We start from the raw sequence: 288,358 nt of genomic DNA, 5'->3' as shown, positions 1-288,358 counted from the left end.
AGAATCTGCTATTAACCACATTTTGAGAGATGGTTATTGTAAATCACAACAGGCTCAATCTGCCTGTGGCCATTTTAATTGTTATTAAACTAGACCTAGCTGCCGTAGGGTTGATCAGGGCAAGTTGGAAGATTTGCAGCTTTTTAACAATAGGGGTGTTCATTCCATGTAGGGGCCACTAAAGTTTATAGCGGTTGAATTAGCGTAATTCTACTTGAGACAGCATTCTGGGGGGTTTTATGGAGGCTTTGGGATCAAATATAATGACTCTGTCCATTTATATAGATTCCTTTAACCTCGTGTTTACTTTTTATTCCAATTACATTTTATTTTTTTGAGTGTTTTTATTGGGTTTTCACAATTTGTATTTCACAATTTATATGTCACACTTTGCATAATCACGTCGAAAAGAGGAAAAAAACAGGAAGAAATAAACGGAGATAAAAGAAGAGGCAGAAGTCAGTAGAGATATTTACATACAATTGCTTTCCCTCCTGCTGTGGCCGGGATCCACTCTTTGGTCGGCGTATCTTTGTGGCAATTCCTAGTTTGACCCAGGTGTGTATTTACAGATTTCGATCTACAGTTTGGGTTCCTTGTACCTCTTGTTTTCCTTGCGTGACCTCGTCCCCACAACCACCCTCCATTCCCCCCTTCCCCTTCTTCCCTCCCTCCCTGTTTCCATTTCATCTTTATCACTTGTGTCTCCCCCCTCCCCCCCCTTTGCTCTGTTGGTTGCTGACTACGAACAGATCTTGGAACAAGTTGGTGAATGGCTTCCACGTCCTGTGGAAGCTGTCTTCCGCCCCTCGGATGGCAAAGGTTATTTTCTCTCGTTTAAGAAACTCCGCCAGGTTGGACAGCCAGTCTGCAGCCTTGAGTGATGCTGCCGATCGCCAGCTGAGCAGGATTCTCTGGCGGGCGATCAGGAGGCAAAGGCTAGGGTTTTGGTTCCCCCCTCCCCATGAAGAGATTGGGCTGGTCTGAGACCCCGAAGACAGCCACTTGTGTGCATGACTCCACTCTCACCCTCACAATCCTGGACATGGCCTCAAAAAAGGTTGTCCAGTACTCGACAAGTCTGGGGCAGGCCCAGAACATGTGGGTGTGGTTGGCCGCGCATACCTGGCACTGTTCACATTTATCCTTCACCTCTGAAGCAAACCTACTCATCTGTGCTCTGGTTAAGCACGCTCTGTGCACCACCTTTAGCTGCGTTAGGCTAAGCCCTGTGCATGTGGAGGTGAGATTTGCCCTGTTCAGTGCTTCGATCCAGAGATCCCCACCATTTCTATGCCTAGTTCCTCCACCCATTTTTCCTCTGTCTCGTCCAGTGGGGAGCGTACCTCCTCCAAAGTCTCCCGCACAGGTCCCCACAGTTTCCCTTCCCTAGGTCATCCGCTTCCAGCAGTTCTTCGACTAAAGAATGTCCTGGTATATGAGGGCACGCGTTGTTTCCTTATAGAGGACGTTTTTGATCTGCATGTGTTTTAGCTCATTTCCTTTTGCTCTGCACCCAGGTCAGGGTTTTTATACTGAGTGGTTCCCCCTTGTTTAGGAAAAAACCCGCCCCCAATTACCGGGGGAGTTCATACTCAGCTGCGTAAGGGGGAAATTGTATAGAGCACAATCCTTGGCCCCAAAGAGGTCATAACACCTCCCCCGCCTCCCCAACAAGTCCAGTGAAATCTCCATATCTTCAGGCCGAGGCTCTCTTGTTTGTTAGGGGAGCGGACAATGGTCCGGCATCGACAGACGGGCCTGTGAGTCACTTAATGCACCGGTGACTGATGTTTTCGGGCAGAGTGTCGAGACGGGAGTGGTGCAGCTGGCAACAGTGCCAGCATTGAGGGCGGCTGACGACTCAAGCAGGAGAACTGTGTCCATGTCTGAATCGGTGTCAGAGTCTTCTGATGGGGCATCTGGCATCTCAGCTTCTTGGGTTTCAATGGGCAGAGGGGAGGGTGATCAGCATGGCAACTTAGGTGGCGATGGGTGGATCTGGACTGGCGCATCCTGAGCTTGTTCTGGAGGCTCCTGTGTGCGGTGGCGGATGTGGTCCAGATGGCAGCTGGCTTCAAGTCCCTGTGTCTGGATTGAATAGGACACCTGACTAATTGCCTGGAGAACCACGCCCAGGACCCATGTGGCATTGGTGTTAAAATTGAGCACGTATTCAGTGTCCCCTGGCTTGAAAAGGTGTGAAGTCTTACAACACCAGGTTAAAGTCCAACAGGTTTGTTTCGATGTCACTAGCTTTCAGAGCGCTGCTCCTTCCTCAGGTGAATGAAGAGGTATGTTCCAGAAACACATATATAGACAAATTCAAAGATGCCAAACAATGCTAGGAATGCGACCATTAGCAGGTGATTAAATCTTTACAGATCCAGAGATGGGGTAACCCCAGGTTAAAGAGGTGTGAATTGTATCAAGCCAGGACAGTTGGTAGGATTTCGCAGGCCAGATGGTGGGGGATGAATGTAATACGACATGAATCCCAGGTCCCGGTTGAGGCCGCACTCATGTGTGCGGAACTTGGCTATAGGTTTCTGCTCGGCGATTCTGCGTTGTCGCGCGTCCTGAAGGCCGCCTTGGAGAACGCTTACCCGGAGATCAGAGGCTGAATGCCCTTGACTGCTGAAGTGTTCCCCGACTGGAAGGGAACATTCCTGCCTGGTGATTGTTGCACGATGGCCGTTCATTCGTTGTCGCAGCGTCTGCATGGTCTCGCCAATGTACCACGCTTCGGGACATCCTTTCCTGCAGCGTATGAGGTAGACAACATTGGCCGAGTCGCACGAGTATGTACCGCGTACCTGGTGGGTGGTGTTCTCACGTGTAATAGTGGTATCCATGTCGATGATCTGGCACGTCTTGCAGAGATTGCCATGGCAGGGTTGTGTGGTGTCGTGGTCACTGTTCTGAAGACTGGGTAGTTTTCTGCAAACAATGGTTCATTTGAGGTTGCGCGGTTGTTTGAAGGCAAGTAGTGGGGGTATGGGGATGACCTTGGCAAGATGTTCATCGTCATCAATGACGTGTTGAAGGCTGTGAAGAAGATGACGTAGTTTCTCCGCTCCGGGGAAGTACTGGACGACGAAGGGTATTCTGTCGGTTGTGTCCCATGTTTGTCTTCTGAGGAGGTCGGTGCGGTTTTTCGCTGTGGCGCGTTGGAACTGTCGCTCGATGAGTTGAGTGCCATATCCCGTTCATACGAGGGCATCTTTCAACGTCTGTAGATGTCTGTTACGCTCCTCCTCGTCTGAGCAGATCCTGTGTATACGGAGTGCTTGTCCATAGGGGATGGCTTCTTTAATGTGTTTAGGGTGGAAGCTGGAGAAGTGGAGCATCATGAAGTTATCCGTGGGTTTGCGGTAAAGCGAAGTGCTGAGGTGACCGCCCTTGATGGAGACGAGTGTGTCCAAGAATGCAACTGATTTTGGAGAGTAGTCCATAGTGAGTCTGATGGTTGGATGGAACTTATTAATGTCATCGTGTAGTCGTTTCAGTGATTCTGCGCCGTGGGTCCAAGGGAAAAAAATGTCATCCATGTATCTGGTGTATAACATCGGTTGAAGGTCCTGTGCGGTGAGTAGGTCCTGTTCAAACTTGTGCATGAAGATGTTGGCGTATTGGGGTGCGAATTTGGTCCCCATGGCTGTTCCGTGCGTCTGGATGAAGAACTTGTTGTCGAAGGTGAAGATGTTGTGATCCAGAATGAAGCGGATGAGTTGCAGAGTTGTTTGGCATCTTTGAATTTGTCTATATATGTGTTTCTGGAACATACCTCTTCATTCACCTGAGGAAGGAGCAGCGCTCTGAAAGCTAGTGACATCGAAACAAACCTGTTGGACTTTAACTTGGTGTTGTAAGACTTCGTACTGTGCTCACCCCAGTCCAACGCCGGCATCTCCACATCTTGAAAAGGTGTGGCTGTGAGCATCGCAGAGTGCCCATCTTGGAGCGATCCTGTCGCTGGCAGATCCAAGCACCTATGTCTGAAAGGATGAGGCTGAGGCAGATCCTGAGCTGACGTCCCATCAGCAACTCTGTTGGTGCCACACCCGTGGTAGCATGAGTGGTCGTCTGGCAACTGAAGAGAAAACGGGCCAGTCAGGTCTCCCAATACCCCATGGTCAGTTTCTTCATTGCCCTACTGATGGTTTGGAATCCCCACTCAGCCAAACCGTTCATGTCTGGGGGACAGGTGGCGGTCCATACACGCCAAATTCTGTTTGAGACCACTATCTCGATATCCAGGTCTATCCCATGTCTCCAAACAAAGCTGCGGGCAAGCATCTTCATCATGGATACCCGTAGTTGTTTATGAGTCCTAAAAAGGAGTGGAGTTCAGCCGGACCTTGAGGGATGGGAGCCTGACGGATGCCCGCACTTCCACCGGGTGAAGCCCGCTCTTGACTAGCCGGTACATTAAATAGGTGACTTTGGGGGCTTCTCCCTGAAAAATGCACATCTCCCTGCGGAGTTAGAAGCCGGCCTAGTCAAAATGTCGGAGAACTTCGGGCAGGTTCTCCATATGTTCTTTGTCCGAAGCCCAGGTGATGAGTACGTCATCTAGGTACATGGCCATCCTGGGTAAGCCCCGCAGGATGTTTTCCATCACGCATCGGAAAATCGCACAGGACAATGAAACCCCGAAAGGAAATCAGGTGTATTTGTACAGCCTTCTGTGGGTGTCAGGATCCTGGACCAGCTGTAGGTATGCATGGCTCATGTCGAGCTTCGTGAATGTTGTTTCCCCACTGAGGTCCTTAATGCGTGGGACTGGGTAATGGTCAAGGCGAGAAACCCGGTTCACTGTCAGCTTGTAGTCCCCCCACAACTGTATGGATCCGTCGGGTTTTAGCACCAGGACCACCGGCACAACCCAATTGGCGAAGTGGATAGGGCCGATGTTGTCCAAGGGTTCCAAACAATCCAGCTCTGCATCGACCTTAGGCTTCAGCACATATGGCACTGGGCGGGCACGAGCGGGGTTGTGCATTTTCGTCCACACTGCGTCTTTTATCATCCCGAGGCCTTCGGCGAAAACTCATGGAAATTTCGACAGAATTCATTCCGGGCCATCAGGGTACTTGAGGCAGACACGTTGCCAGTCCAACTTTAAATAGCTCAGCCAATCGCGGCCCAGTAAACTGGTCCTTCCTCCACAGACTACAACATTCTGATTGATCTCCGTATGCCACGGTCACGTGGGTGGTGCCTTCAATGGCCAAAGGCTCTCCAGTGGATGTAGCCAAGTGGCATCCGTCTCCCAAAGGTCCAAGGTCTGGGGACCTGACTTGATCATGGCGAATGCCCGGCGGCTGATCTTCAAGACTCAGGTATCGAGCTGCATTTCAATGGGGTGTCCATTCAACTTTAATGCAATCTGGATAGATGCGACCCTGGGGGCCGTAACATAGTGCAACTGCTGGTACTCTTCCTCTTGGTCTTCAACATAGTTTGCTTGGCCTCTAGGAGGGCAGTAACGGCTGGGAATTCGGCAGGGAACAACAGTGCCTTCACGGGCTTGTCTGGCGCCCCAGCCCAATTCACAGCATCCAGCCTGTGGCCGCTATCTTACCGTTCGGGTACAGGGGAATCATTGCGGTTGCACCTGGGCATGCCATAGCGATGTCCTTGGTTCCCACACCCGGTTCCGCTTCACGGAAACTCGCGCCTTTCAGGCCTGGGAGCGGTCAGTTGGTGGTCACTTCGGCGACTGAGGTTCAGGACTGCCCAGCCCTGCAACACTTCGACCCTATGTTCCACCCTCTCCCAGGAAATGGGAATGTCCACCGCCCGGTGGAGGGTTAAGTGGGTCTCTGTTAGCAGTGTCCTTTGGGTAACGGTGTCTCAGAACACACAGATGAAACGGTCCCGTAAGGATTCGGACAGTATGACTCACATGAGGCGTCGAGCGTTTTTAAGCGCGCCAGTAATTCGCTATTTGATTCTCCTTGGACCTGCGAGGCCATGTGAAAACGGAACGTGTGGACCATTAACAGGGACTGCGGGTTAAGATGTGCCTCGACAAGGGCCATCAATGTGGCAAAAGTCTGACCTGTGTGGGTGTGTGACCTATTGATGAGCGCATAGGCGGGTCCCCTGACTGCAATTAACAGGTTGATGGTCTGACGTTCATCCCCAAGGATTGCATTAGACCAAAATAAATTGCACCCGTTCTACATACTGGGCACAGTCATCGGTACCAGCATCAAACTGTTCACGTTTCCCGATATGCGGCATCTCACCGTTTGGAGTGGAGGCCTCTGTGGGCCTGGGAGAATTGGGTTGACGGTATAACGCATGGAGGCTGCGGTAGCTCTACTTCACCCTAGTCACCTGTGTAGAATCCAACGAGAGAGATAACAGGAATGCATGGTAGGATGGGAATGAACAAAAGGGGCTGGATTCTCCGCAGCCCTGCCCCGGAATCACGGCAGGCACCGGGGCAGAGAATCCAGTTACACACCGTAATCGGGCCCGGCGCCCATTTATTTGTGAAAGGTCCCCTGTATCTGGCGGAGCTGCTGCACTGCTCTTCCAGTGGATAGCAGGTCAAAGTCCATTTGTAGCTTCTTCCTCTCCACCAGTAGCTCTACAGTCAAGGCCGAGGAGTACTGCCGATCTATTCCAGTATGGAGTCGACCAGCTCTTGCCTCGCCACCTTTTCCCTCCTATCTTTGCGTGTCTTGCATGCAGTAATTTTTCCCCTTATCACTGCCTTCAGAGCCTCCCAGAATGGGGAGGGGTAGACCTCCCCATTCTGGTTGTTGATGAATTCCATGGTCCCATTTGGGAGAATACACGTTTACAAGGACCATTGGTGCCCTTTCGAGGACACCACTAGCCATGACATACCATCCCCCTTGGTCCTTAACCGTCCTCGTCGCTGTAAATGTTGCCCTCTAATTGAGTAGAATGGCCACCTCCCTAGCCCTCATCACATAGCATAAATGGTACATCTCCCATCCAGCTCTTTCTTACCCATAGTCGGTCCTTCTCCCTCAGGTGGGTCTCCTGGAGGATGACTATGTCGGCTTTCAAATTTTTCAGGTGGGTGAAGACTCTGGATCTTTTCATTGGGTTGTTGAGTCATCTGGCATTCCAGGAGACTATTCTGATGGGAGGGGGTTTCAAAGTTGGGATTCCAACTTTAAAACGGGAACAATCGCAACGGCATATCCCTCCAGCTTAAAGGCCATTTTGGGTCTCCCGCGCAATTGTCTGCTCCCCCCCCCACTCGCCATTCCGGCTCCCTATAACAGGAGTGGAAAATCCCCCCATCCCCATCCCCGATAGGTAGGTATCCAGGTTCTAAAGTTTAATGAGGTTTCGACCAAACAGCTGCCATCACTCCATTTATAGCATTGTCCTCTAGGAGGCTCCGACTGGTTTCCTATTCCACACCGAGCATGCACATTTCTGAAAAGGGCCCTAAAACAGGCTTTGGATTCCTCATAAACATATACAAGGACACAACATTTGTTCTGGTGGTCGCAGAGAGATCAGAAAAATTGCCTGAACTAATATGTGCTCGGAAATCTTTATCAGCCATCCTTGGTGCATGGGAAATAGCTGCAGAAAATTTGTCCTTTACCCTTATCTAGTGCTTGGAGATTGGGTGCAACAAAATCCAATTTCTCCTTTTTAAATTTCTGAAGAAAGAAAAGATTGATGAAAAATGTTTTCCATTGCTGACTCTACTACATCTGAACCTGGAGCTGCCGAACAGGGTAATTAGGGTGCTGCCAATGGTGGTGAAGATCACTGTGGCCCTCAATTTCCAAGCCTCAGGATCCTCCCAGGAGATAGCGGACGTCACCGTCAGTATTTCAGAGTTTATCATGGATTTCTACATCAGCGACTTGGCAGTGACCCTGTAAACAAGGGGCAGGGGATTCATTGTCTTCTTTCTGACCAGAGACAAACAGGAGGAATGAGCATTGCCGGAATAGTGGGATTCTCAATTGTATATATGCGATTAGCTGCATGAATGTGGCTTTGCCGGCCCAACACATTAATGGGGAAACGTACCATAAAGGCCATCACTCCTAGAACATGCAATCCCATTCCCTGTCACCGTTGCACTGCCATTCACTAGCTTTCTCTCCCGCTGCCATTAACTATCGTGGGGTTTTCATCACCTTATTCCTGAAATAAAAGCCACCAACAACAAAAAATGCCATAGCAGATTTCCCCAACACCGTTTCCAATGATAGCGACAAAACTGAAATATTCACCCAGGTGTTTTCACTTACTGCCTCTCCTGCAGTTTCCTTTGCCTGGTCTAGTGCTCTGTAATATTCTGAACGGGACCGACGAGGTGGAATGCTTATCTTCTCCGTGCTTCTTGCAGAGTACGAGCTCGGGGATGGGGTATTACAATTACCTACAGTATATAAGGTTGGCCAGTAAGGCACCGACCAAAGATGTACCCGATAGAGGAGGTAAATATACTGTTAGAAATAAAACATTTTTCTTATTTTTACTTGGTTTGGACTCCCACCTCCTTATTAAACTGGTGACAAGGAGTAAATTGGTTTGCTGTCGACACTGTGACCTACTCTGTGGAGCCACCTCCCCGATTTTCTGGACGCAGGTTTGGATTTCTTTGATTTGTCATGCCTCTGTCTGGGCGGTTGGATGCATTTGATGCCAGTGTTGAAGACTGGAACCAATACGTTGCACAAATGTGCTATTTCTTCTGGGCCAACAATATCATGGAGAACGAGCACCAGACGATCATACTGGTGACGCTTGGAGTGACCTGGAGTCTCACATACCCAGCAACGTCGGATACGCAACCATTCAATCAGCTTGTGCAACTTGCGGTGCTAACATTTAACATAACCCCATTGATAATCATTCAAAGAGATCGTTTTACTACGGTGGAGAGGCCGTCCGGTGAGTCTGTCACTGAGTTTGTGTCTTGGCTACGAAGATAGCGAGTATAGAACTGTTTTGTCCGATATGCTCCGCAACCGCTTAGTTTGTGGTTTCAACAATATGGAAATCTGGAAACAGCTTTGGGTGAAATTGCAGATCTATCCCAAGGAAATGTGGAATGCGGCATCGAAGAGATACAAGAGATGGAATTTTAACATTTTGGGGTGTCACCCCTCACATGGTACCCCCGTGGCCCAGGATGAACGCTGCTGAAATCTGGCTTCTGGGCGAAGAGCTGGCTGCTGAGACGTGGAACATCACTGGACTCAGATGAACGCAATTCCGGCCCAAGGGCTCCGTGTCTACCCAACCCTCCCCCCTCAACAGGAAGGACAGCGTTCCAAGTGCCCTGATGAAGTAGGTGTCAGCCCCAGGACTGGGCCTTGCATTTGGATGACCCAGAAGAGGCTGAGGATGATGCTGAGATGCAGCTGAACTGTTTGGCAGTGTCCCATGTGGCCCCAATTTGCATTCCAATACAACTTAATGGTCGTATGCTCCAGATGAAGTTGGATATGGGAGCAACCGTTTCTGTAGTGGCACAGAGCACCTTTGATCTTATCCAGCATGGAGTGCGTACTTTGTCTCTGACCGGCATGATGGCTTGTTTAGCCACTTATACAGGGGAATGGTTGAATATTGTGGGGTCCACTCTCACTCTGGTGAGCCAGTCGGTGTGCCTGCGTCTCATTGTTGTGCAAGGCAGAAAATCCGCGCCCTCCCCATGTCTCTCATATGCCAACAACAAGCAAAACAGGCCAAATTTTATTGAGTTAAGCATGGCTAACATGAATGGCAGTCATGTTTTTGAAGCTACTTTGACAAACTTTGCAGCAAGTGCCAAATGGTGACAATTTTTATTTTTGTTCATCCCAAATTCCAGTTTTCTGAGACAGAATGAGTTAAAATAGGATGCTGAATAATGAAGCATGATTCCAACACAATGAGGAGGTAGGAGAACAAGTGGGTAGGATGTCAAGTTTGGAATATAGAAGAAGCAAGAGAGCACAGTTCAGGAAGCTATGTTCATTGTGTTGACATAATAGTGACATGTTGTAGGCTAAAAATGACGTGCGGCATCAGCAATCTGATAAGCCTTTTCTTGCTTTTTATTTTGTATTCCAGTCTTGGACAAACTTGAAGAAGCAGCCAGACCAGGTTATTGATGGATGAGCAGGGCCTAAAGGTGAAGCCATCAAAGCAAATAGGTCGTATCTGTCAGCTAGTTTTGTGAGGGACATAGATAAACTGTATCTTTGAAGAATTCAATGAAAAAGCACAAGGAATCCAGATACAAGAGCTTAACCTATTTGGAGGGAATGAGACAAGTTTGAGTATGAAATCAATAGAGCAGAAAACCATGCAGTGTCCAAAATGAGCAACCAACCTGTGTTTCCCTGTTGCCACTGAGCAGGTTAGCCTAAGGTTAACCACCAAACAGTTCATTAGTTGTACTATTTCTTCTGAAGGTACACAATCAGAGAAAAGCTGATGAGTCTAGAGTGGAAACAGAAACAAGGGAAAAAGATGAAAGGGGAAGCATTAACCTGAAGAAGAAACAAAGTGGCAGAAAAGGTACAGTCTTGGAAAACCCTTGAGTTAGTGGGACATGTGTCAATGCATGAGCCTTCAACCCAGATGTTCTTCCGAACAATCTGAAGTGTGGGTGGTTTCAATTATAGATAAATCTGACATTCTGACGTTTGTATCTTAAAACATGGCATGGCAACTCGAGATGTCTTCTCAGTCATGTCTCTGAAAATGTGATTTATAGAATAAGTTAATCTATGCAAAGAAACACAGGGAATAAGCAAAGAACCCATCTGTGGAGTTAGTAGATGCTAACTGTACAATTATTATAATTTTATTGGATGGTTGTTTCAACTTTAAGAAGAAGAAACCAACTATGGTAGAAAGGATACTGGTCCAGATTTTGCTTTCGGCAGCAAGGTATTGTTTTTTGACAGTCACCTCGTTAATTTGGTGCCTGTTTCAGCACAATGCCCTTTACAGAGATTCTGTGCCATCTATGGGCAAGGAATACCAATCAGATTGAAGAATCCTCACTGAGACAAGTAGGCCAGCGCACTACACCCTTGGGGGGCGTTGAGCCAGGTACACACCCTTGTTTCAATTGGGTTGCAGATTAATCTCCACTTAAGAGCCTCCTCTCACTAGCACTGGTATTTCACCAGTGGCGGGGTTGCCCGCACTACATGGCAAGGCTAGAAAGTGAACCCTGGCGGCTTTGTTGACCACTGAGGGGTATCTCCCCTGTTCAGTACACATTACATCACGGCTTTCCACACTCACCCCGCCCGCCCACCCTTCCAATAGCAGCCCCTATTCCCTCAACAGAGTCTTCCTGATTGGCCCCAGCAAAGCCGTCTCCCTCACTGACCTTGTTACCCAGTGATTTAAAAAAATAATAAACTTAGAGTACCCAATTCATTTTTCCAATTAAGGAGCAATTTAGCGTGGCCAATCCACCTAGCCTGCACATTTTTGGGTTGTGGGGCTAAACCCACGCAAACACGGGGAGAATGTGCAAACTCCACATGGACAGTGATCCAGAGCTGGGATTGAACCAGGGACCTCGGTGCCATGAGGCAGCAGGGCTAACCCTCTGCGCCACCGTGCTGCCCTTTGTTACCCAGTGATGAATGTCTTTGCAGACTGGTTACAGTCCCAAAAGTGACCACCACACATGGTGGTGCTGCTGGAAGTGGAGAACTGCAATCCATCAGATCAATGAAATGAAAATTGTTTATTGTCACAAGTAGGCTTCAAATGAAGTTACTGTGAAAAGCCCCTAGTCGCCACATTCCAGCACCTGTTCAGGGAGGCTGCTATGGGAATTGAACCATGCTGCTGGCCTGCCTTAGTCTGCTTTCAAAGCCAGCAATTTAGCCCTGTGCTAATCCAGAGACAGGATTGCCTCCCAGTTGAGGACAGAAGTCTCATCCTGAGCCAATAAAGGCTCGGCAGCCTTAAAATCGGGTCGGGGGTTTCTCGACCAGGTTTGGCTCCGAATTCTCAGGCAAGGGGTGGGGGCCACCACCTCAGTGTAAATTCCTGGTTGCAAAATCTAAATCAGAAAGTATAAACCAGGAAATATAAATTTGATTTCAATATTGTACAGAAAGCAAATAAAGATTGTGAAATACGAATGCCATTAAGGGAGGGAGAGAGAAAAGAGACAGACAGAAAATCTAATTACAAATCTTAATATATCCAAAATTAATTATCTTCTGAGGAAATGATTTGCTACACTTGTAACATTGGTTTTTTTCCCCGGGACAAATTCGTTATTCATCAGTAATTATCATTTCTAATAAAGTGTGAGGTGATTCACTTTGGAAGGAATAACAGGAATGCGGAATATTTGGCTAATGGTAAAGTTCTTGAAAGTGTGGATGAGCAGAGGGATCTAGGTGTCCATGTACATAGATCCCTGAAAGTTGCCACCCAGGTTGATAGGGTTGTGAAGAAGGCCTATGGAGTGTTGGCCTTTATTGGTAGAGGGATTGAGTTCCGGAGTCGGGAGGTCATGTTGCAGCTGTACAGAACTCTGGTACGGCCGCATTTGGAGTATTGCGTACAGTTCTGGTCACCGCATTATAGGAAGGACGTGGAGGCTTTGGAGCGGGTGCAGAGGAGATTTACCAGGATGTTGCCTGGTATGGAGGGAAAATCTTATGAGGAAAGGCTGACGGACTTGAGGTTGTTTTCGTTGGAGAGAAGAAGGTTAAGAGGAGACTTAATAGAGGCATACAAAATGATCAGGGGGTTGGATAGGGTGGACAGTGAGAGCCTTCTCCCTCGGATGGATATGGCTGGCACGAGGGGACATAACTTTAAACTGAGGGGTAATAGATATAGGACAGAGGTCAGAGGTAGGTTCTTTACGCAAAGAGTAGTGAGGCCGTGGAATGCCCTACCTGCTACAGTAGTGAACTCGCCAACATTGAGGGCATTTAAAAGTTTATTGGATAAACATATGGATGATAATGGCATAGTGTAGGTTAGATGGCTTTTGTTTCGGTGCAACATCGTGGGCCGAAGGGCCTGTACTGCGCTGTATTGTTCTATGTTCTATGTTCTATGTTCTATGAACCGGTCCTACCTATTTTCACCATTTTCAATGTGGAGCTAATGGGCAGATATCCCATGTTCACAGTACTGCAATCATTTTAGTACCTGGTCTATTGGTGAGATCTGTCACAGCTCACCTATAAAGGAGCAGAATATTCCTGAAAGCAACTTCAAGATGTTGTGTTTTACTGAGAACACCAGAAGCTGCTATCAGATTTATCCTGTAATAATTGAAGGATGAAGCCTTGTTATTATGATTATCGCAATACCTGGGCCAACATTGTGCCAGCTCACTTGCATCTCACCTTACTGCCCGTCAGACATTTATTCTAGTTTTAAGCAATTTGCGCAAGACCTACACTCGAGGTGTCGCCTCAGCCAAGTTGTATTCGAGTTGAGACCTTGAACGGAGAGTGCTGTACATAAACAACCTTTCCCATTTATAATACCACTGGAGCGCGAGCATAAACATGAAATTACAGAGGATCATAGAATCCCTAAAGTGCAGAAGGAGGCCATTTGGCCCATCGAGTCGACACGACCCTTTGAAAGAACACCCTACCTAGGCCCAATCCTCCGCCCTATCCCTGTAACCCCATAACCCCACCTAACCTTTTGGACACTGAGGGGCAATTTAGAATTGCCAATTCACCAAACCTGCAAACCTTTGGACTGCGGGATGAAACCGGAGCACCCAGAGGAAACCCACACAGACACAGAGTGAATGTACAAACTCCACACAGACAGTTACCCAAGGCCAGAACTGAACCCTGTCACTGGCACCGTTGGGCATCAGTACTAACCACTGTGTCACAATTTAGTGAAGTTTACTTTCCGCAAAAAAAAATTGAAAAGCTCTTCAGTCAATTAATTTAGCTCTTGGGAGCGAGTGCTATGTAAAGACAACAACTCACCTCGACTCTGTCAGTTAGTTTTTAATGACTATTTTCAGTGACCCTAAAAAAAGAAATAATTCGTTAAACAACATCTAAATGGGATAATATCATGACATTACACATAACAATGGTGTTTTTAAAATAAATTTAGAGTACCCAATTCTTTTTTTTCCAATTAAGGAACAATTTAACGTGGCCAATTCACCTACCCTGTATATCTTTGGGTTGTGGGGGTGAGGTCCATGCAAACACAAGGAGAATGTGCAAACTCCACATGGACAGTAACCCAGGGGCCGGGATCGTACCTGGGACCTCGGTGCCGTGAGGCAGCAGTGTTAACCACTGTGTAACTGTGCCGCCCTTACACAAAACAATTGTATCTGAAAAACAGATCTGAATTCCATGGAGGCCTTGAACCCGACAATAATATTTTACTAGAACTGTAGAGTGCTTTGCTAAGATTAGAATTGATATTAATACCAGCAGTTAAAGCTGCACACTAGCCCTTCCTAGGGTCAACGCAGCAAGTGCACATTGGTATCACCATCGCAATGTGTTCAGATCTAATTTTCCTTGTGATCACATTTGGAAGTTGTTACCAATGAAAAATCATCAACTCAAATGAACTAAAGTTAGAATGAATGATTTGTAGATGTTGATCTGAGTACAGTAATAAAGTTTACCTTGAGGGAGTCAGGACCTCAACCCAATGTTTTAACACCAATTAATACCAAACCGTGCACATTTTGCAGTGCATGAGCTCAGGCAGACTCAGTTAATAACAATTAAATCTTAACTTTAGTCATGAGTAGGGATTGCAGGATTAATCGCAAAGAAAAAAAGTGTGTATTTTTGTTTCCATTTCACACTTTTCTAATCATTGAAATGACAGCAGATACTATACCAGATTCAAATAATGGTTAGAAATCATTGCTTTATTCTTGATATTCAGTTACTCACACTTCACATGCATCAGATCATAACATCAGATAATTTACTGACAAATCTATACTCGACTGAATAGCTAATAAATGCAAAAGAGTTAGTTTAAGACAGGGTCCTACTTTTGTGTACTAGATCACTTTAGTTAACACATTAAATCCAATATTTCAAGTCCTTAGTCTGTCTTACCTGGCTTTTCCCAGGTACAAGTGTCAGGAAAAAGAGTGGGAACCTGGATTTCCTTTAACTATGCCCATTTTCCTTGGAAGGTGGGGTCTGTTATCTTCTGGTGTTTGGCCGGTCAGAATAATGCACAGTAGAACGTCTAGTTCTAGACTAGTTAAAATATTTCATTATAAAATAAATGCATGGTAAAGATAAATATGAGAAATATATTGCAAACTACTAATATTGCTAAATTATGTTGACCTTCACAGTGAGAGGGTTTGAGAACAGGAGCAAAGATGTCTTGCTGCAATGACCCTGGACCTTGGTGAGGCCACACATGGAATACTGTGTGTAGTTTTGGTTCCGTTAGCTGAGGAAGGATGTTATTGCTATGGAGGGAAAGCAGCGAAGGTTTACCAGATGATTCCTCGGTTGACGGGACTGACATATGAGGAAAGATTGAGTTGGTGAGGATTATATTCACTGGAGTTTAGAAGAATGACGGGGGATCTTATAGAACCCTATAAATCTCTAATAAGACATGATGTAGATGTAGGAAGCATGTTCCTGATGGTGGGGGAGTCCAGAACCAGGGGTCACCATCTAAAGATATGGGGTAAACCATTTAGGACTGAGATGAGGAGAAATTTCTTCACCAGAGAGTGGTGAATCTGTGGAATTCTCTACGACAGAAAGAGTTGAGGCAAAAACATTGTGGGCATGACTTTACTGCCACGCTGCACCTGCAAAGCAGCTCGCCGTGCTGCAGCGTGGCCGATAGAAGACGGGAGACCCCACTCTCGGGGTCTACAGAGCTCGCAACGCCTTGCAAGATCTGACGCAATCTCGTGAGACGGTGCAATGTAAATACTGCACTTTGTGGGTGGGATCACTTTTTAGCAAATCTGCATATAACGCGCCTCAGCTAGTCTCACTTTAATGTGCAGACTCTCAAGGTACCCGAGGCGTTGGGATCTATCCTCTTTGGTCTTTGGAGACCCTGAGTGAGCGCTGTTCAGTGTTGGTCTCCACAAACAGGGACCAGATGGAATGGCACCTGTGAGGATCTCTCTGGGGATTGGAGGCCCCCAGATGCATGCCCTTTGGGCAGGGTGGTACCCTGGCACTGTGGGTGCCACCTGGGTACCCTGGCCACTTCCACCCTGGCACTGCCAGCCTAGTGCCCTGGCAGTGCCACCTAGTTCCAAGGTTGGCACTGCTCAGGTGCCAAGCTGGCTTTTTTGCACAGTGGCGATCCAGCCGGGAGTGCCCTGCGCGGGTGTTAGGTGGGTTGTGGGGGGTCGGGGACTCTCCCATAGTGTGCTGGAGAGAGTCTGGGGTCGCTTCAGGGGCTCCAGAGATTGGGACGCCATTCAAAAATGCCGTCACTACACTGAGGAGTTCCAGCGAGTGGAGCCCCTCAATGCACAAAAGGGGGCCATTCCGCACTAAGGCCCGATATCTAACATGAATGCCGTTTTATCGCATTGTGTTTCTCGCCGCTACGGACGCCAGGAAGCATGCAGCTAAACGCGCTCACTATGGGACTTTGTTCCCATTTAAATAAATCCCGCCCCCTGTATGTTTTCAAGAGGGAGTTAAACATAGTACTTGGGAGTAAAGGGATCAAAGGATATGGGGGGGAAATGGGAACAAGTTACTGAGTTGGATGATCAGCCATGATCATAATCAGGTTCGAAGGGCTGAATGGCCTCCTCCTGCTTCTATTTGAAATGAAATGAAAATCGCTTATTGTCACAAGTAGGCTTCAAATGAAGTTATTGTGAAAAGCCCCTAGTCGCCACATTCCAGCACCTGTTTGGGGAGGCTGGTACGGGAATCGAACCGTGCTGCTGGCCTGCCTTGGTCTGCTTTCAAAGCCAGCGATTTAGCCCTGTGCTATGTTTTCTATGTTTCCACACCAACTTTGGTCCTTCAGTATTTTCATACTTTGGTGTAGAGGTAGAGAGATGATCGGCCATGATCTGTTTGAATGGTGGAGGAGACATGATGGGCTGAATAGCCCTCTCCTACTGCCATGTTCCTCAGCAATACAGGAAGCGCCATACTCTGTACGAGACAGTTTTTGATCACTTTATACTTTTCAATGCAAACGTTTTCTTCTGGACTGGACAGGTTTATTCTCTTTGCTCTCAGAGTCAAACTCATTTTATTGACAGCCCATCCAGCTGTTTCAGTTTTTCAGATAATTTCTGAAAAATTAATTAAAGAGTAAGGAAACTGTACAAACTAATATTAATGACCCATGACTCAGAAAGTTATGAGTTCAAACCCTGCTCCTCGGCATTTAATCTAAAGCAGCATTTCAGTGCATTACCAAGAGAATGTGGAGGATATTTTGGATAAGAAATTAGAGCAGGGTTTATCCTATCTGTTCAGCGGACATGTAAGATTCTCTGACACTATTCACACAGCAATTCACCTGATGTTTTGGTCAACACCACTCTTCTCGATAACACTATAAACAAGACGATTATCTAGTTATTCATGTTTTCAAAATAGTTTTCATTCACCTTGAACTTAGATTTCATGTTTCCCACTCTTTTGCATTACCTGAAATCTATCCTCCAAGACAACAAATTTTCTGTTCTGTTTAATTTAACCAGATCAGTCTGAATACTGTCCATCTCCCTTGGATTTACCACTTTCTTACATAGTTTGGTGTCATTGCAAAGAATATTCTTCACATCATAAGCACGCTGGTGGCAAAGCAGGGACACGGGGCGGGATTCACTGACCCCCCGCCGGATCGGAGAATCGCCGGGGGCTGGAGTGAAACCCGCCCCCGCCGGTTGCCAAATTCTCCGGCACCGGATATTCGGTGGGGGTGGGAATCGTGCCGCGCTGGTTGGCGGGCCCCCCCCGGCGATTCTCCGGCCTGCGATGGGCCGAAGTCCCGCTGCTGGAATGCCTGTCTCGCCGGAGAGAATCAAACCACCTCTCTTACCGGCGGGCCAAGGCGGCGCGGGAGGGCTCCGGGGTCCTGGGGGGGGCGCGGGGCGATCTGGCCCCGGGGGGTGCCCACACGATGGCCTGGCCCGCGATCAGGGCCCACCGATCCGCAGGCGGGCCTGTGCCGTGGGGGCACTCTTTTCCTTCCGCCTTCGCCATGATCTCCACTATGGCGGAGGCGGAAGAGACCCCCTCCACTGCGCATGCGCGGCGATGCCGTGAGCGGCCGCTGACGCTCCCGCGCATGCGCCGCACGGCAAAGTCATTTACGCGCCAGCTGGCAAGGCACCAAAGGCCTTTCCCGCCAGCTGGCGGGGCAGAAATCAGTCCGGCGCGGGCCTAGCCCCTCAAGGTGAGGGCTCGGCCCCTCAAGATGCAGAGAATTCCGCACCTTTGGGGTGGCGCGATGCCAGACTGATTCGCGCCGTTTTTGACGCCAGTCGGCGGACATCGCGCCGATTGCGGAGAATCCCGCCCCTGGAGTCGAATACTCTTGGAGTAGCTTCTCAAGGAACTCCCCAGAATTCCCCCTAACCCCACCATTTATCATCACCCCGCTCTTTCAATTGCAGTAATAATTGCAAATCCAGACGTGCAATTGTCATGGACTTTAATTTCTTCCAAAGCTTCATGTGAAACTTTGTCTCTGATTTGGGACTTGAAAACCACAATAATCCGATTCAGTGGCACAAATGCCACAATCAATAACCAAGTCAATCATAGGAGAACTGGACAGCGTTGATGATGACAAGAGAATTACAACTATTGCCTTTAAATTCTTTAGGTATGGTCAATAGAAAACGGAGCACCTGGAAGGCTCAGATTCAATCAATTTTGCTCTAGTTTGTAGGCCATTTTAACTGGGTGAAGAAAAAGAGATATAAATGTATTTTGCTTCACAAATCTAATAAAGGGCTAGGTACTGAAAAGTAATTATGGTTTGTAATTAATCACTTGAATCTGTTACTGAGGCACTAACACACGTTAGAAACGACTTCATCATAGAGACAGATGAGAGCACGAGATTGCCCTTAACAATTATTGATACTGAATATATTTGAAGCTTTGTGCCAACTAGGAGCTGAATGGAAATCATTTATCCTGTGATTAAGAGCACACACAGATACAATTTATTGTTGTTTCTGGTCTGCAGAGATATGCTGGGCATGCATGTGTGACTGAGGGAAGATATCATTTGCTGCCATCGTTCTTCTTCAGCAATGCTGATTTTTTTTTTGTGTGAGCATTTTTATGCATCACAGCGAATGATGACAACACCACAAAAGGGATTAATTACGAAAAGGTGGTGTTGAAAGAAAAGCAAAACGTTGCAGCGTTCTTTGGATAGAGAACAACTTCAGCATCAACAGACGTGTTTACTTGCTCATCTAAGTCAAACCAAAAGACATTTAAAAACAAATCGACCTTGTACAGCTCTTAAGGATATAGTAGTGTAGTTGTTATATTTCTAGACAAGAAATTCAGATGACTCAACTAAGGATCCAGAATAATATGAGTTCAAGCCTCACCATGTAAGTTTGAGAGGATAAATTCAGTTATAAAAAGCTGGTGTCAATAAAAGTGTTTGAAGCATCATTATTATACTTGTCATATCAAACCTGCTCACGGAAACCAATTAGGGAAAGGAACCTGCCTGGTCTGGCTAATTAAGACTGCAGACCTTCCCTAACATGGTTGAATCTTCATTGCTGTCTGAAATGGTAATGCCATCATCTAGACAACATGGGCGAAAAAATAAATGCCAGTTTTGAGTGATGCCCACTTCCCAGAAATGAAGTTCAAAAAATGCTATGTCTCTTCCCCCACCCCATCTTTCCTTACTCATGTGCAATGAATATCATCAGCACTCATCCAAGTGGGAATCGTGCACCTCCATAGTGAACATTGGCACCTTATTCAGTCATGAGTAGCACAAGTCATTTAACAAGGTACAAAAATGTTGTCACAAATCCCACGGATTCCTGCACCGCCCCACATTTCAAGTGATTTGCTTCCCTAATATCGTAATTCCACATAAAATATGGTGGAGGTCTACGAGAGGTGTTCGGTGGAATGCTCCATTCCAGAAACTAAGCGTTGAAAGCAAAATTGCCGCTGTTCGCAGACCAATCCACCAACCGTTAAGGGGCTAGCACCGACACCACATGGAACAAGACTGATTCCAATTAAAATGGTGTCTGATTCACCAGTCAGGATTGACACTCGAGAGGCTGACAAGGTGCAGCTGCATATAAGCATTCCACCCCCCACACACACCATCCCAGCCACCAAGATGGCAGCAAGGAGAGTGGCAGCCCATTCCACGAACGCTGAGCTGGAGACCCTACTTGGCATAGTGGAGGAGAGGAGGTCCACCCTGTCACCCCAGCTGGGAAGGAGGTTGCCACCCGCCGCCATGCACTGGGCCTGGGTGCAGGTGGGAGAGGCCGTGAGTGCCGCGAGCAACACCGGCAGGACTGGCCAGCAGTACCGTAAAAAAGTGCACAACTTCCTCAGCGTGGCCAGGGTGAGCCCCTGGCACGTCCCCCGACCCACACAGCCGTAAAATCCCCCTCTTCCCTCTCGGGGGGTGGGGGGCGACCAAAGTTCCACCTTGCACCACGGCACAGCACCATGGCCGGCTGCCCTGGCCACGAAGGCGACCCCACCCACTGTGCTGCTTGTGACTGACTGTCTAACATTATGTGTTTTCTGTCTCCCGTCATCCCCCACCCCTTCCCCCCCGCCCAGAGGAAGTCAGCGCACAACCACCATGAGAGGAAGAAAATGAGAGGGGGACCGCCGGACAGTGGCCCTTCACCACAGATGAACAGCGGGCACTGGACCTAATCGGTGGGCCCGGGGAGAGGGAGGTCACCAAAGCAGAGGTTGGCATCAGGCGAGCATGTGAGATCCGCTGAGCTGCAGTTCCCTATGGCACTTATGTCACCACCCCCACCCCCACCCCCACACCCCCTCCCACACTGCCCCCTCCACCACCACCCCCCACACTGCTCCCTCCATCACAACCCCCACCACCCCCACACACCCCATCCACCACCACCTGCCACCCCAACCCACAGTCCAATCATGCATCTTGTCTTGTATCTTGCAGGATCACCTGGTGATGAGGCGGGCCCTCCTGGTGTCCCTAACCCCAACTACAGCCCCAACCCCAGGAGGAGAGCAGCGAGGAGGATGAGGAGGACACTGACAAGGACACGGATGGGAACCCTTGACCCATAGCTCTTGACACTCCGGGGCACCAGTCCGGGGATGACACTGATGTCCCGTCACTGATGTCCCGTCACTGATGTCTCCCACACCCTCCACCATCTCAGAGGTGCTCACTCAGTTGGGGCACTATCTGGTGCGCACCACATACTGAGGTAGGAACCCCGAGCGGGCGGATGGTCGGAGATCGGCTCAACCCCAGGGACCAGCTGCCGTCTGGACGGGTTTTGGACTTCTGGAAAGGGCTGCCAGATCGATAGTGGAGATGCAGTCGCAGAGCCAGGGACTGCATGAGGGGGTATCAGCAACCATCCAGTGCCTACAGGTGCATAGGAGGAGTTGAATGGCCTTCAGGACAGGAGGTGGTGCCAAATATGCGTGCCACCCAGGCCAACACCGCATGGCTGGCGTTTGCGGTGGAGGCCTTGGAGGAAAGGGTTTCATCCATGGGTCAGGATGTCTAAGGCCTGGGGCACATTGTGCGGGTGGTGGCTGAGGCCCAGGACAGGACTGCTATCTCACAGGCAGCCATGTAGCAGAGCGAACTGGACATTGCAGCTGCGGTCCTGAGCGTGGCCCAGTTACAGCGGGTCATGGCTGAGGGCGTCAGCGGCATTGTTCGAGCGCTGGCTGACGTGGCACAGACCCAAAAGGTGGTGGCACAGTTGCAGTGTGATGTGTTGCAGTCCCAGAGAGAAGTGGGCGGCACAGTAGCATCGTGGTTAGCACTGTTGCTTCACAGCTCCATGGTCCCGGATTCGATTCCCGACTTGGGTCACTGTCTGTGGGGAATTTGTACGTTCTCCCCGTGTCTGCGTGGGTTTCCTCCGGGTGCTCCGGTTTCCTCCCTTAGTCCAAAGATTCCCAGGTTAGGTGGATTGGCCATGATAAATTGCCGTTAGTCTAGAAAGGTTACGTGGGGTGACTGGGTTATGGGTATAGGGTGGAGGTTTGGCCTTAAGTAGGGTGCTCTTTCCAAGGGCTTGTGCAGACTAGATGGGCTGAATAGCCTCCTTCTGCACTGTAAATTCTATGAAATTTATAAAGTGGCCCACTCCCTGTGCTCCATGGCCACAAGCATCGAGACCTTGGTCAAGGTGGCCTTGGGCCTCCAGGATTGGCAGCGCCAGGTGGTGGGGGAACCTCAGGGGATAGCTTTTCTCACACCCCCATCCCATGGTGTAGCCCAGGGGTCTTTGGGCACCCTGAGGGAGGAGGAGGTTATGGGGCCCATACCGGTGACTCCCCTAGGTGAGGTGCCTGAATAGCACGTCGCCTCGGAGTCTCCCCCTCCTGTCCCTGGCACATCCGATGGGCAGTGGGCAGAACAGGGTGGCACCACGCCACCTGGGACACCCGAGCAGCAGTGGGGCCCAACCAGGCCTAGTTGCCACAGAAGATGGCCCACCAAAGGCGACCAGGTCACAGGGCGGGAATCGCAGCAAGCCACCTCCAGTCCTGATGTACCTCCTCGAGATCCACCTAGGCCTAGCATTAGGGCCTGCAAGGCCAGAAGGATAGACACCAGTTAGGTTGGCATGGATTCAATGTACAGTACAGCGATAGGGGCTAGCGTACAAAGCAGTATATATTTGTTCACATTAAACACCTGTGCACAATGGTACAAGGATGTGAGGGATGGGATGGGCTGGTCTGGGCTGGCCGCAGAGGAGACGCAGAGGCTGGGGGGGTTGGGCAGATGTAAGGGGTGGGCTTTGCCCAGGGACCCCAGTTCAGCCAATGCTCACTGCCCCAGTGTCTCAACCCCATCAATCTCCCCCGACCCCCTCTCCACCATCCCCACCTCTGCCACCCAAGGATTCAACTGGACCGTATGATCGAATGGGCAGCTCGCATGCAAGGATTACCCAGGTGGACAGTGGAAAGTGCTACTGTTGGCAGGAGTCAGGCATTGTCGAATGATGAGGAGCATCAGAGCTCATCCCAGAGCATGTTGTTATCATCCTCCATCCCATGGGACGGACCCACTGTTACTGCCAAACCAGGGCCTGTTGTGAGGCAGGTAGGCATCGTGGGGGAGGATTGCAGGTATGGGGGGGGGGGGGAGTTGTGCAGGGAGGGTGTCCATGGGAAAGGTTGGCTCACGAGGAGACGTGGATGCGGTTTCGGGGTGGGTTGGGAAGTTTTTGCTTCTGGCTAAAGCACCCTAGGCGGTGAACCTGGAGGTGTTTGGACCATCCCGTTCCCGGGCCCCATGTACTACCCATCCCTGCCCTCCCCCGCATCCCCCTCGGCGAATGAAGCCTGGCTTTCCTCCCTCTCTTCCAGTACCTCTGTTGTTGTAGAGGACGCAGCAGGCTACCGCGATGTGGGAGACACTCCTAGCATGATACTGCAGGGCCTCTCCAGAGCGGTCCAGGCACCTGAACCACATCTTCATGATGCCAAAGCACTGCTCAATCACGCCCCTGGTTGCTGCATGCCGTTGTTGTATCGGGTCTCCGTGTCAGTCTGTGGCCTCCAGATGGGCGTCATCAGCCACGGCTGCAGCGGATAACCCTGTCGCCCAATAGGCAACCCTCAGCTGGGGGTGCACCTCAAAGAGGCCAGGAACCTTTGAGTGTGCCAGGATGAAGGCATCATGCATACTGCCCTGGTATTGGGCGCAGACGTACATGATGCACAGGTCATGGTCACACATCAGCTGCACGTTCATCGAGAGGAACCCCGTTTGATTTGTGACGATTGGGCTGTCATGGGCCGGTGCATGCATCCTGTCAATTACCCCTCTGGACCTGGGGCACATCGGCGATGATGTCGAACCCCGCTGTCCAGGCATCCTGGTGGGCTCGGTCCACATTGAATTTGATATATTGTGGCGACCGGGCATATTGGACCTCCACGACGGCGCGGATGCACCTGTGCACCGAGGTCTGTGAGATTCCGGACCGGTCCCACTCGGTGCCTGGAAGGACCCCGTGGGGTAATAGTTCAAACCGACCATTACCTTGACAGCCACCGGGTGAGGCTGTCCTCCCCAATTCCCCCACGGCGGCAGGTGAGCCATGATCTGGCAATTATGTCGCACTGTCCCCCTGTTCAGCCAGAGTCTTTGTCGGCATGCCCGGTCCGGCAGGTCCTCAAATGATAGACGCCAATTCCCCCTTGCAGCGCCTCCCTTGCACGTCCTCCGCGATCTGTTGGGCGACTGGCTCTCCATCCTCACCGGCTGGCTCCTGTTCCTCTGGGGCAGGCTCCACTGTTGCAGGATCCTTCTCGATCCGCTCCAGGTTGAAAGTCAGATATGTCAGCCTGGTGCATACCCCTGTGCCCAACCAGGTCCACTGGGCTACATGGTAGCTCCGGTCAGCACTGCAGCCCCTACCCCCGCATTTCCCTCCCCTCCTCCCCCATCCCCACACCCACCCCCATCCTTTCCCCTGGCACCCTGCCCACCGCACTCCTGTCTCCGTTGGTGCCCGGCACCATGGTTGTCTCTGGCCCTGGCGCCCATCCCTGCTGCCAGGTGTACCTGTAGCTGGCACTACGCATGCCAGTAGTATGCTCTACAGTCCCCGTCCGGTGCCCTCCTGCAGGGGCTACTGTGGCCGCTGACCTTGGGTGGGTCTTATGCTGCCCAGCCAGCAAGTGGTGGCCATTTGGGAGGGGAGCCGGGAGGCTGGTGTGCTCCACGACAAATGACTTACTCATCAGCCAGAGCAGCACAGCCGACCCCGGTTCTTTTAAAAGTGAATCGCTTGTGATCAAGAATTTCTTCCTCTTGTACGCTGATCTTTCAAACGACTTGAGGCGGTCTGATTAAACTGGCTATGATCAGCATGTACCGGTGATTGAATCTGGGATTCTCCTAATTCGTCATTCTTCTTCATCCTGGATTCAATTTAGCAGGCACTAGAGCCACGGAAAATCAGTACGACCTGATTTTGTAGAATGGTGCAGCATTGATTTCTGCTATGTTCTTGAAGGGGAGTGGAACTAATTGAATAGCTTTTTCAAAGAGGAGACCTGATGGACTGAATGACATCCTTCTACATAACGGTATGCACAGGAGAGAGACAGGAAAAACTGCACTGATTACCTCTCACCATCTATTCGTAAGCAGAAGGTGTTTGAATTATTGTTAAAATATGCGGTGGCGTGTTTTCTCAAACCCTGGTTTGTGGGATCAAATTTACTAATAACGCACAACAAATCCGTGCCATGATTAACTCAGAAAGTTAGTTGATTTCACATTGAAAACCCAGGGGAGGAGTGTTTGCAACTTCCCACTCCGGTACACACACATACATGCACACCTATGCACACACACACATAGACACACAGTAAAGCGGGGGTTGGGGGTGGGGGGGGGGGGGGGGGGGAGATAAAAAGAGGTTTACAACTATGGATAGTAATAGTACAAGAACCAGAGAAATCAATATTAGTTCATGTGATTTCCAGAGCAGAGTCCAGCGAGGAATTCCTTCACATAGGAGGTTGAATTTAGCGGGTTGAAGACAAAAGTTTAGAGTTCACTTTGCAGTTTGTGCTGATACTGGAAGTAAAGTGGGGGATTTTCTGCTCCCGTTTTCAGGGGTGCGAACAGCAGCAGGGTGGAGAACCCAGCTGGAGACCGAAAATGGATTTTAGGTTGGCGGCAATTCCCCAGTCAATTGTCCCCGCCACAATGACACACGGGAATCCCAACTTTTGGATCCTCATGTGCTCTCAGGCCTATATGCCTGAGACTCTCCACCTCCACCCTCACCCCCACCATTCCGCCCCTCCCCCCTCCAACCTGCCAATTAGATTTCCCTCATGCTAACATGAATCATGACAGATCCCGCACAACGTGCACCTGGTGAGCAGAGCCTGCTGGAGGTGCACAAATAGGTACATCGCCCAGGGGGGCGAGGGTCACGCCATCAATATTACTGAAGACTTGTGCTCCAGAACCAGTCACACCCCTAGTCACCTAGGCAAGCAGTTCCAGTATAGTCACAGCACTGGCATCTCCACTGCAACGTGGGCTATGGCACAGGTATGACCGGTCCACAAAAAGCAGGACAAATCCAACCCAGCCAATTACCACCCATCAGTCTACTCTGAATCACCAGCAAAGTGATGGAAGATGTCATCAACAGTGCTATCGAGCAGCACTTACTCAGCAATAACCTTCTCTTTTTGGTTCCGCCAGAGCCATTCAGCTCTTGACCTCATCACAGCCTTGGTCCAAACATGAGCAAAAGAGCTGAACTCAAGAGGTGAGGTTAGAATTATTGCTCTTGACATCAAGACATACTTTCAAAGAGCCCTAACAAATCAGGGGGAGGCACTGCTGCCTCATGGCACCGAGGACCCGGGTTCGATCCTGGCCCCGGGTCACTGTCTGTGTGGCGTTTGCACATGGAAGTTCACTGATGATTGCACAATGTTTAACACCATTCACTGCTCCTCAGATGCTGGTAGTACCAGTACCCCTACACAACAAGACCTGGATAATATTAAGTTTGATGAGCAGCAAGTTACACAAATGCCATGAGAAAATCCAACAAACGCCCTTTCACATGCAATGGCATTAGCATTGCTGACTCATCCACTGTCAAGATCCTGGGGGTTAACATTGACCAGAAACTGAACTGGGCAAGCAATATATATATATTGTGCATAAAGACCAGGGGTGAGATTCTCCGACCCCCCGCCGGGTCGGAGAATCGCCGAGGGCTGGCGTGAATCCCGCCTCCGTCGGTTGCCGAAGTCTCCGGCACTGGAGATTCGGCGGGGGCGGGAATCGCGCCGCGCCGGTTGGCGGGCCCCCCTGCGCGATTCTCCGGCCCGGATGGGCCGAAGTCCCGCCGCTAAAATGCCTGTCCCGCTGGCGTAGATTAAACCACCTACCTTACCGGCGGGACAAGGTGGCGCGGGCGAGCTCCGGGGTCCGGGGCAATCTGGCCCCGGGGGGTGCCCCCACGGTGGCCTGGCCCGCGATCGGGGCCCACCGATCCGCGGGCAGGCCTGTGCCGTGGGGGCACTCTTTCCCTTCCCCCTCCGCCACGGTCTCCACCATGGCGGAGGCAGAAGAGACTCCCTCCACTGCGCATGCGCGGGAATGCTGTCAGCGGCCGCTGACGGTCCCGCGCATGCGCCGCCTGGAGATGTCATTTCCGCGCCAGCTGGCGGGGCACCAAAGGCCTTTTCTGCCAGCTGGCGGGGCGGAAATTCATCTGGCGCCGACCTAGCCCCTTAAGGTTGGGGCTTGGCCCCCAAAGATGCGGAGCATTCCGCACCTTTGGGGCGGCGCGATGCCCGACTGATTTGCACCGTTTTGGGCGCCAGGCGGACATCGCGCCGATACCGGAGAATTTCGCCCCAGGTCAGAAGCTGAGTATTCTGCGGTGAGCAACTCAACCCCCGACTCCCCAAAACCTGTATAGCATCTACAATGCGCAAGTCAGAAGTGTGATAGAACATGTTAGGCGTACAGCTCCAATAACACTCAAAAATCTCAACACCACCAGGCAAAGCAGTCTGCCAGATTGACCCCCATCCACCACCAACACACTGTCATGATATTCAAACACACATCACAACACACACATCATGATAGACAGACCGACAGACCAATTAGCACACATAACACGACAGCCACATGCAGACAAGAGCAGACACAGTATAAGACAAGAAACACGACACCTGCTGGGCAGTCCATCTGGAGACAGGACAAGGCCAGGACCTCATTAACAAGACACTCACACAGTCACCACGTGCTGAGTACCAAGTCAGATGTGTAAATAACTAGTTGGAATAAAACTGTGTTGTACCAATTGCAACCGTGTTGGTTCGTCTATACCTCAGAGCACCCAACACCACACACACAATGGCAGCAGGTGAGATACAAGACACACACTGCAGCAACTCACCAAGGCTCCTTTGACAGCACTTTCAAAACCCATAACCTCCACCACCTAGAGGGACAAGGGTAGCAGATGGAAGGGAACTCACCACTTGCAAATTCCCCTCCAAGTCACACACCATTTGACTTTGAGCAATGGCCCCTAACCTCCTCAGAATAGCAATCTCCGGTGGATTGCTACTCTTGACGGACTTACCCATGTTGCAAGTCCAAAGTCACCGACTTGCCCGACCTTCCTCACTCAGGCTGGGTGAAGCTAGGCTGCATAGGTATGGGGTAACTGGGATGCAGAGAGGTAAGAAATGCCCCCTTTTTTACGGTTCTAATAATTGGGGTCGAGTCTGACCAGGGATTTTGGGTTGGCAGGGTGTTGGGTCGAGTGGGAAAAGGTGCAGTCCGGTCAGACTTGAGTGGGGGATGGTTTGGTCAAAATGGGTCTGACTGGTGGGGAGGGGGGTGGCCAGAGTGTATCAGACCGGAGAGAAGGAGGGGTGGGGGCGCATCAGATTGGAGCTGGGGAGGTTATAGTTTGGACCCGGGGTGGGGGGGGGGGGGGGGGGGGGGGGGATGGGCCTTGCGTCGGACCAGAGAGGTGGAATCAGGCCAAGGGGAGGGGAATGGGACAGTAGTCTTGGAGAGGGGGAAGGGTCAGACTGGAGGGAGATGGTCAGCCCAGAAGGGAGCATGTTAGTCGAGGAGAGAGGGGTGTCAGTCCAGGAGAGGACAGGGATGTCTGGGAAAGCAGCGGATGGAGGAGTGGTGTGTGTGGGGGTTGGGGGGGTGGGGGGAGCAGTGGTCGGATGGGGTGGGTCAGTTTGGGATGGGGGGTATCTGTCCTGGAGGGGGTAGCAATTAGACTGGGTTGCACCGAGAGGGCAGGTCGGACCAGCAAAAGGCTCGGGTTGGGCCATGGGGGAGCCCCTCCCCCCGTGGGGGGAGAGGTGGGGCGGATTGGGTTAGGGTGGCGGGGTCAGACCAGGGAGGGTGTGTGCGCGTGGCAGGGTGGGGGTACTGTAGTGGATCCCCTGGAGGGTGCAGTCGTATGTGTGGGACGTGACCTGTGCAAGGCTGGGTGTACGTTTTCAATATAATTACTCTGGAATTAGAAGTGATTTTTTTTCCCCTCTGACTCTTTCAGTATCACTATCAGGGTAAAACTTGCCGTGGATCACTGTTCATTCACAGTCGCTGGGTCAAAATCCTGGATTCTGAACAGCATTGTGGATGCACCTACACCACATGAACTGCAGCGGTTCAAGAAGGAAGCTCATCACCACCTTCTTCAAGGATTAGTGATGGGCAATAAATGCTGGTCTACCCAGCAATGCCCACATCCATGAACAAATAAAAAACATTGTAATGCATTAAAGACTGTCTTTACCCAGTTAAATTTATAAGATATTACGAAATCTTGCATCTGTGTGTACATCCTGTCAACTTTTTACATTATAAATTCTCATAACCACATGTGGAACTTTGATTAATTGGAGAGATGAGAAAAACTGGTCTTGCTCTTCTCAGGCCAGAGAAAATTAATTGTGGATTTAATAGAAGTGTTCAAAATCATGAAGAATATTGATTAAGTAAATAAGGAGAAACTGTTTCTAGCAGTAAAGGTAATGTCAAAAGAACCAGATAGCAGATTCGTTGACCCAGCTAAAAGGTTGACCTAGACTTCTGGTAGTGAACAGGGGATTGAAAGATTGAGGTTTCCATGCTGCTACCTGCAGCGAGTCCTGGAATACGGATACCCGAAGGTCTCCACAAGCAATCTCAGTTAAACATTCTGAGATGGGCATCATAGAGGTTACTTATTTATGCACTTCTGAAAATCAGAGTTGAGAAAGTATCTTGTGTTTTTGCCAGACTGCGGCTAAATTTGAGATATTTAGAAGAAGGGCGATGAATGTAATAGAAAGTGGAGAGTGTCCGGTTTTAAGTTAGGCTTTCGTGTTTTGAGCAAATTGAAAAATTAGCAACACATTCCCTAACATGAGTAGAACACAGTACGAAGTCTTACAACGCCAGGTTAAAGTCCAACAGGTTTGTTTCGATGTCACTAGCTTTCGGAGCGCTGCTCCTTCCTCAGGTGAATCTGAGGAAGGAGCAGCGCTCCGAAAGCTAGTGACATCGAAACAAACCTGTTGGACTTTAACCTGGTGTTGTAAGACTTCGTACTGTGCTCACCCCAGTCCAACGCCGGCATCTCCACATCATGAGTAGAACAGACTGCAGATGGATTTGGAAGTATCTATTTCCAAATGTGCCATGAGGTTATTAAATCGGAATGAGAGCTTGACAAACGATACAGGTCACCGTACTGCCCTCACGGTGTAGCGACTGCCTCAGGGGTACATTCTGGTCCCTCCAGTCTTTTGCTTTTCTTTATTTTTTTTTTCCCTTGGTGGTTCTTGCAATGCTACATTGTAAATCATAGTAAAGCAGCAGTTATATTGGCTGGGGAAAGGCAGAATGCTTCGGTACTGGAAATCTGAAATAAAGCAGGAAATGCTGTGTAGCACCGTCAATATGACGCGAGGCAGGTTGAGGTAATGTCAATTGAAGGCTTTATTAAGCAGAACTTTATCCCCAGCAGCGTGGTTACAGAATGCAGCTGCTGAGGGAAATGGAGGGAAAAACTAGGTTCTTATACCGGCATTTCTGGGTGGAGTCCAGTAGGTGGCAGATCCTATCAGGACCTGGCATCCCTCCACCAATAGCCTGTCGACACGTGGTGTACCATATTACCCCTAATACATACCACCAAATTCACCCCTTGTTGAAAAAGAACCCGGCGGGATGGTGGTTCGCATGGTGGTAGGGGTTTACAGAGTCGGTACTGTGCCGTAACTTTGAACAAAACACAAAATTATCGCTTCAACTGGGCCAACGGGCCAAACAGGGTCGGCATGATGCCATAACTATAACAAGACACAATAACTGAAAACGTTGAGAGTTAAAGTGATTCGATGAGCCGGATGGGCGCCCTGGTCGTCCTTTCCGATCGTCTCGGGCGTGGTGGTGATGGCGCAGGCTCGAGTCCCGTCGACTCTGGGAGTGTAGCGCTGTCCCCTGTGTCCTTACTCCTGGACGGGTCTGGGAGGAGAACCGAATCCCCCGGGAAGTGGGTGGCTGCGGGATGAACCGGCGGGAGTGAGGTGGTGGTGATTGGCGTTGGGGGGGTGTGGGTAACTCCGGCGGGCGCCCAGATCTCGCAGGGAGACCGTGTCCTGTCGGCCATCGGGGTACTCCACATAGGCGTATTGCGGGTTGGCGTGAAGGAGATGCACCAGTTCCACCAACGGATCTGACTTGTGCGCCCGCACATGTTTCCGGAGCAGAATGGGTCCCGGAGCTGCTAGCCAGGTCGGAAGTGGCGTTCCAGAGGAGGACTTCCTAGGAAAGAGGAGGAGCCGCTCGTGAGGCATTTGATTCGTGGTGGTGCACAGCAGGGACCGGATAGAGCGAAGGGCATCCGGGAGGACTTCCTGCCAGCGGGAAATTGGGAGGCTCCTAGACCGGAGGGCCAGCAGGACGGCCTTCCAGACCGTTCCATTCTCCCTTTCTACCTGCCCGTTCCCCCGGGGGTTGTAACTGGTCGTCCTGCTCGAGGCTATGCCCCTGCTGAGCAGGAATTGACGCAGTTCGTCACTCATAAAGGAGGACACACTGTCGCTATGGATATAGTCGGGGAAACTGAACAGTGTAAAAATGGTACGGAGGGCTTTAATGACCGTGGACGCTGCCATGTGGGGGCAGGGGATGGCGAAAGGGAAACGGGAGTATTCGTCAACGACATTCAGGAAGTACGCGTTGCGATCGGTGGAGGGGAGGGGGCTTTTGAAATCCAAACTGAGGCGTTCAAAGAGAGAGGCCTTAACCAGGTGCGCTCTATCTGGCCTGAAAAAGTGCGGTTTGCACTCAGCGCAGATCTGGCAGTTTCTGGTGACTGTTCGGACGTCCTCGACGGAGTAAGGGAGGTTGCGGGCCTTAAGGAAGTGGTAGAAACGAGTGACCCCCGGGTGGCAGAGGTCCTCGTGGAGGACTTGTAGACGGTCCACTTGTACATTGGCACATGTGCCGCGAGATAGGGCATCGGATGGCTCGTTCAGCTTTCCGGGACGAAACACGATCTCATAATTGAAGGTGGAGAGTTCGATCCTCCACCGCAAGATCTTGTCGTTCTTGATCTTGCGCCGCTGTGCATTATCGAACATGAAGGCAACCGACCGTTGGTCAGTGAGGAGAGTGAATCTCCTACCGGCCAGGTAATGCCTCCAGTGTCGCACAGCTTCCACTATTGCTTCTGCCTCCTTTTCCACTGAGGAGTGGCGGATTTCTGAAGCGTTGTGGGTTCGGGAGAAGAAGGCCACGGGTCTGCCTGCTTGGTTGAGGGTGGCCGCCAGAGCTACATCCGATGCGTCGCTCTCGACCTGGAAGGGGAGGGACTCGTCGATGGCGCGCATCGTGGCCTTTGCGATATCCGCTTTGATGCGGCTAAAGGCCTGGCATGCCTCTGTCGTCAGGGGAAAAGTAGTGGACTGGATTAGTGCACGGGCCTTGTCTGTGTACTGGGGGACCCACTGGGCGTAATAAGAAAAGAAGCCCAGGCAACATTTCAGGGCTTTGGCACAGTGGGGGAGAGGGAGCTCCATGAGGGGGCGCATGCGTTCAGGGTCGGGGCCTATCACTCCATTACGCACTACGTAGCCCAGGATGGCTAGACGATCAGTGCGGAACACGCATTTTTCTTTGTTGTAAGTGAGGTTCAGGGCGTGAGCGGTCTGGAGGAATTTTTGGAGATTGGCGTCGTGGTTCTGCTGGTCGTGGCCGCAGATGGTGACGTTGTCGAGATACGGGAACGTGGCCCGTAAACCATGCTGGTCAACCATTCGGTCCATCTCTCGTTGGAAGCCCGAGACTCCGTTCGTGACGCCGAATGGAACCCTTAAAATGTGGTATAACCGCCCGTCTGCTTCGAAGGCAGTATAGTTGCGGTCACCGGGACGGATGGGGAGCTGGTGGTAGGCGGACCTGAGGTCCACGGTGGAAAAGACCTTGTACTATGCAATCCGATTGACCATGTCGGATATGCGGGGGAGAGGGTACGCATCTAGCTGAGTGTACCTGTTGATGGCCTGACTATAGTCGATGAGCATCCTCTGTTTCTCCCCGGTCTTAACAACTACCACCTGGGCTCTCCATGGTCTGTTGCTAGCCTGGATGATGCCTTCCTTCAGCAGCCTCTGGACTTCGGACCGGATAAATGCTCGGTCCTGGGCGCTGTACTGTCTGCTCCTTGTGGCGACGGGTTTGCAATCCGGGGTGAGGTTCGCAAACAAGGAAGGCGGTTCAACCTTGAGGGTCGCGAGGCCGCAGACAGTCAGTGGGGGTATAGCGCCGCCAAATTTAAATGTTAAACTCTGGAGGTTGCATTGGAAGTCCAACCCTAGGATTGTGGGCGCACAGAGATGGGGGAGGACATACAGCCGGTAATTTCGGAACTCCCTCCCCTGCACCGTTAGGTTAGCGATGCAGAACCCCGTGATCTGAACGGAGTGGGATCCCGCCGCCAGCAAAATTTTCTGGGTGCTTGGCCGAATTACGAGGGAACAGTGCCTTACCGTGTCCGGATGAATGAAGCTCTCCGTGCTCCCAGAGTCGATAAGACACGGCGTCTCGTAGCCATTCACTCGGACTGTAGTGGTTGCAGTCTGGAGCATCCGGGGTCGCGACTGGTCGAGGGTCGTCGAAGCCAGACGTGGTGTCCGGGGTCCAAAATGGCGGCGTCCGTTGGTCACACGTGGATCGCTGGGGGGATGGGTCTGTGGTTCCGTTTCTTCCACGGAGATAGCGGCGACCCCGCGGGACTTGCACACCGTCACGTAGTGGCCCTTCTTCCCGCAGCTTTTGCAGGTAGCCGCGCAGGCTGCCGAGGGTGTTTCGGCTGGCCGCAAAAATAGCAGCGGGGCCCCCCCGGTTGGTCTGGTATTTTGGCCGCGCAGGTTTGCGGGGGTGGGGGGGGTGTCGGAGAGTCGACCGCAGCGGGGGCCCACGGAGCCCAAGGGGCTGTAATGCGGTCGGGGGTGTAGGCGCGGGCGTTACGCGAGGCCACATCGAGGGATGCCGCCAGGGCCCGAGCTTCTGTAAGTCCCAGAGATTCTTTCTCCAGAAGCCTCTGGCGGATCTGGGAAGAGGGGCCAAACCTGCCACATACGCATCGCGGACCAGGAGCTCTGTGTGTTCACTCGCTGTTACCGCCGGGCAGTTGCAGTTTCGACCCAGGATCTGCAGGGCGTTATAAAACTCATCCAGCGATTCCCCCGGGAAATTGCCGTCGTGTGGTGAGCTGGTAGCGAGCAAAAACCTGATTGGCGGGCCGGATGTAGATATCCTTCAGCGCGGCGATGGCATCGGTGAAACCGTCCTCGCCCTCGATAAGGGAGTAGACGTCAGGACTCACCCTGGAGTAGAGGACCTGCATCTTTTGTTAGTCTGTCGGTGTGCCGGGGGCCATTCGGAGGTAGCCCTCAAAGCATGCCATCCAGTGCTTGAAGATAGAGGCCGAGTTAGCTGCTTGGGGTGCGATGCACAGGCACTCCGGGGTGATTCGGAGCTCCATGTTCCCACGTCGTTTTCTGCTTAATAAATTGTAGCACCTTCAATATGACGCGAGGCAGGTTGAGGTAATGTCAATTGAAGGCTTTATTAAGCAGAACTTTATCCCCAGCAGTGTGGTTACAGAATGCAGCTGCTGAGGGAAATGGAGGGAAAAACTAGGTTCTTATACCGGCATTTCTGGGTGGAGTCCAGTAGGTGGCAGATCCTATCAGGACCTGGCATCTCTTCACCAATAGCCTGTCGACACGTGGTGTACCGTATTACCCCTAATACACACCACCACATGCTGGAAGAGCTCAGCAGGTCAGGCAATGATTATGGAGAGAGTAAATGAGTGACAATGGACATTGATACAATTGTACAAATGTGAAGAGGGGTGACCAAATGCATTGTTGAAATTAAGCCACGAGGATATGAAAAAGTGAAGACTGGTTTCCTTTTGTATGTAAACTAAGTTGGCAGGGGGGTGGCAATCAGGGCAGCACGGTAGCATTGTGGATAGCACAATTGCTTCACAGCTCCAGGGTCCCAGGTTCGATTCCCCGCTGGGTCACTGTCTGGGCGGAGTCTGCACATCCTCCCCGTGTGTGCGTGGGTTTCCTCCGGGTGCTCCGGTTTCCTCCCACAGTCCAAAGATGTGCAGGTTAGGTGGATTGGACATGATAAATTGCCCTTAGTGTCCAAAATTGCCCTTAGTGTTGGGTGGGGTTACTGGGGTATGGGGATAGGGTGGAGGTGTAGACCTTGGGTAGGGTGCTCTTTCCAAGAGCCGGTGCAAACTCGATGGGCCGAATGGCCTCCTTCTGCACTGTAAATTCTATGATGAATCAGAACAGTAAGCCAGCAAGTGTAGAGACTGGAGATGAACATGGTACCAGGGCCACGCTGGCTAAGAGGAAGGGCAAGCTGGGGGAGGTCGAACTCAGTGGGCCTGGATGTCTGGACTGTATCTGCTTCAATGCACAGAGTATAACAGGTAAGACAGATGAACTTAAAGCCTTGATTCATGCGCGGAACTTGCATGTGGTTGCTGTAACGGAGACTTGGTTAAAAAAGGGACAGGACTGGTAGCTAAATATTCCACTATATTGGTGCTTTAGGCGCAACAGGGAGGAAGGTAAAAGAGGTGGGGGAGTTCTGTTGCTCGTTGCTGTTGTTTCTTAATTTGGCTCTGTTTAATTACGTTTGCTCAAGAGTCGCCAGGTATCTTTCGACAGCGCCACAAGGCTCAAAACCGAATACTGTTCAAAGACTCGATACACCAGTTAGCAAGTTCAAAATCAATGCTCATTTATTTACACACAGTCAAATATACTCATGCACAAACCTCTACAACCTAAACTATTACTGCTACTAAAAGCCTATACTTAGCTTCGGGTGCTCACTCAGTCAGAGGAACAATGGCGGTTTCTCGGTTCTGAGGCTGCTGGGTTGAGCTGTTTACAGGATAGCAAGTAGGAGCGTCTATCTCGTAGCGTGCGTTGACTTGGAACTTACTTGGTCTGCAGCAGCTTTGGCAGGTCTTTCATCGCTGAGAGCCAAGGCCAAGAGAGAGATCCTCTCTTGGGGAATCCTTTTTATACCCCAAAAGGGCTTTGCGTGCTTTTGGGCGGGCCTTGAACTTGGCCCCAATTAATTGGGCCGTTTCCCAATTGTCCTTATCGATTTTCCTCCAATAGAGGGGTGGATTTCCTGGTTGCTGGGCGTGTCCTAGGTGGCCGTTGATTTGCTTTGTTTTAGTCTCCTCTGGCGCCGGGATGTCTGGCTTAGCATTGTTTACCTAAATGTTGCCTTTTGTTCCCAGGGATGGCTCATTAGTATGTAGATGGCTTAGCAGTACCGGTCCTGTCTGAGAGCTAAGGCTCTAATCAACAGACAGACCTTGCACCTGCTTGCTTTTTCGGTATTGTCCAATTTTCCCTGCATTCTTTGCAAGTGTCCATTTTGAAATCGGGACGTGGCATTCCCAGATGGCTACACACCCTCCTTGTGATCCTCAATGCGAAGCGTGAAGGATCAAATTATTGTGTCGTCTTCATCCTCTGACCAATCGGGGCACCCATAATCAGGCTCTACTCTGCCCTATCCTATGAAACACAATTTTACCGAAATCATTTTAAATAAATACATTATTATAAAACTCTACGGGGCGCTATGACATTAATGCATGCATTACAGAAAAATAAAAAAACTGGAACCTCTAACTATTCTCAATAAACTATCCTCATTCAAACAATCCAAAAATCTACAACATCTTAAACTGTACAAAATAGCAGCACACAAATTTCTCTGGTCTGGCAGTCAGACACAGAGGTTTACATCTCTTTATTCCATAGAATACATTAAACAAAATGGATGCACTTTAATCCGTCCCAATGGGTTCGGGGGTCTGGTGAAATCCGAAAATGGGGGACCTAAACCTGTATACCAGGGTGCAAGAGCGGTAGGCTCTTTTTTGCCATTTCCTGACTCTAAGTGTCTGCACGACACTGCAAAGTATCGCAAGTAGTAAGAGGGCTATTACTACATATGATAGTGAGTATCAGGTGACAAATGTATCACACCAGGTCGGGGTATTGTTAGCTGTTGCGGGGCTAGCTATCTCGGGGTTCTGTGTATTGCAGGGGTGGGAATCATTCATGGCTTGTGTGGTAGGGGTCAGGGGGGTAGCGTCCGCGCGCAACTGAAGGGATCCCGCTAAGATCCATGTGAACACGAAGGCTGTCTTCATCTTTGTCGGTCTTCTTCTTTGTCTTCCTCAGGGGTTTCTGAGGCTCCGGAGTTCTGTGAACACAAGCATAATATCTGTTATTATCTTGCTTAAGATCTCGTATGCCTGCCTGTCTGTCCTTTGTTGCCAATTTCCCTTTGTAATTGGTCACCATCTATGACTCCCACATTTTTTTTTACATCAAATATTTGGGACAAGACCTCCGAGAGAAATAGTGCGAGCTCTCTCGCAGCCTGTGCGATCAACCATCCCAGTGTTTTAGGATGCAAATAGCATACGGAAGCAACCTAAGGGTTGCCAAAACCAAACAAAAGCATTTTGAACTGGAAGTGCCAAAATGGCGTGCGTATGGGCCGCGGCGGGTAAGAAATGGGTGGAATCCCCAGGTAGGACGTTGATCAATGCCGTTTGTGCTCGACCCGAGCGTAGCTGACCAGAGGGGGGTCTTCAGGCAGGGCGGGGACCAGTGCCATTTTTCAAATGCCTGAGCAACCGGCAAGAACAGGTAATGTGGTTGTCGTGGGGGTTGCCTTGTTGTCTGCTGACAAACTTGTCCCGTTGAACGGGTGTCTGTCGACAAACTTGAACCTCTAAACTTTTTTTGGTTGACAAACTAGTTCCTCTGAACCGTTGTCTGTGGACAAACTTGTTCCATTAACTGCCAGGGGGCGTTAAAGGAGTGGTGACGTGGGGCCGTGAAAAACTTTCAAGCTTCCAACAACACTTAACATTAACACTAACGAACAAACATACAACAAACATGGTGCAGGTTCCATCAGAAAGGACACTGTATCTCTCCATCGGTTCTCTTTTTCCATCATCTGGACACCTCATTGCTCAATAGCAAACAGGGTCGCAAAGGGATTTGTTTGGTGGGAGTCAGACTCTATGTCATCATCTTCTCCCAGCTGCCAAACGCTTGCCTGTAGTAATCGTACTAAAGCTGCTTGGGGCGAATTGGGGTCCATCTCATCATTCCGGATGAGCCTGAATGAATTGTCTCGGTGCCAGAATCGTGTGTCGAGGTTGGAGCTACTATGCGTCAATCCGTAATCGTCGGGCGGTGGGTCTGGGTCAGGGGCTTTGCTATGTGTAATCTCGAAGGGGTCAGTGGAATCATGCTCGGATTCACTGGGAGTGGGGCCTGGTAAAGGGGTATAATCGTAACGCGGTGTGCTGTGGCTGTTGTCATCGTGATCGCTATCACTGTCGCTGTTGCTGCTGGTTGAAGGAAGGGAGAGACGGAGTCGTGCCTCTGGGGGTGGAGTTGAAGTCGTGTCTGAGGGCGGGCTGGACTGGTTGGGGGTGGGGAGGAAAATGTCATCTGTGGGCGGGGCATGCTCGTCTGCTGCGGCGAGCAGGATGTGGTGTGTGTGGTTATTCTGCGAGCCACAAGCCTTGAGCTGGTTTATGTGAAACCACGCAGGCTTACCATTGGGATATGTAATCTTGTATACCGAGGGGCTGACTTTGTCCAAAATGGAGTACGGTCCGGAAAATTTAGGGGAAAGGAATGAACTGGGGTTGTATAGGGAAAGCATGACTTGCTGCCCTACTGAAAACTCAGTGGTGTGTACTGTTTTGTCGAAACAAGCCTTGCTCTGTTTCTTCCTGGCTCCAGGTCTCACAGCTGCTGCGAGTTGGGCCGCCTTTGTGTTCTGTATCAATTGTTGTACAGCATTTTCATGCATGAGGGCTGTGACTGCGGGGCTGGCCAAATCCAGTCCTAATAGATACTCAGTGCCTTTCATGGGGCATCCGGTCATGAGGGTGTGGTGGGTGTGTCCTGTGGCCGCGGTTACCGTGTTCCTTCTAAACATTAAAGCAAATGGGAGAACTGAATCCCAGGTGCTGTTATTCTGCTGAACCATTTTCCTGAGGGTGGCTTTTAATGTCCTGTTCATCCTCTCTACAATACCACTTGACTCGGAGTGGTATGCAATATGAAACTTTTGTCGAATACCGAAAATCGTGAGGACGTTTTTCATTACACGTCCTGTGAGATGGGAGCCTTGATCGGATTCTATACTGCGGGGGAGTCCCCATCTTGTAAAGATGTGGTGTGTTAATATTTTTGCCGTTGTCTTGGCCATATTAGTTCTTGATGGAAATGCTTCCACCCATTTTGTGAAGGTGTCTATGACCACCAACACATATTTATAACCATTTCTGCAAGGGGGTAGGGGTCCTATATAATCTATCTGGAGATTTGTCCAGGGTGATTAACGGGGCAGGTATGACTAAGCTGAGCCTTTTTTGCATATCTGTCCGGATTGTTCTGGACACAGATCAAGCAATTCTCTATGTAGTGGGTTACATCGATTTTTAAATCAGGCCACCAACAGAGTGGTCTGAGGTGGGCTAGGGTGGGTTCAATACCTTGGTATCCATAATTGTTATGTCAGACAAATGATCTGGTTCCTGTCCTGGCTGGGAACTATATAAATGCCATCCTTTAAAATCACACCGTCATGTGTAGTTATTGCATTCTTGTATTTATTGTACGGGGCTGGGAATGTACCCTTTAAAACTTCCCTGAGTTTCTTGTCCTCTTTCTGTGCCTTCGCTAGATCCTGTATATTGGTCTGTGAGACCTGAACTGCGTGTACTGGGGTGCTTTCGGGGATGTTCCAAAAATAACCATGCCTGGAGCCTGCCTTCGCTAGGGTGTCTGCTTTAACATTACCAGAGGGGGAAGAACGGTGATGACTGCGAACCTTAATTATTCCATATTTTCTATCATTCGCTGTCTCTAAGATGTGGCGGAGTAATGGGGCTGAGGGTAGAGGTTAACCGTCCGCAGAAACAAATCCTCTCGTTTCCCACAGGGGTAGGAATTCTGTCAAACTATTACATACATACAAGCTGTCCGAATAGATGTCTGCTGGGGTCAGGAACGAATCGGGGTGGTCTACAATATAAGCGATTGCTGCCAACTCTGCTGCCTGCGAGCCTTAGTGTCCTGGCAACTTGAGTGAAATCTCATCTAGGGCGCATCCCTGCACGTCCTCTACGTAAATACCGCAACTGGTAATTCTCTTTCCATTTAGCACTGTGGAGGAGCCATCCACATAAATCTTCAGTGGTGCGCACGTGTCTGTGGGCTGCGGTCTCTGGGGTGTACAAACTGTTTTCCTGGGAGGTGTTTTGGGAATTAATGGGCCTGTGCTCTGTTTTGTGGTGATGATCTCACACTCATGAGGGGTGCCTGCATACTGCAAATTCTCGGCAAGGAAGGTGTGGGTCTTGGTTCTTTTTACTGTAATGTCCCGTCCCTGTAAAAGTGGGGTCCAACGGGCTGCGCAGATTTGGCTGACTGTGCCATCCTTAAGTCGGCCGTCCAACAATAGTTGTGTCGGGGTGTGAGGATGATGATGGGGTTGAGTCCTGTAATGTAGGCGAAGTATTGTCCTGCCCAGAAAACTGCGAGCAGGTGCCTTTCACAGGCAGAAAATCCTTGCTCTACCTGGTCTAACGCGCATGAGGCGTATGCTACGGGGCGTAATTGGTCATGGCGTTCCAGGAGGAGTACGGCCGAAAGGGTCCGGTCGGTGCTTGCAACTTCAATTGCGTACGGGGAAAGTGGATCTGGGACCTGTAGTGCGGGGGCTGAGCTGAGTGCTCTTTTTAAAGCATCCACGGCATCCGTATGCTGTGGAAGCCATTCCCAAGGTGCCTGCTTCTTGAGAACTTCGGAAAGGGGCGCTGCTTTAGTGGCGAAACTGTCAATATAGTTTCGGCAGTAGCCAACCAGTCCTAAAAATGACTGGAGGGCTGAGACATTGTGGGGAAGGGGCAATTTGACGATCGAGTCAATTCTCTTTTACTCAATTTCGCGTTTACCATGAGTGATCACTGTTCCCAAGTAAATCCCTTTCTCTTTCAAAATCTGGGCCTTCTTGGGGTTGACTTTACAACCAATTTCTTTTAGGAGTGAGAAGAGTTCGGCGAGAAGCGAAATGTACTCTCCCTTTGTGTCTGTCTGTAGTAACAAGTCATCTACATACTGGACCAGACAATCGGGGCGGGAACATTTTGCTAATCCATTTGCCAGCTGTCGGTGGAAAATGGAGGGGGAGTCGTGGAAGCCTTGTTGAAGGCACATCCACATGTACTGTTGCCCTTGGAATGTAAAGACGAATTTGTACTGGCACGCTTTAGCCAATGGAATGGACCAAAAGCCGTTACTAATGTCCAAAACCGAAAAAATGTTTGACTGGAGTCCTTGTTTGAGCATGGTCTTGGGACTCCTGGCTACGGTGGGGGCTGCTGCTGGGGTTACTTTGTTCAGTTCCCGGTAATCAATGGTCAGTCACCATGATCCATCCAGTTTCCTGACGAGCCAAATTGGTACGTTGTTTGTGGAAGCTACTGATCTGAGTACGCCTTGATCCAACAAACTCTCTATTACTTTGGAGATTTCTCCCTCTGCTTCCTGGGGAAATCCGTACTGCTTCTGGGGTTTAGGGTCGGGACCTGTAATGTTCACAAAGCCAGCCATTTTGCCACAGTCGTGCTTGTGCTGTGCAAATGCTGCTTTATGTTCCTGCAGGACTGCCCTAACCTGTTTGTCTGCACTAATGGCTCGAGGGTCGAACCAGAAGTCTCCTACTGAGCTAATCCTGTTTACATACTCTCCTACTGTGAGCATGGCGGGGACTCGTGCTGCCTTTGCCATTTTCCAAACACACTTGTTAACTGGGTCAAAAGAAAGGTTATGGGAGCTCATGAAATTGATCCCAAGGCTATGTTCTGCTGTCTGGGGCAGATCAACTAAAACTATGGGGTGCTTAGTTGTGATGTTCCCTATTTGTATTGCTACAGGGGCTGTGATGTGTCCCTGTTGTAAATGGCCTGTAAAACCTCTGAGTGTGATGGTGTTTGTTGTGGGCGACGTGTCTCGCTGAAACATTGTGGTGGAATTGAGTGTGGTGCGGGACCCTCCTGTGTCCCAAAGAAATTCTACGGGGTGTCCCCGAACTTTGCCTACTACCGGTCTACCGGACTTGTCCCAAAGGGTGTCGCAGACCCAAGTTGGGGAGCCCGAACATTGCCAGTCGGTGCTGTTCATGTCTGTATTCTCTGAACGGGCGCTAACGCTATGGATCGGCTTTGCACTATTCCTGTTTAGGGTGCCTGTCTGTTGGCATCTCTGCTGCTTCAGGGGCACGTTGCACTCTTGTGCAAAGCATCCCTACTGTCCACAATTGAAACATTCTTGAGCTTTGGGCTGGGGTGGGCTGTTCCTGCCCTCATTTACCCATGCTGAGTTCTGGTGCGCTTTAACTGGATTCACGTCTGCCTGCTCTTCCTCGGGTTTTATAAATGCGGTTTTGCTTTGGACTGATTGCTCCCAAGAGCGGGACAATCTTTTCAAAACCCATTTTTCATTGTGGGCCTCGTCTGAGCGGGTCATAATTTGCGCAATCTTTCTGTCCTGCGTCTGTCGTGTGAGAGAAGAGTATTCAAGTCCATTTGGTCATATTATCTGGGGACAAATGGGTGCGGGCTAACTCTCTGAAAACTGCTATGAATTGTATCCACAAGCGTCCAGCAAACGTTGTGGGGTGCTCTGTTTTCTTTTGCCTACACTTATTTAGGCCTTCTACGGGGTCTCCTCTGTTATAGCCGATCACATCAAGGATCGCTGTGTGCATCTCTTGGAGTGTGCCTCCTCCTACATTCTGTGGATAAGGAAGGGCTGCCACGACTGAAGGGTCGGGGCTTAAAACTGTGAGCTTCACTTGCTCCTTCTCGTCCAGGCCGTACATGGTTGCCTGCTGTTTGACTTTCGCGAAACATTGGCGGGGGTCTGATGTGGGAAGGAACGGTGTAATTTTTCCACACGCAACCCGTAATTGGGTCACGGTTAACGGGGTTGTATAAAGGAAATCTGGTTCTCCTTCTGCTGTGGCCCTGCTGTGTGTGGTTACAGGGTTCATGGGGGTGTGTTCTGCCTGTTTGGTTGGGGGTTGGGGCGCTCTCCTTTTCTGGGGTTGTTCCTGCGTACATGTCCCATGTACGTATCTATGGGCAGTCCTGTTTAATTCCTGCCAGTTGGGGCTGTTTTCCTGATCTAATTGTGGTCCAAGTGTGCTTTGAAACCCATTCTGAACGGAAAGCAGAGATTGCAATTCTGCAGTTTGCTTCCGGCACTTTGCGTAGTCTACGGAGCTCTGCCTTTGTTTCGTTGTGGAAGTATGGAGTGCTCATAGGGCTGCTTTCAAATCATTGCACTGTTTCTGCAATTTCTCAACTTGTTGCTCGGTCTCTTGTCTTACCAAGACCGCACGTTGCGTGTCCTGGTAGGCCTTATCGTATTGTGTTTGGAAACTACTCAAATGCGCGAGACAAGACTGGTGTGCCCTCTTGACATCTTCCACCTCTCTGTCCCTTACTGCTAACTGCTCTTTTAAATCTCTATCCTCCTTCTCTACTTCGCTCACATCTACCTCACTACTTCTGTCTCTCTCCTCTATCTCTCTACGAAGCATCCTAACGACCTCCTCGGTGCCTCACAATTGTGCCAAACAGGACCTGATTGCCATCGGTTTGCAAGCTTTCCCTAAGCTCTTCTTGTGGATCTCTGACAGGTTCTCCCACCAAGTATGTCCTCTACTCCCGGGACCTGTTTCATCATTAGCGCAGAATTCACTCCAAAGGGGCCATCCTTTCCCTTTGAGATATTTCCTGATCTCATCTTCCGAAACGGGACACTGTCCTACTCTACTGGTCGCTGCGACCTCGAATTCCTGGGGGTTCATAAGGTGTTTCATTGCCTTCATTCCCATTTTCTCTCTCTAGGTTCTCTACTGAATTTGGAACAGTGGGTGATAAAGTGGTGATGTAAACACGGGTACGGTTTATGATAATTTCCGGCCTACAAAACTCCCGACAGTTTTATGCAACAAAATCTCCCAGGATTACCTTCTATTCCTGTTAGTACGCATGCATTAACACACTTCCGAATCTCGGCGGTTTGATCAGTATTGTTCTTACACTTGTGCTTTTTCGGATTCTAATTGGATTCTCAATTAAAATTTGAGTTCTCTCGGAGTGGTTAGGCCACTTCTAAGTCGAGTCCCACCAGAGTCGGCAGTAAATGTTGCTCCTTGCTGTTGTTTCTTAATTTGGCTCTGTTTAATTACGTTTGCTCAAGAGTCCCCAGGTATCCTTCGACACCGCCACAAGGTTCAAAACCGAATACTGATCAAAGGCTCGATACACCGGTTAGTAAGTTCAAAATCAATGCTCATTCATTTACACACAGTCAAATATACTCATGCATAAACCTCTACAACCTAAACTATTATTACTACTAAAAGCCTATACTTAGCTTCGGATGCCCACTCAGTCAGAGGAACAATGGTCTTTGCTTGGTTCTGAGGCTGCTGGGTTGAGCTGTTTACAGGATAGCAACTAGGAGCATCTATCTCGTAGAGGACGTTGACTTGGAACTTACTTTGTCTGGAGCAGCTTTGGCAGGACTTTCCTCGCTGAGAGCCAAGGCCAAGAGAGAGATCATCTCTTGGGGAATCCTTTTTATACCCCAAAAGGGCTTCACGCGCTTTTGGGCGGGCCTTGAACTTGGCCCCAATTAATTGGGCCATTTCCCAATTGTCCTTATCGATTTTCCTCCAATTGAGGGGTGAATTCCCTGGTTGCTGGGCGTGTCCTAAGTGGCCGTTGGTTTGCTTTGTTTTAGTCTCCTCTGGCGCCGGGATGTTTGACTTAGCATTGTTTACCTAAATGTTGCCGTTTGTTCCTGGGGATGGCTCATTAGTATGTAGATGGCTTAGCAGTACTGGTCCTGTCTGAGAGCTAAGGCTCTAATCAACAGAGAGACCTTGCACCTGCTTGCTTTTTCGGTATTGTCCAATTTTCCCTGCATTCTTTGCAAGTGTCCATTTTGTAATCGGGACGTGGCCATCCCAGACGGCTACACAGCCTCCTTGTGATCCTCAACGCGAAGCGTGAAGGATCACAATACTGCGTCGTCTTCATCCTCTGACCAATCGGGGCACCCATAATCAGGCTCTATTCTGCCTTATCCTATGAAACACAATTTTACCGAAATCATTTTAAATACATACATTATTATAAAACTCTACGGGGCACTATGACATTAATGCATGCATTACAGAAAAATTAAAAAACTGGAACCTCTAACTATTCTCAATAAACTATGCTCATTCCGAAAATGGGGGACCTAAAGCTGTATACCGGGGTGCGAGAGCGGTAGGCTCTTTTTCGCCATTTCCTGACACTGCAAAGTATCACCAGTACTAAGAGGGCATTTACTACATATGATAGTGAGTATCTGGTGGTAAACGGTCACACCAGGTCGGGGTATTGTTAGCTGTCGCGGGGCTAGCTATCTCGGGGTTCTGTGTATTGCAGTGGTGGGAATCATTCACGGCTTGTGTGGTAGGGGTCAGGGGGTAGCGTCCGCGCGCAACTGAAGGGATCCCGTTACGATCCATGTGAACACGAAGGCTGTCTTCATCTTTGTCGGTCTTCTTCTTTTTATTCCTCTGGGGTTCCTGAGGTTCCGGAGTTCTGTGAACACAAGCATAATATCTGTTATTATCTTGCTTAAGATCTCGTATGCCTGTCTGTCTGTCCTTTGTTGCCAATTTCTCTTTATAATTGGTAACCATCTGTGACTCTCTCATTTAAAAAAAAAACATATGGGACAAGACATCCGAGTGAAATACTGACATAGTGCGAGCTGTCTCGCAGCCTGTGCGATCAACCATCCTAGTGTTTTAGGATGTAAATAGCATACGGAAGCAACCTAAAACCAAAACCAAACAAAATAATTTTGAACTGAAAGTGCCAAAATGGGGTGCGTATGGGCCGTGGCGGGTAATAAATGGGTGGAATCCTCGGGTAGGACGGTGATCAATGCCGTTTGTGCTCTACCCGAGCGTAGCTGACCAGAGGGGGGTCTTCAGGCAGGGCAGGGACCAGTGCCGTTTTTCAACTGCCTGAGCAACCGGCAAGAACAGGTAATGTGGTTGTCGTGGGGGTTGCCTTGTTGTCTGCTGACAAACTTGTCCCGTTGAACGGGTGACTGTCGACAAACGTGTTTCATTAACTGCCAGTGGGCGTTAAAGGAGTGGTGACGTGTGGACGTGAAAAACGTTCAAGTTTACAAACAACACTTAACATTAACACTAACGAACAAACATACAACAAACATGGTGCAGGTTCCATCAGAAAGGACACCGTATCTCTCCATCGGTTCCTTTTTTCCATCATCTCAATAGCAAACAGGGTCGCAAATGGATTTGTTTGGTGGGAGTCAGACTCTATGTCATCATCTTCTCCCGGCTGCCAAACTCTTGCCTGTAGTAATCGTACCAAAGCTGCTTGGGGCAAATTGGGGTCCATCTCATAATTCCGGATGAGCCTGAACGAATTGTCTTGGTGCCAGAATCGTGTGTCGAGGTTGGAGCTACTAGGTTTCAATCTGTAATCGTCGGGCGCTGGGTCTGGGTCAGGGGCTTTGATATATGTAATCTCGAAGGGGTCAGTGGAATCATGTTCGGATTTGCTGAGAGTGGGGCCTGGTACAGGGAGATAATCGTAATGTGGTGTGCTGTGGCTATTGTCATCGTGATCGCTATCACTGTCGCTGTCGTTGCTGGTTGAAGGATGGGAGAGACGGAGTCGTGCCTCTGGGGGTGGAGTTGAAGTCGTGTCTGAGGGCGGGCTGGACTGGTTGGGGGTGGGGAGGAAAATGTCATCTGTGGGCGGGGCGTGCCCATCTGCTGCGGCGAGCAGGATGTGGTGTGTGCGGTTATTCTGCGAGCCATAAGCCTTGTGCTGGTTTCTGTGAAACCACGCAGATTTACCATTGGGATATGTAATTTTGTATACCAAGGGGCTGACTTTGTCCGAAATGGAGTACGGTCCGGAAAATGTAGGGGAAAGGAATGAACTGGGGTTGTATAGGGAAAGCATGACTTGCTGCCCTACTGAAAACTCAGTGGCGTGTACTGTTTTGTCGAACCAAGCCTTGCTCTGTCTCTTCCTGGCTCCATGTCTCACAGCTGCTGCGAGTTGGGCCACCTTTATGTTCTGCATCAATTGTTGTACAGCATTTTCATGCATGAGGGCTGTGACTGCGGGGCTGGCCAAATCCAGTCCTAATAGATACTCAGTGCCTTTCATGCGGCACCCGGTCATGAGGGTGTGGAGGGTGTGTCCTGTGGATGCGGATACCGTGTTCCTTATAAACATTAAAGCAAATGGGAGAACTGAATCCCAGGTGCTGTTATTCTGCTGAACCATTTTCCTGAGGGTGGCTTTTAATGTCCTATTCATCCTCTCTACAATACCACTTGACTGGGGGTGGTATGAGATGTGAAACTTTTGTCGAATGCCGAAAATTGTGAGGACGTTTTTCATTACACGTCCTGTGAGATGGGAGCCTTGGTCGGATTCTATACTGCGGGGGAGTCCCCATCTTGTAAAGATGTGGTGTGTTCATATTTTTGCCGTTGTCTTGGCTGTATTAGTTCTTGATGGAAATGCTTCCACCCATTTTGTGAAGGTGTCTATGACCACCAACACATATATTTATAACCATTTCTGCAAAGGGGTAGAGGTCCTATATAATCTATCTGGAGATTTGTCCAGGGTCCATTAACGGGGCGGGTATGACTAAGTTGAGCCTTTTTCGCATATCTGTCCGGATTGTTCTGGACACAGATCAAGCAATTCTCTATGTAGTGGGTTACATCGACTTTTAAATCAGGCCACCAGCAGGGCGGTCTGAGGTGGGCTAGGGTGGGTTCAATCCCTTGGTGTCAATGATTGTCATGGAACTGACAAATTATCTGGTTCCTGTCCTGGCTGGGAACTATATAAATGCCATCCTTTAAAATCACACCGTCATGTGTGGTTATTGCATTCTTGTATTTATCGTACAGGGCGGGGAAGGTACCCTTTAAAACTTCCCTGAGTTTCTTGTCCTCTTTCTGTGCCTTCGCTAGATCCTGAATATTGGTCTGTGAGACCTGAACTGCGTGTACTGGGGTGCTTTCAGGGGTGTTCCAAAAATAACCATGCCTTCGCTTGGGTGTCTGCTTTAACGTTACCACGGGGGGAAGAACGGTGATGACTGCGAACCTTAATTATTCCATATTTTCTATCATTCGCTGTCTCTAAGATGTGGCGGAGTAATGGGGCTGAGGGTAGGGGTTTACCGTCCGCAGAAACAAATCCTCTCGTTTCCCACAGGGGTAGGAATTCTGTCAAACTATTACATACATACAAGCTGTCCAAATAGATGTCTGCTGGGGTTGGGAACGAGTCGGGGTGGTCGACAATATAAGCGATTGCCGCCAGCTCTGCTGCCTGCGAGCCTCAGTGTCCTGGCAACTTGAGTGAAATCTCATCTGGGGCGCGTCGCTGCACGTCCTCTACGTAAATACCGCAACCGATAATTCTCTTTCCATTTAGCACTGTGGAGGAGCCATCCACATAAATCTTCAGGGGTGCGCACGTGTCTGTGGGCTGCGGTCTCTGGGGTGTACAACCTGTTTTCCTGGGAGGTGTTTTGGGAATTAATGGGCCTATGTGTTGTTTTGTGGTGATGATCTCACACTCATGAGGGGTGCCTGCATACTGCAAATTCTCGGCAAGGAAGGTGTGGGTCTTGGTTCTTTTTACTGTAATGACCCGTCCCTGTAAAAGAAGGGTCCAAAGGGCTGCGCAGATCTGGCTGACTGTGCCATCCTTAAATCGGCCGTCCAACAATAGCTGTGTCGGGGTGTGTTCTGTGAGGATGATGATGGGGTTGAGTCCTGTAATGTAGGCGAAGTATTGTACTGCCCAAAAAACTGCGAGCAGGTGCCTTTCACAGGCAGAAAATTCTTGCTCTACGGGGTCTAACACGTATGAGGCGTATGCGACAGGGTGTAATTGGTCATGGCGTTCCTGGAGGAGTACGGCCGAAAGGGTTCGGTCGGTGCTTGCAACTTCGATTGCGTATGGGGAAAGTGGATCTGGGACCTGTAGTGTGGGGGCTGAGCTGAGTGCTCTTTTTAAAGCATCCACAGCATCGGTATGCTGTGGAAGCCATTCCCAAGGTGCCTGCTTCTTGAGAACTTCGGAAAGGGGCGCTGCTTTTGTGGCGAAACCGTCAATATGGTTTCGGCAGTAGCCAACCAGTCCTAAAAATGACTGGAGGGCTGAGACATTGTGGGGAAGAGGCAATTTGATGATCGAGTCAATTCTTTTTTGCTCGATCTCGCGTTTACCATGAGTGATCACTGTTCCCAAGTAAATCCCTTTCTCTTTCAAAATCTGGGCCTTCTTGGGGTTGACTTTACAACCAACTTCTTTTAGGAGTGCTCGGAGTTCGGCGAGAAGCGAACTGTGCTCTCCCTTTGTGTCTGTCTGTAGTAACAAGTCGTCTACGTACTGGACCAGACTATCGGGGCGGGAACATTTTGCTAATCCATTTGCCAGCTGTCGGTGGAAAATGGAGGGGGAGTCGTGGAAGCCTTGTGGAAGGCACGTCCACGGGTACTGTTGCCCTTGGAATGTAAAGGCGAATTTGTACTGGCATGCTTTAGCCAATGGAATGGACCAAAAGCCGTTACTAATGTCCAAAACCGAAACATTTTTTGACTGGAGTCCCTGTTTGAGATTGGTCTTGGGACTCCTGGCTACGGTGGGGGCTGCTGCTGGGGTTACTTTGTTCAGTTCCCGGTAATCAATGGTCAGTCGCCATGATCCATCCGGTTTCCTGACGAGCCAAATTGGTGCGTTGTTTGTGGAGGCTACTGATCTGAGTACGCCTTGATCCAACAAACTCTCTATTACTTTGGAGATTTCTCCCTCTGCTTCCTGGGGAAATCCGTACTACCTCTGGGGTTTAGGGTCGGGACCTGTAATGTTCACAAAGCCAGCCATTTTACCACAGTCGTGCTTGTGCTGTGCAAATGCTGCTTTATGTTCCTGCAGGACTGCCCTAACCTGTTTGTCTGCACTAATGGCTCGAGGGTCGAACCAGAAGTCTCCTACTGAGCTAATCCTGTTTACATATTCTCCTACTGTGACCGTGGCGGGGACTCGTGCTGCCTTTGCCATTTTCCAAACACACTTGTTTGTTTTTTTTCTTTTTCTTTTTTTTTTTTTTTTTTTTTTTCTTTTTTTTTTTTTTGGATTTCGGCGGCAGCGGTGCGCAGGGGCCTTCTGGGAGGTGAGTAGTGAGTTTAAAAGCTCTTACCTTTACAGGAGCAGCCCTTTGGATTTCGGCGGCAGCGGTGCGCAGGGGCCTTCTGGGAGGTGAGTAGTGAGTTTAAAACCACTTACCTTTACAGGAGCAGCCCTTTGGATTTCGGCGGCAGCGGTGCGCAGGGGCCTTCTGGGAAGTGAGTAGTGTGTTTAAAAACCACTTACCTTTACAGGAGCAGCCCTTTGGATTTCGGCGGCAGCGGTGCGCAGGGGCCTTCTGGGAGGTGAGTAGTGAGTTTAAAAGCTCTTACCTTTACAGGAGCAGCCCTTTGGATTTTGGCGGCAGCGGTGCGCAGGGGCCTTCTGGGAGGTGAGTAGTGAGTTTAAAAACCTTACCTTTACAGGAGCAGCCCTTTGGATTTCGGCGGCAGCGGTGCGCAGGGGCCTTCTGGGAGGTGAGTAGTGAGTTTAAAACCACTTACCTTTACAGGAGCAGCCCTTTGGATTTCGGCGGCAGCGGTGCGCAGGGGCCTTCTGGGAGGTGAGTAGTTAGTTTAAAAACCTTACCTTTACAGGAGCAGCCCTTTGGATTTCGGCGGCAGCGGTGCGCAGGGGCCTTCTTGGAGGTGAGTAGTGAGTTTAAAACCACTTACCTTTACAGGAGCAGCCCTTTGGATTTCGGCGGCAGCGGTGCGCAGGGGCCTTCTTGGAGGTGAGTAGTGAGTTTAAAACCACTTACCTTTACAGGAGCAGCCCTTTGGATTTCGGCGGCAGCGGTGCGCAGGGGCCTTCTGGGAGGTGAGTAGTTAGTTTAAAAGCTCTTACCTTTACAGGAGCAGCCCTTTGGATTTCGGCGGCAGCGGTGCGCAGGGGCCTTCTGGGAGGTGAGTAGTGTGTTTAAAACCACTTACCTTTACAGGAGCAGCCCTTTGGATTTCGGCGGCAGCGGTGCGCAGGGGCCTTCTGGGAGGTGAGTAGCGTATTTAAAACCACTTACCTTTACAGGAGCAGCCCTTTGGATTTCGGCGGCAGCGGTGCGCAGGGGCCTTCTGGGAGGTGAGTAGTGAGTTTAAAAGCTCTTACCTTTACAGGAGCAGCCCTTTGGATTTCGGCGGCAGCGGTGCGCAGGGGCCTTCTTGGAGGTGAGTAGTGAGTTTAAAAACCACTTACCTTTACAGGAGCAGCCCTTTGGATTTCGGCGGCAGCGGTGCGCAGGGGCCTTCTTGGAGGTGAGTAGCGTATTTAAAACCACTTACCTTTACAGGAGCAGCCCTTTGGATTTCGGCGGCAGCGGTGCGCAGGGGCCTTCTGGGAGGTGAGTAGCGAATTTAAAACCACTTACCTTTACAGGAGCAGCCCTTTGGATTTCGGCGGCAGCGGTGCGCAGGGGCCTTCTGGGAGGTGAGTAGTTAGTTTAAAAACCACTTACCTTTACAGGAGCAGCCCTTTGGATTTCGGCGGCAGCGGTGCGCAGGGGCCTTCTTGGAGGTGAGTAGTGAGTTTAAAACCACTTACCTTTACAGGAGCAGCCCTTTGGATTTCGGCGGCAGCGGTGCGCAGGGGCCTTCTGGGAGGTGAGTAGCTAGTTTAAAAACCACTTACCTTTACAGGAGCAGCCCTTTGGATTTCGGCGGCAGCGGTGCGCAGGGGCCTTCTTGGAGGTGAGTAGTGAGTTTAAAACCACTTACCTTTACAGGAGCAGCCCTTTGGATTTCGGCGGCAGCGGTGCGCAGGGGCCTTCTGGGAGGTGAGTAGCTAGTTTAAAAGCTCTTACCTTTACAGGAGCAGCCCTTTGGATTTCGGCGGCAGCGGTGCGCAGGGGCCTTCTTTGAGGTGAGTAGTGAGTTTAAAACCACTTACCTTTACAGGAGCAGCCCTTTGGATTTCGGCGGGAACCGGAAGTTCGACCTCTGGCAAGTTCCCCCCCCCACCAATAAATTCTGGTGGAGAGGAAACCCGAGACACTACACGTGTAGTGTCTCCCACCCACCCTCCTCCTCTAACCTAATAATAAGACCCATTGGTGTAAGGTAAGTGCCATATTATATTATTATATTATTAGCATTGTGCAGGTCAAGGATTGGAGGTGGAGGAGCAGTCTCTGTCAGCGAGAGAACCTGAGAACATCTCAGAAGGTAAGCAAGTGATTTTTACTTTTATACCTTTTTTTCAAATTGTGTGTGTCGGGGGGAAACTGAAGTGACATCACAGAAAAGCTGTGACCTGAGTGGCTGGTTGGGATTCTAACCTAAATTTTTTTGAGTATTTGGGAACTAATTAAACATATAATAACTTAATTATAATTTAGAGGATATCTAAGCCAGAGATCGGAGAATATTATAGTTAGCTATCGCATTTCTATTAGAAATCTAGTGCTAGGAAACAGATAGTTGACAGTAACTTTGTAATTTAAAAAAAAGTATTTTAAAAAAAAAAAAGACAAATTTTAATTTCAATTAATTGACGCAATGTCAGTTAGAAGGGTGCTGTGCTCTGACTGTGAGATGTGGCAGGTCCGGGAGGCTTCCAGCGTCCCGGATGGCTTCATCTGCAGAAAGTGCACCCAACTGCAGCTCCTCACAGACCGCATGGTTCGGTTGGAGCAGCAATTGGATGCACTTAGGAGCATGCAGGTGGCGGAAAGCGTCATAGATCGCAGTTATGTAAGTGTGGTCACACCCAAGGTGCAGGCAGAGAAATGGGTGACCACCAGAAAGGGCAGGCAGTCAGTGCAGGAATCCCCTGTGGTTGTCCCCCTCTCGAACAGATATACCCCTTTGGATACTGTCGGGGGGGATAGCCTATCAGGGGAAAACAGCAGCAGCCAGAGCAGTGGCACCACGGCTGGCTCTGATGTTCAGAAGGGAGGGTCAAAGCGCAGAAGAGTAATAGTTATAGGGGACTCTATAGTCAGGGGCACAGATAGGCGCTTCTGTGGACGTGAAAGAGACTCCAGGATGGTATGTTGCCTCCCTGGTGCCAGGGTCCAGGATGTCTCCGAACGGGTAGAGGGAATCCTGAAGGGGGAGGGCAAACAGGCAGAGGTCGTTGTACATATTGGTACTAACGACATAGGCAGGAAGGGGCATGAGGTCCTGCAGCAGGAGTTCAGGGAGCTAGGCAGAAAGTTAAAAGACAGGACCTCGAGGGTTGTAATCTCGGGATTACTCCCTGTGCCACGTGCCAGTGAGGCTAGAAATAGGAAGATAGAGCAGACAAACACGTGGCTAAACAGCTGGTGTAGGAGGGAGGGTTTCTGTTATCTGGACCACTGGGAGCTCTTCCGGGGCAGGTGTGACCTGTATAAGATGGACGGGGTGCATCTAAACCGGAGAGGCATAAATATCCTGGCCGCGAGATTTGCTAGTGTCACACGGGAGGGTTTAAACTAGTATGGCAGGGGGGTGGGCACGGGAGCAATAGGACAGAAGGTGAGAGCATTGAGGGAGAACTAGGGAATAGGGACAGTGTGGCTCTGAGGCAGAGCAGACGGGGAGAAGTTGCTGAACACAGCGGGTCTGGTGGCCTGAAGTGCATATGTTTTAATGCAAGGAGCATTACGGGTAAGGCAGATGAACTTAGAGCTTGGATTACTACTTGGAACTATGATGTTGTTGCCATTACAGAGACCTGGTTGAGGGAAGGGCAGGATTGGCAGCTAAACGTTCCAGGATTTAGATGTTTCAGGAGGGATAGAGGGGGATGTAAAAGGGGAGGCGGAGTTGCGCTACTTGTTCAGGAGAGTATCACAGCTATACAGCGAGAGGACACCTCAGAGGGCAGTGAGGCTATATGGGTAGAGATCAGGAATAAGAAGGGTGCAGTCACAATGTTGGGGGTATACTACAGGCCTCCCAACAGCCAGCGGGAGATAGAGGAGCAGATAGGTAGACAGATTTTGGAAAAGAGTAAAAACAACAGGGTTGTGGTGATGGGAGACTTCAACTTCCCCAATATTGACTGGGACTCACTTAGTGCCAGGGGCTTAGACGGGGCAGAGTTTGTAAGGAGCATCCAGGAGGGCTTCTTAAAACAATATGTAAACAGTCCAACTAGGGAAGGGGCGGTACTGGACCTGGTATTGGGGAATGAGCCCGGCCAGGTGGTAGATGTTTCAGTAGGGGAGCATTTCGGTAACAGTGACCACAATTCAGTAAGTTTTAAAGTACTGGTGGACAAGGATAAGAGTGGTCCGAGGATGAATGTGCTAAATTGGGGGAAGGCTAATTATAACAATATTAGGCGGGAACTGAAGAACATAGATTGGGGGCGGATGTTTGAGGGCAAATCAACATCTGACATGTGGGAGGCTTTCAAGTGTCAGGTGAAAGGAATACAGGACAGGCATGTTCCTGTGAGGAAGAAAGATAAATACGGCAATTTTCGGGAACCTTGGATGACGAGTGATATTGTAGGCCTCGTCAAAAAGAAAAAGGAGGCATTTGTCAGGGCTAAAAGGCTGGGAACAGACGAAGCCTGTGTGGCATATAAAGAAAGTAGGAAGGAACTTAAGCAAGGAGTCAGGAGGGCTAGAAGGGGTCATGAAAAGTCATTGGCAAATAGGGTTAAGGAAAATCCCAAGGCTTTTACACTTACATAAAAAGCAAGAGGGTAGCCAGGGAAAGGGTTGGCCCACTGAAGGATAGGCAAGGGAATCTATGTGTGGAGCCAGAGGAAATGGGCGAGGTACTAAATGAATACTTTGCATCAGTATTCACCAAAGAGAAGGAATTGGTAGATGTTGAGTCTGGAGATGGGGGTGTAGATAGCCTGGGTCACATTGTGATCCAAAAAGACGAGGTGTTGGGTGTCTTAAAAAATATTAAGGTAGATAAGTCCCCAGGGCCGGATGGGATCTACCCCAGAATACTGAAGGAGGCTGGAGAGGAAATTGCTGAGGCCTTGACAGAAATCTTTGGATCCTTGCTGTCTTCAGGGGATGTCCCGGAGGACTGGAGAATAGCCAATGTTGTTCCTCTGTTTAAGAAGGGTGGCAGGGATAATCCCGGGAACTACAGGCCGGTGAGCCTTACTTCAGTGGTAGGGAAATTACTGGAGAGAATTCTTAGAGACAGGATCTACTCCCATTTGGAAGCAAATGGACGTATTAGTGAGAGGCAGCACGGTTTTGTGAAGGGGAGGTCGTGTCTCACTAACTTGATAGAGTTTTTCGAGGAGGTCACTAAGATGATTGATGCAGGTAGGGCAGTAGATGTTGTCTATATGGACTTCAGTAAGGCCTTTGACAAGGTCCCTCATGGTAGACTAGTACAAAAGGTGAAGTCACACGGGATCAGGGGTGAACTGGCAAGGTGGATACAGAACTGGCTAGGCCATAGAAGGCAGAGGGTAGCAATGGAGGGATGCTTTTCTAATTGGAGGGTTGTGACCAGTGGTGTTCCACAGGGATCAGTGCTGGGACCTTTGCTCTTTGTAGTATACATAAATGATTTGGAGGAAAATGTAACTGGTCTGATTAGTAAGTTTGCAGACGACACAAAGGTTGGTGGAATTGCGGATAGCGATGAGGACTGTCTGAGGATACAGCAGGATTTAGATTGTCTGGAGACTTGGGCGGAGAGATGGCAGATGGAGTTTAACCTGGACAAATGTGAGGTAATGCATTTTGGAAGGGCTAATGCAGGTAGGGAATATACAGTGAATGGTAGAACCCTCAAGAGTATTGAAAGTCAAAGAGATCTAGGAGTACAGGTCCACAGGTCATTGAAAGGGGCAACACAGGTGGAGAAGGTAGTCAAGAAGGCATACAGCATGCTTGCCTTCATTGGCCGGGGCATTGAGTATAAGAATTGGCAAGTCATGTTGCAGCTGTATAGAACGTTAGTTAGGCCACACTTGGAGTATAGTGTTCAATTCTGGTCGCCACACTACCAGAAGGATGTGGAGGCTTTAGAGAGGGTGCAGAAGAGATTTACCAGAATGTTGCCTGGTATGGAGGGCATAAGCTATGAGGAGCGATTGAATAAACTCGGTTTGTTCTCACTGGAACGAAGGAGGTTGAGGGGCGACCTGATAGAGGTATACAAAATTATGAGGGGCATAGACAGAGTGGATAGTCAGAGGCTTTTCCCCAGGGTAGAGGGGTCAATTACTAGGGGGCATAGGTTTAAGGTGAGAGGGGCAAAGTTTAGAGTAGATGTACGAGGCAAGTTTTTTACGCAGAGGGTAGTGGGTGCCTGGAACTCACTACCGGAGGAGGTAGTGGAGGCAGGGACGATAGGGACATTTAAGGGGCATCTTGACAAATATATGAATAGGATGGGAATAGAAGGATACGGACCCAGGAAGTGTAGAAGATTGTAGTTTAGTCGGGCAGTATGGTCGGCACGGGCTTGGAGGGCCGAAGGGCCTGTTCCTGTGCTGTACATTTCTTTGTTCTTTGTTCTTTGTTGTTAACTGGGTCAAAAGAAAGGTTATGGGAGCTCATGAAATTGATCCCAAGGATATGTTCTGCTGTCTGGGGCAGATCAACTAAAACTATGGGGTGCTTAGTTGTGATGTTCCCTATTTGTATTGCTACAGGGGCTGTGATGTGTCCCTGTTGTAAATGGCCTGTAAAACCTCTGAGTGTGATGGTGTCTGTTGTGGGCTACGTGTCTCGCTGAAACATCGTGGTGGAATTGCGTGTGGTGCGGGACCCTCCTGGGTCCCAAAGGAATTCTACGGGGTGTCCCCGAACATTGCCTGCTACTACCGGTCTACCAGACTTGTCCCAAAGGGTGTCGCAGACCCAAGTTGGGGAGCCCGAATACCGTCAGTCGGTGCCGTTCATGTCTGCATTCTCTGAACGGGCGCTAACGCTATGGATCGGCTTTGCCCTATTCCTGTTAAGGGTGCCTGCCTGTTGGCTTCTCTGCTGCTTCTGGGGCACGTTACACTCTCGTGCAAAGTGTCCCTACTGTCCACAATTGAAACATTCTTGAGCTTTGGGCTGGGGTGGGCTGTTCCTGCCCTCATTTACCCATGCGGGGTTCTGGTGCACTTTAACTGGATTCACGTCTGCCTGCTCTTCATCGGGTTTTATAAATGCGGTTTTGCTTTGGACTGATTGCTCCCAAGAGCGGGACAATCTTTTCAAAACCCATTTTTCATTGTGGGCCTCGTCTGAGGGGTCATAATTTGCGCAATCTTTCTATCCTGCATCTGTCATGTGAGAGACTAGGATTCAAGTCCATTTGGCCATATTATCTGGGGACAAATGGGCGTGGGCTAACTCTCCAAAAACTGCTGTGAAGTGTATCCACAAGCGTCCAGCAAACGCTGTGGAGTGCTCGGTTTTCTTTTGCCTACACTTATTTAGGCCTTTTACGGGGTCTCCTCTGTTATAGCCGATCACATCAAGGATCGCTGTGTGCATCTCTTGGAGTATGCCTCCTCTTACATTCTGTGGGTCAGGAAGGGCTGCCACGACTGAAGGGTCGAGGCTTAAAACTGTGAGCTTCAATTGCTCCTTCTCGTCCAGGCCGTACATGGTTGCCTGCTGTTTGACTTTCACGATAAATTGGTGGGGGTCTGATGTGGGAAGGAACGGTGTAATTTTTCCACACGCATCCCGTAATTGAGTCACGGTTAACGGGGTTGTATAAAGGAAATCTGCTTCTCCTTCTGCTGTGGGCCTGCTGTGTGTGGTTACAGGGTTCATGGGGGTGTGTTCTGCCTGTTTGGTTGGGGGTTGGGGCGCTCTCCTTTTCTGGGGTTTTTCCTGCGTACATGTCCCATGTACGTATCTATGGGCAGTCCTGTTTAATTCCTGCCAGTTGGGGCTGTTTTCCTGATCTAATTGTGGTCCAAGTGTGCTTTGAAACCCATTCTGAACGGAAAGCAGAGATTGCAATTCTGCAGTTTGCTTCTGGCACTTTGCGTAGTCTACGGAGCTCTGCCTTTGTTTCGTTGTGGAAGTATGGAGTGCTCATAGGGCTGCTTTCAAATCATTGCACTGTTTCTGCAATTTCTCAACTTGTTGCTCGGTCTCTTGTCTTACCAAGACCGCACGTTGCGTGTCCTGGTAGGCCTTATCGTATTGTGTTTGGAAACTACTCAAATGCGCGAGACAAGACTGGTGTGCCCTCTTGACATCATCCACCTCTCTGTCCCTTGCTGCTAACTGCTCTTTTAAATCTCTATCCGCCTTCTCTACTTCGCTCACGTCTACCTCACTACTTCTGTCTCTCTCCTCTATCTCGCTAAGGAGCGTCCTAACGACTTCCTCTGTGCCTCACAACTGTGCGAAACAGGACACGATTGCCATCGACTTGCAAGCTTTCCCTAAGCTCTTCTTGTGGAACTCTGACAGGTTCTCCCACCAAGTATGTCCTATACTCTCGGGACCTGTTTCCTCATTAGCGCAGAATTCACTCCAAAGGGGCCATCCTTTCCCTTTGAGATATTTTCTGATCACATCTTCCGAAACGGGACACTGCCCTGCTCTACTGGTCGCTGCGACCTCGAATTCCTGGGGGTTCATAAGGTGTTCCATTGCCTTCATTGCCATTTTCTCTCCCTAGGTTCTCTACTGAATTTGGAACAGGGGGTGATAAAGCGCTGATGTAAACACGGGTACGGTTTACGCTAATTTCCGGCCTACAAAACTCCCGACAGTTTTACGCAACAAAATCTCCCAGGTTTACCTTCTATTCCTGTTAGTACGCATGCATTAACACACTTCCGAATCTCGGCGGTTTGATCAGTATTGTTCTTACACTTGTGGTTTTTCTGTTTCTATTTGGATTCTCAATTCAAATTTGGGTTCGCTCGGAGTGGTTTGGCCACTTCTAAGTCGAGACCCACCAGAATCGCCAGTAAATGTTGCTCGTTGCTGTTGTTTCTTAATTTGGCTCTGTTTAATTACGTTTGCTCAAGAGTCGCTAGTATCTTTCAATACTGCCACAAGGTTCAAAACCGAATACTGATCAAAGACTCGATACACCAGTTAGTAAGTTCAAAATCAATGCTCATTCATTTACACACAATCTAATATACTCATGCATAAACCTCTACAACCTAAACTATTACTGCTACTAAAAGCCTATACTCAGCTTCGGGTGCCCACTCAGTCAGTGGAACAATGGCCGTAGCTCGGTTCTGAGGCTGCTGGGTTGAGCTGTTTACAGGATAGCAACTAGGAGCGTCTATCTCGTAGCATGCGTTGACTTGGAACTTACTTTGTCTGGAGCAGCTTTGGCAGATCTCTCCTCACTGAGAGCCAAGGCCAAGAGAGAGATCCTCTCTTGGGGAATCCTTTTTATACCCCAAAAGGGCTTCATGCGCTTTTGGGCGGGCCTTGAACTTGGCCCCAATTAATTGGGCCGTTTCCCAATTGTCCTTATCGATTTTCCTCCAATAGAGAGGTGGGTTCCCTGGTTGCTGGGCGTGTCCTAGGTGGCCGTTGGTTTGCTTTGTTTTAGTCTCCTCTGGCGCCGGTATGTCTGGCTTAGCATGTTTACCTAAATGTTGCCTTTTGTTCCCGGGGATGGCTCATTAGTATGTAGATGGCTTAGCAGTACCGGTCCTGTCTGAGAGCTAAGGCTTTAATCAACAGACAGACCTTGCACCTGCTTGCTTTTTCGGTATTGTCCAATTTTCCCTGCATTCTTTGCAAGTGTCCATTTTGTAATCGGGACGTGGCCATCCCAGATGGCTGCAGTTGCAATACTGGTTAGAGAACATATTACAGCTGTACAGAGGGAGCACACCTTGGAAGAATCAAGTAACGAGGCACTGTGGGTAGAACTCAGAAACAGGAAGGGGGCAGTCACTATGATGGGAGTGTACTACAGGCCTCCCAACAACCCACGGGAAGTTGAAGAACAGATATGTAAGCAGATTCCGAATAGATGTAGAAATAATAGGGTTGTTGCAGTGGGAGACTTCAATTTTCCTCATATTGACTGGAACTCCCTTAGGGCTAGGGGTCTGGATGGTGAGGAATTTGTGAAGTGCGTCCAAATACGCGGATAGTCCGACAAGAGAGGAGGCTACATTGGACCTATTACTAGGGAACAAGCCTTGCCAGATCATTAACGTTGCAGTGAGAGAACATGTGGCGAACAGTGACCACAATTCCGTAAGCTTTTGGATACTGATGGAAAAGGATGAGTGTTGTCCTAGGCGTAAGGTGCTGAATTGGGGGAAAGCTAACTACAACCAGATTAGGCAGGATTTGGAGACTGTTGTTTGGGAGAGGCTGTTTGAGGGTAAATCCACATTTGGCATGTGGGGGTCTTTTAAGGTTCAGTTGATGGGAGTGCAGGACAGGCATGTGCCGGTAAAAAGGAAGGACAGGAAAGGCAGGATTCAGGGACCATGGTTGACCATGGAAATTTTGAATCTTGTCAAAAGAAAAAAAGATGCATACGTGAGGTACAGGCGACTAAAAATAGCTGAAGCACTTGAGTAATACAAAGAAAGTAGAAAAGAGCGCAAACAGGGTGTTAGGAGGCTATAAAGGGGTCTCGAAATGACCTTGGCAGACAGGATTAAGGAGAATCCCAAGGCATTTTATACGTACATTAGGCACAAGAGGGTAGCTAGAGAAAGAGTTGGTCCACTCAAGGACAAAGGAGGGAAATTATGTGCAGAACCAATGGAAGTAATTGAGATCCTCAATGAATATTTTGCATCAGTATTCACAAAGGAGAGAGACACGTTGATCGGTGGTGCCTCAGAGGGCTGTGTAAACACGTTAGAACAGGTTGTTATTACGAGGAAGGAAGTGTTAGGTGTGTTAAAAAGCATTAAGGTAGACAAATTCCCAGGGCCAGATGGCATCTATCCCAGATTACTGAGGGAGACAAGAGATGAAATCGCTGGGCGTCTAACAGAAATCTTTGTGTCCTCGTTGGCCACAGGTGAGATCCCATAGGATTTGAGGATAGTCAATGTTGTACCGCTATTTAAGAAAGATTGCAATGATAACCTGGGTAATTATTGGCCAGTGAGCTTGACATCAATGCTAGTGAAATTGTTGGAAAGGATTCTCAGAGATGGGATCTATGCACATTTGGAAGTGAATGGTCTTACTGGTGACAGCCAGCATGGTTTTGTATGAGGAAGTTCATGTCTCATTAATTTAATTGAGTTTGTTGTGGAGGTGACAAAAATGATTGATGAGGAAAGAACTGTGGATGTTGTCTGCATGGGCTTTAGTAAAGCATTTGATAAGGTCCCTCATGGCAGGCTGGCGCAAAACATTAAATTACATGGGGTCGGGGTGAACTAGCTGGATGGATTCAGAACTGGCTTGCCATACAAGACAGAGGGTAGCAGGGGAGAGGTGTTTTTCCTGAATGGAGTTCTGTAACTAATGGGGCGGGATTCTCCAACCCCCCCCGCTGGGCCGGAGAATCACTGGGGGGCGGCGCGAACCCCGCCCCGCCATCCTGCGCCGGCTGCCGAATGCTCCGCTGCCAGTTTTTTGGCGGGGGCGGGGATCGCAACGCGCCGATCGGGGGCCGCTAGCAGCGGCTCCCCCCCCGGCCATTCTCCGCTCCGCGATGGGCCCTGCGGCCGCCCGTTTTCGCCCAGTCCCGCTGGCGTAAATTCCACAAGGTTCTCACTGGCAGGACCTGGCTCTGCAGGCGGCCTACGGACTCCTCGGGGGGGAGGGGGGGGGTGCGCGGGGGGACCCGGCCCGGGGGGGGGGCCCACGGTGGCTTGGCACGCGATCGGGGCCCACCGATCAGCGGGAGGGCCTATGCCGCGGGGGCACTCTTTCCCTCAGCGCCGGCCGCTGTAAAGCTCCGCCATGGCCAGCGCTGAGAAGGAACCCCCTGCGCATGTGCAGGAATCACGGCAGCGGTTCTGGGAACATGCTGGTGATCCTGCGCATGCGCCAACTCATGCCAGCCGGCGGAGGCCCTTCGGCGCCAGTTGGTGCGCGCCAACCATTCCAACGCTGGCCTAGCCCCCGAAGTTGAGGAGGATTCCGCACCGTCCGGGCGGCCCGACGCCAGAGTGGTTCACGCTACTCTATGGCCCGCCTGCCGGATACCGGAGAATCCCGGCCATGATGTTCCGCAGGAATCAGCATTGGGACCTCTGCTCTTTGTAATATATATAAATGACTTGGAAGAAAACGTAGCGGGTCTGATTACCAAGTTTGTGGATGATACTAAGATCGCAGGAGTTGCGGATTGTGATGAAGATTGTCAGAGAATACAACAGGATATAGATAGGTTGCAAAATTGGACAGAGAAATGGCAGATGGAAGTTAACCCGGACAAATGCAAGGTGGTGCATTTTAATAGATCCAATTCAGGTGGAGATATAAAATAAATGGCAGAACCATCAGGAGCAGAGAGACACAGACAGATCTGGCCGTGCAGGTCCACAGATCCTTAAAAGTGGCAACACAGGTGGAAATGGTGGGAAAGAAAGCATATGGCATGCTTGCCTTCATAGGATTGGGTATCGAGTATAAAAGCTCAAAAATTGTGTTCCAATTATATAGAACGTTGGTTAGGCCACATTTGGAATGCTGTGTCCAATTCTGGTCCCCAACTACCAGAAGAATGTGGAAGCTTTGGAGAGAGTGCAGAAAAGGTTTGCCAGGATGTTGCCTGATATGGAGGGTATTAGCTATGAGGAGAGATTAATAAACTGGGATTGTTGTCCCGAGAGAGACGGAGGCTAAGGGGCGACTTGATAAAAGTTTATAAAATTATGAGGGGTATAGATAGGGTGAACAGTTGGAGGCTTTTCCCAGGGCGGAATTGAAAATTACAAGGGGGCACAAGTTCAAGGTGAGGGGGGATAGGTTCAGTGGAGATGTGCGGGGGAAGTTTTTTTACACAGAGGGTGGTGGTGGCCTGGAATGCACTGTCAAGTGAGGTGGTTGAGGCAGATACGTTAGCGACCTTTAAGTCTTATCTGGAGAGGCACATGAACAGACGGGGTATAGAAGGATACAGACGGCTGGTCTAGATCGGACACGTGATTGGCGCAGGGTCGTAGGGCCGAAGGGCCTGTTCCTGTGCTGTATTGTTTTTTGTTCTTCATAATGCATCACTATATTTTATTACTATCATAATAAAGAAGGTTTTATGCTTAATTGTACCTATTATCTCCAGTATAATTGTTTCTTGAGATTTTCTGGCCGACACCCTGTACAACTTCAATACCCCTAATTGACCCTGCAGCTGAAAGTTGTACCCAGCCCTGTGTCACTAATCTACCCGGAGACAGCAGTAGACAATACTCTATTGGTATGCGTGTCTCCCAGTAACAAGTTTAGAATGGCAGTTTACATAATAATCAAGTGTGAATAGTTTATGGAGGAGAAACAGATTATAGTTAATTTGGAAGGTCCCTGAGATATACATATGTTAATGTACAGTCAAGGATGTTGATGGGGCAGCAAACTGAATATACAGAAGGCATAATCAAAGTGCAACTAAGTATAATTGTCCTGACCCTGAAAAGCCAGGAGTGACAGTTACCATAGCAGTCTGAGAAAGCGGATAGACCAGTTTCCAAAGAACAAGCCTGATGGCCAAGTTTACAGCAGACAAGCTTTTAAGTCTCAGAGCAAAGGCAGTGCAGAACACCTGCGTAATAGGAATTTTAAAATATCTTTGCTGGACCAGGAAAAAGATCGTTCCCAGGTTTGAGTATCATCCCTGCATTGTGGGGTAACTATAACTGGTTATTCAATTTGGATGTTGCCAAGTTACTTCATTTACCTATATCCATTTACAGACTCTATGGCCGGGATTCTCCAACCCGGCGCTGGATCGGAGAATCCCAGGGGGGGGCGTGAGAATCGCGCCCCTCCGCCCCGACGCCGGCCTCCCTATTCTCCGGCGCCGTTTTCGGCGGCCGGTCAGGGGCCGTCGCTAGCGGCCCTCCCGGCGATTCTCCGGGCCCCGATGGGTTGAGTGGGCAACGTGTTTGGCCCTGTCCCGCCGGCGTGGATTACTCACCTCACACACGGCGGGACCTGGAAGGTAAGTGTGCGGGGGCCGTCCTGGGGGTTGTGCAGGGGGATCCAACCCCAGGGAGCCCCCCACGGTGGCCTGGCCCGTGATCGGGGCCTACCAATCGGCGGGCTGGTTCTGTGGGTGCCTACTTTACTCCGCGTCTGGCCCCTGTAGGGCTCCACCATTTTGCCCGGGGGCCGACGCGGAGAAGGGAACCCCCGCGCATGCACGGAATACGCCGACCGTTCCGCGCATGCGCGAGATCACGCTGGCCAGTCCACGCATGCGTGGACTCGGCGGGCCGTTCTCTGCCTGCTGGAGCTACGGGGATGACTCTGGCGGCAACCTAGCCCCCTAGACAGGTGAGAATTCCTCACTTTCGGGGGCCGTTGACGCCGAGCACCGGTTTTCCTGCCGGCGTGGGGACATAGCCCATTTTTAGAGAATCTTGCCCCGGGTCTGCCTCACAATTGGCTTTTCTCCCTATTTTTGAATCATTAGCAAATTTAGTGACAATGCACTCCCTTTATCCAATTAATTAATGTAAATTGTAAATAGTTGATACACCAGCACGGATCCCTGTGATACCCCACTTGTTACAGTTTGCCAACATGAAAATGATCCATTTTTCCCAACTCTCTGTTTCCTGTTCGTTAGCTAATTCTCTATCCATGCTAATTTAGTACCATCCTCCGAGCCCCCCAATGTGGTCATCACATCTTTCCAGATAATTCAACAGTGGCTACGAGATGGTCCTCTTGAGAAGCCTTGCACTTCAATGTGTGAGTGGTACCAGCTGATTCTATGATGGAAAAATACCTCCAGTGCAGGAATGCTGTTCAGGCATCAGAGGTTGCAAAATATCCAGTCTATAAAAAAGCTCTGAGACTCCACGCCTGCACTTTCCAGGAAGCACTTCAGAGTAGAAAAAAATGGCTTTGGAAAAAAGAGCACTCAGCTTGCACACCTGGGTCGGAAATCTCCAGCTGTTATGATTCTCAGCTTCCGTCAGCAGTGCATCCCCTGGCAACATGGGGTGGCTTCAATGGCCAAATCCTATTGACATATGCAGGAGTAGAAAATCTCGCCGCCAGCGAATAGTATGCCACCGGGAAACACGCACTTGGGGGAGTGGAGGATCCAGCCGCTGCTCATATTAGGAAACACTTCAGAGTAGAAGAAAACCCACTGTGATAAAAAAAGAAGCAGTCAGGCAGAGTACCTGCTCTATCTAGGAAGGATTTCAGGACAGAGGAAAGCCCAGCAGAAAGAAAACTGCACTTGCTCAGAAGAGGAAGTAGTTCAGAGTTAATGGACCCTGAAGAGCTATAAAAACAAATAAAGCTTCTTTTGAAATAGCCTGGGTCTGTCAATCAATATGCCAGTAAAATTGACTATAGGCAATGCAGTTCAAAGCTTTTAGGCTTCTCAACAAGCTCAAAGGCTTGGAAACATTGAAGGGAAATTAAATTGAATGTGAAAAATGAACTTAAAAGGTTTACAACACATCAGAGTGAAGCCTTTTACCTTCATCTGACAGATCTTTGATATCGATATGCTGAAAGAGAGTTTAAAGATTTTTAAAGCTACAGAGGGAAGACTTGCCAAATCACTCCCATCCCAGGAAAGTCCCCTGACCTGACCCCTCCAGCCTAGCCTGAGCCCCTCCCCCCAACCCTCATCTACCAAGAAGGACCCCCCTTGGCACCCTGGAGGTGAGTGTTGAGAGAGTACTCACCCCTTTGCTCTCCCTCAGAGTCCATGTCCCCTGGCACCTGCTATTAGGGACCAATAGTGATTCACGCCTGGGTTACCTCCTGCTGGGTGGGGGGGGGGGGGGGGGCGCGGTGAATACCGGGTGGCTGCTGCATTCAACTTTAATGTCACTAATGAGATTAAAATGAATGCAAATGAGTTGTGATCAGGTTCTCGCCACTTTTGGGTGAGATCCTGATCACGCCAGCTGGGTCGGGTCAGCAGAATGAGAAACTGATTTGCGCCTGGCTCAAATCCCGTTTCGGGGCTCTTCAACAATTCTCCCAACATAGCAGAGATTGGGCCTGGCGCAGCATTGCTGGAGAATCGCTCCTGATATTTCTTGCTAATTCACACTCATGTTCCAATTGATCTCCCGTTATTATTTTTAATCATCCCTTGTGGGATTTCTAAAATTTTCACAATTTGCTGATCTACCACAAACCTTTGTAGCATTGGATGTCTTTTATATCAACTTGGTACCATCCTTAACTTACTTAGTTAGCCACAGATAATGTGCACTTCTCATTGAGGCTTTCTTTCTCAATGGAATGCATCCTTGTTGGCAGTTTTGAAATATTTCCCAAAATGTCTGCCACTATTTAGCTACAGTCTTACCTTTTAATCTATTTTAATTTCCACCTCTTCCTTCCTTTATAATTCAATTGATTTAAGTTGAAGACATCAGGTTCAGACCCAAGTTCTATCATGGTATGATCAATCTAACCTTTACTCAGAGGTCATGAATTAATCCTGTCTCATTACACATTACCAGATATAAAATAGCCTATTTCCTGGTTGGTTCTGGAATGTATAAATCTATGAAACTTCATCAATACAGTTCATGTGTATTGAATTCATCCTCAAAGCTACCTTTGCCAACTTGATTCATCCGATCTATATGAAAATTTAAATTGTCCATGATAATTGCATATCTTTCTTACAAACCCCCATTATTTATTGATTCCTATTTGGACCCTCTCATACTTTAATTTCTCCCTCTTTATATTTTTCGGTCAACCTTTGCTGGTTGACAAAATGTTCCCAAGCCTCCGGCCAATTGCTAGTCTTCAAAGCATCATGCACCTTTTCTATGAATTTGATACCATTTTTAACTATCTTAATTAGCCACAGATGATATGCCTTTCTCGTAGAAACTTTCTTTCTCAATCGAATGCGTCTTCGTTGAAAGTTGTTAAATATTCCCTATATGTCTGCCACTGCTTATCCACAATTTTACCTTTTAATCTAACGTAGCTGACTTCGACTGTCAGTTGTCAATTTCGCCCATTCCCCCTTGTGGACCACTCTCTGCTTTGGAAAAGATCAGACAGCACCTCTTCCCTCACTCACTGTATCCCCAAGTTCAGCACTTTGTCAAAGCTGTACCACGTCAAGCTGACCTCTGTGCTCCTTATATTCTGTATTAGATGGAATTCCAAAATCTTGAATCAGGTCCTGCTGGCTCGAAAACCCATTCTAACTCGCCACTTACTTAATTAATAGTGCTGCTGCCACTAGCAGGAAGCTTGTTGACTAAGACAAGTTCATGCTAAAATCACTGTGCTGTATGATGCCAGAAATCAGGTGGGCGTCCCCTCCCTCATATCTGTAAAGTAAGAGCGAGGACATCACTATGACATCATCATGCTAGTCTCCAATATTACGGAAAGTGGGCAGGTGCGGAAATCTGCACCACTCTGCCTACCATTTAGAAATAACCAATTAACAAGCTCTTGAGCTTGTGTGCAATTTTCCAATTGGCCACTCCATTTTTCTGGTGTCGGGAGGGAAAATATTCGGGGGTGTTTTACAGCAGGTGTGAGAATGGAAGAAAAGGCCTTCCAATGATAAAATGGCTGAATTTGGCAGCATAATCTGCTTGTGAAGGTGACTAATAGCCTGCACTGGGTGTACGGAATAGGAATGATTATCTTCCCCAAGATCCTTGTGGAGTACGAGCTCCCCCTCGAGGGGTTGGTGGGTGTGGAGAAAGGGGGAACTCTATTAATCTCTGGATAAAATGTCACCCAGTCAGGCACCAACCAGAACAGGTACCCAATAGGGATCTACCAGGCAGTGAAATATTGTGTATAAATAAAACTACGTTTCTTTGTTTTACTTGGTGTGGACTCCCCTCGTCCTTCTTAAAGTGACAGCTTCTGTATGTTTTTTTAAACTCCACTTTATCACTATTTGGAGCATACCATAAACTGAGATTGAGCAGGGAGTGGGCCCTTAAATTGGTAGGTGTCAATGATTTCCTGTTCAGGCAAAGCCATTCAATTTAAAAATAAATACATTTAGAGTACCCAATTCATTTTTTTTCCAATTAAGGGGCAATTTAGCGTGGCCAATCCACCTACCCTGCCCATCTTTGGGCTGTGGGGGTGAAACCCATGCAAATACAGGGAGAATGTGCAAACTCCACACGGACAGTGACCCAGAGTCGGGATCGAACCTGGGACCTCAGTGCCGTGAGGCAATAATGCGAACCACTGCGCCACCGTGCTGCCCTAAAGCCATCCAATACTTGATTGACTGTGCTGAGAAGGCAGGGGAGCGGCCCATTCACTTTGCATGTGAAACAGTAAAATCCAGCCTTGTGATTCTTCTGTCAAAGTCTTTGCTGCTGAGATCTTGTGTCGAGCTGGAAGGTCAATCCAAGATTTCTTTTCACCCAATGAAACGTTCTGTAATTGCCCAACCTGGCTTCTACACCCACTCAGAAATGTGCGTGAGTAGCCTGCAAAGAGGGCTTTGATCATTCTGTCCCTCTCCCTGCAAAGTACCGAGCGTCTGCTAGACAATCTCCCACAGTTAGAATTGTACTGGCATTAACCATCATAAGCCTGGTCTGTTGAAAATTCTACTGCTGTCCCAAACCAATATGAGCAAATAATATTTTTTTGGCTGAGCATGTTTCTTTTGGTAACTTTGAAAAACATGTCTCTGTTTAAACTTTAAATGATGATGACCTTGTCAGGTTACTTCAATGGCTGAGCTACCAAAACAGTTTAAGGCAGTTGAATGGACAAGCATGAAAAAATTACAATTTCATTTAAGTACTTTGGTTAATGATTCTGATTCTGATTAATTTGTCCCCTTATATTGTCTCGTTCAATAACTTCTCCATGTCAAATCCCAGAAAATGCATCACTTTTTTCAATTCTCTCCTTTATCTGTACTTTGATAAAGGCAGAAGTGTGATTCCACTTCAACATTTTGCCTAAGTAGCCAGCTATCTTTGTGTCAAAGTCTGGCCAGTGTTAAGTTTACTGTGGGATGAGAAGCATTATGGTTGTTTCTTCATTGGAGCTCAAACGATCCAGTAGAAATTTGGAAGGTGATTTTGAGCCTACAGGCGCGATTTACCGGCCACATCCCGCCGGAATCTGGACGGGACGTGACTGGCGGACCCTGCCAGAGGCATCTTTCGGGATGCCCGACAGTCCTCGCGCCTTGAAAGATCTAACGTGATCTCACAGGACGTCTCAATCTGGATCCTGTAGTGATATTCAGATATCAATATACGTGATCAATGTATGTAAATGTAGTACAGTTATTTCAACACTAGATGGATCACAGTCAGATACTATAAGAACTGGTTTCCTGCTTTTTCTCAGTCAGATGACATGAAGAAGTGATTCGGAACAGTGAACAAGCAAGACATAGAACAGCTAGAGTGAGAGAAGTTAGAACTAGTTTGTTATAATAGTGTATAGTTATATAGTTATCTGTATTGTACTTTAATTCTTTATTGTTAGTTTAGTATTGAGTAAAAGGACTCACAGTTTATTATTTATAAAATAGTTCATCTTTCAACAAGAAGACTATTGGTCATTTTATCACCCTGGGGGATTCAAGAGTAATATATATATTTTAGATAAGTCATTATTTAAAATATAACAGATCCCACCCATGCTTTTCATCAGATCTACCGGCCTCACCGAGGAGAACCCTCGGTCACACTAATGCCACTGTGTGCGGCTTTGGTGGGGCGCACCCCGCTAAGGCCCAAAAAGAAAATGGAGTGCCGTTAGATAGAGGGGTCCCACCCACAGCTGACTCAGATCACGGCCCATGTTAGCCATCACCATAAACGCTGGTGAGATCTTGTTTCCTGATATTCCACGTTCTCACCCGTGACAGAATGAAGGGCGGGAACCTCATTTCAATAAATTTTAACAGATTTAAATATAAATCCAGGGCTTCCTTGAAACATGTTCCCCGTACCCCCTATCCCCCACTGAATATTCATACCTTGTCGACGTATACAACAGGTTTTAATATTTGAAGCAGACAAGGGGGATCTGCCGGCGGCACAAAGATAAGTATAGCCCTGCAGGGGGCGAGTGGCATGCACAGCCAGTGCCCTGGCACTGTTGCTGCTCTGTTTCTCTGGTTCTAAATATGGCGGTCAATATGGTTTCCTTCCTGAATCCTAATTATGTTTGCTTTAGAGTCACCAGGTATCTTTCGATACCACCACAAGGTTCAAACACGAATACTGATCAAAGAGCCGATACACCAGTTAGTTAGTTCAAAGTCAATACTATTTATTTACACCCACAGTAAGATCTACTCAAGCACAAAGTACGACAAACTAAACTATCTCTAACGCTAACGCCTATACTTAGTTTCGGGTGCCCACTCAGTCAGAGAATCAATGGCCATTGTTCGGATCTGAGGTTGCTGGGTTCGAAGTGGTACAGGAGAACAGCTAAGGCCGTCCATCTGGTAGCGAGCATTGACCTTGGACTTACTTGCTTCTGGTGCAGCTGGTGGACGGGTCTCTCCGCTTTGAGAGCCGAGCCCAAGAGAGCGATTCTCTCTCTCTACCCTGAGGGGCTTCGTATCTTGATCACTGGTATTGATCTTGACCAATAAAGGGGTGGGTGCCCTGATGGATGGGCGTGATCTAGGTGGCCATTGGCCTGGCTTTGTTTACGCTTTCAGTTTGGGGAACTGGCACCGGGGTGTCTGGAACTAGATCGGTTGCTTGAGTGTCTTTCCTGTCATGATATTCAGATAAACATCATGGTGCAAACACACATATACATTGATGGACAGATCAATGGACCAATCAACACACACGCAACATCACAGCCAATCACAAGCAAGAGCACGCGCATTATAAAACGGGGAACACCACAGTTCCCGCTCATTCCAGCAGGAGACAGCTCAGGGCACAGAGCTGACAGCGTGCCACTCAGACATACACCATGTGCTGAGTGCCTCTCTAAGATAGTGTTAGGGCTGGGTCCACAAGTTAAAGGGTAAAGAACGAACCACAGCCATATGTTTACAAATGTTGTTATTGATAGTAGTAAAACAGAGTTGTACCATCTGCAACCGTGTTGGTTCGTCTGTACAGCAGAACACCCAACACGACATAGTACCAGGATTGGAACCCAGCAACTGTGAGACTTACCTATACATCTTCAGGAATCCGCCATCCTGCGCCATGGACACCATCAGCCCACCGCAGCCGCTCCAAATCGCTGGAAACCTCGGCGTCAACTGGAAGCTGTTTAAACAGCGCTTCCATTTCTTCCTAGAAGCCACAGACAGGGAGAATGCTTCGGACACCAGAAAAATCGCCCTCCTCCTCTCCACGGCAGGGCAACACGCCATCCACATCTACAACTCCCTGGTGTTCGCGGACGGTGAGGACAAGATGAAGTACAAGACGGTCCTTCTTTAACTGGAGCAGCACTTCAGCGTCGAGGTGAACGAGAGCTTCGAGAGGTACCTCTTCCAGTAGCACCTGCAGGGTAAGGTTGACCCTTTTCAATCTTTCCTGACACACATCCGTATCCTCGCGCAGTCCTGCGGTTATGAGGCCACCTCCGATTCCATGATTGGGGACCTTTTGGGGTCACTTCGGGCACCCTAAGCCAGCAGCTCCTCAAGATTAAGAGCCTCACCTTAGCCACCGCCATCGAAGCCTGCGTCCCCCATGAAAACGCGACCAGCCGGTACTCCCAATGCCAGGCGGCCGAATCGGCACGGCAGGGGTCCTACGAGGCCGAGCGGGTCCAGTCGATTGAGTTCCTCCCGGCCCACGGCCCGGACGAGGGCGAGCATTTTGCGTGCTTTCCACGGCCTCCCGCGCTTGTACGCGCCAAAAGAGACGTCGACACAGAGGGACGCGACGCGCAGGCGTGCTCTGTGCAGGACCGAACTGTGCGTGCGCGATGGCGCAACGAACGCCATGATGTCACGACGTGCGGCAACTGCGGATCCACACATTTAAAGTGGCAATGTCCAGCAAAGAATCGACAATGCCTCCGCTGTGGCAAGATGGGCCACTATGCTGCCTGCTGTCAAGCAGCTCAGCCTCCCAACGCTCCCCAATTCCGCCAGCCTCGCAGGGACGTGCGGGCCATGCAGCCTCCATACACCGAGTCATACCCTGACGATGTACAGACCGGTGATACTGACAACCAGGAAGCTTTCCGCGTCGTGGTCATTGACAGGAACCGGTCGTCCCCAAGCAGGACACACCAGCCGATGCCAGTGAACAGCGTTAATCCGGGTGATGAATGGTGTGCCACCCTAACGGTCAACCGATCACCAATCACATTCCGTTTAGACACTGGTGCCTCCGCCAACCTCCTGTCACACGGGAGGGTTTAAACTAGTATGGCAGGGGGGTGGGCACGGGAGCAATAGGTCAGAAGGTGAGAGCATTGAGGGAGAACTAGGGAATAGGGACAGTGGGGCTCTGAGGCAGAGCAGACAGGGAGAAGTTGCTGAACACAGCGGGTCTGGTGGCCTGAAGTGCATATGTTTTAATGCAAGAAGTATTACGGGTAAGGCAGATTAACTTAGAGCTTGGATTAGTACTTGGAACTATGATGTTGTTGCCATTACAGAGACCTGGTTGATGGAAGGGCAGGATTGGCAGCTAAACGTTCCAGGATTTAGATGTTTCAGGCAGGATAGAGGGGGATGTAAAAGGGGTGGCGGAGTTGCGCTACTGGTTAGGGAGAATATCACAGCTGTACTGCGGGAGGACACCTCAGAGGACAGTGAGGCTATATGGGTAGAGATCAGGAATAAGAAGGGTGCAGTCACAATGTTGGGGGTTTACTACAGGCCTCCCAACAGCCAGCGGGAGATAGAGGAGCAGATAGGTAGACAGATTTTGGAAAGAGTAAAAACAACAGGGTTGTGGTGATGGGAGACTTCAACTTCCCCAATATTGACTGGGACTCACTTAGTGCCAGGGGCTTAGACGGGGCGGAGTCTGTAAGGAGCATCCAGGAGGGCTTCTTAAAACAATATGTAGACAGTCCAACTAGGGAAGGGGCAGTACTGGACCTGGTATTGGGGAATGAGCCCAGCCAGGTGGTAGATGTTTCAGTAGGGGAGCATTTCAGTAACAGTGACCACAATTCAGTAAGTTTTAAAGTGCTGGTGGACAAGGATAAGAGTGGTCCTAGGATGAATGTGCTAAATTGGGGGAAGGCTAATTATAACAATATTAGGCGGGAACTGAAGAACATAGATTGGGGGCGGATGTTTGAGCGCAAATCAACATCTGACATGTGGGAGGCTTTCAAGTGTCAGTTGAAAGGAATTCAGGACCGGCATGTTCCCGTGAGGAAGAAGGATAAATACGGCAATTTTCGGGAACCTTGGATAACGAGAGATATTGTAGGCCTCATCAAAAAGAAAAAGGGGGCATTTGTCAGGGCTAAAATGCTGGGAATAGACGAAGCCTGTGTGGAATATAAGGAAAGTAGAAAGGAACTTAAGCAAGGAGTCAGGAGGGCTAGAAGGGGTCACGAAAAGTCATTGGCAAATAGGGTTAAGGAAAATCCCAAGGCTTTTTACACGTACATAAAAAGCAAGAGGGTAGCCAGGGAAAGGGTTGGCCCACTGAAGGATAGGCAAGGGAATCTATGTGTGGAGCCAGAGGAAATGGGCAAGGTACTAAATGAATACTTTGCATCAGTATTCACCAAAGAGAAGAAATTGGTAGATGTTGAGTCTGGAGAAGGGTGTGTAGATAGCCTGGGTCACATTGAGATCCAAAAAGACGAGGTGTTGGGTGTCTTAAAAAATATTAAGGTAGATAAGTCCCATGGGCCTGATGGGATCTACCCCAGAATACTGAAGGAGGCTGGAGAGGAAATTGCTGAGGCCTTGACAGAAATCTTTGGATCCTCACTGTCTTCAGGTGATGTCCCGGAGGACTGGAGAATAGCCAATGTTGTTCCTCTGTTTAAGAAGGGTAGCAAGGATAATCCAAGGAACTAGAGGCCGGTGAGCCTTACTTCAGTGGTAGGGAAATTACTGGAGAGAATTCTTCGAGACAGGATCTACTCCCATTTGGAAGCAAATGGACGTATTAGTGAGAGGCAGCATGGTTTTGTGAAGGGGAGGTCGTGTCTCACTAACTTGATAGAGTTTTTCGAGGATGTCACTAAGATGATTGATGCAGGTAGGGCAGTGGATGTTGTCTATATGGACTTGAGTAAGGCCTTTGACAAGGTCCCTCATGGTACACTAGCGCAAAAGGTGAAGTCACGCGGGATCAGGGGTGAGCTGGCAAGGTGGATACAGAACTGGCTAGGTCATAGAAGGCAGACAGTAGCAATGGAAGGATGCTTTTCTAATTGGAGGGCTGTGACCAGTGGTGTTCCACAGGGATCAGTGCTGGGACCTTTGCTGTTTGTAGTACATAAAAATGATTTGGAGGAAAATGTAACTGGTCTGATTAGGAAGTTTGCAGACGACACAAAGGTTGGTGGAGTTGTGGATAGCGATGAGGACTGTCAGAGGATACAGCAGGATTTAGAATGTTTGGAGACTTTGGCGGAGAGATGGCAGATGGAGTTTAATCCGGACAAATGTGAGGTAATGCATTTTGGAAGGTCTAATGCAGGTAGGGAATATACAGTGAATGGTAGAACCCTTAAGAGGATTGAAAGTCAAAGAGATCTAGGAGTACAGGTCCACAGGTCACTGAAAGGGGCAACACAGGTGGAGAAGGTAGTCAAGAAGGCATACGGCATGCTTGCTTTCATTGGCCGGGGCATTGAGTATAAGAATTGGCAAGTCGTGTTGCAGCTGTATAGAACCTTAGTTAGTCCACACTTGGAGTATAGTGTTCAATTCTGGTCGCCACACTACCAGAAGGATGTGGAGGCTTTAGAGAGGGTGCAGAAGAGATTTACCAGAATGTTGCCTGGTATGGAGGGCATTAGCTATGAGGAGCGATTGAATAAACTCGGTTTGTTCTCACTGGAACGAAGGAGGTTGAGGGGCGACCTGATAGAGGTCTACAAAATTATATGGGGCATAGACAGAGTGGATAGTCAGAGGCTTTTCCCCGGGGTAGAGGGGTCAATTACTAGGGGGCATAGGTTTAAGGTGAGAGGGGCAAGGTTTAGAGTAGGTGTACGAGGCAAGTTTTTTACGCAGAGGGTAGTGGGTGCCTAGAACTCGCTACCGGAGGAGGTGGTGGAAGCAGGGACGATAGTGACATTTAAGGGGCACCTTGACAAATACATGAATAGGATGGGAATAGAGGGATACGGACCCAGGAAGTGTAGAAGATTGTAGTTTAGTCGGGCAGCATGGTCGGCACGAGCTTGGAAGGCCGAAGGGCCTGTTCCTGTGCTGTACATTTCTTTGTTCTTTGTTCTATAGCATGGTCAGCCTTCTACGCCTTGAAGGTCAGACCACCGATTCGGCCATCCCGCTGTCAGATGGTCGATTACAGCGGAAATGTTATCCCGGCCATGGGATCCTGCCAGCTCGAGGTCACACACAATGCATACACAACCACACTGTCCTTTGAGATAGTTGGATCATCGAAGGACTCCCTGCTAGGCGCACAGGTGTGCATGGTTCTCCACCTCGTTCAGCGGGTACACACTCTGTTTCCAGAAGGCACATCCAACTTCCCGGATGCAGAATTTAGGGCACAGCTCCACTCGTTCCTCGCCACAACCAGGAGGCATTCGAGGGCATGGGCACACTGCCCTACACCTACAGAATACGGCTCAAACCGGACGCCACCCCGGTCATTCACGCACCGCGTAGAGTCCCAGCACCACTCAAAGACCGCCTCAAGCAGCAGCTGCAGGATCTCCAGGACCAAGGAGTGCTTTCCCGGGTCACGGAGCCCACGCCATGGGTCAGCTCCATGGTGTGTGTTAAAAAGCCCTCTGGCAAACTCCGGATCTGCATCGACCCGAAAGACCTGAATAACAACATCATGAGGGAACACTACCCCATACCCAAACGGGAAGAAATCTCAAGCGAAATGGCCCGGGCTAAAATTTTTACAAAGCTTGATGCCTCAAAGGGGTTTTGGCAGATTCAACTGGATCAGTCCAGCAGGAAGCTGTGCGCCTTCAACACTCCCTTTGGCAGGTACTGCTACAACAGCATGCCGTTTGGCAACATCTCGGCATCCGAGGTATTTCACAGAATCATGGAACAGATGATGGAGGGCATCGAAGGGGTGCGCGTCTATGTTCATGACGTCATCATCTGGTCCATCACACCACAGGAGCACATCAGTCGTCTCCAGCGTGTCTTTTCTCGGATACGAGACCACGGCCTGCGCCTCAACCGAGCAAAGTGTTCTTTTGGCCAAACTGAGCTAAAGTTTCTGGGGGATCACATATCCCGGTCAGGAGTGCATCCGGATGCAGACAAAGTGACAGCTATTACAGCCATGCCGCAGCCGGCAGACAAGAAGGCAGTGCTACGCTTTCTCGGGATGGTCAACTTCCTGGGGAAGTTCATTCCCAACCTTGCCTCCCACACAACGGCTCTTCGCCACCTAGTGAAGAAGACCACGGAGTTCCAGTGGCTGCCCGCACACCAGAAGGAATGGGAGGAGCTCAAGATTAAGCTCACCACAACCCCGGTATTGGTGTTCTTCGACACCTCTCGAGATACAAAGATCTCGACTGATGCCAGCCAGTCCGGCATTGGGGCGGTACTCCTGCAATGGGACGACACTGCACCATGGGCCCCGGTCGCCTATGCCTCGCGGTCCATGACCTCCACAGAACAGCACTATGCACAGATCGAGAAGGAGTGCCTGGGTTTGTTCACCGGCCTAGATAAGTTCCACGACTACATGTATGGTCTCCCTCAGTTCACCGTGGAAACCGACCATCGCCCCCTGGTCAGCATCATACAAAAGGACCTGAATGAGATGACCTCTCGCCTCCAGCACATTCTGCTCAAGCTCCGGAGGTACGACTTCCAACTGGTCTACACCCCGGGAAAGGACCTCATATCATCGCGGATGCCCTGTCCAGAGCAGTGAGCACACCGCCCGATTCGGAGGGGTTCATATGTCAGGTCGAAGCGCATGTGGCCTTCACATCGGCCAATCTGCCAGCTAATGATTCAAGTCTGGCCCGTATTCGCCGGGAGACTGCGGCTGACCCCCTTCTACAACGTGTGATGCGCCACATGACGGGAGGGTGGCTCAAAGGACAGTGCCCACAATTCTACAATGTCCAGGACGACTTGGCCGTCATTGACGGTGGCCTCCTAAAGTTGGACCGGATTGTGATTCCACACAGCATGCACAGGCTGGTCTTCGAACAATTACACGAAGGCCATCTCGGGGTTGGAAAGTGCAGGCGGAGGGCCCGAGAAGCTGTGTACTGGCTGGGCATCAGCGACGAAATCGCCAACATGGTGGTCAACTGCCCCACCTGCCAAAGATTTCAGCCGGCGCAACCCCCTGAGACGCTTCAGCCCCATGAGGTGGTAATGTCCCCCTGGGCGAAGGTGGGTGTGGACCTTTTTCATGCGCTTGGCAGGGACTACGTCATTATTATAGATTACTTTTCGAATTATCCAGAGGTCATAAGCCTGCACGATTTGACATCGTCCACTGTCATCAGGGCATGCAAGGAAACCTTCGCTCGCCATGGCATTCCGCTTACTGTCATGTCGGACAATGGGCCCTCTTTTGCAAGCCAAGAATGGTCTTCTTTTGCTGCTTCGTATGGCTTCACACACGTGACATCCAGCCTTCTGCATCCCCAGTCAAATGGCAAGGCGGAAAAGGGCGTCCATCTCGTCAAGCGGCTCCTCTGCAAGGCTGCTGATGCTGGATCGGATTTCTGCTTAGCCCTGCTGGCCTATCGCTCGGCCCCACTATCCACTGGCCTCTCACCAGCCCAGCTGTTGATGGGTCATGCCCTCAGGACCACTGTGCCGTCCATTCTTGTTCCTACACCCGACCATGCTCCAGTGCTGCAAAGGATGCGACAGCAGCGTGCTCAGCAGAAGGTGGCACATGACACTCGGGCAACTGATCTTCCTGCCTCGGTGCCTGGAGACAACGTCCGTATCCACCTACCAGAGGGTGGCTGGTCGGCAACTGCCAAAGTTCTCCGACGCGTGGCTCCCCGCTCGTTCCTGGTTCGCATGCCTGATGGCTCCGTTCGCCGGTGTAATCGCCGGGCTCTTCGCCTGCTTCCGCGCTCGCTACGTGATTGTACACTGGTGCCACGCCCTCCTGTTGTTCCTGATGTCGACTTCGTGGAGCTTCCTGCCACCATGCCCATTCCTCTGTCGCATGTGGCCAGGCCCATTCCTCAGCCGGTGGATCCTAACCCACCCTTGAGGCGGTCAACCCGAATTCATCGCCCACCTACTAGGCTGGACTTATGAGCCAGTTTGAACATTGGACTCACTAAAGTGTTATGCCACAATGTTAATATGTTTCTCTTTTTGTCGTTACAGGAGTTTGTTTTTGATGTTTGATGATGACACTTGTTTTGTTTATGGTATAACCTCGTTGCTATGTTGCACCTGACACCTTCCTATGTATATAGTTTAGCCTCATGTACATGTTGTAGATGTTGCACACACACATTCAGCTTCACTCAGTACACATCTATATTTATTACCACGTAGGCACATATTCTTGTAAAAAAGGAGGGATGTCATGATATTCAGATAAACATCATGGTGCAAACACACATATACACTGATGGACTGATCAATGGACCAATCAACACACACGCAACATCACAGCCAATCACAAGCAAGAGCACATGCACTATAAAACGGGGACACCACAGTTCCCGCTCATTCCAGCAGGAGACAGCTCAGGGCACTGAGCTGACAGCAAGCCACTCAGACATACACCATGTGCTGAGTGCCTCTCTAAGATAGTGTTAGGGCTGGGTCCACAAGTTAAAGGGTAAAGAACGAACCACAGTCATAGGTTTACAGATGTTATCGACAGTAAAATAACAGAGTGGTACCATCTGCAACCGTGTTGGTTCGTCTGTATAGCAGAACACCCAACACGACATTTCCTTTCTTCCTGGAGATGGGCCATCAATATGTTAATTGACCTACAGTTTCAGTCTCGTCTGGGAGCTGCCTTCTCAATACACATACAGGTTCTGTGCCTGCTTGCTTTCTTAACATTGTCCATAGCTCCCTACATTCTTGTGAGCATCCATTTTGTATTCTGGAAGAGGCCATCCCAGATGGCTGCACTGTGTCTTAAACGGCCCCCTGCGGACCATCATTGGGGGTTCCCATTATGTGCGTGGGTGGGGGCTTTGTTCCGATGCCTCTGTAGTGGGGGTGGGCACTCCAATGCTTGTTGTGGACAGTGGGGTCGCCCCGATGCTTGTGGCAATGGCGGGGTGGGAAGTGGGGGTTGGGGGTGGGGGGTTCCCCTCTCTGTCTGGGGCTTGCAGGGAGTTTATTTCAAATGCAAATCAAGCATCCTTAAAATATAACGGCGTGAGCTCTGTGAGATGTCGCCCCACCCCGTCAGAGTGATAGTGCAAATCACACCCTAGATTATCTGTGCACAGAATGCCAGAGAATCTGGAGAGAAATCTCCACTGTGCAGATGGAAACTACATGTCGGTTTTCTTGCTGAAACCAGAAGACACCATGCTTGGACTTGCTGCTATATGTACCTCAACATCACATCAAGACTACTAAAGGCAAAGGCTGACAGGCACATCCAGTTACCAGTCCCAGAGGACAGCAATTGAAGGCATACACATCGTCTGACTCTAGATCAAATCCATCCCTGCATTGCAACAACAACTCTGCTCTGAAAGTAGTTAGTTGGTTTACTTGGTTTACTCCCTACATTTTGAAAAATAAAAAATTAATGTAGGTCTTTCTTTCTTTTCCTTTTATAGGACAGGGATTGGGGGCATATTCGCCATTCTGATGAAAATCACTCCTGCGCTTTAGTAGAATGTAAGGGTCTCAATGGCCCAGTGAAAAGATCCAGAGTCCTCACCCACCTAAGGAATATGAAAGCCGACATAGTCTTCCTCCAAGAGACACACCTGAGAGAACAGGACCGACTACGGGTAAGTAAGGGCTGGGTGGGACAGACCTACCATTCCTGCTACGGGACGAGAGGCGGGGGTGACAATACTGATCAGCAAGAGGACGATGTTTAGGGCGACAAAAGCGGTTAGGGACCCAGGGCGTCGGTACGTCATGGTCAGTGGGGCCCTGGGCAAGGCACCGGTAGTACTAGTTAATGTGTATGTGCCCAACTGGGACGACACAAACTTCATCAAAAAGACAATGGAAGAAATCCCCGACAGCGACGCACTGACTAATCATGGGGAGTGGGGAGGACTTCAACTGTGCACAGGACCCAATAACTGACAGATCAAACCCCAAAACATGGCAGAAGAACCCGGTCGTTTTATGGAACAGATGGGAACGGTGGACCCCCAGAGGTTCACCCACTCAGGGGAGAAAGAGTTCTCCTTCTTCTCCCCAGTACACAATGTATACACCAGAATTGACCTCTTTGTGATGGGGGAAACGGTGCTTCCAGGGCTGGTCAATACTCCGCAATTGTGATATCCGACCATGCTCCACATTACATGGACGTGAGGTTAGAGACGGGCAAGGCCGAACGCCCCACATCGAGGTTGGACGTTGCCCTACTAGCAGACAAGGCCTTCAACAAAAAGATATCGCAGGCCATAGCAGAATATGCAGAGAACAAACAAAACGGGGAGGTCTCACCGTCCACGTTCTGGGAAGCGCTAAAGGCCGTAATAAGAGTGGAAATTATTGCCTTCAAAGCGCAAAGAGATAGAAAGGAAAGGGCGGCTAGGCAGCAGCTGGTCGACACCATACTGGAGGTAGATCGTAAACACTCCGAGGACCCGACCGTAGAGCTCCTGGCGGAGAGGAAAGAGCTACAAAGGAACTTCAATCTGCTCTCCACTAGGAAAGCAGTGCATCAACCCCACCAGGCACGGGGGACCCTATACGAACACGGAGACAAAGCCAGCTGCCTGTTGGCACATCAGCTGAGAAAGCAGGCAGCCACCAGAGAAATTGCACAAATCAGGGATACCAGAGGCACATTAGAACGAGAAAAGGTCAACAAAACCTTCGAGGCCTTCTACCAAGGGCTGTACACCTTAGATCCCCCAACAGGGGAATCCGGGATGAAACGGTTGCTTGATGGACTGGACATGCCAGTTGTGGGGGAGGGCAGAAAACGGGGCCTGGAAGCACCACTAGCACTGGGAGAGATCATGGACAGCATTAGCTCCATGCAGGCGGGGAAGGCGCCGGGACTGGACGGGTTCCCGGCAGACATCTACAAAAAAGTAGCAATAGCAATGGTCCCGCACCTGCGGGAGCTGTTCACAGACTCGCTGGCCAGAGGCACACTGTCATCTACACTAGCACAGGCCTCAGTCTCGCTGATACCTACGAAAGATAAAGACCCAACGGAATGTGGGTCATACAGACCCATCTCACTGCTAAATGCAGATGCCAAAATACTAGCCAAAAGGCTAGAAGACTGCATACCAGAGGTGGTCGCAGAGGACCAGATGGGCTTTGTCAAAGGTGGACAGCTAACCTCGAACATCAGGCGCCTGCTGAATGTGATAATGACTCCATCCAGGTAGAGAACACCTGAACACAGAAAAGGCATTCGACAGGGTCAAATGGAAGTACCTCATAAAGGTACTGGAGCGGTTCGGGCTTGGAACAGGGTTCACCTCCTGGGTAAAGCTCCGATACAACGCTCCCATGACGTGCATACGGACAAACAACACCAACTCCCGATACTTCCAGCTGCACAGGGGCACCAGACAAGGATGCCCACTGTCCCAGTTGCCGTTCGCTCTAGCGATCGAACCATTAGCAATCGCTCTCAGAGCAGGAAAAAGCTGGAGGGGGATCCAAAGGGATTCTACCACTGGGCGGCAACAGCAGAGCGAATAAGGGGATGGATCAAGTAGCCAGAAGCCGAGTGGGTGCACGCGGAAGAGGCCTCCTGCACGGGGACCTCCCTCCGGGCCCTCACCATGGCGACACTCCCATCCCCACCCAAAAAACACTCCAGTAGCCCGGTGTTGATAGCCACCCTCCAGCCTGGAACCAACTACGGCAGCAATTTGGCCTGATAAAAATGTCGGACAAAGCTCCCATCTGCAACAACCATAGGCTCACACCAGCGCTGACTGACGCCACCTTTAAAAGGTGGGGACAGGACGGAAGGACACTGACAGTCAGGGATCTATATACGGATGGCAGGATCGCAACATTGGACGAACTGACGGAGAAATTCCAGCTAGCTAGGGGTACCGAGCTAAGGTACCTGCAACTCAAAAACTTCCTCTGAAAGGAGACAAGGACTTACCCACAACCGCCACGGCAGACACTACTGGAAGAGTTACTGGACACAAACATCCGAGATAAAGGTAACTGTAGTGACATGTATGACCGACTGGTAGAAAGGGCCGACACTGTACTGGATGCCACAAGAAAGAAATAGGCGGAAAACCTGGGGATTGAAATAGGGTGGGGACTCTGGAGCAAAGAACTGCATTGGGTCAACGCCACCTCCACGTACGCAAGGCTCAGCCTGACGCAACTAAAAGTGGTACATAGAGGCCACTTAACAAGAATTCGAATGAGTAGGTTCTTCCGGAGGTGAAGGGCAGATGTGAGCGGTGCCAAGGAGGCCCAGCCAACCATGCCCACATGTTCTGGTCATGCCGTAGACTTGATGGGCACTGACAGTCTTCTTTGAGGCAATGTCCCAAATGATGGGGATGAGGGTGGAGCCATGCCCGAAAGTGGCGGTCTTCGCGGTATCAGACCAGCCAGGTCTATTTAGGGGGAGGAGGGCGGGCGCCCTTGCCTTTGCCTCCCTGATCGCCCGCTGTAGAATCTTGTTCGGCTGGCGTTCAGCAGCACCACCAAAAGTTGCAGCCTGGCTGTCGAACTCTCAGAATCTCATCAAATGGAGAAAATGAAATTCGCCATCTGACGATCGGACGACAGCTTCCACAGAATGTGGGAGCCATTCATCCAACTGTTCCTGGACCTGTTTGTGGCCAACGAACAAGCAGAAGACTAGCCAGGTATCCAAGATTCAGGGGAAAGTAGCCAAGGCGTGAGATGGAGAGAAAGCCCCGGGGGGCGGGGGGGCTTGGGGGGGGCGGGGGGGAGAACAGCTAAACCTAAGAGAAAAGAAAGGTGAACCACAAGAGAAGGGGGAGAGGGGAGAGGGGGGCAGAGGGGGGGGGGGGGAGAGAGGGAAGAAGAAGGAGACAGGGAACAATAGAGGAGAGGGGAGGGAGGGGGAGGCAAGGGACTGAAAACTAGAAGGAGAGCACGGGAAACGACAACAAACTCGGCAAATACAGAAACAAAGAGCAAGAAAAGATGGGAGAAAGACGGGACGAATGGCCGAAGCGGAGGTGAACACACAACAACGGCAGCGAAAACCGTCCGGGAGATGCAAGTAACAACACCGACACCAGATCAATTCTCGTATTGCCCTCTCTGTATTCGACATAACTACTGTAATTGTTTCTCCGGCACCCAAATGTGTCTATACCTCCCCAGTTCCCCCCACCCCCACAAACATGTGTCTATTTATTTGTTAAACGGAATATTGCTTACTGTACAGAGTTGCTGTTTTTGAGCTGGTGTACAATATCCTACCAGTTTTTAAAAATATATTTCATTCTGTGTACATAACTGTAAATATACTATGTTCAAAAACCCAATAAAATACATTTGAAAAAAATAACTCTGTTTCTCTCCACAGGTGCTGCCATACCTTTTTTCTTTATTCCTAACACTGCTGGGGATGGACTGCTACAAAGTGCAAACCAAAATCTAACAGACAAGCAAAGACAACAGATAGCAGAAATTCATATTGTACTTTATGAAACCCGAATCAATGTTAAGATGAACAATATGTATTTAATACTAGAGTTCAGAGTGAAAATGATACAATCGAACAGTAAATCATGGCAGTAATGCAGCGAGCAGAATCATGTGAGTTTCAACAGCTAAAAGATAATCTGATTAAAGGTAGATTTATTCTTGGCATCAGAGACTCCATGGTGAGAACAGGTTGACGGAAAGTTGAGAAACTGATGCTATAGAAAGCAATAAATGTGTGTTGAGCTGCGGAAGTTGTGAAACAACAGCTGCAGCATATGTATGGCAGAGCAGACCACGAGACACATTATGCTGGGAGACAGTCCAGGCCAAAAGCGCTGAGCAAATACTGAGGAGGACATCATGCACAAGAAGGAATGCTCAGCATGGGGAAAGCAGTGTTTTAACTGCAGGAAGTAAAATCATTTTGCGCACAATTGTTGACCAGAAAAAAGCAAAACAAGCGACTAACAGATGGCCACAGGAGCGATTCCAGCAGACGGGTCTGATGAAGAACTATACGCGATACAACAGGTTGTTTCAGTCAAGTCCGTAGGCGATATAGGTTTGTGACTGTTAAAATGATGAACACGGAGAGAGAGTATCAAGTGAACAAGAAGTGTCAAATAGTCAGATAGGCATCATGCAACATAATGACCTTCACAGATCTATGTGAAATGGCTCAACATGATGATCTAAAAATGAAGCCCTCTAAACTAATATTGAGACTATATGTTGGAACAAGATACATTGGCCTGAAGGAAGGAAGATTCATAGAATTTACAGTGCAGAAGGAGGCCATTCAGCCCATCGAGTCTGCACCGGCTCTTGGAAAGAGCACCCTACCCAAGCCCACACCTCCACCCTATTCCCATAACCCAGTAACCCAACCCAATGCTAAGGGCAATTTTGGACACTAAGGGCAATTTAGCATGGCCAATCCACCTAACCTGCACACCTTTGGACTGTGGGAGGAAACCAGAGCACCCGGAGGAAACCCATGCACACACGGGGAGGATGTGCACACTCCGCACAGACAGTGACCCAAGCCAGAATCGAACCTGGGACCCTGGAGCTGTGAAGCAATTGTGCTAACCACTATGCTACCATGCTGCGTCATCTGGAATTCCAAATCATAGCTGGGACACAACAGCCATTAATCTCAGCTGAAACCAGTCTAAAGTTTGGGCTGATAACTCTGAATGTGCCAACTGGAGGGAAGGACAATTTGATGGACCATTTATAGGTCCATCAATCTCTGGCAGGAATATCCAGTTTCTGGGTGGGCGCGGCAGAAGATCCCATCCAATATTCAAGTGAACCACAAGATTTGTATCAACCAGGTCAGTGCTATAACATGCATAAGCTGAAGGTAAATATTCAACAAGAACAGTCCCAACCTACTCACCTCTCCTCATAAGAAATTCCCTCCGTACCCAGAATCAACCTAGTACACCTTCTCAGGACTGCCTCCAATGCCAATATATCTTTCCTCAATTAAGGGGACCACAATTTTTCACAGTATTCCAGTTGTGATTTAACTAGTGCCTTGCATAGTTTTACAAAGACCTCCCTATTTTTATACTCCATTCCCTTTGGAATAAAGACCAACATTCCACTTACTTTCCCTATTACCTGCTGAACTTGCATGCTAGCTTATTTGATTTATGCATGAGGACCCATAAATCCCTCTGTGCTTCAGCCTTCAGCAGTCTTTCTCCATTTAAATGATATTCAGCTCCTTTGTTCTCACTATTAAAGTGCATAACTCCACATTTTCCTACATCATATTCCATTGTGAAGTTTTCGACCACTCACTTAATTGATCTATATCTCTCAGTAGGCACATTGCGTCATCCTCACCACTTGCCTTCCCTATTTTTGTGTCATCTGCAAAATTGGCAATAGTACATTCATTTCCTTCATCCAAGTCATTACTATATATTGTAAATAATTGTGGCCACAGCACGGATGCTTGTGGCACTCCACTAGTTATGCCCTTTTATCCCAACTCTCTGTCTTCTATTAGTTAGCAAATCCATGCTAATATACTACCCCCAACACCACGGGCTCTTATCTTACCTGGTAGCCTTTTGTGCAGTCCCTTATTGATTGCATTTTGGAAATCCAAGTATATTACATCTACTGGTTCCCCTTTATCTATCTAGTCTGCTCATTACCACCTCAAAGAATTGTATTTTTTCATACATTTATAGTACCCAATTTCTTTTATTTCCAATTAAGGGGCAATGTACCATGGCAAATCTACCTACCCTGCGCATCTTTGGGTTGTAGGGGTGAGATCCATGCAGACACGGGGTAATGTGCAAACTTCACACGGACAGTGACCCAGGGCTGCGATCAAACCCGGTCCTCAGTGCAGCGAGGCAGCAGTGCTAACCACTGCATCACCATGCTGCCCCACCTCAAAGAATTCTACTAAATCTTTCAGGAATGATTTCCCCTTCATAAAGCCAATCTGACTACGTTTGATTATATTATGTATTTCTAAATACTCTGCTTTACATTGGACTCTAACATTCTGTTTGATTTGGCCTGTAATTTCTAAGGTTATTGAAATGATTTAGTGCTCAATTTTATAACATGTTCAACAGAAATGAAGAAGATTCATATTGTCTCAGTGGATCAATGTAGTGTTCGTGTGTTGCGCAGGAGGTTCTCTTATTCATACAGGATGAACTGGTTTTAGAGCAGGCGATAGTCGGGGCACAGCATTTGCAACCTGTGCCCATGGGCTGCAGAGTGCAGAAAAATCTAAATTCCATATCTGCCAATCACTATTCAATAACTCCTGCTGAAAGGGGCAGCCCCATAGATGTTAGCCACAGATGATATTACTTGAAAGTTTCTTAAAAACTACATGTCAAACCTTCCAAATCACCCCAAGGATTTACCTTCCTGTTTGTCTACTCTATCTTAGTGTTGTACATTATATAAAAAATCAAGCAGACTTTTATACTCCCATTGGCACTTAGAAGAACAAACTGCTGATCAAAATCAGTTATATAACAAGACCATCAAGTGGTAACAACCACTAACTGAGAGAAAACTGAAGAACAGATGTGCAGAACATTGTAAAAATCAACCATGTGACAATTGGAATTGGATTATTAATTTTTCAGTTAATATTGTGCACACGTACATGAAAGTAATTCATTTTGTGTGCTCCCTTCAAGGACAGAATAAAATATCTTCAGACTCAGTGAACTTGATTTTAACAACAAAATGTCTGCATTATTTTGATGGTGATGATGTTTGCTGAACATATTGAATTTGCTACGCAGGATTAAACATCCTAGTAATGGGTTATCATAGTTCTTGACCATTACCCTAATAGTTTCACACAAATATGTCTGTTTCATTTATCTGATAAGATTGTTCTCGGGGCCTTAAAAAGTATAGAAAATCATTCGGCTTCACAGCGATATCATCTCGTTGTTTCTTTCTCCTTGCAGTAAACGTGTGACAATTAACAACCATGATGACATTATCTGATAATGTGAGCTGAAAGAACATCACACAAAGTGTCTCAAGAGCATCTTACAATAGAAAGAATGCAATTTTCAAAAATATGCCGATATTTTGCACCACTGGAAAAAGGAACTTTGGGAGGTGCAATCACTCATCCCACAGGATCAACTTCAGGTGGAACAGTTAAAGAAACAACTTCTGCCCTCAACAGCTTCCAATGAGGCAATCCTGTCACCTTGGTCGGTAGCCGTCTTCTCAAGCTAATGCACCGTCGCCTCTTGCACCCCCAGTCACCACTCCGTCTTCTCCATCAGCTCCTTGAAGGGGGCCAAGGTATCTGCGACTGCCGACTTAATCGTCGTCATAATCTCCATCTTTATAGCATCTCGATGTTTAAGAAGATCCTGTGTTAGGAGTTCCATCCATTGGTCTATTGGCAGATAGGCCGATGTCAGTGTTGATGATCTGGCTCGCTCCGCCATGTCCTGTTCCACCTCACTCCACATGTCCGCCGCCTCGACCTTTCTCTCCTGGCTCCTACTGATCTTTGTGGACTTGTGGGCATATCTCCGTGTCTGTGATGGTTTTGGGGAAAGGTGGGAGAGGGGGGTATTTGGTTGGCTTAACGGCCAATTTTGGGCTAAAAGTGCCTAATCGTCCGAGTTTCCAAGAGGAGAGCCATCTTTCCTGTGACTGCCCAGCACATCCCCACTACAGGAAGTCCTCCTGCCCTCAGCAGCTAATGGATGTCTTCACACTTTACAAGTGGTGGGCAGGTGACCTTTGTCCTTCCCAGAAATAATAGTAAGGGAACAACATGTACATTGAAGTAAGGTTTTCCGGCTGCTCTGTGTTTCTTTTGCCCTTGCACAGTGCATGTCTGGAGCCTCTGGTATGGCTTCCCATATCTTTTTCCATTTCTTAAAATGTAAGGAGAAGCACTCACAGTGAGATGCAAAAAACACAATCCATCAAGATCTAAAATACTGAAGTTGGGTTCTGCATTTTTGAGGCAGGTTTTGTAAAACCAAGACTGTGGCATAAAATATTAAAAAGTACCTTCTGGGATACAGGTCAACGTGGCGAATTAATGTTACTTTATATTGTTTGGTGCCAGGTAACAATGAGTTATTGTCACAGGTACATGTGGCAGGACAGCTGGTTCATGATGCAAAGTGAGGCCAACAGCATGAGTTCAATTACCGTACTGGCTAAGGTTATTCATGATAGTGTTTTCAGGATCCTTAAGGGGGAGGGGGAGCAGCCCCAAGTCGTGGTCCACATAGGTACCAATGACATAGGTAGGAAAAGGGATAGGGATATAAGGCAGGAATTCAGGAAGCTAGGGTGGAAACCTAGATCTAGGACAAACAGTTATTATCTCTGGGTTGTTACCCGTGCCACGTTCTAGCGAGACGAGGAATAGGGAGAGAGAGGAATTGAACACGTGGCTACAGGGATGGTGCAGGAGGGAGGGTTTCAGATTTCTGGATAACTGGGGCTCAGTCTGGGGTCGGTGGGACCTCTACAAACGGGATGGTCTACACCTGGACCAGAGGGGTACCAATATCCTGGGGGAGAAATTTGCTAATGCTCTTCGGGAGGGTTTAAACTAGTTCAGCAGGGGCTTGGGAACCTGAATTGTAGCTCCAGTATACAGGAGGTTGAGAGTAGTGAGGTCATGAGTAAGGTTTCAAAGTTGCAGGAGTGTACCGGCAGGCAGGAAGGTAGTTTAAAATGTGTCTTCTTCAATGCCAGGAGCATCTGGAATAAGGTGGGTGAACTTGCAGCATGGGTTGGTACCTGGGACTTCAATGTTGTGGCCATTTCAGAGATATGGATAGAGCAGGGACAGGAATGGTTGTTGTAGGTGCCGGGGTTTAGATATTTCAGTATGCTCAGGGAAGGTGGTAAAAGAGGGGGAGGGAGGCATTGTTAATCAAGGACAGTATTACGGTGGCAGAAAGGACGTTTGATGGGGACTCGTCTACTGAGGTAGTATGGGCTGAGGTTAGAAACAGGAAAGGAGAGGTCACCCTGTTAGGGGTTTTCTATAGGCCTCCGAAAAGTTCCAGAGATGTAGAGGAAAGGATTGCAAAGATGATTCTGGATAGGAGCGAAAGCAACAGGGTAGTTGTTATGGGGGAGTTTAACTTTCCAAATATTGACTGGAAAAGCTATAGTTTGAGTAATTTAGATGGGTCCGTTTTTGTCCAATGTGGGCAGGAGGGTTTCCTGACACAGTATGTAGATAGGCCAATGAGAAGCAAGGCCATATTGGATTTGGTACTGGGTAATGAACCAGGACAGGTGTTAGATTTGGAGGTAGGTGAGCACTTTGGTGATAGTGACCACAATTCGATTACGTTTACTTTAGTGATGGAAAGGGATAGGTATATACCGCAGGGCAAGAGTTATATCTGGGGGAAAGGCAATTCTGATGCGATGAGGCAAGACTTAGGATGCATCGGATGGAGAGAAAAACTGCAGGGGATGGGCACAATGGAAATGTGTAGCTTGTTCAAGGAACAGCTACTGCGTGTCCTTGATAAGTATGTACCTGTCAGGCAGGGAGGAAGTGGTCGAGTGAGGGAACCGTGGTTTACTAAAGCAGTCGAAACACTTGTCAAGAGGAAGAAGGAGGCTTTTGTAAAGATGAGACCTGAAGGTTCAGTTCGGGCACTCGAGTGTTACAAGTTAGCTAGGAAGGACCTAAAGAGAGAGCTAAGAAGAGCCAGGAGGGGACATGAGAAGTCTTTGGCAGGTAGTATCAAGGATAACGCTAAAGCTTTCTATGGATATGTCAGGAATAAAAGAATGACTAGGGTAAGAGTAGCGCCAGTCAAGGACAGTGGTGGGAAGTTGTGCGTGGAGTCCGAGCAGATAGGAGAGGTGCTAAATGGATATCTTTTGTCAGTATTCACACAGGAAAAAGACAATGTTGTTGAGGAGAATATTGAGATTCAGGCTACTAGACTAGAAGGGCTTGAGGTTCATAAGGAGGAGGTGTTAGCAATTCTGGAGAGTGTGAAAATAGATAAGTCCCCTGGGCCGGATGGGATTCATCCTAGGATTCTCTGGGAAGCTAGGGAGGAGATTGCTGAGCCTTTGGCTTTGATCTTCAAGTCATCTTTGTCTACAGGAATAGTGCCAGAAGACTGGAGGATAGCAAATGTTGTCCCCTTGTTCAAGAAGGGGAGTAGAGACAACCCCGGTAACTATAGACCAGTGAGCCTTACTTCTGTTGTGGGCAAAATCTTGGAAAGGTTTATAAGAGATAGGATGTATAAACATCTGGAAAGGAATAATTTGATTAGAGATAGTCAACATGGTTTTCTGAAGGGTAGGTCGTGCCTCACAAACCTTATTGAGTTCTTTGAGAAGGTGACCAAGCAGGTGGATGAGGGTAATGTGGTGTGTATGGATTTCAGTAAAGCGCTTGATAAGGTTCCCCACGGTAGGCTACTGCAGAAAATACGGAGGCATGGGATTCAGGGTGATTTAGCAGTTTGGATCAGAAATTGGCTAGCTGGAAGAAGATAAAGGGTGGTGGTTGATGGGAAATGTTCAGACTGGAGTCCAGTTACTAGTGGTGTACCATAAGGATCTGTTTTGGAGCCACTGCTGTTTGTCATTTTTATAAATGACCTGGAGGTGGGCGTAGAAGAATGGATGAGTAAATTTGCAGATGACACTAAAGTCGGTGGAGTTGTGGACAGTGCAGAAGCATGTTACAAGTTACAGAGGGACATAGATAAGCTGCAGCGCTGGGCTGAGAGGTGGCAAATGGAGTTTAATGCAGAAAAGTGTGAGGTGATTCATTTTGGAAGGAATAACAGGAAGACAGAGTACTGGGCTTCTGGTGAGATTCTTGGCAGCATGGATGAGCAGAGAGATCTCGGTGTCCATGTACATAGATCCCTGAAAGTTGCCACCCAGGTTGAGAGGGTTGTTAAGAAGGCGTACAGTGTGTTAGCTTTTATTGGTAGAGGGATTGAGTTTCGGAGCCATGAGGTCACGTTGCAGCTGTACAAAACACTGGTGCGGCCGCATTTGGAGTATTGCGTGCAATTCTGGTTCCACATTATAGGAAGGATGTGGAAGCATTGGAAAGAGTGCAGAGGAGATTTACCAGAATGTTGCCTGGTATGGAGGGAAGATCTTATGAGGAAAGGCTGAGGGACTTGAGGCTGTTTTCGTCAGAGAGAAGAAGGTTAAGAGGTGACTTAATTGAGGCATACAAGATGATCAGAGGATTGGATAGGGTGGACAGTGAGAGCCTTTTTCCTCGGATGGTGATGTCTAGCACGAGGGGACATAGCTTTAAATTGAGGGGAGATAGATATAGGACAGATGTCAGAGGTAGGTTCTTTACTCAGAGAGTAGTAAGGGCGTGGAATGCCCTGCCTGCAACAGTAGTGGACTCGCCAACTCTAAGGGCATTCAAATGTTCATTGGATAGACATATGGACGATAAGGGAATAGTGTAGATGGGCTTTAGAGTGGTTTCACAGGTCGGCGCAACATCGAGGGCCGAAGGGCCTGGACTGCGCTGTAATGTTCTATGTTCTATGAATTCCCCACCTTCGCAACCTTCCCCCTTGCCTGAGGTGCGCTGATCCTCAGGTTAAATCACCACCAGTCAGCTCTCACCCTCAAAGGGGAATGAAATCTATGGTCATCTGGGACTATGGTGACTTTACCATTTTTTATGTCTCAGTGACAAAATGCATAATATGCAGTTGCAAAATGCCACTGTGCCATTCAATTAGATTATAGCTGCTCTCCACCTCAAGTATGTTCCATATTCCTTGATGAATTTACCAAATTGTTCGGATCCCGGTCAAGATTCCAACATTTGTCAGGATACCGGACAACAATCCCAAATATTAATCTGCAATGATGTGAGGAAAGGATTCTCCACCCCAGGAGTGGTGACTCTGATCAATCGGTATCTTTTATGTTAAAACAAACGTTAATTTAAACACAGAATTTACCGCATTAACATCAAAGAAAATAGCGTTAGAATGATCAGTTAAACAGTTCTTAAACACAAGGAAAAACTCAAACCTACTTTGCATACCTGCTACTAACTCCAATTAAGCAACCAATACAATTCAAATGCCACTTATGAATAAAGTGAACAAAAGATTATGGGTGGGATTCTCCGACCCCGGGCCGGGTCGGAGAATCGGTGGGGGGGGGGGGGGCGCGATTCACGCGACGCAGTTCCGGCGCCGGTTCACCGATTCTCCGGTCACTGGAAAATCGTTGCCATTGGTGCCGGCGCGGTGCCGGTCTGGGGCCGCTCTACACGCCCACCCCGGCGATTCTCCGCGTGCAATGTACCGAGTGGCCGCCGAGTCTCGTCGGCGCCGTTCACGTGTGGTCCTACCCGGTGGGACATCAGCCTTCATCCTGTGGGGGTCAGCCTGGTGGGGGGAGGGGGGATCCAACCCCAGGGGGGCCTCCATTGTGGCCTGGTCTGTGATCGGGCTTACCGATTGTTGGGCAGACTTATCCTGGTGGGGGTCTATGTTCCTCTGCGCCGGGCCCCTGTAGCTCTCCGCCATGTTGCGTTGGGGCTGGTGTGGAGAAGGCAACCTATGCACATGCACAATTTCGCGCCAGCTATAGCGTGCATGCGCAGATCCGCGACACCCGTTCTGACGCTGGTCTCGGCAGCTGGAGCTTCGTGAGTCGCTCCAGTGCTGTGCTGACCCCCTGTGCAGCACTGGATTGCTGCTCCTAGGGGCCTGTTGACACCATCATAAAACATGACACCGTTTATGACGGTGTCAACACTTAGCCTCAGGATCAGAGAATCCTGCCCGACATGCTGATAAAAGAAAAATTACGATGGATGTTAGAATCTGAAACGTAAACAGAAAATACTGGACAATCGCAGCAGGTCTGACAACATCTGTGCAGAGACAAGGGAACTAATGTTTAGAGTCTGTATGACTCTTTGTCACCTTTGCCAAAGAGTCATCAAGACTCAAAATGTTAGCTCCCTTCTGTCTCCACAGGTGCTGTCAGATTAGTTGCTTAGTTGTGTAGAGACATTAGGAGAGAGAGAGAGACCCTTGCAGAAGCAGACCAGAACACTTATGCTCTACCTAGCAGCATTTGCCAAAGCTTCTGTTCCCCTTAAACTCCTTCTGTCTTATCAGACTCAATCCTATGGAAATCTGCAAAACTAGACAGACCTGGCTCATCTCATTCATTATATCATCTGTATCCCACTTAGATGTCACATTACCTGCTTAACTAGGACTAAATGCAACCCCTCATGAATTTTCTACCCTTCTGGGAATCTTTAGCAATCATAATAATATCCCATTAGCACTTTATCTGTAACCAAATAAGCAATCAATCATGACCTCACCTTTTACGACCTCTTAATTATGGCTTTAGTAGACACATAGGGCGGGATTCACCCAACGGGAGTCTAAGTGCAGACGCTGGAGTAAAAACCGGAGTGTTTTACTCCGGCGTCGGCGCCCGTTCCCAGACCCCTATTCTTCCCCCTACATGGGACTAGCAGGGGCGTCGCGCGATCTACAGGGGGGGGACCTCGGCACAGAATCAGAGACCCGGTGCCTTGGGTCGCGCGCATGTGCAGTTGTGCCGGCGCCAACTAGTGCATGCGTGGTGGCCGTCCTCACCCAGGCCGCCCCGCACAAACATGGCGGATGGATCCAGGCTCGCCGGCGGAGGAAAGGAGGCCCGCCAACAGAGAGGTCGGCCCGCCGATCGTTTGGTCCCGATCACGTACCAGGCCACGCCGGAGGCCCCCCCGGGAACGTAGCCCCCCTCCGCCCCCACAGGCCGCCCCACAAGGCTTTGTGACGAGTACCCGCTGGCAGCGACCAGGTGTGGATGGCGCCGGGGGGACTAGGCCGTTTACGGGCGGCCGCTCGGCCCATCCGGGCCGGAGAATCGCCGCTCACTGTTTGTGGCGATTCTCCGAGCGGCCCGGCCCGATTCGCGCGGCGCTGGTTTCGGGGGGGGTGGGTGGGTGTCGCCTGCGGGAGTCGGGGCGGCGTGGCGCGATTTGCGCGGCGCCCCAGCGATTTTCCCACCCGGTGGGGGTTGGGGGGAAGAATACCGCCCATAGTCTGGATACCATAACTCAGGTTTTTTAAAATAATATTACTGCAACAAATATGTACCTTACCCCAGGCTTTTAATAACATTATGCCACAAATATAAAATACAATATACAAAAATTTTGATATTCATCAGAAAATGGAACCTCACCTGTCCCAATACCTTCTTCTTTGCCTCAGTGTCAATGCTTTGTTTGATTATACTCTTGTGGAATGCCGTGAGATAGTCTTTTACACTAAAGATGCCACATCAATGTAAGTTATTGTTATGTTCTCGGTTAACGATTACTATGCCATTCACCACTGATTAATCATTTTGAATATGATTCAAGCTGGAGTCCAAAATTGGAGTTTAGCAATGGTCCAAAAGCAAAATCATTTTAAAATATAAGGAAAGAAAAAGGAAAGCAATATCTCAAGCAGTTACCTTAGAACAGTTGGACATGCCGGGTAAATTCTTTGACTTATACCTTATTAGTTTGTCCAGACCATATACAATACTCCTGATAAGGAGGCTGAGCTGCAGAAATGGGTTACAATGTTATATGTCTCTGATCCAGCATTTCTTTCAAGTGTCACTCCCTGTTGGGAGTTTGGGAGCAGTAAATGTATTCAAAACCTTTATTAACAAGTCACCAGTCATTAGGAGTCAGAACCTGTGCTGATTCTTTCCTTCTTGCCACAAGGAACAGAGAGAAATTGAAGCTCCCCTATCAGTGCACAGCCTGAGAACAGGTAAATAAAATAATTCTGATGGATGCTGTGTACGTTCGAAGAAGCACGGAGTCAAACCAAAGCACCGTCTAACAAAAATAACAACTGCTTTTTTATCAAAGGAATATTTTTGTGTTCATATTTTGAAGATTTAATTGACAGTAGTTCTGCATTTGTCCATAAACTCGAGAAGGGATCTAGGGGTAGCATTGTCTCCTCATTTCCATAGAATGGTACAGGTTACATCCATTATTTCTCCACTCAGTAATGCCTGTTTTAGGAATAACAGCATCTGAACAGAGTTGAATTAAATTGCTGTTACAAGCTTTAAAAAAAACACTTTTATTTTTAAATAAAGCTAATTTAAATGACAAATATGTCGGAACAGCAACAATGTCATCATGTGTGCATCAACTTGCCAAACTGAACTGGATTTGGAAGATTGATAATTATAACCTTTGATATCAGCCTTGCACTAATTTGTCCCAACCGTACAGAATGTGCTGCTGGTTTCTTAGCTCATTCAGCTTTACTGAAACAAACTGTTTCCCCATTAACCAACAGTTTATTTTTTAAGCATGTGCAGTAATCACCAAGCTCAGAATTGGCTTCCACAGTGACTAAATGGATCTCTCTGAGACCTCCACTGAATTTTGTCAGGGGCAGTGTTTAATGATGTGAGTAATTGATTGGGGTGCACCACAGCTGCAGTTCCTGCAAGGCCCCACTTGGTGACAATTTGCTGCACAAGGGCCTTGGCCAGTACGGAAACGGTTGAGGAGACCTTGGGTCACCATAATGTTGGACGGCACGGTGGCACAGTGGTTAACACTGCTGCCTCACAGCGGCAGGGACCCACGTTCAATTCCGGCCTCGGGTGACTGTGTGGAGTTTGCACATACTCCCCATGTCTGCGTAGGTTTCTTCCTGGTGCTCCAGTTTCCTCCCACAGTCGAAAGATGTGCAAGTTAGGTAGATTGGTCATGCTAAATTGGCCCTCAATGTCCAAAACGTTAGTTGGAGTTACAGGGATAGGGTGGGGAATTGGGCCTTCTTTATAGGGTGCTCTTTCAGAGGGTCAGTGCAGACTCGATGCAGACTCAACTGAATGGCATCCTTCTGCATTGTAGGGATTCTATGGATTCCATAAATCAGCTTTCACATCGCGCCATCCGTCAGTATCTGATAAAACCTGAAGAAACCAATGATCCTGTAAGCAAACTGAATTCAGCAAGCTCAGGCTCTCCAAATTGCCGGTCTAACCACATCTAAAACTACCAGCAATATAAATTCCAGTACAACCCTCACCATCAGACCTGTACTCAACTTCCCCTCAACTTCCCCTATCCAGTAGCCTGCATTCATTCAGTGAACATCATCGTCGTCAGTGGAGAATTTTCCCCCCATATTTCTTTAACGCAGCAATGCATCAGCCATCAATTAAATGAGCGCAGTTAAAGAAAGATAAAAATGTGTGTTAGTAGTTCTTTTATCAGCAGAAATAAATATTTTACTGCAGGCCGCAATAGTGACTATTTCCCTGTTCCACGTTACATATCCATCAATGTTTACCTTGATAGTCCAGGGACCAAAGCAGATAGCAACAACTAGAGTATGGTAAAAGACTACATTGCCTAGAGGTCTGGAAGGAAATACTGTAGATAGTAAACTAAAGCAGAGAGAGGCCGTTGGCATTGTTTGAACATTTTGTGCCCAGCATGAGTCACTGCCTTGAGGAGAGGAGGTTGGAAGAAAGGACATCTGCATGCTATTTGGCTTTGATTCAGAAACAGAAAATGCTGCTTGTTTATAGTGGTAAATGGATATTCAGTATTGACACAAATTCAGCCTCCCTTCAGCAAAATGAAGAGTCATCTTTATGGCAATTGCTTTTCGTTTGAAATGGCAGCACTATGTTTTTCAATTGCAGATGGCTCCGGGTTGCCTAAAAAGATTAGAGAATGGACAGTTGGATTGATGGATACTGAACAATGGGGCCTTAAACTGCAGCATGGTGATGAACATTTGCCAAAATGAGAGTGAGGTAATCAACCTTTCACTTAAATATTAATTACTGGTGGTAAAATCTCATAAGACTTTGGTTTGCGCCAGGCTGGTCAACTGTGTATGAAGCATCTTTGCTGTGGCTCAGAAGCCCCACACTGGCATGGCAGTCTCTGCCAAATTTTCTACAGAGGAAGACAGTGGGCTGAAAAAATGTACAATTCACTGGCTTCTTTTTCCTCAGGCGCTCTTCTCAGCCAGCTGAACTTTTTGTTTCTGTTTGCCTCTTATAATGCCCTTCCAAACAAACCAGCTTCCAGAGATCATGTCGGCAGTGACTGTCTCCAAATTGTCAGTGTCAAGTTCACCATCTTCGACTTGGAGATGTACTTGTAGTGGAGATATGGGTGCCCAGGAGGTCATGACCCAATGGCCAATTCACTGCACAGAAGGCCTTGAGTACGACGCTGTCATTCATCTGGTGAATGTGGATAGAATCAGTGCAGACATAGTTCGCTTATCACCGAGTTGGTGATTTTGTCCTGCCAAGAGATGCCGAGGATATATCTGAGACAGTGAAGGGGGACACTTTTCACCCTTTTCTCCTGCCTATCATAGGTTGCCCTGGTCTCTCCACTATAAAGGGCACAGACTCACAGTTTGGTGTTCTCAGTCAGGTTGGGGTTGTTCGACACTCTAATTCAGCTTGGACAGACCATCTTTTGTGATGCGTGTGTTGATTTCAGCATCAAGTGACAGATTGCTGGTGACTATGAAGCCTGTATATGTGAAGCTATCAACAACCTCCAGTATTACATTGTCAATGCTAATCGCTGGCAGTATGGAAAAACCCTGGCCAGTGACATTTGTCTTCCTGATGCTCTTGATCAGACCAAACTCTTTTACAAGTTGAGAGAGTCTGTCCATTTGCCGCTATAAGTGTTCCTCAGCATGGGCTTTTAATGCAGATCATCAGAGTAGAGTAACTCCTTGATGAGGACTGGGTATACATTTCTATTGGATCTCATGTAAGCAAGGCTGAACAGTTTTCAATCAAAACACGCCTCTGCTTGACCCCACTGCGGATCTAAAAGGATTCTGATATTAACACATCATAGCAGTGTAAGGATCCTTCCTATTTATTCCCCCTTTCTTTTATTTTGCTGTTATTATTTTTTAATCCATGGATGATTAATGGACATGTACCTATAGGTCAAGGAGCAGAATTCAGAAGTTACCCGAGATAAGTTCCTGTTGGTATGAACAGAAGGTTTCAGATTTTTCAGCACCAGAGAAGGGTTGGCTGGGACTCGATTTGATTGATTGGGTGGGGGACAATAAATTGGCTCAAAAGGCTGTACTCTGCCCAGTAACAGGTGGTGATTAGATCCTATCCCAGTGGAATGCTTTTCAGAGTCCCAAGGAGTTCCAGTTTGAACCTGGAAGCACAGAGACCAGGCCCTGCTATTCTCTCTCCTCAATGTCCATCTGCAGAAAGCTTGTGAGCTCTGTATTTCTAAACATGTAGATGACTTGAATTAATCTATCTTCAGGAAAACCATTACAGGCTACAAACAAACACCAGAACCTGCTACATATCTCCAGGAAAACTGTGAGTGCTGATTTCTCAAAACTGCAGAGAACCTGAATGAATGAATCTACAGAGAAGACCAGTACAAGCTGCAGGCAGGTTGAACTTGCAAGCTTGCTGTGAAGAAAAGTGTGCCAAAACCATCATCTGAAACAAAGACTCATTTTCTTTTTGATTATTATTGTTTATACCCCTTTCCCGCCCCCCCCCCCCCTGTGTTTTCTGTCTTGTGTGTGTGAGTGTGTGTAGAGGGTGGGAGGAAAATTAAAGTGGGAAATTAGAGAATCGTTAATCAGTTGTATTTGCTGCATATTTCATTGTAGTTCTTGTTATAAATAAACAGTAATTGTGTTTACGTTTACAAATCTGGTGACTGTGATTAGTGGGCACACAAGGTCCAAAGACTTTGGGTATTATTCTGAGAATTATTGGTTAATTCACTTGTGTTGTGACTCCAGGACAAGTGCGGTCGGAACTGACCGTGCCCAGAGTGTTAAAACAGCGTATCTGACAGCACAGTCATGGAAAGAGGAGACCAAACTAAGTAGTTTGGCTGGCTTGCCAATTATCTACAGCAGCTAAAATAGACCACCTCTGTTCACATGGTCAAATGCTTTGGTAAGGTTAATGAAGGCAATTTTTTATGCAGCTGAGAAACTCATATCAATTGTAGATCTTCCAGTTCTGAAACCACAACTGGGATCCGGGATAGATGCGTTCAGCCAAGATCAGGGGCGAAATTCTCCGTTATCGACGCTAATTCCGCCGATCGGCGCAAAAAACGGTGCAAATCCGACCTGCATCACGCCGCCAAAAACGTTGCGAAGTCTCCGGCCCGGAATGGGCTAGCAGCGACGGGACCCGCGCTTGCTCACGTGGTTCACGCCGTGCAGCGTCATACACGGCGCACGGCGTGACGGCTCATATGGACGCGCTGCTCCCCCCCCACCCGACCAGAACACCCGACCGCAACACCCGACTGGATGGCCGGCCGCCGCTCAGCCCCGAGGTTCCAGTCACGGGATGTGGAGGCGCTCCTGGGCGCAGTGGAGCAGAGGAGGGAGGCCCTGTATCCCGGGAACGGCCGCAGAGTTGCCCCACGCCACAGCCGGCGTCTGCGGAGGGAGGTGGCAGAGGCCGTCACCGCTGTGGCCCTGACACCACGGACAGGCACCGAGTGCCACAAGAAGGTGAACGACCTCGTCAGAGCAGCCAGGGTGAGCCTCCCCCCCTGCCCGATATCCATATCCCCCATATCCCCCTCCCCATATCCCCCCTCCCACATGTCCCCCCTCTCCCATATCTCCCCCTCCCCCATATCCCCCTCCCCCATATCCCCCTCCCCATATCCCCCCTCCCCATATCCCCCCTCCACCATATCTCCCCCTCCCCATATCCCCCCTCCCCATATCCCCCCTCCCCCATATCCCCCCTCCCCCATATCTCCCCCTCCCCATATCCCCCTCCCCATATGCCCCCTCCCCCATATCCCCCCTCCCCCATATCCCCCATACCCCCAAATCCCCCATACCCCCAAATCCCCCCTCCCCCATATCCCCCATATCCCCCTCCCCCATATCCCCCATACCCCCATATCCCCCCTCCCCCATATCCCCAAGTGAATCCAGCCCTAACCTTAACCTCTGCAATACACGTGCAACCGATGGCGTGCATTCATATACCTGTATAACACTGTTGCCTTTTACCCCTGCCACCACCCCCCACAGGCGAAGCGCGCACACAACAATAGGGAGCATGTGAGGACTGGAGGAGGCCCCGCTGATGAGAGGCCACTGACCGAACACGAGGAAAGGGCCCTGGAACTGGCTGGCGGACCTGGCGACCGGGAGGTCGCTGATGCAGAGGTGGGGGGCGTACTAGCAAGTGAGCCACTGACAGCCTGTCCCCATATCTCCCCTCCCCTATATCCCCCTCCCCCATATCACCTGATCACTGCCTGCGTGTCTAACCATGCATGCTTTATTGTGTATCGCTGGAGCAAACGTCGAGACACCCATCCCCGCAGATGCAGACCGCCCGCAGGATGCCCCTCGCACACCACAGGAGACGGAGAGACCCGGACCCTCCGGCATGCGACGCCCGCAGGATGCCCCTCGCACACCACTGGAGACGGAGAGACCCGGACCCTCCGGCATGCGACGCCCGCAGGATGCCCCTCGCACACCACTGGAGACGAAGAGACCTGGACCCTCCGGCATGCGACGCCCGCAGGATGTCCCTTGGAGACCACTGGAGACGGAGAGACCTGGAACAACAGGGAGACGATGCCCCCGTCTCGTTCGGGTGCAACGACGCAGGCGTGTGCCACCCAGCGACGAGAGAGGCAGCCACAGGCCCCCGTCACAGCCGAGCCAGGACACCACTACCCAGGACACCACTACCCAGGACACCACTACCCAGGACATCACTACCCAGGACACCCCTACCCGGGACAGCACTACCCAGGAAAACAAAATACCGGACAGTGACACAGATTGGATGGGCGGAGACGAACTGCCACCCCAAAGTGCCATGGACTCAGAGTGGGACGAAGAGCACGACACAACGCCACTACTGTCACCAACACCCTCCACCATCGCAGAAACACTCACCTCGGTTGGGCACTTCAGTGATGAGGCGTCTGGTACACTCACTGGTGCGCACAACACAGCCGTCCCGGTACAGCAGGCGGAGGTAGGAGCAGCAGAGGGGCCGGGCGGCCGGAGGGCAGCCCAGCCCAAGCGAACATCTGCCGCCCAGATGGATCCCGGGTTCCTGGAGTTACCACACCCACCCATAGATCCGATGCAACCACCGAACCGGAGACGAGCGAAGAGGGTGACGGCCGGCTTGCGGCGGCTGCAGTCGCAGGTGGAGGAGTCCACCCGCGTCCAGGAGCTGGGAGTGGTGCCGGTCAGACGTGCCACCCACTCCGACACCGCACGGGTGGCGTCCGCGGTGGAGGCAATGGGTGCGACGGTGTCAGACATGGGGAACGGTTTGCGAGGCCTGGGGCCTTCCGTGCAGGCGGCATCTGTGGCCCAGGACATGGCTGCCCTCTCACAGGAGGCCATGAGCCAGCGCCAGCGGCAGATGGCAGAGGCGCTCAACGCCATAGCCCAGTCTCTGCAGGCCATGGCCCAGTCTCAGCAGGCCATAGCCCAGTCTCAGCAGGCCATAGCCCAGTCTCAGCAGGCCATGGCCCAGTCTCTGCAGGCCATCGCTGAGGGCATCGGCGCCATTGGCCATGTGCGAGCTGGTGTCGCACAGTCACAGACAGGGTTTGCCAATCCCCTGAGCTCCATGGCTGCAAACCTGCAGACCCCTGTCGATACCAGCACGGGCCTCCAGGACTGGCAGCGCCAGATGGCATGGGTCGGATGGCCAGTCCGTTCGCATCCCCCACCCATGTAGAGACCTGGGGGCCATCAGGCACCCCGAGGGAGGAGGAGGTGCTGTGGTCCGTCCCGGGTCCCCCTGTAGGGGAGGTCCCGGAACACCGCGACACCTCGGACTCCCCCCCCTTCCATCCCAGGTGCAACGGGTGGGCAACGGGCAGGACAGGCTGGCAGCTCGCCATCCCAGTCGCCCGGGCCGCAGCCTGGCCCATCTAGGCCAGGACGCCCCAGGAAACGGCCGCCAAAGGGATCCCGTGTCAGAGGGCAGGAATCACAGGAGTCCACCTCCAGTTCTGCTGTACCATCTGGGGAACCACCTAGGCATAGTCAAAGGGCCCGTAAGGCCAAACAATTAGACACTGAGTAAGTTGGCACGGGTGCAGGGCACAGATGAGTTTTAGGGGCTAGGGCACGTGCATGAACTCCGTTCGTTATTAAAGTCAATGTTTCACCTACAGAAGCTGCCTTTGTGCTCTGTCCAAAACGTGCGGGAGTGTCATGTACGTTGAGTGCAAGTATGTGTGTGAGGGGTGGTCTTACCTCAGCCCCAGGTGAGTCTGCCCCCTTCCCCCTGGGCCGCCATCAACATCCCCCTGGGCAGAGGACGGGACCGTGCGCTGTAGTGTCACAGCCGCATGCAGGGATGGTCCGGGTGGATGGTGGTACTGTGGCCATGGGTCAGACATAGTCCAACGATGTGGAGCCAGGAGCTCATCGCAGGGTGGGTTGTCATCATCCTCCATGGCCTGCAATAGACACGGGTCCACCAGCAACTGTGTGAGCCCGGCCGTTGTGCTGCAGGTGGATCGGCAATGGGGGGGTGGTGTGCATGCGGGTGGGGTGGGTAGGGTTGGGGAGGGGGGTGAGGGTGCTGGGTGGGTGGATGGGTGGGGGGTGTGGGTGGTCGGCTGTTGTCATGGTGTGCGGTCTGTGGCCATACTACCTGATTCCCATCTAGTCAGTGAAGCGGGCGGCTATCAGCCTGTTCCGTGCCCACTGGCCCAGCAGGTAACGGTGGACAGCCACCCACCTGTGTCTAGCCCATCTGCCCTGACCATTGTCCCCATCCCCCTCATCTGGGGAGGACTGCGCCTCTTCCTGCTGCTCCTCCACTCCGCCCTCCTCTGCCTGTGGCACATCGCCCCTCTGCTGGGCTATATTGTGCAGGACGCAGCACACCGCAATGATGCGGCCGACCCTATCTGACCGATACTGGAGGGCGCCCCCAGAGAGGTCCAGGCACCTGAAACGCATCTTCAGCACGCCAAAGCACCTCTCGATCACTCCCCTTGTCGCTACATGGGCATCATTGTAGCGGTTCTCCGCCTCATTGCGTGGCCTCCGTACAGGCGTCATCAGCCACGATCGCAATGGGTAACCCCTGTCGCCCAGCAACCAGCCCCTCAGCCGGGGATGGCGTCCCTCGTACATGCCGGGGATGGATGACCGTGACAACACGTATGAGTCGTGTACAGATGTGCAGGATCATCATGCGGTGGTCGCAGACCACCTGTATGTTCATCGAATAGGTCCCCTTCCTATTGGTGAACACGGCCCTGTTATCTGCAGGTGGCCGCATGGCGACGTGCATCCCATCGATCGCACCCTGGACCATGGGGAACCCGGCCACGGCCGAGAAGCCCACGACCCGGGCATCTTGGCTGGCCCGGTCCACAGGGAAGCGGATGTAGCGGTGCGCCATGGCATATAGGACGTCTGTCACTGCCCGGATGCACCGGTGCACCGATGTCTGCGATATGCCGGACAGGTCCCCACTCGGTGCCTGGAATGACCCCGTTGGATAAACGTTCAGGGCCACCGTAACCTTGACGGACACGGGGAGAGGGTGTCCCCCGCCAGTGCCACGCGGTGACAGGTGTGCCAGCAGGTGGCAGATGTGTGCCACGGTTTCCCGCATCATCCGGAGTCTCCTCCTGCATTTCCGGTCCGTGAGGTCCTGGTATGACTGCCGGGGCCGGTACACACGGGGCGCCCTCGGGTGCCTCCGTTGCCGTGGGGCCGCGACGTCCTCCTCCCCCTCCTTGTCCTGTCGGTCAGGTGTCCCTCCAGCCTGGGCGGCTGCCGCCTGCCCCTCTGCGGCAGACTGCGCCGCCTCTCTGGCACGCTCTTCCTCCTCCTCCTCATCCAGGGCAACATAGACATTAGCGGCTGCCGCCACGGCGGCCAACATCGCTGGATGGTCGGAAAACATGACGGCCTGGTTGGGGGGGGAGGAACAATGACATGTCATCATTGCCCATACCCCCCCCCCCCCCCCCCAGCCAGGTGGCATGAACCGCATGGGTCCAACTGTTGGAGGCTGGCACCTGGCCAGGTGGACCAACTCACTTGCCCTCGCACCCCCCCTCCCCGGCACAGACCCCCCATCCCCCTCCCCGGCACGGACCCCCATCCCCCTCCCCGGCCCTCCCCGGCACAGACCCCCCCATCCTCCTCCCTGGCACGGACCCCCCATCCTCCTCCCCGGCACGGACCCCCCATCCCCCTCCCCGGCATGGACCCCCATCCTCCTCCCCGGCCCTCCCCGGCACGGACCCCCCCATCCCCCTCCCCGGCACGGACCCCCCATCCCCCTCCCCGGCACGGACCCCCCATCCCCCTCCCCGGCACGGACCCCCCATCCCCCTCCCCGGCATGGACCCCCCATCCTCCTCCCCGGCACGGACCCCCCATCCTCCTCCCTGGCCCGGACCCCCCCACCCCCGTCCCCTGCACGGACCCCACATCCTCCTCCCCGGCACGGACCCCCCATCCCCCTCCCCGGCACGGACCCCCCATCCTCCTCCCCGGCACTGACCCCCCCTCCCGGCACTCCCCCGGAGCCCAGCCCACTCTAACCAGCCCCCCCGCCGCACACACACACACACAACCCTACACACACCTCTCCCCACACATTCAGACTGCGGCCACGCCATCGCCTGCCCAGCAGCCAACCCCCCAGGCCGTCACCCACCTCCACGCTGGTCGGCGTGAACCTGGAGCACAGGTTGACGCCGATTAAAAGGAGGTTTGGTTTACGTCGACGTGACCCGTCATCACGTCGACGGGACTTCGGCCCATCCGGACGGGAGAATATCGTCAGGCCCAAAATCGGCTGCCTTGCGCCCACCCGTGCCATTCTCCGACGTCTGCGGCGCCATTAACGCCCCGCTGACTTTTCTCCCTTCGGAGACTTCGGCGGGCGGCGGGGACGGAATTCACGGCGGCCAACGGCCATTCTCCGACCCGCTGGGGGGTCGGAGAATGACGCTCCTGCAGTCTGACAAGGGCAACATGGATAAATAGATTTCCCATCATGTTTCGTAGGAAGATGCCTTGATAGTTGTGGCACCACTGCGGTCATCCTTGTTCTTGTACAGGATCGCCTCTTTACATCACACATATCCTGCATCACACATATTTGTGCAGATGCAATGGGAGTGCCAATTTCCCACAGTTGATGAGTTCAGGTGGTATGGAATCAGTATCTGGAGCTTAGCCCTTAGCAAGCAAATCAATAGCTTTGCTAAGCCCACCCACAATGGGTTCAATATCCAGCTCTGCCATATCAGGCAGGCTTTCTATGGTGCCTAGAACTTCCTTGGTGATAGCGTTCTCCTTAGACTGCAACTCAAAGAAGTGTTCCACCCCTCTCTCCAAATGCTTTTGAAGTAGCTGATTACCTTCTCTGCCTTTGATTTTAATGAAGCCCTTTTATTTGCTGATTGACCTGCTGCCTTTTTGATCTCTGACATTGCCTGCGTCAAAGGACATCTGGATATTCTGGCAGACTTGCAACCGGAGGTCATTGGTGCTGCGCCCAGCAGTTTGGCAATTGGCCATTGTGGCTGAGTGGTCTGAGGCTAAGGACTGGTGTTTCTGGACTTAAGAATGCTTGAACAATAAATTTTAATAATGCACATGAAACTGAAAACTGCACACTTAAATAAGCATCATCCTTATTGGTACACAATTAAGAGAATTATGTCCCATAGAAAGAGATGAAGGAGGAGCTTTGGCTTTTATCAACAAGTCATTTGAATGAGGCATGTTAACATCAGGAAAGATCCAGAGCAAAGGTGATGTGCTTCCCCTGCATAAATATATCTCTGAGCATCTGGTTTCATACTGTCAGGTCAGCTGTCTAATCCAGGCAACCTGCCCACGTGTGCTACAGGGAGTAGCTAAATCCAGAGTGATATACAATCGAGCAGGGGGAGAAATAATTTGTGTTAATTTCTTGGAGGGAACTGCTTCACAGCACAGCCAACTGAAAAACCGCCTTGTTTAATTTTCTTCTTTGCAACCATTTATTCAGCAACAGCTCCTGACCTTTGGATATTGTTTCTCTTTGTCCATCAACACCTACTAGAGAGCACATTGGCTTTGTAAGTAAATGTCTGCAGTATTTTTTTAAATCTTAGCTGCCTTCAAACAGGACAACTGTATTTTTTAAAATTCCTGTGCAGAGAAGGCAATTATTTCAGGTAAACATTAACACATACACACACAAATACCGATCATAAAGTGTGGAAGGATAGGTTGGCAAATTAGAGCCCATAAAATGTAAAAGGGTATATGCGGTGAATTGGATGTGAGTCCTTCCCAGTCCCCTGAAGTCATTGTTTCTGATGAGTTTTGCAGAGAGATTAACTCCACATCAATTAATTGCAAATGGAATGTTGACTGTAATGCAGAGTTAGGCATGTCTTACAATTTTCATGGATTCAGGTCAGGTTTTTAAAGGGCTGGGTTCCTAGGACTTCAGAGGTGACATGAACCATAGTCTGGATGAGGTAACCTTTTGAAAAGTAAGTTCAAAATAGCCCCCTCATGTCTTGGATGCCAAGGTATACTCCACCCTCCAACCCCTATGACCCTATGCCTAAAAAAACAATCTATGGCTCCTCATGCCTCTTATGCCAAGCTATGCCCCTCCACCCACCCTCATGGCCCCTCATGCCCTCTATGCCAGGTGTGGCACTTCCATGCCCATTGACTTACTATACACTGTGTAGAACTAATGAATCCTACAGTGACTAAAAACTTAAGAAACAGTCATTCATTGCTAGCTTTTTACTATGTTAAAAAAGTAATTTTACTCGAGGGCCATAGAAGTGTCAATCACCCAGAACATTTAAAGTATCAATAGCAGAAACTGCAAGCACTTGGAACCTCCTAACCTTGCGTAAATTAAAACATTGACAGAAGAGTTCAGAGAGCCAGAGTCAATCAATGTTTTTCCTTGGCTCAAGTATTTCAACAGACTAATGGATATCTGGAATCTCACCCAAGAATATATAATAATGTTTGACTGAGAAAATGACATTGAGGTGGATGATCAGCCATGATGTAATTGAATGGTGGATTAAGGTCGAGGGGCTGAATGGCCTATTCCTGCTCCTATGTTCCTAGGAAATCTGAAACTGAAATTTCAGGTGTATGGTAAAACTGAAACTGGTTAAAACCAGATAAAAGACAGTGAGTCATCTGAGCTCAGATCACCCAGCAGACCGACTGAAGAAAATAAAGTCTGCATTGAAGAAATGGCAATAGGTGAATACATGGCTGCAGCTACTTCTGTTATATAAAGTAAATGATTGAGCTGCATAGCCAATCTATAAGATCTATCTTTGTTGCCTCTCCCATTTAATGTATAATCAATAGTTTATTTGACAGCGACTTGCCTGTTAATTACTGTTCATTTTATGTTGATATTGGTTTGATTGTTAAACTAAAGGTTATAAAAATTTAAATCTTGTCCATTGGTTTTATGGTTGGAGTTGTCCGATAAAATTGGTTCTTTGGTTTATTGATCATAACAAAATATAACGGCTAACATTTCATTAGTCTTTTTGATTCTTTTGTACCTGAATAAAGAGCTATTAACTTGAAAATACAATTGCCAATTACTAGTGCCATTACAGCATCTAAAATGAAAGTGGCACTGTGCCCCAGGCTCCAAAACCACGTAGAGAAAACCATGAAGACATTATAACTATAAGAGCATTTTAAATTCTAACACTTCTACAACTTCTATTGGATTGCATTTATGATAACTTCTATTCAATGAATCATGTATCATTGCATACCCATGCCAAAGACCACCCAATAAGTCCACACGCTGAGTCTATCAAGAATGTTGCACTGGTTCTTTCAATTTGACTTTGCTTGCTCTTTGTAGTACAACTTTAACAACTCAGCCAGTTAAGAAACAATCTTTAATGTAAACTTGAAACCTACTGGTGGTAATACTTATCCTCAGTCCTCACTGCGCTTGACATGTTGCAATTAGTAGTGTTTCTACACTATTCTCTGACCAAGCATTTTTTAATGCACCAATTTTCTCTCCTGAAGACTTTGAAGGTGGCTGACAGTTAATTATTGTTGGTGTCAGCAATCTTCATTGAAGTTGCAAGTCATACCAAAGAAAGTCATTATGAAGAGTTCCATTGATAGCGTATGAGGGCATATGAAGCTCAAGGAAAGAAGCCTTACTGTAATTGTATAGAGCCTCTATGAGACTGCACCTGGAGTGTGACATCTACTTTGTCTCTTTACGAAGGGAGGATTGCATTTGCATAGAGACAGTGCAACAAAGGGTTACCAGGTTGATACATTGGATGGTGGAATTGTCCTATGCCGAGAGATTGAGAAGATGGTGTTGAGTGCTAGGTAATAAGATAAGGCAGAGTTAAATCACAACTGTGATTTATTGACAAAAGGAATAACTTTGGGCTGGCTTCTCCGTTGGCGGGATCCTCCTTTTGCCAGCAGAGCATTCCTGCCCGCGGATTTCCCGATGGCGTGGGGGTGCCATCATTGGGAAACACCATTGGCCATCTGGTGGGATAGAGAATCCTGCTGCTGGCAGGGATGTGCCACACCAGAAAATGGGTGCGGCGGGACAGAGAATCCCGCCCTTTATATTTACAGATCAACACAACTCCAACACAGGAATAGTTCCCACGACTCCCGTACTTACTCTGCAGATCACCCACCACCTGGGTCCATGTCCTGGCACTTGATAGGTACAGGTACGCATACTCCATCCCCATAGATTCCAGGCAGGCCACATGGCCTGAAAATGATCGCCCCTTAAAGGGGTCACACTACCACATTCCTCCCCCCACTACTCTTATATACAGCTATATACAGTTAAACAGTATTTTCAGTAAGGGAGCCAATGGACAATGTTCATAAGGTCAGTCTATCAGGGGAATTTCGGACTCTTGTGGAGAACCGCAAATCGAGAACATATTCCTCCAGACTTGAGGCATCATAACCCACATCAGAGGCAGGCAAACCGACAGATTGTGAAGATGAGCCAGTACTGACACCTTGTTCAGCTACTTCTACTGACATACAGGATTTCCCTTGGAAAGACCTTGGTTCTACCACCACCGACTCTTTGGCTAGTACACTGATAACTACCATTGATCCAGGTGCAGCACATGTGATCACTTGTATTCCTTTTCAGGCTCCTTTTCCGGGCTTCCTCTTGCCGCCTGGTGTCCTCAAAGAATTGTGACTTTTCAATCAGGAAGTTCCTCCAAGTAGGTCTCTTCTGAGCAAGGGTCTCCTAGGCAGACATCTATGTTGCATTTCTTGAGGTAGGCCTTCAGGGTGTCTTTGAAGTGATTAATTTGTCCTCCTCTTGCCCAGAAGCCTTCTTTGAGTTGTGTCAAGAAGATGTACTTTGGCAGTCGGGACTCTGACACATTGCTGGCCCAGCGGAGTTTGTTTCGGGTGATCATAGCCTTGATGCTAGTGCTCCTGGCTCCTTCAAGGATGCTTATGTTAGTACACCTGGCTTCCCAGCTCAAGCAAAGAATCAATCTCAGACAGTGTTAATGGTACCTCTCCGGGGCCTTGAGGTGGCGTCTGTGGGTCGTCCAAGTTTCTGAGCTAAACAGAAGAGTTTTGAGGCTGACTGGATTGTACACGAGGATTGTGGTGTCAACATGATTGTTGCGGTTGTCAAAGACTCTTGTCCTAAGGCGTCTGAAGGAGCTGCTCACATATTGGATACGATGTTGGATCTCTGCATCAATGTCAACCTTGGATGAGAGGTGGCTCCCAGGTAGGGGAAATGTTCCACATTTGGTCAGGTTTTTGAGCTTTGACAAAGGGTCATCGGGACTCTAAACGTTAGCTCTTTTCTCTCCCTACAGGTGCTGCCAGACCTGCTGAGAATTTCCAGCATTTTCTTTTTGGTTTCAGATTCCAGCATCCGCAGTAATTTGCTTTTATTGGTCGGGTTTCTCCTTTGATTCTGATGGAGGGAGAGACGGTATCTTGCCAGGAAGGTAACGGTGTTGATTAGCTGTGGGTGTAAGGCCTTGCTGCATCTGGCAATACTCACATTGGCTGACTATGCTTTCTATTTCTTCGTCCATCCCTGACCACCAAATGTAGCTCCTAGCCAACATCTTCTTCTTGGTTTGGCCAGGGTGCATGCTGTGCAACCCCTGGAGAAGTGGTTGTTGCCCCAGGGGTTGCACTATCACGCTGCATCCCGACAAAAGCACCCTTCTTCACAGCTAATGTTATCCCTGCGCTGCAGTAGGGCCTGACTTGTCAAAATACCAGCCAGTTATAACCATTCTTTTTACCTTTGAAGAAACCAGGCCCCTGTCAGTCCACATCTTGATATGGGCCAACGACATGTGCAGAGTGTCCAGGAAATCCAGATCCAGGATGATCTCCTGTGGAATGGGAGGCACAGAGATGGTCTATGGAACTGGAAGCCAGCTTAAAGCGTTGGCATTTGAGATCTGTGTCCCTGGTCTGTGTTGAAATGCATAACAATACGCAGCCAACAGTAATGTCCATCTTTGCCCATCGGTGGAACTGGTTTATCCTCGCAGAAAAGGCCAAGTAACAGCTTATGGTCCGAGACAATGGAGAAGTGATGGCCATAAACATATTGCTGGAATTTCACGACGGCACAAATGACTGTCAAACTCTCTTTATCTATCTGTGAATACTTCCTTGCAGCATCTGGCAAGGTTCTGGAAGCAAAGACGACGGGCTGCTTCATGTCATCTTCCATCTTATAGGAAATAACCGCTCCTATGCCATAAGGTGATGCATCGCTCATCACTATTATGGGTTTGTCTGGTTAAAGTTGACAAATAAGGTTGATGATTGTAGGACTTGTTTCACTCAGTCAAAAGGTTTTATCTGGGAATCTTCCCACTTCCATAGTTGATGCTTCTTCAACAGTTGGTGCAGGGGCTCCAAAGTTGTAGACAAGCTGGGTAAAGAACGACAAGAGTAGTTGACCATCCCTAAAAAGGACTTGAATTCAGTCACATTCCTGAGTGCGGGCATCCCTTTTATCGCTTTTACCTTGTCCTCGAGTGAATAAAGCCTTTTGCATCAACTTTGAAACCTAAATATGTGACCTCATCAGCCTGAAACGTGCACTTTCCGCGTTTCAGGCATATACCAGCTCCTTTGAATCACCTGAGGACTTCCTCCAAATTGGCGCAATGTTCTTTGGGTGATGCCCCATTACTAAGACATCATCCAAATGCTTGCCAGCTTTTGTGATCCCTGTAAAAGTCTTTCCGTCATGCGCTGAAAGATAGTGCAGGCCGAAGGGCAACCTTGTATATTGGCATAAACCTTTGTGTGTGTTTATGGTGACTAATTTCTTTGATTCTTCCTTCAACTGAAACTACTGGTATGCATGACTTAGATCTAATTTAGTGTACTCGGGACCCTCTGTCAATTTTGTGTAGAGATCCTCTATCCTCGGAATAGGACATCTATCTACTTTAGTAGTTCTGTTCACTGTCGTCTTGCAATTGCTGCAAATCCTTACTACGCGGTTCAGCTTTAACACTGGGAATATTAGTGGTGCCCACTCCGAAAACTGTACCGACATAATTACCCCCCAGGTCTCCCAGACGTTTCAGCTCCACTTCAACTTTTTGGTACAGAGCATAGGGCACTGGCTGGGTTCGATGACATTTTGCTGTTGCATTAGTCTCTATCTAGATCTTGGCCTTCATTCCTTTTGTGTACCCCACCTATCTCTGAAAAACCTCTTGGCACTTATATAGAAGTTCCTGGAAAACCTCATCTGTAATGCTGAATACCTCCAGCCAATTTATCCTGATTTTCTTCAGCCTATTTCACCCCATGAGGCTTTGTCTTTGTCCTTTTACTACAATTAAGGGCAGACGGGCCGACTGTTGGTATGATAATGAAAGTCACGTTGTATCCATTATCTTCAGCGCCTCCCCAGTACTTACCACTTAGTAGCATCGATCCTGGGTCCCGCATTGCTAAGTAAGTAAAGTAGACTTTGGAATAACCACTATTTCAGGTTAAATTAAGTTATTTTATTATTATGTTTTTTCTTTTAAAAGCTGCAATTACTGTCTTTACAGAAAGGTAAAAGATCTTGCTTCTGGATCCTTCTGGTTGGTTGAAGGGACCTTCCGGCCCAACTTGACAATCAATCTTCTTTAAAGTCTGGTTTTCTTTAGATGTATTCACTGGTTAGCTCGGTTGCTGTGTCCTATCTTTCCCATGTACAGAGCTGTGAGAGCTGGTTCTGCTGGCTATCTCTGAGCTGACTCTGAGCTGAATTTGCCTACTCTTTAAATTCTAGTCTTCCTTAGATGTATTAGCTATTTTAGCTTGGCTGCTCTGCCCTGTCCATTTCCCATGGCCGAGCTGACTGTAATCTGACTCTGAGCTGCTTCTCCGCCTCTCTCTGAGTTCTGGTTCTGGTTCTGGTTCCTGCTCTGGTCTCTAGGTTTATATATTTTTCTAACAGTTATCTAGTTTTTATGACTTTATTGTAAAGTAACATTTTTCACTTTGATTGTAAAAAGTATCTTTGATCTAAACATTCTAATCCAACTAAGTACTCATTTTGACTTGACTTCACCTCATAGATCAGATTACATTGTGTCCTTTGTGATATTCAAAGGTGCTTTGACTTCAATAGAGGTGTGAATTTTGTGGTTTGATTCCTGTCATTTCTATTGTTTTATTTTCCAATTGTGTCCTCAGCTCATAATTTTGACTTTGATTTTGGCTTTGAATTATGTTTCTCGTAGACTGATAGTCTCCAGTTTTCTTTAATTTACCTGGTATTAGCAAATTTTCACACCTAGAATTCTCACCAAATTCAACTGAACCTCATCCATGCTTTTCCAGCTGCTCACTAAGATAGTTACTTTCAATGAAGGTGTGAGCCATTGTTTTTGGCTTCATTCAAAATCCTGTTTGTCTTGTTTGCTAAGCCTGCTTGACCAAGGCTATCTGCATTTTACAATCCTTCCCTGGCAGCTGCTGTTAACCCCTTGTGGGATCTTTCCCTGTATCCTCTCATGTTTCTCTCAGACCAGATATTGCCAGACTTCCATGTTTCAAATGACACATCTTTCCATATTTTCAATAACAGTGCAGAAGAAGACCATTCAGTCCATCAAGTCACGCTGACCCTCTGAAAGAGCACCCTACCTCTGCCCATGCCACCGCCCTATCGCTGTAACACCACCTAACCTTTTGGTCACTAAGGGCAATTTATCTTGGCCAGTCCACCTAACCTGCGCTGTGGAAGGAACCCACGCAGACACAGGGAGAACATGCAGACATTGACCCAGCAGGGAATCGCACCTGGGACCCTGGCGCTGTGCTATCCACTTGTGCTACCATGCTGCCCAAATCTTGAATTGTTCAAAATTGTTACAGGGTGCGACAGGGTGGCTACAGGAAGGATAAAAACATTCAGATGAACAAGGGGCAAGTGTAGGCCATTCAGCCACTCGAGCCTGCTCTGCCATGGCTGATCTGATAGTAACCTCAAATCCTGTCATCCCTCAATAAACCTTTCACGCTTTTGCATACCAAGAATTTATCCACCTCTGCCTTAAAAATATTTTATGACTATGTTTCCACCATCTTTTCAGGAAGAGAATTTCAAACTCTCACGACCTCCTGCGAGAAAAAAACTTTGCCTCATCTCCATTTTAAATGGGTGACCCCTTATCATTCCCCTGGTGGGAAGGCCTTGAACCAGGAGACCCAGTTTCAGAATAAGAGATAGGCCATTTTGGACTGAGGTGAAGAAGAATTTCTTCACTCAGAGAATGGTGAATCTTTGAAATTCTCTAACCTAAAGAGCTCAATCAATGAGTACATTCAAGTCAGAGATGGGTAGATTTATAGATATTAAAGATATCAAGGATAAGGGGATAGTACGGGAAAATGGCGTTGAAGTAGGTACAGTTGAATGGCGGGCAGCCACAAGGGGCTGAATGGCCTACTTCTACTCCTGTTTTCTATGCCCAAAAAGAAGATTCTACAGACCACCAGTGATCTCAGAACTGCTACTCTCTGCTTCAGTTCGACATTGAATCACAGAAGAAGTACTTTTTGTCAAAAGTAAAAATTGGAGTGTCTGCAAAATTAAGAATGCTCCAGAATTCCCACATTAAACGTGGCATCAGCATATTCCCAGAAGCTAGACAGGTATTGAGGAGGGAGAGTAGAATGAGAAACAGGCACCTCTTGGTGGAGGGGATTAGTACTGAAACAATGAACCAGAATCCGATTAGAATAACCAGATATCAAAAACTGTCAGAAATATAAAATCAGCCAGCCTATTTATGATACACATGCACTGACACTTGACTGCAGTTTTATAGGTTAGGTATAATACAATGAATCATCACCAGAGACACTTGAAACCACCACTTTCCTTCAAAAGAATTAATCTGAGCATTGTATGCAGGGATAATGCTTCAATGTGTTTGCTGAAGATTGCAAGGGCCTACTGGCCATTTCATAGTACGGATCATGAAATATTAGATGGAAGAACATGGAGATTAGTTGAAACGCTCTGTTCATTTGGCTATTAGTATTAGTGAATCTTTGAGTGGATTTTTGATACTTTCTATCATAAAAACAAAAATCTAAGCAAAGGCTTCGAGGGCTCAGTTATTTGCCTGATGCTCACCTGGCTGCCCTCAGCCAACACCTCTTTATATCCCACTTAACACTGTCATTGATACAACAAATGCCTGACTTTCCTGTAACTCTGGGCACCTTTTAATGCCAGTCTTTGCCTGTGCTGCTGTGTCATCCATGTAACTAGATCCTGCATGGAGGAGCAATGGCCTGGAATTGGTGAAACTGGTCAGCCTGGATGAGCATGAGATTCAACCATCAAGCCCCTGTCCCTCCCCTCAAAGTGAGTTGATAGCAAGGGGAAGCTGCTCGCCCACGTATTGAAGCTGCCCTGCAAGTGTATAGTTCCCTGTCCCCATATCGGAGGTTCCCAACTTCAGATGTGGGAAGTTTGTGGCCTGATGGAGCTGGTCGCCTGTCTGCTCTGCCAATCAGAGAACGCCCTGTCTGTGATCCATTTGCTGAACTGCAACTTTTCCATGAACAGGTAACTGACAAAAATATTTTGAAACCTGCAATATTCCTGTATCTCTCCTTGAGAGAAGAAAAACCAACTCTTTTACTCCAGATACCCTGCGCTGATGTTTTGTAATCATCCATCTGAGATTTCAATCACAGGACTTCAAATTCTGGGAAGTGGTAATGGAAAGATTGGGAAATGTAACTTTGGGTACAAAATCATCTTTCACCAGATCCCATTTCCAGAAAGAAGCTTGAAATTCAAATCAAATTCCGAGTTTGGTAACCTTCAACTTAAAAAAAAGCTGCATTGCAAAATAACATTCATGTTATACAGATGCCATTTTGAATGATTGACCCCAGATGTTGATGAATCAGTCTCACAGTCCATTTGCTCAGAAACTCTTGTCTCTTGCTCTCGCTAAAACAATGATAACACATGACAAGCAGGTCACTAACTTTTCAGTTCCTGCAGACTCCTAATCTGTGTCTCGAGATTGTGACTTAACCATCAGCAGCAAGGTCGGCGTTGAGATCTGAATTGATGGTTGTTAACACTCTTGTCAGGCACTGCCTCCAGTGTCAGACTAACTGCACCTGTCGTTCAACACAACCCCAAGTGGGAGATTAACAATTAGGTTCATCAGTCTTCCTCTTCAGTGACTTATCAGTGTGAGGCAAGGCCCCTGCTATTAAAGGAGTCATTTATTTTCTATCCACTTGGAAATGCTCTTGTCCCGCTGCCATCCGCAGCATGCAGAAGGACGATGTATTTTTCCATAAAACATTGCTGAATAGAGAATGTCTCACTATGACAGTGAATTACGGCAAGCCATTCATGGATGTAACACAGCCATAACTCGTCAGTGCTGTAAACCATGTAAATTATGGCCGTCTTTCAGACAAAATGAAAGAACACCTGGTACCCATTATTAGGAAGATGTGCTTTTTTTATTGTAATTGTTCTCAGGTCTGATAAAATCATAAGCCAACGTAAGCAGTCCAGTCAAGGCCTCAATAAATCATCACATCACTTCAGAGCAATTGAAAATAGAGTTTAGCTCTGTGAATAAACCTCAGCCTGTCAAACTGCCTCGAAGACTGCAGACTCAAAAAGTTATTTTGAAAGGATTCAGGAGACTTAACTGGAAACTGTGGATCAATAAGTTTAACGTCATTTGCAGGTGACATGCTTGAGATTATTCTCAGGGATACTTAGAAAAGAACAAACACATTTTTTAAAAAAGTCTTTCATGGAATGTGGGTGTCACTGGCCTGTTGCCCATTTTAATCAGAGGCTGTTTAGCACAGGGCTAAATCGCTGGCTTTGAAAGCAGACCAAGGCAGGCCAGCAGCACGGTTCAATTCCCGTAACAGCCTCCCCGAACAGGCGCCGGAATGTGGCGACTAGGGACTTTTCACAGTAACTTCATTGAAGCGTACTTGTGACAATAAGTGATTTTCATTTCATTTCATTACCCTTGAGAAGGTTGCCCATGAAATGGAGATGGGGGAAATGGAACATTTGGAAAGCTTCAATACATGGTGCAGAACTTTCCCCTCACATTCATCCTTACTTCTTAGTGGATAACCAGCATGAATTTAGGGAAGGAGGGTCTTGGCTGTGATATTACAGACAGGGTGGAAAGGGGAAATACAGCTGTTATTATATACTGTGAATTTTAGAAATGTTTTGACATGGTGCCAGTACCACTTAATGGCGACGGTCACAGAACAATGACAGAGTGTAGAAAATTGACTTAAAGACAAGAAACAGTGGCCACTAATATTGACTTCTCGCACTGGAACTAAATCACCAATTGGTTAGCTCAAATGGTAAGCTTGGGATTTGTGCTACATTTTGTATGGAGGTAATGCCACCAAACTAATAATCCAGAGGCCCAGGCTGGGAACATGGGTTTGAATCCGATCACAGCAGCTGGTGCAATTTAAATTTTGTTCATAAAACTGGAATTAAAAAGCTAGTCTTCGTAATAATGATACAAAACTATTGTTGATTGTCATAAAAACACATCTGATTCACTAATGCCCTCAAAGAAGGAAATTTGTCTGCCCCTGATCTGGTCTACATGTGACTCCAGACCCAGAGCATCATGGTTGACTCTAAACCACCTCCTGAGATGGCCTAGCAAGCCACTACGAAGTCTACAAAAAGGAATGAAACCGGACGGATCATCCTGCATCGACCGAGGCACCAGAAACAATAAAGACAAATCAAGCTCTGTTGACCCTGCAAAGTTTAACTAATCTCTGGGGGTTTGTGTGAAAATTGAGAGAACAGTCCCACAGACTAATCATGCAACAATCTGACATGGTCACACATCACAGATAATATTGCCTGACATTATCATACCATGCAGACACCAACACCATCATTGGGTATGTCCTGCCCTAGAGGTGGTGGCGCAGTTGGAAAAACGTGGGAGGGAGTTGTCCTGGGAGCCCTCAATAGCGACTTTGGACCCCATGAAGTCTGATGACATCCGATCAAAAATGGGCAAGGAAACCTCCTGCTGGTTACCTTCTACTGCAAACCTTTTTTTCTTGTGATCTACCTTTTGCCAACTGGCTGACCTTCGGGACCCACACTGGCCAACCTTTGGGACCCCGTGATGGTCGCTTACCTTTAATGCGACAGGCGAGCCTGCTTGATCCTCATGACCTCACTCCATGAGCTTTGTGTCCTCCCTCAGGCTGGGTGAGACAGGAGGAAGGAAGTGCGCCCCTGGCTGCATCGTGCAGAGTAACTGGAGCACATAGAAGAAAGACACACCCCTTAATCTCTCCCTCTGTCTCTCTTACTAAACCTGTCGTGTTATTCACCCTGGGGTAACACGGACTGCAACTGGATGAAGTTGTACTTGAAAGTAGACACCAAACTTTGATATAAGTTCAATACGCTTTATTTAACTTGTTAAGCAGTGCACACAGTTCGCTGTGGGTTTGACACTCTACTAATCTAAGCGTGATAACTAGAACTAACTAGACCAGACTAGCTCTGAGCCATGTGTAGAAGGTACTAACTGATATATACACCCTGACTGTCACTACAGTTGTCACCAGTGGAAAGAGGCAGAGTGTTGATGCCTCGTGTGTTTTATAGTGCGAGACCACCCTCTAGTGTTCTGCCTGGTGATTGGTTGTGTTCTGTCTTGTGTGTTGATTGGCTGTACTGGGTGTCTGTCACTGCCTGTCTGTATCTCATTATGTGCATGAGTGCATATCATGACAAAACCAATACTCCCCCACCACCACCACCACGTCTGGGTTATCCATAATCATTTCAGTTGCATCCTCTCGCTCTCACTGCTCATCTCTTTACATGGTGCTCTGCATCTCCCATTGTGTTTAATTGTCCTTATCTCCATTCCAATGCCATTATTTTCCATTTTCAATGTCTCTTATATGCATTGCAAGTCTCTTTTCTCCTTGGTTTCTCCGAATGTATGACTCTTTCTCCCGTTTTTTCCATTATCGCCAAGAATTTATTTGTTTTCCTTGTTCCTCTTTCTGTTCCTATCTGACCCAGTCACTCCCCCTCTCCTCGTTCACCTCTCTCTTTTTTTCTGTTCCCAAATAACTCTTTCAATTTTCTCTGTGTCTCTGTCCGCCAACTTTGTTTTTCCTCCCTCATCATCATGTCTGTCTCAATTACTTCAATGCTCTCGTATATCAAAGTAGAATTAGAGTTACAAAGTTACAAAGAGAGATTGTTGCAGAGATATTGCGAAGTCGTGATATAGAAACAGAGAGACAGATGTTAAAAACTCAACCATGGAATGCTTCAAAATCTGCCTGCCCCATTTTAATTATCTGTCACTCTACCACTCGCCTGATGATGTTCAGCATTGGACCGATTCACAATAGTTAATGGTAAGGCTTCAGATTTCAAATTAATATATTTTTTGTCTGGTAGCACCAGAAGTGCCCTTCAGTGTAGTAGAAGGAAAATGAACCCATTGCCTCCAAGTGTCTAGTCATACATCTATATCAAGAAAATAATCTTATTCCTATGCTTCGAAAACCAAAGGGACTGCAGCATTGCTCGGTGATGTGAGTGGAAACAACCCGAATTAATACAAATCACAGACCTTTGTAACAAGGCTCCACAGGTCATTCTTGCCACTCGCAAAAAGGGGTTACTTTCTTTCTGGTATGTGGGCATTGCTGTTCACAGTTCCACAGTTATCAGTGTTGCAGGTGTTTTAGAACAGCTCGACTAGGTGTGCTGCGGATTGTAGAGCTATATTCAGCAACATTGGCGGGATCGTTCGGGAACACTGCCGCGACCTTCAGCTCCATGACCCTTCTGACACCTGCCCATGACCCACCCGTGGGTCATGACCCGCACTTTGAAAAGCCCTGTCCTCGCACAATCTCACAACATTTGATCAAATCAAAGCCCCGCAGTCCTGTCAGATCCAGTCATGATGGTGGTGGACAGTTAAACAACTAACTGGTGGAGGAGGCTCCACAATTATCTCCATCTTCAATGATGGAGGAGCCCAGAACATCAGTGCAAAAGCTTTGGTTGAAGCATTTGCTGCAATTTTGAGCCAGAAGTGCTGAGTGGATGATCCATCTTGGCTTCTTCCTGAGGCTTCCAGCATCATAGATGCCACACTTCAGCCAATACTATTCACTCCACATGATACCAAGAAATGGCTGAAGGCACTGAATAATGTCAAGGCACTGGGTCCTGGGAACATTGCAGCACTAGTACTGAAGACTTGTGCGCCAGAACTAGCTGAAGCCACAGCCAAGCTGTTCAAGTACAGCTACAACACTGGCATCTATCCAGCAATGTGAAAAACTGCCCAGGTATGCCCCGTCCACAAAAAACAGGACAAACCCAACCCAACCAACTACCGCCCTATCAGCCAACTTTCAATTATCAGCAAAGTGTTGGAAGCTGTTGTCAACAGTGCTATCAAACGGCACTTACTCAGCAATAACCTGCTCACTGACTCTCAGTTTGGGTTCCGCCAGTTCCTGACCACATTACAGCATTAATCCAAACATTGACAAAAGAGCTGAACTCGAGGTGGGGCGAGAGTGACTGCCCTTGACATCAAGGAGCCTAAGCAATACTGGAGACAATGAGAATCAGGAGGGAAGCTCTTCACTGGTTGCAATTATACGTAGTACAGAGGAGGATTGTTGTGATTGTTGGAGGTTAATCATCTCAGTCCCAGAACATCGCTGCAGGAATTCCGCATGGTTGTGCCTTCAGCCGAACCATCTTCAACTGCTGATTAATGACCTTCAGCACAGGGCTAAATAACTGGCTTTTAAAGCAAACCAAGGCAGGCCAGCAGCACGGTTCAATTCCCGTACCAGCCTCCCCGAACAGGCGCTGGAATGTGGTGACTAGGGGTTTTTCACAGTAACTTCATTTGAAGCCTACTTGTGACAATAAGCGATTTTCATTTCATTTCATTTCATTTCATCATTGAAGGAATGGCAACAAGTTCTATATCAGGCTGGTGTATGACTTGGAGGAGGATTTTTGCAGGTGATGTGCCACTGGGTCCTTATCCTTTTGGGTGACAGAGGTTGTCTGTCCATCATGTTCGCTGATGATTGTACAATATTCAGCTCTATTCATGACTCCCCAGATAATAAGGCAGCCCATGTATATATGCAGTCAGATCTGGCCGATATCTTGGCTGACAAAGTGGCAAGTAACATTCACACACACAAGTGCAAGGCAATAACCATCTCCAACAAGGCAGCATCCATATTATCAGTCTAGTCTTGATCATCAGCAGAGTAACTGAAGGTGTCATCGGCAGTGCTATGAAGCAGCACTTATTCAGCAATGGCCTGCTTACTGACGCTCAGTTTGGATTCCACCAGATTCTCTGCTCCTGATCTCATTACAGCCTCGGTCCAAACCTGTATATAAGAGCTAAACTCAAGAACGAGTTGAGAGTGACTGCCTTTGACATCAAGGCTCCATTTGGCCAGGTGTGGCATCAAGGAATCCTAACAAAACTGAAGTAACTAGGAATCGGGATAACCTCTCCACTAGTTGGAATCATACCTAGTACAAAGGAAGATGGTTGTGGATGTTGGAGATCAATCATCTCAGTCCCAGGACATTTGTATTTGCATTTGTTTTATTATCACATGCACCGAGGTACAGGGAAACGTACTGTTCTGCGTACAGTCCAGACAGATCATTCCATACATTAACAAAACATAGGGCATGCATAATACACAATGTAAATACATTGACACAGGCATCGAGTGAAGCATACAGGAGTGCAGTACTGCTCAGTAGAGAAGATATGTGAAGAGATCAGTTCAGTCTATAAGAGGGTCATTCAGGAATCTGGTGACAGCGGGGAAGAAGCGGTTTTTGAATCTGTTAGTGCGTATTCTCAAACGTTTGTATCTCCTGCCCGATGGACGAAGTTGGAAGAGAGAATAACCCGGGTGGGAGGAGTCTTTGATTATGTTGCCCGCTTTCCCAAGGCAGCGGGAGGTGTAGACAGAGTCAATGGATGGTGATGTGTTGGGTGTTCTGGATCACAAACAGGTCACCAACACTGGAAGTGGTGCAACTCTATTTAATTTAATGTTAACTATAGTAACATACTTGAACTGTGGGTAAATGCAATACCAGCTTTAACTGTTGACCCTTGCCTAGTCCTAACCAGGTGATGCACTCAGCACATGGTGAATGTCTGTGTTGCAGGCTGTGAGCTCTGTGCTCCGAGCTGGCTGCTACTAGAATGAGCGGGAACACTCCTGTCCCCTGTCTTTATAATGCGTGTGCTCTCACTGGTGATTGGCTGCGGTGTTGTGTATGCTGATTGGTCCCACTGCATGTCCATCAGTGTGTGTGTGTGTGTGTCTGTACCATGATATACTGGTGTGTATTATGACATCCCCCCTTTTCTATAAAAAATATGTACCTGCGTGACAATAAATATTGTGTAGTGAATGTACCTGATTATGTGTGTGCGTGTTATTTACATGACTATGTACATGAGGCTAATCTATTTACATGGGAAGGTGCCTGGTGCAGAGAAATAGGGTGTCACACCAACAACGAAATGAACATTATATACAAACGACTGGAACGATGAAACAGGATAACAGAACAGATCAAAGAGTCCAACATCGTAAAACTCATAAGTCAACTCTCTGAGGTGGGCGACGAATTCTGGTTGACCGCCTCAAGGGTGGGTCAGGAGCCACCGGCTGAGGAACGGGCTGGGCCACGGCAGAGTGAGGAGGATGCAGAGTATTCGGAATCTCCACATAGTCCAGGTTGGGGACAACAGGAGGGCGTTGCACCGGTGGAGGATCACGTAGCGAGCGTGGAACGGGCCGAAGGGCATGCCGATTGCGGCGGCGAATGGAACCATTTGGCAGGTGAACCAGGAACGAGCGGGGAGACACCTGCCGAAGAACCACAGCAGTTGCAGACCAGCCACCCTCCGGAAGATGGATGCGGACGTTGTCACCCGGAGCCAGAGCAGGGAGATCAGTCGCCCGAGCGTCATGCGCCGCCTTGTGTTGTGCACGAGACTGTTGCATCTGCTGAAGGACCGGAACGTGGTCGAGGTCTGGGACGTGAATGGACGGCACCATGGTCCTGAGGGTGAGACCCATGAGCAGCTGGGCTGGTGACAGGCCCGTGGAGAGTGGGGCTGAACGATAAGCCAGCAAGGCGTGGTAGAAGTCGGATCCTGCATCGGCAGCCTTGCAGAGGAGCCGTTTGACGATGTGGACGCCCTTTCCCGCTTTGCCATTGGATTGGGGGTGCAGGGGACTGGATGTCGCATGCACAAAGCTGTAGCTGCTGGCAAAGTTGGACCATTCCTGGTTCGCGAAGCAGGGGCCATTGTCCGACATCACAGTGAGTGGGATGCCGTGACGAGCAAAGGTCTTCTTGCAGGCACGGATGACCGCCGATGATGTGATGTCGTGCAGGCGTACGACCTCCGGGTAGTTCGAAAAATAGTCTACAATCAGAACATAGTCCCTGCCGAGCGATTGGAACAGGTCAACGCCTACCTTAGACCAAGGGGATGTGACCAACTCATGGGGCTGTAGGGTCTCACGTGTTTGGGCCAGCTGGATCGACTGACAGGTGGGGCAGTTGAGCACTGTGTTGGCGATGTCCTCATTGATGCCAGGTAAATACACAGCCTCTCGGGCCCTCCGTCGGCACTTCTCCACGCCAAGATGGCCCTCGTGTAGCTGTTCCAAAACGAGCTGGCGCATGCTGTTCAGGATTACGATGCGGTCCAGCTTCAGGATGACACCATCGACTACTGCCAGATCGTCTCTGATATTGTAGAACAGCGGGCATTGGCCCTTGAGCCACCCGTCCGTCATATGGCGCATGACACGCTGTAGTAGGGGGTCAGCCGCAGTCTCTCGGCAAATGTGAATAAGGCGTTCATCCGTGGCCGGCAGATTGGATGTCGTGAAGGCCACATGGGCGTCAACCTGGCAGACGAACCCCTCTGGGTCACATGGGGTGTTGACTGCCCTGGACAGAGCTTCGGCTATGATCAGGTCCTTGCCCGGGGTGTATCGGAGCTAGAAATTGTACCGCCAGAGTTTAAGCAGAATGCGCTGGAGGCGAGGGGTCATATCATTCAGGTCTTTTTGTATAATGTTGACCAGCGGGCGATGGTCGGTCTCAACAGTGAATTGGGGGAGGCCGTACACGTAATAATAAAATTTGTCGACCACAGTCAACAGGCCCAGGCACTCCTTTTTGATCTGCGCATAGCGTTGTTCCGTGGGGGTCATGGCACGTGACGCATATACAACGGGGGCCCATGATGAGGCCTCATCGCATTGCAGGAGCACCGCCCCAATGCCGGATTGGCTGGCATCCGTTGAAATTTTTGTTTCCTTCGTGGGATCAAAAAATGCCAATACCGGGGCCGTGGTAAGCTTGGTCTTAAGCTCTTCCCATTCGCGCTCGTGGGCGGGAAGCTATTGGAAGTCTGTCGTCTTCCTGACCAGGTTCTGAAGAGCTGTGGTATGGGAGGCGAGGTTGGGGATGAACTTCCCCAGGAAGTTGACCATGCCCAAAAATCGGAGGACTGCCTTCTTATCCGCTGGCTTCTGCATGGCCGTGATGGCTGCCACCTTGTCCGCATCCGGCCGCACACCCAACCGGGAGATGTGGTCCCCTAGGAACATGAGTTCCGTCTGGCCGAAGGAACATTTGGCTCTGTTGAGGCGAAGGCCTTGGTCCCGTATTCGTTTGAAAACACGCTGGAGGCGACTGATATGCTCCTGCGGGGTGGTGGACCAAATGATGATGTCGTCAACATAGACGCGCACACCCTCAATGCCCTCCATCATTTGCTCCATGATCCGATGGAATACCTCTGATGCCGATATAATCCCAAATGGCATCCTGTTGTAGCAGTATCTGCCAAACGGGGTATTAAAGGTACACAGCTTTCTGCTGGACCTGTCTAGTTGAATTTGTCAGAATCTTTTTGAGGCGTCAAGTTTGGTGAAGATGTTGGCCCGAGCCATCTCGCACGTGATCTCCTCGCGCTTGGGAATAGGGTAATGCTCCCTCATTATGTTGCGATTCAAATCCTTTGGGTCATTGCAGATCCAGAGCTCGCCGGAGGGTTTCTTTACGCACACCATGGAACTGACCCAGCCGGTTGATTCCGTCACTCTGGAGAGCACTCCTTGGTCCTGGAGGTCCTGCAGCTGCTGCTTGAGGCGGTCCTTGAGGGGTGCTGGGACTCTGCGAGGTGCATGAACCACAGGCGTGGCGTCTTGTTTGAGCAGCACTTTGTAAGTGTATGGAAGCGTGCCCATGCCTTCGAAAACGTTGCAGTGCTGGTCAATGATGGCATTGAGTTGCGCCCTGAAGTCCGCATCCTGGAAGGCAGACGTGTCCTCTGGAGAGAGAGAGTGTACTCGTTGAACGAGGTTTAGGAGTTGCACGCCTGTGCACCTGGCACAGAGTCCTTCTAGGAGCCCACGATCTTGAAGGGAATGATGGCTTTTCGCGAGTTGTGCGTCACTTCGAGTTGGCATGAACCGGTAGCAGGAATGACGTTGCCATTGTAGTCCACTAGTTGGCAGGTCGATGAAAGAATGGTTGGTTTAACCCCAAGGGTCTGAAAGGGTGACCACGCTAGGAGATTAGCGGAAGCACCAGTGTCCAGGCGGAGTCGTATCTGGGATCAGTTGACCGTCAGGATGGCACACCACCCGTCGTCTGGATCAGTGCTGTGCACCAACAGTGGCTGGTGGTTTTGATTCGGGGACAGCCTGTTCTTTGTTGTAACAGCGACTGGAAAAGGCTCACTCGGGTCCTCGGTGTCGCTGGTCTGCGGGAAGTCGGAATCGGACTCGGTTTGGGAGTAGGTAACTGCTTGTTGCAGGGTTCTTCTGAGGTTTATTTCATTTCCTGGTTCAATTTGAGGCATTGTGCTGTCATTCCAGGTGAAGGAAGGTTGTTTTACAGCGTTAAAAGATGTTTTCTTTGATTTGGGACGTTTCCCCTTTAAATGGGCATGGTTGGGGGCCTCTGACGTCATGACACGCGTGACGTAGCACGTAGGAGGCGTTTCCACATGCGCAGATCGCGGTTCCTTTACTGATGGCCGTTTTCGTGATCGCGCATGCGCGGCGTCGCGCAACTGCGCAAGTGCAGTCGCTTTAGAAAGATGGCCACCAACCAAAATAGTTCTCTGCTCCGTGATTTCGGCCTCGTGGTGAGTTCTGGCACTTCTCTTACCTTTCCTTGCTGGTTGGAGTGTGTTTTCCTCACAGTATTTGCCGAGGACTGCCTGGAAGTCGCTCCTGTTTTGCTCCTTGGAGAACTTGAATTTTTAAAAGATTTCTTCTGCTCTGGCACCGGCGATGGTGAGGAGAAACTCTGTTTTTTCAGGATTGGCCAGGTCTTCTAGTTCGGCTGCCAGCAGGAAGATTTCAAACTTTTGCCGGAATGCCCGCCAGTTTTCGCGGAGATCGCCGTGGCACTGGAGCTGCTGCGGAACCCGGATCTTGAACATCTTGCCTGGGTATCGTTGCTGGTTGTCACTGTACGCTGAGGTGCCGGTGATGCGGAGCGACGGGTTGATGTTCTCCATACTTCGGGATGCCGGAATGCTGATTAGTTGCAGGTGGGTCTCAGAAGTGCTTGTATGCAACCACTCCTTGGTACCATGATGTGTTGGGTGTTCTGGATCACAAACAGGTCACCAACACTGGAAGTGGTGCAACTCTATTTTATTATAAGGTTAACTATATTAACATACTTGAACTGTGGGTAAATGCAATACCAGCTTTAACTGTTGACCCTTGCCTAGTCCTAACCAGGTGATGCACTCAGCACATGGTGAATGTCTGTGTTGCAGGCTGTGAGCTCTGTGCTCTGAGCTGGCTGCTACTAGAATGAGCGGGAACTCTCCCATCCCCTGTCTTTATAGTGTGTGTGATCTCACTGGTGATTGGCTGTGGTGTTGTGACTGCTGATTGGTCCCACTGCATGTCCATCAGTGTGTGTGTGTGTGTGTCTGCACCATGATATACTGGTGTATATTATGACAGATGGGAGGTGGATTTGCGTGATGGGCTGGGCTATGTTCATGACTCTGTAGTTTCTTACAGTCTTTGGCCGAGCAGTTGCCATACCAGGTTGTGATGCAGTCAGATAGAATCGCTGCATGAGTTCTTTAGTATAGTTTAGGAGGCCCAACCATCTTCAGTTGCTTCATCAATGACCTTCCTTCCATCATAAGATCAGATGCAGGGGCGGTCGCTGATGATTGCACAATGTTCATCAGCTTTCACAATTCATCAGATACTGAAGCAGGTAGTTTAGTGGATATTGGTAAGTCAGTGCTGATAAGAGAAAGAGATCTTGGAACTATAATGGATACAGCTTTGAAGCCATTAGCAAATTTTACCTTTGGAGAATAAGGCACTGTTTCTTATCAACAGCTAACAGCTAAAACGCCAACATATTGCTGCTGTGGTAATCAGACAGACACCGTCTGGATTATCATGTGCAGTTTCAGTCACTTAACCTGAGGACGGATAATGTGATGAACAATATTTTTTGCTGCTTATATTCAATTTTTATTTTGATTCTTCAACGCTAGAATCAGCATTCAAGAGTGAAAACAAATCAGTCAGAAGTAAGATCAGTCAAGATTATCTACGTTCTGCAAGGTGGGGGCAACTTGTATGGCATACAAAACGGGTCACCTCGGTACATTTGTTCTCAGAAGCATCTACGAGGCACCCAGCTATTGCTCTATTCAAATCACTCACAAAAAAACATCAGGGTATGGAAAGTCTTCATAACAAGTTGTGAGTAGAAGTTAATAATCGAGAGGTTGCCCCAAAATAAAGGAAGATGTCGACTCGCACGTTCAGTGGGTGGATAAAATGGCAGACAAAATTCAATACATCAAAGTATTAGGTGGTTCATTTCAGTGGGGGAAATAAGAAAAATTGCTTATTCCTTGCAAGGTAAGAAACTAAATGAGATCTGGAAACACAGATACGTAGATCATTAAACCTATCAACGCAGGTTAATAAAGCTATAAACAACGTAAAGAATTGTGGATTTTACATTAATACAAAACATACGCAGGGATCTAATAATACTTTTATACAAAACTTTGATTCAACCACTTTTGGTGTATTGTGTCCAGCTCCGGTCTCCATTTTACAGAAAGGATATTGAAGAGTTGGAAAAAATGCAAAACTGAGAGGTTGCAACATTCGGAGGGGGGGGGCGGGGAGCAACCTGTGTGGTTCTTTTTTCAAAGGTAAGAATTCAGGCCCATGCACTTAATTATTCCAGGTTGCATTGTTAAACTTTGAATGACATTATATTGACTGGCTTGCGAACCTTCATTATGTATTTATTTTCTCCTGATTCTGCTTTATGTATTTTTTAAGATATTCCATTTGTGCTCAATCATTTATTAAAAACAATTCTCCGCTGGGTACAATTCACTTTTCACGCTGGGTACAATTCACTTTTTGATGGTCGTAACTTTATCCTTCACGGGGCTTAGGCCTTTTTTTATCAACTTGGCGCCCTGGGTAAATCACTTTGCGTGCCTGGAACATACATGTTTCTCGTTTGAGACAGCCACCTGCATCAGTGAATCATCTCAAAATCTCCTCCAGGTGCTCTTTTTCCGTGGCTCCTGTGATTAGTATATAGTCCAAGTATACTGTCACCTGAGGTAGCCCTGATGCAGAATGTTCTCCATCATGCGTTGAAAAATGGCATATGCCAACAAGACATATGAAAGGGCAACCGTGTACATCCGCATGAACCCTTATTGGTGTTAATCGTCGTGTACATCCTGGATGACTCGTCCCATTCTAACTGGAGGTAGGCATGGCTCATATCTAGTTTGGTGAAGATTTGACGCCTCCAGTTTTGTATACAGATCGTCTATGCATGGCATGGGGTACTTAGCTGAATATGCGGCTTTATTAACTGTCATTTAGTAGTCCCCGAAAAAGCAGACCGACTTGTTGGGCTTGAGGACGGGGACTACTGTGCAGCCCACTCTGCAATCTGAAATGGCTGTATTAACCTGAGGCTCTCTAACTGCTTGGGTTTGGTCTCTACTTTGATCAGTAAAGTGTATGGGACTGGCCGTGCCCTGAAATATTTGGGTAGGGCGGTGTGTTCCACATAAATCTTGCACTTGCTCTGCTTATTCTACCAAGGCCTTCTTGGAATACCTTGGGGTACTTACCAATAACCTTGTACAGTCCACTGGTTCCTAGTTTAAAAATTTGTAGCCATCCACACAGATCTACTGGAGCCAATCTCTGCTCAAGAGGCTGGGTCAGGGTCCTCATACAACAATGAGCGGTAGTCAGGCTGTCTGTGTCCATGGGTAACTGGGGTCATAATGGTCACCCGAATCTTCAAAGGTTCCCCTGTATATGAGGCCAACCTGGCCCTAGTGTCTTTCAGGCCTAGGGGTAAGGTGAAGGATTGTACCCCGACAATAGAGATGGCAGTTCCCGTATCAACCTTCATTTCTAGGGAATGGCCATTGACCAAGAGTGCTATCTTTATCGGGGTAACCTTAGGCATGATGATGCAGTTTTGTTTCATTGTTTCATCCTTTACGGGCTGAGGTTTGCAAGGCCCAGATCTGAGGTGGCTTTGGCTTCCGGCCTGGGCAGCACGTGTATTGCTGATTCTGGCAGCCTTGCCTGGGTTGTATCCTTTGGCCACTTACAGCAGCCTTGCGGCTTACACTTGTACTCTTTCAGGGAGGCGTTCCTGGTATTTCTACGGTGTTCTAGTCACCTTTTGAGATGCCATAATGTCCCAACGGAATGTTAAATTGGTGTTAGGTGAGGCACAAGGGTACTTTCACTGGGAATGCTGATTTTTCATATGGGGATCCTCCCATCCAAGCATGAAAACGCTACTGTCCATCATCTCTTAGAGTTCTTGGGCTCCTTTCTCAGTGTTCTCCAAGGATAGTATTAATTCCACAGCCCTTTTGAGGTCTAGGGTGGTATTTTGAGATTATTGATCCCATACATGAGCCAATCATGTAGCATCTCAGTCAAGGATGGGCCAAACTCGCCGTATTTAGCTAGCTTCCTTAATCTAGCCATTCATTCTCTTACTGGTTACCCAGGGGTCCTCGCAGGCATGCTGGAGGATTCTGGATGGTTTTGAGTCGTAATGGTTCTTTGCTAGATCTACAGGCTCATTGAACCTTTTTTGTGTCAGGGGATGCAGGAGAATTTGATCTCTTAATAAAGCTGAAAGTTGAGGCCCCGCATGCTGTCAAAAAGATTGTTTTACGTCTGTAATTCCCTTCTATCCCTTTGGTCTGGAAGAAGTAGTGCATGCGTCCAGAGTACTGGGGCCAGTCCTCCCCGACCGTTTCAGAAGTTTTCCAAACAACGGCATTTCCGGGTTTTCCTTTTACTTTGTTTCTTACTGGAGTTTTCATCGGGGAGTTTCAAATGGTTGCTCAGAATCTTGTGCTTGATCCTCGTCGCCTATGTAATAAATCCAGGAGGCACGGAGTGAAAGGCAAAACTGGTTTATTTTAAACTAAAAGTAAATTCAGAACAGCCGGTCAGGACTGGGAGCTACATTCAAAGGCACCGCTAATGAGCCCCAGCTGAGTGGGTCTCCACCCACTCGCCATGGGAACTCGTATTCTACGAAGTCCCCAGAGAGATCAATCAGTGATCCCCTGTGATCCTCTCGAGGTTATCTCAATCTACTATATCAACTCCACTTTCCTGTGCTATCCCCATATCCCTTTGTTTCTTAAGCGGCCAAATATATGTCAAACTCAACCTTGCAAATACTCAGCTAAGCACCCAAAACCCATTGAGGTAGAGAATTCTAAAGGTTCAAAGCCCACTTGGTGAAGATGTTTCTTCCCACCTCAGTCCAAAATAACAGACCACTTATCCTGAGACTATGGGCTCCTGGGCATGTTTTTGGTGAGGGGGCACGTAAAATATGTTGGGTGTCTAACACACCTCCTTTCCAGTCCAAAGGTGTGCAGGTTAGGTGGATTGGCCATGATAAATTGCCCTTAGTGTCCAAAATTGGCCTTAGTGTTGGGTGGGGTTACTGGGTTATGGGGATAGGGTGGAGGTGTTGACCTTGGGGAGGGTGCTCTTGGGGAGGGATGCTGGTGCAGACTCGATGGGCCGAATGGCCTCCTTCTGCACTGTAAATTTTATTTCTGCCCCACCCTGCCCTGTTCCCCACGATACAGGGGATAGGTACGTCACCCATCTGGTTGCCCACCCTGTAGCCTATCGAGGTCCTTAACTACCCAATTGATTGGCAATTAAGGGGCTCAATCCAACTCCACTGCCATAAAATGTTGGGCAGTGGCAGGTGCGCCAGAGTGCAAAGACTGTTTTTCCAATGACTTCTTTGAAACGATGAGAAGGAAGGGGGCTCACCAATCAGGGAATAGCCTGAATGCATTGAGGACTACCCCCTCAAGATGTAACCTCCTTTTTATCCTTGTCACCTTAATCCACAAAACCTGGTTCCCCACACACCTCTCCCCCTCAATCAGCTCTCCGGTCCCTCCCCATCCTAAAAGCCCTGGGCCCATCTGCTGCCCCATGATCATCTTCCTGCAGTCCCAGAACAGCCGACTACTACTGATAATGCTGTGACAACTAGAGCTGCCACTCCAGGGGATTAACCAGTAGCTCTCGGTTGTGGGACTTCCTGTCCAGTAGTACTCCAACCCTGTTTAGCCTCAAGCTCCTTGTGTATTATTGCAGCAGGGCAGGCTTAAACAGACTGACTTTTCTTCCAAGGAGGGTGAGCACTCTCCTACCCCACTCCATCTCCCCTGTAAAATTCAGCCTTAAATCCCTTGGTTGTAGACCCTCCAGCCAGGGTAAACAATGGCCTAGAGTTTTGTGGTGTTGTGGAGACTCTGCACCTTATCCAGAATTGTGCTTTGAAGCGATTATGGAAGCCTTTTAACAAGCCCAGCTTGCCACTTGTGAGTCTACAGCCTCTGCGTCCACCTCCAAACTCCTTCTGGATGTGATGGGCTCAACTCCAGCTTATACCGGTGCACCCCACCGCACGGAACAAAGATCCAGAAATTCAAGGCAATTTTTCCCAAGGCTGGTGCAGAGAACCAGAAAATTTCCCAACTCCGTGCACCCCCCTTGGGAGTGAAATTCTGGGCTAATGTCTCAACATCTCTACCCTGCCAAACCCTCGAAGAATTTTACATGTTTCACTGATTTCGCCTCTCATCCTTCCAAGCTCCAGAAAATATAATCCCGTTCAACACATTCTAGGACAGCCATCTCATTCCAGAAATCACTCTAATAAACATTTTTGGAACCCCAGTAAGGCAAGTATAAACCTGGTTAGGTTATGAAACCAAAGCTGTACACTCGCCTACAAGCCCCTAAATAATCTCAGCAAGACTTCCTTACTCTTATACTCCAAGAAAAAAAACTTTAAAAAAATATTCTGCTTTTCTATTCTTTTCAAAGTTGAAAGACTTCACACTTCCTTACATTATACTCCAGCTGAAACCTACTTGTCCAATCATTTAACTGATCGATATTCCTTTGCAGCCCTCTGGTATATCTACAGTTTGGTTGTTATTTCTTCGCAGGTGCCTCTTGATCTCATTGGGATCTTAACTTGTCCCACGCTATTAAGCTGTGTTCTTTGCGTATGCCACCAGGGCACCTATTCCACACTTTTACTGATCTACAACTTCATGCCGTCCTCAGTCAACCAACAGCTGTCGTGGACATGCATAAAAACTCGTGCAGAGAACGTTAATTCCTGTGTGGTTTTATGTTTGAAAATTACCATAGGCCTTAATTCTGTTCCGTCAGTCACGCAGGCCTCATACTGCTGTGAATGTTGTCTTCTCATGTTTTTCTTTGCAAACCTTCTCACTCCACAGTTTGGCTGCTGGGCACATCGATATTCATCTATGTTGCTGCAGTAATGGGTACTCGTGGTTTTGCTGCTGTCTGATGATGAACTGTTGGAAACTGGCATCGGTACTCTCTGAGCAATCTTTGTCTACTAGATATCTTCATTGCGTAAAGCAGCTACATCTACAAGCTGTTGCTCTGAAATCTTTGCTGGACTCAGGGTTTGGTTTGTTCCACTTATACATGATTTATGTACGTATTGCATCCCTGGTGATGAAGTAACCATTTTTGACAATTTTTGAAGATTAATTCAGATACATTCTTCTCATGATCAGGCCACTAGCTGGCCCCTGCTCTCACGGTGCATTTAGGCTTGACATCCTGTTCGGGGCTGATTATTTTTTCTTCCATTCATTTTCTTCACATCAGTTTTTCACTGATCCTGAATTCCCTCACTGCACGTCTTATATGCCAGGTCAACCTACTTGCCATGTTCTACAGTAAATGGCCTGATTTAAAATAGCACTGCCATAGAACATAGAATGGTGAGGTGAACAGTGCTCATTATTAGAGTGTAAATTGGACAGCAACAACTGGATGCACAGATAAATATGTCAATCAAGAAGTTGCTGTCTGTGAAACTCTGATCCTCCAGAAGCTGCTCCAAACTGGTGTCCCACTAATAGATTTGGCACGGAATATTGTAAACCTGCTGCGCTTCTGGTAATTGGCCTTTAATGCACATCTCAAATTGCTCTTGAGATCACCACCTTTTTAAAACCTGCCCTCTGTGAGGTGGATGTACCAAGTGCTGTGAGGTAAAGCGTTCCAGCATTTTGATCTAGCAACAATGAAGGAGCGGTGACAAAGGTCCATGACTCGCAGGTAGCGGTGTTCCCATGCGTCTGCCGCCCCTTATTCTTCTAGGTGGTAGAAGCAGCAGTTTGGAAGGTTTTGTTGAAGGAGCCTTGGAGAGTTGCTGCCATGCATCTTGCAGATGGTGCACACTGCTGTCACTGTGAGCAACCACAGATTCTGACTAGCTGACGACTTCAGGATTTCACCCATGCAATTACCCACCCCCACTTGGAAGTTATCTGCAGATTAATATAGGTGTCAGTCATTCTGCTTGCAATGCACAATGTACTTTGGAAAATATTATTTTAGAGTGGAAAAATATTATTTTAGAATTGCAGCAATGGGAGAGTTTTACATCTGTTTATAATGTTCAAAGTAGATGTTCATCTCTGAGAGCTGAATGAATAGTTTGTGAAGTTTTGTGCTCATCAGTGTAAGAGATTTTAGAGATAGAGGATAGAATATTCTTTTGATTATTGGCAACCAGAACCAGTATGAAGAATTTCTGTGTCAGTTATAGTACAGTTAAAATATAAAGCAAAAATTAAATTGTTTGCAAATGAATTTATAGAGACCATTCAATTGAATGCATTCCTTGTAATGAGAATAAACTACACACCATTTGGTTTAAAAAAATAACCTTTTCATTCGCTGAAGTCTGCTGATGGAGGAGGCAGGAGGCATGACCAAGAACTCAATTCATAGAATCATAGAATTCCTACAGTGGAGAAGGAGGCCATCCAGCCCATAGAGTCTGCACTGACCCTGCAAATAAGCACTCTGCCCATTTAAGAGTGTCCACCCCGGCCTATCCCCTCAATCCCACAGTCTAACCTGCACATCCCTGGACACTAAGGGGCAATTTTAGCATGGCCAATCCACCTGACCTGCACATCTTTGGACTGTGGGAGGAAACTGGAGCATCCGGAGGGAACCCACGCAGACATGGGGAGAACGTAAAAACTCCACACAGTCACCTGAGGTCGGAATTGAACCCGGGTCCCTGGAGCTGTGAGGCAGCTGTGCTAACCACTGTGTCACCGTGCTGCCCCAAAAGTTCTCTCAAACTGCTTCTAAAAGCAGTCACTGGATTTCTTGATCATTAAAAATTAATCACATTAAACAATGACTTTGTAGTGATATTCAGAAAGCTGATCATTATATTTTTAAAAAACTATCACAGGCTTCATTACTGTTTATCCTGAATCTTGCGGGGTCTGGCCACTGAAGCTGGGAACGTTTCTCTAAGTGCATTCCTCTGCATGGATCTTTTGTAGTACTTGCTCATGTTATTTTAATAATCAGACATTAGTGAAGCAATTTGGTTTCAAATGATGTGTGTATAATTTCACAGGAAGAGCATTAGGGGCACTACACAGCATATTCACTTTAATTCAACCCATATGGATTTTCTTTCAATTGAGGATCAATTTTAACATTGCCAATCCACCGACACTGCATATCTTTGGGTTGTGGGGGTGAGACCCACACAGACAATGTGCAAACTCCACACGGACAGTGACCCAGGATCGATCCCGCGTCCTCGGTGCCGTGTGGCTGCAGTGCGAACCACTGCACCACCGTGCCGCAACCATATGGATTTTAAACTTGAGGTCTCTACTTGTATCTTATTATGAATGCCTGCCAAACTTTTTACAAAACTAAACAGGGGGGGTGGGGCATCTGGGTGGTGCCCCTACTGCTATTTCCATTTTGGGTAGCTTTTTATTACTATTCAGTTGCATAAAGTTCGGACATGGATCATTCCCTCCTCCAGCTCTTTCTTTCTCTTTTTGCGTTGCTGTGTTTGTTGTGGCCATTGTTCTCCCCTGTGCTCCCCCCCACCCCATTTGTGTTCTCTTCTCTTTTCTCCCTTCTGGTTTCCCTCTATTGTTTCCCCCCTCCCACACTTCCGCCATCCCCTCCCTCCCCCCTCCCCTCCTTCCCTGCTACCTTCTTTTGCTCTCGCTGGGTTTGGCCACCCCGTCTTGATCCCCCCAGGTCTTCCCTCACTCCTCTCTCTTCTATCATGTCTTGGATACTTCTTCCTGGCTCCTGGCTACTCAGATGTTGGCCACAAACAGACCTCGGAACTGCCTGGCTGCCATGTTTTGAGGAAGCCATCTTCCAACCCATGGATGGTGTATTTGATTTTCTCCATTCGGAGAAATTCCGATAGGTCAGACAGCCAGTCTGCAGCTAGAGGTGGTGCTGCTGACCGCCAGCCGGGCAGGATTTTACAGTGGGCGATCATGGAGGCAAAGGCAAGGGCGCGACCTCCTCCCCATGAAGAAATTTGGCTGATAGCCCGAATGCCGCCACTTTCGGGCATGGCTCCACCCTCATCCCCACCACTTTGGAATTGCCTCGAAGAAGACTGTTATTGAAAATATGGAAAGATGTGTCATTTGAAACATGGAAGTCTGGCAATGTTGGTCTGAGAGAAACATGAGAGGATACAGGGAAAGATCCCACAAAGGGTTAACTGCAGCTGCCAGGGAAGGATTGTAAAATGCAGATATCCTTGGTCAAGCAGGCTTAGCAAACAAGACAAACAGGATTTTGAATGAAGCCAAAAACAATGGCTCACACCTTCATTGAAAGTAACTATCTTAGTGAGCAGCTGGAAAAGAATGGATGAGGTTCAGTTGAATTTGGTGAGAATGCTAGGTGTGAAAATTTGCTAATACCAGGTAAATTAAAGAAAACTGGAGACTATCAGTCTACGAGAAACATAATTTAAAGCCAAAATCAAAGTCAAAATTATGAGCTGAGGACACAATTGGAAAATAAAACGATGGAAATGACAGGAATTAAAAGTAACACCTCTTGAAGTCAAAGCATTTTGAACTTCACAAAGGACACAATGTAATCAGATCTATGAGATGAGGTTATGTCAAAATGAATGTTTAGATCAAAGATACTTTTTACAATCAAAGAGAATCAAGAGTTACTTTACAATAAAGTCATAAAAACTAGCTAACTGTTAGAAATATATAAAAACCCGAAGAAAGGAGAGAGCCAGCAGAGCCAGCTCTCATAGCTCGGTACATGGGAAAGATAGGACACAGCAACTGAGCTCATCAGCGAAAACATCTAAAGAAGACCAGACTTTAAAAAGAAGATTGATTGTCAAGTTGGGCCTGAAGGTCCCTTCAACCAATCAGAAGGATCCAGAAGCAAGATCGTTTTACTTTTCTGTAAAGACAAGGATTGCATCTTTTAAAAAGAAAAAAAATATATAATAATAAAATAACTTAAACGTTTTAACCTGAAACAGTGGTTATTAGCCTACTTTACTTACTTAGCAACGCAGGACCCAGGATATCAATGCTACTGAGGGGTAAGTAGGTAAAATTCTTTGGTGAAGGTATGGGTTATATCGGGGGATAACTTGAAAATATAGTTTGGCCTGAATAGCACCAACTGAAGCCTGTATCGGAGTCGGGGAGTGAGAATTCCTGTTCACCATTTAGAATATCGACCCTTTTTTTGGTGTAGGGGGAATTCTAAGAATAGTGGTGAGTTTTTAACTTCATGGCGCCCAGCGTGGAGGCCGAGAATATTAGAAGTTTCGAGGTAAAGCGAGGCTAGAATATTAGAAGTTTCTAGTTAAGCAAAGTGGGGGCTGGAATATTAGAAGTTTCTAGTTCCCAAACAACGGTTAGAATATTAGAAGTTTCTAACTGGCACAAAGGCTAGAATATTAGAAGTTTCTAGTCTATGTGTGAGTCAAACTTTACCTGCCGAGTTTAGTTTGGAAAGTCATGTGTGATTGACTTTTGTAAGGATATTCTGTGGATCGAGGGGACATAAAACTCAGGTTGGGTGTAAAAATCAGTAGACTAGAAGATACTGACCCTGAGAAAAAGTCTGCAAGACATCTTGGTGACAGCACTAAAAATCTTGCATCCATTACTGGTAAAAGGAGGCCAAAAAATAAATCATCCTTCGAGTGAGGCAGATTGTGAGGAATCCTAGAGAAATAGGGCACGCCTAGAAACCTTTAGAGACCAATAACCAATTGACCCTTAACTAAAACAGGAAGATAGTGCCTTAGTGCCTTGGATAGGGCCCAGAAAGGGTAATTATCCTTAATTTCAGAGTGCACCTGAAAGGGACAACCAGGAACAGAACTTAGAATTCCGAAAAATGGCAATTAGGGTAATTCTCTTGCCCTGGAATACAGTCAAGCGAGATGAAGCAATGAAACAAGAATGGAAGAAATTAAAAGAGTTTTTAAAATTCTGGAAGAAAGAGACGTATCAAGACGGAGACATCTCCTTCTTTGTTAGAGTGCCTAAAGACCTGCAATATAGAGATCCAGTCGGGATTCTTAAAGCACTTTGTAAATTTGCATTTGAAAAGCAAGCTGAATCACTAATTTTGTTCGGACACAGACAGAAGCATGCAGCTGCTCAAGTGGGCAAAGAGTGCTCTAAACTGGTTAAAATCATTGACGAAGAAAACATGAAAGAAATAATACAGGCCCCTAGTGAACACAAAAGTAAGTCTGAAGTGGCAAACGAATATAGTAAACAGCTGCAGAAAAATGAAGCTTTAGAAATGGAAAATGACGAGGAATCAGTCCTAGGATCAGATAGCACAGTGAAAACAGTAGGGTTTGAAACAAATGCGGCAGGTAAAATCGAAGATGAATGGGAGCAAATGAGACTTATTAAAAAATTGTACGTAGGAGGAAAGCAGATCCACTTAGTGGAAGGAGACTTTACAAATGCCCAAAAGGACGTACAAGTTAATCCTTCCAATAGAAAGGGGAAATTAGGGGTAGGAATTTCAGGGGTATTGGCTCATAGATACAATTTGGAGTTACAGCTAAAAATGGATGAAGAGATAGTTCTAAGAGGTGAATTTAAAGAAGGGATAGCTAGAGCCACAACTCTGAGCCATGGGACAAAGATTATACATGTGGCATCACTAAACAATTCCAGACAGCAGTATAGTATGATGGATGAGACAGAAGTAAATCAAGCAAACATGGAAGGAATCCTGAGACATAGTGTAGGGAGAGATGTTGATATGACATTATTAGGAGACGGAATATTCAAAAATAACTCAAGGGAATCTCTGAGAGCGATAATAAAGACATGTGCATTAACCCCTCCGGCTAGGGCAGGTCAGATAATAAGGATTTGGCGAGAGCAATGGCCACAATTCCTTTTAGACACAACAGGAACAAGACAGCAATCTGAATTTCAATTCAACCAAGTGTCAGCACCCCTGTCAGAGACAGAAAAAACACGTCCCAGAGCCCCAGATAACCAAGGGAATTCGGAGCCCTTTGTAAATTTCCCAAAGCGATACCATTCTCAATACCCAGATTTAAGTCCATTTCGGGAAGAAAATTGGCCTAGGCAATCTGCTACACATAAAGAAGGAGCATTTATAGATTATATTTTTGAAACACAAGAAAGTGAAGAGGAACAAAGCCTAGTTGGGATTATTGCGCCTCCTGCGCTGCGACAGGAAGAATCTTCATCCTCATCAGAGAATGAGGAAATATTAAAACCAAGGAGAAGAAAAGGGAATAGAAAAAAATCTAAACCATTAGAAATAGGGGATTATAGCGATTACTGGAAACAACAACAACCTTCCACTTATCGACCAATAAATAAGGATTTACCATATTATATGTATAATCCAAAGGCAAAAATGGTACACCACAGAGATCAGGAAGGATGGGAAAGAGAGGTTATATCGAGGGGACTTAAAATAGGAGAAATATTAGGAGGAAGTCAACAAATTGATTCTGCAAAATTACTGGGATTACAAGTTACCCCCAAAGCTAAAATTTGGCAAATGAGCAAAGGGTATGATAGTTTCGGAAGAGCCATGAGTAGAGTAAGGAACAGCACAGAAACATAAGGCCAGATAATAGCAGCATTAAGACCACAAGAAAGGATACAGAATCTCCCAAGACCCCGAATAACTGCACCTACTCCCATAGATAGGGCAAATTTTGCTCCACGGGATAGCCAAGTACCAATTGCAATGTTCGATGAATATATAGAACCGGTGGAAGATTTTGTACAACAGGGTACCCCTATCTTGAAGAAGAACCGGTACAACGACAAATACATTTCTCAGAATATAGGGAACCAGATAGAAGTGCCCCTTTAAGAACGCCGTGCCCCACAAGTGATAAAGTAGTTCGGTCATTTACACCAGGTCCAGAGGAAGGACAGGGAGGTATGGTACCGTATAAAATAGTAGCAGCAGTAATGAAGACAGCAGGCCCAAAGAAAGATGGGGAGAGTAGAATTGAGTATTCACAGAGGGTAAAACAGCAAAGAAAATGGGGGCATCAGGAGAATCCAACAAATTGATTGATTTACATACAGTGGGAGAAATAGTTACAGGCGAAGTCTCAGATTTAATAAATGAGTTAGATTTGGGAAATGAGAGAGTGAAATTAATGAAAGAAATGACAGAGGCAGCATATGCAGGGGAACACTTCACAACATATGTCGACCGAATATATGAGGTTAATAAGGAAGAGGGGGCCGATGTAGTCAGATTCCTGAGTGAGTTAGGACCCAAGATTCCAGGAAGGAATAGCTTCTCAACAATACTGCTAACAACCCCCAGAAAAGAAATAGGAAGAGAAATGGTCAAATTTGATTTGGCAGGCAAAGCAATTAAGGATAAACAAACAAAAGGGGAACAAAGAAGAGCAGCAGCTGCCCAAAATAATGTTTCATCACAAAATGCTCAGACCAGACCACCAAATCGACAGATACCCGACAAAACGGGACAAAATCTAGTCCAATCAGCAATGCCACAACACGGGTCTAATCTGCGGTCACAAGGACCACTCCCACCACAAAATCTAAATTACTTACCAAGGGAACAATTCCTAGCCCTCAGTCGGGAGGAAAGAGACAGATTCATTGAGGATAGGGGAAGAAGAGCAGCTGGTCAACGGAGGATTGAACAAGGTAGGTATCAACCACCAGAGTGGTACTCGGGACCCTCGCGAGGGGGATTCCGAGGAAGAGGCAGAGAAGGCCCCGATATAAATTGAACAGATTCGGCTTCTCCCCTTAAGCAGGCTATCCAAAATCAAACAATAGAAACAGAAAAAGGGGAAATAGTAGTAGAATACAAGGGAAAGAGATTTATTGTGGACACCGGGGCTGAGGTATCAATGATAAGGGAAGAAGCTGGAAATCTTACAGGAAAAGAATACATAGAAGGAGCATTGGGGAATAAGGATATTAGACCAGAAATTAGATTAGGAGAATTATTTGCAATATCAGGAAATGAGAATCTGATGGCAGGAAAAGATTTAATAAAAATAGATACAGGAAAATTAAGGACATTAAAACCAATTGATAGTATGGAGGAAATAAGGACACAGAAAGAAAAAAGTATTTTAAATGACGATGCTTGGAAGAAGATGGAAGAAGTATTAGTGGGAGCAAACCTAGCGATAGGAAAGAATGACACAGGTTTAATTAGCAAGAGGTTCCAACACACAATACACGGAGGACAGCACAGATCACAAAAACAGTATCCTTTGACCCGAGGAGCTAAGAGCGAACTGGAGATAACAATCAAGGAATTAGAGCAGCAGGGGATTATTCAAGAGGTCACATATGCCTCGACAAATAGTCCAATTCAAGTAGTAAGTCAACCAGATGGTACATTTAGGATGGTAACAAACTACAAAGCTCTAAATAAAGTCACAAAAAAGGATAAGAGATATTTGATAAATCCACAAACTACCTTAGAGCAAGTCGCAGGAAAAACTTACTTAACTAGTATAGATCTGGTGAATGGATTCTGGAGTGTTCCATTAGACCCAGACAGCAGGGAGAAAACAGCATTCACCTTCGGCACTAAGCATTACGTATATTGTAGACTGCCACAGGGTTATGGTAATTCTCCAAATCATTTTCATGCAATAGTCAGGGAACTGATTAAAGACGATTTGGCTTTAGTATATATCGATGGTGTATTAATTGGAGATGACGATCAGGACAAACATGTGGAAAGAGTGGCCAGGATTATTAAGCCACTTAGTGAAGCAGGCTTTAAAATAGACTAAAGAAATGTCAAATTGGGAGAAGCGAAGTCAACTATTTAGGTTATTCAGTATCAAAGGAAGGTAGGGAGGCCAGTATTGAAATGAGGAAGAAGGTAGCTGAAATTACTGCGCCCGTCTTGAGAAAAGGGGTTCAGAAAATAACGGGAATATTGGGATATTTAAGGCCAGTAGTGAAGGACTTCAGTCTTTATGCTAAACCTATTTATGAAACATTGAAAGGGGATTTGATTTGGACCAGCGAGGCCCAGAGGGGGTTAGATCAGTTAAAGACAGCAGTTGCAATATCGGGACCATTAGTTGGGAGGCAAGAAGAGGATGATTTAAGCATTAAATTAGACATATATAAAAATGGATATGGTATGGTGCTCGCTAATCATAGCAATCAGACACCTTTCAAACATCTGACAGGTAACTGGTCGAGAGCTGAACAAACATTTTCAGACATCGAGAAATGTCTGGCAGCTATAACAAAAAGAATAGCAGAGATAGAAAACTTGTCGGTTGGTAAGAAAATTTATGTCACAACTGAGTTTTTGGAATTAAAAGAGCTAACTAAGAGACAGATTTGCCAGCAAGGTGCAAATACAGCTCGATGGGAAAGATGGGAAACCATTCTTCTAAACCCTGACTTAATGTTTATTCATAACATTAAAAAGGGACAGAAACTTGATGAACCAGTTAGTAAAATGGAGTTGGTGAATGCTTGGGTATTATATACTGATGGTAGTAAAGTCAAGGAGGACGAAGAACAAGCCAGATGGGCATTCATTTAAAAAAATTCAGAAAAGAAAGTAGTGGAGGAACTGGGAATAATCATTGGGTCAGCTCAGACAGCCGAGGTAGAGGGAGTTTTGCAAGGGTTAAAGGAGTGTCAGCAGAGAAAGCTGCAGGAAGTAACCGTTGTCACCGATAGCTTTTTTGTGCAGCAAGGATTGGAGAAAGAATTGAAGTTTTGGAAACTAAACGATTGGACGAACGGTAGAAATAAACTACTGGAACAGAAAGAACAGTGGGAAGAGATAGATACAATTTTAGCAGATATGGAAATCCAGACAATTCATCAAAAAGCACACACAAAAGGAACTGGGGAGCTGTGTAAGGGGAATCAGGAAGTGGATGAATTAGCCAGACTTAGAACGATAATCTTGTGGACTCTTGGAAACACAGCGGCCGACCTTCAAATGGTAATTAAGCAAATACATGAAGCCACAGGGCATGGAGGTCATGTTGTAGTCGCATGGGAGCTGAAAAAGTTAGGATTTAAAATAGCCTATTGGAGACAACACTTAACGGCAGTCAGGAGAAAATGTGAAAGATGTATGGCCTGTGGAGGACAGAGAGGGAATAAAACATGTGAGAGCATAAAAACTGAAAAACCAATGCAAGAATGGTCATTAGGTTATGCAGGACCGCTTTTTCCTAGAAGCAGCAAAGGTAATTTATACTTTTTAGTCAAAACTGATAGCTGCACGGGAGAAATTGACCTCAGAGCAACCAGCAAAGCAAATGGAGCCACTACCAAAAAGGTATTGGCAGAAATGATGACCTCAAGCCAGAATCGATCTGGATGGACAATGCGTCGCACTTTAGAAATAATACACTTATTAACTTTTGTGCTGACAGTGGAATAGCAATCAATTGGGTCGTGAAATATGCACCGGAGAGTAATGGAATGGCTGAGAGGTCTGTAAGAAAAGTAAAGGATTGGATAATAAAGAATCAGAATGATAAAGGCTGGGATAAAGACATTGAGAGAATAGTATTTGATCGTAATAGTAATCTTGGAACCTCTGTCTCCCTGGGACAAGGGGACCCAAGTGAATCTGGAAATTATCAAGTAGGAGAGGAAGTGTGGGTGAAGCTACCAACTAAGACTGCAGGGAAAATAATCAGTGAAGCTGTGAAATGGAAAGACAAGATTGTTCAGAATCTGGGTAAACATACAGTTGAATTAGAGAAGCATGGTGTCTGGAGCAAAATAAATTGTATCACAATTAAAACACATGACCCAATTGGTGGGAAGACAGTGAATTAAAACCCGTGAGTAGCATTGATTGGACAGATGATAAAGTTAAAATGTCATGTTTGGAACTTACCTTCATAAAAATCCGGTCGTAATCAAAATAAGGTAATTAAAGTAAATGCAGTAGCAATATCAGGAATGTATCAGGGTAGGGTTTCAATGATTGGATCACTGAGTGTGCAAAAGGGAAGGAATTTGAGATTCTTTGAATCTCATTCAGGGGTGCAATGACAGAAGGAGGAGGCTTAACAGGCTTTAATTGTATGATGTATATCAAGGATAAGGAAAATAAACCAGTTCAAAAAGAAAAAAGAAAGAAATGGTAGCAAAAGAAATCCGGAAGTCCTGGAGAGGGCACTTCTGGAGTGTTCAAACAAAGATAGAAAGTACAAATTAAAGAATAGGGCCCTCTCCACCCTTGACCTGTTCATTTGATTTTTCAGATGGAAAAAGTAAATAACAGACAAGCCAGTTCACAAGAAGGAAGAGAACTACACGACAGAAAATAATGTTTTAGACAGGATTGGGGGGGAAACTAATGATACAATTGGCTACATATTTGAGGGAATTAATTGACAGAGTCCGGAGGAAATCTTTACGGGTTAGAAACAAATCAAAATGTCAAATTATTACTGAGCAATGAAACCTCCGGTCAGACGTCTCTAATTGGACATCAGCTGATGGATGATCTGCGGTCTCCACGGGATATGTACTACGTGGTGGAGTGATTAAGGATCTCGGCAGATAGCAGCGACTGACGAGAAACCCCAATATGATAAATGATAAAAGTTTAAGAATTTATGTAACTTGATGCCATGGTGGGAAAATTGTTACCAATGCAGCAAACAATATTGCATTGATGAGCTGTAAACATTATTAAGGAAGAAATGTCATGTAAATTGGTAGGTACTGTTATGTATGTATGATAATGGGGGTACGTGTGCCGTTCAGGACCTTGATCAGCATTTCTAAGATGTGTGAATGTTTTAATAGAGGGGGAATAGTGGTAGTTTGGTGTGTTTTCTTGATTTAACTACATAGAACATCACAAATAATATTGTTGTTGTTTACACGCCATATTTAGTATATAGTGACTATTGGTCCCCAAACCACGAAGGGATGTGTCGATATTGTACTTTATTTTTAGTATTGGAATTGTGATAACAGTTGCAAATATGTAAAGATGTAACACACGGTCTATTTGTGTGGTTAGGTGATGAGATAAGGTATTAAGATAATACTTTTTTTTTTACTGTGTGTTTAACAATAGGGAGAATTTATTTGGAAAAAGAAAAGTGACAGTTCGATGTGGTTTTGCGAATACTGTGGGCATATTATATTGCAAATGTTGTAATGGAAAAAATACACTTTCATGTTGTAAGGGAAATGATAACAGAGGAAAAGAATTTGAAGGAAGTTTGTCCGAAAGATATTCTCTCATGTACACCAGGGGCTGGCAGACATACATGGTTCAGGACAATGTTATACATTAATGTGGAGAAGTCAAGGATAGAAGCAGGTTCAATTGAACCTTTTAAATTAATGAAGTGAGGGAATCAGTGGGTGGTACATGATATCGTAATTTACCATTCCGATGAGAAACGGTAAGCAACTTGGATGACAGAAAAATGGACACTTAACAGCCAGTGATGAACAAAATACCTTTTTGGTTACTGATGGACTGAGTTGTGTGCTGTTTCTAAGGGACATGAGGAAGCTCCTACGGTACTGCTACCCCAAGGAAGTAAAATGCTTTGGAGGTAGTGGAACACACGGATATAGCTATTGTGTTACCTTCCTGAGCGGCTGCGGCTATGGTTCATGGTAATTGGACTTGAGGAAAGAATGAAAAAAGACACTGGTCTGTGATATGGATACATTTACGAATTGATTTTGGTGCACAAGTTAAAATGACAAAACATGTACATACAAATGAGAAAGGTCGGGGATAAATGTTAGTCAGTACAATTAGATGGGGGGGGGGGATAATTGACGAAATGATATAGTTATGTTTCAAATGTCAAGACGGGGTGTTATTGAAAATATGGAAAGATGTGCTTTTTGAAACATGGAAGTCTGGCAATATCTGGTCTGAGAGAATACAGGGCAAGATCCCACAAAGGGTTAACTGCAGCTGCCAGGGAAGGATTGTAAAATGCAGATATCTTTGGTCAAGCAGGCTTAGCAAACAAGACAAACAGGATTTTGAATGAAGCCAAAAACAATGGCTCACACCTTCATTGAAAGTAACTATCTTAGTTAGCAGCTGGAAAAGAATGGATGAGGTTCAGTTGAATTTAGTGAGAATGCTAGGTATGAAAATTTGCTAATACCAGGTAATTTAAAGAAAACTGGAGACTATCAGTCAATGAGGAATATAATTCAAAGCCAAAATCAAAGTCACAATTATGAGCTGAGGACACAATTGGAAAATAAAACTATAGAAATTACATGAATTAAAAGTAACACCTCTTGAAGTCAAAGCATTTTGAACATCACAAAGGACACAATGTAAACAGAGCTATGTGATGAGGTTACGTCAAAATGAATTTTTAGATTAAAGATACTTTTTACAATCAAAGAGAATCAAGAGTTACTTTACAATAAAGTCATAAAAACTAGATAACTGTTAGAAATATATAAAAACCCGATGAAAGGAGAGAGCCAGCAGAGCCAGCTCTCATAGCTCGGTACATGGGAAAGATAGGACACAGCAACTGAGCTCATCAGCGAAAACATCTAAAGAAGACCAGACTTTAAAAAGAAGATTGATTGTCAAGTTGGGCCTGAAGGTCCCTTCAACCAACCAGAAGGATCCAGAAGCAAGATCTTTTTAATTTTCTGTAAAGACAATGATTGCATCTTTTAAAAAGAAAATAAATAAATATAATAATAAGATAACTTAAAAGTTTTAACCTGAAACAGTGGTTATAAGCCTACTTTACTTACTTAGCAACACAGGACCCAGGATGTCAATGCTACTGAGGGGTAAGTAGGTAAAATTCTTCGGTGAAGGTATGGGTTATACCGGGAGATAACTTGAAAATATAGTTTGACCTGACTAGCACCCACTGAAGCCTGTATTGGAGTCGGGGAGTGAGAATTCCTGTTCACCATTTAGAATATTGACCCTTTTTTTGGTATAGGGGGAATTCTAAGAATAGTGGTGAGTTTTTAACTTCACTGTCCAGTACCCGGCAAGTCTGGGCAAGACCAGAACATGTGGGCATGATTGGCTGGGCCTCCTTGGCACCATTAACATCTGTCCTCCACCTCCGGGAAGAAAGTACTCAATCGGGTTCTGGTCAAGTGGGCTCTATGTACTACTTTTAGTTGCGTTAGGTTGAATATTGCGTTGGTGGTGGTGGTGTTCACCCTATGTAATGCTTCGCTACAGAGTCCCCACCCTATTTCAAACCCCAGGTCTTCCTCCCATTTCCTCCTCGTCGCATCCAGTTCGGTGTCGGCCCTCTCTATCAACCGTTCTTACATGTCACCATAGTTCCCACTGCCAGTCTGCGTCCAGTAATTGTTCGAATAGCGTCTGTCGCAGTGGTTACGGGTATGTCCTCGTCTCCTTTCGTAGGAAGTTTTTAAGCTGCAGGTACCTGAGTTTATTGCCCCCTGCTAGCTGAAATCTCTCCATCAGTACATCCAGTGCTGTGACCCTACCATCAGTGTATAGGTCTCTAACTGTCAATATCCCCTGATGCTCGATCAATTACTCCAGAAGTGAGATTGGATGACAATTGAAGGCTTTATTGGACTAGATTTTCCCCCCAGCAGCGCAGGTACAGAATGCAGCTGCTAGGGAGACACAGACTCTTATACTCCGCCTTACTGGGCGGAACCAGCAGGCAGGCTTCACCAATGATCTTCCTGTCTCAGGTACCTCCCACACCAATGATCTTACAGCCTCAACCTAGGTACCGTGATACTCCTAATACCGACAACCACATTCACCCCCTGTTAAAAAAAAGAGTCCGGCGGGGCTGGTGGTCTCGCATCATACAGGGGTAGAGGTTATGGTGGTACCCGTCGGTGGTACAGTGTTTTGCCTTATTACATGTCACAACTATTTACAGTATTCATTTTAGATGTACATATCAGAATGAAGCAACTAGTCGATTGGGGGCCCTGGTCGTCCTCTGTGATCATCGCAGTTTCGGCGGTGATGCAGGCGCCGGCTCGGGCACCTGTGACTCCGGGAGCATGACTTTGGCTTCTTCGGTAGCTTCATCACGCCTGGGTGGGACCAGTGGAAGAACCGATCCACCTGGGAAGGGGGCAGCAGTGGGGTGCGCCGGTGGGAGGGAGGGTGGGGATGGTGGGGAGGGGTATGAGTGGGGCTCCAGTGGGAGCCAGGTCCCGTAGGAAGACCTTATCCTGCCGGCCATCGGGGTACGCCACGTAGGCATAATGAGGGTTAGCGTGAAGGAGGTGGACCCTCTCTACTAATGGGTCCGACTTGTGCGCCCGCACGTGTTTGCGGAGCAGAATGGGTCCGGAGGAGGACTTCCTAGGGAAGACAAGGAGGCGTTCATGAGGTGTTTCGTTTGTCGTGGTACACAGCAGTGATCGGATGGAGTGGAGTGCATCGGGAAGGACCTCCTGCCAGCGGGAGACTGGGTCCAGTAGAATGGTTCTGTTCTCCCTCTTTACCTGTCCGTTTCCCCGGGGGTTATAACTGGTCGTCCTGCTCGAGGCAATGCCCTTGCTGAGCAGGAATTGACGCAGTTCGTCGCTCATGAAGGAGGACCCCCTATCGCTGTGTATGTAGGTGGGGAAGCCGAACAGAGTAAAGATACTGTGGAGGGCTTTTATGATGGTGGCTGCGGTCATGTCGGGGCAGGGGATGGCGAATGGGAACGGGCAGTACTCGTCAATCACATTCAGGAAGTACGTGTTGCGGTCGGTGGAGGGGAGGGGCCCTTTGAAGTCCATACTGAGGCGTTCAAAGGGATGGGAAGCCTTTATTAGGTGCGCTTTCTCTGGCCTGTAGAAAGTGCAGCTTGCACTCCGCTCAGATTTGGCAGTTCCTGGTAGCGGTCCTGACCTCCTCGAGGGAGTAGGGCAGGTTGCGGGTCTTAATAAAATGGAAGAATTGAGTGACCCCCAGCTGGCAGAGGTCCTCATGGAGGGCCCGGAGTCGGTCCACTTGTGCGTTGGCACATGTGCCGTGGGATAGGGCATCAGGATGCTCGTTTAGCTTCCCGAGACGATACAAGATCTCATAGTTGTAGGTGGAGAGCTCGATCCTCCATCGTAAGATCTTATCGTTCTGTATCTTGCCCCGCTGTGCATTATCGTACATGAAAGCTACCGACCATTGGTCAGTGAGGAGCGTGAATCTCCTGCCGGCCAGGTAATGCCTCCAGTGCCGCACAGCTTCTACTATGGCCTGGGCCTCCTTTTCAACGGAGGAATGACGGATTTCTGAAGCATGGAGGGTGCGTGAGAAGAAGGCCATGGGCCTGCCCGCTTTGTTGAGGGTAGCCGCCAGAGCTACGTCGGACACGTCGCTCTCGACTTGGAAGGGAAGAGATTCATCGATGGCGTGCATTGTGGCCTTTGCGATGACCACCTTTATGCGGCTGAAGGCCTGGCGGGCCTCTGCCGACAGGGGGAAAACGGAGGATTGGATTAGTGGGCAGGCCTTATCCGCATAATTGGGGACCCACTGGGCGTAATATGAAAAAAAATCCCAGGCAGCGTTTCAGGGCCTTGGAGCAATGGGGGAGGGTAAACCCCATGAGGGGACGCATGCATTTGGGATCTGGGTCTATGACTCCATCATGCTCTACATAGGCGAGAATGGCAAGATTGTCGGTGCTGAACACGCATTTGTCCTTGTTGTAGATTAAGTTAAGGGTTTTTGCGGTATGGAGGAATTTGCGGAGGTTGGTGTCGTGGTCCTGCTGGTCGTGGCCGCAGGTGGTGACGTTGTCGAGGTACGGGAACGTGGCCCGCAAACCGTACCGGTCAACCATTCAGTCCATCTCCCGTTGGAAGACCGAGACTCCATTTGTGACACCGAAGGGAAGCCTTCGGAAGTGGTAGAGCCGCCCGTCTGCTTCGACTGCAGTGTACTTGCGGTCGCCTGGAAAAGACCTTGTATTGTGCAATGTGCTTGACCAAATCAGATATGTAGGGGAGAGGGTACGCGTCGAGTTGCGTATACCTGTTGATAGTCTGACTATAATCGATGACCATCCTGTGCTTCTCTCCGGTCTTTACAACCATTACTTGAGCTCTCCAGGGGCTGTTGCTAGCCTCGATAATACCTTCCTTCAGTAGCCGCTGGACTTCCGACCTAATGAAGGTCTGGTCCTGGGCACTGTACCGTCTGCTCCTGGTGGCGATGGGTTTGCAATCTGGGGTGAGGTTCGCTAAAAGGGAAGGCGGGTCGACCTTGAGGGTCTCAAGGCTGCAGACAGTGAGAGGGGATATAGGGCCGCCAAATTTAATGGTTAAGCTCTGGAGGTTGCAATGGAAGTCCAATCCCAGGAGCGTGGCAGTGCAGAGGTGAGGGAGGACGTAGAGTCGGAAATTTTTTATTCCCTTTCCTGGACCGTGAAGTTCGCTACGCAGAACCCCTTGATCACTACAGAGTGAGACTCGGAGGCCAGGGAGATTCTTTGGTTAACTGGGTGTATAGGAAGAGAATAGCGCCTTACCGTGTTGGGGTGTATGAAGCTTTCTGTGCTCCCAGAGTTGATCAGGCAGGATGTTTTGCGCCCATTGACGAGCACGATCGTCATCGCGGTCGAGAGCGTTCGGGGCCGAGATTGGTCCAGGGTCACCGAGGCGAGTCGTGGTAAAAGTTGAAGATTTTCCTTGGGCGGTGTGTGGTCATCCGAATCTGGGTCCTGAGACTCCAGCCAAGATGGCGGCGCCCACGGGTCGTACATGGCTGGGGGTGGGCAAGATGGCGGTGCCCACGCATCACATGTGGTCCCTGGGGAACAAGATGACGACGCCCGTGGCCCGCACGTGGCCCGTGGAGAGAGTTGTGGTGGCGGCCCCGGCTCGCCCCCGGAGACAGCGGCGACCGCCCGGGACTGCATACTGCCACGAAAGGAGCGAGCCAGCCAGCGCTGCCGGGGGTGCTTGGCTTGCCCACAAAAATAACAACGGGGCCCCCGGGGTTGCCTGGTAGCCGCGCGGCACAAGCTTGTGGGGGGATGGGGAATGCATCGGGGTCGGCCGCGGGTGGGTTCCACGCTGCCCAAGGGGCTGCCACGCGATCGGGGACGTACACGCGGGTGTTTCGGGAGGCCACATCCAGGGAGCTAGCAAGGGCCCATGCCTCCTTGAGGCCTAGTGTCTCTTTCTCCAGCAGCCGCTGACGGATTTGGGAGGACAGCATACTTGCAACAAATGCGTCCCGGATTAAAAGTTCTGTGTGGTCGATGGCTGAAACTTGCGGGCAGTCACAGTTCTACCTAGTACCAAGAGCGCGCGGTAGACTTCATCCAGTGATTTCCCTGAGATTTGTCGCCTTGTCGCTAGCAGATGTCGGGCATAAACCTGGTTTACTGGGCGAATGTAGTGTCCTTTCAACAGGGCCATCGCAGCCTCGAAATTGTCCGCATCCTCGATGAGGGTGGAGATCTCTGGGCTCACCCTCGAGTGGAGAACTTGCAGTTTCTGGTCCTCCGTGGGTGCAGTGGTGGCCATCTGGAGGTACCCTTTGAAGCACGCCAGCCAGTGTTTGAAGGTTGCTGCTGAGTTTGCCACGTGGGGACTGAGTTGCAGACACTCCAGCTTGATTCGGAGCTCCATTCTTTAAACTCTAGTCCAATAAATTGATGCTCGATCAATGACTCCAGAAGCGAGATTGGATGACAATTGAAGGCTTTATTGGACTAGATGTTTCCCCAGCAGTGCAGGTACAGAATGCGGCTGCTAGGGAGACACAGACTCTTATACTCCGCCTTACTGGGAGGAACCAGCAGGCAGGCTTCACCAATGATCTTCCTGTCTCAGGTACCTCCCACACCAATGATCTTACAGCCTCAACCTAGGTACCATAATACCCCTAATACCTAATACCGACTACCACATCCCCCCCGTCCTGTCTCCATCTTTTAAAGGTGGCGTTAGTGAGTGCCGGCGTGAGCCTGTGGCTATTGCAGATGGGGGCCTTATCGGACATTTTGGTTTTTGTCCCACCGCTCCTGTGGGATTAACAATACTTACATGGTGGATGCGCCCCTGCACTCCGGAGGTTTCCCTTTGTTAGGGGGTGGCCAAGATTGCCGCAGACACTGTTCTCCCCACGCGGCCGGGTGCCTGCCCCCCGGGGTTTCCCTTTGTCCGGGAGGCACCCAACATGGCCGCCCACTGTGAGTCCGCCATGTGGATATGCCCCTGTGCTCCGGGGTTTCCCTGAGTCCAGGGGGCACCCAACCTGGCCATCTGTGCATCCGCCACATGGCTAGGCCCCTGCACTCCGGGATCTCCCTTCACCCAGATACTGGACTATGATATACCCTCAATCATGGCACGAGAGAGTGTACTCGTAAAACAAAGACTTTAATAAACAGAGAACTTTGCCAGCCAGAGAGATGAGTGCTCACTGAGCGCCACCCACAGGACGTCACCTTATATCCGGCCCCTGGGAGGTGGAGCCGGAGGCGGAGTCCCCCAGGGTTCCAAACCCAGTCTTAAAGGGACATTACATGCATGATCTTAAAGACACATTACCTATTCATCACATTCACCCCCTGTCTGTCGGGGGTGAAGTGGGATTACATGTTCATTCTCTTTGGAGGCTTGATCGTCCTTGTCGACCTTCTCAGCTCGGGCGGTGGTGCGGCGGACACAGACGTCTTCGATGAGGGTACATACGGGAGCACGATGGTCGGAGCTTTTGTGCGGTGCAGGGTAGGGGGTTGGGGAGTAGAGAGGGTAGCTGGGGGTGGTGGTTGGGGGGTAGGGAGGGTAGCTGGGGGTGGCGGTGACATCGCCGGTGTGGAGGAAGGTTCTGGTAGGCCACCTCCAGAGAGGTGGCGAGCGTTACCATTTCCTGCAGATCTTTCGCCCTGTTTTCCAGGAGTCGCTGCCAAATATAGTTCGATCGGATTCCAGACACATCGGCATCCCGGATGCGTAGGTGTGTGGACCTCCGCAGTCACATCTTGATGGTTACAGTTTCTGGAGAGCATGGTGAGCTTTTCCAAGTACTCGTCCAGCGATTCCCCTGAGCGCTGCCGGCGAGTAGAGAGCAGATGCCGTGCATGTACCTCATTGATGGGTTTTACAAAACACTTCCTCAGAATCTCGATCGCCGCGCTGTAGCCGGCCGCCTTCTCGATCAGGCCGGAGATTTTGTGGATCACCTGGGCGTGGAGTAGGCGCAGCTTGTGAGGCTCGGCGACGGGGACTGCCGAGGAGTCCAGGTAGGCCTCAAAACACCGAAGCCAGTGTTCAAAAATTTCTTTGACTTCCGGCGTACGTGCGTCCAGGTCAAGCTTTCCTGGCTTGAGACCACTATCCATCCTATCGTAATCTGTTTATTAAACTGATATACCCTCAATCATGACACGAGAGAGTGTACTCATAAAACAAAGGCTTTAATAAACAGAGAACTTCACCAGCCAGAGAGATGAGTGCTCACTGAGAGCTGCCCACAGGACGTCACCTTAGATTCCGGCTCCTGGGAGGTGGAGCCGGAGGCGGAGTCCCCCAGGGTTCCAAACCCAGTCTTAAAGGAACATTACCCATTCATCACATTCTAGGTGGTTGCTTGCAGTGATTCCTTGCTCGGAGCCCCTGGATGCGGGCCTTTGTAGCCTATTGGCGCTTTCGCTCTGCACCTGTCTTTTTCTCTCTTCCTATGCCCCCCTCACTTCCCGCCCCCTTCCCATCCCCTATCCCCCCCTTACAATGTCCTCCCGTCTTCTCCACTTTCGCTCCTCCTGCTTGTCCCCCCCCCTTCCCGCCCAGTCAGGCGCTGTCCCCCTTGTTGGGGTGCGCTGTGGCTTCTGTCTGCTGAAAGGTCCCGGCGCCAGCTTTCCTGCTAGTGTGGTGACCCTCCTCCCGGGGGTTACTGTCCTGTTTTTCCCTCGCCCGCTCTCAGTAATTCCTGCCCGTACTTTCCCTGTCTTATCCTGCACTTTCCCTGATTGCCATTCCGCCTTCCCTCTGCCGCTGCTCTCATTTTCTCGAACGAGGCCACGTTCTCCCGCGTGAAACGGTCAGGTGGTGGCTTGCTGCTTGTCACTCAGGATAAGTTTAAGGAGGGAAGATGTACTTCTCAACCCCCACCGTGACAGCTCGTTGCTGTGCTGTCATTCCTTACCGTGGGCTCTTTATCGCTTCCCCTGCTGTCGATGCCTCAATCCGCACTCTGCGACGAAGTTGTCTGCTTCGGCAGGGGCTGTGAAAAGATGTTCTTTGCTCTGGAATGTGACCCAGAGCTTTGCTGGGCACAGCATACCAACGCGTACGCAGCTCTTGTACAGCGTAGCCTTCGCCCTCTTAAATTCCTCCCGGCGCTTGGCCAGGTCAGCCCCAATGTCCTGGTATATCCTTATTCCATATCCTTCCCAGCTACAGTTCTTGGACTGTCTGCCCCAGCACAAGATTCTTTCCCGGTCCTGGTACCAATGCAGTTTGGTTATTATTGCACTCGGTTGCTTCCCAGTTTTGGGCTCAGGTTGCACCGACCGGTGAGCTCTGTCTATTTCTGGTGGGTTGGGGAAAGTCTCCTTTCCCACCAGGTTGCCCAGCATCTGGGCCACGTAGTTTGTGGAGTCCCTGCCCTCGATTCCCTCTGGTAGGCCCACAATCCGCAGGTTTTGCCTTTTTGAGCGGTCTCTTGATCCTTGACTTTTCCCCTCAGGTTGCCCTGCGTCGCGACGAACCTCGCCACCTCTTTCTCCAGCGCCACGATCTGATCACTCTGGTCAGTTGCAGCTTTCTTCAAGTCTTTGATGGTTGCTTGTTGGGCTTCCAGCCTCTTTTCCGCTCTGTTCCAGACGAGCTGTATCTGTGCCAGTCTTTCGGCCACCGCGTCTTTCACTGTGGCCTGAATGTCTGTTTTTATCTCCTGCCGGTGTCCCTCAGTGCTTCTGAGAGGGACACCATCCAGCTGCCCCCGGTGAGGGAGGGCTTTGTGTGTGGCTGGTCTGCCCTTCTCGCACCGGCGAAACTCGAGCTCCGCCACCTCGTGTGCTGATTGGCTCGTCCGACTGTCTCTGTTCAAGGCTCTTTCCACTCCAGGGCTCTGTTTGGCCCCAGTACTGGCTTTTTCCAGATCTGAGGCCAGGAGGCTTTCTGTTTAGTTTATTAAATTGATGTGCTATCAATGAACACATGAGTGGTGAACGTAACTAAGGCTTTAATAAACTAAACAGAAAGCCTCCTGGCCTCGGATCCCAAACTGAGGCAGCGGTGGAGACTAGCCACCTTTATACCAAGCCCGAGGGGAGGCGGAGCCAGCAGGCAGTAGTTTACCACATTACATATAATACAGAGGCAGTTTACCACAATACACATATTATATACTACAGTGGTTCGGACCCAGCAGGGACAAGCCCAGGCATGTAACAGTACAACAGTACAATACAATACAGTGATTTAGTGTATAGTCTCCGCCAGTTCGGGATCCAAGGCCAGGAGGCTTTCTGTTTAGTTTATTAAAGCCTCAGTTACGTTCACCGCTCGTCGTGTGTTCAGTGATGGCACATCAATTTAATAAACTAAACATCTAAGATGAATTCATCACTCAAGCCTGATCGCCTGGAGCTGGACCTACAGGCAGCCGATGCCATTGTAACATTCGAGCACTGGCTAAGCTGCTTCGAAGCGTACCTCGGATCTTTCACCAAAGACTTCACCGACCTCCAAAAGAAGCAGATCCTCCACGCACGGGTGAGCCCACAAGTCTTTCTTCTCATCAGGGATGCCCCCCCCCATACACGGAGGCGATAATGCTGCTGAAGGGACAATATGTAAAGTCTGTAAACGAGGTGTATGCTAGGCACCTTCTTGCCACGAGACGACAATGCCCTGGGGAATCGTTAGCAGAATTCCTGCGTGCCTTGCGGGTACTCTGCCGGAACTGTGACTGCCAGGCGGTATCGGCTACCCAACACGCGGAGCTGTTGGTCAGGAACGCTTATGTCGCAGGCATGAAAACTGCATCCGCCAGCGATTGCTAGAAGGGGGTACACTCGACCTCTCAGAGGCAGTGCAGCCCTCAAACTCACTGGAAGTGGCCTTCCAGAACAAGGAGGCCTACACCTCCAACTGCGCTGCACCTCACGTGGACCTCGTTGGCGCTGCCATCACCCGACTCGAGTGCGGCGCAAGCCTGTGCCGCGCAGCAGCCCGCCAACGCCGGAAGCCCGAAGTGCTATTTTTGCGGCCAGGGTAAGCATCCCAGACAACGCTGCCCTGCACGGAATGCGACTTGCAACAGGTGTGGGAGGAAGGGCCACTTTGCAAAAGCCTGCCAGGCCCGATCTCTCCCGAAAACTCCTAGGCCCAGCAGCGCTGCCTGCTGCCTGCTGGGGCTGCCCCCAGCTGCTGCGCCACCCACCATGTGTGACCCGTGGGCACCGCCATCTTCGCCACCATCTTCGATTTCGCCCGCCATGTGTTGGTGCCATCCCCGATGCCACCCGCCACCCATGGGGCCGCCTTCTTGGGAGCACTCCGCAGCCTCCCGGGACCCCTGCTCACCCGGTCATACGCTGGCCGCTGCTACCTCCAACCGGCCTACCCATCACCTTCCGAAGTTCGCCTCCATCACGCTCGACCAGTCTCGGCCTCATCACCTCACAAAATCTACGATGACCGTCCGGATCAACGGGCACGAGACGGCCTGCCTTTTCGACTCCGGGAGCACAGGCAGCTTCATACACCCAGATACGATAAGGCGCTGCTCTCTCCCAATCTTATCTGTGACCCAGAAAATCTCCCTGGCTTCCGGATCACATTCAGTAGCAATCCGGGAGCACTGCGTCGCGTCCCTTACCGTACAATGCGTAGAGTACACTAACTTTAAACTCTACGTCCTTCCCCATCTCTGTGCTGCTCTATTACTGGGGCTTGACTTCCAGTGCCACCTCCAAAGCCTTATTTTAAAGTTCGGTGGACCCCTGCCCCCCCTCACCGTCTGTAGCCCCGCGACCCTCAAGGTCGCCCCACCCTCTCTCTTCGCTAACCTCACCCTGGACTGTAAGCCCGTCGCTACTAGGAGCAGACGATACAGTGCCCGGGACAGGGCCTTTGTCAGGTCAGAGGTCCAGCGACTCCTACGAGAGGGGATCATTGAGGCTAGTACCAGCCCCTGGAGAGCCCAAGTGGTGGTCGTCAAGACTGGGGAGAAGCACCGGATGGTCATCGACTACAGTCAGACCATCAACCGGTACACGCAGCTCGATGCGTACCCCCTCCCCCGCATATCTGACATGGTCAATCAGATTGCGCAGTATCGAGTCTTCTCCACAGTTGACTTGAAGTCCGTGTACCACCAGCTCCCTATCCGCCCGGAGGACCGCCAATACACTGCCTTCGAGGCAGATGGCCGCCTCTACCACTTCCTCAGGGTTTCCATCGGCGTCACCAATGGGGTCTCGGTCTTCCAACGAGAAATGGACCAAATGGTTGACCAGGGGCAGCGAGTCACATTCCCGTACTTAGATAATGTGACCATCTGCGGCCATGACCAGATGGACCATTGCAAAAACCTCCGGCATTTCCTCCACACCGCTAAACTCCTGAACCTCACCTATAATAAGGAAAAATGCGTTTTCCGCACAACCCGCCGAGCCATCCTTGGCTACGTTGTGGAAAACGTAAGCCTAGGGCCCGACCCCGACCTCATACGCCCCCTCCTGGAACTCCCCCTCCCCCACTGCCCCAAGGCCCTGAAGAGATGCCTGGGGTTCTTCTCCTACAATGTCCAGTGGGTCCCCAATTATGCGGACACGGTCCGTCAACTTATTAAATCCTCCGTTTTTCCCCTGTTGGCTGAGGCCCGCCGGGCCTTCAACCGCATCAAGGCAGATATTGCCAAAGCCGAGATGCACGCTGTGGATGAGTCCATTCCGTTCCAGGTGGACAGCGATGCGTCGGACTTTGCTCTGGCCGCTACCCTCAACCAGGCGGGCAGGCCCGTGGCTTTCATCTCCCGTACCCTCCATGCCTCCGAAATTCGACACTCCTCCGTCGAAAAGGGAGCCCAAGCCATTGTTGAAGCTGTGCGATATTGGAGGCATTACCTGGCCGGGAGGCGAATCACTCTCCTCACTGACCAACGGTCGGTTGCCTTCATGTTTAACAATACACAGCGGGGCAAAATCAAGAACGACAAGTTTCTGAGGTGGAGGATCGAGCTCTCCACCTATAACTTCGATATCCTGAATCGACCTGAGAAGCTCAATGAGCCCCCAGATACCCTATCCCGCGGTACATGTGCCAGCGCAGAAGTAGACCGAATCCGGGCCCTCCACAATGACCTCTGTCACCCGGGGGTCACCCATTTTTTTCACTTTATCAAGGCTCACAGCCTGCCTTACTCCATCGAGGAGGTCAGGACCGTAACCAGGGACTGCCAGGTCTGCGCGGAGTGCAAACCGCACTTCTATCTGCCAGACAGAGCGTATCTGGTAAAGGCATCTCGCTCCTTTGAGCACCTCAGCATCGATCTCAAAGGGCTCCTCCCCTCCACTGACCATAACGTGTACTTCCTCAACATTGTTGACAAATACTCAAGATTCCCCTTTGCCTCCCATGCCCTGACATGACCTCTGCCACCGTCATCAAGGCCCTGCACAGTCTTTTCAGCTTGTTCGGATTCCCCACCTACATCCACAGCGATCGGGGTTCCTCCTTCATGAGCGACGAGTTGTGTCAGTTCCTGCTCAGCAAGTGCATCGCCTCCAGCAGGACGACCAGCTACAACATCCGGGGCAACGGACAGGTGGAGAGGGTGAACGCGACAGTCTGGAAGGCCTTCCTCCTGGGCCTATGGTCGAGATGTCTCCCAGTCTCCCGCTGGCAGGAGGTCCTCTCCGATGCGCTCCACTCCATCCGGTCGCTCCTGTGCACTGCCACCAATGAGACCCCTCACGAACATATGTTTGCCTTCCCCAGGAGGTCCACCTCCGGGGTCTCGCTCCCATCCTGGCTGACAGCCGGGGCTGAGGCGATCACGGCGGAAGGTCCAGGCCCCCGACAGAATTGATCTTTAAATCCACTTCACCCCCGCTGGACTCTTTTTTTAACAGGAGAAGAATGTAGTCAACCACTGTATTGTATTGTACTATTGTACTCTCACATGCCTTGGCTTGTCCCTGCTGGGTCCGAACCACTGTAGTATTTCATCTGTGTATTGTGGTAAACTGCCTCTGTATTATATGTAATGTGGTAAACCACTGCCTGCTGGCTCCGCCTCCCCCCGGGCTCGGTATAAAGGTAGCTAGTCTCCGCCGCTGCCTCAGTTCGGGATCCGAGTCCAGGAGGCTTTCTGTTTAGTTTATTAAAGCCTCAGTTACGTTCACCACTCGTCGTTTGTTCATTGATGGCATATACTGTCATTCCTTGCCGTGGGCTCTTTATCGCTAACTCTGCTGTCGATGCCCCAATCCGCACTCTGCGACGAAGTTGTCTGCTTCGGCAGGGGCTGTGAAAAGATGTTCTTTGCTCTGGAATGTGACCCAGAGCTTTGCTGGGCACAGCATACCAAAGTGTACACAGCTCTTGTACAGCGTAGCCTTCGCCCTCTTAAATTCCTCCCGGCGCTTGACCAGGTCAGCCCCAATGTCCTGGTATATCCTTATTCTATGTCCTTCCCAGTTACAGTTTTTGGACTGTCTGCCCCAGCACAAGATTCTTTCCCGGTCCTGGTACCAATGCAGTTTGGTTATTATTGCACTAGGTTGTTCCCCAGTTTTGGGCTTCGGTTGCAGCGACCGGTGAGCCCTGTCTATTTCTGGTGGGTTGGGGAAAGTCTCCTTTCCCACCAGGTTGCCCAGCATCTGGGCCACGTAGTTCGTGGAGTCCCTGCCCCCGATTCCCTCTGGTAGGCCCACAATCCGCAGGTTTTCCATTTTTGAGCGGTCTCTTGATCCTTGACCTTTCCCCTCAGGTTGCCCTGCGTCGCGACTAACTTCGCCATCTCTTTCTCCAGCGCCACGATCTGATCAGTCTGGTCAGTTGCAGCTTTCTCCAAGACGTTGATGGTTGCTTGTTGGGCTTCCAGCCTCTTTTCCGCTCTGTTCCAGACGAGCTGTATCTGTGTCAGTCTTTCAGCCACCGCGTCTTTCACTGTGGCCTGAATGTCTGTTTTTATCTCCTGCCGGTGTCGCTCAGTGCTTCCGAGAGGGACACCATCCAGCTGCCTCACGGTGAGGGAGGGCTTTGTGTGTGGCTGGCCTGCCCTTCTCGCTCCGGCGAAACTTGAGTTCCGCCACCTCGTGTGCTGATTGGCTCGTCTGACTGTCTCTGTTCCAGGCTCCTTCCACTCCAGGGCTCTGTTTGGCCCATTAACTGGCTTTTTCCAGGCATTTTTCCCTCTCTTTCTTTCTTCCCCCATTTTACTAAGGTTTGGGGAATGAGTTGCCGAATTGTCTGGCAAGTTTTCGTTAAAAAATGGTTCTTTTACGAGTCTGCGGGAGGAGAGCCACCTGACGTGCGACTGTTCAGTGCATCGTCGTCCCCGGAATTCGGCGCCTGTCAAACGTTATAAAAATAAATGCAGAGTACTCAATTTTTTTTTTCCCAATTAAGGGGCAATTTACCGTGGCTAATCCACCTAACCTGCACACCTTTGGGTTGTGGGGGTGAAACCCACGCAGACATGAGGAGAATGTGCAAACTCCACACGCACAATGAACTCAGGTCCTCAGCGCCGAAGCCCCAGTGCTAACCACTGCGCCACATGGCACCCTCACGCCTGTCAAACTTAACATACTTTGAAGCTGAACTGAAAATTTGGAATCACCTTCTTGATAGGTACAGTGAAGATATTCAGCCTGAATTGGAAGTGTTTCTTTGCTATCAAAATTCAACTCCCGCACATTGGTTGCCTTATTCTATGTCTTTTGGTTTATTAGTAGGAAGTTAAGTTACTTTTTGTGCACTGTTTTTCCATGATTTAACACTTATGTGTGTGTTTATTTGCCTTTATTGTGTTCATTTCTCCTGACCATCATTATTGTGCCAAGGTTATGACATATATTCCCAGTGCACAACATAGCACAATGGAAAAACATAATTTCTTTGTTTGAAACTCCAACATGCAGACCTATTCTGTGCATGTCTACCTCTCCATCAGGAATGCTGCATCAAAGATTGATACAGGGAGTTGAACCAGTTCTTGATCGGGGCAGAGATTCAGTCGGCCATACCGACAGAGATTCAGTCGGTCAACCTGGTGCTGGGTAACATCCTCCAGCGAGGCGGACATTCTGCCGAGACCCTCAGCCATGGCCATCACCGACTAAATGATGCCGTAGACACCTTCGCTCATGGTACTGGCGTCATGCACCAGGCTTTCCACTACGATCACCAGCCTAACAGTGTTGGCCTCGGTGCCACGCATTGCCAGTGACATCTCCTCCGCCTGTTGCTTCTTAGTCTCCTCCAAGTGGCTATGGATCTGCTGGAGTGATGCTGAGTTCCCCCTCTGAATGTCCCAGTTGCTCCCTATCGTCTCCATCTCCAACAGCTCTGGGTAACTCTGTTCCACAGGCTCAGCATTAGGCTGGGAACCAGCTGGTTCCTGGGATACAGCAGCCTGTCTCACCTGAGGGTTCCTGCCTTCAGCTGATGTGCATCAGTAGAGTGGTGCTCACCAGATTGTAACCCCGAAGTCTGTCCACGAACATGGCCCACCAAGGTGCACTGGTGGAGAGCGGAGATTACAGCTGTGCCGCAACTATAACAGTGGCATCCTCGGAGCTCTCCTCGAGGTGGTCTCCTGGGTGGCTGGAGAGGGTGCCACCCGGGATGCGCCAGCGCTGCTGGCTGGACGACCTGCGGGAGAATGGACATGTGGTCAGTGGGAGGGATGGGTCAGTCATAAGGCAATAACAACGCATGTTTGACAGGTCCTCCGGGTGGAGCCTGGCGGTTGCTCACCTCTGCGGCATTCGTCAGCCTCCGCATGGGTGACCAATCTGTCATCGGCTACCTCAGTCACCTCCAAGCCCCGCTCCTCGAAGGAGGTGAAAATTCTTAAGTCTGCCATCCCTCTGCCAGCCTGGGCCCTCTCCCGATGATTATGGAAGAGCTTTTCCTGAGAAGACACAGAGTGGGCATCGTTAGCCACACGTGTGGTTCACAGTGGTGGGAAGGGGTGTGTGGAGGGAGGATTGGGGGGGTTGAAGGGGAAGGGGTGGAGGGAGGGTTGGGGGTCGCATGGGGCGTTTGGGGGTCGATGCTCCCTTGGGAGGGTGTGGGGAGTTGGTGTCTACTCACTCGTGCTGTTCGGTGTAGGTCGTTGACCTTTTTTCAGCACTGGAGGCCAGTGTAACCAGTCCTCCTGGTCACACTGCCCGAGCTCACAGCTGCCGCCACCTCATCCTAGGCAGCACTTGCTACACTATGGCTCACCCTCCGGGACCCTCGGGGAAAAAGGACACCGCTCCTGGCCTCCACCGCGACAAGAGGCTCCCCAGGTCAGTGTCCCCGAGTCTTGGGGCTGGTTTTCTTGGTGCCGTTACTGCAAACTGGCTGGGGTTGGCTGAGCAAGTGCTGCTCGACCTTGTTAGCGGGCGGCTGGCGATCACGGTCCTGCCGAATCAGCTGTCGAGCCTTCACTTGCGGCGTGAAGCCCGTGAGTCCTCGTTAAGTGGACCAATTAACGTTGAATTGTGTTGCCGGCCTCCCTGGGCCGAGCGCAGAAGCCCACGGCAATTCCCGCTCAATACCACACTTTGAAATCTTTCCGGAGAACGGCACCCAGACATCTTTTTGATGAATTCTGTCCCATGTCTATTAGGACATCCCTGCCCTGCTAGGCAGCAATGTATGTGGCTGCTCCTGTGATGGGTGCTCCACTTCATCCTCCTCCACATCTATGCTCTCCTTATTCAGAGGTCAGCGATGAGCTCCTTCATCCTTCTCTACCTGTAATCTACTCTGCTGCACAATGTTTTGCAGGAGACTGCACACGTGTACTGTCATTCTAGACCACGTTCCTAGTGAGTACTGAAGGGAGACGCCAGGCCTATTTGGTAGCTGAATTGCAGCTTCACCATTCCAATGGTTTGTCCTGTAATACACTGTTGGTCATCGAGCTTTCATTTTCCTGCTCTGCTGGCTGGCCCTCAGATGTATGCAGGAGAAATGAGTCCCGTCTTATGCATTTATGGGCAGCAGCCTGTGAGACCCCCAAGGTGTCTCCAAATACCTGGAGGCAAAAAAGGTTGGGGGCATTCACAGGTCTGCATTTAGGGTGTATCTGATGTCTGCAACCACTTGACGAGACCGGCTCAGGCTGTGTGAACACCACTCTCTGGGAGGTCAAGCAAGCCAAGTTTCTGGCTGTACACGATGTAACAAAGGTAGCAAACCTCAGCCTCTCTCCTGTGTACCTCCCTCCTCTGCACTTCTTTCGTCTGCATGTCCCTGCACATGTGTTGATCCCACCACAGCACACCTGTCTCTGTTGTGAGTGTTGATCATTTTCCTCTTTTGATGTGCGAGCAAACACCTCCAAAGGAGATCCCATCCAGATCTTGTCAGTTTGAAAGACTCCAATTTTAGAAAAAGCTGCATCGAGCCAAAAACTCTCTGGAAACATTTGCCAGTGGGAAGTGAGACACCAGCTGCAGTCAGTGAGCCTTTCTTCTGAGGGGACGATGACAAATTTAAATACCCTCATGATCTGCATCTCAATCTCTCCTCACTGTCTGGTGAGAACATCAATTGCTGCAATAAGTACCTGTCTGCCTGCATTCATTAAATCACTGACTTCAGTGAGAGAGCTTGCAGATATCCAGATGTACCTCGACTTAAACACGGTTGTGGCTGTGATCTCAAGTTTAGCTGTTTTAACAACCCAGCCACCTGCAAACCATCTGTACTTGGAGATTAAAAAGTCCCTCAGTAACTCATTGCACCTTCCTCCCTTAAAGTGATATCATTCTCATGAAGAACTGTTTGAAATACATTTTGGATACAGCAAGAGGGAACTGTCAAATAAAAGGCGGATAATTTGCCATGTCACATCTTGTGATATAGCAACATATTTTAATAAAATTGACATCATACAAGTGAAAAAAGGTTGTGTGAAATGATCTTTCTATCATTAAAAACGAATGCCAATTTAAGTAAATATATAATAAATAGCGGATACTCTGTTCTAAACTTTAACATCGCTGCATTATTACAGCCGATCCCCAAGCGAGTTTCTCTAAATATGTTAACCCGGTTGTTCTCTCATTTTGTTAACGTCTGGCTGGGATAACTCCCACAAATTATTATGCCCTGGGTAAGGAGGGATGAACTGGCTCCCTTTCTTCATCCAACCTCTCTGTTGGCCCTATAAAATTTAATCTAAAAAGGTACCTTCCTTTTTGGACCCCTTTTCACAGTCCCAGCATTTAGGTTGTAAAAGGGGCAAATTTAACCAGGTATTCTTGAGTTAAAGAAAGAGTGAGTTTATGAACTACTAAAGGCAAGAAAATAATAAAACATATGCAGATACACTCATGCAGACTAAAAATGATAATTCAGTCCAAAGTAAGTAAGTAAGAAAAGTTTACAGCTGGGCAGCATGATGGCGCAGTGGTTAGCAATACTGCATACGGCGCTGAGGACCTGGGTTCGATCCCGGCCCCAGGTCACTGTCTGTGTGGAATTTGTACATTCTCCTTTGGTTTGCATGGGTCTCACCCCACAACCCAAAGATGTGCAGTGTAGATGGATTTGCCATGCTAAATTGCCGGGGTGCTGCTACTGGCTGGTATTTTGCTTCTATATCACGCACACTCTGACACCCCAGCACTAGTTCACATGCAAACACACTTGGGGCAGCTTTTCAGTTGGATTTTATCCCAGTCATGCATATTACTGGAAGGTGAAATGCACAAATCCGTCTGGTACATTATGCACAGGATATTTTTTGTTGAGATGGTATGCATCTCCCATTATCTCCACTGGAGATGGCAATTAGTTTCTGTATGCTTTAGACATATCCTCGTCTGGAAACAGAGTGCAGCTGCATTGTCTCTCAAAGTTTCACTCGCCAGCAATTCAGCCAGCAACTGACTTAACATTCTCAGTCATCTTAGGTTTGTATGTCCATTTTAAAATAATTCACAGGTCTTAATTAAAGTGCAATATTTCTGGATGTAATTCCATGTTTTTTTTCCACTATTATGAGAACAGTCTTTTATAGAGGGTTTATGTTGAGCAATTTTAAAGGGTAGAAAACCAACTGGGAGCAATTAAAAAGGAAATTAATTATTCATTCCTTGGAAATTGGCATTTAGATCTAACTGGTTCTGTTGCAAGATTCTGGTGACAGGAAAGGACCTAACAAGAAGTTAGCTTGAAATGGCCTCACCCATGTCTCTGGTAACATCTGTCTGCAACATTAAACTTCCCTCAAATATAGAGCTGGATTTTCAAGTGGACTTTGTGACCCTAGCATCAGGTTCAAATGGGGGCCACGAGCCTGCCCATATTCTCAATGTCCCCAGCACAAACCTCCGGGAAGCAGCCTCCTACTCAGCCGCCTCCATGCTTTAAAAAAAATTTGTTCATGGGAAGTGGGTGTCGCAGGCTGCACCAGCATTTATTGCCCACCCCTACGTAGCCACCTAAATTGGCCAACTCCCGATTTAAAATGGTGAATGGCAAAGGCTGATGGGAAAGTCAGCCAACAAGACAGAAACCAGCAGCTGCAGGTTTGCTGTGTATTAAAACCCTGCAAAAGGCCAGACAACATCGATACCAGCGACCATCAGCATAACAATATATCAGCCATCTGCATACTGATGAGCAATCCCCGGGAACAATAAGTAACATTTTGGACAAACAAAGCAAAGCCAGACTCCTCGGCGCCAGCAGGAGCCAACACAAAGGAAGTGAACGAGCACCTCAAGACCGCCCATCGATCAGGGAACCGCTCCAGTATTGGAGAAATCGAACCAAGCGATTGGGACAAAGTCCAATCACTTGGGACCAGGTACAGGGTCCGCCCCGAAAGGCGGGAAGCCCCTGGGGACTATAAGAGTTAAGCCCCAAGTTCAAATCGCTCTCTTCAGCCCTCTTCACTTCTTCATCCTGCCCGGGTCACCCAGCAACACAAACCAACATTGACCGTGACCGGTGCAGTGACCACCGAACAAAGTAAGTCTTAATTCAACGCTCGCTACGAGATAGGCGCTCCTAGCTACCAATCCGTACCAACTTCGAATCCCACAGACTCAGAATCCGAACGAAAGGCCATTTGTTCCCCTGACCTGGTGGGCCAGTCCGAACTTAAGTATAGGCCTGTTAGTTGTAGAAGTAGCTTAGACGTAGAATTTGTGCATGAGTAGTGATTACTGTGCATAATAAATGTGCTTTGATTTGAATCTTACTAATCGGTGTATTGGGTTATTGATCATTACTCAGACTTGAACCTCGTGGCGGTATCATAAAGATACCTGGCGACTCGAGAGCAAAGGTAATAAAACAGAGCAATTGAACCAAGGAGAAAGTTAGCAACAGCTAATTGCCCTTGAGGGGGGAGTTAAGAGTCAACCACATTGCTGTGGGTAGGAGTCACATTTAGGCCAGACGAGGTAAGGGCGGCAAATTACCTTCCCTAAAGGACATTAGTGAACTAGATGGGTTTTGACGACAATCGACAATGGTTTCATGATCATCATTAGACTTTTAATTCCAGATTTTTATTGTATTTAAATTTCATCATCTGCAGTGGTGGTATTTGAACCCGGGTCCCCAGAGCAGTACTCTGGGTCTCTGGATTACTAGTCCAGTGACAATACCACTATGCCACTGCCTCCCCTATTAAGGATAGCAGGAACGTTCCCAATGCTGCAGGCCCAATCGCAGGGGCTGAAGCAATGTCAGGCCAGCAATCCCACCAAAAGAGGTGAGCACTGCTGTCTGTGAAGGCACTTCAATACGAACCCCACCTCAGCAGCATGCATAGAAATGATAAACTGAAGAGACAGAACGATAATAGGGCTACCAGGTTGTAAGTCAAACCCCTCCGCAGGATGAATCCAGATGAAGCCTTTCGTCCCCAGAGCCCTGCCATTGAGCCATGTAGCCTTGGTTTCGAAGGCGGGGCCTTGGAAGGCCACACTCAATTGAGCTGGCAGCCTCTGAACATGGTAGAGGACCAATCCGACATTGGTAAAATATCAGTGCCAGCACTAAATGGCCCCTGAGTTGGGTTGTAATGGCACTAATTGGGTGCTCACCTCCAAGGATTGGCAGTAGATGCAGCTCTTAGCTTATTCCTAGCAAAGGCTCCCAGTACCACGAATACAGAGGGGTGCTGTCCTGACTTATTCCTCATTACTTCCCCCCCCCCCTCCCTTTATGCCTCCAATCCTGGTTCCATGATGCCAGATAAATTTAACCCACAAAATTCACTGCCATAACTTGAAGCTTCAGTGTATATTTGCACAGAAATAAATCTCACTGTGCTTCACTTCAGCATTGGTTCAACAATTGACACTCTATTTACTTACAATAGTTTAACATAGACACAAAGCAGGATCTGGCTCACACTGTTACATGAAAATGTATTGTAAACGTAGACTGATGCCACTATGCGGCAGGAGGTGCAAAATCTAAAGGCTACATATTGGACTTCATAATGCTTGTTTTTATATATATATGTTTTCATATATAACAGAATTAGGAGCTAATATGATAATTCCACTTCTTTTATTCACAAAGAGATGCTTTGAAGTCGGCAGGCGATGATTGTGATGTTTCCTGAATAACCCTGTCATTTTGAAGTGTGACAGAAAGCTTGCCAGAAACCTCTAGAGGTTTAAAATTGCTGCAATCAGTCTTACTCACAACTGACTTTTCAACACATGGCAGGGACTTTCTGACATAGTGACATTGATTCTCTTTTCAACACTTTTAAACTATTCCCACTTACTCAGTCCCAAGAAACTTTTTCAACAGATCTCTGACTCTGTGCCATGCCTCAGTTAAAGCTTGAATTGAAGTCTAGAAATGTCTATCGCCAAGTAATAAAGTAAACTCAGAGACTGGCGCGTGAGTTGTGTTGCAAGCTGGGAAGAAGTGGCCAATGTACAAACACAGTAGTATGTTAGGGGAAAAACTGTTAGGAACAGGTAGCCATTTTGAAACTTGCCAGCCATTTGGGTGAGACATACATCCCTATTTGACTGCCTGGAAATCCATCATCCCCCTTTATTCACACATAACTATAAAAATAGGTGCAATAAGAAGTAGCTATACAGTCCATCAAACTTGTTACTTCCATCAACCATATGCATCCATCACTTTATGAACAATGCCCAAACCATTTGTGTGCGTACCGTTGGACTGTTGACTCCAGTTGAATATATTTCAGGAGGCATCATTTTCAGAACTGGTAGGCAAGGGCATTTGAAGAAAATTATTAAAACAGACTGATCGGAGCTTTCCAGCCCTTACTGCCAGCAGGATCTTCTGGTCCCACCGAAGCTAACCCTCACTGTGGGTTACCGGATGGCAGGACAGGCAAGCTACGCAACATGTTGTGAACCTTCACAGGACCCGAATGGTGAGCCACCTCCGGCACACGAAAACCCACCGCAGGGGGGCTGAAAAATCCCGGCCAGTACTACTTTTATAGCATAACTTTTATAAGATCCCGTGGGTCGATGGGTAGAAGGACCACCTGCCCACAAGAGGCAGGTAGCTAATGAAGCAAGTAATAGGTCAGTCAAGGCCAATTATCAGAGGCCAACTGGAATTTTCTAATCAGGCTCCGGACCTCCTGCAATGGAGGTAGCGTCCTGGCAGCAAACTAAGGGGCCAGATCTCTAGGCAGTCTTGAGGGCCTCCCACCGGGGGTGGCGAAGTGGTTAGCACTGCTGCCTCACGGTGCTGAGGACTGGGGTTCGGTCCCGGCCGCGGGTCACTGTCCGCGTAGAGTTTGCACATTCTCTCCATGTTTGCATATGTCTCACGCCCACAACCCAAAGAGGTGCATAGTAGGTGGATTGACCACACTAAATTTCCCCTTTTCTTTTTTTCCCAATTAAGGAGCAATTGAGCATGGCCAATCCACCTACCCTGCACGGATTTGGGTTGTGGGGGTGAAACTCCACATAGACAGTGACCTAGGGCCGGAATCGAATCCGGGTCCTTGGCGTCATGAGGCAGCACTGCTAACCACTGCGCCACTGTGCCACCGATGAAATTTAGCTGACAACATAGTCATTATATATCCTCCTATTCATACACCCTGTGAGGGAAAATTAAATAACAAATTGTGGACAGTGCAGTATCACATAGAAAGATAAGTAATTCTGAAATGATTAACAGATCCGTTTGCAGTTTCTCCCATCAATTAGATTTCATGTGACTTTTTGCTGTCTTACTTAGTTAATTGGAACCCTTTTGTTCTTTAATGCCCTATTAATTGCCTCAATGAAATAATTTTCATACTTTATCCAACAATTTTTAATCTTCACCCAGTCCATTCAACACGTGCGCTCTTCTTTAACATTTCGCTTCTGGTTTCAATTTTCTCACCCACAGAATCGTTACTTTCTGCTGCATGGCTATCGACTTGCAAGGACCACGGAAATACTTGTGTTCAAATCTCTCCATGTCTTCATCATCTTTATCTCTGTAACCATCTATAACCCTGTGAGAACGTTGCTTTCCCCCAGTTCTGCCTCTTGTCCATCTGCGTAGGCTCCATCCCTCCCTCCTTCACACTAGGCTTCAGCGGCCTGGGCCTTAAGTTGGGGGATTTCCTCCGTGAAAAGCTCCATTTTGAAACATACATCTTTGGCAAATATTTTTTGTCTAATTATGCACCTGTCAGAATTAGAATCGTTAAAGCACGGAAGAAGGCCATTTGGCCTATCGTCTTGTTGCTGGCTCTCCTATGGTACAGTTCACGTACTGCTGCATCCCTTTCCCCTCATCCCTACACTTCCCTCCTTTTCAGGTATTTAGAACATTTAGAAAAGTTGAAACCTTTACAGCGCAGAAGGAAGCTCAATAAAATGTGCTATCTAAATGCAAATGGTTGTTTGTTGTTCATCTAAAGCACTGAACCATCTTTTCTTTTTCCAGGTTCTGATGAACCTGTGCTATGGTTGCAACATTTTCTGTTTTTATTTCAGATTCAAGGCATTTGCAGTATGCTCTTTTTTACCCTTCTTTTTTATTGAAACTCCAGCTCCTCTTTTATATTAACTGTGTTCTTCATTTTCAATTTTCAGGCTGTAATGGAAAGTGCATGGAGCGATGGAATTGAAAAACAACCAATACAACAGCCCAGCATATTTTACAGAACTCATTGCTCAGCAAGACAAGTTTCCACTCCTCAAACACACAACAAAAGCAATGCAAAGTAATAACAAGTGAATAGCTGCAATTGCTTATCAAATGCAGAATCCAGTTTTTAAAAACCAGCATCACAAACCAAAGGCAAAACCAATGCTGGACCAAAGAAGCAAAATTGACATTCCCGACGTCAATGAAATGAAAAGTCTGATTTCAATAGATTGCAAGCAGGTGATATAATGGTAGGACTGTGGAGCTAACATGTTACCAAGGCAACAGAAGTAAAATGTAAACCTACCAATTGTTAACCGAAATGCATCCATAAAGAAACAGTTTGGCGCTCAAAGCATTGCTGTGAAGATATTTCCAACATATTGATCATTCTACATGTTATGCCTGTTAGCAAAATTGAAGCCTGTGGGATCAAAGGGTGAGAGCATGGATGTAAAACTGGCAAAGGGATAGAAATCAGAGTTGTGATGAATGGCTGCTTTTCAGACTGGAGGGTGTTATATAGACAATTCTCAGTGCTCTAGGATCATTGCTGTTTTTGATATACATTAACCATATGGACTTGGGAGTACAGGGCTCAGTTATTGAAATTTGACAATGGCACAGAACTTGAAAATGAGAAGATATACAGTGAGGAAGATAGTAATAGACTCCTAAAGATCATAGACAGGCTGGTTGAGTGGACTGACATGTGGCAGATGAAATTCAACACAGGAAAGTGTGAGGTGAAATATTTTGATGGGAAGATTGAAGAAAGTCAATAAAAGGTAAATAGTACAATTGCAGAGAGGGTACAAGAACATGGAGAAAGACCCAGGGGCATGTGTGCAAAAATATTTGATGGTGGCAGGACAGGTTAACACAGAAGTTAATAAAACAGCTAGAATCAGTAAGGTCGTGTTAATCTTATATAAACTATTAGTTTGGCCCCAACTGGAGCAGGAGGCCCAATTTTAACTCTCTGTGAGTGGGTGGTATTAATTGGGTTGTAATCAGGCTCATTTGTGTCCAACCGTGAGCAACAAACTATAGGAATTACATGAAGGCTTGGGAGAGGGTGCAGAAAAGATGAGCTGGAATGGTTCCAAGGATGAAGGAATACAGTTATGTTGAGAGACTAGAGAAACGGGTTATTCAGCCTTGAGCAGAGAAGGCTGAGGTGGAGTATTGGTAAAGGTGTTTAAAAGCAGGATGGGTTTAGGCCGAATGAATAATGAAAATCTATTTCTAATAACTGAGCAATCACTAACCCAAGAGACACAAATCTAAGATGATTGCCAAATTTAAACTCAGACCCCCGATTGGATGGATTACAATTGCATGGTAGGAGAAGGTTTCAAATTACTCTACTCCCCAGCACCTTCCTGACACCTTCAAAGGATCTTTCTTCAGGCTTATTATTTTATTTTTCTCGATTTCTTCCTTTCACATTTCTTTCTCCTCCTCCATTCAGATGCAGTTAGGAATTGCATGAAGTTAAGTAAATTAGTAGAAATGCTATGTTAATTAATTCAGGCTTCCATATCTATTTTCTCTCTAAAAGGACATTTAATGACTGATTTTATGCAGCGTGCCATTCACATCACTCAATGGCAATGTGCAGTGGGTGTGAATTAATTATGATGGGCTTTCACACAAAACAACTTGCAAAGCCCTGACAAAATGCCAGCTAATAAAATGCAGAACTGTCAGCACTAAAACATTGCTCTATGCACATCTCTAATTAATATTTTATCACTTTCTATGTAACTCAATAGGGAGTAGGTCTAAAGTGCCCACAAACTTATGTAAATGAAGGAACAAGATAATTATTGTTAACTAAAGCAGGAAAAGGATGTAATTAACATATTAATTATATTTTATTTTGGAAACCTTAGAAATCAAATTGTTTAAAAGTGTTTTAAGGGTTGCAGAGTATGGCAAATATTTAGAGCATCAGAATCCACCAGTTAGTTGCAGAGAGATACAAATGACATCGACCAGATCATATTTCATTGAGTCCCACTGTATTAACTTCCAGTGGTCCCAAGTACTTCTTATTCAGTCCCATTGAGTAGAATCGAAATGGATAAAAATCCTTCCCATTAACAAAATCACAAAACCTTTCCTAATCTGCCCTTTGGAAAGAATAACAATGGACCAAACTCCAACTCTCTCCCACAGTGCAGAATTCCAATAGAAAATACCGTTTCTCACTCGCCAGTGCAACTGCACAACCCAATGTGTCTCCAAACAGAGCAATTTAAATTTTACAGCCAAGGTTTTGTCAAGTACTAGTTTCTGGTATTTGGAGGTCCAGCTGGCACGGGATTGGCTGCGGCTTGAATTATACCAGCCTGACGAGCTGGGTCAGGGAGGATTTGCAGCGATGGGACAGCCTTCCGTTTTTCATAGAATTTACAATGCAGAAGGCCATTCGGCCCATCGAGTCTGCACCGGCTCTTGGAAAGAGCACCCTACCCAAGGTCAACACCTATCCCCATAACCCAGTAACCCCACCCAACACTAAGGGCAATTTTGGACACTAAGGGCAATTTATCATGGCCAATCCACCTACCCTGCACATCTTTGGACTGTGGGAGGAAACCGGAGCACCCGGAGAAAACCCACGCACACACGGGGAGGATGTGCAGACTCCACACAGACAGCGACCCAAGCCGGAACGAACCTGGGACCCTGGAGCTGTGAAGCAATTGTGCTATCCACAATGCTACCGTGCTGCTCGTTGTCGTTGGCGAGCCTGATTCAATCCATTAAGATGAACATCTTGCCGTGATTCTTGTTTTTATTTCAATGCCTCCCAGTTTTTCTATTGAAGTCATTTATTTGGGGGTTGGAGCAGCTCATAGCGGGCTTTGTATGGGTGGGGAGAATTCCTCAAATTCGGAAGGGGTCTTACAGAAGGAAAGGCAGTCGGGGTAATTGGTGCTGCCGAACTTGTTTTCTTATTGGGCGGCCAATACGGAGAAAGTGTTGGGGTGGTGTGGTGAACAGGAGGCTATCTGGGTGCGATGGAGTCGGGGTCATGCAGAGGGTCGAGTTTGGAGACGCTGGCGATGGCGTGTCAGCTGTTCGTGCGGCAAAATATTCTTCGAACCCGGTAGTCTGCACTTTGAAGATATGGCGGCAACTCCGTCAACATTTTAAGCTGAGGGTAGTGTCAAGATGGGCCCCTATCTGCAGGAATCATTTGTTTGTTCGGGTTATATTTCAGTTTGGGGAGATTACTGTTATGCCTGTTGTTGCCATTTTTGATACTGGTGTTGGTATTGTTTTGGTTGTATATTTTTGATTTAAAATGTTAAAAGTTCAATAAAAATATTTTAAAAAAAAGATCTTGTCAGATTATGATGAAAAATGTGCTGGCTTGATTGTCCAGGGAAATTACAGAATTCTATCATGAACTTGTCGGTGCTGTACAGAATTTGATTTGACTGCTTCCAACATAATCTGTTCCTTTATTTGCAGCCAGTCATTCTGCAATTAATAGCTAAGATGAGACTCAACTAAATGGAAAACAAACAGTCACTTAATATTAAAAGGGTTAAAAGCTTGTGGCAAAGCTGAGCAGTGCCCATGCCAGCAGTGGAATGGATGAGGCAACCACACAAAGTGCAGTTGGTGGATGAAACCCTCAAGGCACTCATAGCCTTTTCAGTATAAAACATTTTTGGGGTATTCAGATGACAATTCCACAATTCATATAATACGACTGGGAGAACAGAATTTTAACCAGTAGTGGGTTTTCTGTTTTTCACTCAAACGAGATCAACGTTCAGTTCGAGCCATTTAAACTTGCCCGGGCCTCACTTACATCCTGCTGGCCAGATGCCTGTACATAACAGACTAAAAGGCCACGAGCACAAGGCAGCAGAGGCCCAATTTTGCATGGAAGCTCTTCCCGGTCCCAAAAAGATGACCCCTGAAGGCCTTAGTGTATATTGAGCAGATGGCCATGGTGAGAAATGTTAGCGAGAAAATAATATATATATATTAATAAAAAGATGTTCTAGGTTAAAAGCAGAACATGGGGAGTGGAAAACTGGTAGGCAAAGGGTTAAATTGTTGGATCAGCCAGAAACCTTAAGAAGACCTGCATTCAGGATAATTTAATCATCTTGCAGGACATTATAATACAGTAAGAATTCTTACAACACCTGGTTAAAGTCCAACAGGTTTGTTTCAAACACTAGCTTTCGGAGCACTGCTCCTTCCTCCGGTGACCTGAGGAAGGAGCAGTGCTCCGAAAGCTAGTGTTTGAAATAAGCCTGTTGGACTTTAACCTGGTGTTGTTAGACTTCTTACTGTGCTCACCCCAGTCCAACGCCGGCATCTCCACATCATGACATTATAATAATAATGGGGAACCCACGCCACAAGACTATGGCCCCAACTTGTCTGCAAGAGATTCTTTGTTCTACCCAGAGCAGGGAATACAAACCCATTAACCCCTCATCAAGGACTAATGGCATTATTTCAGATTAAAGGGAACATTCTTAACATGATCTGGTAACTTGGAAAACCCATTAAATGAGTAAATCTGTTTCCCATTAAGGGGCTCAGGAAACATCTCTACCGATACTTACTGATCACATTGTATTGTATGAAATTGATCGACGACGTCAATGCTTATCTGTAGCTGTGAGTGAACTTAAAATATATATGCATGAAAACCCTGTAAAAATCAGAACAGACCTGTGCTAGCTGAAGGCAGCAGTATCTTCTGGTTCTCCTGTCGTGCACACGGCCATTTTTCGAATAAACAAAAGTTTTACCAACACCACGCGGTCGCAAACGGACTTTCTTCCCTCCAACAATCATCTCCTGATTTAATGGTTAAAATGCCACTGGGTTCGAATGCCATCATAAGACACTGATTTGCATGTATTAATAAGGCTTGTGCCAAAGTCAGGGAATGGGCCTTAGAAAAATGTTCCGGTTAATAAGAACATAAGAACTAGGAACAGGAGTAGGCCATCTGGCCCCTCGAGCCTGCTCCGCCATTTAATGAGATCATGGCTGATCTTTGTGGACTCAGCTCCACTTTCCGGCCCGAACACCATATCCCCGAATCCCTTTATTCTTTAGAAAGGTATCTATCTTTTTCTTAAAAACGTTTAAAGAAGGAGCCTCAACTGCTTCACTGGGCAAGGAATTCCAGAGATTCACAACCCTTTGGGTGAAGAAGGTCCTCCTACACTCCGTCCTAAATCTACTTCCCCTTATTTTGAGGCTATGCCCCCTAGTTCTGCTTTCACCCGCCAGTGGAAACAACCTGCCCGCACCTATCCTATCTATTCCCTTCATAATTTTATATGTTTCAATAAGATCCCCCCGCATCCTTCTAAACTCCAATGAGTACAGTCCCAGTCTACTCAACCTCTCATCATAATCTAATCCCCTCAACTCTGGGATCAACCTAGTGAATCTCCTCTGCACTCCCTCCAGTGCCAATATGTCCTTTCTCAGCTAAGGAGACCTGAGAATGTGGTGGTAAACCGGATTAGTGCAGGAAGAGGACAGTAAATTTTGAGAAGAATTCTAACCCTATGGCCATCCCTTTCCCACCACATGGGCTAACTTAAAATCAGTCTCAGCCACTGTATGATTTGAGTACTCAGGACTCTGCATAAATTGTCCTTGACTTAAGATGACCCATCAAAGCACTCGCCATAGACTTAAAAGGAAGATTTATGAAATATACCATCAATAGGCTATGTCAGCCGTTAGAGGATAAATTATGATTTGGTTCATGATAAGTATCCAGTAAAGAAAGTGCAAAAGAAAGCTCATTCGGGAACGTGCAACAGGCGTGGCTCAGTTGCGGGCACTCTTGCTTCTGAGTCAGAAGGTTTTGCTGTGAACACCGATTAAATGAATTCCAACAAGCAAGAGCTGGACCTGCATCTGGTTGGAACAGTAATCACCTTTCATAGAATTTCAGCAGCAGAGTCATCTCCTGAACCAGTTTTGCTTGCCTCAATGGTCGGAGTGGAAACTCCCAGATTTGTTTCCTGAAAGGGACCTCAGTTTTCAAATGATTTTTGCCTCTCCCAGGAGTTTACATGGGTTTTGAGTGGGCAGGATATATTTAGTGTGACAGGTTGAGTTGATCAGAGGATCTTGTCCTGTTTGTCATTCTTCGTATGTTTGAAAGTTGTGGGTTCAAGTCCCACCAATCTATCAGCACAAAATCTAGGCTAATGATTCGGTACACAATGGGAGGAATGCTGCAATGTCAGAGTGCATTTTAAACATCTATCCTCTCATGTTGATGTGAAAGACCTGGACAATATCCAGGCTTGGGCTGACAAGTGGCAGGTTACATTCACGCCACACAGTGCCAGGCAATGACCATCTTCTACAAGAGAGGATCTAACCATTGCCCTTGACATTCAATGGCATTACCATTGCTGAATTCCCCATGATCAACATCCGGGGAGTCACAATTGATCAGAAACTAAACTGAACTAGCCATATTAATACTATGGCTACCAGAGCAGGTCAAAGGATAGAAATCCTACGGTGAGTAACTCATTCAAACCGTCCACCACCGATGAACAGTGGCAGTCATGTGCACCATCTAGAAGATGCACCGCAGGAACTCACCAAGATTCCTTAGGCAGCACCTTCCAAACAGCCGCTCCTTTGCTGTCACTGGGAAAACATTGTCGAACTCCCTCCTTAACATCACAGTGGATTTAATTACATCTGAAGGACTGCTGCGGTTCAAGAAGGCCACTCACCACCACCTTCTGGAGGGCAACTAGGGATGGGCAATAAATGCTGGCCGAACCAGCAATGCCCACATCCTGTAAATTAATCTAAAAATAAAAATCACGTCCCCCAAAATAAATGACTGTGCGAGAAGATCACGATGCGATTCATGCTGGAACAGCCAACGCAATTCGCACCGATTTTCTCACCGAAAATGACACACAGGGCGTGATCCTCCGGCCACACTGCACTGGAAAAGCAACTCACCGCAGTGCATCGTGGCCAGTAAAAGCCAGCAGATCCCGCTCCTGGGATCTACCCGGCTCACAACACAATGGGCGGGATCACATTTTAGCAAATTTGCATATTACAGCAGGAGAATGGACATGTGGTCAGTGGGAGGGTTGGGTCAGTCGGTAAGGCAATAACAATTCATGTTTGACAGGTCCTCCGGGTGAAGCCCAGCGATTTCTCACCTCGGCGGCGTCCATCAGTCCCCGCATGGCTGACCAATCTATCCTTGGCCACACCGGTCACCTCCAAGGCCTGATCCTCGAATCAGGTGAGGGTTCTTCTGTCTGGCACCCCCCGCCAGTCTGGGTTCTTTCCCGATGATTATGGGAGAACTTTTCCTGAAAAGACACAGAGAGGGCATCGTTAGCCACACCCATGGTTCATAGTGGTGAGTGAGGGAGTGTGAAGGCAGGGTTGGGGGTCTCATAGGGACTTGAGGGTGGGAGCTCCCTTGACCAGGGGCAAGATGGGGGGCGTTGGTGCCTACTCACTCGTGCTGCCCGATGTAAGCCGTTGATCTTTATACTGCACTGAAGGCCAGTCCGCCTGGCCATACTCCTCGAGCTGACAGTTGCCGCCACCTCATCCCAAGCGGCATTGTTAGCGGGGGGCTGGTGTGCGCAGTCCCGGTGAATCGGCTGGCAAGCCTTCATTTGCGATGAGAAACCCATGAGACCTCGTTAAGTTGACCAATCAATGTTGAATAGCGTTGCCAGCCTCTCTGGGCCAAGCGCCGGGAAGCTTGCGACAATTCCCGCTTGCTACCACACTTAGCAATGTGGTAGCAAGCGGAGAAATAGGAAAATTGCGACCTTACTCTAATGTGCAAATTCCAGATTACCTGAGGCTTTGGAATTCAATTCCTTTACCTCGGGGACCTCGGGCAAACGCTGTTTGGTACTGATCCCCACAAACGTGGGCCAGATGGAACGGCACTCGTGGGGGTCTCTAAGGGGATCGGAGGCCCCCAGCTGCATGCCCTTTGGGCATGGTGGTGCCTTGACACAGCTGGTGCCACCTAGGTACCCAGGCAATGCCATCCTGGTACCCTGGCAGTGCCACCTGGGTACCAGCCTGGCACTGCCAAGATGGCCAGGTGGCATTTCCAGCTGGCAGGAGCACTGCTAAGGTGACAGGTTGGCACTGCCAGGGTGCCAGGCTGACATTTGTGCACGCAGGCGATCGGGCCAGGTTTCCCGATGCGTGTGTTGGGGGTTGTAGCGGTACCGGAGGACCCTCTTATGTTGCGTTCGGACTGGGGGGGTTAGGTTGGGGATTCTTTTCGGGGCCTAGGAGATCGGGACACCATTAAAAAATGACATCCCGATCTCTCGCTACAACTGGGTGTCCTGGCGAGCGGAGCTAAACGTGCTCACTCGGGGACTTTGACCCCTTTTGGGAAGATCGCGCCCTCAGTCATTGTTTGGGAGAAATCCGCCCACTATCACAGTGACTTCAGCACACTGACAGTTTCAGGCAGGAACAGATGTTCAGTAATATTCAATGCCTCGTTAAGGTCTCCTTCTGAGTCAATTGCACAACAAGAAACCAACTTAGCGATTCAGGTGCAGTTAATCCGGCCAACTATTTTATAATCAATACTATTTTATCACGGGTATTTGTTATCTGCCACTCCTGCCAAGTTCCAGTGGCGTTCTAGTTTCTTTGCTTCTGCCTCTGCTGATCAATCTTTGTTGAGAGAAGGTTACTGCATGTAAGCAATACAGATTAATCAGAGTCCATTTCTATGCAATGTAACAATGGCACTATGCCCAGGTTCTCTTGAAGGATTTGTTTCTTTGTCCACTCTATGGTTTGGTTAGTGTCAGAACTTTTAATCATGCAAATCAGCCAATGTGTACAGTGAGGAAATCACATTGGCACTACCATGCACTGGATAAGGCTTGCTTTATTTTCTTAACAGAAAGATGCTGGACCCAGGGACTTCGTAAGAGTATATCACACCCTGCATCAGCGCACTGACACATGTCATGGAGTCTGTTGGTCACGATAGAGTCTTGAGGTAAAGGCACGGGTTGTAACTGATCGAAAAAAATGTAGTTGCATTCACACAAAAATCACATTGGTCAGGAGTCTTAAAGCACTTTACATTCAACAAATTACTTTTAATACCTAATCGCACCTGTTATGTTTGCAAATGCAGCAACCAATTTGCATTTAGAAACACCTCACAAGCATTAATTAATGACCAGTCGATCTAAATTTAGTGATGTTGCCTTGAGGGAAGAATGTTGACCAGTATACTGGGATCTTCCTCAAATAGAGCTATCTATCGGGTATGCGGGCCAGATGTTGCACCCAGAAAGTGGCATCCCAAATAATGTTGCATTCAGTCAGTCCTGAACTAAAGTAGCAGCAGTGATTATCTGCTCAAATCCACAATGGATTTGAACCCATGATATTCTGGTGCAATACTGAGAATGGTACCAATTGGGGAAATGAGAAAAGCTAAGGAATTGCCAGAAGAGTCTCTGCACAATTATTGGCAGAGCAGTGGGGTTTCACAAAACTACCCATTTTCACGAGCAGGCTTTTGCACAGCTCAGACCTAGCATCATGTTGTCTCCATGCTCTGCACATTCGCTCTGTTCTGCAGATGCAGTATAACATGGATAAATATGATATAGATAGATTGGGAAATGGTGGCCTGCAAAGGGACCTGAGTGTCCTTGCACATGAGTCATTGAAAGCAAGCATGCAGTTGCAGCAAGCAGTTAAGGCAAATGGTATGTTGGCCTTCATTTAAAGTGGACTTGACTACAGGAGCAAGGATGCCTTACTGTAGCTGTACAGGGCCTTGGTGAGTGTAGGAGTGTGGCATTGCGATAGATCATGATCATATTGAATCAGGCTCAAAAGGCTGAATTACCTACTGCTGCTCTCACTTATATTTTCTATGTTTCTACGTTGGACGTTTTGGGTAGCGTGGAGGCATCTGCCACTCTGATCTGCATTACTGGAACAAAGGCCAGGATTCTCTGGTCGCCGACGGCGAAATCGCGTTCGGCGATCGGCCGGAGAATCAACATCTGTGTCGAAATCGGGAGCGGCGCCAGTTTTGCAATGCTCTGCCCCCTCGAAAATGGCGTACTCTGCGAGTATGCCGCATGCCATCAGGACGGCCTCGGGACATCGCCTAAGGCCCTCCCCCGATGCTCTGCCCCTGATGCTCTGTCCTTTTTATTTTCGTGAACCGGGCATGGCGGCTGCAGACTGAGTCCAACGCCGCCACAGTTGGATGGGAGCCGTTCCGCAGGCAAGGGGGGTTTTGGCGGAGGCTGGGAGCACTGGTGGGGCTGGCGAGCCTGGTCAAAGGGGGGCAGTTTTTGGCAGGCCGGGACTGCCCGTGGCCGGCGCCGTGTTGCACGGCGCAGCCGATGCAGGCCGCCGCCGTGTGCCTGCGCGGCCACGGATGCGGAGATTCTCCGGCCATATCCGCAGGTAAAGCCGGGGCTTTGCGTTGCGTGCCTGCTAGCCCCCCACCAGACGGAGGATCGGTGCAGATTTGGTGTTGTTTTCTTGGGCCTAAAGCGCCACTGTTCCCATGCCGGCGTCAACACTTAGTATTCAAATCAGAGATTCCAGCCCAAAGTGTATGATTTCTTGACAGAGTAGTTATCAGCCTGCATCCTGTTACTGACCATACAGCAGGTCAGTGACAATTACCATTGTGCTCTCTGTTGTGCATTGTAACATCTATCATTGATTATCTCACTGCTGATTTTGAGAAGCTGAACATCCCCAAACCGCATAGCAACCCATTTTAATAGGTTTGAAGACCAGATGCTGGCAACTATGAGCCATGGGTTTAGAGGCCTTCTCCTTGTACATTGTGCCGGCATTGCAGAGAACACAAGTGAAATGGGAACTCAAAGAGCAGCACAAAAACAGCATCTGCCAATCAAAATGGCAATAAGACAGTACTGGTACCAGAACCTGCAAGATGTCTGCTTTGGTGTAATGGTTAGCACATTTCTGAGTCCAAAGGTGTGGATTTAATTCCCCCTCCAGACAGTTAAGTACATAATCTCGACTGACACTTCATGCAGTACTGCTGAACTTTCGGAGGTGCTGTCTTTAGATAAGATGTTAAAGCGATGCTTCATCCACCCTCGATGGCAAACATACATGACCGCATAACACTGTTTGAATTAAAGCAGGGAGGTTCGCCCCAGCATTCTAGGTTATTTGTCCCCTAACCAACATTAGTAATACAGATTACCTCGTCATTTATCGCATTGTTGCATGTGGAATCTTGTTGGGCACTAATTGGTTGTCACATTTCCTACATTCCAACAGTGAAGGCACAGAGACCTCTTAGAGCTCTTTAAAATTGGGAATAAAATTGGAAAAATCCTAAACTAGGGGATGTAAATACTGGATAGTTATTGCTAAATCCAATAAAAACATGCATTTATTTAGAGCCTTTCATGAGTGATTAGAATGTGGAACTCGCCACTGCAAGAAACCGTTGAGGCCAATTGCTTAAATGCTTTCAAAAGAAAGCAAGTCAAGAATGTGACTGTAAGGGTAAGATATTCTGAAAGGCTGAGGTGAGGTAAATGGAACTGGAGAGGTCTCTTGGGGAGTATAAACACCAGTGTAAACTAGTTGGGGCAAGTGATATGTTTGTGTGAGAGGATCTGATCAAGGTATATAAAGTGCTAAGAGGGATTGATAAAGTAAACGTACACCAAATGTTCCACCTTCTGGGATAATCTAGAATGAGATGTCACAGATGTAGGTTGAGATTTAAAACTGAGATGAGGAGGAACCACTTCTCGCAGAGGGTGGTGAATTGGTGGAATGCGCTGCTCCATAGTGCATTGGAGTCTGAATCACTAAATGGTTTCAAAAGGGAGATAGATATATTTCTGGTAAGGAAAAGGGTTAAAGGTATACGGGGAACAGACAGGAAAGAGTATTTGAGACCAGGAAGAGATCAGCCATGTTCTGATTGAATCAGGCTCAAAGGGCTGAATTGTCTACTTCTGTTCTTAATTCCTATGTTGCTATGTGTGCTGTGCTGCTGCGCAGTTCTACACACTTCATTGGGTATAAAGCACTTTGGAATATTGCTATATAAATGCAAGTCTTTCTTTTTTCTTTTCAAAATCATGCTGTGTTACTAAAAGCATTATTGTCCTTCTGTAGGAGCACAGGATATTCCTGGCATATCTAATGACTCCCCAGTGGCAGAATCAGTTTGAGGTCAGTGCAAGCACCACTCCAAACCCACCTGTGCTTTTTATCTACTGATTTAGTGTAACTTCATCACAAAGCTATTGACATGTTGATTCGATTCTGCCTGTGCAATGTACTATGTTACAGTTTTTAAGTTGGGCTAGTTGTATTCATAGAATCATAGAATTTACAGTGCAGAAGGAGGCCATTTGGCCCGTCGAGACTGCACTGGCCCTTGGAAAGAGCACCCTACTCAAGCCCACATCTCCACCCTATCCCCATAACCCAGTAACCCCACCTAACTTTGTTGGATACTAAGGGCAATTTAACATAGCCAATCCACCTACCCTGCACATCTTTGGACTGTGGGAGGAAACCGGAGCACCCAGAGGAAACCCACGCAGACAGGTGGAGAATGTGCAGACTCCAGACAGACTGACCCAAGCCAGGAATCGAACCTGGGCCTCTGGAGCTGTAAAGCAACTGTGCTAACCACTTTACACCGTGCTGCCCATATTACAATGAAACTGCATTTTGATCTTTCAAATCAGACTGCCACCTTCAGTTCCCTAGTGCAGACAAGGTAGGTAGAGTTCATTACTGTAATTCAGAGGTTTCGGGGAAACTTTTGATCCATATGAACTTCCCTGCTTTGACCTGTCGGGAATGGTCAGGTTGTTTTTGCAGAATGCCAATCCAATAGCGACACATTGTGTGTTACCGCATAGAGCCGGTTGCAGCACGGAAGGGTGGAATACAACACATCACAAAATGCATTGTGACCTGAAGAGATAGTCGGCAGCATTGTAGAGAGGCCACACTGGATAATTTATAGCGGTTCCCCTGCAAGTCCTCATCCAAGTCACACACCATCCTGACTTTAACATATATCCCATTTCTTTCCTGTCACTGGATTAAAATCCTGGAACTCCCTTCCTAACAGCATTGTGGGTGCTCCTACAATACATGCACTGCAGCGGTTTAAGAAAGCAGCTCACCACCACCTTAAGGGCAATTAGGGATGGGCAATAAATGGTCTAGCCAGTAACGCCGCACGTCGCATGAATGAATACAAAGAAAAACATTTTAATGTTGCTTAAGGGTGATTTCAGTGATGTGTCGCTGTTCAAAACAGTTGTTCAATTCATCAACTTCTGAAATCAATGGGAAACAAAATGTGATGACTTTCGCTGAATAGTGTGGGCACTAAAGAGCCTCTGAGATGAGGGGGTGAAGTGGATTCTCTGCCTCGCGATGCCGGAAATGCAGATCGTGATCGGGCGGAGGATTAGGAGTCAGCAGAAAATCGTGGTATATGCCAGGCACCGAACTGACTGCCATGCTCCGGGAGCCTACTGGTGGAGATAACACGTGCCATGCCCCGCACCGGTACGTGCATGCATTAACACACCTTTACGAGGTTTGACCCAGCATTCTCCAGGTCTCCGTGGTCCTACGCTCCCGTAAGACGGAAGTGACACGAGCGTGGTTCACGACATGTATTTAAAAACAGGGACCGGGCGCCATGGCTGCCGAGAGAGCGAGAGGAGGTAAGAAAAGTTTCTGAAACCGCTATACTGCAAATTGTGCTGCTTGCTGGGAGGCATCTGTCATGGCCAGGGGGAGTAGCGGGGAGCGACTTTGTGACAATGCCCTGGATTCGGGGTGGCCCCCTGGGATCAGGATGGCTGAGCACAGACCGCTATTGCTTTAAAAGCAGCCATTGTGTACAAGTTACAGGGCCCTGGTTGCTCACTCTGCTGACTGCTCACTGTGTCCTTGATGCGACCATCAATTCACTCGAAGACATGTGCAGGAGTAAACCATGGTTTTAATCAGCTTAGCACTGAGCCTGCCTGTGACCGGTACAACACTGAAGGTGGCCCCGCAGGTCAGCAGCTTTTATACTTCCTGTAAAGGGGGTGGAGCCATGGGTGGAGCCCGTACATGCCCCAAAATATCCCCTGTGGGTGAAGCCACACAATGGCCCATAGGTAGAGCCCACAGGGTTAATAACATAACAAGGTGCACTGGTGAATTATCAGTAATTATACATTCACCCCCTGATTAAAAGATGAAGTCTGGCGGGGGTGACGGGCTCATAGATTCAGTCGGTCCGGTGCCCGGGTCGTACGTTGCGACCGCCGAAGCACTGGTGTTGCAGCCTCTTCGGGTGGCTGTGGAAGTGGGTCCGGAGCAGGCACAGGCGTGGACTCCGGGAGCGGCTCTTCCGGAGCTTCATTGCTGTGGACCGGTGCGACGGCTGGGAGGTAGCACGGGAACCATGTAGGAGTGGGGGCGCTGAACATGGGAGGTTGAACGGGACATAGTGTGGGGGATGCAGTCGTGGGAGTGGTGTTGGAGCCTGCGGGCACCAGGTCCCGGAGGGAGACGGTATCTTGCCGGCCATCGGGGTGTTCGACGTACGCAGAGTGTGGGTTGGAGTGCAGGAGCTGGACCCTCTCTACCAAGGGTTCAGTCTTATGGCTGCGAACATGCTTTCGGAGGAGGACTGGACCCGGTGTCATCAGCCAGGGCGGAAGCGAGGTCCCCGAGGTAGCTCCCCTAGGGAAAACAAACAAATGGTCATGAGGAGTCTGGTTTGTGGCCATGCAAAGGAGGGATCTAATAGAGTGGAGCACATTGGGGAGAACCTCCTGCCAGTGGGAAACTGGGAGATTCCTGCACCGCAGGGTCAGTCGGACGGTCTTCCAGACCGTCGCGGTCTCTCTCTCTACCTGCCCGTTTCCCTTGGGGTTATAACTGGTAGTCCTGCTCGAGGCGATGCCCTTACTGAGCAGGTACTGACGCAGTTCGTCGCTCAGGAACGACGAGCCCCTGTCGCTGTGGACATAACTGGGGAAACCAAACAGGAGGAAGCCACTATGCAGGGCTTTAATGACAGTGGAGGTGGTCATATCAGGGCAGGGGATGGCAAACGGGAAGCGGGAGAACTCATCTATAATGTTAAGGAAGTACGTGTTGCGGTTATTGGAGGGGAGGGGCCCTTTGAAATCGATACTGAGGCGTTCAAAGGGCCGGGATGCCTTTACCAGGTGGGCCTTATCCAGTCGATAGAAGTGCAGTTTACACTCCACACAGATTTGGCAGTCTCTGGTTATAGCTCTGACCTCCTCGGTGGAGTAGGGCAGGTTGCGGGCCATGATGTAATGGGCGAGCCGGATGACCTCTGGGTGGCAGAGGTCATCGTGGATAGCCCGTAGTCGGTCATCTGGCGCATGTGTCGCGGGACAGGGCATCTGGGGGCTCGTTGAGCTTCCCAGGACGATATACTATATCGTAGTTATAGGTGGGGAGTTCGATCCTCCACCTCAAGATCTTATCATTCTTGATCTTGCCCCGCTGTGTATTGTCAAACATGAAGGCAACCTATGACGCCTATCCAGCTCTGGTGCTCCTCATCGTTTGATGAAGTATCACATTCCACTGTCTGCCGGGTGATCCCTGAATGTGTGCTGGCCATTCCATCCCATGGGCCGATATACCCTCTGGGGAGGCAGGGGTGAGGTTGGGGGATGGGGGCATGGTTATGCAGATGGTGAGCGGTGGTGGGTCACTCACCGGGCAGGCCATACTACATGGTGCCCCCAATCTTCTGGCCCCGTTTCCTGCCGCCTCCGAGGGAGACCCATGGTGGGACATCGGACTGTCCTGGGAGCCCTGCCCTATGCCACCCTCTAACACCCACACCCCACACCACCAACCTCCCACAGCCACTCACCTGACACACATCTATACCCAGCCCAGCCTATCACTCATGCCCTTCAGATAGACGATTTAGGCAAATTGGAATGACGGTGAACAGGTGTTTAATAGTGTTAAATACACAATTGTTGTGCCTTCGCCCATAATGCTATCCTGTGTGCTGCACCCGTGTCAATTTAACTGGTGTCTAACTTTCTTTTTGTGTGTTCTACTGCTCCTTCTAGGTGTGTCGCCAGGCAACACATCAGACGTGGAGGCGGCGTGCTGCGTATCTCGCCCTGTGACCTGGGGTATTTGACGGCTGTCCTCTGGAGCGACTGAGCCTGGATGGGCCCGACCAATGTCAGGGTGTCACAGGTGGCGGAATGCCACCCTGTTCTGCCCGCTGCCCATGAGATGCAACATGGACAGGTGGGGGAGGGGGGGGGGCGCTCAGAAGCGCTGCAATGTTCCAGTACCTTCCCTGCAGGTGGCACCAGCACAGGCCCCAGCACCCCTTCCTCCCTCAGGTTGCACAATGGCCCCTGGGCTACTCTTTGGGATAGGGGTGCGGCCAGAGTGAGCTCCGGAGGCTCCACTGTCACCTGCCAGTCCTGGAGGCCTATTCTCGTCTTGACCAGAGTCCCGGTGCCCTGAGCCATGGAGCACAGGGATTGGGTCACAACCCTCTGAGATTGTGCCGCGCCCCTCTGTGCCTGGCCACCCAGCCAATGCTCTCGATGTCCTCAGACAAGGCCCATTGTGACTGGGCCAAGCTCTGTAACGCCGCAGCAATGACCACGTGGGCCTTGTACATGGCTGCCTGTGACAGGCCAGCCCTGTCCTGCACCTCAGCCACCACCCGCACAGTGTGCCCAGGTCCTTAGTCATCAAGACCCATAGCCGTGACCGTTGCACTGAAGGCTTCCACTGCAAAGGCCATCCGTTGGGTGTTGGCCTGGGTAGCACACATTGTCGGCACCGTCTTCTGCTCTTGCAGGCAGTTGGTCTCCTCCAACTGCCCCTGTAGGTGCTGGATGGTTGCTGATAACCCATCCTGTAGTCCCCGGCTCTGTCTCTGCATCTCCAACATTCATGGTACCATCTTTTCCAGAAGCCCGAGACCGTCTGGACGACAACTAGTTTTTGGCATCGGGCAGCCCTCCGACTGTCCGCCCCCTCGAAGGTTCCGAACTCCACCTGATGTACTGCAGCATGTGCGCACCAGAGAGTGTCCAAGGAGCCTCTTCACTATTATGTCTCACCAAAGTGATAGTCTGTGGGATGCTGGAGCGTGCAGGTGACAGCAGTGATGAAAAGTCTGTGTCGTTCCTGGACTGGTGCTCCGGTGTTGTGGGGTTGCGGCTGCAGGTGCGATACGTCTGACTTCATCCGATGGTGATCCTGCAAGACAAATGACAAGACACATGGAGCTGGATTCTCCGGTCGCCGACGCTGAAATTGGGTTCGGCGACCGGCTGGAGAATGCAAGTTTACGACAGAATCGGGGGCAGTGCCACTTTCGTGATGCTCCACCCCCTCCAAAGCAGCAAACTCTAGGGGTACGCCGTGACATGTATCAACAGTCTCAGGACATTGCCTGAGGCTTGCCCCCCCCCTCCCCCCACCCAATGCATGGCAGCTCAGGCTGCCGCCGTGCGCATGCGTGGCCATGGACCCGACAATTCTCCGGGGCCATCTTCCTGGCTGGAATGAGAGTGTGTGCGGGGGTGGGGTGCTTCTATGCAGCGTTAGCTTGTCAAGCTGTCCAGTGCCAAATCTGGCCCCAGCAAATCCAATGCCGGCCTCGGTTGGAATTGCTCTGGTTTCACTTTGGCAGAGCGGTGGCCCATTAGCAATTCCTGCATGGCTCCGGGACTGGCACCCTGAACAGGAAGCACTCCCATTTCAGTCCCGGAGAATCTGATCCTGGGTCTTGAGCTGAAATGACAGGTTAGCAGGTTAGCCGATATTTAATGCACTCTGGTGACTTATCCTAACATCCGCTCCTAAAGGGTAGGAGAATGCCCTCTGCTAAGAATGATCTGCTTTACGGGAGAAATTGTTGTATGCCTCATGTGCTACTTGAAGGGATATTCACCATTACATGTTCACTTGCTGCTGAAGCTGTGAAACATGATGGGCAAGATCTGACACTGGCAGGATCTCCTAGCCCCGCTAACCATGCACTCCCGTCATGGGATTCCCTGCAGTGTGGGTTGGATTCAATAGGATTCCCGGCAGTGTGGGTTGGATTCAATGGGATTCCCGGCAGTGTGGGTTGGTTTCAATGGAATTCCCTGCAGTGTGGGTTGGATTCAATGGGATTCCTGGCAGTATGGGTTGGATTCAATGGGATTCCCGGCAGTGTGGGTTGGATTCAATGGGATTCCCTGCAGTGTGGGCTGGATTCAATGGGATTCCTGGCAGTATGGGTTGGATTCAATGGGATTCCTGGCAGTGTGGGTTGGATTCAATGGGATTCCTGGCAGTGTGGGTTGGATTCAATGGAATTCCCTGCAGTGTGGGTTGGATTCAATTGGATTCCTGGCAGTATGGGTTGGATTCAATGGGATTCCCTGCAGTGTGGGTTGGATTCAATGGGATTCCCGGAAGTATGGGTTGGATTCAATGGGATTCCCGGCAGTGTGGGTTGGATTCAATGGAATTCCCTGCAGTGTGGGTTGGATTCAATGGGATTCCTGGCAGTATGGGTTGGATTCAATAGGATTCCCTGCAGTGTGGGTTGGATTCAATGGGGTTTCTGGCAGTGTGGGGGTGGATTCAATGGGACTCCCAGCAGTGTGGGCTGGATTCAATGGGATTCCCGGCAGTGTGGTTTGGATTCAAAGAACAAAGAACAAAGAAAAGTACAGCTCAGGCCCTTCGGCCCTCCAAGCCTGCGCCGACCATGCTGCCCGTCTAAACTAAAATGTTCTACACTTCCAGGCTCTGTATCCCTCGATTCCCATCTTATTCAAGTATTTGTCAAGATGCCCCTTAAACGTCAGTATCGTCCCTGCTTCCACCACCTCCTCCTGCAGCGAGTTCCAGGCACCCACTACCCTCTGCGTAAAAAAACTTGCCTCGTACATCTCCTCGAACCTTGCCCCACGCACTTTAAACCTATGCCCCCTAGTAATTGACCCCTCTACCGAGGAAAAAGTCTCTGACTATCCACTTTGTCTATGCCCCTCATAATTTTGTAGACCTCTATCAGGTCGCCCTCAACCTCTTTCGTTCCAGTGAGAACAAAACAAGTTTATTCAACTTCTCCTCATTGCACAATTCGATGGGATTCCCGGCAGTGTGGGGTGGATTCAATGGGACATCTCATTGACAGCGCAGGACCTGAAGATCCCACCGCTGGCCAACGGTCGGCCGCCTCTCACCGCTGAGAAAGGGAGGCCAGAGAATCCTGCCTATTGGGAGTCTTTCTGGGACACTTCGTCAAGATGGCCACAATACTGGAACAACATTTATCCAAGAAATTCTTTCAGGATTTCATTTAAAAAATGTAAGTTTTACTCCATCTTACTGGACACTTCATGAGAATAAGAGAGGATTTGGTTGTCAATATTCTGCTTGGAGACCCTCCCTTGGTCTGAACGAAGACTGGAAGGAGGACATAAAGCCAGACAGAGCAGCATTTTGGCTTCAGCAGACAAGAGAGTGAAGAGATGAGCCATGTCCTTTTCTTCACTGGGGTGTCATAATATACACCAGTATATCATCATACACACTGATGGACACACAGCGGGACCAATCAACACACACAACACCACAGCCAATCACCAGTTAGAGCACACGCACTACAAAGACAGGGGGCATCAGAGTTCCCGTTCTTTCGAGCTGCAGCCTCCTAGTAGGACAGAGCTCACAGCCTGCAGCACAGATCTTCACCATGTGCTGAGTGCATAGACTGGTTAGGACAAGGCATAGGTCTTTAGTTCAATCTAATATCATGTTAACCCACAGTGGAAGTAGGTTCAACAGTTTTTGACTTAATAAAATAGTGTTGCACTATTTTAAGTGTTGGTGGCCTGTATGTGTTCCACGGATCCAGAGCACCCAACACATCATGGGGTAGTGAACATCCCTCCTCCACCTGAGCTCTTTTGCAGCCTCTGCCTCATCTGAGAACCACCCTCCTCTCTCTTGGCTTCCTTAGCCATTGTGCGAAATGCTGCTGTATGCTAGCCAGAATATTTTAGATTCAGTGGAAGTGGATACAAGAAACTCGCATGTGCTGCTCCACCAGAATTGCATCGATAGTGAACACCAAACCTCTGGGTTTCTAATAGCAGCTTCAGGCAAATTCAAATTATCATCATCAACAATTAGGACCAATATTGTGCGCTAAATCCAGACTTACAAAAAACATCTGCCTTATTAACACTGCACCCATTTAATGCCTGTTTTCACTCCTTGACCAAAATAACCCCCAAAGAATGTCAGTCTATTTACTTAACTTCCCATAATTACATATTTTAGAGTTCTTTTCCCTTGCCATGTCAATCACAGTTACATTTCTAATTGTGTAATGGATAAATCCCGGAGTCCAAAGCTTGGAAGGCTTCCCTTGGTATTGAAATGTACAGTAACTCAGGTGTTTTTTGATTTGTACGTCAACTATTTGTTTCACTGTTCATTTTAGATTAGACATCACCTTGATTTAAGAGCAGTTTGATTCAAATTTCTTTCCATTGATGTAAATAGTACGAATTTCCTGCAATCGGAGAGCACTGATTGCATGTCCATTGTGATTCTTTTGTTACACTTTGCTAACCAAAGCTGCTTGCCTGGAGGTATGTGCATGAAGTAGAAATCAAAAATGTGATTTCTCGCTAAATATAGCGCGCAATTTAACAGCTGTGTTACACCTGGCGCGAATCCAAGCGAGCTGGCTAGATCGCGGGAGAGACCGAAATCGGGAACCGCGCCAGGCGCCAATTGGTTTCCGATCCAATCAGCCTGCTCCTGCAGCCTGGCGAGAAACCAATAATCACCAGTTAATGCCAATCTCCATCCCATTAACGGAAGGACACCCTAGCTAACGGATTCCCATCATGCCCAGCGATCGGTCATAAGCCGCCGATTAGTATCGGTCCACACAAATGTGAACCAGGCGTCACGGCACCTGGGGAGGTCTCCCGGGCCATCAGAGGCCCCTGAGTGGTCATGGATAGGGAAGGGTGTCCCCCTGGAACCTGAGCACCTCAGCACTGCCAGGCCGGCACCTTGGCACTGCCACCCAGGTGCCCGCTGGCACTGCAAAACCAGTCGGAGTACTCCCAGAGCGGCTGTGCCAAGATGCCTGGGTGTCAGGGTGGCACTACCAAAGGTCAGGGCCTGAGGGGGCTGTGCCCATGAAAGGAAGGTGAGGGGGTATATGAAGGGTGGAAGGGGTGCAGGATGGGTATAAAGGGACTTCTGAAAGGTTTGGGGGTGAAGGGTGGGCCTGAAGGGGGGGGCTGAAAGGGGGTGAGGGAAGGCCTGAAAAGGGGAGCCCTCAATGACCCCATAGCAGGGTGCCATCAATTGGGGATATAGAGCAATGCCCATGTGTCTAGGGGATGACATTCCCCATGGCTGGAGGTTGTGGGGTCCCACAAGCCCACTAAGAGATCGGGGCATCTTGCCAAAATGGTGGCCCGATCTCTGAGGAATTGGTCTGGCCAGCGAGTTCAGATCCCCAGTGATGAAAATGATTCTAAGCATGGGCTTGACCAGGGAGGAACTCCCCAGGGCCCAAAAAGGTGACTCAGTGTGGTTAGATAACAGTGGGGAACACGTCGACAGAGCAAGTGGAAACTCCCAGCAAATCCCACCAAAAATGACGCTTCGACATTTTTGTATTACAGCGCACCCATTGTATGAAACTGGCAACACACTATCCTTCCAAGGAAAACGGCCAATTTCCACCCAAAACTGGCCTCTGGGGGAGGGAGGGTGCAGGGTAAGTACAGTGGCCTAAGTTAAATGAATACCCAGGTCTCCTTTAATTGCTACTGGCCTATTTCCCGCTGGAACAAGGTGGAAATTGGTAGAGAGGGCATAAAATGGCCAGTAGGAGGAAATTCGATGACCCTTGGACATCCATTGGTTTGCAAATGGGTAGTAGGGAAAGGATTTTGGGATGCTCCCATTGTGAAAGAAGTCCAGGGCAAAGAAGGATGCAACTTTCATTATGGGGCCTGGAGGAGTGCTCCATTTACTCCCCACCCCACAAATGAACCTTCTACACTTACCCGGGAGCACTACTAAATCCTTCCAATTGGCTGCTGACCTGCTTCAGCCTGGCATGAAGCCACTTGACAGCTTACCGGTCATAAAGTGCAATCAGGCTCCGCCTGGTGTAATAGAACATTGATTTGTACAAATGAATGAGTCTCACCAGCTTTGATTGAGTACTTCCTGTGCCTGCTGAAGCCTGATGTTTAAATTCACAAATGGCAAATGTATTAGGTCCAAGCACTCCCAGTTTCCAATGGGTAGAAATTCAACACCCAAGAGATTTGCTTTGTTATGTAGATAAATGTAATATTACATTTACTCAAACTTGACTTTAAAATATTCAAAAGACTAGAGTCAGTTCTGAAGTCCTTTGAAATGCAAATGACTGGTTTCCTTCTGCACCCCCACTTGAAGGTTAAAGCACAATGTTACATAGGATATACAGCACAGAATCAGGCCATTCAGCCCACCCAGTCCATGCTGGTGCTTATGTTCCACTCAAGCCTCCTCCCACCTTTTCTCATTTAAAAAAATGTATTTACAGGATGTGGGCTTCATTGGTTAGGCAAATATTTATTGAAGGTGGTGGTGAGCTGCCTTCTTTCTTCAAGAGAGAGACTCAGTCCATCAATCTTTTCCTGATATGGAAACCCATGTATTTCTGGTGTTGGGCAGGATTCTCCGTTTGGGAGACGATGGGCTGGATTCTCCAGTCTGCCAGCCATGTTTTCCAGGGTGGTTCGGCCTCGACAGCAGCGGGATTCTCCGTTCCCGTCACCGCCCAATGGGATTTCCCATTGCGGCTACCCCACACCGGGAAACTCACGGGTGTGCTGCTGGCGCAATGGAGAATCGCACTGGCGGAGAATCCAGCCCGTACGTTCTCCCATCGGTTCTGATTTGCGCTCACGCTGGGACCGGGAGGCAGGAAGCAATTCCCAATTATTTGCAGGTTGTGAGGTATTCACGAGGGAATCCCGTTATCGAGCCATCATTTTGAGCAGGCAGTCTGACAGTGAGGTCCCGCAGCTGGGTCCTCCTCCCCCCGCAACGCAATTCAGCCCCCTCACAGCACAAATCAGCCTCTCCAGGATTTTCTGCATCTCTCCCTGCTCCTGGGCCACATCAAAAAGAGCGAAATGCTTTCTAATCACCTCCTTTCACCCTTGAGTGACTTTGAACTCGTCAGCAGTGAAAATAACAGGAAGCACTTTTGCCATTTGCATCCAACTGCTAGCACTGGGCAGAAACCTCAATCCTGACACTACCGGGGGACCGGTGCTGACGCTGGAGTCTCCGCCTTTTCGGGAACTCCGCTACCAGCGGCGCGAGGCGGAGAATCCAGCCCATTATTTTTGAGAACTGTCTCTGCGCCCTCCCCTCTGCCTCTGTATGTTTTCTAATATGGCAACCAGAGCTGCTCGCTATGTAACCATCGTCTAACCAAGATTCGGTACAAATATTGTATAACTTCTCTACTTTTCAATCTAAAAATAAAGCCCAGTGCCTGTTGTTTTTTTATGGCCTTGTTAATCTGCGGCACAACCTTTAGCAATTGGTGTATCTATACTCCATGATCACTTTGTTCTGCTACCCCACATGGACCCGTACCTTCTAATAAGTGCCCTCCCTATTCTTCCTACTGCCTCACACTTATCTGTGTTAAACTTCATGTGCCCGTTTTCTAAATTTATTAATGTCCTCCTGTATTTGTTGCAGACCTCCCCTCCCCCCCCCTGACCATTTGGTGTCATCCACAAATTTAGAAATTCTCCTCATTTTTCCAAAGTCCAAATCGTTCAAGTCAATTGTGGACCAATAGTGGTTCTAGCAACAGTCCTTGTGAGACACTCTTTCCACCTTCTGCCACTTAACCTTTAACTGCTACTCTCTGCTTTCTGCCTTGAATCCCGCTGGCAGCCCATTGTGCAGCTTGACTCAACATTCTCTGACTTTATTCATCAGTCTGTTATGATGCAGCTTATTAAAAGGTCTTTAGAAAATCCAGTAATCATATCCACTGCATTGCTATTGTCTACTCCCACTGTTAACTCCTCAAAAAAAATTCAATAATGTTTGTAAAATACGATGTGAGAGTAATTTTTTAACACACTAGAACTGATTGAATCTAATATGTCAGGAACTAGGAATTAGCATTTCAAAAGTAAAGACATTTTTTCCCCATTCAAACCAAAAGTTACAATGAAGAGGAAGAGAGCAAAGAATGTTTTAGACATGTTTTACAATGTACTTTTAGGACTAATGTCTCGCATCTCTGACTGTGAATAAGTAGATTTGTTTTTGGCCAATAAATCTTGGTTTCACTTGAAGTGAATTAGCGGAGCCAACTGCCCTGATCTTGTCTGGAATGGGTTTTATGAGCAGGAAGAAAAGGAGGGGATTTGGTTCATGCTCAGAAGGTCAAGTTTCACCCAAACATTACAGCTTGTTTACTTTTTTCCTCAATAGGTTAGCTACCCAGAAGGCAGTTTGATCTACGAGCTTGGCTCCCTGAAAGATGAGGCCACTCTGAGAAAGCGTCAGCCCATGAACAGGTAGGAAGCCTATAGCTAGGATAGTGGTAGCTGGACTGGGTGGCGGTAAGGGTTATGGATCTTGAGGCCTTCAATCCTGGCCCAGTTGTAGGTGGCATTGTCTATGGGTTAGTAAGCCTAGTCAACTCTTGCCCACAAGCAGTGCTGTAAAGGCACTTACTTCTTCTGCATGGCAGTCCTTGACGTCTTTAGCCACAGGATTAAATCTAGAAGAAAGGTTGAATATGAAGCCCACAGCTTCATTATAATATTTCAATGATAAATCCACCTCCTGGGGTTGAGTTTCCTGTCCCCCACTCAACCATCTCCCTCCCCATCCCATCTCTGTTGTAACCTGGAGTGGAGGGTTAGAGTCAGGTTGGGGTTGTGTTTAATGTTTTTTTTTATTTTCGTAACCTGCCCAACTCCAACACGCTAATTTTTTGGTGGTTAAAATTCTCCTGTAGACTGTTGAGTAAGAAGGTGGTTCTATAAAATCAGGACTATGTAGTGATAATATGGCTCTACCAACAATAGTAAGAACTCCTCAAGAGCTTTAAAAATAACTAATTGGAGATCTGGGCCAGGATTCTCTACCACTCTCCACCGGTAGCAGAATTCCCGATACAGAAGGGAATCTTGCATTGGGCAAAAAACGGGATATGTGCTCCAGTCCCCCATTGATAGCGGCATTGACATTTGTGCCCTGCGCCGGCGAGTGGATGCAAAAGGGTCATTTGAATTCATTTGCATCCTATTAACAGGCTGGACACTGGATTCTCCACTCCTTCATGATGCTCCAGCCCCCTCGAATGGGATTCACACAGGCGTGGATTGGTGCAAATATTTGACAGCGTGGCCTTGGCACGGTGAACCTCACAGTGGGCAAGGGGGTACGTATTTAAAGTAGGTGCCCTCAAAGTCCATTGGAGAGCCCCCCATATCATAGACAACCCCCCCCCCCCCCCCCACACGCCCCACACCTCGCCCATCAGTCAACCCTGCCTGGAAGCTAAAGAGCAGTCCAGTCAGCAACAGTGAAAGATCACTGCTTTTTCACTTACCTGTACCTTGCACCTGCTGCCTCAGGCAGACATGTAGAAAACAGCAGCTGTTACTTCTATTTCTCTTTGAAAGTTAATAGAAGCCTCACAGATCAAAGGGTGTGATGTGGTTTTGACTTTCAATGAAAGGGGATCTCTCATATGGGATGTCTCTGATGGGGGGCCCCAGATATGGGGGTGGCTCTGATATGGGGGGGAGTCGCTGCAATGGGGGTCTCTAATGTTCAGGGGGTCTCTGATATTGGGGGGTCTCTGATATTGGGGGTCTCTGATATTGGGGGTCTCTAAGGCAATTCTGGTGGTGGGTCCGTGTTTGCATGCTGTAGGGGGCAGGGGTGACCCAGCAATTCCCATGATGGGGGGAGAGGATGCTCCTGGAACGATATGTATATAGGCACACCAGTGAAGGTTAATTATTACATCTCAGTGTAATTCAAACACTCGAGGGCACCACCATGTCCAGTATAAATATCAGACCTCAGGGAATGCTAGATAGTTCGCAAAGGAGCAGTATTGATCACAGCACGAGGAGTAGATTAGATTAGAGAGAGAGTTAACACGAGGTCATCATTAGTTAATACTAGATTATAGATTACTGTTTAACAGATTCAACCTTACTTTATTAGTAGTTATAGCTATGTAATGTGTGCGAACTTTATTCAATTAATCGTTATTCAATAAATTAGTTTTGCTTCAATCTAAAGATTGGTGGTTTTTTTCTCATCAACTCATCAGACCATTCTGGATCACAAGGCAAAGAATAACAACATATTACCACAAAGTATAATATAACGGGGGGGGCAGTATTTGTGTTGTGTGGGGAAGGGGGGCCAACTAATGAGGGTATCTGATAAGGGGCTCTGATGGGGTTTCTCTGATATGGGGGTTTCTCAGGGGATTCTGGTGGTGGGTCTGTGTTAGGGGGGGGGATCAGATTACACTCATGAGTTTGCACTGTGGGGAGGCGGTGTGACACAGCAATTTGCGTGCTGGGCATTGGGTGTGGGGGTGAAAAGGATTCTACCACTTGTCAGTGGGGGCAGGATTTGCATTGTGTGGGGGAAGTGACAGAATTCCATGAGCTCCCCACCATGCAAAAATTAGCATGGCAAGTGAGAGTGAATTGCTCCTGGGCGCCACTGCATATGCAAGCACAAACCAGGGGTGATTCACTTCCAGCAGGAGAAGATTCTCCGACCCCTCGCCAGGTCAGAGAATCCCTGGGGGGAGGCGTGAATCCCGCCCTTCCGCCGCAACACCGGCTGCCGTGTTCTCCGGCGTTGTTTTTCAGGCTGCGGCGGCGGGATTCCTGCCTTTCCGGTCAGGGGCCGTTGACAGCGCCCCCCCCCACCCGGTGATTCTCCAGGCCCCGATGCACCGAGCGGCCGTCCATTTTTGGCCAGTCCCCCCAGCGTGAATTACTCGCCTCACGCACAGTGGGACCTGGCAGGTGAGTATGCGAGGGAGGTCCTCGGGGGTGGGAGGATCCGACCCGGGGGGGGGGGTGGGGCCCATGGTGGCCCGGCCCGCAATCGGGGCCCACCGATCTGCGGGCAGGCTTGTTCCATGCGGGCACTTCTTTCTTCCATGCCAGGCCCCTTTAGGGCTCCGCCATATTGCCCAGGGGCTGGCGTAGAGAAGAGACCCCCCCGCACATGTGCAAAAATACGCTGGCCGGTCTGCGCATGCGTGGAATCACACCGGCCGTTCCGTGCATGCGTGAACTCACATCAGTCCTTTGGCGCCGGCTGGAGCGGCGCCAACCACACCGCCATCCACCTAGCCCCCTAGAAAAGGTGTGAATGATGAGAATGCCGGCGTCATTGGCGTCGGTTTTCCCACCGGCATGGGGACATTGTCCCCAGAAGGGAGAATCCCGACCTAGTCTTCCAAAAGGAGCATCCTGCCCCTGAGTTAATTTTCAGCTAACACTGAACAACAACAACAGAATAAAATGTCTCACTGCATCTTACAAGAGTGTTGCGAAATAAAATTTTATACTGAGCCATGTAGATGTTCGGTCAAATGGTCAAAAGCCTTCACTGAGAGGGTAACAAGTAGGAGGAACAGAAAGAAAGAGATCGCATTGCAATATTTTGAAAAAGAGCAGCAGTGTTATCCCTGGTGCCCTGCCCAACATTTATCTTTCAATAAACATTGCAGAAACAAATTACCTGGTCATCTCCACATTGCTATTTGTGCAATCACATCTGCACATTTGTTGCTACATTTTCTACATGATATTAGTGACTAAACATTCGAAGTACATCACGAGCTGTAAAGTGCTTTGCAATGTCTGGGTGTCACAAAAGATGCCAAATAAATGCATGTCTTTCTTTTCAGCCAAATCCAGGGGAAACAAAGGTTTCAGCAGCAGGTGAGCTGAGGTGGTGTGGACTCATGTAATGTTACGGAATTGGAAATGTGAACAGTCTAGTTTGGCTTCGCTGCTTGGTGTCACTGAAGAGGGAACAGAGTTCTTGGCAGTGATTCTGGGCAAGGGCTTCAGACCTCCCAATATTTGACTAGAAGAAATGTCTGGTCATCCAAGACCAGATGCCAGACAAGGAATCTGACAAATTAGAGACAATGGAAGGTCGAGAAAGATGGTGTCACTCCTGGTACCTATTGTTACTAATTGCACAGTTCAATTCCGTGCACTGTTCACAGTTATGGGCCTCTGATATGACTGGTTGGTAGATCAAAATGATTTTTGCAGGAATAATTGGCTGTGAGGACATCCTCTGATGCCTGTGGCATCTATACAAAGAATATGTTCAGTGTACTCAAACTGGTCTTACTGGTCTTACTCAGGCTGGTTTAGCACACTGGGCTAAATCGCTGGCTTTTAAAGCAGACCAAGCAGGCCAGCAGCACGGTTCAATTCCTGTACCAGCCTCCCCGAACAGGCGCCGGAATGTGGCCACTAGGGGCTTTTCACAGTAACTTCATTGACGCCTACTTGTGACAATAAGTGATTTTCATTTTCATTCATTTTCATTTCACTTCGAGTAAGCAAATAACCCTACAGGTCAGTGTGGATTGTAATGAATGCCTTTGAGCTGTTTTTCACAGCAACTTCTCATCAGGGTTTGCTGGTACTCTTCAGTGGCGGACACTGATGGCACATGCAGTTTGAGTCTTACGAATGGTTGCAAACGGCTTACAAATAATGAGGGATTCTATAGTCACCAAAAAGGATTGTTTTGCGTTCTCATTAAGGGCAGGGATTGCAACCCGCTGTGGAACATTTGGAGTAAGCAACAATCAATCCAAGTCACATATTGCAGAGATCTAATGCAGCATTGAACATTTTTTTCTCTGCTCCACGCCAGAGTAAAACATCAATAGGATTAGTCGTTTCCCATACCTTGTAGCCTGTGTGAACAAAATTTAAGAGATTTTATTTTTTGCTACATTACACCAGATATATTGGTTGAGACAGACCAAGTTCATTTGTGTTAGGACCACAAGAGCTCCAGGGGACACTTTCACCTCACCTAACTGGCCAGGTTTTCAGTCAAGGACCAGAGTATAAGAATTAATTTTGTCAGCTAGTTCCCAACAGCTCTTGCAATGTATTGGCCATAGTTTTCCAACTTGCTGGCATTAAATTACAAAACAATTACATCTGAAAAGTGTCAACACATGCATATAATACTGTCTTCTCCCTAGCATGGAAAAGGTGTGCTCTTTCAAGGTGGGATCACAGAGATTTCATAGAATCATAGATAATGGCCATTTAGCCTATCGAGTCTGCAACAACCCTTTGAAAGAGCATCCAACCTAGCCCACTCCCCCGCCCTATCCCAGTGACCCCACCTAACCTGCACGTGTGGATAATCCAGTGGGTAATGTGTAACTTAGCCTTAGACCTGTGCCATTTGACGTGGGATTGGGCATTACAGATCAGGAAGGATCCAGCTGCAATGTTGAGTTAACTGCACTTAGCAGAATAGAAAATGGATAGAAAGTAAAGATGCATCAAATAATTAAAGATAAAATCTCGGGGCCAGCATGGTGCCACAGTGGTTAGCACTGCTGCCTCACGGCGCCGAGGACCCGGGTTCGATCCTGGCCCCAGGTCACTGTCCATGTGAAATTTGCACATTCTCCCCGTATCTGCGTGGGTCTCAATCCCACAACCCAAAGGTGTGCAGGGTAGGTGGATTGGCCATGCTAAATTGTCCCTTCATTGAAAAAAAAGAACTGGTTATTCTAAATTTATTTAAAAAATTTTCAAACAAGATAATGCCTCGAGGGTTTTAGTGAACACAATGGAAAAAATGTCCTCTTTGTCATCTGTGTGGTGAAACTACAAGTATCTTACATCGAATTCATTTACAGTTTTGTTACACATGGTCAATCGACTGACTGATTCCCATTGACTCCAGTTTAGCTGGGGCTCCTTGATGCCATACTCGGTCAAATGCTTGCCTTGATGTCAAGGGCAGTCACTCTCACCTCACCTCTGGCATAGCTCTTTTGTCCATGTTTGAACCAAGGCTCTAATGAGGTCAGGAGCTGGGTGGCCCTGGCTGAACCCAAACAGAGAGTCCGTGAGCAGGTTATTTCCGAGTAAGTGCTGCTTGATAGTACTGTTGCTGACTCCTTCCATCACTTTGCTGATGGCGGAGAGTAGACTGATTGGGCGGTAATGTCTGGGTTGGATTTGTCTTGTTTCTTATGTACAGGACACATCTGGGCAATTTTCCACATTGCCGGGTAGATGCCAGTGTTGTAGCTGTACTGGAACAGCTTGGCTAGGGTGCAGCAAGTTCTAGAACACAAGTCTTCAGTACTATTGCTGGAACATTATCAGGGCCTTTGTAGTATCCAGCATCCAGCTGTTTCTTGATATCACATTGAATGAATCGCATTGGCTGAAGACTGACATCTGTGATCATAGAATCATAGAATTTACAGTGCAGAAGGAGGCCATTCGGCCCATCGAGTCTGCACCAGCCCTTGGAAAGAGCACCCTACCCAAGTCCACATCTCCACCCTATCCCCGTAACCCAGTAACCCCACCCCACTTTTATGGACTCTAAGGGCAATTTAGCATGGCCAATCCACCTAACCTGCACATCTTTGGACTGTGGGAGGAAAGCGTGCACAACGGAGGAAACCCACGCAGACACGGGGAGAACGTGCAGACTCCGCACAGACAGTGACCCAAGCCAGGAATCGAGCCTGGGACCCTGGAGCTGTGAAGCAACTGTGTTAACCATTATGCTACCATGCTGCCCATTGGCATGGTTGGATCTACAAGATGCACTGCAGTAACTCAACAGCACCTTCCAAACCAACGACCACTGCCATCTAGAAGGGCAAGAGCAGCAGATACCTGAGAACCCCACCACCTGGAGGTTGCCCTCCATGTAACTCGCCACCCTGACTTGCCGTTCTTTCACTATCGCTGGGGCAACATCCTGGAATTCCCTCCTTAACAGCACAGTGGGTGTACCTACACCTGAAGGATTGCAGCAGTTTAAGAAGGCAACTCACCACCACCTTCTGAAGGGCAATTAGGGATGGGCAATAAATACTGGCCTAACCAGTGAGGCCAACATTGAGTAAATGAATAAAAATAAAAACTCTACCCTGTTTGCAGCCCTAACAATAAATCATAAGGCAAAAAACCCGATCAGGCCCATTGGCGGGTGTACAGGTCACAATGTGTCGTTACTCCACTCATGGTTGAGGACAATGCAGGCAACGCACATTTGTGAAACATACAGCATACAGTGCAGAAGGAGGCCATTTGGCCCGTCGAGTTTACACCGACCCACTTAAGCCCTCAATTCCATCCTATCCCCGTAACCCAATAACCCCTCCTAACCTTTTTTTGGTCACTGAGGGCAATTTATCATGGCCAATCCACCTAACCTGCACATCTTTGGACTGTGGGAGGAAACCGGAGGAAACACACGCAGACACAGGGAGAACGCGCATACTCAACACAGACAGTGACCCAGCGGGGAATCAAACCAGGGACCCTGGCGCTGTGAAGCCACCGTGCTGCCCACTCAACATCTGCTCACTCAACAATTGTGACATTGGATTGACGGCTAACCGGTTGCACCCTCAGTCAGGGTCCCGGGAATTTGAGGTTGCACTTGTTAAAAGCACCCTGAAATGCTTAAAGGAAGGGAACTGTTTCCAAAAGAATTTCTGAGGAGTAAAACAATAATTGGAGCACCATGGAGTTCCCTGATGTGACACTGAAGACTTTAGTATAGGAAGTCAAAAGGAGAAGGGAAAAATCTGAAATTAAAAGTCTAACGACGGCCATGGCACCATTGACAATTGTAAAAATCCACCTGGTTCACTAATGTCTGTAAGGGAAGGAAATCTGCCATCCTTACCTGGTCTGGCTAATGTGACTCCAGATCAGTGAGGCCAACATCGAGTAAATGAATAAAAATAAAAACTCTATCCTGTAATGTGGTTGACACTTAAATGCCCTCAGGGATGGGCCAATAAATGCTGGCCCAGCCTGCAATGCCCACATCCCATGAACAAATGAAGAAAAAAAAAGAGGTTTCTGACAGAACCAGGTGGTCTTCAAGGCCTACACTACAAAGGACATGGGAGCCACAGAGGTTAATTCCCAGGATCTGGCACCAACGATCTGATGTAATGACCTCATGTGATTGGTCAAGGTCGGTGAATGCAATTTCAAATGCAAACTCCTACACATCACACCACACGATCAATCCCTCATGCTGATCAATGTACCACAGGCCTGTCATCAATTATCAATCAGACCACATGCCTAACATTCAGATGCTTCATTACCCCCTCACATACTTATCAATGCTACAAGTCTCACACCCATATCTTCCAGATTTCATATACCTCCAGCCATTCAGTAATGACAGGCACATCACCCACACAGCTTACAACACATTCACTAATACCCTTCCCTCTCTTTTGAAGCACAAGGCATATATAATAGGAGGCAGCGACAAAGAAATAATAGCAAACAAGAAGGTCTGCATCTCCTAAGTCCTTGGAAGAGATACTTCTACAGATTATTGGGCTGGCAGTGGCTTAGGCCATTTTAAATGACATCTGGGAGAACATTCAAGATGATGGTGTGTTCCTGTCTTATGCACTTTCTCAAAATCCACTTCACTTTCATCCTGCTACCTGGCATAAAGTGCAAGCTGCAGAAGGTGTGACCATGAACTTCTCACCTTCCCATTCTGCATTGATCTTCATAGACACCAAAAACTGCCAGCCACTGCAAACTCACCGCGAAGAGCAAGAGCAGATATCTGATGAAGCAGCACCAGTCACTTGATCTGACACTCACAATCACCAGATCAGACACTGGAACTGTGCAATTTAAAGGGTAGAATACAGATGAGATCATGGTGGGCTGCAGGAGCTTCATAAAATACCAACAGTGCAGAAGGAGGCCATTCAGCCCATTGAGTCTGTCCCGACCCTCTGAAAGTGCATCATACCCAGATGCCCGCCCTATCCCCTGCAATCCCGTAACCCCAGCTAACCCGCAGACCCCTGGATGCTAAAGGGCAATTTAGCATAGCCAATCCACCTAAACTGCTCATCTTTGGACTGTGGGAGGAAACTGGAGCACCCAGAGGAAACCCATGCAGACACGGGGACAACGTGCATACTCCACAGACTGTAACCCAATGCCGGGATTGAAACCGGGTCGCTGGCGCAGTGAGACAGCAGTTCTAACCACTGTACCACCGTGCGCCCATCCTCTCCAATCTGGAACTGGTGGCCAACTTCATAACAGCATTGACGGACCCAGCTGTGATGTCGTCTGGCGGCTGCTGTCTCAGCTTTCATTGCAGCACAGGTTGAAGTTGTACAGCATTGGAAGCTCAGACTGGGATCTTCGGAAATCATGCCATTGCCATACAAATTCCGACAGCTCCATCATGGATGCAAAGGCTCCAAGGAACAGGCAGCCACTCACAGTGCAGTAACCTGTGCTCCAACTGATTACTAAGATCACTGAGCTGTCACTCAGAGCAATGGCAGTGACAAGTAGCTCCACTGGCCACCAACCTGCTTTTCCCTCTCAGATCTGTATTTCCACTATTGCCGCAACCCTTACTGTACTCTCATCCAAATTACAACCTCACAGACCAAAGCTGGGCAGTTTAAAGTCGGGTCCTCAAGGCCTAGGGCATCTTGAAGCATCCTCTAAGACCATTTGCAATCTTCATCACTAAACGCCAACAGCCATCCACCAGCCATGCTGTAGCCACTGGGGTAGCACCGGGCCAAGCAAAGGCACCCACAAGATAGGCACAAGGGTGAATTGTTGAGTTTGGTATGTATTATTGTAAGTTTGCTGGATGACGTTGATCTGGAAAGGGTTCTTTAATTTAACAATTGTGGACAAAAAGACACTCGGATGCTTCATGGCAAGATGGTGGCATAGTGGTATTGTCACTGGACTAGTAATCCAGAGTACTCTGGGGTCCCAGGTTCAAATCCTGCCAATGCAGATGGTGAAATTTGATTTCAATAAACATCTGGAATTAAAATTCTAATGGTGACCATGAAACCATTGTCAATTGTCGTAAAAACCCATGTGGTGCACTAATGTCCTTTAGGGAAGGAAATCTGCTGTCATAACCTGATCTGGCCTCTTTGTGACTCCAGACTCACACCAATGTGATTGACTCTTAACTGTCCGTCAAGGGCAATTAGGGATGGGCAATAAATGCTGGCACAGCCCATGCTGCCCACATCCCATGAACAAATAAAAAATTGTGGAAGAATGGAAAGTTAGGGAATTGTGGCCCAGTGACGATAGGGCGATGACATTTTCAAGAAACCAGAGACCACTCAAAGACAACCTGTCTGAAGAGAATAGTTCCTGCACACCTCTTTCTTTTCTTTTCCTTCTGCTCTTTATCCTCTTGAGATGATTGCTAGAGGCCTGTGGAAAGGGCTGCGACCTCAAGAGAGCCAGGTTGTGCAGCAGGCAGTAGAATACTACTTGGGGCCCTCCAAGTGGTCCAGGTTGTGCAAACGTTGTTTGAAAATGCCAACCTTTTTGCAGCATGGTTCTCACTGTATGTGTGTTGTCCATTTGTGGTTGGGGGAATCACAAAACATGTATAGAGTGGTCAGTCACATTTGTCAGCAAGCATCCAGTCTATGGTGGTAACCTGAATATGTTGAGAATGGCTGACAGGCACAGGATGAAAGCATCATAGCTGCTGCCAGAGTAGTATGCATTTATCAATATGATGCTCTATGCAAGGTCAACATGCAACTGCTTGACCATTGAGATGTGGCACCCGCAGATCCACACGCCTATTCTTCCTGCTTCTCTCCAGTTAAAGAGAAGACTCCCTAATGTATCCTCCCTAATCCCTGAAGCAACAATTTATGGCAAAGTGAAAAACTTTGGCAATGTCACTGGTGCCAACCTAGAAGAACCCTGTTGGTATAGAAATTGAAGACCAAGGTGATCTTCATAGATTGTAGCTGGCACAGTGGCACAGTGGTTAGCACTGCTGCCTCACAGCACCAGGGACTTGGGTTTGATTCTGGCTTTGGGTGACTATCTGCATTGGATTTGCACATTCTCTCCATGTCTACCATGGGTTTCCTCCAGGTGCGCCCTTTTCCTCCCACAGTCCAGGTCAATGATGATCTTCTTGTCATGTTGTGGCCTAAGAGTGACTGCCACTATGATCCCAATGATGAAGAGTAGGCTTTTGAGATTTCCTTCAACAACACAGATGCGGCAGCAAAGGAATGTCAGAAGCACTTCCTCGAAAGTTCAATGTTGATCCCTTTAGGTCGTACTGAAGGAGGATCCCTCATACAGCTGAGCACATGCTCAGCCGTGAGTGTCCAACTACGAGTATCAACAGGACCTGTGAGATCCAAAATGGCAGGTCAGGCACCCAATCAGAATTAGCAACTTAGTGTCTTTACAACATATTCACTCCGCACATCTCCGACACCCATGCGACACACTTGCTGTAACACATTTACAATAACGGTGTTTCGGCATTGCTTGCTGGGCTGCAACTGGAGTGGCCAGCATAAATAGGATGCCATTATCAGGATTTCAGGTTACTCTGGCATCAACACCAATGGCGCTGAAGAGCTCAATTTTGTGGCTTCAGTGTTTAAAGTGTAACCTAATTCCCACTGTAGAGATTCAAAGTATGACTTTTTTCTTTCCTGCTATTCTGTTTCCCCAAGACTTGAAGAACTGGAGCTGAAAGCAGTTGCTACTCTCTCATCTGTACAATCAGAAGATAGGCCACTAAATGTAATATCTCCAAATTTGCAGATTGCACCATGTTGGGTGGGAGGGTGAGCTGTGAGGAGGATGCAGAGATCCTTCCGTATTATTTGGATAAGTTATGTGAATGGGAAAATTAATGGCAGATGCAGTATAATGTGGATAAATGTGAAGCTATGCACTTTGGTAGCAAAAACCAGAAGGCAGACTATTATCTGGATGGCCATAAATTAGGAGAAGGGAATGTGCAATTAGAACTGGGCATCCTCGTACACCAGTCACTGAAGGTAAACATGCAAGCGCAGCAGGCGGTAATGAAGGCAAATGGTACACTTGCCTTCATAGCAAGAGGATTTGAGTACAGGAGCAGGGATGTCTTACTGCAATTGTACAGGCCCTTGGTGAGGCCACACCTGGAATATTGTTTGCAGTTTTGGTCTCCTTATCTGAGGAAGGATGTTCTTGCTCTAGAAGGAGTGCAGCGAAGGTTTGCCAGACTGATTCCTAGGATGCCGGGATTGACGTATGAGGAGAGATTGAATCGGTTTGGATTGTATTCACAGGAGTTCAGAAGAATGAGGGGGGTGGTCTCATAAAAATTTACAAAATTCTAACATGACTGGACTGGTTCGATGCAGGAAGGATGTTCCCGATGGTGGATGTGTCCAGAACCAGGGATCACAGTCTGAGGGTACACGGTAGACCATTTACGACAGAGATGAGGATAAATTTATTCACCCAGAGAGTGGTGAGCCTGTTGAATTCGTTACCATAGGACGTAGCTGAGGCCATACCATTGTGGGTGGGATTCTCCATCACGGGATCCACCACTTCACCGGCAGCGCACTCATGCCCACGGATTTCCCGGTGTGGGGGTGTCCATGATGGAAACCCCATTGACTGCCTTCTGGGATGGAGGATCCCACTGCCAGCGTGGGCGCGCTGCACTAGAAAACGGGTGCGGCAGGGTGGAGAATCCCGCCCTATATGTTTTCAAGAAGCAGTTAAATATAGCATTTGGGCGAAGGGGATCAAAGGACTTGGGGGGAATGTGGGATTAGGCTATTGAGTTGGATGACCTGCCATGATCATAATGAATGGGGGAAGCAGGCCTCCTTCTGCTCCGATTTTCTATGCTTCTATGAAAAGTAACATTCCTGAAACAAGCGATGATAAAGGCATACTAAAAATTGGTGATGTAGATATTTTTCATATCGTGTTTCAGGCTTGTTTGTGCGTGAATCCAAAATAATTTCGGAACTGGGAATGATATGAACCAGGTTTAATCGCTCGTTTGAACGGAGTTCAAAAATTTTAATTGGTGTCCCCATGTAGGCTAAGTGGGGAAGACAGCTTGGTGTGCCTGCTCGAGATTACTGTTCAATGACCCCCTGATTAAAATTTGGTGGCTAATGGGTTAAACACAATCCACAGAGACTGTGATTTCTCTCCCCCTTCCCCACCCTACATTCAAATAGTCTTCCAATAGTAAATGACCGGAGTGATCCAAGAAACGCAGGCACCTGAGTGAGACACTAAAGGATTGTGTGTGTCACTGAGCTTGAAGCTTCAGAAAAATACAGACACCTTCAGGTACATGCGCCCATACATTGTATTTTTGAGTGCATACATTTCTCTCTGTCATGTATACGTTTAAATTTAACATCTTACTTGACTCACTTTGATATTTACTTTCATTGCACTGGAGCATATTAACACTCTGGGGAGTTAATGTAAATGTCACCTTCAATGCTTTTTGTACCTTATACAAATGGCTGTCTGTAGAAAACCTGTTGGATCTGTCAGTTGCCTCTTACGGACTCCATTCCAGACTTTTATACATTGTGGCTCCCATCAAATACACATCAAGTTTAATGACTAGTCATACCAGGATCATCATTCATTCTCTGTGCCAGACAGACTGCATTTTTCATGAACCACCTTCATCATAACTCCTTCCCTATCAAGAGGAGATTGTGAAAGAAATATTCTTTTTATATTAGATGTGCCAAGTCTTTTTCAAAATGAAAATATATTCATCACTGAATTGAATTTTTAGTGCAGAAAACTAGCATTATTCAGCCTGTGCACTGAAACAATAATGTACCTGAACTGGGACAGGAATGATGAGCCATTTGAAAAAAAAGACATATTCTAATATAGCACAAAATAAAAACATAAATTAAGAATGAGCAGCTGCTGAAAAGGGAGACAGAGACAATAATGTTTTGATAATCAGTCAGTTTGAATACTCAGGAACAGTGGTGGTGCATTGGCATTCCCTATTGTCTCAATGTGGCAAAGGAAAAAAATTTACCCATCGAGAAGGATCAGCCATGATTCAGTTGTGACACTCTTGTGTTTGAGTAACAATGTCCCAGGCTGAAGTCCCACTGGGGTTTGAGTGGAATTGTTAAAGACCGACATTCCTGTGAGGGTGTGCTGCACTTTTAGAGGTGCTTCTGCTCAGTAGAGTGAGACGCAATCCTTCAAATGCAACATTAAATATCTGCCTGTTTAGAGCATATGAAAGATCCCGTGACATTATTTTTAAGGGCAAGGGAGTTATCCCTGGCATCCTGACCAATTATCATTGTCCCTCAAACAACATTGCAAAAGAAGATTATCAAATCATTATTACATTGCTGTGTTTGGGAGCTTGCTGTGCATGTATAAGCTACCAAATTTCCGCTAATACAGCAGTGACAACACTTTACAAAGTAGTTGATTGGCAGTAAAGTGCTTTGAGACATCCAGTAGTCATGAAAGCACTACATAAATCTATCCTGTTTCTAGATTTCAAAGCAGATGTCAGACTCCCATAGGGGCTTCACATTTGAGTTCCCTTGAAGACTGTCTTATGCATTGAGTGAATTGCCACCTGTGACGCAGTATGATTGGCATCTTCATAATGCCAACACAATGAAGCAAAACATGAAAAGGGGCAGAATCCACATCACGGACTTGCTCCAAGTCAGCTTTAAACTGACAATCTCACTCACTAGGGTAGCTGATGCAGAGAATGAAAATACACTACAGTGCTGCTAAGGCATACTGTGAAGGAAATGTTATTCCCAAATCTAATTGTATTACACAAAATGCAGAATTAATCAATACTGATGCTTCGTGCCAAGATTAGGAAAGAGTTCCATCATCTGTCATTAATATCCGAATACAAAATTCATTAAAAGATTGATCAAAGTGCTTACCACTGCCTTGATAGCAACGCTTGTATGTTTGAACTCAATTCCCTGCCTTTAAAGAACTATCAGCTTCAAAATTGATATTATCAGGAAGTTGTGCTGAGCCCAATAATGATTTCTAATCCATTGACTGGAAACATGAATTAAACTTTGAAAAACAGGCTCTTTAAAACGCAAACTAATATGTCTTGAACTCAGAGCCAAGGTGGCTACCTAACTTGCATTACTATATATTCCACACTTCAACCCCATTGAGATGGAGACTTTTGCAAAACCCATTGAAGACAATAACCTCAGAGCAATGTGAATGAAGCACATTTCCAATTTCGTTAGCACAATGTCCAGATACTCAACTGGGTGGTGACAAACCAACAAACCAAATCACTTGAACGATGGGATCCTAGATAAGAGAAGGCATTCCAAAACCTGACTTAATCAAGTTTCAATTGGAATGCACAATCATGTTTGAATTCCTGGTCAGTCACATGACATGCCAAACGTTTGTACACTTAAAGCACATGTTTTCTCAACAGAACTGAGAACAAGAAGCTGAGAGGTCTCCATCCTCCCCCCTTTCTCTCCACCCAACATTTGCAAGCTTTTGTGCCCTGTCTGCTATTGTTTGACCGTCTCTCCAAGGGGAGAAGACAGGCTTTAAGGGTAGAATTCAACTCCACAGCTGTGACTCCAGAAAAATACATGGATCATCGATTTGTAGTTTTAAGTCGCCTCAACGCTGAAAGTCGAGTGAAAGCAGCAATACCACCGGATTCAGCCTGAAACCAGTCAAGTCACAAAACTACAAGCTGTGAATTCCTTTTAACATTTTTATGAATTGGCCAACATTTCCTTCCCCATTCTGTAATCTGTATGTGTGCACAAAAGTACGTGCGTATTTTATTATTTTACTTAGACCAGTTTAAGTGTAAAAAAGCTAAGCTCTTTCTTTGTCAAACTCACGAAAACCTATCCTATTGGCCTTTTATGATCAGCATATAAAGAGTTAAGTACCTACTGAATTGGCAAGTAAATCGTTTTCAAACAAAACAACACTGTTGCAGTCAAATGAGGAGAGTTTTGTAAAATATGAAACGTGAAGAGACTTCCATGAATGAAGGAGCAGCTAATATAACTAACATTAAACAGCTCAATTATAGCACAGTCTATACAGTAAACTCATGAGTTTTGCGCCATAATGCACGGAAGCATTGATGTTACTTAACACAAGCAGAAAAAGTTTGCAGCAATAGATGCACCACCCAGTGTAGTGTTATGGGCCAGGGTTTAGAGAACCCCAAAGTGTACCATGGAGTTCACCTGACCCACAACTTTTAATAGATTGTGGTATGGGGAGCACAGGGCCCACTCTACAGGTGTGGTACAGCAGAAATGGACAAGTATTTTTTTTTAAAACAGCAAAACAATGTTTATTCTATGAACTCAAGTTAACCTTACACCCCCCAAAGAATACAACACTAAGTAACCTGTATGCTGTCCTTTTAACACCCAAAAGACTTAACAAACCTTTAAACAGAAGCACATCAGGGTTTACATTCACTATTGAGAACATTTATAATTCTGAATTCACCAAATGATCCAGAGATAGTCTTTCATGGCAGAGAGCTCAACACGACAGCTGCTTTGGCTGACTTCAGCTGCAACACACTGAAAAACGAAACCAAATAGACACAGACACACCCAAGCTTTTCTCAAAGTGAAACTAAAAAGCAGAGCCAGAGCTCAGTTCCACCCACACTCTGACATCACTGCAGTAACATGAGCAGCCAAACATTTCTTTAAGCGACATTCTCATGACAGCAGTATGCAGTCACTCAGAGCAGGACAATTCTAGATTCAATATCCAATTTGTGTTCCAGGGGCAAGTTTCAATTTGGACAGCAGTGGTTACACTGTCATTGGCCTCAGCATCCCTAGCCTAGGGAGCACAGTTGAGGAGTGAAAGAGATCATCCTCCTTCCCAACCAATCTCACCTTTTAAGGTGCATCTGTGAGCAGGGGCACAATTCTTCCAGAAGATTCTGAAGTGTGGTTGTGGTGCGATTCCAGTTGGGTGGGTCACACCCAACAGCACGATCCAGATCACAATCCACCCGCACTTAGATATTGTTTGGAGATTGGGGTGATTTGCACCATGAATGAGATGTGCGGGTCCTAAAGACAACTGCAAGTCCAACTCCTCAGAGACCGAGGCACCGTTTTTAAAGAGTGCCCCGACTTCAAGACAACCCTAAAGAGCACACCCCACTCCCTTTTCCCACACCAATCTGGCAAAGAATCCCCCCAATCGCTGTCATCAGGCACACTCACCTCCCCCCCCCCCCCGGCGCCCCGCCCAAGTGAACAACACCACATTATGGGGTCGCTGAAAACCCCCCCCATCAGGCCTCCTTTCATGACCTCTCCTTCAGACATCCCCCTCAGTACCCCAACTCTCAGTATCCTCCTCTTAGTACCTCCGCATCAGGTCTCCCCCCTGCCTCAGCCCCCCTTTCAGGAACCCCCCACCCTTCAGGGACCCCCTCAGGTCTCACCTCCTTCAGGCCCCCCCACTTCCATCCCCAACCCTCAGTTGGCCCTTCTCCTTAAAGCACCCCCTCAGTCCCCCGTTCAGGCCCCACTATTGTCAATGACAAAATGGCATTGCCCCTGCACCCCCCCGCCTCCCCGTCCCGCCCGTCCCTGCCAAGACGCTTCTTCCTGAAGTCAAGTGGACAGGGATACTCTCCTCCTTGCTCCCCCTCAGAATCCATGGTGCCTGGTCCCCACTTTTAAAGACCTGTAGTCCACATGACTTCTGCGTGACTTCCTGCTGGGGTGGGGGTGGGACCATGCTGGAAGGCCACAGCATTCGACTTTGATCTCACAAATAAGATTAAAATGAATGCAAATGAGCTCTGATTAGGTTCTCGCCTTTTCTGGGCCAGCTGGAGTGGACCGGGAGCATCGGAAATTGATTAGCGCCCGGCACAAATCCAGTTTGGGGCTTTTCCCACAATTCCCCCGACATAGCGGGATTTGTGCCGGAGAATTGCCCCCACAAAGGCAGGATTGCACTACACCACAATGTCTCCTATGGCGAACAGCCACCCATATTCACTCTCTGTACTTGCATATGAAGTAAACCGCCTGACTGAGCTATCAGAGGGCAATTAGTACCACCCCCAAGAATTAGCCACTGTTTTTTGTTGGACAGGGAAGAATGGGTTCCCCATCTATGAATGGCACCAGTGAATCAGCTCCAGAGAGAAAGGAAAACTTGGAGCAAAAATAAAGCTGTGAAGCTGAGGTATGATTCCATGATGCAATTTTTCATGTGCAGCAGGCGGGAGGCATTCAGAGCTGAAATCAATCCTGTGGAGTTTTTTTTCCAGCTTCAGTCTACAATACTGCTGCACATGAAAAATTGCGTTGCACTTCTTAGCATGCCAGGATTAGAAAGCTCAACCAGGACCGAGGACGGATGTCAGAATTTCCCAGGTCTACGAGGCTCGTAGCACACATGATTCTTTCCTCACAAAATTATGTGGAGGGAGCAGCAGAGTTCAGAATTTGTCACACAAAAGAATGAACCAAAATGATAGTCTGGCTTGGTGTAAATAGAACAATGTAAATAGCAGCTGAGCAGGAACCTCCAACTGATGTTGCAGAGTAATACTGGGATCTAATAGAATCTTATATTAAAATATTTAAATGATCTATCCAAAGGGTGGGATAGGAGGGGGAACAGGAAAGGTGGACAATAGAGCAAATTAAAAACTTACACAACAAAAATGCATTAAACGAACCGTTGAAGGCTGCTCTCCAGACATAAAAGGTGAGAAATTAGTAAATGTTATTCAGAGGGACATGGATGTTCTTGTACATAAGTCACAGAAAGGTTAACATGCAGCAATTTTGAAGGCAAACGGGTGGCACGATAGCACAGTGGTTAGCATTCTTGCTTCACAGCTCCAGGGTCCCAGGTTCGATTCCCGGCTTGGGTCACTGTCTGTGTGGAGTCTGCACGTTCTCCCTGTGTTTGCGTATGTTTCCTCCAGGTGCTCTGGTTTCCTCCCACAAGTCCCGAAAGACGTGCTCTTAGGTAATTTGCACATTCTAAAAAATTCTCCTCTGTGTAGCCGAACAGGCGCCGGAATATATTCAAGAGGCGGCTAGATATAGCACTTGGGGAGAATGGGGTCAAAAGCAACGGGGAGAAAGCAGGATTAGGCTATTGAGTTGGATGATCAGCCATGATCGTGATGAATGGCGCAGCAGGTTCGAAGGGCCAAAAGGCCTACTCCTGTTTCTATCTTCTATGTATTTATGTACCTTTGACTAGGGGCTTTTCACAGTAACTTAATTCCAGTTTAAGCATACTTGTGACCATAAGGTTATTATTATGTTAGCCTTTATTGCAAGGAGGTCGGCATATAAGAGAGAGGAATGTTTGCTACAACAGTATAGACCTTTGGTGAGACCAAACCTGGAGTACTGTGTACAGTTTGGTGTACTTACCAGAGAAAGGATATAGTTGTCTTCAGGTTGTGCAACAAAGGTTCATTGGATTAATTCCTGGGATGAGAGGACTGTCCTATGAGGAGAGATTGAGTAGAATGGGATTATGTTCTCTGGAATTTAAGAGAATGAGAGGTGACCTCATTGCAACATATAAAATTCTTCGAGAGTTTGATGGGGTACATGTTAAGAGGCTGGTCTCCCTAACCTCAGGGTCCAGAACAAGGAGGCATAGTCTGAACATAAGGGGGCGATCACTTAGGACTGAGGTGAGGAGAACTCTCTTCACTCAGGGGGTTGTGTATCTTTGGAATTCTCTGTCTCAGAGAGCTGTGGCTGCTTAATGGAATATATAAGACTGAGATTGATAGATTTTTGGACACAAAGGGAGCATGGAGGTCAGGTAGGTAAGTGGAGTTGATGTAGAAGATCAGTCCTGATCATATTGAATGGCTGAGTAGGCTCAAGGAGCTGTATGGCCTAATAATCCTCCCAATCCTTCTGTTCTTATGCGTGAACCATCACTTCTTTCCAAATTTATTTGCACCACACATCATGGGAAGACTAAAAATAGAAATCCTGTCATGTTCAACTACTGTTGACAGATGCCACTGAATGATATAAAAAGATACAGAATGCAATCATAAAATTTCCAAGCACAATAGAAGGCGAATCAACCCATTGTTCCTGTAATTTGAAAGTGTTAGCCAGATAGTCCTATACACGATTAGTCATCTCTTAAAACTCTAAGAAGAACTGTGGGATACAAAATCTACAATACACAAAGGCAGTGGGTTCATAGTTTCAAAGGGATAACTCCAACGCCGTGACTAAATTAAATTGTTTTCGCTCCATACGATTTTCACCAGTGTCTTAGGATCGTGCCTATTTTAACAAAGACAGTGGGATTTTTCATAACAGAAGCATTGCTCTTCGGTGGTTAGTTGCACTCTGTTCTGAAGGAACATCACTAGCAATGATGAAAATCAAAGTTTTTAAAAATAAATTTAGAGAATACCCAATTCATCTTTCCAATTAAGGGGCAATTTAGCGTGGCCAATCCACCTACCCTGCACATCTTTGGGTTGTGGGGGCGAAACCCACGCAGACACGGGGAGAATGTGGGCAGTACAGTAGCACAGTGGTTAGCACTGTTGCTTCACAGTGCCAGGATGACAGGTTCGATTCCCAGCTTGGGTCACTGTCTGTGTGGAGTCTGCATGTTCTCCCCATGTCTCCGTTGGTTTCCTCCGGGTGCTCCAGTTTCCTCCCACAAGTCCCGAAAGACGTGCTGTTAGGTAATTTGGACATTCTGAATTCTCCCTCTGTGTACCCGATCAGGCACCGGAATGTGACGACTAGGGGCTTTTCACAGTAACTTCATTGCAGTGTTAATGTAAGCCTACTTGTGACAATAAAGATTATTATTATTATTATTATTATTATTATTATTAATGTGCAAACTCCACACGGACAGTGACCCAGGGCCAGGATCGAACCTGGGACCTCGACGCCATGAGGCAGCAGTGCTTTTTTTAAAATATATTTTATTGAATTTTTTTTCCCCTGAGCAACATTTTTCCCGCTTACTAAACAAGTGAAACGATAACAATAACAAAACATAAATTTTTAAACTTTTTAACAATAATAATAATAATATACAAGTAACACAACCTCGTACTCTATTGTCCTATACTCAACTAAACCTCCTCCCCCCATCCCCCGCCCCCCCCTCCTCCCCCCTGGGTTGCTGCTGCTGGTCATCTGTCTTCCCTCTAACGTTCCCCTAGGTAGTCGAGAAATGGCTGCCACCGCCTGGTGAACCCTTGAGCCGATCCTCTCAGGGCAAACTTTATCTGCTCCAGTTTAATAAACCCCGCCATATCGTTTACCCAGGCCTCCAGTCCGGGGGGTTTCGCCTCCTTCCACATGAGTAGGATCCTGCGCCGGGCTACGAGGGACGCAAAGGCCACGACATCGGCCTCTCTCGCCTCCTGCACTCCCGGCTCTTCTGCAACTCCAAATAGAGCTAACCCTCAGCCTGGTTTGACCGGGGCCTTCACCACCTGCGAAATCACTCCCGTCACTCCCTTCCAATACCCTTCCAGTGCCGGGCACGCCCAAAACATATGTGCGTGGTTTGCCGGGCACCCGCCACACCTCCCACATTTGTCCTCCACTCCAAAGAACCTGCTCAATCTTGCCCCCGTTATGTGTGCTCTATGTAGCACCTTAAATTGAATCAGGCTAAGCCTGGCGCATGAGGAAGAGGAATTTACCCTGCTTAGGGCATTAGCCCACATACCCTCCTCTATCTCCTCCCCTAATTCTTCTTCCCACTTTCTTTTTAGTTCGCCCACCGACTCCTCCCCCTCTTCCCTCATCTCTCTATAAATCTCTGACACCTTGCCCTCTCCGACCCACACCCCTGAAAGCACCCTGTCCTGTATCCCCTGTGTCGGGAGCCACGGAAATTCCCTCACCTGTTGTCTAGGAAACGCCCTCACCTGCCTATATCTCAAGAAATTCCCCCGGGGTAACTTATACTTTTCCTCCAGTGCTCCCAAGCTCGCAAAAGTCCCATCTATGAATAAATCTCCCACCTTCCTAATTCCCAACTGGTACCAGCTCTGAAATCCTCCATCCATTCTTCCTGGGGCGAACCTATGGTTGTTCCTGATAGGGGACCCCACCAGGGCTCCCCGCACCCCTCTCTGTCGCCTCCACTGTCCCCATATGTTCAGTGTTGCCGCCACCACCGGGTTCGTGGTGTACTTTTTCGGTGAGAACGGTAGCAGCGCCGTCACCAGCGCCTCTAGACTCGTCCCTTTACAGGACCTTCTCTCCAGCCTTTTCCACGCCGCTCCCTCACCCTCCATCATCCATCTACGTATCATTGCCACATTGGCGGCCCAATAATAATCTCCCAAGTTCGGTAGTGCCAGTCCTCCTCTGTCCCTACTGCGCTGAAGGAACCCCCTCCATACTCTCGGAACTTTCCCTGCCCACACAAAGCTCGTAATGCTCCTATCTATTTTATTAAAAAAGGTCCTGGTGATTAAAATAGGGAGACATTGAAATACAAATAAGAACCTCGGGAGGACCATCAGCTGAATTGCTTGCACCCTGCCCTCCAGCGATAAAGGCTGCATGTCCCACCTCTTAAAGTCCTCCTCCATTTGTTCTACCAGCCGTGTCAGATTAAGTCTGTGCAAGGTTCCCCAGCTCCTAGCGATCTGAATCCCCAAGTATCGGAAGTTTCTTTCCACTTTCCTTAGCGGTAAGCCTTCTATCTCTCTACTCTGGTCCCCTGGATGTATCACATATAATTCACTCTTCCCCATGTTTAACCTATACCCCGAAAATTCCCCGAACCTCCTCAAGATTCGCATAACCTCTATCATCCCCCCCGCTGGGTCCGACACGTATAGCAATAGGTCATCCGCGTATAACGAGACTCGGAGTTCTTCTCCCCCTCTAGTCACCCCTCTCCATTTCCTGGAGTCTCTCAGCGCCATGGCCAGAGGTTCAATTGCCAGCGCAAACAACAATGGAGACAGCGGGCATCCCTGTCTTGTTCCCCTATATAATCGGAAATACTCCGATCTATGTCGACCTGTAACTACGCTTGCCGTTGGTGCCCCATAAAGTAGTCTAACCCAGCGAATAAATCCGTTTCCAAACCCAAACCTCCTTAACACTTCCCATAAATACTCCCACTCCACCCTATCAAATGCCTTCTCTGCGTCCATTGCCGCCACTATCTCTGCCTCCCCCTCCACTGAGGGCATCATTATCACCCCTAATAGCCGTCGCATGTTAACATTCAATTGTCTCCCTTTTACGAACCCTGTCTGGTCTTCGTGCACCACCCCTGGGACACAGTCCTCTATCCTCGATGCCAGCACCTTTGCTAGCAGTTGGGCGTCCACGTTCAATAGTGAAATAGGTCTATAGGACCCACACTGCACCGGATCTTTGTCCCTCTTCAAAATTAACGATATCGTCGCCTCCGACATTGTCGGGGGTAGTGTCCCCCCTTCCCTGGCCTCATTGAACGTCCTCACCACCAACGGGGCCAACAAGTCCACATATTTTCTGTAGAATTCCACCGGGAACCCGTCCGGCCCCGGGGCCTTCCCTGCTTGCCTGCTTCCCAGTCCCTTAATAACCTTGTCCACCTCAATCGGCGCCCCCAGGCCTGCCACCGCCTGCTCCTCCACTTTCGGGAACCTCAACTGGTCCAGGAACTGCCGCATCCCCTCCTCTCCCTCTGGGGGCTGAGACCTATACAGTTCTTCATAAAAGGTCTTAAACACCTCATTTATCTTTCCTGCCCTTCGCACAGTGTCTCCCCTTTCATCCCTAATTCCTCCTATCTCCCTCGCTGCTGCCCTCTTTCGCAGTTGGTGCGCCAACAGGCGACTAGCCTTTTCCCCATATTCATACCTCCTCCCCTGTGCCTTCCTCCACAGTACCTCCGCCTTTTGGTGGTCAGAAGGTCAAACTCGGTCTGGAGTCGTCTCCTCTCCCTGTACAGCTCCTCCTCCGGGGTCTCTGCAAATTCCCTGTCCACCCTTAAAATCTCCCCCAGTAATCTATCCCTTTCCTTGGCCTCTGTTTTCCTTTTGTGGGCCCCAATAGAAATCAGCTCTCCTCTGACCACCGCTTTTAGTGCTTCCCAGACCACTCCCACAGGGACCTCGCCGTCGTCATTGACCTCCAGGTATCTCTCGATACACCCCCTCACTCTTGCACACACTCCCTCATCCGCCATCAGTCCCACATCTAATCGCCAGAGTGTTCTCTGCTCCCTGTCCTCTCCTACTTCCAGGTCCACCCAATGTGGGGCATGATCCGAAACCGCTATGGCTGAGTATTCAGCTTCTTCCACCCTAGAGATCAACGACCTTCCCAAAACAAAAAAATCTATCCGGGAGTACACTTTATGGACGTGGGAGAAGAAGGAATACTCCCTAGCCCTGGGTCTAAGAAATCGCCATGGATCCACTCCTCCCCATTTGGTCCATAAACCCCTTAAGTACCTTGGCCGCTGCCGGCCTTCTTCCAGTCCTTGAGCTGGATCGATCTAGCCCCGGGTCCAGCACCGTATTGAAGTCCCCTCCTAAAATCAAATTTCCTGCCTCCAGGTCCGGAATACGCCCCAGCATCCGTCTCATGAACCCCGCATCGTCCCAATTTGGAGCATACACATTAACCAACACGACCTCCATTCCCTCCAGCCTACCACTCAGCCTATTACATATCTACCTCCACTATCTGTAACGATGTTCTTTGCGTCAAATGCTACCCGTTTCCCCACCGAAATGGCCACCCCTCTGTTCTTTGCGTCCAGTCCTGAGTGGAACACCTGTCCCACCCATCCTTTCCTTAGCCTAACTTGGTCCGCCACCTTTAGGTGCGTCTCTTGGAGCATAACCACGTCTGCCCTTAGTCCTTTCAAATGCGCGAGCGCTCGGGCCCTTTTTATCGGTCCATTCAGGCCTCTCACGTTCCACGTGATCAGCCTCACTGGGGGGCTACCTGCCCCCCTCCCGTGTCGACTAGCCATTACCTTCTCTAGGCCAGTCCTATATCCCACCTCCGTGCTCCCGCTCGCTCCCCCAGCGTCGCATTCCGCACCCGACCACCCTCTCTTTAGCCATTTCCTTTTGGATTTCCGCAGCAGCAACCCAGTTGTTCCCCCCCCCCCCCCCGCTAGATCCCTATCTAGCTTGATTGCTCCCCCCATATCACTTCCGTAAGTCAGCTGACTTCAACTGACCCCGGCTACTCCTGCTCGCTCCTCGACCCCCCCGGTGTGAGGGAACTCCCATCCGCCTTGTGCCTGTTTTCCCGCCTTATTCTTTCTGGCGCGGGAACATCCCTTTACCTGACCCGCCTCTTATGGCGCAGCTCCCTTTCCCCTCCCCCTCTCCTTCCCCATTCTCCGACTATGTCCCGCCTCTCCCCCCTCACCGGCGCCCACATTTCCCCAGTGTCCCCCCACTTTCCTGTTTACTTTTCGATTAACTTTCACCATCCCATTAACAAAAACAATAATAACAACAATAACAGTTCCCTGCAGCATCAGTCCCTCAGTTCCGGTCCAGTTTCTCTTCATTGATGAAGGACCATGCTTCCTCCGCCGTCTCGAAATAATAGTGTCTCTCCTGATGCGTGACCCATAGTCTTGCCGGCTGCAGCATCCCACACTTCACCTTCCTTTTGTGCAAAACCTCTTTGGCTCGGTTGAAGCTCGCCCTCCTTCTCGCCACCTCCGCACTCCAATCCTGGTAGATCCTTACCACCGCATTCTCCCATCTGCTACTCCGCACCTTTTTAGCCCATCTCAGGACCTCTTCTCTGTCCTTAAGGCGGTAGAATCGCACGATTATCGCCGTCGGTGGTTCTCCCGCTTTTGGTCTTCTCGCCGGGATCCGATTTGCCCACTCCACCTCCATAGGGCCCGCAGGGGCCTCAGCACCCATCAGTGTGCTCAGCATCTTACTTGCGTATGCTCCACAGTCCACTCCTTCCACACCCTCCGGGAGACCTAGTATCCTAAGGTTCTTCCTTCGCGCTCCATTTTCAAGGGCCTCAATCCTGTCAGCACACTTTTTATGAAGTGCCTCGTGCGTCTGAGTCTTGACCGCCAGGCCCAGGACCTCGTCCTCAATACCTGACACCTTCTGCTCCACCACGCGAAGTTCCGTCTCCTGGGTCTTTAAAGTCTCCTTAAGCCCCTCAATTGCCTGTAACAACGGGGTCATTACCTCCTTCTTCAGCAGGTCCATGCACCGTCTCACCACCTCGTCCTGCTCAGGCCCCCATGTCACCTGTGGTTTCTCCGCTGCCATTGTGTTCCACTCCCTCTGACCTGCTGGTTGCCGATTCTTCGGGCTGCAGCCGCCGCCGCCGGTTTTTCCCTCTGTCTTTCGGGGGGGGGGGGACTCCCTTCCCTCGCGCCTCGCACCGGGTTTTTCGGCCGTCAAAGTCTCCGTTGGGGCTCTTAAAAGAGCCCGAAGTTCCGTCGGAGCTGGAGCCGCCGAAACGTGCGGCTAGCTCATCCCTGCCGCAACCGGAAGTCTTCGAGGCAGCAGTGCTAACCACTGTGCCACCATGCTGCCCTAATGAAAATCAAAGTTAAGGGGGTAGATTCCCTCTGTGCATTGTAACAAAACCAGAAAGCTGTTTCTAGCCAACTCATTTATGTTTTGCACTGCACATCTGGACCATGTTTATTTACAGTGAGCAACACCTGCTTCACCCTAGTTAATGAAAAACTCTCTCAAGACACATCAGCCAATTGTTCCAGCAGCAACCTGGAAGACGACCTGCTGGACAGGACAAGTAGCCAAAAGCCAAGCCCTTTATTTACGTGCCACATTGGTAAATGGTGTTGCCATTGTTTTGATACAGCATCTCCAGGCAGCTCCCCGTGCAAGACAGATTCACAGAAATCCTTAATCAGTTTAATTAGCTCCAGGTGCAGACATGAACAAAATGACACAATAGCACTCTTCATTAAAATCTCTGTTTGCAAGAATTTAAAAAAACTCTTTCACTTCTCCCCACTCTGGTTTGATCCTAATTAGCTGTGATTCACAAATGCATAATAAACAGGCTAGATGAAGTACTGCTGATTAATGTAAATTGAATCTGAATCAGAAGGTGGAGGGAGTCTGGAATCAGCTGGGAGGTAGCTCCTTAAAACTATTACAGTTCCAATACAGAATAGATGAAAAATGGACGAGAAAGAGTTCACAAAAGGGATAGGTTTGGAGCAGTGTAGGAAGGCAATAAAATCTGCTATCGGAAAGAAAGGAAAGCACTGCAGGATTGGTGTTGTAGTGGCTTTCAGAAAGGCCATTTCAAATTACATTGGGAATCAAGCAATGATCAAGGACCATTTGAGGTCTTTGGTAATACGTGGCTTCCATTACAAGATATGGGTGACATACTGAATAAAACAAAATACTGTGGATGCTGGAGATCTGAAATAAAACAGGAGGTTCGGGAATAACTCAGTAGGCCTGGCAGCATCTGTAGTGATATCATGGTTGTGCTGTAATTCACCGACTGACCACGAGGAGTCTCAGTAGTATATAAGTGAATGTTAGAGTCAGGTGACCTCAGATTGCCAAGGGAGCTGGAAAAGAGAAGTTGCTTGTGCATGTTTGTATTGTTATTCATCTGTTGTTTTGTATACATTTGACCCACAGTTAATGTTAATAAATCCTTGAGAGCTTTAGCTACAAATGTTCTCGTAATATAAATCAGGCCACCCGACATGAACATTACAGCATCTGTGCAGAGAAACACAGAACTAACATTTGTGCCGAGTATTACTCTTCTTCGGAACAGGAAAGTTCTGAAGAGGAAACATTTTTTTGAAGAGAGTACCCTTTTTTTTCCAATTAAGGAGCAATTTAGCGTGGCCAATCCACCTACCCTGGGTCCTCAGCACCATGAGGCAGCAGTACAAACCAGTGTGCCACCGTGCCAGAATAAAGAGGAATCATATTGGACTTGAAACATTGGATGACCGCACTGCTCCTATTTCCTTATCTTGAACTGGTGATCCACATTTCCCGCCTGGATTTCTGACTTGGGCCTGCTGAGAAATGTGGAGGCCTTCAAGGTAGCACAGGAGTGGTGGGGGTGGGGGGAAATTAAATCACATCCCTTTTTACAGCATAGTTGCCGTATTTAAGTCTAGTTAAATGTCCCTTTGGTTAAATGCTGCTTTGACAAACTAGGGGAGGATTTAAGTGTGTAAGGTAAATGAGTGAGGGGTTAGGGTGAGTCAGGTGGCCAGGGAGTTTGGGAGGGGCATCAGGGGGTAGTTGGGGAGTGGGAGGAGTAGTCATAGTTTGGATCAGGGGGATAGTTGTGTGTTCCATTGGGAGAGGTCAGTAGTATAGTTACCCTGAATTTCAAGCTGGATTTAATCCTTCTAACTTTCCTTGGGTAACTATTCTGCTCAGAGAGTCAATACCATCCAAGATCCCTGACTCTAGCTCATAGAGTTCTGATGTATTACCGATACAGAGGACTTGCCCAAAAGAAGTTCAATCTTCCTGGGCAATTCCCGTGCAGTTCTTGCAAAGAGACTTCTAATGCATCTCCCAGCGTGTCTTTTGGAGTAGTTCAAGGGTACGACCCTCTGGTAAACATGAGATCTAGGCCATTAGCTCTGTTTCTTTCTCCACAGATGCTGACAGACCTGCTGAGATTGTTCAGCACTTTCTGAGCTACGAAATGGTTGCTTTCCATTTATTTTCCCTTCTTAAAATAATGCTGAATAGCATGACTTCAGATATAAAGGTGATGCTGAAACTCAGGGCTGGATTCTCCGATCTTGTGGCTAAGTGCCGACAGCGGCATGGGAACAGTGGCGTATTCTGACACCAAAATCGGCGCCGACCCCTCACTGATTCCGGGACTGGTGAGGGGCTAGCAGCAGCGCTGGGTAAATCTCCCGGCTCCCGTGCCAAAAATGGTCGGAAAATGGCCGGGTCCGCGTTCACGCCGTACAATATGGCGCCGGCCGCACGCGGACCCAAACTGCCAGATAGTGATCCCCTGTACCCACCTCGTCACACCCGGACTACCCCCCACCAGTCCCCCCAGCCCCCGCCAAACACCTCGGCCATCAGAACTGCTCCCCGCCCTCTGACTGTGGACGCGCAGAACACAGTCCACAGCCACCACACGAGGTTGACGAAAACTCAGAGCACACGTGTCCCACGCCGTCGGGTCGTCGACTCATCGGGGGCAGAGCATTGGGGGACGGCCTTCAGGTGACATCCTGAGGCAGTCCCAACGGCGTGCAGCGTACTCCCTGATGACGCCGTTTTGGAGGGCACAGAGCAATCAAAAACAGCCGCTGCTGCTGATTTTGCCGTCAAAACGGATTTTCCGCCCAATCGCCGATTACGATATCGCTGTCGGCAGCGGAGAATCCTGCCCTCAATCTCTGGCAGTTGATGCAGAATTTATCTTGTCTAGGATTACGACTCCAGACAGATTGACCTGTTGGCCCTCATGGTGTTCATCCTAACGTACTCAGTGTGAGTGTGGTGCTAGACCAGCTGTTAACTCACATATTTAGCAAATTGTTTATGCCTGAGACTTTCCCCATGCACTCAAGAGGCATCCATATTGTTGTGTTATGTAATTTGGAATAACACATGCTGCCACTTGATGCAGTTTTGAGTAAAAGATGCTCCAGACTTTGAAGTGAGTTCAATGTGTTTTATTGAACTATTAGCACAGTTCTCGATTAGTTCGACTTTCTGCTAATCTAAATGCAGTAACTCAGTCGAACTGAACCAGCCTTGCTCTAAGCCACGTGATGCTGAGGATACACCCTGTCTCACTCTGTAGATGTTGGTCTGTGGAAAGAAGCGGGGTGTGAATGCCTCATCACTTTTGTAGTGAGATACCACCCCTGAGTGTCCTGACTGCTTGCAGGCAGCTGAAAGGACCGTGGGGGGCTTCTTAATGCATCTGAAGTCTGCCTGTGAGAGGAGGTTGGCAGAGGCACCTGTATCCAGCTTGAACTGGATGGGGCAGTGGTTGACCTTCATCACTTCTCGCCATTCGTCCTCGGAATTCACAGCTAGGATTGATTGGACTTGCGATGTGTCTGGTGTGGCGTATTCACACGTTGTAATAATGCCCACACGGTAGGTGTTGTCCATGCATACAGCATCTGGATCCGTTGCACTGTCAGGATCAGAATCCTGTAGGTGTTGTTGCACACTCCGGATACTCCGTCGTCGGAATTGGGAGCGCTGGCTCCTGACTGGTGGTGCAGATCTGCACAGGGCTGCATAGTGGCCTGGCTTCCCGCAGTTTAAACAGCGCCTGCTTCTTGCAGGGCAGTGTTTCTTTGAATGGGCGGTGCCACAGTTCGAACACGTCATGACGTCGGCGTCCTGATGCTCCATGCATCGTTGCACAATCGCAGTGCGGTTCTCAGATGTCTGTGCCTGCGCAGTGTGGGTTTCGGCCGCTTCGTTATCCCGTTCGCATCGCACATGCGTTGGGCCCCGGGAAGAGCGCGCAAAATGGCCGCTTTCGTCAATGTTGAGGCGCTGCATCCGGGAGATGGCCTGCACACTCTCCGCCTCGTGGGAGGCTAGTTTATCATTTTCTGCCGTTTTGTACTGGGAATAGCGATTTTTAGCGTGCTCATGCACTGTGCATGTTTCAATCACGACTGGCAGGGTCATATGCTTGATCTTCAGTAACTGCTCCCTCAGAGGATCAGAGTGAACTCTAAAGACTATTTGGTCTCTGATCATGGAGTCAGTGATATCATGAAGTTGCAGGATTGCGCTAGCAGTCTAAGGTTAGTTAAATATGAGTTGCAGGATTCGTTTTTACCTTGCAATCGCTGCTTGAATATGTAGCGCTCGAAGATTTTGTTGGTATCCACCTCACAGTGGCTGTCAAACTTGTCCAGGATGGTCTGAAACTTTGTCTTGTCCTGGTATTCGGCGAAGTGAAAGGAGTTGAATATTTCCAAGGCGTGATCACCCGCTGTGGTGAGGAAAAGAGCCATCTTCCGTGCATCAGATGCACCATTGAGGTTTTAGATTTCATAGAATTTACAGTGCAGGTCTGATGCTTCAACGTAAAGCTGAAATTTCTGTTTGAATGTCTGCCAGTTGGCACTGAGATTGCCGGAGGTCCTGAGCTGGTGAGGAGCCTGAATCTTTTCCATTGTGCCGGTATACATTCGCTGGTCTTCACGGATCTTGCTGAGTTGAACTAACTAGATTGAACAGACTCCTGGTATCATGTTGTGTTATGTAATTTGGATGACACAAGCTGCCACTTGATGCAGTTTTGAGTAAAAGATGCTCCAGACTTTGAAGTGAGTCCAATGTGTTTTATTGAACGATTAACACTGCTCTCAATGAGTTTGACTCTCTGCTAATCTAAATGTAGTAACTCAGTCTAACTGAACCAGCCGTGCTCTAAGCCACGTGCTGGGGTGTGATGCTGAGGATACACCCTGTCTCACTCTGTAGGTGTTTGTCTGTGGAAAGAGGTGGGGTCTGAGTGCCTCATCCCTTTTATAGTGAGATACCATCCCTGAGTGTCCTGACTGCTCATTGGTCGTGTCCTATTCTATGTGTTGATTAGCGCTGCATGTTTGTGTTTGGTTTGGTTTGAAGCAATCACAAAGTTAATGAATGATGGTTTTCTGGTTGATATTATGTGTCCAGTTTTGCAGTGGTATTTTGAACTGGATTGCAAATTAGCTGTATGGTGTCAACAGAGGAGAGTTGTTAAGACCAACAGCATTACATGGAGTCTGATCTTTCTGGGGGCGGGCAGAAGGGGGGAGCTAGTCACAAATTAAGTTTCCCAGGCATGTATTTCAGAACCATCATTCTTCACAATCTTTTATTAATGATTTGGATGAAAGCATTAGGAGTACACATACCTTAAGATTACCAATGACTCAAAAGTTTATGCAGGAGTGTTGCCAACTAAATAGTGCAGAATGATTTAGATAAATTAGGGGAATGTACCCACGTGTGCCAGTTGTGTTTGATGTGGCAGGAGGATGTATTTGGATGATGGCAATTTCAGGCGATGTATATATGCTGGGATGTCCTCTTAAAGGTACAGAGCAGGAGATGGGTCTGAGGATTACCATTCATGAAACACTGAAAGCTCATGATCTATGTCACAAATTTGCAGGGAAAGTGACTCAGCTGTCAGGAGGTTTAGCTAGGAAAGTTAAACACAATACTTTCCTTTGATATAGCATCTGGAATACTGCTCTCAGTTTCTTTTTCTTTCATGTGGCAATGACTATCAAGTCACTGGAGAAAACCCACAGCAGTGCTATCAGAATGATGTCTAGTTGTAAGGTTTTCAATTCTCAGTAAGGGTTTAGTGAACTGGGCGATTTTACACTTGAGAATCAAAGACTTTGAGGGAATATGATTTAGATTTCGAAATATTGATGGTAACAGATTCGGGTGGGTTTTCAAAATTTCCTTCTTGGGATGTGGGCGTCTCTGGCTCGGCCAGCATTTGTTGCCCATCACTAATTTCACAGTAACTTCATGGAAGCCTACTTGTGACAATAGTGATTATTATTATTATTATTATTATTAATTTCCCTTGAGAAGGCAGTGCTGAGCTGCCTTCTTGACCCACTGAGGTCCATGTGGTGCCGATACAGGAGTAAATTCCAGGATTTTGGCCCAGCGACAGTGAAGGAACTGCGATATATTTCCAGGTCTGGATGGTGAGTGGCTTGGAGGGGAACGTCCAAGTGGTGGTGTCCCCATACATCTACTGCCCTTATCTTTCTAGGTGGTAATGTTTGTGGGTTTAGAAGGTGTTGTCAAAGGAGCCTTGGTGAGTTTCTGCAGCGCATATTGTAGATGGCACACACTGCTTGAGCTTATAAGAGAGAAGCACTGGAAGTGGTTGGGCTGACAGGATGAATAGAGTACAAGTACAGAATAAGAAAACATTGAATGAGATTAGATGCTAAGAAGGAGTCCTTTGTGCAGAGGGCCATTGACCTCAGGAATACATCGGGTCAGGTTTACCAGCATTAGTGATATCAGTTAATGGGAGTCTTTTGCAGCTAACCTCAGAAGTCAGAGTTCAAACTTCCCACAAGTTTCTTTCCTGAATTGGTCCATGTTTTTCTTTTTTTTTAGATTGCGTGGTTGGAGGGTGAGTTGACATTACATGTAGGCAGCCCAATGTGTGGGTGGGATAAGCTCGCTTCATCTTTCTTGTCTTTTCTTCATGGTCTGCATCATTGTTCAATATGGGGTGATCGATTTCTTTCTCAGCCAATCAATGTAATCCGTTTTTCTCTGCTCATGCTGGCGATCAGCTGTTTTTCTTCAAATAGGATCAGGTTCGAAATAAGACATTTTAGGAGCAAGAGGTGCATATTTGACCCAACAAACCCAGTATTCATTGATTCATGCCATATTGATTAAGCAAAGTTAATTTTCATACTAGAAGAAAACGATTTATCCATCATTTGAATCAAGCAGCATAAATCAAGCAGCAAGTTCGATTGCATGGCAGTGCAAGGTGAGAATAGGTGGGAGGGGTGGCTTGTTGCACTATGCCAGGGTGGGCAGTTTTGACAAACTGTTTGACAATTTCCCATGCTTTTCAGATGAGTTCATATCTTTGCTACGATGCCCAATGATTCATTCCTCTTAGGTGAGCCTGGAAGGTCAGCACTAGTAGACTAATCAACACATCCGGGTGATAGGAATCAAAAGCAAGTACAGTCCTTCCTTCACTATATCCATATTGACACAATTCCAACAGGGAAATGATCTGGGTGAAGACCTAAGTTGATTTACTCCAGTCCTGCCCCCAATCTTGCCTTAGCTAGCTCATAATTGAAGAGAAACCAAACTGCTATGTTCCTGGAAGGCATTACTCCATATTAAACCCACTTTCGGGCAGTCAGTCAGCTTGCCATGGTAATGAAGGAAAAAAGATGTAATGTTATTGTGGTGGTATGTATTAGGGGTAATACGGTACACCACTTGTCGACAGGCTATTGGTGGAGGCATGCCAGGTCCTGATAGGATCTGCCACCTACTGGACTCCACCCAGAAATGCCAGTATAAGAACCCAGCTTTTCCCTCCATTTCCCTCAGCAGCTGCATTCTGTAACCACGCTGCTGGGGATAAAGTTCTGCTTAATAAAGCCTTCAATTGACATTACCTCAACCTGCCTCTCGTCATATTGATGGTGCTACAATTTATTAAGCAGAATTTAAATTGAAGAAAACGACGTGGGAACATGGAGCTCCGAATCACCCCGGAGTGCCTGCGCATCACACCCCAAGCAGCTAACTCGACATCTATTTTCAAGCACTGGATGGCATGCTTTGAGGGCTACCTCCGAACGGCCCCCGGCACACCGACAGATGAACAAAAGATGCGGGTCCTCTATTCGAGGGTGAGTCCTGACGTCTACTCCCTTATCGAGGACGAGGACGGTTTCACCGGTGCCATCGCCATGCTGAAGGATATCTACATCCGGCCCGCCAACCAGGTTTTTGTTCGCTGCCAGCTCGCCACACGACGGCAATTTCCGGGGGAATCGCTGGATGAGTTTTATAACGCTCTGCAGACCCTGGGTCGGAACTGCAACTGCCCGGTGGTAACAGCGAGTGAACACACAGAGCTCCTGGTCCGCGATGCGTATGTGGCAGGTTTGGCCTCTTCCCAGATCCGCCAGAGGCTTCTGGAGAAAGAATCTCTGGGACTTACAGAAGCTCGGGCCCTGGCGGCATACCTCGATGTGGCCTCGCGTAATGCCCGCACCTACGCCCCCGACCGCACTACAGCCCCTTGAGCTCCGTGGATCCCCGCTGCGGTCGACTCTCCGACACCCCCCCCACCCCCGAAAACCTGCGCGGCCAAAACACCAGACCAACCGGGGGGGCCCTGCTGCTATTTTTGCGGCCAGCCGAAACACCCTCGGCATCGCTGCCCGACCCGCGCGGCTACCTGCAAAAGCTGCGGGAAGAAGGGCCACTACGCGACGGTGTGCAAGTCCTGCGGGGTCGTCGCTATCTCCGGGGAAGAAACGGGACCACAGACCCAGCCCCCCCAGCGATCCACATGCGTCCAATGGACGCCGCCATTTTGGACCCCGGACGCCACGAGGGAGAGATGGGCGCCGCCATTTTGTCCACCCCCGACCGCGCTCGATCCGTGGATGCTGCCATCTTGGCTGAAGGACCCCGACACAGACGGCCACATACTGCCTGATTACGATGCTCAACTTCAACAACCACGTCTAGCTTCGACGACCCTCGACCAGTCGCGACCCCGGACGCTCCAGACTGCAACCACTACAGTCCTAGTGAATGGCTACGAGACGCCGTGTCTTCTCGACTCTGGGAGCATGGAGAGCTTCATTCATCCGGACACGGTAAGGCGCTGTTCCCTCATAATTCGGCCAAGCACCCAGAAAATGTTCCTGGCGGCGGGATCCCACTCCGTTCAGATCACGGGATTCTGCATCGCTAACCTAACGGTGCAGGGGAGGGAGTTCCGAAATTACCGGCTGTATGTCCTCCCCCATCTCTGTGCGCCCACACTCCTAGGGTTGGACTTCCAATGCAACCTCGAGAGTTTAACATTTAAATTTGGCGGCCCTACACCCCCACTGACTGCCTGCGGCCTCGCGACCCTCAAGGTTGAACCGCCTTCCTTGTTTGCGAACCTCACCCCGGATTGCAAACCCGTCGCCACAAGGAGCAGACGGTACAGCGCCCAGGACCGAGCATTTATCCGGTCCGAAGTCCAGAGGCTGCTGAAGGAAGGCATCATCCAGGCTAGCAACAGTCCCTGGAGAGCCCAGGTGGTAGTTGTTAAGACCGGGGAGAAACAGAGGATGGTCATCGACTATAGCCAGACCATCAACAGGTACACTCAGCTAGATGCGTACCCTCTCCCCGCATATCCGACATGGTCAATCGGATTGCACAGTGCAAGGTCTTTTCCACTGTGGACCTCAAGGCCGCCTACCACCAGCTCCCCATCCGTCCCGGTGACCGCAACTATACTGCCTTCGAAGCAGACGGGCGGTTATACCACTTTTTAAGGGTTCCATTCGGCGTCACGAATGGAGTCTCGGTCTTCCAACGAGAGATGGACCGAATGGTTGACCAGCACGGGTTACAGGCCACGTTCCCGTATCTCGACAACGTCACCATCTGCGGCCACGACCAGCAGGACCACGATGCCAATCTCCAAAAATTCCTCCAGACCGCTCCCGCCCTGAACCTCACTGACAACAAAGAAAAATGCGTGTTCCGCACCGATCGTCTAGCCATCCTGGGCTACATAGTGCGTAATGGAGTGATAGGCCCCGACCCTGAACGCATGCGCCCCCTCATGGAGTTTCCTCTCCCCCACTGTGCCAAAGCCCTGAAACGTTGCCTGGGCTTCTTTTCTTATTACGGCCAGTGGGTTCCACAATACGCCGTGCACTAATCCAGTCCACTACTTTTCACCTGACGACAGAGGCATGCCAGGCCTTTAGCCGCATCAAAGAGGATATCGCATCGCCACGATGCGCGCCATCGACGAGTCCCTCCCCTTCCAGGTCGAGAGCGACGCATCGGATGTAGCTCTGGCGGCCACCCTCAACCAAGCAGGCAGACCCGTGGCCTTCTTCTCCCGAACCCTCCACGTTTTAGAAATCCGCCACTCCTCAGTGGAAAAGGAGGCACAAGCAATAGTGGAAGCTGTGCGACACTGGAGGCATTACCTGGCCAGTAGGAGATTCACTCTCCTCACTGACCAATGGTCGGTTGCCTTCATGTTCGATAATGCACAGCGGGGCAAGATCAAGAACGACAAGATCTTGCGGTGGAGGATCAAACTCTCCACCTTCACTTATGAGATCTTGTACCGTCCCGGAAAGCTGAACGAGCCATCCGATGCCCTATCTCGCGGCACATGTGCCAATGTACAAGTGGACAGTCTACAAGCCCTCCACGAGGACCTCTGCCACCCGGGGGTCACTCGTTTCTACCACTTCCTTAAGGCCCGCAACCTCCCTTACTTCGTCGAGGACATCCGAACAGTCACCAGAAACTGCCAGATCTGCGCTGAGTGCAAACCGCACTTTTTCAGGCCAGATAGAGCACACCTGGTTAAGGCCTCTCGACCCTTTGAATGCCTCAGTTTGGATTTCAAAGGCCCCCTCCCCTCCACCGATCGCAACGCGTACTTCCTGAACGTCGTTGATGTATACTCCCGTTTCCCTTTCGCCATCCCCTGCCCCGACATGACAGCGTCCACGGTCATTAAAGCCCTCGGTACCATTTTTACACTGTTCGGTTTCCCCGACTATATACATAGCGACAGGGGGTCCTCCTTTATGAGTGATGAACTGCGTCAATTCCTGCTCAGCAGGGGCATAGCCTCGATCAGGACGGCCAGTTACAACCCCCGGGGGAACGGGCAGGTAGAAAGGGAGAATGGAACGGTCTGGAAGGCCGTCCTGCTGGCCCTCCGGTCTAGGAGTCTCCCAATTTCCCGCTGGCAGGAAGTCCTCCCGGATGCCCTTCGCTCTATCCGGTCCCTGCTGTGCACCACCGCAAATCAAATGCCTCACGAGCACCTCCTCCTCTTTCCTAGGAAGTCCTCCTCTGGAACGCCACTTCCTTAGGGCAGCACGGTAGCATAGTGGTTAGCACAATTTGCTTCACAGCTCCAGGGTCCCAGGTTCGATTCCCGGCTTGGGTCACTGTCTGTGCGGAGTCTGCACGTTCTCCCCGTGTCTGCGTGGGTTTCCTCCGGTTTCCTCCCACAGTCCAAAGATGTGCAGGTTAGGTGGATTGGCCATGATAAATTGCCCTTAGTGTCCAAATTGCCCTTAGTGTTGGGTGGAGTTACTGGGTTATGGGGATGGGATAGGGTAGGGGTGTGGGGTTGGGTAGGGTGCTCTTTCCAAGAGCCGGTGCAGACTCGATGGGCCAAATGGCCTCCTTCTGCACTGTAAATTCTATGATTCTATGATTCCGACCTGGCTAGCAGCTCTGGGACCCATTCTGCTCCGGAAACATGTGCGGGCGCACAAGTCAGATCCGCTGGTGGAATGGGTGCATCTCCTTCACGCCAACCCGCAATACGCCTATGTGGAGTACCCCGATGGCCGACAGGACACGGTCTCCCTGCGAGATCTGGCGCCCGCCGGAGCTACCCACACCCCCCCCAACACCAATCACCACCTCCTCACTCCCGCCGGTTCATCCCGCAGCCACCCCCTTCCCGGGGTTTCGGTTCTCCTCCCAGACCCGCCCAGGAGTAAGGACCCAGGGGACAGCGCTACACTCCCAGAGTCGACGGGACTCGAGCCAGCGCCATCACCACCACGCCCGAGACGATCGGAAAGGACGACCAGGGCGCCCATCCGGCTCATGGAATCACTTTAACTCTCAACGTTTTCAGTTATTGTGTCTTGTTATAGTTATGGCATCATGCCGACCCTGTTTGGCCCGTTGGCCCAGTTTTCAGTTTTTGTGTCTTGTTATAGTTATGGCATCATGCTGACCCTGTTTGGCCCGTTGGCCCAGTTGAAGCGATAATTTTGTGTTTTGTTCAAAGTTACGGCACAGTACCGACTCTGTAAACCCCTACCACCATGCGAACCACCATCCCGCCGGGTTCTTTTTCAACAAGGGGTGAATGTGGTGGCATGTATTAGGGGTAATACGGTACACCACGTGTCGACAGGCTATTGGTGGAGGGATGCCAGGTCCTGATAGGATCTGCCACCTACTGGACTCCACCCAGAAATGCCGGTATAAGAACCCAGCTTTTCCCTCCATTTCCCTCAGCAGCTGCATTCTGTAACCACGCTGCTGGGGATAAAGTTCTGCTTAATAAAGCCTTCAATTGACATTACCTCAACCTGCCTCGCGTCATATTGACAGTGCTACAGTTATCTTCTCCAGGCTGTACCAATAGAGGTGTTGAGTTTTCAAACCACATCAACAGCAACAACTTGCATTTGCCTTTACCTAGTGAACCATCTCACGCTGCTTCAAAGAAACATTAGCAAAAGAACATTGACACTGTATCACTTCAGGAAATATTACATTTGGCAAAGAGGAAAACTTTAAGGAATGTCCTGAAGGAGAAAAGGGATGCAGAGCAGTTTTGGAAGGGAATTCCAGAGATAAGGGCCTTGACAGGTGAAGGTATAGCCACCAACAGTGGAGTGATTAAATCAGGGATACAATACTGTGTTTAATATAATATAATAGACCCATCAAATCATTTGATCTCATCATCAACAACAATGGTTGACATATATATACTGCTTTGAACAGAAAAATGTCACAAAACACTTAAAACATGTAAGGAAACAAGATATTGTGCAAAAATGAGAGATTGCATGTGGTAACAAATCAAGACTGGAGTTTGAGGTTTTAAAAGAGCGGTTAGAGAAAGAGATTTCAGGAGAGACTTATAGAGGGTAGGACTTAATTGACTGAAGGCATGGTTGTCGAAGTAAGGTGGGGAGGGATGGAGGAATTATATCCATGATATTAGTCAGATTGGGCGGGGGAAAAGAGTGTGAGGAAAATGTAGGCCTAAAGGTGGTTGCAAAGGTTCACAAGGATCAAGACTTGAAGCATTTAAAGATCAGTGCAAAAATCCATCAAGAATATCAACACAATTGTCCTTTTCATTTGTCTATTATACAGTATTGACTGGCGGACAGTTTAGCTCAGTTGGCTGGACAGCTGGTTTGTGATTCAGAGCGAGGTAAACTGCGGATTCAATTCCCGTAGCGGCTGAGGTTATTTATGAAGGCTTTCTCAACCTTGTCCCTTGCCTGAGGTATGGTGATCCTCAAGTTAAATAACCACCAGTCAGCTCTCCCCTTCAAAGTGGAAAGCAACTATGGTCATACGGGACAATGAAACTTTACTTTATTAGCATTTACAGGACAGGAACCAGCCACTTCATTCAACAGGCCTATCTCTGTGTTTATGGTCCATGTGAACTGCCTCACATCCTTCACCTAGGACTGAATTGTCATATGAATGGAAGGTCTCCACACATTAGCCAAAATGTCACTGGAATCCTGATTCTGGAAGTGACACACACCAACCTGGCACCCACCATTTTCACTGGGGGTAAATGGGGGCTCATCCACGGTTCAAGGAGGCAGCTGCACATGTAAATGTAAGACTATGCATATATGGACAGGCAAATCCTAACTCACGGATGGGAGTCACATTGGCCACCCTCAATTAGGTTCACTGTAGACTGTTTTCCAGAGTGTGGCCGCTGTCGTACATAAACAATCATTTTAAAATTTGCTACGACAAGTCCCCAGGTGAGATTCCCCAAATTTGTTAACCTGGGTGAGATCCTTCAATTTGTTACCATCTGGCCCAAATTATTATGCCTTGGGTGAGGAGGGATGAACTGGTTCCCTTCCTTTATTCAACCCCCTCTGCTGGTCGCCACAAGATTAATATGAAAAAAGGGGTCGGGATTCTCTCACCCAGGGGCCGGGCTGGAGAATCGCCGGGACCAGCGCGAATCGCGCCACGCTGCCCCGATGCCGGTCCGCCGATTCTCCGGAGACCGGAGAATCAGCGCCATTCGAGCCGGTCAGGGGCCGCTCTACGGAGGCCCCCTGACGATTCTCGGCCCGGGATGGGCCGAGTGGCCACGCCAAAAAAGCCAAGTCTTGCCGCGCCGTTATTACCTGCTCATACCCGACGGGACCTTACCTTGGATGCATCCGGGGGCAGCCTGGTTGGGGGGAGGGGGGTCTGGCTCGGGCCTCCACTGTGGCCTGGCCCGCAATGGGGGCGTACCAATTGGTGGGCTGGTCTCTCTGGTTGGGAGCCTTTTTTGGTCGGCGCCGGTCCCTGTAGCCCTACGCCATGTTGTGTCGGGGCCGGCGCGGAGAAGGGAGCCACTGCGCATGCGCAGCAATCGAGCCGGTCCCACTGCGCATGCACACGTTGGCGCCGGTGCCACTGAGCATGCGCAGATCCACGGCACCCATCTGATGCCAGGGATCGGCAGCTGGAGTGGCGTGGGCCGCTCCAGTGCCATGCTGGCCCCCTGTAGGGGTCAGAATTTCTGCTCCTGAGTGCATGTTCACGCCGTCGAGAAACGCGACAACGTTTACGACGGAGTCAACACTTAGCCTCAGGATCACAGAATCCCGCTCCGGATACCCCCCTTTGCGAATCCCGTTTCCCAGCGCTAATATTAATCTTTTAAAAGGAGACAATTTAACCAGGCTTTCTTGAGTTAAAGTTAGAGTTTGTTTACTACAAACAAGAAAATAGTAAAACACATGCGTATACACTTTTAGATCCGAGGTAAGCTGCCAAGCATAGATGGTATATTAGGAAAGCACAGAGGTTGATTACAAGTTACAGTCAAACACCACTACTCCTCGGAGGATCTCTTTCCCCGATCTGCACCCAGGTCAGGGTCTTTATATTAGAAGGGATACTCCTGTTAAAGGGAAGCCCCGTTACGGGGGAAGTTTGTATTTCCCAGAGAGCACGGGAAACCTGATGGTTCCTATCCCGTGACCTCAGCTGTGGTTATAACACCCCTCCCCTTTAAATCCGGAGACGTATCCATGTCCATTGAAACCTGTCCTGGAACTCTGGTCCATTTAGATCGAGGTGGGTGTTCTGGCAAAGTCTGTGATGGCCCAGGCGGCATGTACCGGTCTGGAGAATGGCTCTTGCATGATGACAGCTGAGGCGGAGGTGGCATTGCCAGCGCAGCGGCCGGAGCTGGTGCAGGTGCCTCGGGCGGAGGCAGCTTGTCCATCTTGGTCTCTGACTCAGAGCTGTGTGGATCCTTGTCCAAAATCTCGGCGTCCTCAGTTGGGGGGCTTTGGTCCGAGACCACAACTGGGACTGGTGCTGGTCGCAATAGGGGTGGTAGGGCCAGCGTCGAAATTGCCGGAGGTAGGACAGCAGGGGGGTGATGGGGGGGAGCAGGCAGCTCAGCGGGGACATCCGGCACGCGGCTCCAACGGTGATCCACGTGGCAATTGGATTCCCGCACTTGTGCCCTGACCTTGAGGGATACCAGCCCAGTGGCCACCAAGATGACACCTGGGACCCAAACAGCCCCATCGCCTAAGTTTTTGGTGTGCATGGCATCGGCGGGAGTGAACGTGTGGGCCAGCGGACAGCGACCAGCATCAATCTCGGACTGGTCCTGGTTCCAGCGGACCCTCTCGCCTAGCTCGGGGATGACCAAGCTCTGGCAGGTGCGAAGTTGGTGGCCCATCAAGGGGCTGTATTCTTCCAAAATGGGGATATGTCCCCACGCCGGAGTAAAAATGCAGGCGTTGCACTCCCGCGTTTCCTGTAAAAAATACAACCCGATTCACTTACCTTCAGGGGGCTAGCAGGGACCTGGAGTGTTTCACGCAGCTTTGGCTGCGGATACGGGACCCCGCACGCCCGGTTCCAAGTCCGCCCATGCGCACGGCAGCGGCCTACAGTAGCCACGCCAAGTGCCATGGCGGAATCGGAATTCGGACCCACGCAAAGAATCTATGCCCCCCCAATCGGTCGCACACTCAAGTATCCATCCGGCCTGATCTCTCCCCTGACCGCCCATAAGGTCCCCCTGGTGCCCGATCCCCCCACCCCTCACTGAGTCCGTAGCCGCCACGCGAGCATACCGACCGGCCATACCATGTTAGTTCCACGCCATCGGGAACTTGGCCGGTTGGGAGCGGAATAGCGCCGGGCAGGCCTCTGGCCAGTCTTTCTTTCTCTACTTGTGCATACCATTTTCCATGTCAGCCAATGTCCTCAACGCAAACACGATAGGTCACTTGGAACCATCTTCCATTACGTGTGCTGGCACGGCCCTGACGCCTTAGGGGATGCGTCGCAGGTCAGTAAGAATGGCCTAAGTGGGTCAAAATGAGTAAGCAGTCTTGAAAAGGAAAGCTGCTGCTTTACTCTGTCAAATGCTGCCTGTAGTTGACTTTTCTTCAGAGGTCTATGGAGGTGAGCCAATGTCGGGACCAACCCTGGGAGGAAGTTTCCATAATAAGTGACAGCCCCAGCAAAACCCAAAGTTCCGTTGGCCCCCTTGGCACTGGGGCTTGGCCTGGAGCTTCTCCCCAATGGGATGCAGATTGTGGTGGTCTATGCGGTACCCAAGTTACACCACCTCAGCCATGTTGAAGATGTACTTTTCTCAGCGGAGGCGGTCGCCAGCAGCACTTCTGCCAAGTTGCGGCGGTGCTCCTCGATGAAACGGTTATCAACACACCATCTAAGTAGACTGCCACGCACGGTCTATCTTCTGAAAAATTGAGCATGCTGAGGAGACCCCTCAGTAGTAGCCGAGTATATTCATAAAACCCCACTATGTGTAGATGGTGATGAATCTTCTTGACTTGGAGATACGTATGCGCATATCTAGCTTGATGAATGTAAGTCCACCGCTGAACTTGGCATACAGGTCCTCGATCCTGGGGACTGGGTAACAGTCTAATTGTGATACCCAGTTTACTGCCATTTTATAATTCCCACAGACATGTACCTACCCATTGGGCTTCATTACCTGTACTACCGCGCCACGCAGCTGGAAAATTGTACTGGTCTTATGATCAGGTTCTCCATGTGGCCCAACTCCACATCAGCTTTTGGATGCAAGGCGTATGGAATGGGGTGGGCAATCGTGTGCCTGGGCCATGGGTTCCACGCTTATTTGGGCTATGGCCCCGCTGATGGTCAAAAAGTTTCCTGAAATATGGTGGAAATCGGGCCAATATGCCTTTGGGGCCATGTGGGTGCATTTGGCAAACCGCCTGCCAGTCGAAGTGAAAGTGTCGGAGCCAGTTGCACCCCAACAGGCTCGGGCCGCTCCCATGTACAACGACCAGTGGTAAGTTGGCTGACTGGCGGCCGTATTCAATGAGAACGGTGGTCATGGCCGCAATTGCGAGAGGCTCCCCATGTAGATTGCTAGCCTTGCGACAATATCCTGGAGAGTCAACGGGTGAATCCTGGGTCGTATGTGGTTGAAGGTGTGGCGACTAATGACAGACACTGCAGCCTCATATTGCGTTCCATGCGGGTCATGTGGCCGTTCACCCTGGAGCAAGATATGGATGGGCATGATCCTTTGTACAACCACACAATGTAATTGTTGGTACTGTTCTTTATCATCCTCCATGTAGTGGTCCAGTCACTGGTGGGGCGGTTACGCTGGGAGGTGGGTGGGCTGCTCCTCGCGGGGTTTTCTGTTCCCTGGATCCCTGCATCCAGCTGCAAGCACTGCAGGCCTGTAATCATACTCCCGGTCCTCCTGGCCAGAGGAAAAGATTCGGCGGTGTTCCCAGGGCCTATTCTGGCATCTCGCCCCTTGCCTGTAGGCTTCACCACGCTGGGGAACGGGTTCTCCAGTCCTAGTGGGTTTTGCCTGTTTTCACGCCCTAAACTGAGCACCACCATCCACTGGAGTTCTTGGACTCCCTGTTTCCGCTTTTCCTGCATATTGCCACGGCTCTGTGGAGGTGTAAATGAGCCTCAGCTAGTACTTTTCTTTGCGTGGCCACATCGCAGATCTCACATATGTCGTGTAATGCTTCGCCCAGGGTTGGGCCGAACTCACAGGTCTCAGCTACTTTCCTGAGGCCAGCTAGAAAATGGCTGAAACCTTTGCCCTGGGCCTGAGCAGCTGTGTGGAGCCGGGAACAGTGCACGACCAGCGGCGGCTTCGAGTCAAAGTGCTCCCCCACCAAGGCTACCAGGGAATCGAACAAACGGGTATCCGGGGGTTCCGGGTAGGTTAACCTTTTATAATGCTGCATGTGGGCCCCAAAAGCTCTCAGCAAAGTAACAATTTGACGCTCATTGCCAATAATTGCATTGGTGTGGAATAAATACCACATCCTTTCGATGTACTGCCCCAGTACCTGCAATGAATGGCTCCAATTTCTCGACATGCGGGATGGCGATGGCGTCCAGCTGGGCCTGACAAGGCCTAGACGAAATAGATCGAGCGCGTAGCAACCGGTGTTGACGGCAGCACCACTGAATCCTCCTAGCTAGCGCTAGATCCGAGGTAAGCAGCCATGCATAGACGCTAGTTTAGGAAAGCTCAAAGAGGTTTATTACTAGTTACAAGTCAACACCACCACTCCCTGGAGCATCTCCTTCCCTGAACTGCAGCCAGGTCTGGATTTTTATTACCCACAGGGCACGGGAAACCTGATGGTTCCTGTCCCGTGACATCCGCTGGGGTTATAACAACACTCACACAGACTAGAATTGGAAATTAAGTCTAAAGAAAGTAAGTAAAAGTAGGGTAACGAAACAGTCCCTGAGTTATGAGGAGTAGACGATTGAGTGTTGTGGCCATTGCAATTCAATTCCTGTTGCGCTGACTTCAGAAAGTGGATAGTCGGTTTTGAGATTCCAGTGTTCTGCAGCTTGGGTGAGAAGCTTGCCTGTTTCCTTTACAGCTGTGGTCCTTGCTGAATTGGCCTACTTCAACAATTAGAGACGGATATACATGCTTTTGCTGGAGTGCTGCTCCTTCTGGCTGTTTTTTTGCTTTTGTATCACACAGGTTCTGAAACCCCAGCACAGGCGTGCACGTGACCCCCACCCCCAGTCTGGACATTACTTCGAGGATATTTCTTGATGCATCGCCCATTCTGTCCCATTGTCTTCACCAGAGATGGCAATTCGTTTCTGGATGCTTTGGAAATATATTTGTTTGAAAACGGGGTGCAATTCCATTGTCTCTCAAGGTACCACCCACCAGCTATTCAGCCAGTGGCTGATTTTAAATCCTCAGGTTTGTGTGTCCATTTCAAAAAATTTGAGGGTTTATGTAAAGTTCAATATTCCTGCACTATCATGGGATTTAGTGTTTTACCTTCATTATCCATCCACAAGAAAGGGAATAAATCTAATTGCTGAAACTACAGGGGGTACTCCCTCCTGTCCATCGTAAGATCCTGGCCCACATCCTCCTTAACCCACCTTCATCCTGTCGTTGAGGAGATCATCCTAAAAACCCCATGGTGCAGTGGTAGCACTGCTGCCTCACTGCGCCAATGACCCGGATTCGATCCCGGCACCAGGTCACTGTCCATGTGGAGTTTGCACCTCCTGCCCGTGTATCTATGGGTCTCACACGGGCAACCCAAAACCATACAGGGTAGGTGGATTGGACCTGCTAAATTTCCCCTCAATTGGAAAAAAAAGAATTGGGTACTCTAAATTTAAAAAAAAGAAACCCAGTGTGGTTTCCTCCCATCCCGGGTACTGCGGATATGGGCCGGAATTCTCCGATCGTCGGGATTCTCTGTTGCTTTCGGCAGAGCATGCCCTCCCATCGGTTTCCTGACAGTGTGGGGTATATTCAATGGGAAATCCATTGATAAGTGACGGAAGTAGAGAATTCCACCACCAGCAGACGGCGCACCGTGGAGACACATGTGACTGGGGAACCGGAGGTTCCAGCCCACATGCTGCATTACAGTTGCAGGTCCATCAATCATCCATGGATCAAAATGGTAATAGCAAAAATAAAAGAAAGGGGAAAACAGGGAACAAACGGGGTTTAAAGCAGGAGCTCACTTACACCTGCCTCTGAGGAACCAGGTTAACTTGCAAATGGTCTGACAATCCGGTTTGATATTTCTTGCTAGTTTATCCAAATGTTCTTTTGTCTCTTTATCAATTTCTTGATCGTATTCTTCACTGATCTTTAAAGTTCTCCCATCCCTCAATCTTACTATTCTTTCAGCAACATTGAAAGCCTCTTTTAAGAAATCTAATACTATCTGTAACTTCTCTGATTAACCATAGTTGTAGCACAGTGGAATTTTTAATCCACAAGACAATGTACATTTATTGAAAAGTTTGAATGATTTATCAAATGCTTTTCTATCGTCATCTCTTTCAGTGTGATTTCCCAGTCTACCATCGCAATCTTCCCTTTCATACCTCCATAATTGGCTTTGTTTAAACTTAAGACCCTAATTTAAGACTTAACTACATCTTTCGCAAACTTTTTATGAAATAATATTATCTGATAATCATTCAACCCCATCCTTTACTAGAAGATTACTAATTAGCTCTGTCTCATTACACAATACTAGATCTAATATAGCCGGTTTCCTAATTAGTTTCTCCATATCTTGTTCTAGAAAACTTTTTCAAATGCATTCTATGAACTCATCCTCCAAGCTACTTTTGCGAATTTGGTTTGCCTGGTCTCTACGGAGATTAAAGCCCTCCATGATTATTGTATTATCTTTGTCGCATAGTCTTTTAATTTTCTGTTCCCTGCTTAGGAGCCCAGACAGACCAGTGTTTTGTCATTTGTTATGTCTCATCTCCACCCATGGTTGTGTGTTACAGTTCAATTAGGGAGTTGGAGTTACCGTGGCAACATACATTTTTTACATGCATGTTGTAGTCGGGAGTTATGGTTAGTGATAACAGTAATAATAATACTCTTTATCTTCACAAGTAGGCTTACATTAACACTGTCATGAAGTTACTGTGAAAAGCCTCTAGTCGCCACACGATGGTGTCTGTTCGGGTGCACAGAGGGAGAGTTCAGAATGTCCTATTCACCTAACAAACACGTCTTTCGGGATTTGTGGAAGAAAATCAGAGCGCCCGGAGGAAACCCATGCAGACACAGGGAGAACGTGCAGACCCAAGCCGAGAATCGAATTTGGGACACTGGCGCTGTGAAGCAACAGTGCTAACCACTGTGCTAACCACTGTTCCGCTCCAACTTTCTTTCCATTACACAGCTCACCAGGATTCTCTTTCGCGATTATTGCCTGACATGGTCGTTTGCTGGAAGGATTTTCAAGTTGGTACTCAGCCTGCTTGGCCATGTTGAGAACATTCTTTGGTCATCCTGGGGGGAATCAGACCTGAAATATTTGCCTCAGAGGCAGGGACATTACCAACTGTGTCACAAAGCATGTGGGGGAGGGGAGTCAATTCAGGTCAGTTTAAAATGAGCAACTTGTAAACTCACTCCCAGTGAGTTCTCCCAGTGAGCCAGAGAAGACACAACCAGAGTGAGACAGAACCAAGAATGAGTTTGGGAATTTGAATCTAGGTGGGAATTCAAAACTGGGGGGTAGGAGATGCTTTTTATCCCTGGTAAGTGACTGGTAAGTAGTGTTTCTGTTTTTCTGTTTCTTTTCACTGATATATTTATTTATTTTTTCTTTGTTGTTTATTTATTTATTTAATTTGGGGGGGGGGGGAATTGTAATTGTTGAAGTTAACCGAAGGTTTAAGACATGGCAGGAGATCTCAGACCCGTGTCATGCTCCTCGTGTGCGATGTGGGAGCTCAGGGACATGTCCACTGTCCCTGGCTCCTTCACGTGCAAGATGTGTGTCCAGTTGCAGCTCCTGTTAGACCGCTTGATGGCTCTGGAGCTGCGGATGGACTCACTTTGGATGCTGAGGACGTCGTGGATAGCATGTTTAGCGAGTTGGTCACACCGCAGGTGAAAGGTACTGAGGGAGATAGAAAATGGGTGACCAAAAGACAGAGCAAGAGTAGGAAAGCAGTGCAGGTGTCCTCTGCGGTCATCTCCCTGCAAAACAGATATACCGCTTTGGATACTGTTGAGGGAGATGGCTCACCAGGGGAAGGCAGCAGCAGCCAGGTTCATGGCACCGTGGCTGGCTCTGCTGCGCAGCTGGGCAGGAAGAAGGATGGCAGGGCTATAGTGATAGGGGACTCAATTGTAAGGAGAATAGACAGGCGGTTCTGCGGACACAATCGAGACTCCAGGATGGTATGTTGCCTCCCTGGTGCAAGGGTCAAGGATGTCTCGGAGCGGCTGCAGGACATTCTGGGGGGGGGGAGGGTGAACAGCCAGCTGTCGTGGTGCACATAGGCACCAACGATATAGGTAAAAAATGGGACGAGGTCCTACAAGCTGAATTTAGGGAGTTAAGAGTTAAACTAAAAAGTAGGACCTCAAAGGTAGTAATCTCAGGATTGCTACCAGTGCCACGAGCTAGTCAGAGTAGGAATGTCAGGATAGAGAGGATGAATGCGTGGATCGAGAGATGGTGCAAGAGGGAGAGATTCAAATTCCTGGGACATTGGAACCGGTTCTGGGGGAGGTGGGACCAGTACAAACCGGACGGTCTGCACCTGGGCAGGACTGGAACCAATGTCCTAGGGGGGGTGTTTGCTAGAGCTGTTGGGGAGAGTTTAAACTAATGTGGCAGGGGGATGGGAACCGATGCAGGAAGTTGGAAGGTAGTAAAACAGGGACAGAAACAAAAGGCAGTAAGGGGGAAAGTGTAAGCCACAGTCATAAATCAAAAAGGGTGACAGTACAAGGTACAGTGACTGAGGGGAGCTCAGTGAATAGGACCAGGAATACTAAAAGGAATAAAACGGGAAGTGAAAACATTAATGGTAAGCGATGCGGCAGGTTGTTACATGAAGATATGGGTTCAACGACAAGGAAAATTAGGAGAAAGGTTAAGAGGAAATATAACTTAGGAGAGGTTACTGATCGAGGTGTTAAGATTCAGAACAGAGGTAAAAAAGCCAACATAAGTGTATTTTACCTGAATGCGCGTAATATTCGGAATAAGGTAAATGAGTTGATGGTGCAAATCATTGTGAATGACTATGATTTAGTGGCCATTACTGAAACATGGTTAAAGGATGGCCAAGACTGGGAGTTAAATATCCAAGGGTATCAAACTATTCGGAAGGACAGAGTGGATGGTAAGGGAGGTGGTGTAGCTCTGTTATTTAAGGATGACATCCGGGCAACAGTAAGGGATGACATCGGTGCTGTGGAGGATAAGGTTGAATCCATTTGGGTGGAAATCAGGAATAGTAAGGCGAAAAAGTCACTGATAGGAGTAATCTATAGGCCACCAAATAGTAACATTATGATGGGGCAGGCAATAAACAAAGAAATAACTAATGCATGTAGAAATGGTACAGCAGTTATCATGGGGGATTTAAATCGGCATGTCGATTGGTTTAACCAGGTCAGTCAAGGCAGCCTTGAGGAGGAGTTTATAGAATGTATCTGCGATAGTTTCCTAGAACAGTATGTAATGGAACCTACGAGGGAACAAGCGGTCCTAGATCTGGTCCTGTGTAATGAGACAGGATTGATTCAGGATCTCATAGGTAGGGATCCTCTCGGAAGGAGCGATCACAATATGGTGGAATTAAAATACAGATGGAGGGTGAGAAGGTAAAATCAAGCACTAGTGTTTTGTGCTTAAACAAAGGAGATTACAATGGGATGAGAGAAGAACTAGCTAAGGTAGAATGGGAGCAAGGACTTTATGGTGAAACAGTTGAGGAACAGTGGAGAACCTTCCAAGTGATTTTTCACAGTGCTCAGCAAAGGTTTATACCAACAAAAAGGAAGGACGGTAAAAAGAGGGAAAATCGACCGTGGATATCTAAGGAAATAAGGGAGAGTATCAAATTGAAGGAAAAAACATACAAAGTAGCAAAGATCAGTGGGAGACTAGAGGACTGGGAAATCTTTAGGGGGCAACAGAAAGCTACTAAAAAAGCTATAAAGAAGAGTAAGATAGATTATGAGAGTAAACTTGCTCAGAATATAAAAACAGATAGTAAACGTTTCTACAAATACATAAAACAAAAAAGAGTGGCTAAGGTAAATATTGGTCCTTTAGAGGATGAGAAGGGAGATTTAATAATGGGAGATGAGGAAATGGCTGAGGAACTGAACAGGTTTTTTGGGTCGGTCTTCACAGTGGAAGGCACAAATAACATGCCAGTGACTGATGGAAATGAGGCTATGACAGGTGAGGAACTTGAGAGGATTGTTATCACCAAGGAGGTAGTGATGGGCAAGCTAATGGGGCTAAAGGTAGACAAGTCTCCTGGACCTGATGGAATGCACCCAGAGTGCTAAAAGAGATGACTAGGGAAATTGCAAATGCACTAGTGATAATTTACCAAAATTCACTAGACTCTGGGGTGGTCCCGGCGGATTGGAAATTAGCAAACATGACACCACTGTTTAAAAAAGGAGGTAGGCAGAAAGCGGGTGATTATAGGCCAGTGAGCTTAACTTCGGTAGTAGGGAAGATGCTGGAATCTATCATCAAGGAAGAAATAGCGAGGCATCTGGATGGAAATTGTCCCATTGGACAGATGCAGCATGGGTTCATAAAGGGCAGGTCGTGCCTAACTAATTTAGTGGAATTTTTTGAGGACATTAACAGTGCGGTAGATAACGGGGAGCCAATGGATGTGGTATATCTGGATTTCCGGAAAGCCTTTGACAAGATGCCACACAAAAGGTTGCTGCATAAGATAAAGATGCATGGCATTAAGGGGAAAGTAGTAGCATGGATAGAGGATTGGTTAATTAATAGAAAGCAAAGAGTGGGGATTAATGGGTGTTTCTCTGGTTGGCAATCAGTAGCTAGTGGTGTCCCTCAGGGATCAGTGTTGGGCCTTCAACTGTTCACAATTTACATAGATGATTTGGAGTTGGGGACCAAGGGCAATGTGTCCAAGTTTGCAGACGACACTAAGATAAGTGGTAAAGCAAAAAGTGCAGAGGATATTGGAAATCTGCAGAGGGATTTGGATAGGCTAAGTGAATGGGCTAGGGTCTGGCAGATGGAATACAATGTTGACAAATGTGAAGTTATCCATTTTGGTAGGAATAACAGCAAAAGGGATTATTATTTAAATGATAAAATACTAAAACATGCGGCTGTGCAGAGAGACCTGGATTTGCTCGTGCATGAGTCGCAAAAAGTTGGTTTACAGGTGCAACAGGTGATTAAGAAGGCAAATGGGATTTTGTCCTTCATTGCTGGAGGGATGGAGTTTAAGATTAGGGAGGTTATGCTGCAATTGTATAAGGTGTTAGTGAGGCCACACCTGGAGTATTGTGTTCAGTTTTGGTCTCCTTACTTGAGAAAGGACGTACTGGCACTGGAGGGTGTGCAGAGGAGATTTACTAGGTTAATCCCAGAGCTGAAGGGGTTGGATTACAAGGAGAGGTTGAGTAGACTGGGACTGTACTCGTTGGAATTTGGAAGGATGAGGGGGGATCTTATAGAAACATATAAGATTATGAAGGGAATAGATAGGATAGATGCGGGCAGGTTGTTTCCACTGGCGGGTGAAAGCAGAACTAGGGGACATAGTCTCAAAATAAGGGGAAGTAGATTTAGGACTGAGTTTAGGAGGAACTTCTTCACCCAAAGGGTTGTGAATCTATGGAATTCCTTGCCCAGTGAAGCAGTAGAGGCTCCTTCATTGAATGTTTTTAAGATAAAGATAATAGTTTTTTGAAGAATAAAGATATTAAGAGTTATGGTGTTCGGGCCGGAAAGTGGAGCTGAGTCCACAAAAGATCAGCCATGATCTCATTGAATGGCGGAGCAGGCTCGAGGGGCCAGATGGCCTACTCCTGTTCCTAGTTCTTATGTTATGTTCTAAGATCTCATCTCCGCCCATGCTGATTGTAAACTTTTGATTTTCTCGGTTAAGTTATTTTCTCTATCTTTATCGCATCGTTTATTATCAAGGCAACTCCATCTCTTTTATATTTTGCCTCTCTTTTCTAAAAGTAGAGAGCCCAGGGAAATGTAGTTTCCAAACTTGGTAACCCTTGGTAACATCTTAGGAATATCTACTGGAACTTGCCGATTTATCTCTATCTGTGCAATTAATTCAACTATCTTGTGAATGCTTTGCATATTCAAATAATATTTTAACATTTTACTGTTTTTCATTGCCATTGCCTTCTACTCTCAGGGGTAGGGTGAAGAAGCAGAACTCTAGTCTACCTCAGCTGCAACAGGAATTGAACATGTGCCCATTCTGAACAATGCGTCAGCCATTTGCCAAATAAGCTAACCAGCCTCCATAATGTTTGCAATTTCTGCTCTTTCATTTTCATTACCTGTGAATTTACCATATGGATTTCTCAATGGCCCTATCACAATCCTGATTTTTATTTTGTTCTCTCTGACGGTAGAATACTATGTGTCCTCTTTTATATTCAGTGACAATTGGATTGGGCAACTTCTCTTTGTCTTCATTGTTGTTTTTGTTTGACCCCTATATCGATGGAGGATTGCAAGATTATGGTCAGTACTGTAATAATCGGTATTAGGGGTATTACGGTACTCTGAATAATGCTGTAAGACCATTGGTGTGGGAGGTACCTGAGACTGCTATTTTCATTGGTGAAGCCTGCCTGCTGGTTCCGCCCAGTAAGGCGGAGTATAAGGGACCGTGTCTCCCCAGCAGCTGCATTCTGTACCTGCGCTGCTGGGGGACCTGCACTGCTGGGGGAAAAATCTCGTGCAATAAAGCCTTCAATTGTCTCCAATCTCGTCTCAGGAATTATTGATCTGGCATCAATTTATTGCACTAGATTTTAAAGAATGGAGCTCCAAATAAAGCCGGGGAGTCTGCTACTCAGCCCCCATGCGGCAAACTCAGCGGCAACCTTCAAACACTGGCTGGCGTGCTGCAAAGGGTACCTCAGGACGGCCACAACTGAACCTACGGAGGCCCAGAAGATGCAAGTTCTCCACTCAAGGGTGAGCCCAGAAATCTACACCCTCATCGAGGATGTGGACGATTTCGAGGACGCAATGACCCTGCTGAAAGGACAATATATTCGCCCTGTAAACCAGGTCTACGCTCGACATCTGCTAGCGACGAGGTGACAAATCCCCAGGGAATTGCTGGAGGAGTTCTACCGTGCACTTCTGGTGTGAGGGAGGAACTGTGACTGCCCGCAGGTTTCGGCCAGCGACCACACAGAACCTTTGAACCGGGACGCTTTTGTTGCAGGTATGCTGTCCTCCCAATTCCGCCAGCGATTGCTGGAGAAAGAGACACTAGGCCTCAAGGAGGCACGGGCCCTTGCTAGCTCCCTGGATGTGGCCTCCCGAAACACCTGCGCTTACGTCCCTGACCGCGCGGCGGCCCCTTGGGCAGTGTGGAACCCCACTGCGGCCGACTGCGTGCATCCCCCATCCCCCCACAAGCTTGCGCTGCGAGGTTGCGAGGCAACACCGGGGGCCCCGCTGCTATTTTTGCGGGCAAGCCAAGCACTCCCGGCAGCGTTGCCCGGCCCGCCCATCCATCTGTAAAGGGTGCGGCAAAAAGGGCCACTTTGTGGCAGTATGCCAGGCCCGGGCGGTCGCCGCGGTCTCCGGGAGCGAACCGGGTCTGCCACCACAACTCTATCCATGAGCCGCATGCGGCCAGCGGGCGCCACCATCTGCCTTCTCCAGGGCCAGGTGCGGCCTCCAGGTGCTGCCATCTTGTCCCCAGGGGACCACAGTGCCCAGGACCAGACCTTCATTAGGTCAGAAGTCCAGCGGTTACCGAAGGAAGGTATTATCTTGTACACCTCCAGCCATGTGCGACCAGTGGGTGCTGCCATCTTGGCTGGACTCTCAGGACCCCGACTCGGGTGACCAAACACCGCCCGAGGAAAACATCCAAATTTTGCCTCGGTGACCCTGGACCAGTCTTGGCGCCGAACACTCTCGACTACGACGACGACCGTGCTCATCAACGGGCATAAAACATCCTGCATGATTGACTCCGGGAGCACAGAGAGCTTCATACACCCCAATACGGTAAGGCGCTGTTCTCTTCCCATCCCCCCAGTCAACCAAAAAATCTCCCTGGCCTCCGGGTCTCACTCGGTAGAGACTAAAGGGTTCTACATAGTGAACCTCACGGTCCAGGGAAGGGAGTTTAAAAATTACCGGCTCTACGTCCTTCCTCACCTCTGCGCTGCCACGCTCCTCGGGTTAGACTTCCAACATAACCTCCAGAGCTTAACTTTTAAATTTGGCGGCCTGATACCCCCCTCACTGCCTACAGCCTTGCGACCCTCAAAGTCGATCCGCCTTCCCTGTTTGCGAACCTCACCCCGGATTGCAAACCCGTCGCCACCAGGAGCAGACGGTACAGTGCCCAGGACCAGACCTTCATTAGGTCAGAAGTCCAGCGGTTACTGAAGGAAGGCATTATTGAGGTTAGCAACAGTCCCTGGAGAGCTCAAGTAGTGGTTGTAAAGACCGGAGAGAAGCATAAGATTGGTCATCGATTATAGTCAGACCATCAACAGGTATACGCAGCTCGATGCGTACCCTCTCCCCCGCATACCTGATCTGGTCAATCAGATTGCGCAATACAAGGTCTTTTCCACTGTGGATCTAAAATCCGCCTACCACCAGCTCCCCATCCGCCCTAGCGACCCCAGATACATTGCATTCGAAGCAGATGGGCGGCTCTACCACTTCCTAAGGGTTCCCTTCGGTGTCACAAATGGAGTCTCGGTCTTCCAACTGGAGATGGACCGAATGGTTGACCGATACGGTTTGCGGGTTACATTTCCGTACCTCGATAACGTCACCATCTGCAGCCACGACCAGCAGGACCACGACACCAACCCCCGAAAATTCCTCCATACCGCAAAAATCCTTAATCTGACATATAACAAGGACAAATGCGTGTTTAGCACCGACCATCTAGCCATCCTCGGCTACAAAGTGCATGATGGAGTTATAGGCACAGATCCCGAACGCATGCGCCCCCTCATGGAGTTTCCCCTCCCCCACTGCTCCAAGGTCCTGAAACGCTGCCTGGGATTTTTTTCATATTATGCTCAGTGGGTCCCCAACTATGCGGACAAGGCCCGCCCACTAATCCAATCCAGTTTTTCCCCTGTCGGCAGAGGCTCGCCAGGCCTTCAACTGCATCAAAGTGGACATCGCAAAGATCATGATGCACGCAATCGACGAATCCCTCCCCTTCCAAGTCGAGAGCGACGCATCCGGTGTGGCCCTGGCGGCCACCCTCAACCAAGTGGGCAGACCCGTGGCCTTCTTCTCACGCACCCTCCATGCTTCAGAAATCCGCCATTCCTCAGTTGAAAAGGAGGCCCAGGTCATAGCAGAAGCTGTGCGGCACTGGAGGCATTACCTGGCCGGCAGGAGATTCACTCTCCTCACTGACCAACGGTCGGTTGCTTTCATGTTTGATAATGCACAGGGGGCAAGATAAAGAACGATAAGATCTTACGGTGGAGGATCGAGCTCTCCACCTACAACTATGAGATCTTGTATCGTCCCGGGAAGCTAAACGAGCCTCCTGATGCCCTATCCCGCGGCACATGTGCCAACACACAAGTGGACCGCCTCCGGGCCCTCCATGAGGACCTCTGCCACCCGGGGGTCACTCGATTTTTCCATTTTATCAAGACCCGAAACCTGCCCTACTCCATCGAGGAGGTCAGGACCGCCACCAGGAATTGCCAAATCTGCGCGGAGTGCAAGCCGCACTTTTACAGGCCAGAGAAAGCGCACCTGATAAAGGCTTCCCGTCCCTTTGAACGTCTCAGTATGGACTTCAAAGGGCCCCTCCCCTCCACCGATCGCAACATGTACTTCCTGAACGTGATTGACAAGTACTCCCAGATCCCATTCGCCATCCCCTGCCCCGACATGACCGTAGCCACCATCATAAAAGCCCTCCACAGTATTTTCACGCTGTTTGGTTTCCCCGTCTACATACACAGCGAAAGGGGGTCCTCCTTCATGAGCGACGAACTGCGTCAATTCCTGCTCAGTCAGGGCATTGCCTCGAGCAGGACGACCAGTTACAACCCCCGTGGAAACGGGCAGGTGGAGAGGGAGAACGGAACGGTCTGGAAGACAGTCTTACTGTCCCTACGGTCCAGGAATCTCCCAGTCTCCTGCTGACAGGAGGTCCTCCCGGATTCTCTCCACTCCACCCGATCACTATTGTGTACCACAACCAACCAAACCCCTCACGAAGGCCTCCTTGTCTTCCCTAGGAAGTCCTCCTCCGGGACCTCGCTCCCAACCTGGCTGGCAGCTCCTGGGCCCATCCTGCTCCGCAGACATGTGCGGCGCACAAGTCGGACCCATTGGCCGAGAGGGTCCACCTCCTGCACGCTAACCCTCAATACGCCTACGTGGCGTACCCCGCCGGCCGACAGGATATGGTCTCCCTACGGGACATGGCACCCGCTGGATCCCCACACCTCCACTACCGACCCCATCCTCCCTCCCACCGGCGCACCCCACAGCTGCCCCCTTCCCAGATGGATCAGTCCTTCCACTGGTCCCATCTAGGGGTGATGAAGTTGCTGAAGAAGCCAAAGCCACGCTCCCGGAGCCACGGATGCCTGGGCCGGTTCCTGCATCACTGCCGAAGCTACGACGATCGCAGAGGATGACCAGCGCCCCCGATCGACTAATTGCTTCACTCTGACTGTAAGTAATTACTGTAAATAGTTGCGACATGTAACGAGGCAAAACACTGTGCTAATGTATACCGGGTACCACCATAACCTCCACCTCTACCACTGTATAACGCAAGACCACCACCCCCGCCGGACTCTTTTTTTAACAGGGGGTGAATGTGGTAGTCGGTATTAGGGGTATTACGGTACCCTGAATAATGCTGTAAGACCATTGGTGTGGAAGGTACCTGAGACTGCTATTTTTATTGGTGAAGTCTGCCTGCTGGTTCCGCCCAGTAAGGCGGAGTATAAGAGACTGTGTCTCCCCAGCAGCTGCATTCTGTACCTGCGCTGCTGGGGGAAACATCTAATGCAATAAAGCCTTCAATTGTCTCCAATTTCGTCTCAAGAGTTATTGATCGAGCATCAAGTACCACTCTGCCTCTGTTTCCAAAACTTAAATCCCCTTTTTGGTTCCTAATCAGCCCCAACACTCCTCTAGCCAGCCTTTTGCGAGACAATAGACAACTTTTTGATTGGCTTTTATGTTAGCTGTCAGCCCCTGCTCCTACTCTCGGCACCGAGACTGGTCCAGGGTCACCGAGGCAAAATTTGGATGTTTTCCTCGGGCGGTGTTTGGTCACCCGAGACGGGGTCCTGAGAGTCCAGCCAAGATGGCAGCACCCACTGGTCGCACATGGCTGGAGGTGTACAAGATAATACCTTCCTTCAGTAACCGCTGGACTTCTGACCTAATGAAGGTCTCTCTTTGCCTCTTATTTACTCTCTCTTTGCCTCTTATTTACTTTTATACTTCTCTGAATTTTCTATATTCATCCTGGTTCTCACTTGTATTTTCAACCTGTCATTCCCACCATTTTCCTGTGCCATTCCTTGTGTCACCCAGGGAGCTCCGAATTTGATTATCCTGCCTCTCCCCCTCATAGGAATGTACCTTGGCTACACCCAAACCATCTCCACTTTTAAGGTAGCCTACTCTTTTGTCTGCCAATCTTTAATTTCAGTCAACCTGGGGCAGATCTGTTCTCACCAATCCCTAAATTGGCTCTCCTCCAATTAAGTGCATTCATTCCAGATTGCTCCTTGTCCTTTCCTATGACCAAACTAAACCTTATAATACTATTCCCTAATGTTTTGCGACTGAAGCTCAATCCATTTGACCCACCTCATTCCCAGAACCTTCCTCTGAAGCAAAAGCAAGGGGCGGGATTCTCAATTGGCTGACACCAAACTCGCGAAACGCAATTGGGCAGAGAATAGGTTCCAACATTAAAATTGCGGCAACTACCAATTTGGCGCCAAATCGCAATTCTCCGTCATCTCGACAGCGGCGTCAATGCGTCGCAGAACGCACGGATAGTAAACATGCATTTGTATGTCATTAGCGGGTCCTACCACCGCGGTATTCTATGGGGACTCCGCGATGCTCTGCCTCCGATGCACCAAGTTCCCGACACTGTGATTCATTTGTGCTTATAAAAATCGTGAGACCGGCGTTGTGGATGCTGAGGGAAAGATAAGGGGTTCGGAAAGTGTTCAACATCGCCATAGATTGCTGACAGTTGTGCCGTTAGCCGAGGGGCTTTTGCCAGGGCCGTGAGGGGGGGGTAGTAGTGGGGGGTGGCCAGGAGGTGGGCTGTGGAGTCGAGGTGGACAGGCATGGAACACCATTGCTGCGGGTGGAAAGGCAGCCATACAACTGCACACGCAGTTGACAGCCCACTGTGAACTTAGGGCCACAGGTCGTATAGATGTCCCCACCATGCCTCTCTCCTAGGTGCCCTCTGGCACAGCCGACCCATCAGCTGTATGGGCGTACTCCAGCACAACCAGTGCCATCTTGTTGGCTGGGATGAGTGTGTGTGGGGATTGTAATGTGTAAAAGCAGCTGCAAGTTGTCAGCCTCCCGAGTGTAAATCGTGGACACAGAGAATCTCACACATTTTTTCATTGGAATCGATTGTACTCTATATGGCACGAGTGCTAGCCCCCCCACGGTTGGTGAATTGATCCAGGTGTGGCTTCAGTTTTGCTATCGTGAAAGTCCACGAGTTCTGGTCGGCCTCAACACTTAGGGCTGGATTCTCTGATTTTGAGGCTATGTCCAGAGGAAGTGTCTAGTTTTATGATGAAAATGTCGGCACCGCCCCCGCACCGATGTTCTGCCCATTCCTGATAGAAACGGCGAGGGAATTGCCATGTCCTTGGCCGAGCATGCGCACGGCGACGACCTGCAGCGATCGCGCCGTACAACATGGACCCAGCCTGCCAGATAGTGTCCCCCTGTAACCCTCCTCACCACCCCAGGACCACCTCCCACTAGTTCCCCCAGCCCCGCTGAAGCCTCCCTGGCCAGTGGAACGGCTCCCCCCCCCCACCCCCCCTCGCCCCCCTGACTGTCACGGCGCTCGACACAGTCCACAGTCGCCACGCGAGGTTGACAAAAACTCAGAGCACACGTGTCCCACGCCGTCGGGAAGTCAGCCTATCGGGGGTGGAGCATCGGGGGAGGGCCTTCAGGTGATGTCTTGAGGCCGTCCCAACTAAGTGCGGCATGATCACCGATGATGCAGTTTTGGAGGGGGCTGAGCATCCGAAAACAGGCGCCGCCCCCGATTTCGGCGTCAAAAGGGATTCTCCGCCCGATCGCCGAATGCAATTTCGGCGTCAGCAAGTGGAGAATCCCGCCCTAAGTCTCAGAAACGGAGAATCCCACCCAAGATGTTTGATATGTTTGGTTGTTGGAAATACTCAGTAGATCAGATAGCATGTGTGAAGAGATGAAGAGAGTTATTGGGCTGAATGTTTCAAGCCCTCTGAAGTTGGTCTGGGTGGCAGGCCTGTAAAATTGCGAAGGATGGCCAGTGGTGAGGAAGATGGCAGATGGCCCTCCCACCAGAAGTAAACTGAGCCACTTAAGTGTTCAATTAAGGGTCTCTTCTTTCTGCTGCCGACATTTGACCAACAATGTAGGTGCCTCTGTTGCACGGGGAAACTGCCAGGATTCCTTCTATTCTGGCACTTTTTTGGCCCACGCTGATGAGATTAGCCACCCCATGGCTATGGCGCCTCACCAAACCCAAGGGCACCCTTACCCTCGCCAGGTCATGCCTGACTGGCCCCATTTCCCCCAGATCCCACTTATCTAGTAGTGGGGTCTGCCTTCGCTTTCTTGCCTGTTGATGGGTCCTGCTGTGATCATAAAGTCCAACCCAATGTTCCCCCTCCTAGTAATTCCTTTGGCTTGCCTTTCATTAGAATGCAGACCAAATGAATTACTAGGAGGGGGAAAGAAATAAAATTATCTTTAAACATTCTGACATTCCCCCTGAGGCAGCTACAAATCAGGACTTGTGGAGACTACAAAACTAATCTTGAGCCATTTTTCTTTGCTAAAGAATGGAGTAAGGGCCCACCGCATCAGTGAAAACAGGGAGTGAATAACAAGCTGTTTCAAAACATGAGGAATTGGTAGGGCTAAAAAATAAAGGCCCAGGTTTCATTTTGTAGTAACAAATATACTTCCCATTTCAAGTTAACCATTGTGAATAACTTTGCATGGTTCAGACCACTATTGTTCCCAAATTCCGTCTTTCTTCCAAAGTTTTAACATTTTCAGGACAGAAACCCAATTGGCATCAAATAAACCCAAATATAATTACTCTTTTGTGTGTTTTTCCCCTCCTGAAAGTGTGAACTCCTGCAGGGGAATATGTGGATTTTACCATTCTTCTTCATCAATGCTTGTAATGCAAACATTGAAATAGTAGCTTGTCACTATCCTTCCTCATCCACCTCAGCCTGTCTGATTCCTTTGAATAGCCACACCATGCTTCATCAACATCTGTCCTCTGTTATCCAGCGGGGTACGACTACTCGCAGCAGGTTCTGTTCCTATTAGTCCAATCACAGCCAGAGAACTGCCTGCAGTGGTTTCCGAGCCAACCTCCCATTTCCCACCCATAATCAATCCAGACCCAGGCTGCCGAATCGTGACTCATAACAAAATCCGTTCACCCATCACCCTCGCTGAGCAGCATTGGCTCCTGGTCCAGCTAGATCTCAATTTTCAAAGAGTCATCTTTGATTTTGAAACCATCCAAGCCTCTTCCCTCCCCATCTCTGTAACCTACAATACTCCGTGATGCCTGTGCTTCTCCTATGCTGGCCGTATGCACATCCTTGATATTCTTTGCTCCACCAGTGCTGACTGTATCTTTATTTGCCTGAACTCTGAGCTCTTGAATTTCCTTCCTAAACCTGTCCATCTCTCTCTCCCCTCCTTTTATGCTGTTCCTCAAGATATAACACTGTGACCAATCTGTTGGTCACATATGTCCTCGTATCTCTCTTGTGTCAAATTTAATTTGATAACGCTACCATGCTATGCCCCTTACCCACCCCATAACCCCTCATACCCTCTATGCCAACCGATGCCACTGCACCCACTCCCATGGCCCTTTACTATGTAAAGTTAAAGTGCATGGGATTATGGGTAGTGTCTTGAGATGGCTAGAAAACTGGTTAGCAAACAGGAAACAAAGAGTTGGAATAAATTGCTCTTTTTTGATTGGCAGATAGTGAATAGTGGGGTACCGCAGGGGTCTGTGCTAGGACCCCAGTTGTTCACATTATATATTAATGATTTGGATGAGGGAATTAAATGTATTATCTCCAAATTTGCAGATTATACAAATTTGGGTGGGAGGGTGAGCTGTGAGGAGGATGCAGAGATGCTTCAGTGGGATTTGGACAGGTTGAGTGATTGGGCATATGCATGGCAGATGCAGTATAATGTGGATAAATGTGTGTTATCCGCTTTGGTAGCAAAAATAGGAAGGCAGATTATTATTTGAATGGGTGTAAATTGAGAGAGGTGGAAACCTTGGTGTCCTCGTGCATCAGCAGCTGAAAGTAAGTGTGCAGGTACAGCAGGCAGTAAAGAAGGCAAATGTATGTTGGCTTCATAGTGAGAGGATTTGAGCATAGGAATAGAGATGTTTTACTGAAATAGGACATTGGTGAGGCCACACCTGCAGTATTGTGTGCAGTGCTGGTGTCCTTATCTGTGGAAGGATGTTCTTTCTATGGAGGGAGTGCAGCAAATGTTTGCCAGGCTGATTCCGGGAATGACGGGACTGTCATATGAGGAGAGACTAAGTCGGGAAGGATTATATTCCCTGGAGTTTAGAGGAGTGAGAGCGGATATCAGAGAAACTTACAAAATTCTAACAGGATTAGACAGGGTAGATTCAGAAAGAATGTTCCCAATGGTGGGGGAGTCCAGGCATCATAGTTTGAGGATAAGGGGTAAATCTTTTAGTACTGAGGTGCGGAGAAATTTCTTCACCCAGAGAGTGATAAATTTGTGGAATTCACTACCACAGAAAATAGTTGATGCGAAAACATTATGTACTTTCAAGAAGGAATTAGATATAGCACTTGGTGCTGAAGGGATATGGGAAGGCGGGATCAGAGTATTGAACTTGATGATCAGCCATGATCATAATGAATGGTGGAGCAGGCTCGAAGGGCCAAATTACCTCCTTCATCTTCTATTTTCTATGTATTTTTCTATGTATAGTCTCTTTGCCAATTTAGTGCCAGCTCGCGTCAGCCCATGTCCCTCACCCACATGCTTTGCCCTTGCACAATCCATGCAAACTCACCCAGTACCCGCTATGGGCATACGTCAGAACCCATACAGGAATGAGATAAAATAAATTTCCTGGTATCTATTACAAACCTTACAATATTGAAAAAAACCTTTTATTCAGAGAAACCTATCTATTGCATTGACATTCCTTCCACTGCATAAAGCTTAGAACAATAATGGGGGAAAACGTGGCATATTGGTTATGTCACCGGGTCAGTAATCCAGAGTACAAAGATAATGCTCACGGCAACTGGTGAAATTTAAATTCAAGTAATAAATCTGAAATTAAAATCTAGTCTCAGTAATGGTGATCATGAAAGTCATAATTTATCATTAAAAACGTGTTTTGTTCACTGATGCCCTTTAGGGAAGGAAATCTGCCATCCTTACCCAGTCTGGCCTACATGAGAGTCCAGACCGACAGCAAAGTGGTTTACTCTTAACTATCCTCTGAAAGAGCCTAGTAAGCCACTCAGTTCAAGGACAATTGGGGAGGGACAGCAATGCTAGCCTTACCAGTAATGCACACATCCCATGAAAGAAAGAAAATCATTATAGTAAACAGCAAGGATTGGATTTCAAAGTCTACTTGTAACTGTAAATAAAACTGTGAAATAAGAGGCTCCCTACTGTGATAATGGATTATTGGAAATTAGCCATGCAGCAGTAATGGAAGCCCCAGGCTAATGTCAACGGAGTGAAATAGCAAGCAATGGTATTCATTTGTTCTCATCCTCTTCTTATGTCCATTATTCTTTCTTATTGTCTCCCTATCTCCCTCTCGGTTTGTCTTTCTTTTCTCTTCCATCTTCTGTTGCTTCTTTTTTGCTCCCCTAGCCTTCATTCTGACTACCTCTTTCTAATAAGTCCCTGTAGTTTTATTCCTGGAACAGTTCCTCCAAAAACAAAAAGTACTTTAACTGTGCACAGAAAACTTGTTTCCCTTGCATCGGAACATACAAACTGGGGTAGGCCATTTATAATAATAATAATCGTTATTGTCACAAACAAGCTTACATTAACACTGCAATGAAGTTACTGTGAAAAGCCCCTAGTCGTCACATTCCGGCGCCTGTTCGGGTACACAGAGGGAGAATTTAGAATGTCCAATTCATCTCAGAGCACGTCTTTCGGGACCTGTGGGAGGAAACCGGAGCAGACACGGGGACACCTGGAGCACTCAGAGGAATCCAAGCAGACACGGGGAGAACATGCAGACTCCGCACAGACAGTGACCCAAGCCGGGATTCGAACCTGGGACCCTGGCGCTGTGAAAAAACAGTGCTAACCACTGTGCTACCATGAGCTACCTATTTAAAGGAGTACCCAATTTGCTATATTTAATTTGAGAGGTTATTGGTAAATTCCTACTTAATGCCCAGCGCAGCTAACTCTCACTCTAACCTCAACCACCTCAGCACGCAAACCGATATGAAAAGGACAAATGATAGCCAGGATATGATTCAGAGTGCCAGAATGTGGATTTATGGAGGCATGGCATGAACTTAAATAGCCAGTCAAGACTGAGCATTCAGGTTCAAACATAAAGAATGGCAACTTGGCTGAGGATTGCTGGCGTCTGTGATGCTTTTCCCTGAAGAGCACAGCACGTGGGGAAGGAAATAATGAACATTCTGGAATAAAGCAAATTCACAGTACTAGAGGCACTGCTACAAACTGATCCCATACTCCATCATTTTCCAAAGCAATCTTCCTCTGCTATTTCCTCAATCAGCACTACCAAAATATAGGAGGTTAGATCCATGCAATCGTAAGGGCAAATTAGCTGTGAATTATATCAGGCTGATACTTTCTTCTTGTATTAAACTTATGCCTCTCTTATTTTAACACAAGTCTGTGCCAAAATAGGTTAATCTATCTGTTCAAAGTGGCAGCTGGAGGAATCTTCTACAAGCCAGTTATCTTTGCTAACATGGCTGGCAGTAATTGATACAGCAACACATCTCCATTGGCCATGGAAAAGTATCTGTCACACATACAATGTGCTGTTAAACTTGAAAAATGTTCACCTGCCAAATCGTATGTTTGGTTCGGGATATAAAAGCAATAAATAGTAACAAATCACTGTTAACTGAGCACTGCTGATTGGTAATTTTCTTGTTTAATCCCAGTTTTAAATAAAAAGCAACCAGGAACGAGCCAAAAATGAACTAATGAATGTGCATCGCCAATATTGCAAACACAGCCAAATCACTCAATGAATGTTTCAGTGTGCCTATTTTCTTGTTTACTTCAATGTATACAATTAAAGATAAAACCAGTAATAGAACATATAAAAATAAAGCAATTCTGAAACAAAAAAAATCAACAAGCTTCCTCATATGTTTTAAGCAATATCATCTTAAAAAGCTTTAGGTTTTTAGCTAGGCAGGCCAGTGCCACTCTCAAAGGAATTCACTTTGACATTAGTTTCAGTGCCCTGATATTTAGCAAGAGAAAAATATTGACAATGCTGGAAATCTGAAAAAGAAAACCCCAGAAAATGCTGGACACACTCAGGCCAGGCAGCGATATTCAATCTTTCGTTTCATTCACCAGTTTGGCTTCTTCTTTCAGGCTCTTTCTCGCATTAGGAACATTCTCTTTGCCTCAGTGTAGAGTTTTCTAGCCTGTGTGTGTTCGCAAAGCGTTGTTGCCTGACTGTAGGTCTTTTATGGTTTCTAGGCATGCACAACATGTCTTCCCTCTGCACAGCATCAATATACTTTCAATTACTTTGATGTTTGACAGTCTTCTCTAGAGAGTCTTGATATTTGTCGGTCCACTCCGTGCCTCGTACGGGTATTATGGCCTGGTGCTCTGCAACATTGCGATCTGCGATGTCTTGCACATCATAATACATGCACTCCTCATTCACCCGAGGTCTTTTTGGGAAAGGCAGAGGAACAAATAAAAACACAGGCCATGGTGGGAAAAAAATTCTGGGGAATTCCTCTCTCACCATTTAAGATGATGAAAATCTATGTCAAGGAGACAATCCGGCCCCGATTAATGTCATTCAGTACCTATCTCATGAGGTGATCTCTGTCCGAAGCAGAAGCAGGTTCAGTTCTCACTTGAAGCAATTAAAAATTGTCCTCTAAATTACTGGGAAATCCTCCAGAATTAAATACACTGTGTGCTGCATTTTAATTTGCTCCTGGCATCGGAAAGCAATATACAGACTCCTCTGCTTCACTGTAGAATCCAAGTTATCAAACAGCTCATCATGTGAAAATACTTCCCAGACAACCTAACCTACGCCAAAGAAACAATCCCTCCACCAGTTCCAAATTCTGAAAATAGTCAGCTGCCAAATCCCAGAAGCAATTTGGGTGTGCCAAGGATGTAATGAGACAGATTCAGGAGCTTCATGTGAAATAGGACTCCATGAGCAAAGGCATGTGCTGGGTCTGTCCCATGGAGAAGCGGACCAGTTTGTAATCAAAACAGAAAATTGAAGCCGCTTCATTCCATTAGAGTCTGGGCAGCTGAAAATATGCTCCACAATTTGCATTAAAATGAAGCAAATGCGAGTCTTGATGATGATGGACAGCCGGCTGCCTTCACTCTTGCAGTTTATTAAGGATGATTAATTATAAGGACGTGTAGCATTTTACAAATTGACTGCATCAGAATAACAGGGCATCAAGAAGCAGAGAAATTGCATAGCCGATGTTACAAAATCCCTTTCCCATGACACCTTGAGGGCAGGATGCGAAATGCATGCCCTTTCAGCTTCTCAGCCCACCATTCAGCATTCCAAAAAAACTTCTTCCAGGGAAGACAGCGATTTACCTGTACTTATTTCAGTTTAGTACACTGCATTCACTGTTCAGGATGTGGTCGCCTCAATCTTGGGGAGAGCAAACACAGATTGGGTAAACAGTTGGTTGAACACCTTTGTTCAGTCTGAAAGTGTGATCCAGAGCTTTTGGTCACTTGTCATTTCAGTTCTCTTTCCCACTTATCTCTCCAACTTTCCGACCTCATCTTCCTACACATTTTTCAATCAGGCTAACACTGAATTGAAGATTTCCGATCATAACCACTGCTCTCATTTTTTCAGACAGTAAGTGAACTGACCCACCATGGGATGAATATGTATAGCCTTAGCCCTACAGTACACAATGAACTGACCCACCATGGGATGAATTTGTCTCATGTCTCTCTCTCGTTCTCAATCTACAGACAATTGAAGGAACAAAACCAGACTCACTCGCCTAAAACCCAGGTAGGAATGGAACCAAACTTAAATAACTTGCTAGCTTTTGCTCTGCAGTGTGCTTCAGTCTGATCAACTAACAAAGACGCATGAGCAGGATTTCCTGACCAAGTTAAGGTTTTGTTTAGTTGTACGTGCACTTTTCTCCGAGACAGCAGGGTTATAGTTTCAAGCCTGACTTTCGCACGTGATCATGTGGCAAATAAAAGAAGATAAACTATGAGGGTAAAATAGCAAGTGATATAAAAACAGACAGCAAGAGCTTCTTTAAATATATAAAAGGGAAGAAAGAGGCCAAACTGAACATAGGCCCCTTGGAGAATGAGACGAGGGAAATAATAATGGGGAATCAGGAAATGGCAGTGGAGTTCAAGAAATACTTTGATGCAGTCTTCATGGTGGAAGACAGTTATAACATTCCAAAAATACGGGCAGAAGGGGGGGAAGAAACAAGTACAATAAACATCACCAGAGAAATGTATGAGGCTAAAGGCCAATAAATCCCCTGGGCCTGATGGGTTGCATCCCAGGATATTAAAGGAAGTAGCTACAGAGATAGTGGATGCACTGCTAGTAATCTTCCAAGAATCCTTAAATTTTGGAAAAGTCCCAGAGGATTTGAAAACTGCCAATGTATCACCTTTATTCAAAAAGGGAGGGTAATGAAAACAAATAGCTATAGGCCAGTTAGCTTAACTTCTGTCATTGGGAAAATGTAGAGTCCATTATAAAGGATGCAATAGCAGAGTTTTTAGAAATGAATAATATAAATAAGCAGAGTCAGCATGGCGTCATGAAGGGGGAATCATGCCTGACAAATGATTAGACTTCTATGAGATCGTAATGAGCAGGCTAGATAAAGGGGAATCAGTAGATGTAATATAGCTGGATTTCAAAAAAACATTCAATAAGGTACTGCACAAAAGGCTACTTAATAAGACAAGAGTTTATGGTGTTGGGATATTAGCATGAATAGAGGATTGGCTAACTGATAGAAGACAGAGAGTTGGAATAAGAGGCACATTTTCATGATGAAAACCTGTAACTAGTGGAGTGTCACAGGAATCAGTGCTGGGGCCACAATTATGTACAATATATAGGAATGACTTGGACGTGGGAAATGAATGTACTATTGCCAAGTTTGCGGATGATACAAAAATAGGTGGGAAGGCAAGTGGTGAGGATGACACAGAATCTACAAAGGGATATAGACAGATTAGGTGAGTGGGTGAAAACTTGGCAGATGGAATATAATGAAGGAAAATGTAAAGTTATGCACTTTGGTAGGAAGAATAAAGGAGCTGAATATTATTTAAATGGAGAAAGACGACAGAAAACTGCAGCACACAGGGATTTGGGGGTCCTCATGCATAAATCACAAAAACCTGCAAGTTCAGCAGGTAATTAGGAAGGCAAGTGGAATGTTGGCCTTTATTTCAAAGGGAATGGCATATAAAATAGGGAAGCCTTTCTAAAACTATACAAAGCATGAGTTAGACCATACCTAGAATACAGTGAACAGTTTTGGTTTCCTTATCTAAGGAAAGATATACTGGCATTAGAGGCAGTCCAAGGAAAGTTGGTCCCCGGGAGGGATTTTCTTATGAGGAGAGGTTAAGTAAGTTGGATCTGTTCTCATTGGAGTTTTGAAGAATGAGAGGAAACCTTGAGACACATAGAATTCTCGGGGGGCTTGACAAGGTGGCTGCTGAGAGGTTTTTTCCCCTCGTGGGAGAGACTAGGACCAGGGAACATCCCAGAGTAAGGTGTTTTCCATTTAAGAAAGAGATGAGGAGGAATTCCTTCTCTCAGAGGGCAGTGAAACTGAGGAATTCTTTACCACAGAGAGCTGTAGAAGCTGGGTTAAGTATGTTCATGCCTGAGATGGACAATTTTAAAATCAGTATGGGTTATAAGATAAGATGGAAAAGTGCAGTTGGGGATTATATCAGTCATGATCTCATTTAATGGTGGAACAGACTCTATGGGCCAAAAGGCCTAATTCAGATCCTATTCTTTATGGTCTTATGGCCTTAGGATGACACTTCAGTGCAGTACTACATTTTCAAAATTACATCCTTCATATCAGATGCTAAAACAAGGATCTGCCTTTCTGTAACCTGTTAATCTGATTCTGTGACAATAAAGATCTCGCAACACTACTCGAAGAACAGCAGAGTGATCTCACAATGTCCAAGTGAGCAGTCCTTCCTCAATTCCAACCATGCAAAAATGTTCACATGGCATTCATTCCTTTTCCGTTTCATGGGATCTTGCTGTGCACAAGTTGTTTCCTTTATTTGCATGCTCAACAGTTGATCTTGCACCGAAACACTGTGACATGTTTCTGAAAGATGTGCTGATATGTTATGTGAATGCAAGTATTTCTTTGCCATTGGAAAGAGACACAGGTAATTGTGTTGTACAAGCAAATCTTCAGTGTGGCTTGTCATATAATTGTATCACAGATGTTTGCAGACTGCCATAGGCTTTCTAGTTTCTAGGAATAGTTTTTGGACAGTGAAGAAATATGTGCTTCTGATAAGGAACCACATTCCAAACTAATTCTTATCCAGTTTTACTTTTCCTGTTTTCGGATAGACAATATAGAATTGGTGCCTTAAATGTTGGCCTGGTGAATAAATGTATCATGCAATGTGAAGCTGAGAAATGCAGATCGATGGGTCCAGGTTAATTCTCTGCTCCCTTTTGAGTTTTGTCAATTTGACTATACAGTTAATTTTAAAGTTCCGTGGGCTAAGGACAGAGTCGGAGAAGAGGAATTGTTATATCGGGGCCCCAACTAAGGCCTACACAGTCAGGCTTTGATTTTCCTGGAAGGGGGCAGGGCCTCCGAGGACTTCCAGTATAAAACCGGCTAGCTCACAACTGGCCGAGACTCATTTGGAGTCGATGTTCCTTGGAAGACTGTGTACTACTTCCTAATGAACTCACCATTTTCCTGGTAACTTGATATGGACTCATTCCTTTGGGGGCAGTCATAATACTGGCGACGAGGTAAAAAGACTGTCAGTCCTCTGTTGACACTGTAGCTTTCCTTCTGGACCATTATGGATGGTGATATTGCTGATGACATGTGGAACTCAGGCGTATGGGATGATCCATGATCTCAGGTATCTGGTTGTGCTGAACACACACACTTTAAAACAACTGGTCGACGTTTTTGGTTGGCATTTCAGTCCCCCTCCCTCCATTATCGTCCAACAGTACCGTTTGAATACTGCAGAGTGCCCTCCAGGTTGAACATAGAACATACAGTGCAGAAGGAGGCCATTCGGCCCATCGAGTCTGCACCGACGCACTTAAGCCCTTACTTCCACCCTATCCCCGTAACCCAATAACCCCATTTAACTTTTTTTTTTGAACATTAAGGGCACTTATAGCATGGCCAATCCACCTAACCTGCACATCTTTGGACTGTAGGAGGAAACCAGAACACCCGAAGGAAACCCACGCAGACACAGGGAGAATGTGCAGACTCCGCACAGTGACCCAGCATGGATTCGAACTTGGGGCCCTGAAGCTGTGAAGCCACAGTGCTAGCTACTTGTGCTACCATGCTGCCCTATAAAGGTGAGTTGGTGGTAGGCTTTATGACCCAACTACGCCACCTGGTCCAGTTTTGTGAAATCAGGGCCTCCAATGACGATGCTGCTCGAGACCCAGTGAAGACTCCTGGGTGAGCCCACTTTGACGCTCCAGCAGACGCTGCAGATTGTCCTGTCTCGAGAGAGCGTGAACGTGGCGTTCAGGAGATCCAAAGTAAGGAGGTCAATACCCTAGGACAGGGGACGCTACGTGGAAAACCCCCAGCAGGTCAAACAACCAGCGGGGTTGGGGGCAGTGGTCACTGCTCCACACTCTGTAGCCGGAATTTCTGGTTGGTCCAACTGCGAGCGACGTGCCTCCGTGTGCAACGTACAATTGTTGGTTTCAGGACAGCTGCAGACAGCCGAGACCCCCAAAGTTCCGTAGCCCAGGATGGACTCAGCACTGGCCTAGCGATTGGACGCACTGCTTAGATATACTGGACGAAGAGACCGCGGCTCAACCTTGGTTTTTTCGGGCATGACCCTTTTTGAAAGCTACAGTTCAACCTGTATCCATCATCCTCTCAAACAAAGCATACCAAATCCATACCAGAACTTATTCCTCATGCCACTTTTAGCTCCTTATGCTAATCACTTAATCGGCCTGTCAAGGGAAACAGTTTCTCACTATGGACTCAATCTAGACAGCTTATGATTTGGACATGTTCGTCAGAATTCCATTCTTTTTCTTGGACAAGAAACAAGCCTCCTATATCCCTAAAACTATCTCTTCACATAGTCTTGCTGTACTATGCAGTTTTCAAATCTACCCCAATCACCCTGATGTGTGGCGGGCTCAAGTTATACATGCAAAAGATCCCAAATGTCCAACTCATTCATTTACTAGATCCTGTCTGTGAAGTCGCAGGGAGATACGCACCAATCTTTCTTCATTATACCAAGCATCAGTGGCATATACCAGCCATCCACCACCTCAGTTAACAATAAAATGCAATGTGTACAGGTCAGCCTTTTCCCTGCTCTCAGAAAACACAATAATGACAGATTTGCAGCATACAGCTTTCAAAGTGACATTTCTTATAAAAGATAATAAAAATGTGCTTTCCATTTCAAGGGATATGAAACCCATTTGAGTTCACATAATGGGCATCTTGGGCTCTTTGATTGAAAATGCTGGCACTTTTTATTGAAGAGGATTCCAATCCTATAATTACTTGAAGGACAGACACAGCGAAGGTGCTCCTGTTCTGTGTGCTATCAAAAGCTTTAATGCTATGTCACAGTTGACGATCTCACTGTCTGCATCAGCCTAAAGCAATGTGATTCTCTGCTAGATACTTTTGGAAATAAGTTTTTCATTTCTCCACATCAAATTACGTATAGCTCTTGTGATGAAAATAGAGTTGGTTCAGTTAAGTAAAGGCTCAGAAGATCAAAGCACAGCATCAAAAGGATACAGTTTAGTCATCAGTGTGGCACTTTTTCTCTTTTAAGTAGAATGCACAAATGAACAGCCTTGATCCTGTCAGTTCTACAGAACATGTATACAGCACAGGCTTAGTGGTCAAACTGCTGATAAAGTGAGCACAAACAAAGGGTGGGGTTTTACGCGCCTCCCGCCGCATGCTTCATTGGGGTGGACGTGGCCCGCCATTGGCCCGTGGCGGAATCTTCTGGTCCCGATGCGATCAACAGGGCTTCGTGTTTTATGCACTCTCCCCCCCGCCCTCCCCTGGCCCCCACCACTGGGAAACCAGTAGAGGGGGGTCACTGTCAGAGAAGCAAATGATTCTGCCGGCAGGAACGGCCAGAATATTCCAGCCACTGTGACACTCCACCCAGAAACAGAACACTCACACAGTGTCCCACTGCCCGTATACAGAACACGAACACAGTGTCCCACTGCACATATACAGAACACTTACACAGTGTCCCACTGCCCATATACAGAACACTTACACTGTGTCCCACTGCACATATACAGAACACTAACACAGTGCCCACTGCCCATATACAGAACACTCACACAGTGTCCCACTGCCCATATACAGAACACTTACACTGTGTCCCACTGCACATATACAGAACACTAACACAGTGCCCACTGCCCATATACAGAATACTAACACAGTGCCCACTGCCCATATACAGAACACTAACACAGAGTCCCACTGCCCATATACAGAACACTTACACAGTGTCCCACTGCACATATACAGAACACTAACACAGTGTCCCACTGCCCATATACAGAACACTCACACAGTGTCCCACTGCCCATATACAGAACACTAACACAGAGTCCCACTGCCCATATACAGAACACTCACACAGTGTCCCACTGCCCGTATACAGAACACTTACACAGTGTCCCACTGCCCATATACAGAACACTTACACAGTGTCCCACTGCACATATACAGAACACTAACACAGTGCCCACTGCCCATATACAGAACACTAACAGTGTCCCACTGCCCATATACAGAACACTCACACAGTGTCCCACTGCCCGTATACAGAACACTTACACAGTGTCCCACTGCACATATACAGAACACTAACACAGTGCCCACTGCCCATATACAGAATACTAACACAGTGCCCACTGCCCATATACAGAACACTCACACAGTGTCCCACTGCCCATATACAGAACACTAACACAGTGCCCACTGCCCATATACAGAATACTAACACAGTGCCCACTGCCCACATACAGAACACTCACACAGCGTTCCACTGCCCATATACAGAACACTAACACAGAGTCCCACTGCCCATATACAGAACACTTACACAGTGTCCCACTGCACATATACAGAACATTAACACAGTGTCCCACTGCCCATATACAGAACATTAACACAGTGTCCAACTGCCCATATACAGAACACTAACAGTGTCCAACTGCCCATACACAGAACACTAACAGTGTCCCACTGCACATATACAGAACACTAACACAATGTCCCACTGCACATATACAGAACATTCACACAGTGTCCCACTGCCCATATACAGAACACTAACACAATGTCCCACTGCCCATATACAGAACACTAACACAGTGTCCCACTGCACATCTACAGAACACTCACAGTGTCCCACTGCACATATACAGAACACTAACACAATGTCCCACTGCACGTATACAGAACATTCACACAGTGTCCCACTGCCCATATACAGAACACTAATACAATGTCCCACTGCCCATATACAGAACACTAACACAGTGTCCCACTGCACATCTACAGAACACTCACACAGTGTCCCACTGCCCATATACAGAACACTAACAGTGTCCCACTGCCCATATACAGAACACTCACAGTGTCCCACTGCCCATATACAGAACACTAACACAGTGTCCAATTGCCCATATACAGAACATTAACAGTGTCCAACTGCCCATATACAGAACATTCACACAGTGTCCCACTGCCCATATACAGAACACTAACACAGTGTCCCACTGCCCATATACAGAACACTAACACAGTGTCCCACTGCACATATACAGAACACTAAAACAGTGCCCAATTGCCCGTATATAGAACATTAACAGTGTCCAATTGCCCACAAACAAAACACTAAAACAGTGTCCAACTGCCCATACACAGAACACTACCAGTGTCCCACTGCACATATACAGAACACTAACACAATGTCTCACTGCACATATACAGAACATTCACACAATGTCCCACTGCCCATATACAGAACACTAACACAATGTCCCACAGCCCATGTACAGAACACAAACACAGTGTCCCACTGCCCATATGCAGAACACTAACACAGTGTCCAATTGCCCGTATACAGAACATTAACACAGTGTCCCACTGCCCTTACACAGAACACTAACACAGTGTTACACTGCACATATACAGAACACTAACACAGTGTCCCACTGCACATCTACAGAACATTCACACAGTGTCCCACTGCCCATATACAGAACACTCACACAGTGTCCCAAAGAACAAAGAACAAAGAAATGTACAGCACAGGAACAGACCCTTCGGCCTTCCAAGCCCGTGCCGACCATGCTGCCCGACTAAACTACAATCTTCTACACTTCCTGGGTCCATATCCCTCTATTCCCATCCTATTCATGTATTTGTCAAGATGCCCCTTAAATGTCACTATCGTCCCTGTTTCCACCACCTCCTCTGGTAGCGAGTTCCAGGCACCCACTACCCTCTGCGTAAAAAACTTGCCTCGTACATCTACTCTAAACCTTGCCCCTCTCACCTTAAACCTATGCCCCCTAGTAATTGACCCCTCTACCCTGGGGAAAAGCCTCTGACTATCCACTCTGTCTATGCCCCTCATAATTTTGTTGACCTCTATCAGGTCTCCCCTCAACCTCCTTCGTTCCAGTGAGAACAAACCGAGTTTATTCAACCGCTCCTCATAGCTAATGCCCTCCATACCAGGCAACATTCTGGTAAATCTCTTCTGCACCCACTCTAAAGCCTCCACATCCTTCTGGTAGTGTGGCGACCAGAATTGAACACTATACTCCAAGTGTGGCCTAACTAAGGTTCTATACAGCTGCAACATGACTTGCCAATTCTTATACTCAATGCCCCGGCCAATGAAGGCAAACATGCCGTATGCCTTCTTGACTACCTTCTCCACCTGTGTTGCCCCTTTCAATGACCTGTGGACCTGTACTCCTAGATTTCTTTGACTTTCAATACTCTTGAGGGTTCTACCATTCACTGTATATTCCCTACCTGCATTAGACCTTCCAAAATGCATTACCTCACATTTGTCCGGATTAAACTCCATCTGCCATCTCTCCGCCCAAGTCTCCAAACAATCTAAATCCTGCTGTATCCTCTGACAGTCCTCATCGCTATCCGCAATTCCACCAACCTTTGTGTCGTCTGCAAACTTACTAATCAGACCAGTTACGTTTTCCTCTAAATCATTTATATATACTACAAAGAGCAAAGGTCCCAGCACTGATCCCTGTGGAACACCACTGGTCACAGCCCTCCAATTAGAAAAGCATCCTTCCATTGCTACTCTCTGCCTTCTATGACCTAGCCAGTTCTGTATCCACCTTGCCAGCTCACCCCTGATCCCGTGTGACTTCACCTTTTGTACTAGTGTACCATGAGGGACCTTGTCAAAGGCCTTACTGAAGTCCATATGGACAACATCCACTGCCCTACCTGCATCAATCATCTTAGTGACCTCCTCAAAAAACTATATCAAGTTAGTGAGACACGACCTCCCCTTCACAAAACCATGCTGCCTCTCAATAATACGTCCATTTGCTTCCAAATGGGAGTAGATCCTGTCTCGAAGAATTCTCTCCAGTAATTTCCCTACCACTGATGTAAGGCTCACCGGCCTGTAGTTCCCTGGATTATCCTTGCTACCCTTCTTAAACAGAGGAACAACATTGGTTATTCTCCAGTTCTCCGGGACATCCCCTGAAGACAGTGAGGATCCAAAGATTTCTGTCAAGGCCTCAGCAATTTCCTCTCCAGCCTCCTTCAGTATTCTGGGGTAGACCCCATCAGGTCCTGGGGACTTATCTACCTTAATATTTTTTAAGACACCCAATACCTCGTCTTTTTGGATCTCAAGGCTATCTACACACCCTTCTCCAGACTCAACATCTACCAATTTCTTCTCGTTGGTGAATACTGATGCAAAGTATTCATTTAGTACCTCGCCCATTTCCTCTGGCTCCACATATAGATTCCCTTGCCTATCCTTCAGTGGGCCAACCCTTTCCCTGGCTACCCTCTTGCTTTTTATGTACGTGTAAAAAGCCTTGGGATTCTCCTTAACCCTATTTGCCAATGACTTTTCGTGACCCCTTCTAGCCCTCCTGACTCCTTGCTTAAGTTCCTTCCTACTTTCCTTATATTCCACGTAGGCTTCGTCTGTTCCCAGCCTTTTAGCCCTGACAAATGCCTCCTTTTCCTTTTTGATGAGGCCTACAATATCTCTCGTTATCCAAGGTTCCCGAAAATTGCCGTATTTATCCTTCTTCCTCACAGGAACATGCCGGTCCTGAATTCCTTTCAACTGACACTTGAAAGCCTCCCACATGTCAGATGTTGATTTGCCCTCAAACATCCGCCCCCAATCTATGTTCTTCAGTTCCCGCCTAATATTGTTATAATTAGCCTTCCCCCAATTTAGCACATTCATCCTGGGACCACTCTTATCCTTGTCCACCAGTACTTTAAAACTTACTGAATTGTGGTCACTGTTACCGAAATGCTCCCCTACTGAAACATCTACCACCTGGCTGGGCTCATTCCCCAATACCAGGTCCAGTACCGCCCCTTCCCTAGTTGGACTGTCTACATATTGTTTTAAGAAACCCTCCTGGATGCTCCTTACAAACTCCGCCCCATCTAAGTCCCTGGCACTAAGTGAGTCCCAGTCAATATTGGGGAAGTTGAAGTCTCCCATCACCACAACCCTGTTGTTTTTACTCTTTTCCAAAATCTGTCTACCTATCTGCTCCTCTATCTCCCGCTGGCTGTTGGGAGGCCTGTAGTAAACCCCCAACATTGTGGCTGCACCCTTCTTATTCCTGATCTCTACCCATATAGCCTCACTGCCCTCTGAGGTATCCTCCCGCAGTACAGCTGTGATATTCTCCCGAACCAGTAGCGCAACTCCGCCTCCCCTTTTACATCCCCCTCTATCCCGCCTGAAACATCTAAATCCTGGAACGTTTAGCTGCCAATCCTGCCCTTCCCGCAACCAGGTCTCTGTTCTGGCAACAACATGATAGTTCCAAGTACTAATCCAAGCTCTAAGTTCATCTGCCTTACCCGTAATACTTGCATTAAAACATATGCACTTCAGGCCACCAGACCCGCTGTGTTCAGCAACTTCCCCCTGTCTGCTCTGCCTCAGAGCCCCACTGTCCCTATTCCCTAGTTCTCCCTCAATGCTCTCACCTTCTGACCTATTGCTCCCGTGCCCACCCCCCTGCCATACTAGTTTAAATCCTCCCGTGTGACAGGAGCAAACCTCGCGGCCAGGATATTTATGCCTCTCCGGTTTAGATGCAACCCATGCTTCTTATATAGGTCACACCTGCCCCGGAAGAGCTCCCAGTGGTCCAGATAACGGAAACCCTCCCTCCTACACCAGCTGTTTAGCCACGTGTTTAGCTGCTCTATCTTCCTATTTCTATCCTCACTGGCACGTGGCACAGGGAGTAATCCCGAGATTACAACCCTAGAGGTCCTGTCTTTTAACTTTCTGCTTAGCTCCCTGAACTCCTGCTGCAGGACCTCATGCCCCTTCCTGCCTATGTCGTTAGTACCAATATGTACAACAACCTCTGCCTGTTTGCCCTCCCCCTTCAGGATGCCCTCTACCCGTTCCGAGACATCCTGGACACTGGCGCAAAGGAGGCAACATACCATCCTGGAGTCTCTTTCACGTCCACAGAAGCGTCTATCTGTGCCCCTGACTATAGAGTCCCCTATTACTATTGCTCTTCTGCGCTTTGACCCTCCCTTCTGAACATCAGAGCCAGCCGTGGTGCCACTGCTCTGGCTGCTGCTGTTTTCCCCTGATAGGCTATCCCCCCCGACAGTATCCAAAGGGGTATACCTGTTCGAGAGGGGGACAACCACAGGGGATTCCTGCACTGACTGCCTGCCCTTTCTGGTGGTCACCCATTTCTCTGCCTGCACCTTGGGTGTGACCACATTTACATAACTGCGATCTATGACGCTTTCCGCCACCTGCATGCTCCTAAGTGCATCCAATTGCTGCTCCAACCGAACCATGCAGTCTGTGAGGAGCTCCAGTTGGGTGCACATTCTGCAGATGAAGGCATCCAGGACGCTGGAAGCCTCCCGGACCTGCCACATCTCACAGACAGAGCACTGCACCCCTCTAACTGACATTGCGTCAATTAGTTAAAATTAAAATTAAAAACATTTTTAAAAAAATATATATTTTAATAAAAATTTCAAAGTTACTGCCCATATACAGAACACTAACACAGTGTCCAATTGCCCATACACAGAACATTAACACAGTGTCCAACTGCCCAGAGACAGAACACTAACACAGTGTCCCACTGCCTATATTCAGAACACTCGCACAGTGTCCCACTGCACATATACAGAACACTAAAACAGTGTCCAATTGCCCGTATATAGAACATTAACAGTGTCCCACTGCCCATATACAGAACACTAACACAGTGTCCCACTGCACATGTACAGAACACTCGCAAGTGTCCCACTGCACTTATGCAGAACACTAACAGTGTCACAGTGCCCATATACAGAACACTAACACAGTGTCCCACTGTCCATAAACAGAACACTCACACAGTGTCCCACTGCCCATATATAGAACACTCACACAGTGTCCCACTGCCCGTATACAGAACACAAACACAGTGTCCCACTGCCCATATACAGAACACTAACACAGTGTCCCACTGCCCATACACAGAACACTAACACAGTGTTCCGCTGCGCATATACAGGATTCTAACACAGGGTCCCACTGCACATATACAAAACACTAACACAGCGTCCCACTGCCCATATACAAAACACTAACACAGTGTCCCACTGACCGTATACAGAACACTAAACCAGTGTCCCACTGCCCATGTACAGAACACAAACTCAGTGTCCCACTGCCCATATACAGAACACTAACACAGTGTCCCACAGCACATTTCCAGAACACTAACACAGTGTCCCACTGCACATATACAGAACACTAACAGTGTCCCACTGCCCATATACAGAACACTCACACAGTGTCCCACTGCCCATACACAGAACACTAACACAGTGTTCCGCTGCGCATATACAGGATTCTAACACAGGGTCCCACTGCACATATACAAAACACAAACAGTGTCCCACTACACATATATAGAACACTAACACAGTGTCCCACTGCCCGTATACAGAACTCAAACACAGTGTCCCACTGCCCATATACAGAACACTAACACAGTGTCCCACTGCCCATATACAGAACACTAACACAGTGTCCCACTGCCCATACACAGAACACTAACACAGTGTTCCGCTGCGCATATACAGGATTCTAACACAGGGTCCCACTGCACATATACAAAACACTAACACAGTTTCCCACAGCACATATACAGAACACTAACACAGCGTCCCACTGCCCATATACAAAACACTAACACAGTGTCCCACTGACCGTATACAGATCACTAAACCAGTGTCCCACTGCACATATACAGAACACTAACAGTGTCCCACTGCCCATATACAGAACACTCACACAGTGTCCCACTGCCCATATACAGAACACTAACACAGTGTCCCACGGCACATATACAGAACACTAACACAGTGTTACACTGCACATATACAGAACACTAACACAGTGTACCACTGCACATGTACAGAACACTCGCGCAGTGTCCCACTGCACATATACAAAACACTAACACAGTGTCCCACTGCCCATATACAAAACACTAACACAGTGTCCCACTGACCATATACAGAACACTAAAACAGTGTCTAACTGCCCATGTACAGAACACAATCTCAGTGTCCCACTGCCCATATACAGAACAATAACACAGTGTCCCACAGCACATATACAGAACACTAACAGTGTCCCACTGCATATGTACAGAACACTAACACAGTGTCCCACTGCACATCTACAGAACATTCACACAGTGTCCCACTGCCCATATACAGAACACAAACACAGTGTCCCACTGCACATATACAGAACACTAACACAGTGCCGCACTGACCGTATACAGATCACTAAACCAGTGTCCCACTGCACATATACAGAACACTAACAGTGTCCCACTGCCCATATACAGAACACTCACACAGTGTCCCACTGCCCATATACAGAACACTAACACAGTGTCCCACGGCACATATACAGAACACTAACACAGTGTTACACTGCACATATACAGAACACTAACACAGTGTACCACTGCACATGTACAGAACACTCGCGCAGTGTCCCACTGCACATATACAAAACACTAACACAGTGTCCCACTGCCCATATACAAAACACTAACACAGTGTCCCACTGACCATATACAGAACACTAAAACAGTGTCTAACTGCCCATGTACAGAACACAATCTCAGTGTCCCACTGCCCATATACAGAACAATAACACAGTGTCCCACAGCACATATACAGAACACTAACAGTGCCCCAGCTTCCACCACGGTCCATTTCTAGGGTTGGTAACCTAGCATGGCAAATTTATTGAAAATAGGGCGTCCATCCTAGAACCCCTCCACCAGCTACTAAAAAAGGGACAAGAATGGAAATGGTCCGCCCGACAAAACCGAGCATTTAGGGACATTAAGGAACAGCTGTCATCCGAAAATGTCCTAGAGCATTATGACCAAGGAAGGAGTTGGTGGTCACGTGTGATGCATCACCTTACGGGGTAGGAGCCATCTTAGCCCACAGAGGAAGGAATGGGGAAGAACGGCCAATAGCCTATGCTTCGAGGACCTTGGCGATGGCTGAGAGAAAGGACGCCCAAATCGAGAAGGAAGGACTTGTCATGATATTCAAACACACACATCATGATAGACAGACCAACAGACCAATTAGCACACATAACACGACAACCAATCACAGACAAGGACAGAGACAGTATAAGACAAGAAACACGACACCTGGTGGTCAGTCCATCTGGAGACCAGGACAAGGACAGGACCTGATTAACAACACTCAGAGAGTCACCACGTGCGGAGTATCAAGACAGATCTGTAAATAACAAGTTGGAATAAAACAGCGTTGTACCAATTGCAACCGTGTTGGTTCATCTGTACCTCAGAGCACCCAACACCACAGGACTGGCGGTGATATTTGCAGTAAAAAAATTTCACCAGTATCTGTACGGGCGGAAATTCACCATAGTGACGGACCATAAGCCGTTATTAGGGTTATTAAAAGAAGACAAGTCAATACCCCGATTGCATCAGCTAGAATCCAACGCTGCGCGTTGCTACTGGCGGCATATAGATACGTTCTGGAGCACAGACCGGGAACGCGAGTAGCAAATGCAGATGCTTTGAGCAGACTTCCCCTCCCAGACACCCCGCCGCTAATACCGAAAGTAGAGGAGACAGTAATGACTCTAAATTTTTGGGACATCCTACCAGTGGACGCACAACATACGGTTGTGGACGCGAAAAGACCCAGTTTTAGCCAAGATGAAGCATTTACTGCTAACAGGGGAACTGGAGAGACCAGTGGAGCCCCAGATGCACCCATACTGGAGCAGAAGGGACCAAATAACCGTAGAAGACGGTATCCTATTATGGGGAGCCTGGGTAATAGTCCCAGCTCAGGGCCGTCGGGCAATCTTAACCGAGTTACATCATGGACACCCAGGGGTGTCTAAAATGAAGATGCTAGCTCGAAGCTACGTTTGGTGGCCAGGATTGGACACAGACAGAGCAGCCTTGGTACGTCGGTGCCAGGAGTGCCAACAGGGGCAAAGAGTGCCACCAGCTGTGCCATTGCACCCGTGGGAATGGCCAGGCAGACCATGGACCTGCCTGCATATTGACCATGCCGGCCCTTTCATGGGCTCAATGTTTTTGGTGATAGTGGACGCCCACTCCAAAAGGTTGGACGTCCACCGGGTAAACGCGGCAAGCACAGCGTCGACAATTGAAAAGCTCAGGGCCTCGTTTGCAACACATGGACTTCCGGAGAACACTAAGACAGTTGGTGTCGGAAAACGGAACGCCATTCACAAGTGGGGAATTTGGAAAATTCCTAAAGGGAAACGGAGACCGCCACATCAAAACGGCCCCTTACCATCCAGCGTCCAACGGCCTGGCAGAGAGAGCGGTCCAGACACTAAAAGCGGGACTCAAGAAGCAGCCGGCAGCGTCAATGGACACAAAGCTCTCCCGCTGGCTGTTTGATTACAGGACAACACCGCATTCCACAACGGGCATACCGCCAGCTGAACTCTTAATGGGAAGGCGGCCGTGAACGAGGCTGAGTCTCCTTTTCCCAAATTTAACGGGGAAAGTGGAGAAACAACAGGAGGTCCAACGCAGGAGGCATGATAATAATCAGCAGCAGAGACATTTCCAGGTGGGGGCACCGGTTTGGGTCAAGAATTATGGGAATGGACCAACGTGGGTCAAAGGCACGGTAGAGTCCCAAACAGGGCCCATATCATATAAAGTTTTGATAGGAGGTAAGGTGCTGAAGAAACACCTAGACCAAATAAGGGCAGCGGAACCACACGTGGAGGCAGGCGAAGCAGGACCGCCTCAAGCTGGGATAGCCCAGACGGAAAAGATACCCACGCCCCAGCCCCGAGCAATTTCTCCAGACCCCGTCATCCAGTCGTCAGAGTTGGAGATGGACACGTTTGACGAGGCCGCCGCGACACCTCTCCCTGAGGAGAAGGAAGAACAACTTCCAAGGAGGTCGTCAAGGAAAAGACGGGCACCTATAAGGTACACCCCACCTGCGTCGGAGAACGACCCGGAGGACGACAGAGGTGGCAGACCCGGACATGAGGAGCAGGAAGAAGCTCAGAGTAATGCCAGCTGGCAGGAATTCCTCGGACCTTGGGGGGCAGGGGTGTAATGACCTCCAATTGGCACTATTGGTGGCCAAATGGAGTATGAGCTCCCTCAATGATAGCTCATGGCGGGGACCCATATAGCACCTGTGTAGACTTTGTGTGGCAGTCTTAAGTTGACTGGAATGCTAGCAGCTCTGTTTGGAGCTGCTCTTGTATATAGTTATTGCAAATAAATACTGATGTTGTGACGTTACTCCGGCCTCCCGTGGATTATTACAGTCCCACTGACCATATACAGAACACAAGCACATGGTCCATATGCCCATGTACAGAACACAAACAGTGTCCCACTGCACATATACAGAACACTAACACAGTGTCCGACTGCCCATATACAGAACACTCACACAGTGTCCCACTGTCCATATGTAGAACATAAACACAATGTCCCACTGCCCATATATAGAATACAAACACCGTGTCCCACTGCCCAAAGACAGAACATTAACACAGTGTCCCACTGCACATATATAGAACACAAAGTGTCCCACTACACATATACAGAACACTAACACAGTGTCCCACTGCCCATGTACAGAACACAAACACAGTGTCCCACTGCCCATATGTAGAACACAAACTCAATGTCCCACTGCCCATATACAGAACACAAACACACTGTCCCACTCCCGTAAATAGAACACAAACACATTGTCCCAATGCCCGTATACAGAACACTCACAGTGTCCCACTGCCCATATGCAGAACACTCACAGTGTCCCACTGCCCATGTACAGAACACTAACACAATGTCCCACTGCCCATATACAGAACACTAACACAATGTCCCACTGCCCATATACAGAACACTCACACAGTGTCCCACTACCCATATACAGAACACTAACAGTGTCCCACTGCACATATACAGAACACTAATACAGTGTGCCACTGCCCATACACAGAACACTAACTCAGTGTCCCACTGCCCATGTACAGAACACAAACACAGTTTCCCACTGCACATATATAGAACACAAAATGTCCCACTGCCCATATACAGAACACAAACACAGTGTCCCACTGCCCATGTACAGAACACAAACACAGTGTCCCACTGCCCATACGTAGAACGCAAACATAATGTCCCACTGCCCATGTACAGAACACTAACTCAGTGTCCCTCTGCCCATGTGCAGAACACAAACACAGTTTCCCGTTGCCCATACATAGAACACAGTGTCCCACTGCCCATATACAGAACACTAACACAGTGTCCCACTGCACATATACAGAACACTCACAGTGTCCCACTGCCCATGTACAGAATACTAACAGTGTCCCACTGCCCATATACAGAACACTAACACCGTGTCCCACTGCCCATACATAGATCACAAACACCGTGTCCCACTGCCCATGTCCAGAATACAAACAGTGTCCCACTGCCCATGTACAGAACACAAACACGTTGTCCCACTGCCCATGTACAGAATACTAACACAGCGTCCACTGCCCATGTACAGAACACTAACACAGTGTCCCACTGCCCATGTACAGAATAATTTGCCACAGAAAAGGGCAGTGTGTTCAGTCTGGAAATTGTGTGATTGTCAGAGACCAATTGGAAAGAGTAGGAATTGAATTCCAGTGATAAAGCTGTGCTATAATGTAAGTGATAATCTGGCCATAATCTCAAAACAACGAGTTTTAAGGCAAAATAAAACAATATAAGTATGTGAAACTTTTAGCTGGGAAATGATGAGACTGAAGTCTTATTTGCTTAATGACCTCAAGATGTCCCAAAGCACTTTATAGTCTGTTAAGTACTTTTAAATTGCATCCATTTTAGTAACATGCTAAATTCAACAACCAATTTGTGTACAACAATGTCCCAAAAGCATCAATGTGATAAGGGCAGATAATCTATCCAAATGACGTTGGTCAAGGGACAAATATTAGCTAGGATAACTGTGAGAATTCCTCTGTTTTTCTTTGAAGTAGTGCCAGGGAGGGCAGGTGTAATTTTGGTTTAACATCTCCTTCCAAGGACAGCACCTCTGACAGGACCACTCTCCCTCAGTACTGTATGACAAGATGAGCCTTGATTTCGTCCTTACATTTCTGGAACCTACAACCTTCTGATTTAAAGGTAAGAATGCTGCAACTGCTCCACAGAAACTATTGGCCAAACACGCATATTTCGAAAGTATGTAAATATAAATGAGAACCTGTTTCATTCTGAAGTAGCAAATCTCCACCGCCAAAGACATATGAAGGCAGCCTCTCACTGAGAATAAAATGCATTGTTCAGAATCAAAATTTATGTAACAGGATGTGTGCTGTAAACAAATACCACAGCCTCGCTTTCGCACATCTGGGTGTCAGTCAAGATGAATGAAAAAATACATAGAAGTGAATTGCTCAAGTGCCTTTCATAACCAATGAATTGTTTTTGAAGTCTAGTTGCTGAAGTTTTGCAGGTAAAGATAGCAGCTGATTTACACATGGGTAACATTCATGCCACACAAGTGCCAGGCAATGAGCAGCTTCAAGAAGAGAGAATCTAACCATCACTTCTTGACATTCAGTGGCATTACCATCACCAATTCCCCTACTATCAACATCGTTGGGGTTACCATTGACCAGAAACTGAACTGGACCAGTCATATGAATACTATGGCTACAAGAGCAGGTCAGAGGCTGAGAATTCTGCAGAGAGCAACTCACCTGCTAACTCTACAAAGCCTGTCCACCATCTATAAGACACAAGTCAGGAGTGTGATGGGATACACTTCACTTGCCTGGATGAGTGAGCTCTAACGAGACTCGAGATGTCTAACGCCATCTAGTGTAAAGCAACCCGTTCGATTGGTATCCCATCCACCACCTTGAACATTCACTCCCTCCATCACCAATGCACATTGGCAGCAATGGGTATCATATACAAGATACACTGCAGCAACTCACTAAATCTCTTTTAATAACACATTCCTAATCCACAACCTTTACCGTCTAGCAGGACAAGGGCAGCAAATGCATGGGAACAGCTCCACCTGCAATTTCCCCTCCAAGCTACACACATCCTGACTTGGAAATAGATCACCGTTCCTTCACCATTGTCAAAATCCTGGAACTCCCTCTGTACCAGCACTGTGGGTGTACCTGCACCAGAGGACTGCAGCGGTTCAAGAAGTCGGCTCACCACCACCTTCCAAGAACAATTAGATTTGTGCAACAAATGCTGGTCGAGCCAGCAATGCCCAGATCACATGACAGAAAATAATAAAGATCGTACAAAAATTAGATAATGCCTATTTCTGCATGCTAACTGAGGGTTGAATGTGCCAGTTCTCCATGAGGAGACCTCTGTGGTCTTCTTCAAATTGTGCCATATGAACAGGTAGACAGATCTCAGTTAATGTGCCATCTGAAAGATGGCACTCCCTCAGTGTTGCATTGAAACATCAGCCAAGATTATGTGTTCAGTTATTAGATCGGGACCTGAACATTCAATCTCTAACTCAGTGATGAGACTGCTACCAACTGGACCAAGTTGATCTTTGAATATCATAATTCCTCGGCTGTGAGATCTTTAATCTGTGAAATGGTAGCATCATTTATTCAGCCAGAGACAGAACAGTAAGAAGAATCCTGGGGGCATTTTACTTTGAACAAGAGACAAATGTAGATCAAAGCTGGGAGTATAGTTTTCGTATCTGATACACCAATGAAGAGGAACCCAAGAGCATATTATTCCTCACTCATAAAAGGGTTTATACAATTATTGCATAAAATCTAAAATTTAAATTTGTTTTAATCATTATAACCGAATGGTTTATGTCAAAGTATGGCACCAGAAGATAACTAATTGTTATAGACAAATCTCAAGTGGTAAATAATGAATGCTTTCTCAAATGTTCTGTTAAAATAAGTCACGTTTGTAAATTGGGAATCAGACTTGTAATCAAATTAGCACCGACAGTCTGACCTGAAACTAATGAGGCACCAGCTTTCTTGCTCACAGGATCTCCACAACATCTGATTAAATAGCTAAATATTTATTCATCTGATGAGATTAACTAAAACACCTCAGAGGCAATTGTTATGCATATTCTATTTTGTCACTTATGCTTCCAGCTTTCTTTCTTACTCTCCTCGAGGACAGATTCAGGCCAAGGTAAGTTTCACAGGTGTTGCTTTGTGTAGCTCCATTCTCACCCCAGGGATCATTCCTGTATGCTTAATTCACTGATTGTATTACTCAATGCCAGCTGAGAAAGCTAATTCAGCACAGAGCAAGGATCGGACTCAGGATCTCCAAGATGATACAGCTTATATTCATGCCAAGAGGTACATTTATCCAGGAAACCATTTGGATAAATGCTCTCTCATAGGCTTTTCCCATGCATGAGTCACAAAGGTGGCCCTGCCCAAGATCTTTCATGATGCTATTTTTGGATTGGGTATTATGTAGGTGTGCAAAAGTGAGGGTGTTATTTTGGTACTTGTGGCTTTTGTTTTTCAGCCATCTGTCCCCATATCCTTAATTGTATTTTCACTTTCCATGACAAATAGGTAATTTCCACAGTGCACTAATGATGATGAACAGAAAACTTATTTGAATTATTTCACTCAATGATTCTATCCCCATGCTTCCTAGGAATCCTCATCATCTTAGAGAGGTGGCAAAGTAACATGAACTACACTTAACTATAATTCTGATGAAGGATTATTAACCATGTAACATTAACTTTGATTCTCTCCAGAGATGCTGCCTGACCTGTTGAGTATTTCCACCATTTTCCATTATTTAAACTCTAATAGAACTTACTTTAGGTTTTAGCAGCATAAGTGAATCACTGTCAAATCATAACTTGTTCAGTTATAGTAATTTTAAACCATGTGTAATAGAAACTAATGCATAATTGCAACTCTAGTACTAAGACTATGGCAATGGATGTTTCTTAAAGTGGTTCTTTCTTAAAATTCTTTCCTGACCAACCATGACAATTTTCTGGTTTATATTATTCTCTTCAGTAGTTCCAATCCAATCTGACTGGAAAGTCTCCAGTTGTTGTAATATGCCTTTAAAGGATATCAGCATGATATCACTGTGACCAGTCTTAGCTAATGCTTTGAGCAAAGCACAGACACAGCTCTGGTGTCTTCTAGCTGCATACAGGCAGGGAAACAGTACCTGTAAATTCCTAGAAAGAGAAAACCACTTCAGCTGGGTTGAAACCCCATCAGATCTGTTCATATCGATGTGAAATTAATATTACTAGGTTGTGATTGACAGCTTGCACACACAGCCAGCTGTCTGGATTTTTAAAATCTAATTTCCCTTCATGCTTGAATGGATTTTATATAGCCAGCTGTGAAACACAATGTTTATTAACATCTAGCTCGGCTCTTATGTGGTCCAAGAGCTGTCAATCATAGCTAGATGTTTAGAAACATTGCGGTTAGTTTCACAACATGTTCATATCCATAATCCCACAGAATGTACGTGGCAACCAGCCGCGGAGACAAGGAATTGTGCAGAACCAAGGTTTTATGAAGTTATTACACACAATGTGAGATGTAACCAAGGACAAATCAAATCTATTCCAGCTCTTCAACTGTGCAGTCCTATTTCATACAGGACAAGATCCCAAATGCAATCAGGAACAACATTCAAGAATGACAATCCCACAGGTCATTGCGAGCAATGAAATTAACTCCCAGACACAGTTAGATTACTTTTGCACTTCAGACACTCATAGCTTCATCAATTCTTATTTACTTGTAATAGTAACTAAACATGAACATGTTGGATTGGATTGGATTTGTTTATTGTCACGTGTACCAAGGTACAGTGAAAAGTATTTTTCTGCGAGCAGCTCAAAAGATCATTAAGTACATGGACAGAAAAGGAAATAAAGAAAAATACATGCTATGAAATGAAAATGAAATGAAAATCACTTATTGTCACAAGTAGGCTTCAATGAAGTTACTGTGAAAAGACCCTAGTCGCCACATTCTGGCGACTGTTCGGGGAGGCTGGTACAGGAATTGAACCATGCTGCTGGCCTGCCGTGGTCTGCTTTAAAAGCCAGCGATTTAGCCCAGTGTGCTAAACCATGATAGGGCAACACAAGGTACATGTATTGTAAATAATCATACTTCTTTGGAAGGGGGGGAAGCTTTCTTTAAAAAGAAAGAGGGATGGTCTAAAATGCCTTAAAGACATATCAGCATGACATCAGTAGAAGGTAATATGTCATGTGTTTCAGCCTGAGTTTCACTTTTGCTTTGAGCAGAATACAAACACACAGCTCTGATACATTCAAGTTTTATACCTGTGTATAACTGTTTCATGTGCATAGCCTTAATAAATTAATCCACAATGTGTTTACCATATCCTAAGCAATTGGTGCCTTGTGTCTTGTTGTACCATAAATAAGCCCATTATAATAACACAGTGATTTGAAAAATGGCTGGCTGATACATTCCCCAAAATAATTACTGGATGTAAACAGCTATTGAAATCTCCTTTAACTATAGTGCCTTGAGTCCAACTGAGCAATTATCAGAAAGTTACATTAAGATGGGACATGATGAAGCTTATTTTTAGACAAGACAAAAAATGCTTCACTTTAGCACAATGAGTTTGATTGGTCTTTCCTGACGATCTCTAGAAGATGAATAAGAATTCACTTTGTTTAAAATGCTGTGGAGAAACCTGTGCATAACCTTAGAATCAGGAGAGTCACTTTGCCAACAGACTGGGGCACCTGAGCAACATAAACTGAACTGAGAATTTATTTAATCTTCATTGTTCAAGAAAATCCAACAAAGCCACGTTAAAAATTTAATTCTAAAGACAAATTGCATTGCATCTACTTCTATCCCCTTGTGTGCAGAATATTTGAGGAATGATCCAATTGAGATGCTTAAAACAGTGAAGAGGTTTTTTCAGGTCGATAAAGCAAATCTGGTGTGGAATCCAGAATATGGTGGCATAATTTTGACACTGGAGCGAATACTTTCAGGTCTGAAATCTGGAAGTACTTCTTCATACAAAGGGGAGTAGAAATTTGGAATCCTCTCAGAGAATCATAGAATGCCTACAGTGCAGAAGGAGGTCAATCGGTCCATTGAGTCTGCACCAACCCTCCGAAAGTGCACCCTACCTAGGCCCACACTCCTTCCCTAGTCCTGTAACCCCATAACGCCTGAAAAGGCAGTGGTAGCTATGGCAATAGGAGCATTCAAGATTGATTTTGTGTTTGTTGATAAAGGTATCAAAGAACACGGCCAAAGCTGGGTAAACTGGGGTGAGGTACTGATTGCCATATTCTAATTGAAAAAGTGACAAAGGAGGCTGTAGGTGTTACGCTACGTTTCAGTCCCTTTGTGATTTTATCCCTGTAGAAGTGTTTTGTTCCCAATGGTACCTTCCAGCACAAAGAAAGTCCAAAAAAATGTAATTAAGCATCTTGCTAGACACATTTCTCTGCCTTTAATGTGCACCACTGCAGACAGAAGTAATTAAGATGATGTGCACCTGGTGAGAACACAAAGCCACAGCTGCAGCCATACAGATAGTGGGTAGATGCCTACAGAACTGGCTGTGCATACACTTTGAAGCTAAACCTAATTAATGTTTGACTCCATAGCGTTTTTTGTACCAGAGCGACGACTCAATATATTGCAGTGATTGTACTTCAAAAGGTTATTGACACCTCCGCAGAACACAAGACGAGCTTATTTACGATGTCAGTCACAAGTTTACCCTTGGTGCTTATTTCACTTGCAAGGATGGAGAGAGGATATTAGGGAGATTGCCACATCTCAGGATGAAAGTGGAGCTTTGGCTATGAGGGTCAATGTATATGTTACTAATGTAATTGGGATTATATACAACAAAGTTTTTATAAATTGGTCCTAGTCACCACTTTGGAACTAAAATTGTGAGATGTGTCTTGTGTTTGTTATGAGGGCTTGTTAATCAAGACCAAAATTATTAACGGGTGAATTTCCTCAGGGCTTCTGCCCCTCTGCTACAGCAATACAAGCTGAACTTCAACAAAATCAACTATGGACCCGTTTCTCCGGCCTCGTTACGCTCTCACTCAAGTGAGACGAGGCCGGTGAACAGCTGGAGAGGCCGTAAATGAAAACCGCGCCAGGCACCAAACAGTTTGTGATGCAACCAGCCCATTCCCGTAGCATGACGAGAAACCAATTATCACCAATTAAGCCCTATTTCCATACAATTTACGGGAGCGACTCCATAGCCAACAGCCTCCCGTCATTCATCGGCCTCTCCAGCAATTGGTCACGCTGGCGCCGATTAGTACTCCTTTTGAAAAAGGTGTACCTGGTGGAAGGACTTCTGCAGGGAGCCGAGGAGGTGAGTACCCATCTTTGCTTACAGGCAAAGGGCCTGAGAGTGCTGGGCTTGATACCCCATATCTCATTGCTCGGTGGGGAGTGGGGGACCCTCAGCTGGGTGATGGAGGCCACATGCTCCGCAGGGGTCAGCCACCATGCAAAGGGGGAGGACACTAGGGGGAACCGCACATGGCACCAGGAGCTGGTCCAACACGGTTTTATTGAACTTCCTGATTGCTGTACATAGTTGCTGTGAGTTGACACTCTATCAGTCTAACTGATAACCTACTGGCTTGACCAGACTAACTCTGTACCTCATGGTGATCGTGCTCACTGGCTTGTGCACTCTTACTATCTCAGTAGCTGTGTCCTGTAGCGAGAGGGAGAGAGTCTTAATGCCCTGTGTGCTTTATAGTGGTGGTGTCCTGTCTGGTGATTGGTTGTTATGTGTTGTATGTGTTCATTGGTTATCCTGTGTGTCAATCACTGCCTGTCTGCATCTCATTATATACATGAGTGGATATTATGACATCTCCCCTTTTTGAAGTAAATTTTGGAACATGGCGATATATATACATGCATGATTATATACAAGTGGTGAATGAATGAACATATGTACATGGGAAGGTGTCTATCGTGCAGATACAGAGCAAACTGAACCAAATTTACAAGATTTAAGTCTATAGATTCAGTCTTTGTGGCGGGCGATAAATTCTTGTTGATCGCCTCAGAGGTGGAGGGGGGGACGGCGGCACTTGGACAGGTGGGATTGCTGCCATGTCGTTGGCCTCATGGAGAGGCGGGATCGCTGCCAGATCGGTGGCCTCGTGGTGCGAGATGTCCGGAGGAGGCATGATGACATGCGGAGAAGTGCGGCCAGGCGGTGGGCGCGTATATGTGGACAATGTCATCATCTGGTCCACCACACCGCAGGAGCACATACATCGTCTTCAACGCGTTTTTGCCCGCATACGGGAAAACGGCCTGCGCCTCAACCGAGCCAAGTGCTCCTTTGGGCATACTGAGTTGAAGTTCCTGGGGGACCATATCTCCCGGTCAGGGGTCCGTCCGGATGCAGACAAGGTGAGCGCCATCACAGCCATGCCGCAGCCGGCTGACAAGAAGGCTGTCCTACGCTTCCTTGGCATGGTCAACTTCCTAGGGAAGTTCATTCCCAACCTTGCCTCCC

This window comes from Scyliorhinus torazame, chromosome 13, assembly GCF_047496885.1.
Source record: "Scyliorhinus torazame isolate Kashiwa2021f chromosome 13, sScyTor2.1, whole genome shotgun sequence".
Lineage (NCBI taxonomy): Eukaryota > Metazoa > Chordata > Chondrichthyes > Carcharhiniformes > Scyliorhinidae > Scyliorhinus > Scyliorhinus torazame.
This window is presented reverse-complemented; position numbering follows the sequence as displayed.